Raw genomic sequence first — 243,300 nt, forward strand, 5'->3', positions numbered from 1 at the left:
CAGGCCATCCCACTGCCTCTGTGCCCTCAGCTGACAGGGCAGAGCTGCAGCAGCAACAGGGCCGGGAGTGGCCTCCTTCCTTGCAGACCTCTCCTCCACCTGGGAGTGGATGATGGGGGTTTCCTCTCTCCCTGACTTCCTGCACTGTACACTTGCTGCCTAGCAGGCTGTGGTTCACTGTGTCTATGGAAACCATTAGTTGCCAGGCAACAGGAGCATCGTCTGCAATGAGCCCTCGCATCTAATTATCCCACGATCATCCACTGTGGCCAGGAGGAACTTGGGGAAGCAGGGAGTCAAGTCTTCCTCTCCTCCTCTGCTCCCCAGCACAGGAGTCCTGGCGCCCCAAGCCTTGTGGGCGACAAGAAGGCCCTGCAGTGCTTTATGAGGCCAATCAGCTGTTTTGAGGGAGAACCATCCCCCCGCCCAGGAGGGCCACTGAGAACTGCCCTGAGGTTGGGGAAGGTGAAACCCCTGGAAGAAGATGTGGGGAGGGGCAGATTCACCTACTAATTGCAAGTCAAGACCCCCTGACCTCAAGGCTCCTTCTGCAGATGGACAGGGGGTCTCCTGCAGGGCAGGGGGGCAGCGGGGGAGGGGGGGAGCGGTGACCACCCAAAGGGGCAGCTGCTCTTGGATTGGGTCTCTCTCCCTCCATTCTGCCAGTCTCACTTTCATCTCGCCCCTCCATTCCTTTGGTTACCATGGTTAACACCACCCAGGCGGCCTCTCTGGCCCCCTCAGGATCTTCTTACCCCCCTTCCTGAACTGGGGTGGGGTAAGGGAATCGAGCAGTCGCTGGTCCCTCAGATTCCCCCCGCATCTGCGGGGGTCTGCAAAGCGGGGGGGGCAGCCCCGCATCGGCCACTTCCACTGGGGAGGGAGGGGAAGACTCGGCTGAGGAGCTCGGGGCCAGTCGCTCCTAAGGCTCGTCTTTCTCACAGCGCTGCCCGTACGGTTGGGATCTCCTCGTGGTTTCCCCTCCAGGCACTTCCCCCGGTTTCATCCGCCGTGGCTCCTTCGAGTCCGCCTTAGTCGTTTCTAGATTCCCGGGTTGAGCCTCGCCTCGGTCGGGCACCGGGGACGGAAGGGGGGCGCCTCCAGGGGAGCCCCAGAGCCCTCAGCACACGCTCAGAGGCGCCTTCCGCAGGCGGCGTCCCTCACGGCCGCCCCCTCCACCCCGGCGCACCGGAGGGTCCCGGGCGGAACGAGGCGCGCGCAGCCGCCCCAGGAACAGCGCTGCCTGCCCGGCCCAGCAGGCGGCGCTCCGTCAGGTTAAGAGTCCGGCGAGGGCGCCCTCCGTCCCGCGGCGTCTCAGGCCGGGCTGCCGTGCGCGGTGGCTGCGCGACGCTTCGGCTGGGCTCGGCCGGCGGCCACGGCGGCCCCAGACCGGCCCGGACGCAGCGGCCTGGACGCCCTGCCCACCCGGCGGCCCTCTCCGTGTCCGGCCACGGGCGCCTTCCCGGAGGGCCCCGGCTGCCGCCCCTCGCCCGCCCCGGCAGGTGCTGCTCCCCGAGAGGCCGCTGGGAGGCCGCGCCGGAGCTGCCGGGCGGCGCGACTCTTATTTTGACACGGCGGCGGCGGCGCCTGCCCGGAGTGGCTCCTCGCCCGGGGCGCAGCCAGCGCGCTCGGCCCCCAAATGAGCGGGCGGCGGCGGCGGGCGGCGGCGGCGGCAGGAGGAGGACGAGGCGGGCGCTGCTGCCCGGGGACACCGGCGGCTTCTGTGCGGAGCGAGGCCGGGCCGGGCGCCGCGGCGGCGGCGGCGGCGACAACGCGAAGGGGCGGCGCGAGGACCCTCCCGGACCGCCCGACCGCCCGGTGCTGAGCGGCGCGGCCCGGCAAGCGAAAGCGAAAGAGGCACCGTGCGGACCCCCGCGCCCTCCGCCCCCCGCGCGGCCGGCGGGAGCCTCGCCACGGCCTCCCCGAGCAGGTAAGCCAGCGCCGCGCTGCGGGCCGGAGGGTCATTGTCCGCCCAGCCGCCGCCGCCGCCCGGGACGGCGCTCGCGTGGCCGCGCTGTCAGCGGCGGAGGGCGGGCCGAGCGGGGCGCGGGCTCCGCGGTGCTGGTACCGTAGGCGGGCGGGAGGCGCCGGCCGAGCGGGCGGCGTATGCGGCCCCCGGCTCATCGCGGCCTGCCGACCACCAGCCCGGCGGGAGCGAGCGAGGAGAGGCCCGGCCCGCGACTCTCGGCCCGGATGCCGCCTCTGTGTTCTGCCGAGGCCCCGCGGCTGATGGGCCGCGATCCCTGCCCTGCCGAGACTGCGCCGCCGCTCTCCTCGCCGGGACCGTGGCTGGCTCTTCCCGGCCGCCGCTGTCATCTTGTCCGGCGGGGAGCCCGGCGCCCTCCGGGCCGGCGGCGCTGTTAGGCGGCGCGATGGTTTCCTGGCCCAGCGCGGGGCCTGTGGCGGAAGCCGAGGGAAGCCGGGGGCCGCGCCGTTGCGGCTGGATTGGGTTGCCGTCCCACCGGCGGAGCAGGGAAGAGGCTTCTGGCGGGCCCGGACAGGGCGACGTTTCTCCAGCGGTTTCTGGCCCGTCGCCCCGCTCGGCTCCTAGCAGCCCGGCCCAGGCGGACTCTTGGACTGCCCTTCCGGGTGCAGCGCCGCCAGGCAGCGGGCTCCCTGTGGGAGCCTTGGCTGAGCGCCCCCCCCCCTTTGGATTGGCGGAGGTGGCGGAATGCCCGCGTTGCTTCTGGCCTTCCACTGCCGAGTAGGGGGCTGATCTCCCCTCTGCCAAAAGAGCTTTGCCTGTGTGGGAGCACCTGCCATGTGGCCTTTGGTAGGTCTGGTGCCACTTCCATGTGGTTGCCCCGTCTCCTTTCCCTGCTGCCTTGGCACCATGAAGCTGGCTGCCCATTCTTTCTTCAAGGGCCAAGTGGTACAGGGGGTGCCCAGAGCCAGGTGGCCTTGAATGCCCCCCGCCCCCATTGTTGGATGGCCTGCTGCTGGCATCTCTCCTGGCTCTACCAGCCAGCTTCAGCTTGCTCTGCTGGCACCCCAAGCGACCAGGCTGAGGTTTTGGGCCTGCGTCTTGAGGTTGGGGTTTAGGCTGCATGCCCCCATTCCATGCGTTGGATGGCTCTCTCACCCTGCCCTAATGTAAATACACCCAAGAACCAGCTCCTGGCTGGGCCTCCCGTGGTTGTGGGGTGAGGATGCAAAGGGATTAGCTGTGGGTTGTGTCTGCATGTTGGTCAGGTGGGATTGCTTGCTCAACTTGGAGCCTTTCAGATGTGCGGGGTACCCGGCAGACCTGCTCCTTCTGGGGATGGAAGTTTGCGCTGGCAGAAGAGTTGGTCCGAGGGTGCCTTCGGCTTACTTAACGTGGCTCCTTTCTAGGCTCATCCAGGCTTCTCTCCTTTCTCGCCGCTTCTTCGGGAGGCTCTCAGAACCCCACCGCGGTTTGGGCCAGGTTGGGTCTCTGGAGCGCCACATCCCAGCAGTCCTGCTTTGGGGTGTGGGCGGGGGAGGCTGCTCTTTCGGGCATCCCTTTGCACTCGTCAGAACTGCAGAGCTGAGGATGGCTGGATGGTGAGCGCCCAGACTTTGGGGGAGCTGGCTTAGGCAGAGGAGCCTCACCTGCCATGTTGCCCTAGCACCTGTGAAACAAAAAGAGTGGGTGCTAGGAGGAATAGGTCAGTGAGCAGCTTGAAAGCTGCCTTGCCCTGCCTGCCTGGAAGGGCCTGGAGTGACCTCCCGCAGTTGGAGGAAGGGGGAGCAGAATGCCCAGGTGGCCTGGCTCTCCTGCCTCAGGGAGTCCCTCCTGGGTGATGAAACCACAGAGGGGGGAGAACGTGTGGCTTGGAACTGCCCCCTCCCCCTACAAGAAAACTGCTGAGTAGCTGCTTTCCAAGGGGCTTTGTCCAGAGCCCGGCTCGCTTGGTGGCCAGAAGCAACAGGGTGGAATTTCCTCTGCCTTGGGCCAGCTCATCTCAGGCCAGTGGCCAGTGTGTCTGTGACAACAGGCCAGACTAAGAGCGGGGGGAGTGGAGACTGGAGCCAAGAGCACCCCCATCCACCCCTTAGGCCTGGTTCGTATTTTCTCATCCAGGCTGGGCTGTTTTACATTAGGCGGCCCCCTCTCCCTCCAGGATTCCCCATGCAGCCACTAATGAGCTGAGCCTTCCTGCTCCCTCCCCCTCCCCCCACAGGTTTTTGGCTCTGCTTGGGACATTTTATAGTTTTTCTGGAGGGAGGAAATGCCAGGCAGGGCTGTCTCTTGCTTTTGTGAGGGGTGTCCCACTATAAGGGGAGAGGCTGCGACTAGAGTCTCAGCGGAGGGCCCCCTGCCTGGGCAGCAGCCTGGTCCCAGGAAAGGCCAAAGGTGGCCCAGAGAGCCGAGGCTTGGGCCTGGCAAAGGAACCATTGAGGACAGGTGGCAGAGGGTGGCTGAAGAGATTATGGGGTAGCTTTACCCAGGAGGCTTGGCCCAGGCCAGGCGCAGTTCATGCTTGATTGGAGGCTGTCTCCTGGAGATGCTGAGAGTGAGGAAGAGTAAGCAGGGAGGCAGGCTCAGGACATCGGGCAGTTTTATAAGATCCATTTCCTGCTGAGTACACGCATGCATTTTGTGGCTGCTTTTTGGATCCACTGCCTCTCGCCCAGAGCCCCTGCATGGCTTGGTGTTGGTTTGGCATCCCACTGCATGCCACTTGTGCAGCGCCCTTCCTTGGGTGGGTTTGCTAAACTTTCTTTGGCTGCAGGAGGGCCAAGCGGCCTCTTGTCCGGGCAGCCTGGCTGCTGGAATAGACAGCAGACCAGATGCACAACATAGGCTCCTGGGTGGCTCCTGAAAGGGCCGTCTCGGACACCGTAGGGATGGCGGAGGCGGGGTAAGAATGGGGCTGCAGAGAGAAAGGTTTGTGGAGCTCGACGTAGCGAACAGGCCTGCTCTTCTCTGCCTGCTGTTCTGCTTGGTGGGCTTCCCCCACCCTCGTCCTGTTGGAAGGAGCCTGGAGAAGAGCCTCTCGTGCTATGCTCCCTCGTCCTCCGGCTGATCCGCGCCCAGCCTCTCTCCATGGGGTTCACTGTCTGTGTGCTGGTCTTTTATTTCCCCTGCATTCTGAGAGCACGGCTGTGGACATCTTGATCTGCAGTCTTGATGCACCGTTTAGAGCAGCTGCCTTTAGGGCTTCCTTTTGTCAGAATTCCCTGTTTCCAGTGCATTTTTATTAGACTAAACGGAAGCTACAGAAACCTTGTTGGAAAGATTCCCCCCCCACCCCCAAAGCATGCATCGCCCCCACCTTTTGCCTTTCTGCAGAGAGGTGCGTTTTCTTTTGCCTCTGCAACGGGAAGAAGGGAGGGGTAGGAAGCTGTGGGGTACCAACCCTCCCCAAGGGGAAAAATCTTTCTTGTCCCAGAAGCTGATTCACCCCGTGGCATCCTCGGCCTGATAGGCGTTTGGGACAACAGAGTTTGCAGCCCAGTGTCCTCATGTGAACCGGGGGAGTCGCTCTCCTTCCCTGCCTTTCCTGGTTATTTAAGACCTTTATTCTTTCCCTCATTATGGGCGAACTTCACCGTTTCCTCATTATGATTAGGCCTCAGGTCTTGCTGGCAACTTTGTTCTGCTGGCAACTTTTTTGTAATGCAGTCCTACCAAGCTGAAGAAAATGGTAGGCACCAGCACACCCTGCCATTCTCCTGGCAGTTTCTCAGTCACTCCCTGGCACGTGGTACACCTGCTGGGCTCCCTTTCTCTTACAAAACCAGCTCCCTGCAGGAGAGAGATGCCTTTTTGTGGCAAACGCCACAGCCAACTGCTGCATGTGGAGGGGGTCACCTTGGCATGGCTGCACTGCAGGAGGTCAAGCAGTTGGCATCAGAGCCTTACAAAGCTCTTAACAGAATAACAGCACTGGAAGGGACCTTGGAGGTCCTATAGTCCAGCCCCTGCTCAAGCAAGAGACTCTACGCCATTTCAGACAAATGTCTGTCCGGTCGGTCCCTTCTTAAAACCTCCAGTTATGGAGCACCCACAACTTCTGAAGGCAAGACATTCGTTCCACAGATTTACTGATTTCACCATTCAGAAGTTTCTCCTTAGTTCTGGTTGCTTGTCTCCTTAATTAGTTTCCATCTGTTGCTTCCAGTGCTTTGGAGAATAAGTTGGCCTCCTTTTCTCTGTGGTGTTCCCCTGGAAGACTGCTATCATCTCACCCCCAGGCCTTCTTTTCATTAAAGTAGATGTACCCAGATCCCGCAACCATTCGCGTGTTAGCCTTCAGCCCCCTAGTTATCTTGGTTGCTCTTTTCTACACACTTTCCAGAGTCTCAACATTTTTTTTATATTGTGACAACCAAAATTGGATGCAATATTCCACGTCTGGCCTTACCAAAGCATCATAAATTGGTATGAACACTTCATGTTATCTTGATTCTGTCTCTCAGTGATGTAGCCTAGGATTGCATTGGCTTTTTTGGCAGCTGCAACACACTGTTGGCTCATATTTAAATGGTTGCCCATTAGGACTCCAAGATCGCTGTAGCCCGAGGGTGGGGGTGTCAAACTCACATTGTCACATGATGTTTTGGGACTTTTTCCCCCTTCGCTAAACTGGGCGTGGGCATGGCCAGCCCATGACACATCCGGCCCCCAGGCTGGGAGTTTGACAGCCCTGTTCTAGCCCCTTTGCTAGTGAGCCAAGTTTCACCTCGTGTGTACATTTGGTTTTTCTTGCCTAAGTGTAAAACTTTACTTTTCTCCACATTGACTTTCATTTTGTTAGATAGGGCCAACTGTTCAAATTTGTTGAGATACATCTGGATTTTGAGCCTATCTTCTGGATTATTGACTATTCCATCTACAAATTTGATGAGTTCTCTTTCTATCCTCTCTATCCTTGGAACCTGACAACCTAAATCATTTATGAAGATATCGAAGAGTACTGGACCTAAAACAGAACCTTGGAGTACCCTGGTTCTTACTTCCCTCCATGTAGACTTATTAGTTTCATTAAGGACTATAGATTGAGTGCAGTTTATCAGCCATTACAAATCCATCTGGTGGTGATGCTGTTTAACCCACATTTTCGTAGCTTACCAAGAAGTAGGTTGTGGTCTACTTTTGTCAAATGCCTAGTATATCCAAGTATCCTATGTCCAGAGCATTTTGCTGCTCTACTAGCTTTGTCACTTTGTCAAAGAATGAAATGCGATTTCATTGTTCGGCATGATCTGTTTTTGACAAACCGATGTTGGCTTCTGGTTATTGCTTTGCTTGCTTCTAGCTGTTCCCAGATCTATTGCTTGACTCTCTTTTCCAGGATCTTCCCAGGTACTGATGTCTGATTGGATCTGGTTTTTTCCCTTTTTTTGAAGATGGGAACCGTATCAACTCTTTTCCAGTCCTCAGATAGTTCCCTGGTGCTTCAGGGTCTTTGAAAGAGGTGGTTCAATGGTTCCAAGATCAGGCCTGCCAGCTTCTTCATAACTCTGGGATGTAATCCATCAGGTGCCGGTGATCTTACCATTTTCTTGCCTTTTTCAGTTTGAATTGCTTGCCTGTCTTTTATGGTTTTGGTAAGTTGGGCTATTTTTTTCTTTTTGTGTGAAAACAACATGCAAAGAAAAATTTAAGCATCTCTGCTTTCTTCCTGCTGCCAGTCACTTCCTTAGCATCTTCTCTCCTTAGCGGACTGATTGTTTGACTTCTTTCTTGTTTTCTAAAATGTTGAAAGAAACTTTTTTAAAAATTATTTTTGACATTTGTTGCAAGTCTTCATTCTGAACCTTAGCTTTCCTAGCCTCATTTTTTCAAATTCAGGCTCTATGCTGGTGTTCTGCCTTAGTTATCTTTCCATTTTTTATACTTATCCTTTTTTAGTTTATCAGAGAATTATTTGTGCATCCATGCTGGTTTCTTCTTGGATTTCTTGTTTTTCTTTTTTCAGTGGTATTGTGCTGGATTGGGCTTTTATAATAATATTTTTCAGAGTTTCCCAAGCTTCCTGAGTTGCTTTCCCCTTTAAGATTTTCATCACAGAATCCTTCCCTTGAAATAGCAACGGCATTTAGACTTATATATCACTTCCCAATGCCTCCGCTAAGTGGCTTACAGAGTCGGCATATTTCCCCCAACGATTCTCATCGGCTTTTAAAGTCTGGATTGATTATGTTCTATTGCTTTATATTGTCTGCATCATCTTGAACTCTGAGATGACACGGTCACCCTCCCCCAAAGTTCCTGTAACTTCAACCCCCTCTATTGTTTCATCTCTATTAGTAAGAATTAGGTCCAGTATAGCTGCCTCTCTAGTTCCCTCCTCTACCTTTTGGGTGACAAAGTTGTCAGCTGGGTTGACTAGGAATTTGTTCTATCTCCCACTTGATGCCGAGTTGATGACGGGGTAGTTAAAGTCCCCCATTACTACGGTGGTGGCTTTCCTACATACATTTGTTAACCAGTTAGCAAAAAGTTCATCTATTTCTTCTGCTTGGTTGGGTGGTCATACATATAGTATACACCTATAGCAATGTCGTTCTTTTTTTCCCTTTCGTATTAACCCATAGCGGGGGTTAGGAGGCTTTCGCCCTTGGTTTGTGCATTCCGGTAGTGATCCCTTGCTCATTGCTGCCTGGGCTCAGAGCTCTGGCCACCCCATGGCAGCCCAAACATTCCTCTCACAGGACCTGAAGTGGAACCATGCAGGGTGGGGGGAGTGGTAGGAGTAGATTATTCAAATCCATCCTTGAAGAGTCTCTGAGCATGTGGAGAATCCCAGTTGGTCAGGGCTTTACATTGCAGACCCCGGAGGGCCTTAGGAGTGGGTGTTCATGGCTTGCTGCCCAGACCCGATGCTCCCATTGCTGGGCCTGCCCTGGGCCAGGCAACGGGGGGTAGGAACCGTTTGCTCCGGCTGGCCTCTTTCCCAGCATAGCAACACCAATAGCCCTTAGACTTCTATATGGCTTCACGGGGCTTTGCCCCCAGCAATCTGGGTCCTCATTTTACCCACCTCGGAAGGATGGAGGGCTGAGTCAACCTGGACTGCTAGGGAGAAGTGGCGACCTTTGACCCCGGCACAAACTCAGGCCCACGCATGGGGGCAGGGCAGGAGGTGGCGTGGCATGCCCGGAGCGGCTGGTGCCCCAGCATTTCCCACTCAGGAAAGGGGCCGGCTCCTTCCAGGCCCTGCTGCCCGGGCCCTTCTTTGCTGCACCCTCGGGTCTCCTGGGCCCAGGCAGAGGCCAGACCGGGGCCTGAGGAGCCAGTTGGGCCAAGCAGTTTGGATCACGGCCACAGGGCGAAGAGCTCTCCGGAGCCAGGAATGGCAGCCTTGTCAAGGAGAAGCCATGCCACGTCCTGATGCTCCAGGTGGGGGGGCAGGATAGGGCGGGGGGGGTGGTACCACCCTGTGCAGGATCTTTCCCTCCCGGTGCCCGCAGGCGTTCTGGGTGAGCTGGGCATGGCAGCAGACCCAGCCAGCTGAGTCAGGGAGCTGGCTGCCTCCCAGAAATCGGAGTGCGGTTTCTCCCTTTCCCTCCAGCCTGGATTTTTTCCCACCTTCACTAAGCGACAGTCTTGTGTATGCACAACAAAGGCCTGCTTGCCTTGGCTCCTCTGGGGCTGGATCCGGCATGAGTCAACTGGATCCCAGTGGGGCAGGAGTGCGCAGGGCAGCCCTATGCCAGGGGATTTTGTTCTCCATCCGTGCTGGCCGGCATGGGACCCTCATGGCAGAGGGCGCTGTAGCCCCAGGGCCTCCTGCTTCCAGCCCTCCAGTCTGGCACAACTGGGAGGGAAGCTGGTTTTCAAAGTTGGAACGGCTTCTTAAGGCCTGGGCCACGGGGGCAGCAGCAGATCTGTGGTCTTTCGGCCCAGCGTTCATCCGGGGCAGCGGGAGTCTCCCTGGCCCTCCCAGTGGAGCAAACCCCCCCTCCCCCCCACCCACCCCCGAAGATTGGCTGCTGGTGATCCTTCCTGGAGAGCTGAATCGGAGTTTTGTGACTTGGCAAGTTGGGGGGAGGGGTCCCCTTCTCCTTTCCAACGGCTGCCTTGGGGGTTGTGCCTTGAGAGTGGAACTTGGCCCTGGGAAGCTTCCGCCAGTCTTCCCCCAGCAGATTTTCCTGGCGGGAAAAGCTCTGATCGGAAAATGGCACCTCCGCTTGGGCAAGGACGGGGCTGTTGCGCAATCGGGGGTTGAGCGGAGGGGTGGGTTGCTGGCAGAGGCTAGACAAAACAAACCTTGGCATCTGGCTGGGGCGAGTTGGATCCTGGCACCAAGGAATCCCAGACGCCTCTCCAGCCTGGCTTCGAAGGAACTGCAGGAGGGACCGGAGAGCTTTTGCTTCACAACGTTTGCTCCCTTCTCAAAACTTGCAGAATGTTCTGGGTCTGTTCCCACTCCAGGCAGAGAAGAATGTCATCTTTGTATGAGCCAAGGCTTCTTGGGAGCTTCGCTAAAGATGGTCTCTCTTCAGGCTTCGACCTACTTAGCACATTGCTGTGGGTTGCAGAGACCTCGAGTGACGCTGACTCCGAGACAGGCACGGCCTTGCCTGAGCTGAGCGGGCAGAGGGAGGTGGCTCCCATTGGCCTCTCCCCAGTTGGAGACTCGCTTGCTAGGACTACCCCCCCCCCGCCCCCGCTCAGAAACATGGGGGAGCCAGCCCACGTCTGCCTCAGTTCCTCAGGCGTCAGCTCAACCTACGGTCCCTGCGTCAGGCGGGAGGCTAGGAAGAGGGGAGCAGTTGCTAGGTGGACTCCCGGAATGGCCCATGCGTTGGAGGAGGAGGAGGAGGCTGCCTGCCAGCGTTGGTGGTCGCTTGGGCCTTCGGAGAGATTCCCTGGGCCCTCTCTGGCTTCTGAGCCACACCCCTTTCCTGCCACCTTCCCAGGGAGCCGGGGCTGGGGCTCTCTCTGCCCTGGTGTCCCCTCAAGCTGCAAGGAGTAGCTAGCCTGGAGGGAGAGACTAGCATTGGGGGCGGGGGGGAGGGGGGGGATTCCTTCTCCTTCCCTCGCCTTAAGGGGAGCAAGAGAGGCCTGCAGGACCCTGAGGTGGGCCTGGGTCTGTGAGAGCACGCAGCCCGCAGCAGCCCGTGAAAGTGTGGCCCCTGGGCCAGGCCGGGTAGGTGCGGAAGTGGGCCTGTGGTGGCTGGTCTTGCTGGAGAGAGGCCTGGGCTTGGCCCAGAGACTGCGTGCAAGTCCTGAACAGAAATCCGGGTGCCATTCCCAGCCTTCCCCCGGGTTGAGTGGCTGGGAATACAGCCACAAGGTTTGGGGCCCCTGGGGCTCTTGCAAGGCAGCTCTGAAGGCCAGCCCCCCTTCTGCTCCAAGTGACTTTGCCCTTCCCTGGAGCCGCCCTCCTTCCTCTGATTCCTTCTGCTTAGGCTTCCCAAACGTTAATCTGGAGGGTCCCATGGAAAGGTGGAGGCTTTCTCCAGATTGGGGTTTCACTGGGGGAATTGCCCCATCCTGTCTTCACCTGGAAATATACTTAATTTCCCCTGTGCTTCTTGGCACAAGCTCTTGCAAGGAGCATCCCTTGGAAGTAAGAAGGATTAGAAGTGGGTTCCGGGCTCAGTGAAACATCCCTCTCTGTCTGCTGTGTGTCCCTTCGGCCCCTCAGTCGCCCTCTCTTTCCTTGACAGAGTCCCAGACCTCCAACCTGACCCCCAGGGTTGCATCTCATTGGCCTCTCTAATCCAGCATCCGGTTCTCCCAGGGACCCTCGGGCTCAGGGGCCTCCAGCTGAGGGGCACTGTGCCATTCTGCCAAGGCCTGTTTGTCATCCTTAGTCTTACCTTGGGTAGCCATTCCCATGTTTCATGGGAACGGTTGTGTGGTTTGAGCACCTGTGTTGGAGGGTCCCATGGGGCTTCTCAGAGAGTGAGCAAGCTTGAGATCAACGGGGCTTCAGAACCCCTCAGAAGAATCCAGCCTCAAGGGAGACCCATCGCTTGAGGGAATGTTGCCTCCAGGGCAGAGGCTGGCAATGTGGACACTCCCTGGGGAGATTTTTGGGCCTGGAGGGCTGACCGGCCTCTGAGCTTTCCTGCAGAGCAAAACGCCCAAAGCGGCCCCTGGCTGCGAATCCTTTAGGGGCAGGGAGACAGCAGGTGCCCAGGGTGCCATGTGACTTGGGCAGAGGAGATGCTGGAGCCACTCAGGGGAGGCAGGTAGGGTAGCAGCCTAGGATCCTCCCATCAGCAGGGCCAGGAGGGGCACAGGTGAGCCCTGCGCTCCAGGAGGATGCTTGGGGGGGTGCCAGTTGGGGGAGAGTGGGAGTCATCTGGGTCCTGAGGCTGGGCCTGCCACCCTGCTTAGAGCCGGCTCTCCTGCAGGTGACTCGTATGCCGGTCTCTCTCTTCAGCAGGCTGGAAATAAACCTCTCCTGGTGTGGAAGGAGGAATATAAATATCCCCGGAGTGATGTGATCTTTCCAGCTGCTATTAATAGGCCCCCAGAGGCTTAGCTGGCCCACGTGACGATGGAGACTTAGAGAGAGAGGGTGTCACAAAGGAGCCCCCCCCTCTCTCCCCCCTGGCTGGAGCTCCTGCTAGCCAGAGACAGGTGCAGGTCACGGGATGGGCTAGGGCGGCCCCCACCCTGCGAGGGACCTTAAAAGGACCCTGAAATTGGTACTCCAAGGTAGGGCTGGAGGGGATCCAGAGCCACCCACGGGCCTTGAGAGTGACCTCTTCTCAAAGCCATGGGGGGCGGGCTTTGTCCTCCCGCGGTGTGGCAGAGAGTGGGCTGGGGTCTTCCCCTGTTGTGAAACCCCCCCATTCAGCTATCCCTTTGGATTCTCTTGGTCCCTGTCCCATCGTCTATTGCTTGCCTTTTCCCCAAAATGCTACAAGGTGCACTCTGGCCCACTAGCCACCTTTCTGCACGTGGTCAATGGTTACAGTAAAATATAGGTGTTCATACAGAACTGTGTGGGCTTCTCCGGCGTATCATATATTTGTATGAATTTGTATGGTTAATGCCAGTTCCTTTCCAGTGATTCCCAAGGTGGAATTTGCATGTTTCTTTTTAGCAAATAGACAATAGGGGTGTGTTTTCATTAAATGGCTATCGAAAATTCCTTTCCTCCTCAGTCCCAACCAGGAATGCCTATTTATGGGGTTTGGGGTTTTTCGCACCTTTTGCTTTTTAAGCGTCCAGCAGTTTGGAGAGGGGCTTCTGAAGGCCTCAAGGGTTCTTTGTTTCCTTAATCATGCAAGATGATTTTGGATTGTAAGCAAATTTGATCATCTTGGTGCTTTGCCCAAACTCCACTTGTGAAGATATTGGTCCCAGCACTTCTATGTGGAACTTTTCATATTTGTCTGCTGGGAGAATTGCTGGTTGTTTCTCTTCTGTGTTTTCTCTTACCCCAACACATCGCGAAGTTTTAAAGCCTTAACAGACTTGCCTCTGTCCAAAAATCTGTTGAAGATTGAAAAATTAAGACTTACTTCTGCAGAAGCCATGCTGCTTCTTCAGTATGTCTGAACATCTTTAATCCTGCCTCCCACCCGCCCAACCCACATATTCCCCCATCATTGGAGGAGTCTGCCTTGCCTCGGCCAGTTCTACAACACGGTGATCTTTGGATGAGAACATCTGGATATGGCAAAACTTGGCCAGATGGCAAACTCCCAGGGGCGACAGGGGAGATTCTTGGGCCCCGCGGTTCAGGGCTTGTGCGGAATGAGGTCTGCCAGGTTTGGCGGAGGTCTCCAGGACACCCTGGCACGTGGGTGTCCTGAGCAGGGGGGTTGGCATCAGCCGTGGCCTTTGCCCCTCTGATGGGCTGTCCTTGTCTGTGCCCCTCTTCTTTCCCTCTCCCCACCCAGGGGGCATTTGGCCCGACCGGAAGTGCCAGTGGCGGTGGAGCCAGAGACGTGACGCTTCCTCCAGTGTCGCTGCCAGAAACCCCAGCCAGTCAAATGCACCCTGACAGTCAACTGGCCAACCATGGAAAGACAGGTAACGGCAGGGCCCACTCCCAGCCCCGCTCCCATCGGCCACCTGGGGGCTAAAGGTGTGGGTGGGGCAGGGAGCCAGGGCAGCAAAGTTGGCCAGCCCACCGCAGGCCCTCTGGCCCTGAAAGCCAGCCAGGCTCCTGTTTCTGTCTTTGGGGCCTTGAAGGGCAAAGTCAGGCGGGAGCGCAGTGTCTCTGTGGATTCGGGAGAGCGGCGGGAAGCAAGTACCACCCCACTGGACAAGGAGTTGAAAGGTGAGGGTGCAGGGCTAGCAGGAGGCACAGGGGGGCTGGCATCTCATCTGGGCCCCCCCAGCTGCGCCCCCCTTCAGGCGGGCTCAGCGCAGCCTTTTGCTTGACAGGCGAGACGGTCCCTCGGAGCAAGAGGCGCTGCGTGCTGGAGAGGAAGCAGCCCTACAGTGGGGACGAGTGGTGCTCTGGGCCGGAGAGCGAGGATGACGACAAGTCCCTGGGCAGCAGCAGCCACAGTGAGTGCCCACGGGCCCAGGCATGAGAGCGGCCCCTCCCTGTGGCCCAGCTGTGCCCCCAAGAAGCCAGGGGCCAGACCTCCCAGGGAGACCTAGCCGTGCCCTGGCAAAGCAAGGCCCCGGAAGCAGCACCTCCTCCTGCTTCTCTCTGCCCTCCTCGGCGCTGGCTTGTCAGCAGGACGAGGAAGGGTCTAGCCTTGCTGGGGGCAAGGGCAGGGCCACCGGGGTCAGGGGCTAGCAGGCCTTTCCGGAGAGGCGGGGGAGAGGTGACCGGTTAGGGGCCTGTGCATTTGTGGGGGACGAGGGGAGTTCCTTCAGGCAGCGAGCTCCATGGGGGGCTGGGCCCCTCCGGGAGTGACTTCTTCTCGTGGGCGGCCCCTGCCTGTATCAAACCGAGCTGTCTCAGCTCCTCCCCAGCCAGCCTGGGGCCGTCGCAGCTGCTGAACCGCCCCGGTTGTCCCTGGCAGATTGCCACGTAGCTGAGCCGGCCATGAGCGCAGGGGCACAGCTGGGCCCAGGATCCAACCCTTTGCCGGCCCTGAGCGAGAGCACCACGCCTGGCGCCCCTCACAGCGCGGCCCCCGGACTGCGGCCAGAGGCCGGAGGGAAGCAGGGCCTGCAGCTGGTCTACGTCTTCACCACACACCTGGCCAACACGTAAGCCGTGGCCCCCCTGCCCCTGAGCAGCGCTTGGGCCGGCCCCAAGCCAGGGGGAGGTTTTCCCGCAGAGAGGCTGGGCTTCCCCCCCGCTGGGCCCCAGGCACAGCGGGGCTGCCCTGACGGCTCTCTGGGTGTCTGCAGGGCTGCAGAGGCCGTCCTTCAGGGCCAGGCAGACTCCATTCTTGGCTACCACCAGCAACATGTGCCCCGGGCGAAGTTGGACCAGGTAAGGCCGGAGCTGGGGAGGGGCAGCCGGTTGGGCTGCTGGGGAGGCCAGACCGGCTGTCCCGAGTGGGGGGCCCCTGGCCGGAGCAGGGGGGTTGGCAGCCACAGGCTCCCCCTCCCCAGAATCCACTTCTTTCTCCTTTTGCAGCCGAAGGTGCCGGGTGCTCTGGAGCCCCTGCCGCTCCACTTGTCTCCTGCCAACACCCCTCAGGGACCACCGGCCCTGCCCCCAAGCAGCCAGGGACAGCAGCCAGGAGGGACCCCCCTGGGGCTCGGCCAAGGACCGCTCTCTTCCAGCAATGCTCTCCCGCCGGAGGGGGCCCCCGAGGAGGCTCGCCAGGACCTGACCCCCAACTCGGTGGGAAACGGCAGCAACAGCAGCAGCCCGTGGCCCCCAGCAACACCCACCCCAGCACCCCCACCACGCTCAGCTCCCTGCAAGCCAGCACTGCGGAGAGTTTGTTGGGGGAGGGGGGTAGCACGGCCCCCCCCACAGCAGGTAATGGGCCTCGCAACCCCCTCAACACCGAAGGCCTCTCCAAGGAGCAGCTGGAGCACCGGGAGCGGTCTCTGCAAACCCTGCGGGACATCGAGCGCCTGCTTCTGCGGGGCAGTGAGGCCGAGCCCTTCCTCAAGGGTGGGCCAGGCCCTGGGGAAGGGGCGATCCTGCCCCCCCAGGTGACGGCCCCAGCGCCTCCCCAGGCTGCCCTCTCCGGGACAGGCGTGAAGAAGTACGAGGAGCCGCTGCAGTCCATGATTTCGCAGACGCAGAGCCTGGGGGGCCCAGGCCTGGAGCAGGAGGGGCCCTTGCCCCCGGGGGTGGACCTGGGCCAGCCGATGAACGTGGTGCTGCAGCGCCTCGGCCAGGACAGCCTGACCCCCGAGCAGGTGGCCTGGCGCAAGCTGCAGGAGGAGTACTACGAGGAGAAGCGCCGCAAGGAGGAGCAAGCCGGCTTGCATGGCGGGCGGCCACTGCAGGAAGTGATGCTGGCCCAGCCCCTGGGAGGCGTCATGCTCCGGGGGCCCCCGCCGCCCTACCACAGCCGGCCTGGGGAACAGTGGCTGCTGCGGGGGACGCCCCTGGACCTTCAGGAGCAGCTGCGGCCCACCTTCCCCGGCCCCCGCGGCTTCCCAGGCAGCCACGTCCAGAGGGGCTTTGCCACGATGCCGAACCTGCCCTTGGAGCCCCTTGGCCCGGTTGGCGGTGGGCCCCGCCCCGGGCAGCCCGGCCTACCGTGGGGCGAAGACCTGCCCCTCAGGAGTCCGGGGCACTTTGTGCCTGGGGGCCTCTCGTACCCCCCAGGGCAGGGCGAGGCCGAGCGCTTCCTGCCATCCCGGGCGCGCGAGGACCTGCTGCGTCACCCCCTGCTGGAGAAGCGGCCAGGGTCCCTGGGGCTGGAGATGGAGCGCGTCCTGCCGACCCACCGGCAGGTGGAGCCTGGCCTCTTTGCCGGAGAAGGGCTGGGCCTGGAGTTTGGGGGGGGGCGGGCCTTGATGAGCCCCCCTCCTCCACTGCAGGAGGTGGAGCCGGGCGCCTTGGCCACACCCACCAACTTGAACATGAACGTGAACATGAACATGAACCTGAGTGTGCAGATGACGCCGCAGCAGCAGCAGCAGCAAATGCTGCTGACCCAGAAGGCCCGGGGCCCAGAGCTGATGCCGCCTGAGGAAATGGCCCGAGGGCGAGCCCCAAACGGCACTGGGGCCATGATGGGGGCTCCCCCAAAGATGCTGATGGGCTCGCCCTTCCCAGGCCAGGGACAGCAGCAGAGCTTCCCGACCGGGCAGGGCCCTTACCCGCCTGTGCCACCAGAGCTGGGCGGCACGCCTGATATGTTTGGTCCGGATGGGGGCGGCATGGCTGGCACCCCACGGCTCAGCCATGTTCCCCTGCCACCCAGCACCAGCGCCTCAGCCACAAACTTGCATGCGGCCCCCATCCGGGGCCTGGGCCGCCGCCCCTCGGACCTGGCCCTCAACATGGGGCAGATGAACTCGCCCAGCGTGGGCCGCCTCAAGTCTCCCACCCTCAGCCAAGCACATTCCCCACTGGGCACGTCCCCTTCGGCCAACCTCAAGTCGCCACAGACGCCTTCTGCCCTGGTTAGCCTGCCAGCTGCCGCTGCCAGCAGCGCCCCCCTCAAGTCCCCCCAGGTGCTGGGCTCTGTGCTGAATGTCCGCTCCCCAACTAGTTCGCCCGGCCATCTCAAATCGCCCTCCATGGCCGTGTCTTCCCCAGGATGGGCACCCTCCCCCAAGGCCAGCCTCGCCAGCCCAGGCAAGCCAGCCCTCGGAATGGGCAACTCTGCCCCCTTGGGCCACCTTGAGCAAGGTAAGGGCAGAGGTGCTGAGCAGTTCTGGGAAGGGAGAATTTCTGGAGACGTTCTGGGTTTGAGGGAGTCCCTTCAGTTGGCTTTCTCTCTGCAGGAAGAGGAGGGGGACTTTGGACAGACAGTGTTTTAAACATGGCTCCCCGTTCCGTTCCTCTTGTTGAGCCACCTGGCAGGTGGGACTGCCAGGTACCTGGCGGCAGATCGGCTTCTGAGCCGCCTGCAATCCATCTCCCACTTCACTGCAAGGATCACGCCTGGCCTCCGAGAAACCCAGTTCAGCTCAGTCGTTCTGGGTTTGGACTGACCTTGAGGAAAGCACGAAGGAAGTGGCCAGGCCCTGTAGATCCAGCGCCCCGTTTCCATCGAAGGCAGGCCTGTCCGTCTGAGCAGCGGCCTTTCAGTCCAGGGTCACCCTTCCTTCCACGTGGCTCCTGAGAGGCCCCCTAGCAAAATGGGGACAGGGACAAAGCCGCCCCAGCGTTTCCTCTCGCTCGCAGTTGAATGAAAGGCACCCAATAATGCGATTGGAAGGCTCTGTTCCCGGTTCACGGGGGTCACCCTCTCGCTTCAGGCTGCTTTTTGCTGTTGGCTGCAACCAGTCTGTGCCGTCGTCCTGCAGAGCCCCCGCATGCCTATGCTCTTTTTGGGGGGTGGAGTGGGGAGGGGATAGAGCCATATTTTCCTTTTAGCTCTGAAATGCCAAAAGCAGCCTGTCCTGCCCCTAAACTAGTCCAGCAGGTCCAATTGGGAGATTATGCCTCAGCTTGCAGGTCCGAGATATCCAGGGGTCTCAGCCAGCTTTGGCCTCGACTGGAATATCTGTGGGGCTCATTACCTGCCCTGGGGGTGAGGTGGGGTGGAGTTAGATGGGGGAGAACCGGTGAGCACCCCAAAGCCTCCCAGCGACCACACAATAGGAGGCCATTTAGACACACGCACACACCCGCAAACACACACACTGGGGCAGCTGGAGGGAAAGAGAGCAGCTGCCCTCCTGTCCAGGCCGCTGCGCTTCCCGGAGGCCTTTGGCCGGCATGATTTACACGATGTCAGCTCTTCGCCCGGCTCAGCTCCAAGGGTGGCCCGGCGTTCATTTGGCTTGGCCTGAAGGTGCCTGTGTGTCTCTCTTGCAGGTGCCGTGCCCTCTGGGTCTCGGAGCAGCTCCTCTGCCCCGCCTGGCAATACCTCTGGGCCCCTGAACCCCAACCTGCCTTTTCCTTCCTCTCCAGATCCACCCCCATCCCAGAACCCTTTGTCCCTCATGATGTCCCAGATGTCTAAATACGCCATGCCCAGCTCCACGCCACTCTACCACAACGCCATCAAGACCATCGCCACCTCAGATGATGAACTGCTCCCGGACCGGCCGCTGCTGCCGCCTGGGGCTATGGCTGGTAAGAGGGGGGGCACTCAGAGGGCCGGCTGTGGGCACCCTCACTCCTGCACCCCCCCACCCCCCGAAGCCAGGAGAGTGATGTCCCCTTTCTGCCCCGTTCCCGGGTGGTTTCCCTTCCTTCTTGGGATGGAGCCTGCTCTAGGGAAGAGGGCCAGAGGAGCCGGACCACAGCCGTAGGCGTGTGAGCCTGGAGGGAGGGAACCTTGGGGAAGGAAGGCAGGGAGGGAATGCCAACTGAGCCAGCCTTACCTCTTGGGCACAAAGGGGGTGGGGGTGGGGAGGCTTCCAGGGGCCATAACAATGCCGTCGAGTCGGGGCTTGCTTGCGATGCCTTCCGCCCCAGGACTTAGCACCTTTTCCCCTTGCAGGCATGGGCGGAAACCAGACCAATACAATGCATGTGAACTCTGTGGGGCCGGCCCCCGTGCCGAGCCCGATGGGCCTGAACCTCGCTGGACAGCAGCTGCTCTCCCAGGAAGTGGCAGCCCCCCCAATGTCTTCGCCCAGCCCCCTGGGGACCGGCCTCCCCATGCACAGCAGCGCTCCTGTGCAGAACCCGATGATGCCCCCCGGGCCCCCAGACTCCCTGGGCCAGTCCTGCGGCCCTTCTGGCCAGCTGGTCTTTGCAACACGCCTGCAGCAGCCCCCCGCCAACGGAGGCGGCATTCCAATGGCCCCAGGAGGGGCAGCCGGGCCTGGGTTGCAGCCGCCGCCTCCCCCTCAGCCACAGCACTACCCCGCTGGCTTGGGAGTCCCTCCAGAGGAGTTGCCCCCCCAGCAGGCGCCCTCTCAGCAGCGCCTGGCCGGTCGGCTGCCGGAGCCGTACCCCTCCGTGCTTCCCGGGGTGGCCTCCGTGCTGAGCGATCCAGAGCTGAGCGACGTGATCCGGCCCACCCCGACGGGCATCCCCGAGTTCGACCTCTCCCGCATCATCCCTTCGGAGAAGCCCAGCAGCACGCTGCAGTACTTCCCCAAGGGGGAGGGCCAGGGGGTCAAGACCCTCCCCCCCTCCAACCTGCACCTGGCGAACTTGCAGAACATGATGGCGGAACACGGCCCGGCCCGGCCCGGCCCACAAGTGATGCCACGCGGAATGGCTCTGTGCCACCCCGGACAGATGCCCATGCTGGGCAGGACAGGCCTGCCCCCCCAGCAGGGCCTGGTGGGCAACAGCTTGCCCCAGGGGCTGGTGCTGCCCCAGCAGAGCCTCCTGGCCCAGCAGAACTTCCTGCTCATGCAGGCCAAGCAGCGCAGCATTTCTGTCTCCGGAGAGATGTACGGGCAGCCAGCGGGGCACCTGCTCTCCCCCCAGGGCTCGCTTATGGGCCCCCCTTCCCAGCAGAACCTCATGGTCTCCATGCGCCAGCGCAGCGTGTCCCTGGACGGCCAGGTGAGCTATGGCCCCGGAGGCGGCGGCGGCGGCGGCATGGCCAACCTGCCCTTCTAAGGAATCTTCTCTGCTTTGCTTCTGGAAGAGAAATCGGGAGGCCTCCACAGGTCTGGGGGAGCAACCGCTGGCCCAGCCTTCTCTGGGTCGGAGTAAACGGAGGGAAAGGTGGTTGCCCTGGTACCAGACAGAAGTCCCACCCAGCAGCTGCCTGCAACAGAGCGGAGTCCGTGCACCAGCTGTTCCAGGGCTGGACACTCCAGGCTGGTGCTGGGACAGGGCCTGAGGGGGCATTTGCACCCCCAGCCCCACTTAGCTCTCCTTGCAGGACGTTGGCCCGGAAGAAACGCCACGGGAGTGGGTTGGCACTTTCCCCCGTGCCGTGAAGGGATCATGGCCAGCGCAGGGAACGCGAGGGGGCCTTCCCGGACTGTTGGGCACTGCCCTTTCAGCGGCCTCCTGCGCTCGCTCGCTTTCCCACGGGGGGGGCGGGGGGGGGCAGTCCGGGTGAGTCCAGCCCAGCCCTTCCCTTGGCTTCCATGCCACCTTGCGCTTTCTGCCCAGCCCCTTGCTGGACAGCTCCTCGGCCCAATTCCGCTTCTGGGCTTGTCATGGGATAATATCCGAGGGGAGGGGGAGGTTTGGGGATCAAAGGTCCAAATAGTCCCCCATCAAAAGAAAGGTCGCTTCCTTTTGGCAGCAGCTCCCATGATGGACAGAGAGAAGCAAAAAGCAAGCCGTTGCCCTCTAGCAATGCCAGAGACCGAAGGACGGGCATGAGAGGGCAGGCCCTGTGGCCCCCCTTGGGGAAGGGCTCCCCTGCCCCTCGTGTGAGTTGGGGGGGGCAGTTCACACCCTGCCCCCTAACTCTGTCTAGGTGAAGGAGGCCCTTCCTCTTCCGCTCTGCCTGGCCAGGGTTGGAGGAGTGTCCTGGATCGCAGGACCCTCCAGCAGATGCATCTGGCACTGCCAAGCTGGGGCGCTTCTGCACTTTGAAACTCGGCTTCTGCCTGAGACCTCCCCCCAGCTTTGGCAGTGAAGTTCAGAAGGGGAGGGCTGAGGGGGCTACAGAAAGTGTGTGCTGGGGAGAGAGAAGCCAGGGGAAGGGCTGGCTTCCCAGGGTCTCTTATCCAAGCAAAGGCCTGGCCAGGAGTTTCTCCACCCCCCACCCCAGCCCCAAGGCCGCAGAAGGTGCTTCCAGTGACCCACCGTCCTGTTCCTCCCTGCTCGGCGCATTCCTGGGCTCCCTGCCCCCCCTTTCCAGCTCTGCCTTGTGCTGTGAACGTGGTCCTGTCTCGTGTCTCCCGACTCCCTCCCTCCGGCCCCCTCCCCAGCTTGAGTCGCCCCTGCTGAGCATCCCACCCCCACCCCCCACCCCCGCTTCCTCTGCCATCAGTCAGGATGAGGCCAAGGGAGGAGGTGACCCAGAGCCCCTGCGGCTGATGGAGGGCAGCACTGGACGCTCCGTGCCATCTCCTGCCAGCCATGCATTTTGTACCAGTCTATAAATAAAAATATATAAATATAAATATATAAATACAATATGTGAAGACATCTTACCAGTTTTTATTTTGAAATGATTTCTAGGCTTGTTTTGGGGTATCTGTGCTGCCTGTAATGTATTGATTGACCTGTTTTATAGGTGCCTTTTTATTAAAAAAAATTAAACTTCTGCCAGGAGCTTTCTGTGGTGTCCTTATCTCTACCAATGCAGGGATTGGCGCTGGCCAACTGGGCGGAAGCCTCACCATCTCCGAGATTGGAGGGGGGCCCCCCATCCTCCCCTTCCCGGCTTTTTGAAGTAGTTCTGTACATTGAAACGCTTCCTTGGCTGCTGTGTCGGTGGAGGGTGGTTTCCTATGTTAATGTTTTCGGTTTTAAAAAGTTCACTATGGAGGAGAGTATTTGTAAGGCGGGGTTGAAATGAGGGGCCCTTGGTGCTGCCCTGAAAAGCCTGTGGACACACCGGATGCCCCCAAGCCCTAACCCCTCATAGCCCCCCCCCCACATTGGAGGTGGCGGGGAGTGCTGTACCTGCTGCAGGCTGAGCAAAATCAGCCGCGTCCTCCGCTGGGGCTTCCGCTTGCCAGAAGGAAGAGAAGGGAGGCTCACAACGTCTTTATTTCAAGCAAGGGAAAGCACAAGGAAGTTTTACAATCTACTTCACGCATTCTCCACAGGAAATATTTACAGTAAAAATGCAAAATTACTGGGAATTTTGGTAAACAAGCCTGGGGGTTTTAGAGGTCGGTGAAAACCGCCGAACCTGTGATGGTGCCGCTCTGGGGGGAGCACTCGAGGAGGCCACAGTTGCAAAGGCCGCGGGGGGGGTCAGTTGCAGGCTTGGCTCCCACTGGCAACGAGGCAGAGGCCATAGCGTGTCTCTTGATGAGACATGGGAGGCTTGGTTTCCTTTGGGGAGAGAACGGAGGAGCTCCTCGCCTGCACACACCGGAGATGGACACGCTGCTAAGTGGAAAGCCTGCTCAGAACAGAACCTGCCTGCCTGGGGCAGACGACAGCAGAAGGGCCTGGGCTGTGGGGGGTTCCCCACTCAATTCCAAGGCGCCTGGGCTGATTGGGACGCCAGCACTGACCATGGCAAGGGTCTCCTGGGGCGAGTCCTGCCCTTGGACACCGAGAGGCCAAAGAGGCTGCCCTATTCCTCTGGACTCTCCTTCTGGCTACTTAAGGAGGCCTTAGCTGAAGATTGGAAAGCCCAAACCAGGCCCTGGAGCTGGATCTCCCCTCTCCGTTTCCAGTTGCGTTTGGGGGGTTGGGGGAGCCTGGAATCCAAATATGCAACATGCTCTGTAGTGGGGCTCTTCAAACGTGGCAGCTTGAAGACTTGTGGACTTCAACTCCCAGAATTCCTCCTCCAGTCATGTTAGCTCAGGAATTCTGGGAGTTGAAGTCCTCAAGTCTTCAAGCTGCCACGTTTGAAGACCCTTGCTCTGTAGGGAGGCAATGAGGACACAGCCCTGCTCTCAAGTAAACCTGATCTGTGTGTGAGCACCGCACTCTGAACCCGGGCAATTGCAGGCTGGGGGCAGCAGCCGAGCCATTCGTAGCTTCCTGGGAAACAGCAGGGAAGGGATCAGAGAACGTACGTGGGGCTTAGCCTCTGTTTTGGGCCCAAGTCAGGTCCGGGACTTCCTCCTGACCCTCTTGGCCATTTGGATCCTTGTGAGAAGTGAACCGATCTGGCAGAGCGGAAGGTGTGGCACTTCCAGAGTAGGAGGAGGCCCCACACCGAACACTGGAGATGTTGGTCTCCATGCTGCTCTCCATTCTGCAGGTGCCCAGAACCTCCTGCAGGGTCCCCTGACTCAGGCAGCCCACATCGTGCAGGAGTCGACAAACGTCGTGGCGGAACCGGATGCCCACAAAGGTGCAGAGGATGGGATTCAGGCAGCAGTGGCTGTAGGCAAGCACCTCGCTTACCACAATGGCCCTGCTTAGTGCCTGGTCAACCGCGCAGGACTTCCTTGTAACCTCCAGCTTCGTAAGGGTGTCCCAGAAAATGACCACGTTGTAAGGGGTCCAGCAGAGCAGGAAGACACTCGTGACCGCAATGGCCACCTTCACGGCCTTTTGCCGCTGCAGCCGCTGGGACTGGCAGAGGAGCCGCACGATGGCCGCGTAGCAATAGCACATGACTCCCAAGGGCAGGAAGAAGCCCACCAGGTGGTAGAGGAAGCGCTCAGCCAGCCAGGAGTTGATGCCATGCGTGCCATACTCCCTGAAGTGGCAGAGGCTCAGGTTGTGGCCTTGGACCCAGACCTCTGTGAACAGCAAGTCGGGTATGGCCAGCAGGAAGGAGGCCAGCCAGGTGCCCAGGCAGGTCAGGTGGATGGAGAGGCCACGCCGCTTCTGGAAGGTCTGCAGAGCGCAGACCACAGCCAGGTAGCGGTCCACGCTGATGCAGCCGAGCAGCAGACTGCTGCTGTAGAAGCTCATCCGGTTGGCGACACTCAGCAGCTTGCAGAGGAAGAGGCCAAAGACCCAGCCGGCCAAGCTCTGCACCACGCCGAAGGGGAAGGTGAGCAGCAGCAGCAGGTTGGCCAGGGCAAAGTGGAGGAGGAAGAGCTCCGTGGAGGTGCGGGAATGCCTGTAGCGCCACAGGATGACCACCACCAGAAGGTTGCCCAGGGCACCAAGCAGGAAGATGAGCAGGTGGATGAAAGGCACCAGGACACCCTGGGAGGGCTGCCTGGGGCCGTCTTCCGCCTGAGGACACAAGTAATTGTCATCGTAGGAGTTGTTCCCTTCACTGTCAGTGAAGTTGTAGTCGAAGGTCTGGGAAGAGAACAAGAGGCAAAGCAGGTTGATGGGCAGGGGCTTCTGTGTGCTGTCCCTTGCAGAGAAAGGCTATTCACACACACACACACACACACATGCCCAGATTTCCCCCCCCCCATCCCTGCCTCCTCCAACGGTGGGGACAATCAGGACACTGGACAAACAGGGAGGATCAAGGAACACCAGCGGATTGACCTCTGGGCGGCCCTGGATTGCTTCTAGAGGCCCCTTTCCCTCTTCCCCCTCCGGAGACATAAAAGCAGCTTCTGAGCCAGCGGCCTCAGTCCAGCCTCAGCTGCTGCCATGGTCTTCATGCCAAGTTAGCAATGGAGCAAGAGGGGACGGTCAGGGAGCCTGTGCTAAACAACCCACAAGAGGGCAACGGGCATCAACCCCGCTGGCTGCAGGAGGAAGCAGGCGGCGGCTTTCCTCAGGGGAAGGACCCACCGCTGGCTGGCAGGTAAACCATCCAAGATTCTTCCTATTTTGCAGAGAAGTAGTGGATTCAAGGGTGTTTTTTTTTCCCTGAAGGGGGAAAAATTCCCTCAACTGATCACCTTGTACTTTAATATTTTGGATTTTCTCCCCTCTTTTTGGGGGGGGGGGTCATTTTCAGAAATCAGCTCAATTTTGTTTAACCTCTGGTCAATTTCACAAGCCCAATTTCATTTTTCGAACATAGCCCTTGCCAGGTCTTTGAAAGGGCTTTTAATAGTGTTCAAAGCTCTGTTTCAAAAGGTGAAGAGGAAGCAGAGGTTGAAATTGAAGGAGGGGAGTGTGTTCATTGCAGTCTTTCCTTAAAGTTGTGCAGTTTCAATTGTTTAATTAAGTTTGAATTTAAAAATGGAGTTGCAGGCCCGGAAGGCAATTGCAATCGTGGAACTGAACCCTCCCTACAGTTCTTCTCCAAAGTCAGCCCTGCACAGAGCCCAGGTGGAAGCAGTGGGAGAGAGGAACATGAACTGGGAACGCCAGTAGGGGAGAAAGCAAGCGGGGGAAGAGCGTGGTCAGTTCACCCTTTTCCTCCTTCCATGGTTCTTTTTTTGGGGGGGCGGGCGGGGGGGACACAGAGCAATGCAGATACATTAATCCACATTAATCCCAAACTGGTTGAGATCCTCTATAAAATCCCAGATTAATCCAAACTCAGATCAATTTTCAAAGTAGTTTCAATTAACAACTTTATCCAAATTTTGCAAAGAGAAGCAATCTCTTTTGACGGGGTGACCATGAGAATTGCTTGGCCAGAAGGTGAACTGGCCTTGAAAAACAGGCCAGCCGGCTCTTCCCCGAACACTCATCAAGGTTCCCAACCCTGCGGAGCTGCTGCTTTGGGGTGTGCCAGGCCAGTTTAGTTGCTGCAGGGTGGGGGCCCCCATCAGCCCTGGGTGAGGGGACAGAGGAAGAGGAAAAAGGGGAAGTCGGCTCTTCTCTTTTCTCTCCTGGGGGACTGGTGGGTTCTGGGGAGCGGCCCCAGCGGAAACCTCACAGGCCCTGCAGATGGCTGCTTCCGCCAGTCCCAAAGCCCATCGTTCTGTTGCAGAGGGGTCCGATCTATGTGTTCCCTTGACTTCTCTCCACTTTAAGGGGTCCTCTCCAGCCATGCCCCTCCCATCGCATTCATGGAGGGGTCCAGCTCCTGCCCCTTCTCTCTGCGTGGGAGTTTTTGAAAATCAGTAAAACAAGAAAAAAAGAAAGAAAAGGAGGGGTAAGCAGTCACTTCCTTCTGAACATGCTCCCTTGGGGTTTTTTGTAAGAGGCCCCCAGAGGCCGATTCCAGCTCAGAAGACAAGGGGAGGGGGGGGGGCTCAAAAACAGGAAGGCCGAGGAGCTGTGGAGGAGAATCTGCAGCTCTTTCCTGGCCCCGCTCAGCCTGTGGCTGGCATCTGGCTGCCTTAGCACTTGCACGCAACCTTCCCCAGATGCACAGGGACACCCATGCAGGTGCTGAGCATTTGGCAGCGGCAAGGGGCTTCTAGGAAGCCATCAACCCTCTCTCCCCAGGGGCAGATTGGAGGCCGTGAAAGCTGGGCCAGGTGGTCTGCCCAAATGATAAAGGCCCAAGTCCCACCTGCACACTTTGCAGTGGAGACACAATCTCCTTCCCAGTAGAATTCGGGTGGGGAGGGCTAGCACTCCTGCCCCCTCCAGAGGGACCCCCCCCCATCCTTCAGGCCAGCAGAAGTGCCAAGCGCTTCTGTGGTCTGAGGCTCCTGTCCACTGGGCCGCCTCTGCCCTGTTCATGGAGAAACCCAGGTCTTTGTCAGAGCTGCCAGCCACACTCACCCAGTTGACATTCTCCAGGGTGATCCTAAACTCGGCCATGACTTAGGAAGCAACACACAGGGGTGCCCACCTGTTTCGGGTTCAGCAGAGAAATGATCAGGGGAGGAATGGCCAAACAAGAGACGGAAGCTCCTGATTTGCAAGCCAAATTAAGTTTTAAGATCCTGATTACATAAAACCACTTTTTAAGAAGTTTCCATCTTTTGTTCCGGTCGCAGGCGACTCAACCCAACTCACTCAGGTTTGTGATGTGCACACCAGAAGACGGGGATATTCAGGCCTTGTTTGCGCCGTTATTTACCCTGCCCCTCTTGCTTTGATCAGGCTGGGCAAAGATCACTTCCAGGACGGGGCTTTGTTAATGTTGCACCTATGAACTCACAAAATGGGAACGACGTTCCTACTAGAAATGGGTAATTCCTGAATGGGACTTTTGTTCCTCACTGGGAACAAAGTTGAGCTTGATGCGCCGCTGGGCTGGTATGAAAAAGAGCCACGCGGCCAAAGCGACCCTTTTCAGGCTCCCTGAAGGGCTCCGCTTCCAGAGCTTCGAGGCCGGCCAGCCCGTTCTCCCAGGGCACCGGCAGGCCCGCCGCGTCCTCACTCAAAGCCCCCCGGGGCAGGGGTGGGGGCGCTTGGCGGGGCCAGCTGGCCCAGAGAGAGCCTCCCTGGCTCGGCCGGCACTGGGCAGGCAGCCCCGGGGACGACACCGGGAAGCGCGAAGGGGCGCCTCCCCCGGGAAGGGCGCCGGGACCGCAGCAGAGCCCCGCCGGGCGGAGTCGGGAGGGGCGCCCCGGAGAGGCCTCCCAGCACGCCCCCCGCGGGGAGGGGGCACGGCTCTTAAGCGCGTCGCTGGGCGCCTGCGCGGCCGGGCGGTGGGTGTGGCTCGAAGGGGAGGAGAAAGAGGGCGCGCGCGCCAGGACGGAAGGAAGGAGGAAGGGAAGGGCCGCCATCTTGTTGTCGCGTCGCCGCCGCCGCCGCCATAGTCCGAGCGGAGTCACGGCCGACGGGCTGCGAGACGGGCCGAGCCGCAGCGGGAAGTGAGCGCGGCCGCCAGGCAGGCAGGTAGGCGGGCGGGCTGTGGTTGAGAGGCGCTCGTATGGCTGCCCGGGCCGCCGGCGGTGGAGAGCGGCGCTGCGGAGCCGGCCTCCGCGGCGGTTGGGCGGGTGGGCTTTTCCGGCGCGGCGAGGGCCGGCGACCGAGGGCCTCTCTGCCCATCCGGCTGAGGCTCCGCGGGGCCGGGAGCGCCCGCCTTGGAGTCGCTCGACTCCGGCGCGAGGCCTCCGGCGCGGCCTCCGCGCGGCCTGGCCCGCCTCCCGACGCTCGGCCTGGGTTGCCACCGCCTCCGGCCGGGCCTGAGACAAAGGCGGGGAAGGGGGGCCGTTTCATACAGAGGCCGTGAACAGAGGCGGGGAGGCTGGCTGAATCCGGGCCTCGGAGCCTCGCCCCCGGGTTGGCGGGCCGGCGGGGGAGCGGGGCAGTTTTGAGGCGTTTCTTAGCGGGGAAGCTTCGCCAGCCTCCGTCCCTTGAATGGCGCAGGAGAAAAGCTGCGCTTCGCCGAGGGGCGCCTCGTACACGGTAGGTTCCCTGGCCCCGGCCGGACCATCTGCCGCCCAGGTTACTTGCGTCCCCCAAGCTTCCTTGGAAGTGGATGCAGCCAGCAGCTGCAGGTACTAACGGCTTTGTCTGCCTTCTTTTCAGATTGAAGTGAGTAGATTGGACGGAACTCAAGTGTGTTGGAAGACTTTTTAAAGAGTGGTCCCACAGGGCATCAGCGCAAGTGACTGGTTTCTCTTGGGTGACTTTACAGGTGTTTGCCTGTGTTGCAATAAGAGACTCATCTATTGAGCAGGACCTAATTTATCTCTTCATCTTGGAGAGTTTAATAAACTATTACACTTTCCGTACTCACAACTGTTTGGAAGTTGAAAGACATTTAAAAGGCAAACATGAGTACGGCCAGAACAGAGAACCCTGTTATAATGGGTCTCTCCAGTCAAAATGGACAGCTGAGGGGCCCAGTAAAACCTGGTGGTGGTCCAGGAAGCGGGGGGACACAGGCTCAGCAACAGATAAACCAGCTGAAACATCCCAACACAATCAACAATGGCACTCAGCAGCAAGCACAGAGCATGGCCTCCACCATCAAGTGAGTACTTGTCTAGAGCATTGGCAGCCATCTTGTCAGGCAGCCAGAAGGTCCTCAGAGTTTTGACTTCTGGGTGGAGTGTGAGCACTTTCCTTCTTTTACCCGTTTTACCAACTACAGCAATATTTGATGTTATTCCTGAATTGCATTTGTCTCACACGTGTCATATTTTACTTATCCGTTCTTTGCTTCCTATAGTTTAATTTAGTATGGGATGAAGCAAAGGGTAAAGACATGCAGTTGTTAGAAAGGCTGCCTGCTGAGCAACCTGGGGGATTCCTACTTCTGCTGGGTTCCTGTGAGTGGGAACCGCCACAACTGCAGGCACGCGTGTGCGCGCACACACACACACACACACACACACACACCCCCAATACAGGTCCTAGACACCTCTCTCAACTGGATGCCCAGTACAGATTTTTCCCAGGTGAATGGAGAAGCACATTTACTTATTAAATTTATATGCCACCAATCTTACTATTGAAAGAACTTTGGGCAGCATACTGAGAAAAGGGCTCCAGTGATTTGGGACGGTTGCTTTAGAAAGCACTAAAGGAAGGAACCAGCACCTTGGATTCAACTCACTAAGCCCTTAGAACTGCTTTATTTTTATCAGAACTGAGATTGAGTATCCTTGGCTAAAAGCAGGGGTCAGATAGCTTCCTGCATTAGGGATTGATTAAAGCAGAGAATCAACATATAATAGACAATCCTATATATTTGGGAGGTTCCCTTACGAACAGCAAGTTTATCGAGCACCATTGTTGTAGTGATGGAAATGGAAGTGGTGAATCATGTAATTGCTTCAGAAGACTTCCAAAGGGTTACCCAGCCTAAAACAAGTAATGTTCAGGTTATATTGGTGTGAGCAACTGGCATATCTTTTCTGGAGGAAACTGAATTGATTCTTTTTAGCAGGACATTTCTTTGCAGCAGTTTGCCTTGATCCTGTGATCTCTGCTTATTTAAACCAAACATGCAACCTGTTTGGCTTGATGGAAGAATACGGTGAGATGGTACATAACAAAATAGGGAGCCTGGGACTTCCCAGGGAAAATAACCGTCTTCCAGCTTAGGGTGACTGCTCTGCAAGTAGTGGCAGGCAGTGTAGAACAGTGCCTTCTGCTGCAGCTCTAGGTAATCAGCTCTAGAGAGGTCTGGAAGCCTCACCAGGGTCGTCTCCTCTGCATCCTGGCCATGTCAACACTGTTTGTATTCAAGAGCACAAGTCTTCAGGAGTTCCCATAGCTTGCTCAGCATCGGGAAAGCAACTTCAATTGTGGTCTGTTGCATTGTTCACAGTTGAAAATGATTGTGCAGTAAAGAGTTGAAGAAAGTTTCTTCTGGGCTTTTAACACACCGTGGTTTAGTGGCTAAGGTCCTGAAGAGCACTGGTACAAATATACTTTGTACAGTGGAAGCTGTTGATTTTAGTCCAGCCATATGTTATCGGTCCTGCATATCTTATAAAACGAAGGCTGCTGTTTTGAGATATGGAGAAAAAGATAACTGTGACTGAACTTAAAAGTTACTCAGTAGTATATGACATGTTCAGATTCTCTCCACGTTCTCCAGTACTTGCTTAATGCTATGTTAACACTTGATTATACTGACTTAAAATGTCCTTTGCTTCCTATGTCATGAAGTTTATCAGATTCTAGGTGGATTAAAAGGGCTGTTTTTGCATTTTTCAACTCTGAGAGTGATTGTATCATATGTGATGTGTGTCTAGACCAAAATCAGGTCCAGTAGCTAATAGTTTTCTCACTTCAGACCTGGCGATGACTGGAAGAAGACTTTAAAGCTCCCTCCGAAAGACCTGAGAATCAAAACGTCGGTAAGGGCTTTCTAAAATTTTAAACATGGGAAAGGAAGTGATGTTGATGCTTGGCAGCAGGTGTTCCTTTCATTGAAGTGTAAGGTTTCAAACCGATTAAATCACATTTGTCTTACAGAATTCACATTGAGATAGGTTGCCTACTTTGCTGATTGCTATCTACTTGCAAAATCTGAAATTACACCAACTAAAAATGTCTGTTGCAAGCAATGGCTGCCTGCTGTAGGTGATGCAGCTAATTACAAATAACCATCTTAAACTAACTGGTGAAACTAATAGAAAAGCATACATCTTCCCCTCCTCCCCTACGCATCCCAGTTCTGAATAAAATCAGAACTGGTATAGACTGCAGCTTACCTTGAGTTTAACGCTACCCCTTCCCCTACCACCATTCCCCCCCCCTATACATTTTTATCAAGTACACGCATCTTCTAGATTTTAACACCACAGCCTTGGCCAGCCCAATTTCTCTGCTTCCCACGGCTTTCTAGAATTTCTTCGGTCCCTGGGAGAGCGTTGACCCATATCAGAGTACCCTCCCTGCTGCTGGGCTTAGCTTCAGAATGCCCTTGGCATTGAGACTGACCTCACAGGCCTTAACGATGCTGCTTTGCTTCTCCAGGATGTGACGTCGACAAAAGGAAATGAGTTTGAAGATTATTGTCTGAAGCGGGAGTTGCTGATGGGAATTTTTGAAATGGGCTGGGAAAAGCCATCTCCTATTCAGGTTAGTCACCTATAGTGCAGGTTGAGTAAGTTTAGTAAATGATGATAAGATGCTTATTAATGAATGGAAATTTTATTTTACCTTTTATAAATAATGGGGGGAATATAAGGCTTTGGATTTCTATGCACACACGTCGTATGCGATCAGCTTCTGCTGAAGCTCTGCCTGTATTGTTTTGTGTGAACAATCCTGCACGCCTGGAAGGCTGATGAACCAAGCGGAGAAAGGAGCGCTCGAGTATCTTCCTTCACCTTTTCTCTCTCTACAGCCTCTTGCCATCCAAATCCTTCCTTTCCAGGAAAAGAGCCCTTTTCTCCATGCATAAGATTCCATCCTTTCATGTTTTCCTCTCGGCCAAAGCCGCCCCAGTTGAAGGACTCGCTCTTGTGCATATGGAAATGGCCTTTTCGTGTGAGATGGAGAGCGCAGGGTCCCTGGAATGAAGGGCCGAGATTTCTTACTACTTCATTGGATCTAGCTTTTTCTGTTTCTTGTGGTAGATGGAATTGGAACAAAACAATTCGTGTTTCCAGACGGCTCCTTTATGACACTGATTTTTGAATGTTATTGTTACCCAAGCAGAAATATTCCTGTCTCCAAACCCAACCTTTTCTGTCTAGAGAGGCAGACGGAAAAAACATAGAAGTTTGTCGTGCAGGCTACAGACCATCTAGAAGACATCACAAGTCCATGTTCCTACTTTTCAACAGCTGGATGCCTACCTAGTTAAGGCCCCAGAGTCCTTTTGACTTGGGAGTCCGTCATGATCAGTTCCTTGCCAGATGACTGCCATGTGCCATTAAGTTGTGCCGGGTGATGATTTGACTATGTATTGGCACTTGGGTCACCCTCTCTTTCAGCTGGGAACGAGAACATAGTTGCAAGTAGTTAACCTTTTCATCTAAAGCAGTGGTGTCAAACAGGGCCGCATGCCTCACACACAAGCCATGCCTAACCCAGCTCTGCAAAGGCAAAAAATGTTGTGATATGTCACAATACGTCATGTGATACGATCGAGTTTGATACCCATGATCTAAAGTGTGGCCCTTTTTGTTTTTACTCTCTATGTTTATATCTTCTGACAGCTGTTTTGTATTTTTTGCTTCTATCTCATTCAAAATCTTACCTTCTCTTCCCTTTTCCCATGCTTCTTCTCAGGAGGAGAGCATTCCTATTGCTTTGTCTGGAAGGGACATCTTAGCCAGAGCTAAGAACGGAACTGGCAAGAGCGGTGCCTACCTCATTCCATTACTTGAAAGGCTTGACTTAAAGAAGGACAACATACAAGGTCAGTGGAAGATGACAAGCCACACTGACTCCAGTTGCAACAGGTCTTACATGGTCACCAGGGACCCTGTTAGATTGCTAGCTATGCAACTGCTTCACTTTTGTGAAAGAAAGAAAAAGGTAGAGAAGGATTTGGGAAAGGGCTTGACTGGAATGGGTAAGGCCCCTGGGATCACCGTTGCTGATTAACTGGAAGGACTTGAAGGACTTCACAGGGAAGCTGCTGCTGCTGCTGCTAACAGTGGAAGTCTTTGCTTTATGTAGGTAGAAGAGAAAGACTGCTGTGCTCCCCATTCAGCATCCCCCCCCCCCCGGCAGTCCATCAAGAGCACCCCTTACTTTGCCACGTTGTTTGCTCCCTGATTCGGTCTATCCCAAACCAGCATTCAGTTAGCCATATATCTGAGAAAGCAGGACATGGGATGGGGCGGTGGGGTCCCCCTGTTTGTGCGACCTTTGAACAAGAGCATCCAGTGAGATGTAACTTTAAAGGGCTCCAAGCCCAAGAACAAAATCTTATTTTGCAATGATTCCAGGAATTAATCTTGCACATCCTCCTTTTTGCCTAATGCTTTTGTTTTAGTCTGAGAAAATCAGACAGATTGTTGCAGGGTTTGTTTTTGTGGGCTTTTTGTTGTTGTTGTTCTAGATTAGGTCTGCCACAGGCCAGATGCATCACACACAGGCCACGCCCAGGCAAAAACCGCCACAATACGTCATGTGACACGATCGAGTTTGACACCTGTGTTCTAGATGCCTTTACATTCTGATTATTTAGAAAAGCGAATTGCTATTTTTTTTTGTTAATAGGATCAGAGTTTTCTGGTTGAAAGCAGTTGATAACCTATCTTTTTGTTGGTAATTGTGGAATCATTAATATTTTCTGCCATATTAATATTGAGGAAAATACTCTGCAAAATTTCAGAAGAGAGAGTTCTTACACAAATCCGGCCTTCTGATTTTGAGGTTGGAAAAGAATGCTTTGGTTTTCCTTACCTATGATCACTTTGTTCTCGGGGGTGGGGAGGTATGAAAATGGGAGTTGTCACGCTCAAGCTCCTTAGCAATGAATAATTTTAAGCATAGATGCAAGAATTAAATAAGGATTATCAATAATTTTAGGTCTTTCTGCAAAGTCATTAAAAGTACAGTAGGGCAGAGGTGCAGCAGGCAGGGATAGATCATGCTAGAAGGCCTTGGATTTTTTAAGTAAATATTCTGTATTCCTGGGTCCCACTAATTCATTTTTAATACTCCTGAAGTTCAAAGCATGAAAAGGGAGTCACTACTAAACAGACAGGCTGGGGGTATCAGCATTTATCTTCCAAAACTCTGGTTGGGAAAGCTTCACTGCAGTTTTCTCAGTTTCTCACACTCCACACACTGCATTGTATAGTGAGTTGGGGAGAAATGTGACTTGGAAGGTGCTGTTTCTGCATTACGATGAAGTTTGAAAAGCTGATAAAATGGTTCGTCTTCCATTAGCTTAAGACCAGGCGTTTCGAGCTTGTGGCATCACTTTGTCATCACGTGATGTATCGCAACATTTTTCCCTTTCACTAAAACAAAGGGTGGATGTTGGCAGCGCCTGACACGTCCGTCCCGAGGGCCAGGAGTTTGGACACCCCCCCTCCAGGCGCTCCGTCAGATCCAGGCCGCTTGCCTGTTTGGTCTCCATTAAAAGTCTTTGTAAGCAAGCTAGAAAGGACACTTGGATTTCTGAATACCTTAACGTTTAGCCCTCCCTGGACATACATTAGCATAAAAATCCCTTGGGATCATGGAATAAGAGTGCCTCAAATTATCTCTTGCTTGACAGCAATGGTGATTGTGCCCACAAGAGAACTTGCCTTGCAAGTCAGTCAGATCTGCATCCAGGTCAGCAAACACATGGGAGGGGCGAAAGTGATGGCAACCACAGGAGGAACCAATCTGCGGGATGATATAATGAGGCTTGATGATACCGGTAGGATGACAAAAATGGGGTAAACCCCCCCCCCCTCTTTTCTGCCAGGTTTTTAATCCGGCTGCCTAATAAGCTGCTCTTCTTTCCTGCTTGCAGTTCATGTTGTAATAGCAACACCGGGAAGGATTCTGGATCTCATCAAAAAGGGGGTAGCAAAAGTGGACCACATCCAGATGATTGTCCTAGACGAGGTAACGTTTAACTGACTTCCTGAGCTGCAATCTAAGCCACCCGATCGGCTCTCCTGGGAGCCTTTTGTGGATTTGGGGCTCATTCCGCCCCCTATGCAGCTGGGAAAGGGGGCCACCGCTGGCTGGCTGGCTGGCTGGCTGGCTGGCTAAGAAGAAGAAGAAGCATTGCTTTAAGATGAGCTGGGACTCTGGCCAGCCCCTCTGGGAGGGCTGTTTAAACATGGAACAAGCTCCCCAGCTGCCCCCCTTTTTATCATGTATTAATTTATTTTGCAGGCAGACAAGTTACTGTCCCAAGACTTTGTGCAAATAATGGAGGACATTATACTCACTCTACCTAAGAACCGGCAGATTTTGTTGTACTCGGCCACTTTCCCTCTAAGCGTGCAGAAGTTTATGGTGAGTTGAATGAGCCCAAATTTGCATAACTGAGCAAAGGGTGAAGCATGGTTATACTTGCCACGCTGCAAACCAGAGATAGTCCTTAAAATGGTTTGTTTAGTGACCATTCAAAGTTACAACAACATTGGAAAAAAGTGACTAATGGACATTTTTCACACTTCCGGTCATGGCCGCCTCCCTTTGGTCACATGATAAAAATCCACACGTTTGGCAGCTGATTCGTATTTATGATGGTTGCAGGGTCCCCTGTTGTGAACTTTTGAAGAGCAAAGTCAGTGGGAAACCCAGATTAACTTTACAACCATGTTACTAGCCTAACAACTGTAGTGATTCACTTAACAGCTGTGGCAAGAAAGGTCGTAAAATGAGGCAGTGCTCACTTAATGCATGTCTCACTTAACAACAAGTTTTGGGCTCCATTGTGTTCCATAAGACAAGGACTCCTGTACATGCCAGAATGCTTCTCTTCCAGAATTCCCACTTGCAGAAACCCTACGAGATTAACTTGATGGAGGAGCTGACTCTGAAGGGGGTGACCCAGTACTACGCTTACGTAACCGAGCGCCAGAAAGTGCACTGCCTCAACACACTGTTTTCCAGGGTGAGAACTAAGATTTAAACTAAATTGGGTTTAAACAATGACCAAAGTGATCAAGTGAAAGGAATCTTGTAGAATATTGCTCGAATAGAGTCTTATTTAATGACTAATGTAGCTTTTATTTTTGCTTCTTCAGTTCTTTAGGTACTGCCGCCTTTTTGTGTACCTGTTTCCAAGCTGTATAGTCTAGTATTATCTGCGTATTTTCAAGTTCGTTTGCCATTTAGAAGCAGAATACAATATAACACTTTACTGTCTTTGCATTTAGCTCCAAATAAATCAGTCCATCATCTTCTGTAACTCCTCCCAACGGGTTGAATTATTAGCTAAGAAAATCTCCCAGCTCGGGTACTCCTGCTTCTACATTCACGCAAAGATGAGACAGGTCAGTGTGCTGTTTGGAGCCATTAATGAATATTTGTTGGATTTTAGGTGCTAGTTGTGGGAGGGAGAGGAGTAGTGGATCTATTTCCAGAGGCTTCATATACTCAGCCTGAACAGAGCTCCCAGGGGGAGTGTCGGAAGAGCCCGCGGTCTTGTGAATTGCATGTCCTGCCACAGACCAGGCATTCCTTATCAAGTAGAATCAGTGGTGTAGTAAGCAGACTAAGCACGTGCTCAGGGCACCAGGCCCAAAGGGGGCACCACAAAGTTGAGAAAGAAAGAAAAAAAACAATGAAGACTTGTAAAAAATCTTGCATATACAAAAGGGGCGGCAAGATTTGTCCGTGCTTAGGGCACCAGTGAGCTTTAATCCTCCACTGAGTAGAATGTTCTCTTCCATTAGAGGTGTATCAGTAAAAGCACCTGGATTTTCCTTTAGGTGCTGAAGGACAAACATTTGGGCTTTGGTCAAGAGTAAGTTGGTGAAACTTTCCCAATTCCTTTTCTAGGAGCACCGCAATCGAGTGTTCCATGATTTCCGGAATGGCTTATGCCGCAACCTTGTTTGCACTGGTGAGTATCCTGTCCTTTTCCATGGCTTGCGTGTTGCCCAGAAAGGCTCTTTCTAGGAAGTTTCAGCGCTGCATTTTGGGAATTTGTTACGGTACTTTCAGCAACTGGATATTGTAAAATTAAGAGAATTCCCCGGTATTGTTATTTCTTAAATAGATGAATGCAATGTGCTTTTACATGGGTTGCTTTTAAAGATTATCTGGAAGCTGCAATTGGTACAGGTCAACTTTTGTCCGTGAGAGCTAGTGTATAACACCAGCACTGGAGGCTCTGCATTGGTTACCAGAAGAGTAGAAATTTATTTACTTGTATCCCGCTTTTATTATTTTTTCTTTAAAAGCTCAAGGCAGCAAACATGCATAATATTCCTTCCTGCTCCATTTCCCCCCTACAACCGAGGTGGTTTGGGCTGAGAGAAAGGAATTTGTCAAGCACAGGAAAATCAGGGAGTCCAGTCAGTTCAAAAGAATATGAAGGTTTATTGCATGCTCTCTACAAGAATCTGAACTACTAACGGTCCAAGTAAATTGGTGATAGATAAGTCAATGGAATTTGAGGTGGGCTGGGTTTAGGTCTCTTGTGGGCATGAGGGACGCCAGACTGATTGATGCATTTGACTTCTCCTCCCTCGGGGCCGGCTTGGTCACCTGCCAGATGAGCCCAAATCACTCAGCTGGCTTTTGTGCCTAAGGGAGGACCAGCTCAGTCCAAAACGCTGGTTTGGCCAGTAAAATCCTCCATAGTTCCACACTCAGATCTTCTGCTCCAGCCAGAATCTGCCTGACAGTTTGCACATCCCTCATGTTAGGCTAGAAATCAGTGTTTCCAAATCTTGACTCTGATCCTGAAATTGTCTCCGGGATGGGATCCTCCTTATAGTCAGAAAAGCAAACAGATTTTCAACATTGAGACCGTGAATGTAAAAGATCTCTTGTCATTTTGGAGATTTTTTAATAATTGCAACCGTTTTAAGGTGATATTTTATGTTGGCTTGCTTTAATACATATTTTAAGCCAGCATCGTTTTACATTTCTTTTGTTTTCCAAATTGAGGCAGTCTAGCTCAAAAAGTAGAGACGGTGGGAAATAAGGGAGACTTTTGCCATTAAAAAAAAAGCAAGAAACCTGCAGGATCCAGTCTTGAGCATTTTTCACGCTAACATTTCTTTGTGCTTGAGGCTACAGAACAATCCAAAAGTTGGATGAGTCTTGTGTTACTTACATAGCCAGAGATTCTGAGCCCGTCTTTTTTGTATTACTGGATTTTTCTAAGGTGCAAGGTTTGTTTTTCAGATCTCTTTACTCGAGGTATTGATATTCAAGCTGTGAATGTTGTGATCAATTTTGATTTTCCAAAGCTGGCAGAGACATATCTCCATCGTATTGGCAGATCAGGTGAGGACATCGTTCAGTGAAAAATCACAGTCATATAGCACAGGTAGTTGTTGACTTAAAACCACAATTCAGCCCAAAATATCTGTAGCCAAGTGAATAATTTCTTAAATGAGCTTTGCCCTATTTTACGACCTTTCTTGAAATAGCTGTTAAGGGAATCGCTGCAGTTGTCGTGTTAATAACGGTTATTAAGTGAATCGGGCTTCCCCGTTGACTTACGCTTGTCAGAGAGGTCGCAAAAGGGGATCGATCCTGTGACTCAGGAACCCAGCAAAGGCCACAAATAGAAGTCAGTTGCCAGGCGTCCAAATTTTGATTGTGTGCCTATAGGGATCCTGCAACGGTCATAAGTGTGAAAAATGGTCACTTTTTTCAATGCTGTTGTAACTTTGAACAGTCAGTAGATGAATGGTTGTAAATTGAGAACTGCCTGTGTTGCCTTTGATGTCAATGGCTGTATCTGATGATGATTCTTGGCAGCTGGTAGCTAGCATGGATTGCAAACTCTGAACCTCTTGATTTAGGATGTTTGCCATAACTTTGCGAATGCTGGTGGAACATCAACTGTGTGTCAAGTGTGAGCAGCTAGAACCCTCAGGGAGGGGCTCTGGAGAGCAGCCAGTCGGTCCATCCATTCCTCTAGCAAGGGGCTGGTGCCCCCCCCCCCCAGGACATCAGGCCCATAAGTCACTTGTTCTTCAGCCTGCTGAGCTTCTGTGCTGCCCTGTGCAGGGTGGTAGCTCTCTGAACTGCTCTCTACGGCAGTTACTGGCTTATCAAGAAGCACAATTGCCACGTGTACATTGTAAGGTACTCCACAGATATTTAAAGCCATGTTGGATTAAACCAAGAAAGCAGTATGCACTTTGCTACCAGCAAATGATGGTCTGAAACTGGAAAACACTGTTCCGCCACATAGGGCAGGGAGGGAAGAACTGGTCGCCCCCAGTCAGCCACCTGGCGTCCTCGTGAAGCCAGCTGCCAGACTGAAAGCCTTTGTCTTTTCTGTTTGAAGGTCGATTTGGCCATCTAGGCCTAGCCATCAACTTGATCACCTATGACGATCGTTTCAACCTGAAGAGTATTGAAGAGCAGCTGGGGACAGAAATTAAGCCCATCCCTAGTAACATCGACAAGAGTCTGTATGTGGCAGAATACCACAGCGAGACCGTAGAAGATGATAAACCGTAATTGCTGCGTAGGTATCTGAGGGACACGTGGCGGGTGGGTGTCCTGAATGGTGGGAGGGGGCTCTATTCCTCTGGCGTAGCCTGTCCCAGGAGCCCCGGTGGGGCCCTCGGGCCCTGGAAGGAAGGAAAGCGTCCATCCAGAGGAAAAGAGGTCCCGAGTTTTGACCAGGCTCTGCCCACCTCCCCTGACATGCGGCTCTGAGGCACCGGGCCTTCCCTCCCGAGCCTGCGTCTCCAAGGCGTGGATGGGGCAGGACACAGAGTGGGTTGGGCCACAGCGGTCAGGCAAGTAGCTTGTTGGTGCTGTTTCCTTGGTGCTAAAGGCCTTTTTTTCCCCCTTTTTCTAGGCTTTACTTAAACACAAAAGCTAAAGCCCTTTGATCTGGACCTGTGAAACATCATTTTTGGGGGGAGGCTCCTCTCTGAGGGTTTTTCATCTTTTTGTTTTGGAACAATTAAAATTACAGAGCTTTCCCCTCCTTAAAAAAAAAAAATTGGCTGTGAAGACAAAAGCAGAAGATAGGAAGAAAATACCTTTTGTTTTTCCCACTTGTTTGCACTGTGTGCTGACTGAACATTAGTTGCACTAACTGCTGGTTTTAATTTCTTTCTTTGTGATGGAGTAGAAGAACTCTGAAATGAGAAGATTCCCAAACTCCATCTTGACTGCAATTTCAAATTCACCCACAGCTGCCCGACTGAGTACATTTCAACTTCTCCCTGGCTCCTCCTCATCTGTCTTTTGAGCTAAAGAGCTTGTTACTTATTTGTGCAAAGTGCCTTATGCTATGAGACCATTCAGAAAATCCCTTTTGGATACAGCGCAAGGAGTCGTTTTGGTTCAGGTCGAAGTCTCTTTCCCCGCCTCTGTTTCCTTCCCCTTCCGGGTGCTGGAAGGTGGCCCTTGTCAGTAGTTTTGTTTGGTTAACTTTCTTTTAATGGAGGAATTGAGATGCAGTTGCTGTTCACCCACTCTGTAAATATGTGTATTTAAGCAAAATAACCTGGATGGCCTGGGTTGATTGAGGGAAACCTCCACACTCTGAGAGGAAAGAGCCACTTGCCAACCAATCTGCAGCAGGAGCCCCCCAAAACGCCCCCGGGGCTCTCGCAGAACACTACAGACTGCCCTCCGTGAGTCTCCCGTGGGGGGGTGCAGCACTTGCTGTCTCCAAGCCATGATGGTTTTTCCTCTCTTACGTGTTTTGCAGAAAATTGGATGTGTATACTTGTATAAACTCTGTAAATATGTGTTTTTCTGTTAAGGGTTCATATAAGTTTCTTTTCTCTTTGTTTGGATGAGGCTTGCTGGCGTTAAAGGGATTATAGATAGATCTTGACAGCAGCTAAAGGTGAGAGGGGCTCAGTTTTCTGCAACGCTACTCGGTACCAAGCACGTTTGACTCCACGCCTCTAGGCAGGCCTGGCTTGCTTTAGGGGTTGCAATATTTGGAAGAGTGCCGGGCAAGGCCCTTTCCCCCCTCCCCCGGGAAAAACAACCCTCCAGGGGAAGCTGGGTTTGTCTTAAAGGGGAGGAGACCCAACCGCCTCCTTTGTCTCAAAGCGAGGCAGAACCAAAAGCGACTCCAAAGAGGCAAAGGCCCGGTCAAGCCTGGCAGCTTCTGGCATTGGAACTTCCTGCCAGCTTGTGGCGATTCTGTTTGAAGCCCGTCCGATGAGAGATTCGAGAGCAGGCAAGGCGAGCCCTCTGCTCTTCCCCCAACAGGGTGTGGGTGGGGGTGGGTGTGCTTCCATTACAGTAGTGTTGCTTTAAAGTGTGCCCCTCCCAATGTGCTTGATGTTTGGCCTGATGTGCAGGCAGAAAGAGTGAGACCACTCAACCTGTAAATGTCTTTAACGATTCCCTGTCGGCCTGCCAGCAGCAGAGTGCCAGGAGGCACCAGGGCTCTCTTGGCTCCGAGACAAGAGGGTTGGAGCCCACCCCAACCCTCCTCCTTGCCCTGGCAAGCTAAGCAGTTCTGATAGAAAGTACCACCTTTTTCCAGCCCCGACCTCAAGAGAACTGCCTTGAGCCGGGTGCCTCCTGACAACCCTTTGGGAGTGGAACATGTTTTGTCCAAGTAACCGTAGCAAAAGTTGTATTAACAGAAAGCTCTTCCGCTGGGAATTCCACTGAGGCTGCATTCGGTGAGCAAGTGCTTTTTGGGGTGGGGGAGGGGGGCACTTGCGACCCAAAGCAACATTTCGCTCTTCTGCAGCAGCCGGGGGCGTTCCCAAAGGAGGAAAGAGCCTTGAAACTTGCGAGAACACGTGCAACACCGGATTCGGTGCCGTGAGTTGAGGTGGCCACTCTGTCCAGCCTGGCCACGCTCCTCTTGTCACTCTTGAAGCACAGCCTTTTGTAACGAGAAAGTATTACTTCACCTGCGGCCGCCTAGCCGAGGAGCGGCCTCAGCCTCGGACCACCATTTTTGGGTAGCTTTGTTTGGGTCAGAAAGCCACCCGACAATGGCTCCTTGTCTCTCAGTGGTGAAGAGGGACTCGGAAGGGAAAGATGCTCCAGACATCGACCGGGGACACCCCGGTTGGTCGGTCTGTCTTTTTTTTTTTTTAAACCCCTTTCATCTGAAAATGAAGGCTGAGAATTGGATTTATGCACAGAGCCGTTGCCCACAGTTTCTCAAAACTGGTTCAGGCACTTCTGGAAAAATTTTGAGAAAACAAATTCCTGGGCCCTTTTGTTGCCTTGTCATCATCGTCCGTCCCCGTCCCCCCCAGCCCCCTCCGGGGACTCAATGCTGGGGCAAAACAAGGCTTTGGTGATAACATCGGTGGGGGCTTCCCAGGACCCCCTGCACCTAGTAGGGATGACCGTGGGTGGGTGGGAGGGAGGGTTGAGTTTTGCCTTTTTTTTTTATTAATTCCAGAATGAGATGGGAGCATCTTTTCCTATCCCCTCTGCTTTTGTGTCTGTTGTTAGAGCTGGACAAGACCACAGAAACGAGACACCAAAGCAGATGAGTTTGATTTGGGCATCTCATTCTGCTCTTCTTTATTTTAAGGGTGGGCTTGCTTGCACAGGACCGGCTGAATCTTGCCCATGGAGAGAGGCACAGTTGTGTCCAGGGTCCTTTGTGGGCGTGAGTCGTTTCCAGCAGTAGTCTGACCTGTGCTGTTGGTCCAAAGCATGCCCCCCCCGGGAGGCTGCCTCTGGGGCACAGTCCTTCTCTGTCCCCTGGCAGGACATGGAAAGCTCAGTCGAGTGGGATCACACCACCTTGGCAATGGAGGAGGGAGGGAAGATGGGAGCAGCCGTGGGGGGGTGGGGGTGGGGATCTGCTGCAACTCTACTCCTAAGGCAACATTCTGGAGTCCTGTGCAGGGGGGAGGGGGGAGAGGGAGGGGGAAGCGAGGATAACACAGAGATACAGCCTTGCTGTATTTTAACCAAGATGTAGGGGTGGCAATGTGTGGAAGAAAATAAGTCAATTTTCCCTTTCTTGAAACTGGAAAATTTGGGAACCTACTTTTTCATTCAGTTCAAGCAATGTTGTATTTCATTGATCCTTGGTTCAGTTCAGGCCACGTCCAGTACGAACAGTGAGGGCTAGAATTTGTCAACAAGGGGTGGGTGGGAGGGGAAGATTATTTTTTGTTTGGAACTGGGGACTGGCAAATGCCCAGCAGAGCTCAGATTTTGGCACAGCATATGTACACAAGTATATAAAGGAAGGCTGTGAAATTCCTGTCAAAAATGCTGAATTATAAAATCCTGACTTATTTTTGAGATAATTGGCTCAATAAAAGCTCGCTGGGACCTGAACTTGCTTCAGACTCTTTACTTGTACAGCATGTTGCTCTTTTTGCCTTGCCTCCCGGGCCCCGAGTAGACTAAGATTGACTTGCGCCACCAAGCTCTGGGAATTTCCCAGGCCCCGCCTTCGGCATGCCAGCCTGGAGCAGCCCCGCCTGAAAGTTGAGAAAGAGCCGAGTGTGAAACTGCAGGCTTGCTTTGCGGGCCTTGCCTGGAACGGCGGTGTTGCTGGACACTCGAGCTCTCTGCTGAAATGCCAGGTCCGGTGGGGTGGGCATTCGTGGTCGTCTGTGCAGCTCTGTGGAGGTGGCAGGCAATGGCAGGCAGTCTCCTGCCTCCATGTGACAGGTGAGCGAGAGCTGGCGGGGCAGCATTGTTGGAAAACGGAATTGCTTGTTGCAGTCCGAAACTGCGCACAACCGAGATGAGCCAAGGCCTGGTGCCAGTCTTGCCAAGCCACAAAATGTGCCCAGGGAGTTTCTGGTGGGGCAGGCGGGTTAAAGGAGGAGAAGAAAAGACAGTTGCCTTGGAAAGGGTGTCAAGCTTGATTTAATTGAGGGCCGCATCAGGGTGGTGGTTGACCTTGGGGTGGGGGCCCCTATGGGAGGGTAGTCCTCTGCCAGTGAAAGTGGAGTGGGGGAGGGGAGCTCCTGTTTTGCTGGCAGGGGCACCACAGGCCGGTTCTCTTGTTTCCAGGCCAGCCCACAGGCCCTGAGTTTGACACCCCCGTCTTAGAAGGAGCCTGGAAGTGTTTGTGGGGATGAAGTTGGTCCCTGGTTGGGAACGAGGCAGAAGCTGCTGCTTCCGATTGATTGGGTTGAGGCTCCAGGACTGGACGGAGCTGCTTTGGCCGATTATAGTTGTAACGGTGGCGGCCCAGGTGGGCCCATTGTGCTGTGGCGAGGAGGAGGAGACGGCAAGGGTGGGGCTGCTCAGAGTTCAAGGGAGTGCCCTGCAAGGTGGCAGCAGACTCCATGCCCTGTAGGGAGAGGCACCTTGGCAGCCTAGCGCTCTTGGCCCAGGTGAAGGGGGGGGGAAGGGAATGCCCGGTGTTTAGGGCCCTGCCCCTGGGGAGCCCTGGCCGTGGGCATCAAGGAGCAGCCGCCTCGCTTCCCCAAGGGCTCCTCTGCACACCGGTTCTGCTCTTCCTCTCCAGCCAGATCTACTGCACTGGGGAGCTGCTGCGCCAGGTCCAGCGGGCCAGGCTCTTTCAAGATGACAAGGACTTTGTTGACATGCCACTGAAGTCCAACCCAGGTGAATGTCCACCCCTAGAGCGCAGTCCTCTTCCCAGGGCCAGAGTCGCCCTGCTTCCATAAGGGCCCACTCATTTGAGAGGTGCTCCTGAATGGAGAAACTGGCTGTGTGTTGCAATGCAGAGGAAAGGCTGCCCATTCGGCTGAAGTGTGCTAGCACAAGTCTAGCCCCTCCTCAGCCCCCGAGTGAACCTAGATCAGATCTAGATTTTTGTCCCATTCTTCCAGGTGTAGTTCTGAAGCATTTTGAGGAATTAGTGAATGCCGCACCGGGTGGAGCCTTATCCAAGCTGCAGCTGGCACAATTTGTGGAGAGTCACTTCTTTCCTCCAGGGAAGGAGCTGGAAAGCTGGATGCCTCCAGACTGGTCAGACAGGTACAGCTGCACCTGGAAGGGGTGTGGTGACAAATTCCCTGCTCTCATAGATGGCACAATGCTACCCCTTGCAGTGTATAAGTTCCCAATGAGACCCCGTTCCTAGGAAACCCTGGGCACCCTTCGAGGTAGGCATTGGCTCCGGCCCTCTTCTGCTTTGGCGTGTTGCTCTTTGAGATCCTACGAGCCACCTGTTACCTGAGGTCACTTGCCACTTTCTGACCTGGAAGACAGCACCCCCCAACTTTCTGGTCAGAGGACCCTTGACTGCGGCAGCCAGCCAATAGTCAGCCCTCTCTCTGAATGGCCAACCTCCTCTCTGGGAAAGCCACTCTCAGGCCAGCCCCCCCACCCCCCCACCCCGGTGCTCCTGGCCTGCCCCCAAATTACCTGGGAATCTCCTGCTCTGTGATGCCTTCCCTCCCAAGGCGCCCAGGTGGGAATGGATGGGAGCCTTTTTCTTTGGAGGTCTTGTGGGGCCTTGCACAGGTTGCAAAGTGGGTGACATCCCCCCCAAATCCCTCCCTGGGGAGTCCCAGCCCTTCTTGAATGGCTGCCTTCTGAATCTGCTGGGCCCCTTGTAGCATCCCCCTCCTTGAGAAGATTTCAGATGAGAAGTTGCGGTCCTGGGGCCAGGTCCTGAATGCCAAGTGGAAGAAGCTGGGCAGGCGGGTAAGTGCCGAGGCTCAGCCGGTTGGGGGCTGCCGAGGGAGCCTGCTGGGCCCTCAGCAGCAGCCGCTCCATTTCCCTTCAGGTGGACCCCGACGTCCAAGCCTCTCCTTGGCGTTACTCTCTCATCTATGTGCCAAACCCAGTGATCGTGCCTGGGGGGCGGTTCCGTGAATATTACTATTGGTGAGAGCCACAGAGGGCTGGTGGTGGACTGGGCCCCAACCCCCCGGCCTGGCCAGAAGAGGCCCCTTTCCCTCAACCCTCCCCTCCTTTCCTGCAGGGATTCCTTCTGGATCCTGGAAGGCCTCCTCCTCTCCAACATGGCAGCTACCGCCAAAGGCCTGATCCAGAACTTCCTCTACCTAGTCAGCAAGTGAGGGTTGCTGGGAAGGGCAGGGTTGGGAAGGGGCGTGGCCCCCTCCTCCTGCCTCCACTCCCAAGAAGCAGAGGGGGAACCCGCTGGGTGGGCATGGGCCGCTCCTCTGCTAGCCCCAGGGAGGCCTGGCAGGATCTGGCCCTGCCGCCAGGCCTCTTCTGAGCCAGGTGCTTCCTATGGTCAGATTTGGGCACATCCCAAATGGAGGCCGGGTGTACTACGAGCACCGGAGTCAGCCACCCCTTCTCAGCCTAATGATGGAGAGCTACCTGAGGCACACAAATGACACAGAGTTTCTACGGCAAGTATCTTTGAACCAAGTGGTGACCAGGACTTCTGACTTGCTCAGGGCTGCCGCCATTCAGCTTGCAGAACTGGCCAAGGGCATCGCGCCTCCCCCCCCTCCGTCACTGGGCCTAAAGGGGAATGTTTGGGGGGGGGGGGGCCTTCTCAAGGCTTTCTCACCACTGCCTCTTTCAGGAAACACATCCACCTGCTCGAGGCCGAGTATCGCTTCTGGCAAGAGCATCGGGCTGTCAATATCTCTGTGGGGGGCAAGCAATACTCCCTGAATCGCTACAGTGTCCAGGTGGGGGAACCCAGGTAAGTGGCCCTGCAGAGATGCTCCTCCTCCTCCCCCCACTAATTGGACATGCTTGATAGCCAAGAACATCTGGATCTCCCTTCTCCCCACCAGACCCGAGTCCTATATGAAAGACGTGGAGCTGGCAAAGGGCTTACAGGAAGGTAACTGCCCAGTCGGGTCCGTGGGGAGGGAAATGGCTCGGAAATGGCGTTACGGAAAGGATCTTGAAGTCGTAGAGGCTGGCCAACTAAGTGTGAGCAGCCCAGCACATGACAAAAACAGCACCTACAATTATTGTCTGAATCGGAAAAATAGAGCTTCCAGTCACCGCATGTCCAATAATAATTCCATTTCATTCCGCTTTGCTCAAATTCCCCTCGAGCAATTGGACAAACCCTGGGTACCACGTCTCCAGAGGGGTTTAGGAAATCAGGTAAGACATTCGAGGCAAAGCACAGGGCACCATTTTTTAACTAGCTGAAAGGATGTCTCCCACATCGAAGGTGGTTCTGAGGTGGTTCTCTGTGATCTCTGAAGGCCAAACATAATCACAGGAAGAGAATTGCCAATCCAACGTTAAGGAAACCTCTTCATAGGAAGAGTAGTTTGCCAGCGATGGGCATGCTGTGCTTCATGGGTACTTCTCCTTGCCTTGCCCTCCCCCTTCCCTTCCCTTTCCCCTCCCCTCCCCTCCTCTTCCACCCACTCACCCACTCGCTCATAGGGGGGTTTAATGTGAATTCCTAGACTGGCCGGGAGTGGCCCCTGGGCACCTCAGGGCACCGTCCATCTCTAGGATCCGAGGAATGGCAGCAAAGCTGCGTCCTGCCTGCAGCTCTGGTGGGCAATGCCAGAGGCTGCCACCTCCTGCTTCCCCCCCTGTTTCCCGCAGAAGCTCAGCAGGACCTGTGGGCAGAGTTGCAGAGTGCGGCCGAGTCAGGCTGGGATTTCTCCTCCCGCTGGTTCTTGCCAGGCTTCCCATCACTGCAGGACCCACTACAAGACACCCGAGTGAGGGGGGTTGTGCCAGTGGACTTAAACGCCATTCTTTGCAAAGTTGAGCAGCTGCTGGCCACTTTCTACCAAGTCCTTGGTGAGACATGGGACAAAGGGGGCAGCTGCCACCAACTCCCTCTTGGGGGGTGGGTTGCCTCTTGCTCGATGGCTGTGTGGCTGGGGGAGGCTGGCTCAGTTCTGGGACCCTGGTGAGCCACCTGCCTGGGGCATGGAGTGCTATTTGCCCTCTCCAGGGGATGGCGAGAAAGCAAGCCGGTTCTGGGCTGCGCGGAGAGAGCGGGTGGCTGCCCTCACTGCTGTCCTGTGGAATGAGGAGGCTGGGGTTTGGCTGGACTATCACTTCCTCCGCCAGAGGCACAACCCGGCCTTCTACCCCTCCAACCTAAGCCCCCTGTGGGCAGAGTGTGACGTGGATTTGCCCAGGGCAGAGAAGGTGCTTCGCTACCTGGAGGTAAGAGGCAGCCAGTGGCTGGCCAGAGACAGATGCTACCTGCACAATTTACCCGCACAGATCTTGACGTCTTTCTGGGGGAGCAGCCCTGGTATGGGGATGGGGCCCCTTGCCTGCCTGCCAAAGCACCAGAGGGGGACTCTCCTTGAGAGGGACACCAGCACAGCACTAGGCAGGCGGTTGTCTACCCAATGCTGGCCTTAGAGACAGAACATCAGTCCCTAGTTGCACCTTGTGCCACCCAGAGATTGGGGCCCAACAGGATAGGCCACCTCAGGGCAGCCTTGCCCCCTACCCACTGTCCCTGGCTGTCCCACTTTGTGTGTGCCTGCAGGAGAGTTCGGCCCTTTCCTATGCTAACGGACTGCCTACCTCCCTGACACGGACGGGGGAGCAGTGGGACTTTCCAAACGCTTGGGCCCCCCTGCAGCACATGGTGATCACAGGTGAGGCGGCCGTCCAAAGAGCCCAGGGTGGGTTTCACCGGGTCTGGGGCTGGCCCTGCCTCCTGCCTTTCCAGCTTGTGTGGGGTTCAGCCTCCTGCCCTGTTCCCTGGGCCACTCTCCCTGCCAGAGCCCAGCCTCAAGAAAGACCTGCAGGGTAGCTTCCCTTGGCATCACCTGACACCCTTTGCCTGCCCTGCCAGGCCTGGTCAAATCCTCTTCTGCCCGGGCACGAGAGCTGGCCTTCAGCCTGGCTCAGCGCTGGCTCCAGATGAACCTGGCTGTCTATGAGAAGCACGGAGGCATGTTTGAGAAGGTGAGGTAGCTCTCCTGTGCGCCTGCCTCTTCCATGCAGCTCCCCTCCCCCCCCCCGCACCATTCCCCCCCACTTCCCAGCATGGAGCCTCCAGGAGAGGTCCTCTCCCGTTGGCTGCCTCCATGCCCTGGCCCCTCAGGGCAGCTTAGCCTGGAGCGGCCGGCCATCGTTGCTGACACCTTTTTCTTTCTAGTATGACGTGGAAGGTGATGGGAAGCCAGGAGGTGGTGGGGAATATCCAGTGCAGGTAAGGGGTCCTGACACGGCAGAGGAGGGGGGGTTGGGGGCGTGTCCTGATCAAAGAGGCCCCACTCATCTGATCCCTCTTCCGTTCCCTCTGCAGGAAGGGTTCGGCTGGACGAACGGGGTGGCCCTCCAGCTGCTAGATCTGTATGGAGAGCAGCTCACGTCCGCCCGCGTACGCTGCTCTCCCTCCTGGCCCTGGATTGGGACCTGCCTTGTCCTGATCTCACAGCTTCCTGGGTTCCTCGGGGATGGACCTGTCCACTGGGAAGGGTAGCCGCCTCTTCGGCTTGGCTCTTGAGACCCTCGGATGGGCATGGCTCAGAACGACGGCGCTGTGCAGGCCCTGCACACTTCGGGGCCCCATTGCATGCCTTAAAGCCTGTCGGACCCTTCCCTTCTCAGCTGTCCTTGGCCATTGGGCCAGGCAATAAAGAGTGTGTTGCCAGCATGTGCCTTCAATGCAGGAGGGGTGGGATTCAAATTTCTTAACAACCGGTTCTGCAGGTGTGGCCTAATTTGTGGGTGTGGCTTCTTGGTCACATGACTGGGTGGGCATGGCTTGTATGTAAATATTTATGTAAACATTGATTTTTTTTACAAAAAAAGAGCAACTTTTACCCCAAATCAAGCAAAGCAGGCAGGCAGATTGAGTTGCTCCCAGAATCACAGATTCACTTAGAGATCTATCTTCAATCGGCTACCTGAGTCCGGACTAAAAAGCTTGTCCTAAGGAAGGTGATCACGGCTCTGCTTTTAGATTAGCTAGAAAGCAAGAAATCCAAGGATTTCCTGCTTTCTAGCTAATCTAAATCTCCTGGCAGAGCAGAACAGGGGAGAGAAAAAATAGCAACTTACCAAACCAGGCTAGTTGGATGGCTCGCATGCCAGGTAAGGAGTGAGTGGGCGGGGCCAGCCAGTGGAGCGATTTGCCGGTTCTCTGGACTGGGGACCATTGTGTGTGCAGCGTTTGCAAGAAATCATCAGCTGTGCCGCCTGGACAGCTGACAAGCGCTGCGCTTGGGAGCGCAGAGGTTGAAAATCCTCTCGTTTCCTGCTTTTTCAACCTCAGCTGTGCTGCACAAGGCAGCTGAGGAGGGAAAAGCGGGGAATAAAGGACAGCCTAGAGCCCAGGAAGGCGGGTGGGCCAAACACCGAACCGGTTTGGTGTCAGTTGCTCTTCGCAGCTACAGGTTCTATAGAACCGGGCCGAACCGGTAGCATCCCACCCCTGCCTCAACGGCTGCGCTGCTGTTGTTCTAGGGCAGAAAAACTAGACCCGCCTTGGTCACAGCAGAAAAGGGCAAGCAGTGGTCAAAGGGATGAGCCCCGGTGCCGATAATGGCTGGAAAACCCCACAAGAACTCTGGAAAGTCGATGGTCAGCTAAGGCTGCAACACTGAGGCGGCTCAAGTGAGAGATAAAAGCAAAGTGCGTCTCTAGGGCCGATCCTGAAATCTACAACCACAGCTTCAGAAGGGAGCTGTGACTCAAGAGTCACAAGGCTGCCTGTGGGGTGGGGGTGGGGGCTTCTGGGCTGCTTGCTGGGGAGTCCCAGGAAGAGGCAGCCTCCCCCCATCGTTGATGTCCACTTCACCGGGGTGGGAAATGGTGAGTCAGACCTGAGAAGTGGCCCCCTCGGGTCAAGGGCCCTCCGCCCTGAAGGGGGCCGTGCATGCTGTGGCTCCGGTCCTGTGCTTTGATGGGCTGATGGGTTGAGCCAGTTCTTTTAATGACAAAAGGACCATGTGGATGAAAGTATGCAAAAGGCTTTTATTCTGCTTTCCTGTCTCTTGGCTGCAAAGACTCTTGCCAGCAATTTCAGCACCCCCAAACTGCCAGTGGGAACCCTTCCCAGTCGCTCCTGCAGGGCAGCCCTGCAGATGAGAGAGCCAAGATGACCTTCTGGGCCTTGTCTGCACTGGCCTGGGCCGGCGGGGTTGGGGGCAGCCAGCCCTGCACTGCAAAGCCTGAGCGTGGCGGCTCCAGGTTTCCTCCTGGAGTTCGGTGATGGGCAGGAGAGGCTGCCGACAGGGGCCCTGCTTTCGCCACCCGCATGTCCGTCCCAGGCACCCACGGCAGAGGGGGCCATGTCTGCTGATGGAGGCCATCCCTGGGAAGCTTCGGAGGGATAGCCACAGCTTCTGGGCCCTCTGGGGCCATTCATGGCTCTGCTGCCTCAGCTCAGGAACTGGGTGTAGCCTTCAGCCCCCGTGACAATGACGTCCATCCAAATGCGCAGGGCTTCTGCTGAGGGGGCCACCATGTAGTAGAGCCGGTCGTGGGTCTTGATGCAGAAGGTGAGGGCAGGGTTGGGGCTCTGCCAAGAGAAGGGAGGCACAGAAGGCTCAAGGGCACAGAAGGCGGCGGAAGTGGCCCCCACAAAACCTCCCCTGAAGAGAGAACAGCAAAAGGCTCTCGATGCTACACGATGCTTCGGGAACAGGCACTGCGGGGGGCGGGGCAGGCAAGGCGCCGCATGGCAGCGATGCAACGCAAGAGCTATGGGGAAGCTTTGCCCAGGCAGCCAAAATGCGCCCCAAAGAAGCCCACGCAGCCTTCAGCGTTAGCCTTCAGGCGGTGCCCTGAGGGCGAGGGGGCTGCACGCTACCTGAGCCCTGCGGAGGTTGACTGGTGAGATGGTGCCCTAGTCTGCCCCCGGTGCTGCCTCCCCGCCCCAGTCCCTAAGGCGTTTCAGCCCAAATGTTCCCCTCCTGGATGGCTCTGTTAGCTCAAGGATTCAGGATCGATCATGCAGGGTTGCTGCGCTAGCCAGAGGAAAGGGATGGGTCCCCCCCACGGACAGCGGGGGAGGGAAGAGTCTCTTCTGCAGGAGAAGGAAAGGCAGGTGAAGCGCAGTCCCGGGGGGGGGCAGGGTATGTTAGGGCTCCACTCGGTGCCCCCCCCGCCACCTCCCTGATCAGGCTGGGTCTCACCTTGGCTGCGCATTGGAGGTGATCATAGTAAACCTCCTCAATGGCCTGGAAATAGATGAGGCCCTTCAGCTTCGCCTCGTGCTTGTCTGCAGGGGGGAGAGGAAGAGGCCGGCGGCTGAAGCCAGTCTGAGGGCCAAGGGGAAGAGTGAGGCAGGGGGGCTGGCCGTGTCGGGACTGGGGAGCCTCACCCACGTAGTAGGAGAGGGTGTGTCGCAGGCGGTCAAAGACAAACCAGCGCTTCTTCCAGGACCGGATTTTGCCTCCCATCTTGACCAGGTAGCCTTTGCACAGTTTCTCCGAGAGAATGATGTGGCTGCAGGTGTCCACGCTGTGGCCGGAGGATTCGATGTGCAAGCGCAGGTCAAAGTCCTCTTTGCGGATGGGCAAGTAGCGGGTCAGGGGGCGAGCCTGCAGAACGGGGGAGCAGTGGAGCTGGCAGCAGCGCTGGCAAAGTCCTTTTGCCCCCCAACTCCTGCAGCCAGGAAGAAAGTCTGCCTATGCCAAGCTCAACGCCAGCCTCCCAGACCCCAGAGAGAACCCTCCCGGGCCTCCGCCTCCTCCTTGGCCAGGTGTGCCAGGATAGGCACAGGCCTTCCCTCTCCACGGGGAACCTGACAGCCCTGCCCTGCACACCTGAGCCAGCTGCTTCTCCCGCATCTTAACCTCTCTCTCGATCAGCTGCCGCCGCTGCGCTGTCTCCTCCCGCAGCTGCCGCTCCAGCTGCTCCCGCCTCCGCCGCTCGTCCTCCAATGCCTGGTGACGCAGTTCCATCTCTTGCTCCTGCCGGGACAGAAGGGTGGGCCACTGCGCCCCCTCAGTAGCCCCAGCTGCCCTCCCCAGCCATGTTCAGAAGCTGCCTACCCACCCCGGGCAGTCCTGCCGCTTGGGGAAGGGCAGAATTCAATAGGGAGAAGGGAACCACCCGCCTGGAGCCCCCTCCCCAACTGGCTTGGAAGGGCCAGCTGGAGGGGACCGGCTCCCTTGAACCCCACCCCGAGGCTGTTGCTCCCGCGCTCACTCGCGACTCCATCAGGCGGAACCTCTCAGCCTGGGCCTCCATCAGCTGCTTCTCCATCTCTTCGATCTTCCGGGCATCGGCCCCTCCGGCACTGCAAGGCCAACCCCTTGTCATCGCCTGCCCAGCCGCCAGCCCGCCTCTCCCGGCCCAGGAGGGTCTGCCCTTAGCAGCCAGCCAGCCAGCCGCGCGGCCCCCCCAGAGGCCACGCGGGAGAACCTGGAAGTGGGGGCAGCCCTGGCAGGCCGAGCCCAAGGGCCAAGGGGGCTGACCTGCAGGCATTGTCCCGGGAGCAGGCGGAGTTCCCACTCAGGGAGAGGTTGGTCTCCAGGCTGTCCGAGCTCTCCAGGCTGAGGGTGTCGTAGGCTGGCTCGGGGTCATCGGCCAGTTGACCTTGGCCCAGGAAGGAGTGATGGTGGAGGACAGAGGGGGGCACAAGGGGGGAGAAGAGGGCCCTCCCCCGCAGGGCCTGGCACTCCACAGCTGCCTTCTGCTTCGGCTCAGCCAGGCGCTGCCGCTGCTCCTGAACAGCCTGGTGCCCTGCCAAGAGGCCCAGGGAAAGGCGGGCTCAGTGCCAGCAGGACTTCACCCACCCACCGAGAGGGCCCAGGGCCCTGTAGAGGGGCACGGACGAGGCATCACCCACCCTTGTGGTGCAGGGACGCCTCACGCTTCCTCCCGAGGTCGAGGAGGGGGCTGGTCAGCTTGCGGGGGAGCTGCCGCTTCTGCCCACTGCGGGTGGAGAGCCCTGTGGGAAGAAAGCCCTGGGAGTGCTCAAGCGGGGCCGGGGGGGCAGAAGCCGCTTCCACAGTGGCTGGACTGACCAAAGAAGGTGTCCTTGCAGGAGGGTCTGTGGCCAGGGGGAACGGCCCCCTGCTTTGGGGCCAGCTGGGCTGCTGCCCCTCCTGTCCATCTTGGCTCAAGGGACCCAGGCCAGAGCTGATCTTTGGGAGGGCTGCTGGCCGGACTGCTCCAGGACACAAGTCGAGGAGCAACTGCCCGGGGCCTGCGGGGGTCCAGACCAGGAATGCCAAGTGCACCCCATTTACAAGTGCAGAAGGGAGGGCTGTGGGAACCACAGAGAAGAGGGGGAAGAAAGGCTGGGGGAGCATTGGAAATGCGGCCGCTGGGGCCTCAACAGGGCCTGCATTCAGCCCACGCAGGGTTTGTGGAAGCTGCTGGCCTGAAATGGGCCAAGGGGTCAAATACTCTCTGCAGCTCAAAGCCCGTCTCTCTCTTCCTGCTGTGGGCCTGACGGGGGAGCGTGTGGTGGGGGGGGGTGCTGCCATTCTTGTGCCTGGGTCCCACCTCCAGCACCCCTCCCCTTCCGGGCCAGGCCCCAAGCCCTGCCGTAGCTCCTTGGGCACATTCTCCCCAGGCTGCCCCAGCCCCCTCGAACCTCTTGGAGGTGGCTGGAGCCCTTGGGGAATGCGGCACCGCCAGTGAGCGCACAGAACCGTTGCTCCAGCGCCAGGAGGGCCTCCTTCTCCTGTTGGGGAAAGCAGGGAGGGGGAGGGTCAGCGGAAACAGCCTCCCCATGGCCACGAGAGCCGGGCCTCCTCTGCAACCGCTGCTCCTTGCCCTGTGGCCTACCTGCTGGAGCCGCTGCAGGGTGGCCCTCCTCTCCTGGTGCAGCCGGTCGGCCTCCTGAGCAGCCTGCAGCCGCAGCTGCTTTGCCTGGCCCTCGAGGGCAGCCATGCGTTCCTGCAGCAGGGAGAAAGGAGGGATGCTGACCGGAGCCACGGACAGACGGGCTCTGCAGGCTCTGCAAGCAGGGGCTCTGGGCTCACCTCCCGGAGGGCCAGGCGGTGGCGGCCCTGCACCTCGCTGTGCAGCATCTCACGCTGCTCCTCCTCCTCCCAGCGGCTCTCCTTCTCCAGCTGCTGGAACTCCAGGTCTTCAAAGAGCTTGGTCTCCGTCTCCAGGGCCTCCGCTTCCTGTGCAGGACGCGGCTGCTTAGAGGAGCCAGTTTGGGCAAGGCTGGCCTGATGGGCTCCTGCCAGGGAGCACAACTGGCAGGCTCTCTGCGGGTGTGGGGTCGGCCAGCGTCCTCTAGACTCCCCGAGGACCCCCCTCTCAACTATCCCAGGAGAAGCCCAAAACGAGGAGAGTGGGGGTTGCCTGGCACCCCCTCTTCCTCCCGAGGCTGGGCAGCAAGACCCATTCTGTGGGCCAGCTGCCCTTGCGCTCCGTCCCTTTTGCCCCAAGGCTGCTGAGGCCATTGTGTGCGAGATGGGGGGCGGGGCGGGGGGGGCTCCTGGTGAGCCTCTGGAGGGGCACTGCTGCTGCCGGTGGGCCTGGGCTGGCTTCCCCTGCCCCACTGAAGGTGGGCCGGGGTAGAGGAGGCACTGACCCTTCGCATCTGGTCCTTCACTTGCTCCCTCATTGACTCGGGGCAGTTTTCAAGCTGGCTCTTGAGCTCAGAGTAAAACGCCCGCAGTGTCTCAAGCGCCTTCCTTTCTGCATCCACCCTCGCCCTCTCCTGAAGCCGGGAGAAAACGACAAACGGAGGGGAGACAGAGGAGAAAACAGGCTTCTTGGGAGCAGGCCATGCAAAGATGGGGTTAGCCAGGGTCTTGGGTTAAGGGTCTGCCAGCCCACCCTCCCCGGCAGCTGCCAGGGCAGCGACACCTGTCTTTGTTCTTTGGTGCAAAGTCCGGCCTTGGAGAAGCTGCCAACTGATCTCTCCTCGCCTCTGCCCCAGGCGCCTGGAAGCCGCCTTGCCCTGCAAGCAAGCCTGAGCAGTGGAGCTGAAGACCCAAGAGGCCCGTCGGGCCCTTGGGGGAACCTCCGTTCCAGTTCCTGGCAACTTCTGGGCTGCTGGAAGCTCAGACGAGTCAGCCGAGGGAAATGCGCCTCAAGCAGGGCTGACCCAGACTTGTGCCCGAGGCGCTTCTGTAGCCCAGGGAAGGTCTCGCTCTACGTCTATCCCCCACTTCCAAAACACCCTGAGGACGGCTGGGTGACGCCTACATTGGAAGCTCCTGGGACGATGCCAAAGTTTCCAGGGACAGGAAGGAGTAACCCTGCCTAGACCAAGGCCAGGAGCCTCTGGACAAGCTTGGCTGCTGGGCAAAAAGCAATGAAATTCAAAGGGGCGAATTTCACCTGGGAGAAATGCAAAGCTTTAATCGGAGCATGAAAAAGCAAAATCGTCAGCGTGGGATGGCAGGCGGGGACAGGGGCCGTACTGGGCAGGGGATGCATAAAAGGACCGGGGGTCTTGGTGGATCACAAGATGAACATGAGCCGCAGGTGGTGTTGCTACCGAAAAGTAAAAGCCGGCTGAAGCTGCGTGGAGGTCAAGCCAAATGATGGTGCCTCTTTATTCTGCGTTAATCAGACCATACCTAGGAGACTGTGTCCAGTTCTGGGCACCACACTTAGGACAGAGACTGACAAACTGGAATGTGTCCCAGAGGAGAGTCACCAGGATGATAAGGGGCCTGGAAGAAAAGACCTACAAGGAACAGGTGGAGGCACCGGTCAGGTAGGTTTAGCCTGGAGGAAACGGGGTGGGGGGAGAGAGAGACGGCAGCCATTTTCAAATAAGTGGCTCTGGGAGTCAGGACACGGATGGTGGTTTTCATCCCCTAAGAAGCAGGCTTTGGTCAGACTGAGGGTTGGTCTCTCCAGCAGAGGCACTCAAGAGAGGCGAGATGAGGGGTGGACCCTGCCTGACCCCCGTGATCGCTGCCTTTCCTTTCCAGGGTTGGCAAACCCAGGATCGACAGTGCAACATGACGAGCACCAGAGAACAAACTCTGCCAATGCAGCCGACTTTGGTCCCCCAGGGCTGCGCAGCCTGGGAACCAGCCTCAGGATTGGGCTCCGCGTGGAAGGACTTCCCAGCCTCCAGGCGCAAAGCAGGGGAACGCTCTCCCCAGGGAGAGCCTGGGTGGGACAAACAAGCCGGGGGCATCGCCTGCTCTCCCCAGGCAGCTCAGCTTGTCAAGCTTTTCTCAGAGATGGGTCTGGGCTGGGGTGACCAGCCTGTCCCCAAGGACTCGGCCAGGCGGTCCCTTCTCAGGTGGAGGTACAAAAAGAGGCGGGGGGCTCCAGTCCTGTCACCTCTTCCCAAGCGGATTGGGGCTGCCACCCCAGACGGCCTGCAATGGCCAAGCACTGGTGGCTTCCAAGAAGGGACAGCTCGGCCTCTCCTGGCCCACACAGACATCCCCCCCTCCAAGCTGCGAGTAGGCGGAGCAAGAGAGGGAGGAGGAAGAGAGGGAGGAGAAGGGTTGGCAGAGTTAGTGTCAGTCGGGATGTTAGTGGCTGGGCTTCAGAGTGGGTGCTGCCCCTCAGGCTCCCTGTGAGAGCAAAGATTGGGGGGGCCCAGGGAACACGACCCCATGGGCACCTTTGCCCGGCCAAGAGGAGGCAGAGGTCAGGCCGATTTGTTCCCGGCAAGACCTGTCAGTTCGCCAGGCTACCCGTGGCTTCTTCCTTGAGACACGCAAAGGCTTTCGCCCCCAAGCTCATCAGGGCTTCCTCCGGGGACTAGGAAAACCCCCCTTCCTGCTACGCCAGGGCAGCAATCTGCTAAGCTGGAGGCTCCCCGGCCAGTTACCTTCTCCCGTTCGTGGCGAGTGCCGGCATCCAGGCCCGAGAGCTGCTCCTGCAGGAGTTGCACCGCCTGCTGTTCCTGCTGCAGCTCCAGCATCTCGGCTTCCCGCTCGCCCTGCAGGAGGGCCTGCTCCATCTCCGCCTGGGCAGGGGAGAAGGGCAGCTGCATGAGCACCGCCAGCCACCAGCTCCCCCCGGGTGGGCGGCACTGCCAGTCTCTCGGCAGGACAGCTTCACCTCCCAAGCAGTCTCCTGCAGCTGCTGCTCCAGCCCCTCCAGGCGGCTCTTGAGGTGGTCTGCGCTGGCCAGCAGGCGGGTGTGCTCCTCCTCCAGAAGGGCCAGCTCCGGAGTGGGTGGCACCTCGTGCTGCAGAGGAAGTGGCAACCCCTCCATGGGTGGGCAAGGGCTTTCCAAGCCTCCCTCCAGAGGGGAAGGTCACCTCCCAGGCCACGGCACCGCAGAGACCCTCTGCCCACCTCCTCACCTCCTGGCCGGCGCTCTCGGTGCTGCTGCTCTCCTCCTGCAAGCTCTCCTCCTCCCTTTGCTCCCGGGGGGCCCTGCTCCCTGGCGGGGGGAGCGCCCCATCAGCAGCATTGGCGCTGCCCTCTTGGCCCAGCTCAGCCTCGCCCCTGCTGTACTCGGCACACAGGCTGAGGATGGTCTCCAGCCGCTGGCGCTCCTGGTTGCCCAGAGACAAAGCGAGAGCCACAAGAGGCTGGTGAGGTGGAAGGAGGGGCCGGGCACCTGAACGCCCCTCCCCCAGATCCCGCGCCAACTGGGCTTGCTACGGACCGACCCCGGCCAGGCTTACCCAAGGTGCTCTGTCCCTACCAGCCTCCCTGCCAGGAGGGAGCAGGCTGGCTTACAGCAGGTGTTGCGCCCGCTGCGTCACCCCGGTTGTGTCTATGCCCAGCACAGCCTGCGGGGAAGGCGCCAGAGCTTCTCCCTCCTTCCAAAGCAGCTCCCCCTGCTTTGGCCTGACCCATTTTCTCCCCTGCACCCATCCCAGCCTAAGAGGACAAATCTGCCTCTTTCATACCAGCCCCCCACGAGGCTCAACCCCTGCTCACCAAGCGCTCCATCTCTTGCTCCCGGAGACGCTCCTGGCGCTGCCATCGGTGGTACTCCAGCAGGCTGCTCTCGTGCGCACCCAGCCGCTGGGAGTTGGTCTCCTTGCGCTCCCATGTGGGGCCCAGCAACCGGGACTCCCCAGGCCCCTGGCAGCGTGGCTGGGGGGAATCCGAAGGCAGGACGAGGGAAGCCAAGCTGGAGGCAGAGCTGAGGCCGGGTTCCCCGTGGGGCTTGCGCTGGGTGGGCTCTCCAGGGAGGGAGGGGGCGGGGTGGAAGACGCCTCCCTCCGCCACCCCCTGGGACTCTCCCCAAGCTTGCCCTGCGAGGAGAGTCTGCTTCCAGGGGCCGGGGAGGCTGCCCGGTGCACCAGGGCCGGGCTGAGGGGAGGGAGGTCCCGCATGCCCTCCAGGGGCCGCCGGCTGAGCTGGGGACTCTCAGGGAGCCGCTGGGCCCGGCTGGACGGAGGGGCCACACCTGGCAGCTCCGACCCTTGGCAGGCTGACTCCCCCAGCTGGGCTGGTCGGGAAACCCTGACCGGCAGCCTTTCCGGGCCGGGTCCCGGGTCCTGGAGGGCCACAGCCTTGCCTTGCAGCACGCCGGGCAGCTGGAAAGCCCTGGCCAAGCAGGGGTTCCCAGGAGATGGTGGGCGAGGGCTACCTAGTGGGTTCTCCTTCCGTGGGGAGGCCCCATGCTGGCTGGGACGGGAATCCTTGCGCCTTGGCAGGGGGCTTGTGGGGCCATCCCGCCGGACCTTCCTCTCGGCCCGGGGGCTCCCTGAGCTGCAAGCAGAGCTTAGGAAGCCTCTGGAACTGCCGTGGGGCGACAAGGCAGCCTGGCCGTAGCTGGAGGATCGAACAGGCACCGCAGGGGGGAGGGCAGGGACCCTCTCTCGCCAGCTGGACAAGGGGCTCCGGCAGCCGCTGCTGCTGCTGCTGCTGCTGGCAGGGGAGGAGAGTGGAGAGAAGGGGCCACAGGAGGCGTTCTCATGGGGGGCCAGCCTGGAGGTGTGGCCAGGGCTCTGGGGCGGGGACAGAAGGGAGCAGCCCCCCCCGCCGTTTGCAGGAGACCCGGCTGTTGGGGCTGGGGTCCTCCCAGCCCCACTCTCCTCCTGCAGCACCAAGGAATCCATAATGCCCTGCAGGTCCCTCTCAATGGAGCTGACCAGGGAGAGCGATGCCCCCTGGGAGTTGCCGTTGGGGGGGCTCGCCACGCTGCTGCTGCTGCTGCTGCTGCTGCCAAGAGATGGAGTCTCAGACGGGAGAAGCCTCCGCTCACTCCCCTTCCCCCTTCGGGGCCAGAGCCCCCGAGCCCCCAGACCCCAACCAGCAAAGGACCCACCTGCTCCCAGCCCATGCGGGGCCCCTGGGTTCTGCCACTCATCAGGCACCGCTTGGCTTTTCATTCGCTTGGCCTCTGCCGGGTGACTGAAGCGGAGGAAGGTCGCTCGGCCAAGGCAGATCACGTGCCCTGCGGGAAGGAGCCCCGTCAGCCAAGCAGGCCCGAGAGGTCAGGTCCCGCTGTGCCCGAGAGCGGCAGCCGCCTCTGGAAAGCTCTAGGCGGCTTTGGCTCCTGCAGGTCTCAGGGCATCCTACTGCTGGGCAACTGCAGTGCACCTTCTGGGGGGCTGCCTTTGGGGACTGCTCAGAGGCCTCAGCAATGCCGCTAGGGTGGCCAGGAAGCCAGGGCACCACTGCCCCCCGCTGCAAAGCCCAGGAAAGACCCTCTGCCCACAGCTGCAACTCATCTCAGCCCTCCTAGCTGGCTCAGACCAGAACTGGCCCTTCCGGGGGGGATGGGGGGCGGTCTCTGTGGAACCCCATACGAATGGGCCTGAAGCTGCTCTCAACAGACCATCCCTCCCCAAGTGCTCTTTAGTTTCTGGTGCTGAACATCAGAAGCAATCCTTCCTACCCTGACACACACCCCCCTCCAGTGGACACAATTGCTGGAGGCTCCCCAGCCCACACAGGGACAGGCTGGGTGCAGAGAACGGGGCGGCGCCCTTGACGGAGACAGGCAGGAAGTGTTGCCTGGTCAAAATAGACTGAAGGCATTTTCAAAAGTCCAGAATGTCCAGCTGTGGTTTGGAAGTGATCCAGGCAGATGCCTCCCTAATGTGCTGAAAAACAAGGAGGCGTCCCAGCACAACCGGATCCCAGGATTGCAACCCGTCCCAATAAAAGCATGTGGAGCTGCTCAGTGGGGTTGAGACCAGTTCACATTCCCGCAATGCCTGTGCAGCCCCATTCCAGCCAGTCCTACCCTGGGTGCAACAGCCAGGCCTGGCCAGGAAAGGGCCAAGTGGTCACTGAAACACCGGGGGTGGCCGCTCCATGCCAGAGGGGACCTGTGGAGGGCATCCAGCTGGCAGCCCTCTCATGTGGTAGAGAGTGGGAGACCAGTGGGAGCTCTGGCCACAGCCAGGCTCAGTGCTGGAAAAGTAGATGGGAACCAAAGACCCCGGGGTCTCCTCCTCTTCCTCCTCCTCTCCTCAGCTTTCCAATCCACCTGAGCCACTAAGCAACTGTGCCAGCTGCAGCGCTGAGCCTGAGCTACACTGAATGCAGTGCCTGAGGGAATAACATTCCACGGCCCCAGCAGGCACGCCTGCCCCCCCCAATATGGGCGATATAGAGCCTTTGCCTTAGCCAAGGGGGTACGGCTTGCCTGGAAGGCCCCTCAGCCGTCCCTCTTGCAAGGCAGGCAGCAACAGCGCTCAGTCTTCAGTTAGTCTGAGCCCCAAACTCCCCAGGCAAAGGGGCGGGGGGGACACGACTCTCTGGCCAATTCTGGAGCAAACAAATGAAATGCAAACGGAGGAGCCCTGCTGTCTGTGCTAAGGGAAGCTCGTCTGCTCTAACCGCCTCCCCCCGCCCCAATGATTGCCCCCAGCCCTTCTCTGCACAAGATCAGACCGACCCCCAGCAAAGTGGGCTGTGGGACCCTTACAGGGGGCCTGGCATACTTGGATGAAGGGGGGGCATCTCAGAGCACGTGCCCAAGAAATGGGCCCCACGGGCACCTGGAGCCTCCAAGGGCTCAGCGGCAACCCCAACTGCAGACGGAGCCCAGGAGCGTCCTGGACCCGCAGCCCAGTTCCTGCTTCAGAAGGCAAGTCAGCCTCCCTTGCCGCCCTCGGGGCAACCGAAGCCAAGCAGGCGCTCCTCCAGAACCCCCCACCGGCTGCTTGGGTTTCTCCTGCCCGCCTAGGAACTGGAGGCCCGGCCCGCTCGCCCTGCTGCCTGGGGGCGGGGGTGGGGGTCTCCTCCGAGGGGCCGCCTAAGGCCAGAGCCCCCCGCGCCCCTCCCCTGGGCCCCCACCGCTTCATCCCAGCAGCTGCCGTCCAGCCGGGAAAGGGAGGGGAGAGGAGGGGGCCGCAAGGCTGAGCTGCCCGAGCCGCGCTGGGAGGAAGGAGGCCGGCCAGAGCCCGCAGCTCTCCGGATCCCGCCCGACTTTCCTCGCAGCCCAGATGCTTCCATGGGGGGCTCGGCTCCTTGGAAGGCCGCGGCTGGCCTTCCGCCCCGAACGGCCGCTTGGTGGGCAGAGGCTGGGCCGGCCGGGTGGGAGGCGACGCCGGCCGCCTCCGGGATTGCGAAAACGAGCGGCGAGCGAGCGGTGGGCGGAGGCGGGGAGGCTCCCCTGGGCGCTGCGCTTTGGCTGCTCTGCCGGGCGCCGCGTCCCGTTGGCCCCTGCGGCGCTCCTGCCCCGCAGCTCTCTCGCCGGGGCGACAGGTGGCTCCCCCGCCCGCCGAAGCGGGGCCCTCCTCCCGGCGCCCGTTCGCTTGCGGCGGAGGCTTCCCGTGGCGGGGGGAGGCGGTCGGCCAACTGGGCGCCCCACCGGACTGGGGGGAGCTGGAGGAAGCGGGGCCCGCGGAAGCTCGCGTGGGGGCAGCTTCGGCCTTCCGGCCCAGCCAGCGAGGAGAGCTCCACCCGGGCGCCCGAGGGCCAGGCGGCTTCTCCGTGGATCCCCTGCAGGAGCGCCAAGTGTGCGGGGCGGGAAGGTGGGAATCCGCCCCCCCCGCCCCCGGAGCCAGCCTGAGTCTGCTGGCCTTCCAGCGCAGCCAAGGGCGCCCCACCCGCTGCTGGCTGCCAAGGGATGAAGCGGGGACCGAGGCCGCCCTCCAGGAGGAGAGCAGCCACTTGGCTCCTCCCCGGTCAAGGCTTTGGGGCGACTCCTTTGAAACTCTTCTCTTTCCAGGGTCTCATCAGACCAAAACTATGATTCAGGCAGGAAGCGATGAGTCCTTGGAAAAGTTGACTTGGTGGTTTCTGTTGCAGTCCAGATGAGAAACAGCAAGAAGGAATTAACTTGAAATGGCGGGCGGGGGGGATGGACAGCTGTGGGGGACCAGTGCTCACCGCCCCTAACTCTCCCCTCGAGGGGGCTCTTCCCCAGCTCTTCAGTAAGACATCTGCCCCGTAGAGCCCTCAAGCGTTCCTTCCCTGCCATTCTTTCTTCACCAACCTGCAGTGATTCATGTAAAACGGCCTTTGGGACTGCCAGAATCACCCATCACTAAGCGGCGCAAGTGTGTAACGTTGCACTTTCTGACTGCACCATGGAGTGATTCGCAATTCTGGCCCCAAGAGCCGTTGTAAACCAAGGACCTCCTGCTAAACTGCAGACCAGCAGCTTGGATGAAAAGGGAGACGGGGAGGCGTCCGAGTTGGACCTGCATCTACAGAGGCCCCTCCCAGTCAGCCCCCCAAACAGCCTGTCTCGCCTGCAGCCGCTCTTGGCCAGGAAGTCCCACTCTTTAGAGGGAGCTTCTGCAGCTTCCTCTGGATATAATGATGTGTAACTTTTCCCTCTGAGACCGTCAGACTTAGGATCAGTATGTCAGGGAGCGGGGATCCTGCCCTACACAGCTAGCCACAGGAGGGGCCACTGTGAAGCCAGGCCCAGGGCTGCTTGGGCCAAGCAGCTGCTGGAGGAGAGCAGAGGTCAGCTGGGGCCGCATTGGCAGGCGATGGCTGGGCAGGGTCTCGCTTGGCAGTTGCCCAGCCTTGGGTGATGGAAAGGATGCCCCTCCCACCGCCCAACTCTTGCCTCCCTCTCCTCTGTGCCAGCAAAGCTGCTCCCCTTGCCAGGGATGGGGTTGCCATGGTGATGATCAAAGCTGGTCTTCCACTGTGGCCCGGCAGGGAGGCTCCCTGCTCAGTGTTGACCCAGGAGACTGACCATTGCCCTGCCGCACTCAAAAGAGCTCCTACGCCACCCTTGCGGGGTTCCTTCCTGCAGATGCCCTCTGCCTTAAGGCTTGGTGTGGGTCTGCCATGTTTCCCCAGAGCTGTGGGGCAGGGAGGGAGCATGTCTCTTTTTTGGACACTCCCCCAAACTCCAGAGCTTAGCAGCGCTAGGCTGACCCACCAGCCAGGGAATGGAGTGGCCCACACTTGTCGGAAGACGCAAAGGCCAGAGGGACCGTGCACTAATGCGGGTCCCATCGGGATGACCAGCTCTGAGGCCGGATGGACTTGGCCCGAGGCAGCCTAACGGGGGTGCAGGTCTCTCTGTGCCCAGCCAGCAGAGCCTCTCCTCTCCTTACCTTGGCACAAGCGGGTGGGGCGGGTGATTGGCTGCCCGTCGATGGCACAGGGATGACCGCAGGGGTGCAGGGTGAGGGTCCCGCATGCATTTTCAATGAAGCAGTGCTGGGGGGCCACCCCAGCCCCCTGTAGCACGATGTCCCCAGCAGCGGAGCCCAGGATAGTCTTGCCTGCAAAGGAGGAGGTATGAGTGCGGGGAACACTCTTCCTTCAAGGGGCAGCAGAGCAGGGAAGGCCCCCGAGACTGCAGACATACCCTCTTCCAGAGGCAGCAGAGTGATGGCAGTGCTGAGGCGCCCGCTGCCCAGGCTCACCAGGTGCGGCTTCTGTGTCTGCACCTTCAGGCCTCGGCCCGTCTCGGTCAGGTCCAGGAGGCTGTTCTGCAGGGCAGGGGAGAAAGGCTGTCGAACGGCCTCCTCCTCCTTCAAGGATAGCCAGTAGATTCAGCCAGGTTGGGGCGGGGGGGGGGGCAGTGTGGATGGGTGCAGCAAAGATGCTCTGGCTGTGTGTCCCAGGGTCTGCCCCTCCCCAGGCACTCGCACCTAGTCCTCGAGTGGGCAAGAGCAGAGGGCAGCCTGGCTTCTCTCTTGGCTCCTCCCTCCCTCTTAACTGCCATCCTCCAGCCAGGCAGGTTGAAGGCGATTGCCAGGAAAGATAGGAAAAGGCAAGAGGGCAGGTTGTCCAACAGCTTTAGGAGGGGCAGCGGAGGGGAAGCAAGCTGAGCAGGCTCGGGGAGGGCTTCCCAAGGCAGGGGGGGGGGCTCCCACCCCTTGGCTCAACTCTCCGGTCTGCAAAACCTCAGGACAGGATAGGCCCCCTGCTGAGCCGCCCCTGCCACTTGGGAGGACCAGCACGTTCTGACGGGCAAGGGGTTCTCTCCGGGCACCGGCTCACCTGAATGGCCTTCTGCACTTGGCAGGGGGGCTCCGCCAAGTTGTGCTTGCAAGTCTCCATGCTGGGGCTCCTCCTCTGGCCTAGGAGGGAAAGGGGGGCAGCTGAAGCGTCAGAAGTGCCAGGCCACACAGCGCCAGAGATCCCAGCTCCGTGCAAGACACCCCTGCTGCCCTGCGGGCCCTCCTCAGGCTGGAACCAGGACAGGTCAAGGCTGCTCCTAGGGAGGGGAGGCCTCTGGTCCTCGCCCTCCATTCCCTGCAGGGAGGGAGGGCGGGGATGGTTGCTCTGCCAGTCGAGGTCCAGGAGAAACATCTCCTGAGAGAGGACCCCCCCACTAAGCCCCGATAACCCTGTGCCCCTTTCTCAAGAACAAGATAAGCACTTCCGCTTTTAAAGGCTACCCAAAGTAGTTGCTGTTCGGCAGCAGGGAAGAGGCACCTACAAGGTTAACTTGCCTGATGACTAACTAATCTTCATTAAGTTCAACAAAAGGCTAACTTCTCTCTATCGTTTTCGGCCCAACCATCAAGATATTGTAGCCCTATAATGAGTAGACTGCATCATTGCACACATTTTCATGGATCTATGGCACCGTCACCAGTGGACCACAACACTCGAGTAGACATGAACGAAAGCATTTTAGTGAGGAAGGCAGCAGCAGGGAGATGCAGGTGCCTGTCCTCCCTCAGCATGGGTGGTGGGGGGAGGGAGTTTCTATCAACCTGGCGTCCACTCCCCACTGCTGGAACAAAGGCGGGATGTAAATCTTAACACTTGTACACAAGTAGAATGTCTGAAGGCTTTCTGGGTGTTTCTCTGTGAGAGACAATCATCACTTGCCCTCTGAAAACATTGCAACCAATACAGCCACTTTGTAGTATTTTATCACTACGAAGCACTCGGTCACCCACGGCTTGTTTTCATGGCGGCATCCCTAGGAGAAGCTTAGCTCCCTCCTGCACCTGCCAAAGATTGGTTGCGGTGTCTGTGCCCCCACCCCAATTCCAAATTCCCTTGCTTCCATGCCAGCTACTCTCTCCTCGTCTTCGACCACTATTTATCAGTTGTCTTCAGAAGAATCTTGGAGAAATTAAAAGTTGGCAGAGTGAACGTGAGATGGGCAGTATCAGAATTTGATCCGTAAGCGCCCAGGAAAGGGGCTTCCTAGTCCAGAACATGACTGGCCTGGATGCTCCTTCTTCACTCAGCATCCCCCTTTCTGAGGGCAAAAGGGGAAACCTCACGCTGCCACCTGCAAGCCCAGTACCTGCCCTGGCCCAGGAGAGCCAGCAGAGCTCTGCCTCAGGTGAGTTCCTTCCTGGCACAACCCGCTCCCCAACCCACCATCCTTTCACAGGAGGAGACAAAGAAGCGGGTTGCTGCCTTGTTTGTCTTTGAGCTGCCCAAGGAGGAGAGGGCCACTCCCCAGAGCAAGGAGGGCTTCTGCTCTCCTGCCCCCCGCCCCCCACTTTTGCCTAGGTAGAGGAGCTCTCCTGGGGCAGGAGGGGGAGGGGTGCCTGCCTGTCCCCCCCTTCTCTCTCTTCCTACTCAGAGCCACAAGCCCTGACAAGCAGGCTCTGTTGGGGGAGGGAGGGAGGGAGGGAGGGAGGGGCAGCTGTACCTTGTCAGCCACAAGGCGCCTTTCTTCTCTGGGCTGCCAGAGAATGAGGGCCTTGTGTGGCTGAGAGTGGCTGGGCAGCAAAGGCCAAGGGAAGAGCTCCAGCCAGGCTTGGCCAAGGCCTGCAGGGTGGCTCTCTCCCTCCTGCTGAACCCCCCGCCAGAGGGAGAAAGCGGGGAAGAGAACAACAGACTCCCTCCCAGCCTTGAAGGAGCACCAAAGGCTTCAAGGCCAGCAGAGGAGGAGGCAGCCTGGGAAAAGTGGGGGTGGTGCAGCCCTTGGCCGGAGCCGGAGCCAGGCCAAGCCCAGCCGCCCACGGCAGCCAGGCTTCCGGAGAGCTTCTGACGCAGGATCCAACCAAAGGCAGGAGTCCCAATTGTGCTGGCCAGCACCGGATCCCCCCTGCCAGAAATTGTTCTGCAGCAGCAGGTCAAGGCTCTCCAAAAACCCAGCTCAGCCCTTGGTGCCCCTCTGTGCCCAGCCTTGGCTGGGCTCCCTGCCTCAGCCCAAAGAGGAGGCAGGCCTAGGCTCACCCAGAGGCCAAGACAGCAGGGTGGATCTGTTCTCCCCAAGTGCCTTCCTGGATTCAGAGAGGAAACTGGTCCTGAGAAAGGAGGAAGGCAGCATTCGAGACTAGTGGCCCGCTTGCTTCCCCAGCTCAAACCCGCATCTTTGCCTGGGGCATTCTGTGCTGGTCAGCCACAGCTCCACTGCAGGAGAGGGTGGCCCGTGGCAAGAGGCTGCAATGGTGGGTGCAGGGGGAGCCTGGCCTGCATCAGGAGTGGACTAGCTTCTCCCAGGCCCCGGCACTCTTCCGGAAGGACTTCTCCTCAGGCCCATCAGAGAAGGAGAGGGACGGGGAGGAGGTGGCTGCCCCAAGGCCAAAGCCTCTCAGTCAGATGCTGCCACAAGATCCCCAGGTCAGATTAGCCCCCACCCCCAACATTCAAGCAGGCTGGCCAATACCACCGCTGCCCTTCCCACACTTGCCTCACAACAACCCTGCAAGGTGAAAACGTGTCCTGGGGTCACTCCGTGGTCTCCTTTGAGGCGCAGAGCCCCCACCCTGCTCAGAGCCCGGAGCGCCAGGAATCCCCGCCGGTCCTAACCCGGAGAGCGGACAGCCGTTTTCTCCCAAGCAACCGCAACGGAAGGCTGGAGCCGGCCGCGCGCAACTGCCGCCCCTCCGAGACCAGCAGCTCTGCGAGGGAGCAGGGGGGCTCCTCCCGCCTGAAAGCGCAGCCGCTGGGGCCGAGCGCAGGGGCATCCAAGGAACGGCAGGCGGGGACGGTCTGGGCGGCTTTTGCGCGCCGCGTTGCTCTCCCTCCGTCCGCAGCGCCGGTGGCGCCAGGAATGTGCGGAATGCGCCACGTCCAGGCAGGCGGGGAACTGGGGAGGGGGGTTGCCGGCCCGTCGATGCCTCCGTCAGCCGTCCAGCAACTCCGCTCAGCCGGAGGCTCAAGCGGAGAGAGAGGCCGGCCGCTCTTTCCATCTCCTGCTTGCCCGGCCCGAGAGTGCCAGTCCCGGCCAGGTCTCCCCGGGGGAAAGGCCTCCGGCCGGCCGGTCCGAAGTTACGAAAGGTGGTCCGGGCAGCGGAGAGGCGCCTCTTGCATTACCTGCGCGTCACGACGACCGGCCGCCCGTGCCGCCCGCACCTGTCAAGCAGGCTTGCCCCTTCGACGCCCGCCGTCTCCGGAGGTGACGCCGCCGCCGCCGCCCGTCCGCGTTGCTCCTTCTGGGCTGAAGGGCCGCCGGCCGAGGAAGGAGGAGCGCCAGGCGAGACCCCCGCCCTCCCGGTTTGCTGCCCCTTTGCGCGTGCGCGCGCTCCACCAGGCCCGCGGGCAGCTGGGGTGGGCGCGCCTTCCCGCCCCCTCCGGCCGGAGCCCGAGCGGAACAGCCGGCGCCGAAGAAAAAGGCCGGGCCGGGGAAGGCCCCGCGCGCCCGGCTCCGCTTGGCTGGGCGTAGCGAGGGCCCCGCGGGGACTGCGCCAGCCAGCCGGGCGCTGTTGGCCTCGGCCGCAGTTCGCCCGAAGAAGCGGCAAGCTCAGCAGCCCCTGCAGGGCGGCCATTCGCGCCCCAAAGAGCGAAGCCCCCCCCGCGCTCGAAAGCTCCGCGCCGGTGAGGATGGGGGCGCGACCACCAGGCTTTAACGGTCCGCGGGGCGGGGCGGGTTGGATAACAACTTGCTCTCAGTGAGGCCTTTTAAATGTTTAAGGCCGTTTTTGTGCCGAGCCTCTGCTGCCCTTCTGGGCGCTTCCCGTCAACGAAGCCATCACACACCCAGGACTCCAACCAACCAAACGCGCTCCGGGCAATGCCCACGAGCTCGAAGACCCGACTGCCGGGGGACCGATTTTACCGTAGCAAATTTAGGACGCCTGACCAAGCCCTTTTTTTTCATCAGTTAAGGTGATACACCTTTTGCAGCGCCTGAATTTCATCCTTCCCGATTGCTGTGATTGCTCCTGCCTTGCGGCAGAGAAGGCCGTACCGTTTTGGCCCTTAATAACGGAGGTCAGGGAACATAGTGGAACTTGGCGGCCCTGCTTCACCCCGTCTGCTTAAAAAAACCCCAAAACAAAAAGAATGGGGACAGTACTAGCTAGCTCAATTGTTATGGCGTGGGATGTCCTATTTACAGTGTCTGGCTTAAAATCTATTCAGAAAATGAGTAATAATATTTTAAAATCTTGACATTAGAACCCTTACAAATGGATAGGCAGCGAGTAAGTCAGCGGGCACTCTGGCTGGAGCAGGGGAAGAGAGGAGTCTGGCACACCTTGTTTCCAGAGTTGGAGCTATTTCGGCAAGGATTGCATCACGACATCTGGAAACCATCAACCTCATGATGCTGCCTGCTGTGAAGCCACAGCGGCCAGAGGAGGGTTTGCAAGTGCTGCTGCAGGAAAGGTGGATCTGGGTGAGAGCCCAGCTCAAGGGAGCCGGACGTGGACACGTGGCAGGAAGGTCCCTGGCCCCTTGCAGGAGTTTGTCAGCTAGTGACTGACCTGTGGGAGGACACAGGAGAGCCCATGCATTTTGAAACCCAACTTCAATCAGAATAGAGCTGGGAGGGACCTCGGAGGTCTTCTAGTCCAGCCCCCCCATGCTGGAGACCCTCTACCATTTCAGATAGGTGGCTACCCAGTCTTTTCTTTAAAATCTCCAGTGATGAAGCACCCACAACTTCTGAAGGCAAGCTTGCTCAAGACAGGATGAATGATAGATGCTAGATAAAGGGGAGGGGGAGCAGTCTCCCCCCGCCCTTTTCTCTTTACCTTAAAACTGACCTACAGGAAAAGTGGATGAAACCCCCCCAATGAAGAACATTCTGTTTGCAGCATAAACAGCTGAGGTCACAAAAAAACATTTCACTGTACGCAGACCACCAGCTCCGGGGGAAATGGCACAGGTTGGGTGCAGGGAGACCTAGCGCACAATCTGGCCTGGCATTTGATCACCTTCCCCGAGGGCTCCTGAGGGCCAAGATTCCAACTTGCTCCTCTGCAAGACAAGGTGCAATGCCAACTTGCCAGGACAGACTGGACAAATAGATTTAAACCATGAGAACCGAAGGCCCAAGGCCTCCAAGTCAGCCATGGGCATCAACACTGGTGGTAATGAAGTGTCTGCATGAAAACACGCAAGCTCAGACCGCACCAAGGATCCCTCGTTTCAACCCTGACCTTGCAACTGGCCACCTCACCAAAGACACACGTTTTCCAGGATCTTGACATACCCCATTTTAGTCTGAGGCTCCTGAACACAGAAGCAAAGTTCCATCATGGATTAGCCTCAAAACCTCTTACAGGACTTAAATGCGTGCTCCAGACCAAGGTGCTCCTTTGGCCCTGGCCTGGAGCCTACTCTGAGTGCCCACCCTGTCGGCTGCTTCCTCCGTCACCAGGGCTGGAGAGGCGACAGGTGCCTGCCATGCCTTCTTGGTTTTTGTGGGTCCCAGTTCACGTGGAGCAGGAGACAGAACAGGACGCTCCTTCATTCATTCATTGCCTCAGACTAGCTCACCCCTCTAACGCACAGGGGTTCTCATGCAGCAACTATTCCTGGGATCCGGCACTGCTTCAGGACACAAGCTCAGTCCTTGTTTGCTCAGAGCTAAAGAGCACTTTTTTTTCCTTTTAGAATATTCTTTATTGGATTCAGGAGCAACGATCTTCGAATACACTGGAATGTGTCATACGGGCTTGTAAGTAATTATTTTGTAGGATTCCAAAACCTTATTTCAGTGTCACCTTCAATATCGTTTAAGAGTAAATTGCATTTGACAATAGAATTAAACTGAACCCCATATTAAGAATCAGGCAGACAAATCTCCAATTGGTATGATTCGTGGCCCCCACCCAGGGCTCTCTGGACAGAGGGGGTGTGGAAGAGGCTGGGTTGGTCTTCTTTAGCAGGCGAGCACAGCCCAATGCATTCAAGGTGCCCAAGGCTTCCCTGCCCCCAAATCGAGATTTCCAGGGTCTCAAAGTCAGAGAAGCAGCCAGAAAAAGCTGCCCCTTATTCTTCCAGGTTCAAGAAAGCAGTGAAGAGGAGGGAGGAGTTTTCAGGCGAGAGCTGCACAAGCGTGAAAGCTTCCCCCGCCTCCGCTCAGAATCAGGTGGCTTGGCAAGGTCTGCACAGCACCAGAAAAGGGAGGCTGCTGGCCCTATTCCTCTCCCATGGTAGCAACCTCCTTGCCGCTGCATCCGGAACCAGCAGGGCATTCTGGGGTGGGACCCTCTGTGGAAGAAAAGGATGGGGTGGGGTGACAAGGCACCTGCCAAGGTGAGGCACCTGTGCCAGAGAAGCAGGCAGTCTCTCCCTGCCTGAGCAGTTGGGACCTGGGAAATAAGGTCAGTGGGTAAACAAACATCAACGTTCCCTGATGGCGAAGGCTGCAGCTCTCTCTCCTACTCTCTCTCTCTCTCTCTCTCTCTCTCTCTCTCGGCCTTGCTTGCTGCTTCCCTTCAGCAAGGGTTACAGGATCTCATACTTGTCCACGAGGAAGGTGGTCTCCGTGGAGAATCTCACAGGGCTGTTCCCATCCACCTGGGTCACTTTGGAGACCTGCGGAAAGAAAGCCAAGCAGTCCGTTGGGAGAGGCGCTTTGAGGCAGCTGCATGAGGCAAGACGAGCTGCTGCCCCCGTCCCTGCCCTCGGCTTGCCCAGGCACCAAGAAAGAGGGGGAGGTTTTGGCCTTGGTGAATGACAGGGGAAGCCTGAAACAACAGCCCTCCACACTGACAGGCCCAGGACGCCATTCAGTGGAGAAGCAGCTGGTCTGCCAGCTCCCTTCTGCCCTCCAAACAGAGCAAAGGAGGGGGCAGCAGTTGTCATTCAGGCCCCCGCGAGACACACCTGAATGTTGCAAAAGTTCTTCTTGGAGACAAAGGAAACATGCACAGGGAAGAAGTCATTTGGTCGCCCTGCGATGCTGAACTCCAGGCTGCCGCTTTTGTTTTTGGCATCCACCACTGGCAAGCACCACTCGAGGAGGTTTTTTCGGCTATCGTGGCGGTATTCACCATTAATCTCTCCAATTATGGGAGCCCCCACACCAGACCTAGACAATCAACAACGAGTTAGCGCCGAACTCCTCACCGTCCCTGAACTGGCACTACTGGCACGTGGGAAGTTCCCGGGAGGGGGGCAGGGCAATTACTCACGGCAAAGGGATGGCGATTACCACGTCATTTAACTCCAGGCTGTCCTCTTGCAGCTCGTACTCAATGTTGACATCACAGCTGCTGCCGCTTTCTGAGGGCCAGCAATTAACTAGGACCCAAAAGAAAGCCAGCTGAAATGGTTCAAGCAAGGAGACCCGAATGTTCTCAGCAGGGACAGGAGCAGGACACAGGCTGGCTGGCTTCCGCCTCTAGGATGCCTGCTACTCCCTGAACTGAAGCAACTCACTGGTCAGCGGAATGAGAGACTCCTCCGTCGTTTGCAGCCGCCATTTCAGCACTCCCACGTCACTATTGATGGGGAATGACTTGTCTGGGTTTTTCAAGCCAATCACCGACTCTGACATAAAAAGCTTCTTGTCAACATTGGGGTGAGTCTGAAAAGGGAGCCACCAGTCAGCCAAGCCGCTCCACCCCAGAACAGATGTGCACAGCTCAAAATATCCCTGACCCTACCCTCCAGCCAACCTTACCTGGAGCTGCACACCTTTTTTGTCCTCATTCTCGACGTGGATGCAAATCCGAGCAAACTTTTCATCCAGGATCCGCAGCATGATCATGCCATGCAGCTCCATGTTTTGAAGGCCCCCATCCCGGCCACAGGTAAGCGAGATCTTCTCCTCTATCTTCATATGCACACTAGGAGAAGGGAGGAGCCAGGGGACAGGCGGCGTTAGGTGCCTCCTTGCTTCTAACTGGGCTTCCCAGGTTTTAACAGAGAGGCAGCCCTTCTGCAGCCCTGCCTCCTTGGCAGACAGGCCCACGTATCATCACTATATATCACAGCCTCGACCCTTGCAAGTTCACTGAAAACCCAAACAGCACTGTGCTAACCCACAGCGTGACTGGTTTCCTTTCCAGCTTGGGACAATGCTGAAGTAGATCCCAATGACTCTATCAAACCAAAGGTTAAAAAGCAAAACATAACAAAGCTCTCTGTACCCAAACTCCACCTGGCTGCTCAGCTCCTGCTTGGAAGGCCACTAAAGGTATTTTGACCAGGCTTCCTCTGCGCTTGGGCTAGAACAGAGACCTGGATTCTGCTATGCACGGTGCTGTGTGCCTCTCTGCATTCCTGGGTAATACACGTACCTCTCCATGTTAATGGGTGGAGCAAGAACAGCTGCTGTATTTGAGGAACGCTTGCCAACAGAAGAAGCAACAATATTTTCGCCTTCGGATTTTAGTTTATCCACAAAATTATCCACTTCCTTCCCTTTAGTGCCGAGCTTAAGTGCCTTGTTTGAACCAGAAGGTCTAAAGAAACAAATCAAAATGCATGAGGGTTTTTTCCCCAAAGGAGGAACACAGCGAGACCCTTCCCTGCTTTCCTTGCTCTGCATGGCCCTTTTGAGTAAGAAAAAAACAAAGACTCGTTCCCGTGCCCCCCAGGCTCTTCAAGCGAGAGAAATCCCAAGGAACCGCAGGGAAGTTCTTGGCTACGATCCATCAATATATCTGCTACAGATCCCAACTAGATCATCACCTTGCCCTATTTTAATTTGACGAATGCTTCTTTTACGTTATTTGGCATTTGAGCATTTCTGTAGATCATTCTGAGTCTTTACGCAAGCAGGAAAACAAATATGACCCCCACAAAGCAATAGAAAGAGTCCTCAACTCAGTTTATTTAGTGACCGTACAAAGTTACAACGGCACTGGAAAAAAGTGACAGGATCACTTTCCGTGACCTTCTGACAAACAAAATCAAGGAGGAAGCTATAGTCACTTAATAACCATATTATTAAATTAACAACTGCAACAATTCGTTTAAGAACTGTGGCAAAAAGGTCGCAAAATGGGGCAAAACTCAACCACTCTCAGCAACAGAAAGGGTGGCCATAAGCCGACCACCTGTAAACGTAGCCCCCTGACCCCTCCCTTGCAGCCCAATCCCTCCCCCACAACCAGTGACCCACCTCATTGGAGCTGGAGTTATTTTGGGCTTTTCAGACTCAATGATGGTTTCCGTGATCATAGCAGCCAGCGTGCCTCCTGAGGCGGCTGAATTGCCAAAGCCCCCGAATCCTGGAGCTTTGGTGCCCCGCCGCTCGGCCTCCCTCCGTGCCTGTTGCAGCTCCTTGGCCTTCCGGCGCATCTCAGCCTTCGCTTCTCGTTCCTGGGTCTGCAGAGAGAGAAGCAGGAGCAGAACGAATAGCAGCTTTGCCTGCCGAGAGCAGGGGGGAAGACGAGGCCACAGTCCAGGAGAATCTGCCTGCCTACCTCGCGGACGGCCCGGAAGACCTTCTCCTCGTGGGAGTCCATCTCCGTAAAGGTCCGGATCTGGGCCAGGTTGACGTTCTCCCGGTAGCCCAGCGCCACGATCTCGTCGAAGGCGAAGATGAGGTCGAAGCAGTGCTCCGCGATCTCGGTCTCCTCCAACGCCCGGCAGTACTCGGGGATCTGAAGGGGGCGGCAGGGAGGCTCAGGGAAACCCGGCCCGCTCCCTTCTCCGCCCAGCCCGCCGCCCGCCCGCCCGCCCGCCCGCTTACCACCCTGGAGAAGAGCCGCAGCGTCTCCAGGTCCTCCAGGATGTTGCTGTTCTTGGTGGTGATGAGCACCATGTAGAGCTTCTCCAGCGGCTGGTACACGTAGCGGACGCTCTCCGTCTCCACGAAGGTGTGTTGCTTCCCCGTGTTCATCAGCTTGGGGAAGGCCGCCAGCAGCCCCTCGATGCGCGTCCGCGTCATCTCCACGAACTGGCGCGACACGATCGCCTTCCCCGCTTTCGTGCAGACCGCGGCGGCCAGGAGCACCTGCGGAGAGGGGAACAAGGCCCGGCACGCTCAAGAGGCGGCTCCGGAGGCCGCCCCCCGCGGGGAAAGCGCCGGCCCAGCTGCCTCTCCGGCCCGGCCCCGCAGGCTCCTGGTCACGGGGCAACGGCGCGTCCCGAGCGAGCCTCACCATGGCGGCGGCGGCGGCGAGCTCCCTGGAGCTGCTGCTGGGCACCGCGTCTCCGCGGCTTCCGACTCTCGTACAAGATGGCGGTGAGCCACGTCTCTCAGGCGGAAGTGGCATCATCGCGCAGGCGCGGTCGGCCCGAGGCGGGGGGAAAGGCTGCCGGCTCTCGCGAGAAAGAGTTCTGGCCTCCCGTTGCCTGGCGACGGACCGGCTGCGGCCCGTACTCCGGCGGTCCCCGACGCAGCATGAGCGGAGCTCCGCCGTCGCCGCCCGAGCCCGCGCTGCAGGTGCGGGGCCGGGCCGGGGGCGCGTCCGGGATCTGGGCGCCGGCGAGCCGCCGTCCCTCGCGCTTCTCTCCTTTGCTTTAGACGCGGCTCGTGGAGAACCAGCCCTACGACGAGAGCCTGGACGTGAACGAGACGGAGGACGTAGCCAGCATCTACGCGCCCAGCCCGCCGCAGCCCGGTGGGTGCCCGGTGGGGGCGGGCGGGAGGGCCTGTCGGAGCCGCGCGCCGCCGCCCCCGTGACGCCGCCGTTCCCGCCTGCAGGCCCGCGCGCCGCGCGCCCCCCGTGCAAGGACAGCAGCGACGAAGACGAGGACGGCGGCGAGGCGGCCCTGAAGGGAGGAAGCACCCCGCCGCGCGCGCCCGGCTGGGACCCCGTCACCGCCCCCGACCGGCCCGTGGGCGCTCTGTTGCAGCCCGAAAAGAAGGGCGGTGGCCCGCTGGGCTCCGGCCGGCGCTTCAGCGGCCACGAGGTGGAGGACGACGACGAGGACTCCTCGGAGACCGACTCGGATGAGGACGAGGATGACGAGGACGACGAGCACGGCGCCCCGCTGGAGGGGTAGGGCGGGGGCGGCGGGGGGGGCTGGCGGGCCGAGGGGGGCGCAGAGGGGGGCCTCACCCGCGCTGCCTGCCTCCTTCCCTCCTCCGCAGGGCTTACAACTCTGCCGACTACGACTACCTGCCCGTCTCCCTGGAGGTGAAGGAGCTCTTCCAGTACATCCGGAGGTGAGGGGGCTGGGGGTGGGGTGGGTGGGTGTCCGAGGAGGGGGGGGTGCCCTGGGCTGCACTCAGCACCTCCCGCCCCCCAGGTATTCCTCCCAGATGATCGACCTGGAGCACAAGCTAAAGCCTTTCATCCCGGACTTCATCCCTGCCGTAGGAGACATCGATGCCTTCTTGAAGGTGCCCTGGAGCCCACCTGATGCCCTGGGGGGGAGGTGTTTGCACCCTGGAACCCTCTCCTGGCTGTGGGGCCTCCTAGGGGAAATGCTCAAGGGATGTTGTGCAGGTTGGCCAGTGGAGCTCAGGTATTTGCTCTGCCTCTTTGGGACATTTGCAGAGATGTTGCTGAGGCTCATTTCTTGCAGGTTCCACGCCCGGATGGGAAGCCAGATAACCTGGGCTTGTTAATGCTGGATGAGCCGTCCACGAAACAGTCAGATCCCACTGTACTTTCCTTGTGGCTCACGGAGAACTCAAAGCAGCATAATGTGGCTGTAAGTGGAAGAGGAAGGAAATGGGTAGGAAGCCAGCCCAGCAGGTCCAATCCACTGACGGGCCGGTTTGCGTTTCTAGCAGCAGGTGAAAGTAAAAAGCCTTGAGAATGCGGAGAAGAACCCCAAAGCTGTGGACAGCTGGATAGAGAGCATAAGTGAACTCCACCACTGCAAGCCTCCGGCCACTGTCCATTACGCTAGGTCTGTCTTGAGGTCCCCCGAGGAGCCCCTTGACGCTCCTCCTTTTCCCTCGTTACCACCGCAGTGTCCCCCCAGGGGGAAGGGCTCACATAGGGTCTCCAGTTGGCCGGCTCTCAGGGCTGCTGCTCGCTGCTTGTCCTTTGCAGGCCAATGCCCGATATAGACACGCTGATGCAAGAATGGTCTCCCGAGTTTGAAGAGTTGCTGGGAAAGGTATAGTGACCTGCCCAATGGGTAAGTGCTGCCCCATATCCTACAACTGGTTTCTCTGGGGGCTTCCAGCAGGACCACAAGAACTGCTTCATGCAGAAAGCACCGCCAGCCCTAAGCCTTCCTCTCTGGCCCCCAGGTGAGCCTCCCGACTGCTGACATTGACTGCAGCTTAGCTGAATATACAGACATGATCTGTGGTGAGTGATCCCATGCCGAGCCTGGGGATGTCTGCTGAAGGCCTAAACCGACTGAACGGTTTAGGCCATTCTGGAACCAGACATTTCACCGACTGTCCAGCACTTGGCAGAGTTCTCTGGGTTCCACTTGATGAAGTTGAACCTGGAGCTTCTCTTTTGGGATTTTTCTGCAGCCATGCTGGACATTCCTGTCTACAAGGGTCACATCCAACCTCTGCACACCCTATTCTCACTCTACTCCGAATTCAAAAATTCACAGGTAAGCAAGAGAGCTGCCACTGTTGCTACCCACAAAGGCGGGACCTGCTTGAACAGGTCTTGCCTACTTGCTTTTACCAGGAGACTCGAGAAGAAACGGTCTCCACAGGAAGCTGAAACCAGGTTCACCTTATTGGTTCATCTTCTTTTTCACAGCACTTCAAGGCTCTAGCTGAGGGCAAGAAGGTTGCCAGCCCCCCCTCCAACCCACCCTCACAGGCTGGAGAGACAGATATTTTGAGCTTCACCTGAGCAGGTCACAGCATCCTGCCTCCTGTGCTTAAAGGTGCTGTTGACCTCAGGGGTATCTAAGACAGATTTCCAGCACCCATTTCCTTCGAGTGGCCTGGCATCCAGGTGATAAATCAGTGTAATATTTGTGTAATAAAGTTTTGCTGTAGATGTTGCTCTGCCTCTCTTGAGGAACATGGGGTGTTGCCTCTGTAGCCAGGTGGTTTGGGGCTCTGGGGGACAGAGCAAAGGCATTGTAAGGCTGTCCGTGAAACGGGTACAGCAGCCTGCTCTGCCTTTTTGTGCAACCCATGCCAGCACCCGCTCCCTGGGGACCGAGAGATTGAGAGTCTTTTTCATAGCAGCCACACAGTCAAATCCAGGAGGGAGGAAAAACAGGGAACACCTTCACCACAGCCGTTTATTCATGAAGCGTAGCAGTTGCAAAGCTACAATCCTAAGCTGAGACGTGCCTGGCAATAGCAAAGGGGAAGTTAGGAAGGCAATCCTCCTATTGGGCGGAGAAACAGGGTGGCTGCTGGAAAGCAGTGAAGGGCGAAAAGGACTCGCCCAGTCAAGGTCAGCCTGGTGTCCAGGACTGGACCGGACCCTGCTGGGGGCGCCTCCCCGAGGGGCCCTCAGCATCATGTTCCAGTGTGAAGAGCAAAGAGACTCCTGGCACCTTTTGGCCGCCCTCCTCCTCACTTGCTTCTCTGCGCTGGCGCTGGGCATATGGTGATAGTCTTCACAGCCAGATTTCATCGCTACTCATACTAGTGGCTCTATAAATATATCCAACGGTAAGAAACCGATCCAAATCTGCAGAGACAGAAAAAGAGGATATGGAATTTGGTCCACAGCAGTTATTTTCCAGGGTTTTTGAAAGCCTTGGGTCTCCTTGAGAGTATCCTGGAGCATGCAGGATCATCCCCGAGATGATTTTCTTCTAAGTTTTAAGCAGATTCAACTGCAATAAGATGAGGGAACAGGCAGGCGTACGTGAGTGCTTTTCACACAGCACTGAAGGCAGCTTCCTCTGGTAGCATGCCTGAAATACTAGGTGGTAGGAACGGTGCCATTGCCCTGCAGGACTGAATTTTGCCAAAGCATCCAGGGCTGCTAGAGGAACGAGGCTGGACGAGGTCAGGCTGATGCGGCCCCTGGGCTTTTCTTCTGAAAGAGCCCCCTCCCACTAGCAAAGCTGGGAAAAGGCCCTAAAATGCCACTTGGGACAAACATTCTTGGTGCTCATCTCATGTCCCACTGGAGTGGCGAGTGCGCAGCAGTCCTTTCCAGCACAAGGTGGAGCTGGTCAGTGCTGTCTCTTGAAAAGGGAACGTTATTTGACAGCTTCTCCTGCTACAGAATTAGATGCATTAATTTGGGATTGTTAGATTCCTATGTTTCAGAACTAAACGGTGAGGCGCTTGGCCAAATGGATGTAGCTCCTCCCTCCCTCCCAGCCCCCACACGGCAGGAGGGCTCACTACCTTGTTCAGAAGGGGCCAGGTGGGCTTTTGGGTCTGAGACAGCATCTTCACCTTGCTCTGCAGGAACACTGTTCACTCTACCTTTGGAGCAGAAGGAAAGAGGGCTGGAGCAGTGACTCATGCCTTGCCCTCCCACCCCACCCCACCCCCACCCCCCGCCATCCTCAACACTCACTTTTTGGTTCTGGTGCAAAGTCGTTGAGTTGCAGGTTGGAAGGGAGGGATCTGTTTGCCCGTGGCAGGCAGGCTTCCTTCTGCTGTAGGACATTGCTTGGGAAAGGCAGAGCAATTAGCTCTCGAATCTTCCCAGCTCCCCTACCCGCTTTCAAGGCAAGGCTTCAGGTTCCTGGGATTTTACCTTTCCCTGACCCCCGAGAGAGCTGACCGGGGCACTGTTCTCTGGGGATGTGCTTATGCATGCCACCCTAAGCCCATGGGTGGGTCTATAAACAATTCCCAAAAGAGGCCACAGAGCAAACGGGGCTTTTAGACTCCTCTAGCAGTCCCAGAAGCTTACCTCAGGACAAGCTCTGCTGCTGGCCCATGTCCTAAAGAAGAAGAGAAAGGAAAGTGTTAGACTCCCAGCAAGGAAGCAGACCCAGACCAGGCTGAAAAGGCACCTACCTGCTGACTTTTTGGCCACCTGTGAAACAGTCCAGCTGATTAGCACCCCAAAACTCAGGAGTATCACCAGAGCTACAGCAGCTGCCCCCACCAGGGCCACCAGAGGCAGTTCAAGCTGAGTGGCCAGCAGACCTAGAGAAGTCAGAGATGCTCCCGGTCAGCAGGCCGCATGGCCTCATCCTGCTCTCTACTCTCTTGACACGTGGCCTCCTCCAGCCAAGCAAGCTGCCCCTCTGCTAGCTGGCTTTCCCTGGTCCAGGGTCACTCTGCAGGAAAGCTGCCCTAGCACCTGGGAAGTAGCCTTGAAGAAATTTTGCCAGGGCAATTCAAGCGGCCGAATGTCTCAAATGTCTCCGTTTCCTACAAGCCAAGTGCAGGAGAGGCTGCCTGGGGGTGCAGAGGGCTGCACCCGACTGCTGGGACATGTCGGCCCTGGCTTGGCAAGGAGGCAGGCTGGGGTGGGGGTGGGGGATGGGGGCTGTGGGAGGGCAGGGCCCTTTGCTGGAAGGAAGGCCTGGATCCTCCCAGAGGCGAAGGGAGGCCTTTTGTCAGGCAGTTCTTCCTTGGCGGAGGCTGCGGACCTGTCCCAACCCTGCCCCGGGCCCGTGAGCCCCGTCAAGGTCCCGCCCCCAGTACCGATCAGCCCACTTACCGGGGAGCGGAACGGAGGAGCTGGCTTCGCCCAGGTCGTTGGAGGCGCGGAGGGAGGCGTTCCGGGGCGGGCTGTGCAGTTGCACTCTCACCGTGTGGTTGGCGAGCCCGGGATAGGGCTGGGCGTCCAGCAGCAGGAAGCGGGAGGCATTGACCGTCACCTGCCCGTCCTGGTCCACCCAGGTCACTTCGGCCGGCGGGTTGGCTTGGACCAGCACGAAGACCACCAGCAGGAGGCCGGGCTCGCTCGCTTCGCGGTAATGGGCGTCCACCTTCACGATTTCCGGCTGAACTGCATTCATACAGAGGGCCGCAGCCGCGCCGGTCAGTCTCCATCCCTCTCCTTCCCTCCGGAGCCCCTGCGCCCCCAGCCGCCGCCCGCCCGCCCGCCGCGCTCACACTGCACGTTAAGGAGGACCGAGGCGGTGGAGACGCGCCCCGTGGCCGGGTCGGTGGCCGCGCAGTCCAGCCGGTGGTCCACACGTCGCGCCGTGACCACGAAAGTGCCGCTGCCGTCCTCTCCCGAGGCGGCGCCGTCGCCGGCCGCGGCCAGGGGCCTCCCGGCTGCGCTGGTCTCCTGCCGCTGCCCGTTGAGGTACCAGGTGAGGTTGGGGGCCGCCGCCAGGCAGGTGAAGGTGCGGCTCTCGGCCTCCCGCAAGTTGCTCACCGACAGAGCCCGCCCGTCGATCCTGGTCTCCGACGTCGCCACCACGCCTGCGGCGGAGCGGAGGTTACCGGCCGGGGGGAGCCGTGGCCCGCGAGAAGAAAGCGCGCCGCTCGCCGCCCTACCTGGTGTGGCGCGCCGCAGCAGGAACGGCAGCAGCAGCAGCTGCAAGAGCGCGGGCGGGGGGCTTCCGGGAGCCGAGACGCCTCTCCGGCGGGGTGACCGGAGGCGGCGGCCCGGGGAGAGCAGCCAGCGCTCGGGGGGCTGCGCACCTAGCGCTGCGGGACACAGAGCCGCGTCCATCCTGGGCTGCGCGGCGAAGCGGGAAAGGCCGGAGCACCGCTGGCCGCTCACCTCCAGGATGCGGCAGCAGCGTCTGAGCCGACCGGCACGTCAGAAATCCCGACCTGGATTTCTCGCTCCGAAGGCTCGCGATCCTGCCCGAATACCCGCCTTGGGCACCCCAGAATTTCCGGCCGGCCGGCCGGCGGCGAACTGAAAAGCGGTGCCTAGCGGGGGCCTCTTCCCTCCCTCCCTCCCTCCCTCCGGGGCGGGGGGGGGGCTGTGCCCGGAGCTGCTGGCCGGGGACCCGGGCGACAAAAACAGGCCTTGGTTCGCGCTCCCAAGCCGCGGGCTTTATTCAGCTGCCCTTTCGCGCCGCGCCCCCACCCCCAAGTCAGCCTCAGCAAGTTGTCTTCTCCCCTTTCGGGTGCGACTTTCTCATCACTTCCGACAACATCTGGTTGCAGAGGGCTGCGTAAGGGTTCATCAGCGCCAGCTGCCGGTGGGCAAAGACGCTGCCCAGGCCAGCCGCCTGCTCAAAGCTGCTCCGGGCCGCTTCATCCTGGCCTTGCAAGCGCTGGATCAGCCCCCGTTGTACAAAACCTTGGCGCGCCACTGGGCCGGACCCTTTGCTGAGCTTCAGGGCTGCCTCCAAGTCTTCCAGCGCCTCTGATGGGATTGGGGGAAATGAGTGAGTGCATTAAACAAAGGTCAGGTCAGTGCCTTGTACAAAGAGGCGCCCTCTCAGTGGGCTCCAAGAAACCGGAGCCCTTAATGGCAGAGGTGGGGCTGCCCTATGCACCCTTGTCCCATTCCCAGAAGCTTGGGCTGGAGGGAGGGAGGGAGGGATGGGCCTGTCCAGAGGGATGTTCTTGAAAGGCCCATGGGATGGTCTCCTTCTGCTTTTTTGTTCTAGGTGCCTATTAAGTTTTGATTCCTTTTTTTAAAAAACTTACTGTGAGTCATGCTGTGACTCAGGTAAACAATGGAGGGGTCTGAAAAGAAACAGGATCAAACAGGGAGAGTGGAACCTTAGTTCAGGAGGCTCCTGTCCAGCACCCCAATCACCTGCCGTGTTTGTATGACCGATTATCTCAATGGGTGGGAACCCCTCTGGCAAGAAGACCTTCTACTTCTAGAACAGCTACCGACAGTTTTGCTCATGGACCTGCCTTAGCGCCTTCAGTGACTGCCATCCCTATCCCAGGCCAAGGGTAGCCATGGTCATCAGTGGAGGGAGAGGATGAGGGATGAAGCCCTGAGCGCACTTACTTGCCACATCCCCATTGAGCCGAAGAGCTTGTGCACGGTTGTTGAAGGCCGAGGCTCGTGTTGGAAGCAGCTGGATGGCTTGGTCCAACTTTTCCAGGGCCAGCTCCAGGTCTCCTCCTTCAGCTGCTGCGATTCCCTGGGCCTCCAGGTGAGTGGCTTGCCTCAGCAGCTCAGGATCAAAGCCTCCTTCTGTCACCAGTGTGAGAAGCAGGTTCAGGAAAAAGGGGGCCGGCTCTGGCAACTAATAACCTTGAGAGCCAGCCAGATGCCAAAGTCACCCCAGAAACTCCCCAAGGCTAAGCTTAGTAAGAGGCCCTTGTAGCAGCCAAGCAGCCTTGCCTCCCCCACCCCCTCCGCGGTCACTTGGCTTGCTTTTGAAAGGCAGCCTGCCCTTCAATGGAAGGAAGCAACAGGTTAAGCCCTGAGCCCTGCAGCCTCACAGCTTTTTGAAGCCTGAACAAAGGTAGCAAGGGTCCGAAAGCAGCCTGCCAACCTTCTCCTCCCAGTCCCAGTTTTGGAGAGTGGTGCACAGAAGCTCTCTGCCCACCAGCCCTTTCGAGTGTCTGGTTTGAAAATGATTTATGAGAAACAGGTTAAGGAATCTCTTATGATCCCAGAGATCAGAAGCAGCTCCTTGCTCCCGAGAGCTTGCAAAGGAAGTTTATGATAAAAGCACCTCCTCCCGCCCCTGAGCGAGTCATCACCTTCAACTGCTTGTTGTTTTCCCTGCTCCTCCTGCAAATCTTCATCAAAGGGAACATTTGGGTGGAAAATAGTTTGCAAAACTGCCTGATCATCGTTGATGGTGGACATGTTGAAGCCCTGGCGAGTTCAGTGGGGATGAGGCCACTTCAAAGGGATCTTGAATGCTCTGGCTGGGGAGGAAGGGGCCGGTCCAGCAGCAGCCAATGGCCGTGAGGGAGGAGTGGGGCCGTGTCCTCCGGCCTCCTACAGGGCAGAAGGCAGTGAGGGACAGCTGCTAGGGGTGTGATCAGTAAGCTGGAGTGGGAGTGGGAGTCCCGTTCCACCACCACTCCCTTCCTGAGCCTGTTTGCACAGACGAGATGGCGAGGCTGTACAGGAGAGGAGCTCCGCGGAGGCAGGACTCCTCCACCTGCTTGTCATCTCAGACAAACCTGCTGAACAGGAAACGTTGGCAGTAGACGAACCGTCTCCCTCTAGAAGATGGGGCTTCCTGATTCTGTACCGGAAGTAATGCCTGGTCTCCCTGGAGGGATCACTCCAGCCTTTGTGGAGAGCAAAGGGAGGTGCTGTGTTGGAGGCAGCACCCCCCCCACCCCCCTGCCTTTGTGCCTGACAAGCCAACTCAAATGGGGATGGTTTTCCCCTCTCCCGACTCCCCTACCCTCCGGATGCTGCTGCTGCTGCTGCTGCTGCTGCTGCTGCAGAGGCCCCGTCCGAGGGTCAGCCAGAAGGCCCTGCTGCTCTTTGGTTATAAGCTGCCCTGAAAGGAACGTACACTCGCCATTCCCTCTTGCCCAGGAGACACCCACCTGACTTGTGTGACTTTGGGGAACACCAGAGAATAGCAGTGGGCAAGTACAGTGTAATCCCCAGAAGGGCCAAACTGATGTGCTTTTCATTTTATGATCGGTTGATCATTAAAAATAACTGTATTTATACTGTATGTATTGCCGAGTACAAATACGCCCTTAGTTATAGAGAATATTGAGAAGACTTCCGCTTCCATCAACAAGACATTTCTCCCATTGGTCCATCTGCTTGAAAATAATGAAAACTCACTTTCTCCAGACCAAGCATGGAGGTGGATTCAACGGGGCTTTTATTGCTTAGGCTTTCTGTGAGAAAATGCCACTGAAGAAAACAAACCCAAAATGGGAAAGCTGGTCCTTTTGCTTTCTCAGGCATCGGGATTCTGGAGGAAAGTGGCTGCTGGAGACTTTCGCCTTGGTTCTCCTTCAAAGCTCCAGAGGGGAGCGGGGCTCGGGGGGTTGTACATTCCCTTGTTTTGGGGGTGCAGCATTTGGAGACCCGTGGACCTGACCAGCAAAGACACTGGGGGAATACAGAATTGGGAGGTCAATGGCTGCCTTGTGTGGGGGGAAGAATTCTGTGATGCAGGTAAGGAGAACAGACTGGCCTGGGAAAAAGCTCGGCCCCAATCAAAAGAAACCCCATCTTTTGAAGCAATAAACTTGACATGTTTATTAATTAAACTATCACTTAAATAAAAAAGTGCATAGAAAATAAACATGTTTAAAAACTCCTTTTTTTGTACAACTATATACACTTATTTTTACATTCAGTCTTTCAGTCATTTCTTAAAACTATTGAAAGTACTTCCTTCATCCCTGTAAGAGTGACAGGGAATTAACACTGATGCAGCACAAGCGACACATTTCCTCTTTTTAAAGAAAAAAAAAACTCATTTTGGAAGAACACAAGAAAAAAAGAGAAATTGGTTTTACATGATAAGTTGCTTTTTGTATGGATCAGAGCCCTGTTTATGTAGCTTTTGCAAAGTGGCTTGAGACATTAATTCACTACCTGTAGCTATTGAAGACGCTGAATCCAGGAAACACCACGGGCACAACTCTTGGCGGGGAGGCGAAGCTGCAAGACCTTATTAAGAGACCAGAAAGCGCACAATGCAAGCGAGGAGCTCCACCCACTGGAATCCAAAAAGAGGAAGAGGCGGAGGAGAGGAGCAAGTTGTACGAGGATTGACAATTAAACACAGAAGGTCAGGAACATCCACAGCCAAGTCCCCAGCCTCACTTCTGGGAGGCCTGCATACCCCCCCCGTCCCCCACGCAAGTCTGCAATGGGAGCCGGGGCCAGGGAGGTGGCATCCACTGCCCACGGAGCCCTTGGCATGTGGTTTTTCCTGCCTTTTCAGCAACTGGAACACAACCATTATCTAAAGGGTTAAAGAGAATTCAAAGCCAGGCTTCAAGACACAATGCAGTACGATATTAGTTCTATAGATACCTTATTTATAGTCTTAAAAACTTGCAGGCATGTGAGGTTGGGGTGGAGAGCAGGAGATGAGCCAGCAGCGACCTGGCCAAATGACGTGATTCTGCACAGAGGGTGAATTTGACGGAAAACCCAGTATTGCTTCACAACAAAGAAGAGAAGATTCTAGCCCAGCCCTTTACAGTGACCCGCTTTTCCTTTAAAAAAACCAAAACCTTTAAAGGGTGGACTGACTCAGTATTTTTAGATCTCACGATCTGTCAGTTCTTAGAAAGATACATTCATATTTCCAGGGAGCTGCCCCGCCCAGCGTCCTTTGCTCCCTTCTCCCCACTGCTGCTCTGGAGAGGCAGCCTCCCCCTCAGGTGCAGCATCCTGGGGTTCAGCTCTGCTGCTGCTCAGGGCAGCCAGATTGGCAGCAGCAGCAGCAGCAGCAGCAGCAGGAGGAGGAGGAGGAAGAGGAGGTGCCTGTGAAGGGGGACCCAGCCAAACTTGGCTGGAACCGAAGTGCGGAGTCGGCTCAGAGCATCCTTCAGAGGAGAGGGAGGGGCTCTTCTAGCAGCCACAGGGCAACCCGGCAGCCCAGACGGAAAGAGCCTGCCTCCTTTTAAGACCCCCAGCCCCCGGCTCGTGCCTCTTTCTCCCAAACTGGGGACGAAGGTCTGGCCAGCCTGGGGCAGCAAAGGTGGTGGTCAGGAGCGCCGACTCCCCCTTTCTGGGAGAGGGTGGGGGAGGGTGGCAGGCGGCTGGGCTTAGCTGGAGCAAGCCGTGATTCTCCTCCCAGCTTATCTGCCTTGCCTCCAGAGTAAGCCAGACCCAGATGCGTAATCCTCTGACCTGAACCGAGGCAGGAGGGAGAGGGGTCCCAGCGGTTTGGTTAACGTCCAGGGAGAGTCGACCCCTGGAGAACAGGAGGCCCACCAGACAGTTGCATCCTCTCTGAAAAGGGGAGGACGCTTCCTGAGGGGCAGCCGGAGCCGCACCCAGGAAAGTCTCCTCTCCCTCCTGAGGGAGGATCAGGATGTGCCTGACCCAACCTTGGAGAGACCATCCTGTTAAAATAAAACATTCACCCTTCAATTGGATTCTTTTTTAAGTCAAGATGCAACCGTGACTGAAAAAATAGTCTCCTAAGTGCTCTTTCCTATGAAGTGCTGCTCATAGAAAAATATACAAAATGTATTTACATTTATAAAACTTTTAAATACTAAAATGTAAACAGAACCAAGGAAAATCCAAAGACTTAATTCGAGATGGTGCAACTGAAGGAGGCCATTTCTAGAAGCTTGAAAAGGGGAAGTCCGGGGCTCCCTCGTCTCCTTGGGAATTGCGGGGGCTGCTCCTCCTCCTCCTCCTCTCCCGGCACTTTTCCTCCCCAGAGAACAAGCTGCGTCCGGGGTGCTCCAATTCCACTAAATTCCTGGCACAGGACTGGGGGTGGGGGGGGGGGGTGGGGTGAGGGGGTCAGTTGTAAACGTTCAGCTCTGGGACAGAGGCTCCTTCTCTAAAGGTCCGCTTGTCCTCCTGAAAGCTCCTCATCCCAAGGGCGACACCTGCCCCAAGGGCTGCCTTGGGGTTCCTCCCCACAGGACTTGTGGAGACCCACCGCTCAGCCGCCAGCCCAAGCTGGAACGTGGGGGCGAGGCCACACGTTCCAAACTTGAAGAGCAACCAGGTGGTCATGCCAGCTGGGCGCAGCCTTGGTTGCTGCAGCCCACATGCCCGTTTTCCTAGTCCCACAGCACACCAAAGTCCACTTCACTCCGAGCGGGGTGCGCCCTGCCAGATCAAGCCAAGGCATCTGTGGCTGTGGAGGGGCACCAGCACCTGACTCTCCTCGGCCCACCGCTGTGGCTCAGCTCGGCTGCTCAGTTGAGGAAATGTCGGCATTTCTTGGCACCGCAATTGCAGGGCAGCTTGTTCCTGGCATCTTCAATGGGAAACTTGTAATCATAGGTGAGCTCTTCACCACGGTAGATCTTGCGCATAGCGAAGATGACAATGTGCTTCTGCCCATCGATGTTGATGACTCGGGAGTAGCAGTTGGGCTCACAAGAGTGGTTGATGAAACGGGCTGCGTTCCCATGCATGGTGGCATCCACCACTTCCGTGTCGTCAATACGGAACATGTAGCAGCCGATGCCCTGGGAGACAGAGAGCGGGGGTGGCGGTGAGGTCTCCAGAGGCGCTCCCGGCCATCTGCCTGGTCAGATGGGAGGACCCTACCGGAGCCACGAGAAGCAGGGGCTAGCCACTCACTTACCTTACTGTCATAATATTTCTCACGCTTGTCAGTTAATATGGAGCGAATCACGTTGCCTGCATATTCAATCACCATCTCCCCTGCATCAATGTTCCTTTTGCAGAAGAGGCCCCGTCCGTGGATAGGAGACCTGGCAGAGGACCCAAAGCTGACCAGCCTCGCACTGTGGCTGGGGGCGCCTGGCAAGCGAGCCCGCCTTCCATCGCTGCCCAGGTCCAATGGTCTCCCGTGGTCAGTTAGCCTGGGTTTCTCCTCCCGCCACTTACCTGTAAACCCCAACCGCCTCCTTGGAGGTCTTCCTCAAGTGCCGGAAGCGCATGGGCATCGGAAGATCCATACTGGTGGCCCTGCTGGAGGCAGAGCAGGAAGAGGCTGCTTGAGGGCTACGCCTGAGGACATAAGCGCTCACGAGGCAGCCTGGCAGGACCCTTCCCCCCCCCCCCCCGGCTTCCTTTGTGAACTTACTACCTACCGTCTCGCGTCCTACAGCTCGGGTGCAGGGATCCAAGCCCCCTCCTCCCATCTACAATGATCTACAAGCACCACCACCTGATGGCTTTACCCTCCTGTTATGTACCGGGCAGATTTCAGCTGCACCTCCTCTTCCTCCTCCTCGTTGGGATTGTACTGTGGGGGCTGGCGATGCTTCGAAGCCAGGAAGTTGAACAGGTCAAGGCCAGGCTTCCTGCAGTGCAGAAGAGAAAGAAGCATGACGCCTTGCACGGAGTGCCACGGCGGCCAGGTTCCAGCTATGCTCCAGCTCAGACAAGGACGGCCGCAGCACGGGAGGGCTGGCCTGGCCAAGGCGCCCTATGGCCCCTCGCCACTTTGCCCTGGCCTCAAAGGACTGATCTCCCTCCCCCCGCTTGTCCCTTGCGCTTCTTGTCTTTTGGGTTGCCTGTCTTTCTCCTTTAACTGCTCTGAGCCACTGGGGAAGACTGTAATTGTCTGAAAAAGGGGATAAAATACCACACATGGAGAACTTTTAAACAAAAAGAGGCAAGCAGAGAACAATGCTTTTTATGGGGGGGGGGGGAAGCATGTGGCGCACACCCCAAATTTTTGAGAAAGGGGGTGACTTTATGCTTCCCCCTCTCGCCGCAAGGCCCTAGGACTTCTCTTGCAGCCGCCGCTGCCACCGCTTGGGGAGAAAAGGGGACGGAGCAGGACGCCACTTGCCTGAGGTGCCCTTCAGCCCTGGCGGAGCCATGGGGGTTCACGGGGGGGTCCTTGGCCTCCTCTGGCTTGTGGAACCTGAACTTGTAGTTGGAGCAATGCTTGGCTCCACAGAGTTGCTCTATCAGGAACACAACAGCATGGTGGAGAATGCCGAGCATCTGCAGCCCACTCACACCTGGAAGAGGGAGAGGCGGGAAGAGCAGCTGTGGCCTCAACTGAACAGGGCAAAGTAGATCGGGCTAAGCCCAGCAAAGGCCGAAGGGCTGGAGAGGCGGCGGCGGCGGCGGCAGCAGCAGCAGCCACTCAAGGGAAACCTTTTCTGCCCAGTCGGCCCAGCGCCTGGCCTGATTCCAAGCTCTGCTCCCACCCTCCCCACTCCTCCAGCCCTTTTGGAAACAGGGCAAGGGCTGTTCCAGACGGAAAGGGAATCGAGGGGCAAGGGCAGCAGCCAAGGGAGCCTGGCCTGCTTGGTTTCCCCGCCACACGCTGGTACCTGCAAAGGAGAGCTGCTTCAGGCGGGCATTCGACCGGGCTTCTTGCACTTTGTCTGTCAGGGACTTCCATGCTTCTAAGTGAAGAGAACAGCCAAGGAGTGAGCAGAAGGGGTGGCAAAGCTTCTCTCGGAACGGGACCTCCCAGAAGGCTGCCCAAGAGGCTCCGGGGCCCTACCTTCCATACTCTCTGCACAGATCTGGAAGCCGTCGTCACTGGAGATTTCAAACACCAGCCCTTTCTTGGGCTTCTTCTCTGCAAGGCTTTCTTTCCGCTTCCGCTCCTGCTGCAGCCAGAACATGAGCGGGGAGCTAAAGCTGCCCTCTTCCTCCTCTTCTTCCTCTTCCTCCTCCTCAGCGTTGGAATCTGGAGGGGAAAAAGGCAGCCTCATCACCTCTCGGCCACGCAAGTCACAAAAGACCAACTTCTAAGAGAAGTTCCCAGAAATTGAGGAGCAGCCAAGCAGGGACTGCGACATACAGACCTCCACGTCCTGCAGTTCTTGGGCAGGGCAAAGGGACGCCTGCCTTCACCTACCTGCACGCTCCAATTCCTTGGAAGAGATCAGGGTTGGCTGCAGTTGTGGGTGAGGCTGCAAATGCCTGTGGAGAGGAAGAGCGTTGGAAAAGGCTGAGAGGCCCATTTCAGCTGCGGCCCTTCAATATCACGGAGAGGCACGCTAAGTTTTGGAAAGTTTTCTGGGAGGCATATGTTTGGTGGGAGAAGGGATTCGCAATGGAAGACCTTTGGCCGCAATGCTCATCCGCTCTTCTGATGCCTCATGAAGCCTCACAGATTCTGTGGTGCTGAACTCTCTGCCCATGTGGACGTTTCCAAAGGAGGGAATGGAGCTCCGTGTCCCTGGCTGGTTTGAAGCCTCCCCTGACCTTTCTGCCACGGTCAGAAGCACCAAATCGAAGAACGATTCTTGGCTAGAAAGCCGGGGTGTGTGTGTGGGGTGTGTGTGCAAGGCCTTGGCCACTCCCTCCAACCCCCGGACTTACTCTTAGCCCACTTACCCTGCTGACTTGTGGGCCGGCTGCAGCACGCCTGTGGCCTCGTCTGGCTGCACCCTCAAGGGCTGGGGCCTGGAAGACACGAGCAAGCGAGCAAGCGAAAGCTTGGAAGTCAGGCTTATCACAGACCCAGCGATACCCTCCCTGAACTAGGAGACGCAGGTGACTTTCGTGGGTCGGGGAGAGGTTGGTTCCCAGAGCAAACACTGGCGAAAGCTCCGGGAGGCTTTCCAGTCACCCCCTGGGCTCCCCAGGGTGCTCTTACAACCAGCAAGGCCATCCAAACCAGTGCCCCCCTCCCCCCGTTGATCTGGGAGCAGGGCAGAGGAACGTGCTTCTCAGCACTGAGGGGCCTTCTGGGAAAGGGGGGGAAAGTCCGGGCTGCAGCGCTCTCTCTCACCCTCCGCCTGGGTCCTGGGTTGCCACCCTCGTGCCTTGTGGTGGAACGCACTGGCCAGGGAAGCTGTTCCAGGATGGAGGCGCCCTGGGTTTCTTCCCGGATCCTTTGCTGCCCAAAGGGGACGGCAAGCGCTTGACTTTGGATTTGGCCCTGGTGGGGCCCAGCACGGTGGAAGGGGAGCCCCCAGGAGAGGCCGTGGGGACGCAGGGAGCCGGTCTGTTTCGCCCCACAGCTACCGTATCCATCAGCTGGGGAAAGTCTGAAAGGGCAGCTGCCTGTGAGGGGGTCAGGTCCAGGTGAGGTGGGGCTGGCCCCGCTTTGCAAGCCAGAAGCTGCGTGAGAGGAGGCTCGGCCTGGTAGGCGCTTCCAGCATCGGCAGACACGGCCTTCGAGGGAGGCAAGACAGAGATGCCGGTGACTACAGCAGCCGTCGCCAGCCCTGCAGAGGCAGACTGGCCCAGCGAGACCTGCTTATGTGGTGGAAATCCCCTGGAAGCTGGTGGCGGTGCTGAAGCCGGCTGCTCTGAGAGGCTCAGCCCTTGTCGCGTGGCTTTGATTAACAGGCTGCTGAGGGAGTTCATGTCCGAAATGCCTGGCACGTCAGAGCCCCCTTGTCCCAACAGGTGGGGCAGGACCGCTGGGCCGGGGCCAGGGGCCGGCAGGGGGGCCACATTCAGCCCAGGTGGAGGGAGGCTATGCTGGGAGACGCTCCGAGGGCTGCCTCGGTGGCAGCCGTCCCCACCTCCTGGGGCAAGAGAGGTGCCTGCTCGAAGTACATGAGCCCTGGCTTGGAGCGCTTGACCATGCTGGGCCCAGTCCGGGGGCACGCGGCTCCCAGATCGAGCAGGCCTGGGTGGCCAGGCGGGGAGGACCGAGGGAAGTTCATGGAGGCCAGGTCAGAAGGCGCAGCGGCTGAAGGAGATGACTTCTTGGCCCTTCGGGAGTGCAGCCGCGCAATGGGCCGCTTCTTGCCGAGGCCGGTAGGAGGGGTGGTGACTGCAGGCCCAATATCTGCCCTGGGATTCGCCTCGGGGTCAGGCAGCTGCTGGACTCCAATCAGAAGGCTCGAGGCAGCGCTGCCGAGGGCTGCCGGGAAGCCGGTGCTGCCGCTGGCGGGGCTTGGCGAGAAGGAATGCAAGTGCTGCTGCTGCTGCTGCTGCTGGGCCACGGGCCGCAGGCCTTTGCTGGAGGCGGGAAAGAGAGGCCTGGCGGAGGGCAGGGCAGGGCTCAGGCCTGCAGCCAGTGCGAGGCTGGCTGTGTCCATCGGGCCCAGCACAGAGGCCCCGGCCTCCATCCCAGCTGGCCCGGAGCTGACGGGAGAAGTCAGCTGGATCTTTTGGGTGAGGCCGTTGGGCAGCGTCTGCAGGACGTACAGAGGCTGCATGTTCTGGTTGACCACCAAGAGCTTCTCTGCAGCAGCCTTCAGGTGGAGAGGGGAGCTCTGCACAGCAGCCGTGGAGATGGGAGACGGGCCGGGCTTGTCGGGGGCACTTGGCCCATACTTGGGGTTCTGGAGGGGGAGGGAGGGAGAAACGGGGAGGTCTTGGCTGGCCGCCAGACCAGCCTCTCTCGGTCCACAGGGCGGGCTGGCCAGGTGCTCTGCTTCCAGGTGGCCCTGAATGAAAGGGTCGGGGGTCAGAGAGCCCTCAGGGCTTGGGGCCACTTGTGGGCTTAACAACGCTGGCTCTGCTTCACCGGAGGAAACCTTTTCTGTGACCGTCACCCTCTTCTCCGCGGGATCTGAGGACGGGAGAGTTAGCATTGATCTCTCCCCTGAGGCGGCGAGGGAAGGCTCTGGAATGACGGCAAGTCTGCCGTGGTTCTGACTGGGGACTGCAGGGCTCCGGGTCGTCAAGACCGAGAGGTCTGAAGGCAGCTCCAAGGGCAGCTCAAACTGTTCCTCTGCCGAAATGGAAGACGAGACGCTGCTGTCTACCGGCTCGGCTGTTGGCAGCTGCTGAGAAAAGACTTCAAAGAGCGCCATGTCTTTGCCCCGATTGCTGTCGAGGCCCAGACCTTCTCCCAGAGTCAGGAGCTCCGAGGACGAGGACTCCGGGCTCTCCCCCAGGGCCTGCATCGAGGGGGTGTTTTTCAGAACAAAGTCCATGATGTCTGAAGGGAGAATATTCCCACAATCGTCGCTGTTGTTATTGTCGGAGTCGGACTTCAGCAGTTCTGGGCTGAATGTATCCAGCAGGTTCTTCTCAGAGGGCTCCGTGTTGGTACGAGGACGACGGCTGACGGCTTCTAGGGAGCTCAGCTGAGCTTCCAAAGAATCTTGACTTTTGACCCGGCAATTCTCCATTTTGGGATCAGCTGTTTTATGGCCAACTGAAGTCTTGGTCGCTTGCATTTTCTCCCCACTATCTTCACTTCGTTCAAGTTTTAAGCTTTCTGTTCCATTTTCTTTGCCGCTCCTTTTGTTTCCTGAATTGATTTTCCTGGTTGTTATTGTGGTGCTTGCATCACTTTCTGTCCCATCATCCACACCATCCAGCTGAGAGATTTTGGGGAGACTGATCTGTTCCTCTTCACGGAATAAACTATGTGAAGCCATGTGCTCATCTGAGCTCGAGACAACCGTTCGGGTGAAGTTGTAGTAATATAGGTCTTCTTCATCTGATGTGCTGAGGTCATCGGCACCGTCTACCTGGCCTTCAGCAGACCGCCTGCCCCTCTTCTTGCCGGTGGAGTTGCTGTAGAAGGGAAGGTCTTCCTCACCATATGACCTCACGCCATACAAAGGGGTCAGACCAAAGAACATGTTGGATCGGGCACGTGCACTGCGCCGAGGGTATCGCCGCTTGTAGGACCCATCTTCCTGCTCTTTGGCTCCATCCTGGATCATCAAGCCGCTGTCCTGGACAGGCAGATTTGGGTAAGAGGGGTCGCTGGGGGCCACTGAGCAGGAAGCAGAGCTCTGAGTGTCTGGGACAATACAGTCACTTCCCGAGCGCTCTGGAACGGAAGCCGGCTGGGGCCCAGATGGGCAACGCTTCGGCTGAGACTCTGCCTCGCGTTCTTTCTGAACATTTTTGGACTGGGTCTCACCTTCCATCTTGAGCGGAGTGAGGGTGACTTTTACTGTCCGCTTTTGTGAATTCTGCAAATCCTTTGAGGCGGCCATTTCACTCTGGAAAGAAGCTTTGGGTGTCTCCTGGCCAAGCACGTTATTGTCAATGAGTTTCTCAACAGCAATGCTGTTATACTGCTGCTGATTAATATGCTCCGATGTCATTGCCTGATGAACAAATTCTGTCTCTGCACATTCTTTGTGGCTACTTGGGAGGACACTTAAACTTCTAAAAAGCTTACTAGAATGTCTCTCTTTTGTCCCCTTCTTCATTTTTTGCCTCCTCTCTCTACCCACAGAAGATACCGGATCGTTCATGCAAGGAGATCTATTACTTGAAAATGGCGAGATCTTTGCTTCAGGGGTTTCATATAAGCAATTTTTGTCTGTCTGTGTTAGATGCCGATCTTGTTCCTTCTTTGGGGCGTTCTGATGCAAGACGGCAGAAACTATGGACTCTTTGGGAGAAAACAGTGCAGAAGAGGCCTCTAGGAGCTTCCCTCCCTTGCTTGGGTTTCCTTCTGGGCCAGATATGCCCTGTCCATGGCAGCCTGTTTTTGAATTCCCACAGGAAGCACTCGGATCTTTGAGGCTCAGCAGCTTCCCCTTCTCTAATTTGGCCGAAAAGGGCCCCCCAGAAGGCCCAGTTTCAAAGGAGAGGGATCCCTCCCGCGGAGAAGCTCCTCTGCCTCCGCTTGTGGTGGCCAGACTGGGAGGGGCAAAGGTCTCCTGCAGAGCAACATGCAAGGCTGCTGGTCTCACAGAGTGTTCGGTACGTTTGAGGCTCACGTTGTGCTCTGGGACGGGACTCCTGCTGGGTCCGGAAGAGATGGTGCTGTGCTGAGCATTAGTGGCCCCAACCCTGGTGGGAGGCAGCATCCAAGGCCTCAGCGGCTGTGAAAACAGAGATGCGCTGGGCCTCCGGGAGCCAATGCTCCGAAGTCCAGAGGATAACAGAGGGTCTCCCACGGTTACGATCTCGTGTGGCACCGGGGTAGGGCTTCCTAGGGAGAGATAATTTTTTAAAGAAGAAAACTGAACACAACGATTCTCAAAGAAACCCGATCCCGCACTTCTTATCCCTAGCTCAGCTCTGCTTTTCCCTCAGACAAATCTTTCATCCTTAGAAAGATAGGCCTTTGACTCAACACACGAGGACTGGGGTCCCCAAACCTGGCATCGCTGGCTGGAGAATTCTGGGAGTTGAAGTCCATAGGTCTTAAAGTTGCCAAGTTTGGAGACCTCTGCACTAGGACTAGGAAAGTAAAGGGAACAAAATTTCTCCCCAACTTTGAATTACAATAGGGCTAGTTTAGTGTTATCTGGAAATACTTTTTAAGGGTTTAAATTAAATAAATATCTGAACATGGTTTTTAAGTAAGAAAAAGAAAAAATCCATATTCTAAAGCTGTCAAAAGCCATCACGGAAAGAAGAGTTGTGAGTCAGACCTGCAGAAGGCAACGGCCTCGAACCAGGAGTTCGCTGGGAAGGAGCAAAACCTGGCGTCCTGATCCGCAGAGCCTTGAAGTTCTGAGAATGTGGAGAAAGATCTGCAGAGGGAGCGTTTAGGGCAGCCGGTGCTGCACGGCCATCTCTGGGTGGAGTTTCTGCTGCAGGAGAAAATAGGACCATCATTCAAGTTGAATTAGAGTCAAAACGTATTTGAACCGACTATTTCCGGGGGAAGAATCAGAAAGAAGCATTTCTTCTCAATAAGTTATTTTTCCCACAGGAGAGGGAAAGGGCCCCCGCACCACCATCAACTGAAAGTGAAAACTATACACGTTGGGAAGGATGATTTTATGAGTAAATATTCCTCTCTTCTACGTCAGTAACGTTTCTGAGAAACCCCACCCGCCCTTTTGTTCTCCGTTAGGCAAGAGAGGCTCAACTCTGAAAGCAGGCGTAATTTAAATGCCAATTTCTAGAACTAAGGAAGAGGACGCCGCACTGACCCCTCAGCCCCTCTCTGCCTTCCTCTGGACTTTAGAAAGGAATAGTTTTGCAGGGGACATTCTCAGCCCTCAACTCAGGAGATTTCTAAAAAGGAACTGCCCAGGCAAGAGAAGCTGCGCATGAAAGGGAGCTGCCCCCTTGATACCACTGTTGCCCCACACCTGAAAGTGACACGGGGCTGTGGACAATGGTCCGGTTGTCATCATGTTCCATGGTGCTGTTAATGTCAGAGTCTAGGAGAGGAGGACGGCATTCCATGATCTTGCACGTGTAAACACAACGTTTTCGAGCATCAGTTGTGCTCCAGTAAACCCGGGAGCACCTGGACAAACAGTATATACATCGGATAAGTGTTGGGACAATAACGTAATTTTTCTGGAAATTTTGAAGCCACAGAAAAATGGACATTTTGGAAAAAAACAAAAAACAAAAAAGTTTTAAGTTATCTTGTATCAAGTTTAGTTTTCCACAAAATTACTTCATTTAATTTATATTGGCTATAAAAGTAAGCAATGTTACTAAAACAGAATAACTCAAGTGCCTTATCTTTCAATGATTATATGATGATTTTTCCTGCTCTTTTAAGTTGTCGGGTTGGGGAGGGGAGGGGGGGATCTCAAGCAGAGGATTACAAGAAGTTGCAAACCTGAGTACTTGGGACAGTCCCTTGTCCGGCTTGCTTTGCAACTGCACCTTGCTCACAAGGTAAGACCGTGCAGGGAAGGAGGGCCTTCCGTTGTGCCCATTGTAAAAATCATGGACAGGGGAAGGGTTTCGCACATGAATGCCGTACCTTCAAAGTACTCGTTCTAAAGAAAGGCGCAAGCAAGCAGTCCTCACTTAGCAACTGCCTTGTTTACACCCGTTTGAAATTAGGATGGTCATGAAAAACTAACTTTACAACCAATCCTTGCATTTACAACCTTCACAGGTCTGTAAAGCAAAAGAAAGTTGAAGTAGGACTGTTAAATACAGTTGTGCTTCATTTAATTACCAAGCGGCCAGTTGCAATTGTGGTCACAAAATGAGAAACTACCTCGTATTTCATAATCCAATTAAAAGTAAACAATGAAAACTAGGGAAACAAAAAAAGGGTGAGGAAACAAGGTTATTCTTTTTTTGTTTGTTTGTTTGTTTCTTGTGGAGAACCAGGCCAGCCAACCGGCCCCGCCCTGCAGCCCAGGTTTCTTCCTGAAAGAGCTGTGACACAGGAGCAGCTTCCACTTACTGATATCCAACTGGAAAGAGCTTGTCTTCGCAGTCAGAAAGGTCATTCAGGATGCCAAGACAGTCAATGCTCATCGACCCTACGTTGAAGTAGAAGAAAGGCTGAAGCACGAGAACAGCAGTGGCACGAGAGGCCATCTATTCTGACCTCACTTCACAAATGGGCTTACCAATCATCACATGGATGTTCTCTGGTTCTAAACCACTCAGAAACTTCCGCCTCAAGCTGATTCCTTCAAAATCCACAAAGACTCTCCTCAAGACCTCAAAGCCATTTTCTGGCACTGTCTGCAAACAAACCCACGGCAGAATAAGTCATCTGGACAGAAAACAAGTAAGGAGCAAGAAAAGGGGCAAGTGGCATAGGACGTACCTCCCCTTTGATCAGGTCCTTGTGTCGTGGGCAGTACACCTTCTTATCCTCCAAGAAGACACAATTTTTGGCCCGAGAACACATAAAATGGTAATTACTGGTGCAAGTGGCCAGGCAGCAGCCGACTGTGGCACCCGACTTCTGGCAGAACTCACATCGCTGCAAGATTGGTATGTTACTCTGATTGTAAAACTGCACAAATACTGCACGGTTAAAATGAATGTAACATATCTGATTAATAGTATTATATCAGAGAACTCCTAATTGGTTCATCTTCCTTGCCCTAGCTGTAAACAAGCAAAGCTATTTTTTGTAACAAATTAAGCATATATTTAGGGTTACAACTTTGTATTTCATAAATTTAAACATACCTTTGAATCTATTTATTTAACAAAGCAGCTGAGAAAGATCAAGAGCCACTCTGGAGCGATCTGAAAGGATCGGCACTTAAGGAAGAGACGGAGCCTCCGTTCAACCGCGTGGGGCAACTCCCACCTTAACGGCTGAGAGGTGCCTTTTTACGCCCCAGCCCGGCTGCTAAGAAATTGCCAAGGAGAGCCCATTCCACACCCTTCAAACTCCTTTCTTCCTGTTACTAGCATTACTGAAATAAAATAATAACATTGAACCAAGAGATTTTTTTGTCCCAGAATTTCTGTCAGAAGAAACCTTTTTCTTTTCTGTAAATACTGGTCTGTGAAACCGCCGCAGAGAACGGATTGCAGTCACAGAGACTACCCACCAGCTGCTTCCCACGAATCACGGCCACGTGCACGTTCTTCAGAGAGCCATCCTCCTCCTCAAACACTTCAGCTGACCACAGGGCACAGTTCACGTGGGTCCACTCGTTCTGACCAATATAAAGGAGACGGCCAGCATCCTGTAGAAAAGCACACAGATCACCAAAGGAAGTCCCACCCTGTTCAAGGAGGAAGAGCTGACAAGCAGGGAGGTGGCTCAGAAAAGGCCCATTATTTTGCTCTCAATTCAGCGCTATCTTGATCCTCTGGAAATGCTGCCAACGCACCTTCAGTTTGTGGCCAAATGATCAGCCCAAGATTCCCCTCACAAACGTAACTGCTAAGCCAGGTGTTCTCCATACTCAATGCCTTACTTATACTTATGCCTATTTAATTTTTATTGCACCATGTAATTTTCCCTAATGCATGCTTTTGCATGTTTCTATTGTAACAACATATCTGAATTTTATCCTGAGATTTTTACCAATCTCTCCCAGTGCTGAGTAATCTGTAAAGAACAGGAAAAACTCTTAAGTTGCTAATATTTTTCTAATTCTCTTATTCCAAATGGTTCTTGAAAACCAGGCACCGAATTCTAGGCCTCTCCTCTAGGCATGAAAGCTGGCCGGCTGGATGACTTTGGGCCAGTTGTTCTCTTTTAGCCAAACCCACATCAAAAGATTGTTGCTGAGGTAAAAATGTGAGGCAGGTGTATTAAATATGTTTGCTGCTTTGAGTCGACTCATTTTTTAAGTGGGATAAAAATATAACAATCTTTCTGATAGCATTTTTTCAGATTTTGTTCTATTGTACTTTATTAATTGATTTGATTCTTTTTGTTAGTTTTTAGTGTTTTGTTTTTGTTTTAAATAGTTTTACATTCTGAAAGCCGCCTCGAGTCACCCTAGGCGAATAGGTGGCAATATAAATTTAATAAATGGATAAATAAATAAATAATCCACTAAGTGCATTTGCTCACCAAAGTCTCAGAGGGATTTAATCAAATGTTTTTAACTGAAGATGACACGAGATCCACCTGCCAGAGCAAGCAGGAGCACCTGAAGTGGAAGAGAGTCCTGCGCTACTTACATTGCCTCCATCATCACCGTACTTCAGGCAAAGAGAGCACTGCCGGTTGTCTTCCACATCCGGAGGAGGGGGAACTTCTGGGCTGTCGTCTTGGCTTCTATCGGGACCTCAACGTAAATGGAAAGAATGAATTCCCAACAAAGAACATGAGGAAGAAACACGGAACGGGACTCTCTATGGGAGCCATGGACCCAGCTGCAAAAGGCAGAGCGGCAAGAGCTCTTTCAAGCGGCCCAAAGGATTTGGGGAGGGGGAGGGGGGGGCGGAATGGGATGCATTTCATTCAGGCAGAAAGCGAACCCCAAGGCTCCTCTCCGCTCCCCCAAAGCTCAAAAGCCCATCTTCCAGGAGAACTTCCTTCAGAGAGGGCAAGGAAAGGAGGCACCATTTCTCACTGGATAAGGGTGAGGCGGGAAGATGCAGTGGCGTGGGGGAGTTTGGCTCTGCTGGCCCTCTGGGCTTTGGAGCTGGAATTATTTTCTTCATCAGAGGGGGCTGCTGCTGACCGGAACGGTTTTCTTCGCGCTCCTGCCACTGGGCATAGTTATGGTCCAGGGAGGGGGGCAGGACGGCGTTAGGCAGCATTCCACTGCTGAAAGACAAGAAGAGACCCCGCCCTCCGTCAGGTGCCGCCCTCAACCTCCCAAGCCCTCCCGTTCGTCCCTCCGCTCTCTTCGGAGGAAGGGGCAGCCAGAGGACTCCTGCTCCTGGCAGTCGACGGGAGTTGCTGCAGGCAGCCCGAGAGGCCATTTGGAAATCCATGCGATTCCCAAGGGACGACATTACGGCACCATCTTTGCTTAGTGACAGGGAGTGACTTCAGGAAGTAGAGCGGTTGCTTACTTTGACGTGACTTTGTTTGGTTCCCAAAATCTTGACTTCTTTACATTGAACCATGGAAAAACTCGTTCCATTTGCTAAAGAGAAAAACCACAATTTTTAATAAGATTCAGTATTACTTTGCTTGGCCTTAAGCTTTTAAGAAAACTGCCTCAAAACTCGGCAAATTTGTCGGACAGGTGAACTTATGACAGGTGTAAAAACTGTTTCTTTGGAGAATCAGTGCTGCTCTGGGAACAAGGGCAGCATCCACTTTCTTCAAGACAAGGGCAACATGCCACCTACCCTCATGAAGAAGGACTTCACCACACTGTTGGCCTTCTTGAGTTCCGGCTGCCCTCCATCCGCATTGATAGCTGCTTGGATTATCTTAACCAGATCATCGCTGAACTCCAACTGGATGGGAAAAATAAAGTCCCCTTCACTGTGGTCCCTCAGGCAGGCCTCACTCACTACCCGCGGGAGTTGTAGACTCTTATGGCATTTTCATCAAGCAGCTCCCTGGCCTGGCCACTGCTGGAGTCCAATGGGCGGCCTCCTCTTCACTCAGAGGAGGAGAAACAGGGCAACAACCATGCCAGGTGGCGGCCTTTCAGTGCCAAACCACAGCCTATTTTAACTTGGCTTCAATTTTCTCTTCACCCCAGCAGAAGCCCTGAAAGCAAGGGGGGGGGGCGACTGCACCGAGACCTACCACAGAAGAATAGCCTCCTTGGTCCATCTTCCTTTTCACGCCTTCCAGGTCGAGGAGCGGCTGCTCTTCCTGCTTGCCAACCTCTGTGAGGATGGGAGGGTCTGGGCCTTTGGGGGAACTTTGAGAGGGCGGCACACTTTCTTCTGTCTCAGGATTCAGGTCAGGAGGTTTGGCTGCCTGAAGGTAGACAAGAGCTCGTGGTACAAAGCAGGTTTTGTTCAGGATTCCCCCAACTTTAACTCAGTTCTTAGCCTGTGGAATTGATTTAAGACTAGTAATGCCTAGCTAATTCTGCTTTTTTGCCTAGAAATTCTGCATTTCCAATAACCAACCTCTCCTAAATAGACAGACAGGCAAACCAACAGTTGGTTTGTTAGTTTGGGAAAGAAAAAAGATAGACGTACCTGCCGATAACGCAGTAGGTGGCTAGTCGTTCTAGAATTCAACAGAGCTGTCAAAACCTGCTTTAAAGAAAGCTGTAGCTCTTTCTCAAGGGCCAGCCGCCATTCAGGAGGATGCTGTTCAGTGCAATTAATACAGGTGTAAGCCACGCTCTCCGGAAGGTTAGAGAGGATTTCATACATCTCATCTGAAGGGAGAAACGGCAAAGGGTGTGTTTGTGCAGGGCTAGGAAAGAGCGAGAGGAGGAGGAGGAGAAGGGCTCACCTTAGGGCCCATGTGTGTTCTGATGTCTCGGGATTGGGAGGTGGTGGTGCCTGCCACCTCAAGCCTGAGAGGACTGAGCCCTGCTGGACATCTTGGAGGGGAGTCTCAGGCGGAAGCCTGCTCGTTTCAATAGACTAACCCTTCCCCAAACCATCCCTCACAGCATTTCCGCTCACCTTCCTTCCAAAAACTGGCTCAATGCACCGCCTGACATGGTCCCATTTCTGTTTGTGACCATTAAAGGGATTTCCGGATACCAACCTTTAGGGCAGGGTTTCCCCGCCTTTTTTTTTTTAAACCAAAGGGATCTGCAAAAGTAACCTAGGGCTGTTGACCACCAACGCTCTTCCTCACCAGAGAGGTCTTCACATTTGGCGTGAACCCAGCGGTCACACTTCCCACACTGCATCATCTTGCTCTCATAGTCGTCGTCATCATAGCACTTGTCACAGAGCGGGCAGAAGTTTCCTACAAGCAGCAGAAAATGAGGAGATGGGCTCACACAGCCAGAGAATCACAAAGCAAGAACGGCTGCTGCTGGCAAGTCCTGTGGCTGACTGACAGGAGAGGGGAAACCCTTCATACAGGTAAAATGGGCTCAATGGTGGCTTTTTGAACAAACCACTGTTAAAACAACGCAAGTCTTCCTGTGATCTATGAATCAGGCAGTGTGCCATTCTACACAGGAAGCTGTCCGCCACCCCGCTTCTAAGGCCAGGCTGAAAAGCAAAGTTTTCCCTTCAGGGGGAATGGCTGCCAACCCTCCCAGGCCTTGGTCTTCAATACTATTCGGCCCCTTGGCACCTTTAGCGAAGAGTTTGGCACAATCGTGACACAAAGAGAAGTCATGGGACCACTGTGCATCCCACCCTTTGCCTGGAGTTGTCGCCCCACAGCTCTTACAGCGAACACACTTGGTGCAGATCTAGAAAAACAGAAAGAAGCTGGTGTTTTTTGAAGAATCAGTTGTTCTCTGAGAAGTATCTATTTCAATTATACCAGACACAATACTCAGTAAAGAGAGGAAATCACAGCAGCAAAATAAAAGTCCGATACAAAAGGAGTACTTGAGACTGTCCATTTCCCCCAGGAATTTGTATAATCGCCCCCAGTCTCCTTTCCCCACTTTCTTCTATTTTGTTTGGACAACCGAGTCTGCCTGAGAGACCCCAGATTCCCCAGAGGAACATACCCACACTTTCTTCTTCTTGGTGGGCTTAGTTGGGTAGTTTGGTCCCAGGCACTCTGGGTGGTAGCTGTTCCGGCACTTGTTGCACTCCAGCAATTGCTGTGGGATGGCAGAGAAGGGCGTCACACAAGGTCTTTCAGGCTTCAAGAGGCCTGTCCAGGGGCCGCCCCTTTTAAGACAAGTCCTGAGCACCAGTCGGCAGGCAGGTCCCAGAAGGCGAAGGGAGTTACCTTGGAGGCCTGATGCTGCCTCCCACACACGTGGCAGAACCTGCAGCGACGGCAGCACCAGTTTTCCAACTGGTCTTCCAGGGGGCGTTCATTAACCTCTAAACAGAATTTGTGGAAAGGCTCACAGCAGACCTGGCAATAGACAAACTACAACCAAACAAACAAGTCAGCCAATCAGGCAGGCCCACTGCACTTCTCTCTCTCCCCCTCCCTCCCTCCTTCCCTCCCTCTTGCAGCTTAGCTCTGGTGGATTTTGTAAGAATTTGGTTCTTAACTCAAGCAGCCTTGATTATCCAACTTAATTGAAAGGTAAAGTACAAACTGAATCAACGAAGAAAGGAATAACATTATAATGGCTCCACCCATTAATATCCAAAGTACAGGGGTACCTCGATACTCATTGTTAAAATTGGTTCCGGGAGGCGCCATGAGTACCAAATACATTTTTCCCTTGGGAATATTGCAGTGAGTTAGAAGGCAGATGACACTGGCAAGTTTCAGCTGCCGTGCTGAGTATCAAATCAATGATGAGTATCAAGGATAAAGCAGCTTTTAGACCACATCCCATCTTGTCTGTGAGCAATTTCACTTCTACAGCAATCCCAGATTCCGCAACGAGCAAAAAATATTTATCAGGCTTAGGAGGAACTGGCAGAAGTTGGACCGGTTTGTGGTTTCAGAGGCAAATAAAATACTTTTAAAACAACATGATTCTGCAGAAACAATGGATTGTTTTGATGAAGGATTCAATTCCATCTACGTGTTTCAAGTTTACTTTAACAAGGCAACTGAAAAAAAAAACCACCAATCCCTCCCATACCCGACTCCTCTCTTACCTCCACGTTCCCACTGCTGGCACACAGGAAGCAGACTACTCTGGGGGTGATCGGAATGGAGGTTAGGATGCCCAGACCACCCATTTCCCAAACGCTTTCAGCCTCACAGTCCTCCTAGAAAGCAGAGAAGCAAGGCCTGCGGGTGAGGTGGTTCTGCCAGGCCCGGCACCACAACGGGGTAAGCAGGGAGCAACCCTCCTCCATGGCCCAACTTCTCCCGAGGAAGAAAGCCACACTCTAAGCTGCCTTGTTACCTTGAAGTCCACTCGGATCCTGTGGACCCCATCTGTCAGGGGCTTCTGCTTGGAAGGGGTGTGGTTGGATAAAGTGCTCAGGGTATTGAGGGCGCTGTTCTCTGGCTTGCTGACTGGGAGCGGCTTCTCCTAGAAAGACGGCAGACCACAACGTCTCCTTCCCTCCTCCACAAACTGGCCTCAGAATAGATCGGTGGAAGGCCCGGGCCCCTTGCCTAGCCTACCATAAGGAGCCAGTCCCAAATTCAGGTTGAATTATCACTACCGTCAGCCAAGGAAGAATACCAGAGAAATAGTGCGCCCCTATTGTGTAGCTGGATTTTCTTAAAAGGCCAGAAATGCTACTACTTGGCATGCGTACACACCCATTTTGGGGGGTCCCAGACCTGTACCGGCCTTCAGATGGTGTGTGCTGGGCTTGCAGAAAGGGGCGAGGTCAGGATCAGGCTTAAAGTAGTAGGGGACAATCACAGAACATTTTTTTTCCCTTGAAGCAAGATGAAGCATTAGGTTACCTTTTCTTTTGGTTTCTGTTTCACCAGTAAGCTGGGACGCGGAATGATTTTCTTCTGTCTGTTTTGCTCAATGGCTAGAAAAATTACAAACATACTTTGTAATAACCTAAGATTTGTCTCTTGAAACAAGGAGGCATTTGGAGCCTTGTTAGGGCAGAAGAGACAGCATCCACTTTTTGCTAAAGTTTCGGGATGTGCATACAGAAGGAGAAAAAGCACAAATGATTACAAAAGAGAGAGGCAAGTCCCATTGGCCTGCTGCTTCCTCACAGGGCCACTGATGTGTGCCTAAGAAAGCACCTATTTGTATGCAGGGGCCGAGCAGGGCCATTTCCCCCCTATGGGAGGGAGGCAGTCTTACACCAGAGAGCCAGGCCCCCACCGGTCTCTCCGGGGAGCAGGTAAGTCAGTCCTGGAGAGGCCGCCAGGAAATGTCAACACATACCTGCTTCCAGGGACGGCGGGGCTTTTTTCTTGGGCTCAGCCAGCACGGTTTTGGGGGCTTCCTTTTTGGGCGGGCCTGAGCTAGGCAGCTGGGCAGGGGGCAAAGCCGGCAGGGCTTGTTTGCCAGCTTTCCGGGTGGCAGAGAGAAGAGGCTGCTTGGGGTCCGGGACAGGCGGGGGCAGCTGCCCTTCCTCGGTCTTCCCTTCACTGGCCTTCCGGGCTGGTTCACTGCTTCTCTTGGAGGCCTGATCCTCTTTCCCCAGAGCCAGAGGAGGGGCCCCTGCTTTTTGCCCTGGCTCCCCCTGAACTTTCCCCGGGTGGCTGTCTTTCTTTTCACCCGTCTTGGATTTCTTCTCCTTTTTTTTCACAGCTGCAAAGCAGAAAAGCACTTGGATGGCACCGCCAGCCACATACGGCGCTGCTGCCCTGAAAGCACCAGAGCCCCGTCCCTCCCTGCCCTCCCTCGGCAAAGGGCCTCCCACCTTTGGCTTGCTTCTGGAGATAAGCTTTTGATGGCATCCACTGCAGGTTCTGGCACTTCCGCATCCTTCAGAAGGAGAAAAGGACACATTACTAAGCGACCCACAGGAGGATTCTGCTAGGAGGGGCCGTGGTGCTCTGTGAGCTTGGTGCTTTTCTTGCTGATGTTTCATAACCCAAACTAGGTAACATCATTACTGACGATCATTCGTACGAGCTACCGTTTGGAGGAGAAAGGCAGAAATCCAGCCCAAAGCCTGGGAAAATCTGGTGCCCTTGGCATCTCCTCAGTGAGAGTGAAACCAGTGTTTAGGGTCCCCGTCTCTCTCCCCGGGAGGAGGCCTCAAATCTACACACTTACTTGCAACACTGCTTTTTTATGTTCCGCCCACCAAACTTTGGCTTATCCAAACAGTTTGTGCAGACACCACAATCTTCTGGGACTTGGCAGCCAGGACACTGCCCACAGCGTCTCGACCGCCGGCCTTTCTTCACGGGGGGCTCCTGGGGGGCCTTGTTTCTGGTTACTGGCTTGATGGGCTTAATGGGAGGTGCGAGGGGCTCAGCATCTTCTGATCCGGCAACAGAGGATTTGTCTGTCAAAAGGACCACCAGCTATTAACTCAGCGTCATCATTTTTTCTAAAGGAGCACCGCAAAAGGCTCTATTCAGATTTTTTTTATAAAACTATTCTTCCATGTAGTAGTCTCCCTCATGTTAAAATCTCTAGTTATGCCCCTTGACATAAGGAAAGGAACGCCGTCTTCTATCCAAATCAAACCATTTACCATCATTCCCCATGGAAGACAGTATCTTCTCCCGTTCCTCCCATGGTAAGGCACTCAGAGTGGGCATGTCATCTGGGAAGACTGCTCGTTTGCGGCCCAGGGCTACGGCTGCCCTCCTGCAGACATGCTTGATGCGTGGACCTCGCACAGAGGTTTCTGAGGAATCGCTCTCCTGACCCTAAATTGCAGAAAAAGATGGAATAGGGTGATACAATCATCCTGCCACGAGCAACAGAATCCCAGTAGAGAGGCATGGCTGGCTGGCTTCTTGGCCTTCTCTAACATTATGTTTCCAAGTGGGTTCCTTCCACAAGGCAGAGAGGCTTTGCCTGAAGCCAACCACTTGCAATTCTGCAGGTATAAGCACAACATGCATCAAGGATCTCGGCGTGTATGAGCTTATAGTGAGCATCTACTAGAAATAACACACAGCAACATCTACATATTGCAAGACATTTAGTAGCTGTTTTGTAGGCAGGAAGAAGGAAGGAAGGAAGGAAGGAAGGAAGGAAGGAAGGAAGGAAGGAAGGAAGGAAGGAAGGAAGGAAGGAAGTTAAGCTTTAAAAACAAACAAAACCGCCCTGCAATAATTCAGAGCTCAACTCTTTCCCCAAGATGGAAGGACTAGGGCTACAAAACGTTCTGAATTCAATTCCCAAAAGATGTTCTGGAGTGCAACGGGGTGTGAAAATAGCACTCAACCACAAATGTTAGTACAGAGGCACAAGATTCCTGGAAAGGCGAACTGCTATGTTCCCATTCTGGTGCATGCTGAACTTTCCTTCCCTAACACGGAAGGAAAGATGCGAGAAGCTTTACGCCAACAGCTCACAGCATGCCAATGTTTGTGAGCAGGGGCGGTATAATAGGAAACATTTTCATAGCTTCTCCGAGTTTAGCGAGACCCAGGGACCAGTCGCACTCGCACCTTCTCAGGAAACTCTTACCAACCATCATTGCTTCATCTATTCTGTCCGGGGAGTGCCAAGTCTTTATTTCTTGCGCTTACCTCCCTTCTAATCCCAATGTTTTTGGGAAATACCTGTCCTTTGGGCTGGTCCACCTGCTTGAGCGACTTGCTCTTCTCAATCTTATAGAGCTGAGCTTTAGCTTTCTTCAGGAGACTGGCCACCCTCTTGTCAGTCATTGGAAGTTTATCCGCATGAGCCAATACTGAGCTTATGGAGGAATGTTTCAGAAGGCCAAGGGAGGCAGCAGGAAGACGCAAGGATTCTTCCCTTTCTGCAGACGAGGCTGCCAGGCCAAGGTCCAGAGTTGACTTCTCCAGGCCCCCTCGGCTTTTCTTGGGTAACTTGGTCTTTATGCTAGCTGAGTCCATGAGAACCGCCGCAGGGACATCGGCTGCCGGCTCAGTGGCAGCCGGTTTCCTCCGTCCTGCAGGTTTTTTGGCAACAGATGAGGTTGCTGCATCTCCACTGACGACCACCTTTCCTTTAGACCCTCGAGTTGATGGGAATAAAGCAGAGCTACTCTGGATTTCTGGAGCTGCCCCCACCTTCTTCTTCTTCTCTTTCCTTGACTCGCGCTTGTTTTCTTTCTCCCTGTCTCGATCTCTTTCTCGGTTCTTCTCCTTCTCAGGGCCGTTGTCCTGTTCTTTGTCTTTGGACACCTCCTCGGTGGCTTTGTCTTTGCTCCTGGTCCTCTCTGTCTGGGCACCCGGTGCGAACCAAGGAAAAAGGGGAGCAGGGCCACTCGACGGGAACGGCTCGGCAGGAAGGCTGGTCTGCTTCCTCGGTCTCTGGCTTTTCTCTGTTGCTTCCCCAGTCTGAGACAGGGAATGCGAAGGGAAAGTGAACGTGGTGGCGTTTAAGGCACTAGTGGCAAGGGAGCCTCCAGAAATGCTAGTTAGGGAAGAAGAAACGGAAGAGGACGGAGGGAGCGTGGACAGCTCGGAGGTGCTGAGTCTTCCGCTTCTTGTCCTCATAGAGTGCGAGGGAGATCTCGATTCGGATCGAATCGGGCTGAACACTCGCCTCTTTCGTTTCCTTGAAGAAGCTGCGGCTGTAGTGCTTCCCGTAGCACTTCGACTAATCGAAGAAGGCAATGTGACAGACTCAAAGATGCGCGAGTGCGCCTCACTGGGGGTGAATCGTGGTGCTCGCAACAGGGGACTTCTCTTGTGTAGATCAAACCTTGTTCCAGAATGAAGAGGAGAAAATAAGCGGGTGGCAGCCGTGGCCCCAGGAGGGGTAAAGCCAGCAGCGGCGGCGGCAGCAGCAAAGCCCACATCCTCTGGGGTCAGTGGCGGCGGCCTGAAATTATCAAAAACCGGCTTGCGGATAAGACCTTCTTTGGCATACTTGGCAGAGGAGAAGTACTGGGGCTCAGACCGGGAGGGCTTCAGAGAAGTCCAACGAAACGTCGGTTCTCGGAGGATTGACTTCCGCTTCTCTTGAACGGGGGCAGCGGCAGACGATGGCAAGAAGGGCGATGCCAAGGGAATGGTGGGAGGCATGAGCCATGGAGCATGATCGGAGATGCTGGCTGTTGGCTGCAGGGGTGGGGGTGGGGTGAGCAGTGGAGGGGGAGGTGAAGAAGAAGAAGAAGATGACTGCTGTTGAGACACACTTTGGAGGCTGGGCAGCTTCTTAGCTGCCTTGGGGGCAAAATTCTTCTCTGCCATTGAAAACCTCCTCCTCCTCCTCTGCTCAGCACCCTCATTATCAGGGGAGGCGGACTCTGGCAGGGACGGGTGAGCTTCCGAACTGGGGTTGCATTCTTCTGAGAGAGCCTGCATCTCTTCCGAGGCCTGTGAATCTGTGGACGTATCAACACTTGGACTGCTGGACCGTGAGGAATCTGAGGAGAGCTGGGAGGAGTGCTGAGATGCCACACTGGACTTCTCGCTCGACTCGCAAGAGGTAGCACTGAAGCGGCTGTTGGGGGTAGACTCTAAGCGTGCTATTTTAATTGGCGGGTCATAGTCCTCATCTTCAATGAAACGCTTGGGAGTCTTAATTATTCGTGAAGAGATGGCACTCACCACAGGCATAATGAACTGCCGGATGTTTTTGAGCTGAGTCCTCCCCTTCCGGCCCTGAAGCTTTGCTGCTTCCTTCTCCATTTTCTTTTGAGCTCCTTTTTTTGCCTTCTGCAAGAGCTGCTTGGCGATGGTGGCATCTGTCCTCTTGCAAGAAGGAATCATCCTGACTGGTCTGCGAGGGCTCTGCCTGACGGTTGGCTTTTCATCTTTGGGGAGAGACGGCACACCCTCTCTCTCCTTTCGCGCCCTCTGGACTTTCTCCAGCTGGGAACAGACAAGAGCTGGCATGGTCTTCAAGCGATCGGAAGAGGGTGGCCTCCCTCTCCTGCGGGCAATCTGAATCCCTTTCCTCCCAATCTGGAGCTTCCCGGATTTGAACTGAGACTTCAGCGGAGAGAGTTTGCCTGTTCTTAATTTCTTAATTTTTGCAGCATGCTGAAAGGTAGCCGATGGTGCCCGCTTTATTTTCTTCACATTCTCTTTTTCTTCCTTCCCTCCTTTCTGAGTATCTGGAACGCACTCTTTATGGCTGATCTTGAATTTCACACTGGTTAGAGCAGGAGGTCTCCCTCGACGTTTTTCTCCACTTTTAAATTCCTTCCTTTTTATTTTTTCCATGGATGTAGGTTCTGGATTGCTTGAAGGTGAATATATTGGCAAGGACTCTGGTAGAGCAGCTGGACTTCGGTCTGAACCGTTCCGAGGTCTCCCACGAGGTTTACGTGCACTAGCTTTGACTGAGACTGCAGAAGAAGAACAGAAATATATACATTAAGCAGGGAACCCCTTGTTTTCAGGCATAGGGAAGGGAAAGGAAGGGAAGGGAAGGGAAGGGAAAGGAAGGGAAAGGAAAGGAACGGAAGGGAAGGGAAAGGAAGGGAAGGGAATGGAAGGGAAGGGAAGGGAAGAGAAGAGAAGAGAAGAGAAGGGAAGGGAAGGGAAGGGAAGGGAAGGGAAGGGAAAGGAAAGGAAAGGAAAGGAAAGGAAAGGAAAGGAAAGGAAAGGAAAGGAAAGGAAAGGAAAGGAAAGGAGGGAAAGGAAAGAAAAGGAAAGGAAGGGAAGGGAAAGGAAGGGAAGGGAAAGGAAAGGAAGGGAAGGGTCACAAATCTACAATGGCTGGACTTGGAACAGGAGAAGCCATCCTGGACCTTTTCCTGTTGGATTATCAAAACCCTTAGGAGCTCAGCAGCAAGGGAATTTAATAATCCCCTAATACTTTCACTAGCTGATGGTCAAGACAGTAACCACGTATCTGAATTTAAATTTCATTTTTTTTTCATCAGGACATTGAAAGCAGGCTTTAAATAATGGACAGCATTTTTATTGGTGGGTATTTGAAATATACGTAACTGCTAGGGCAGAATCAATGGGAAAAACATAATATATGGTGGGAATGCTTAAAAGAATCAATGAACTTCCAAAAGAGCCCTAACAGACTAAGTCATATCATTCAGGCAATTGTGTCACAGGAACATTTTACCCATTATAAACCCAGTTAATGAATCTTAGCCTAATCTTTGGGGGGGGGGGAGCTGGAGAAAGCCACTAAAATATTTTCCTGTGATTCCCAGACCTGGCAGCAAAAAACTCCTTTTTAGAAAAGGACAACTGCTGCAGCCAAGACACACCGTACACTCTATGATGTAAAAATGGAGTAGAGAATCTGTATTCCCCAAATAGTGATTTTTGACTCCATTCATGTGATAATATAAGAATCTGATTGAGCCATTAATGATTTAAGTGTATTTGTGCAGCTATGTTTTCCAAGTCATGATTTATAGGATACCATATTGTTTGGCCTTGTTGAATTTACTTGCATGGTGGGGAGTGTTGTTTTGATCTGGGCAGCAATGTGGCTTTTAGTTGTGTTTTAATATATTATTGGACTTCTTGTATGCTACCAAGTGTTTTCTTGGAGCTGGACGGCCTTAGTAAAAGTAGTGAAACCAATAGCTGCTGTGCCTCGGTTTAGCAACTTCTTATTGAAAAAAAGATTTGGGTTAGAGTATTATATGAAGCCATCAAATACAAATTTCAGGTTTTGCCATTCAATAAACATTCTTTAGATCAGCCACATCTAAGCTCCCTTAAAGCAAATCCCACTGAATATGGTTCAGATTGCAGTAGGTTGGTTTTACCTGCAAGGGACTTGGGAGAATTGGTTCCTTTGGCCTCATCATCTGAGCCAAAACCTAGAAATTGCTCATCCTGCAGAAAAAGGGAGGGAGATGGTTTAAGTAAAAGTACAGTGAGAACAAAATATAGTTGAGAAAAATCAACAACACTGACAATTGCCTGTTCTCAAATAGGGGTGGGGGGGGGGGTGTCGAAATTCATTAACAACCTATTTTATATGGCGCCTGCTGGAAGAGAGGCCACCAGGGAAATGCACTGCATAAAGCCCCCAAACCAGCTTGGACCTGCCTTGGATTATGGAATTTCCCCAATTGCCTGCAGAAAATCAAGAACCTTAAGATTACGCTCAGAAGAAAACTTTTTTTTGCAGAAGGTTACAAAGGGAAGCCACCTCTTTAAAAACTGCTGCTTTGGAACGTATAAATAGAAGGCCCTCTTCGCAGCAATGATTTGCAACATCTACCCAAACAGCTAGATCCCAACAGCTAGCACCAGAGAGGAAAAAATCTCAATGGGTTTCAGCTCGTAGGACTAAGGAGAACCTCCACGTTAAGGAGAAGCAGTCTGGGTTTAGGGCAGAGGCAACGGCAGCCACCAATGTGAGGGTCTCCTGCATGGCGAGTAGTTCAGCTCAGCTTGAAGCTGAAAGGTCACCAACTCTGCGCTCCCTCCTTCGTGCTGCCCCTGCCATGGGAGCCCGTGTGGAGCCATGTTTTCCAGCTTTCTAGAACCAGAAGTGACTGGCGCTGGCCCAGGGTTTCTCTGCAGCAGAGGCTGCTACACTTCACAGGCATCGCAGCCTCCTTTGTGCAAGAGCTTCAGTTTTGCTCCTGCGGTGCCAGGAACCACAGGCTTTGCTTCTCACTTTCATCCTCTCTTAAGGAATACCAGTCCTGCCCCAGCTCCTGCACTTCCGGGACCCCCTCCCCACTCTGAGAAGTGACATTTGGGCCCTCACTGCAGAGACATCAAGAGAGGGATTTGGGCATTAAAGGGCACGGTCAGCCTGGCGGGATTTATCTCTGGGGGTGAGGGAGCGAAAGGAGGAGTGCAGGCCAGGCGGGAAGGAAGCGGCCTCCTGCTCCCAGCTCAGCTCCTCTCTCTCTGGAATGCCGGGAAAGCCGCTTCTGCACACAGCACTCCAGAGCAGAGCTCTGCCAGCCCCTCCCCTTGCCCACGTGGGTCTCCCTGCAAGAAGTAAACAATCTCTGGCTGAGGATGGGCAGAGATGCTGGCAAGCTGGCAGAGCCTGCACATCTCTAACTAGCATGCGGGCAACAGGGTCGAAGCAGGCCAGGAAGCAGCGAGGATTAGTCAAGCCGCCAAAACTTCATCTCTCCAAAGCTTGCTCTCTTCCCAGGAAGGCAAACTTTATCAGTCGAAGCATTTCTCAAAGAAACGAGAGCTTCTGAAGATCAAAGGCTGCAAATCCTCCAGCACTTCAACGCTCTTTGAGTCGGGACTCTGCGCTCCTTTTGTGGGGCACAGCTGGATCAAAGAGGGAGGGAGGGAGGGAAGGAGGGAGGGAGGTGCAGAGCAGAGCAGGTTCCAGCAGCCTGAGAGTCCCAACACCTCAGCAATTCAGCCCCAGGATTTAGGCCTCCAAGCTTCCCTGCTTTCCACTTTCCCTCCCAGCCTGACCGTCAACAAGCCCAGAGCGCTCTTTCCCTTGGGATTTGCTGCACCATGACGTAATCACCAAGGATGTCAACCCAGCGGACATCCAGGAGCACAGCCAACTCTGCTCCTTCCAGCCCTGGGCTCCCTTTGCCTCTCCCTCCTTCCCCAGGCCTTCCCACTGGCACTGCCCCACCTCCCGAAACTGCCACCCTGGGGATTCTGTCCTTTGGAAGCCAAGACCAGCTAAGGACTTGAAGGTCTTCGGAAAGCCCCCAATTCAGGTGTGACTTTATGAAAAAAGGGCTTCTTCATTACACTGTCACTATTTTAAAAGTAATAAAAGAATAAATAAATACACAGATTAAACAATAAAAAACAGGGCTTGTGCCACAATTCAAGTATTTTAAAAACGTCCACTGAAACTGGTCATGGTGTTGGCTGGTCCCATGGAGAATGTGCTTCATCCCTCTTATCTCTCCCCGGTAGATACATATATTTTTACAGCCAGGCAGAAGAAACATTAGAGGGGAGGGATTGTGGTAGACTGGGATGGGAAAAATAATGTCAAAAACAGAAACGCCCATCCACTCACATTTGCCCACCCCAATTAGATCTACCTGAGCCACTTGGAGACACTGCCTTCTTCTTTTGAATGTTTTATTTATTTTCCAAGGCCAAATGCTCAATTGTGCAAAATGAAAATTGTGATTTTTCAAGCCTGGTATAATGTACTTTATTCCATAATTGCAACGTATGGTTTGAGGCCTAAAGATTTACAGCCCTGGGGTACCTTGGCTGACCTACGCAGGGCTGAATGTTTTTAGTCCTTGGATGGAAACACCAGAGGCCACACTGAAAACTGAAAAAACATTGAAGATGATCATTCTACATTTTTGCCTCTACAGTTGATCAGTGCCTGTTACTACTCACATGTAGATTACATACTGACACAGCACTGAAAGTTAGGTGCAACATCTCTGGCAAACCGAACAAATGCTATTCCAATCTACAAAGGTGTTATTCCAGGAATGCTTGTTCCTTTTAAAATTTCTACATCAATGGTCTGTTGAGCCATCTCAATCATCTGAATTTCCATCCATCAGAGAACGTATTTCCATCTTAATGAAGATACATTGGTAATTCTTACAATCCCAATAGAATATTAATGCTATGGGGTTCTTCGGTATAACAAGGAATCAGGTAGAAACACATTAGCTCAAAATGAAAAATATGTTCTTTTGTCAGGAAACCAAGTATATTGCCGGTAGATCGATGGAAATTTAACTGAACTAATTCAGTACTGAAGAGCTTCCAGGTGGGGATCTGGCTCAAGGAAGGTTCATGGATCTCATGTGACCCAGCATGTTCCCAGAATTGCAGTGGAAACTTCAAAGTCCGCCCCCCCCCCCAAATAGGGCAACTTCTACAACTTTTACATTGTTTTTTGAAGTCAAATACCTAGCCTGTTTTTTTTTTAATCAGGAGTCCATTTTTTCCTTACTTCATCCCCTCCTGGAACTTGAATAATTGAAGCATCTTCTAAGGGCTGCTTTGCTGCATTTTACACGCTGCCCTATTTCTGAAGAGAGGTATGCTCACGGTGGCAGAATCCGCTCTGTTGTCCCTTTTTCCCACAGGGTTTAGCCCTGCTAGTGATTCATGGAAAATGTCTGTAGTGAAGACCCTGCCTGTATTGGGGCTTATCTTCTGCCTGTTTACTCCCACTGGATCTGAGCGGAAGCTCCCATAATGAACACAGGGTGCCAGTCTGATTTGACCAGAGCCCCACATCTTTCTATTAGCAAAAGTAAATATAGAAAGGCCTAACCTTCATTAGATGTCAGCACCTTCCACCCAGCTGGCTTAATAGGAAAATACAGCAGGATCCCTTTTACAGATCATTTGGGTCCGTGGAACAGAGGTCAGACAGAAACTACAAAATGTGTTCTCTGCACTGAACGTATTAGGAAAACTCAAAGCTCCCCCATGCACCCAGTACTCAAAAGGATACCACTAGGCTGTGAAATGAATTCTGCAGGTAGTCCTTGACTTACAACAGTTCATTTAGTGACCGTTCAAAGTTACAACGGCACTGAAAAATGTGACTTATGGCCATTTTTCAAAGTTACGACCTTTGCAGCATCCCCATGGTCATGGGATCCAAATTCGAATACTTGGCGACTGGTTCATATTTATGAACGTTGCTGTGTCCCAGAGGGGTCATGTGATCCTCTTTGGCATCCTCCTGACAAGCCAAGTCAATGGGGAAGCCATGTCCACTTCACAGCCAGGTTGTGGATTTATCAACTACAGTGATTCATTTCACAACCGTGACGAGGAAGGACATACAATGGGGCACACTTAACAATGTCTCATTTAACAGCAGAAATTTTGGGCTCAATTGTGGTACTATAAGTCGAGGGCTACTTGTACAATAATCTATTACTTTTAACATATAAAATAGGACAACTGACCTCTAATAACTAAACTTGGACTACAGACATGCTATATTCATATTTTGATCTTTAACACCTAATTTTATTATTGTAAACTACTCAAACTTATGTGATGACCAGAAGAAAAATTTGGGTGTCAATTCAACAAGCATCCAACAACCTCAAAATTACTTGAAATGAAAAAAGACATGAGTGTAGCAGAATAATCTGTCAAATGTGAGACTGAATTTGTATTCACAAGCACGTGCTTTTTAAAATATCCATGTACTGAAGTACATATTTCAAAGCCCTCGAAAGAATACGGCCAAAGCTGTAGTTTCCAGACACATCCCAAGCATTTGGGAGATAGATATACACCGAGAAACGGCAGTCCAAGTTACCACAGAAACAGGCGTTCCAAGACAAGAATCCTATTGTGTCAGCACTTAGTGAGGATTTACCACCTCCAGTTAGAAAAAAGAAAGCATTTCTTCAGCGTGTCTTGGCATTGGGTTTCTCTAGAGCCAATAAGATGCTATCGCATCTTTGACTCTATACCAGCACAAATAAGCCCCAGCTGACTATTAGGATCCTTTCCCCTCATTTTTTTCTTCCAAGACAGAAGCCAGAATTCCACTAAGCGGAAGAGCAGAGCAGAAAAGTAAGACTAAACAGGCTTCTCTGCCTAAGAGCTTAGGCTTCAAACAGAATCTCAATCTGTCTTCAATGTTATATTCACTGCAGAAAGTACAAACTCAAAAAATACTGCCACCTTTACTGGCCATTGCATGTCGGATTCCTCAACGTGCAAATACAGCATGCAAACCTCTGAGAAAACAAAAAGGATTAGGCAGAACTGTCCATACTACTGCACCAACCTCCCATGGCCTGCCTTATCCCTCCTCGGTTAAGAAGCAGCTTCCATAGCAGAGCATCGTACTACGGTAAAGTTGACCTAAACACATGGAGGATTGGTTGTAACAGAAGCATTCCATGACATTCTAGGGCCATTTTTAGTCTATAAGTTGAAGTTCAGAAATTCAGGGTATGGTGTGAATCAATGTGAAGAAAGAGATTAATGTAATCTCTAAATATGGATTCAGATTGCAATTTAAGCAATGAATGTCTCAAACATTAACACAAGTCATTCTTCACCTATTTTATCTTGTAGTACATCCTGAGTTTTATTAGCCAACTTCTGTTTTCCAGATAAGATTCCAAAAGTCTGGATTCAAACTTTGCATCTCCGGAGTTCAAGCCAGTTTGCCAGACTTTAAGAGTAATACACCCCATTTTCTAGCCAAGTATGTTTAACTACACCACCAAACTGGCTGTAAGATTACTTCTCATGTATTAACTAGATTCTATCAGTTAGAAAAAGAAAAAGATGACTTTATGTTTTAATGCAGGGGTGTCACACGCAAGGCCTGGGGGCCGGATCTGGCCTGCGGGGTGCTTAGATCTGGCCTGCAAGGCCACCCTGGAAACAGTGAAGGACAGGCCCACAGTGCCTCTGCCAGCAAAAACTCGCAGGGGTTGTAGACGGCCCTTCCAAGCTCCATTTTCCCTGGCAGAGGGTTGCAGGAGGCTGTCCCAGTTGAAAACAGAACTCACGAAGGCCACACATGGCCCCCCCAGAGCTCTGTTTTCGCTGGCAGAGGGTTGCAGGATGCCGTTGCAGTCGAAAATGGAGCTTGGGAGCCCATTTTTGCTTTCAGACTGCTTGGGCCACCATAGGTTGCCCCCCGACACAAGTGATATCAGGCTGGCCACGCCCACTCTGACCACGCCTGGCCTGGCCTGGCCCAGCTCCCCATGCTCAAACACAACCCTGATGTGGCCCTCAATGAAACTGACACCCATTTTAATGTTATGATATCAATATTGTAAGTCATACAAATTTCTCCAGAAATGCAGTTGCAATAAAAAAGAAAGATAAAATTCATTTATCAAAATTGGATAAGCAGGTGTTTCTGTGAGCCACCAGATGCTGCTTTTAATGTTGAAATTTATTAGTATATGAGCAATTATGTGGACAAAATGTTTAGGAAAATTATCACAGCAAATCACTGGGGAGGATATCATCTTCAAGGTCCTTATCTTGAACATATCAAACCTTTCACCAACTAATTCTATTTATGTCCCATGCCTTGTTTAAATAATTCAAAGAAAATAACAGTACAATAATAATATCATATTATAAAGTCTATAGAAGCAGTGCATCAACTAGAAAAAAAATACAATTTTGCAACTACCGGTATAGAATAAATCCCAAAATGGGCTATCTGCCTATCCAAGCGTTTCATCATCCAAATCTCCAAAGAAAACAACAGAAGCTGAGCTCTGCTTTTTTCTGCAATTTTCTACAGATCTAAACAGGACGGTTCAGTTTAATGACAGTATAATTCTTCAAGCATCCTGGAAACATTCTAGAGCCAGTAGTATCTGAAAGTGAGTTTAACAGATCTTTTACTGCTGCAGAGGTCAGGCACGCTTGTGAACCTGCCTCAAACTGACTGCAGCCCTTCTAGCTAGGAATAAACTCACAACTGCAGATGCCCTAAGTTTGTGCTTTGTGACTGAGAAGGTTTACATATATTGGGGAGGGAGGGTAATATAACTTGCCATAACTGTGTCCATCAACAAGTGCAATACATTAACCAAGAATTGATCTAATAGAAGTGAATATATGTAGCTCAGGGTTGAATGGTGGAGTCCTTGGTGCTCTCTGAACTTGGGTGTTTGGTTGTAGATATTATACTACAGGACAACCAATAAAGCTATGAAAAGGATAATACATCAAGAACTCTCAGGAACAATCAATAGGTTATTATAACCACACAGCTTTATGGTAACACACACACACGCACTAACTAAAACCCTCTGAAACATCTTAAGTAAACCAAAAGACCCAAGAAGAAAAAAACAGAGTCATCTACAACATTTGCATGTTACAATATGTTGTTACAGCTTCTGTGCAGGGCAGACAGCCAGAGCACATTCATGAACACCAACTAGCAGTCAGAAGACACCATGAAAACTCTTTATCATACAACATGGTTAACAGACTCAACCATAGCTTCAACTGTGAACATCTTAAACTAAGCTAAATAAAAAAAAAATGCTAGAGAATTCCTGGAAGCTTGGCATTCAAAGAAATCAGCCACCAATAGGCACACAGAGATAAATCACATGTATAAAAAAGCTAAGAAGAAAATATCCTCTCCAGTTACCAACACTGAGATAAGCAGGAATTAACAACAAGCAATGAAGCAGAAAACAATATTCAATCAACCAAGGAGAAAACCACACACACACACCAACATAGAAAGGCAAGCTAATGTATATAAATAGGGAGCAAATCTCATGCTCCCTACAAGTGATGATGTTGTCTAGTCAGCTAATGAAACATGTGCAAGCAAACAGCCAACCTCAAAGAGCATCAAGGATCCTCAGACTAGCAAAGCACACTCATGGACACCAATAGTCAGAACACATGACAAAAATGTCTCCATCTCTCCACACACGGGCAGGCTCAACCATAGTTTTAACTGGGAAACTAATAGTGTTTTAGGTAAATCCAGTCCAAAAATAGTAGGACTTCCTAGAAGTTTGATATTCAGACAAATCCGCCATTGATAGACATAGAAAGATAAACCACATTTACCTACCTTTCAAAAGACACAAAACCTAGGAAGGAAACAAAAAGACTACAACACAACCTCTCAATGATATATAAACAAGGTACAAACCTCACATTCACTAGCACTGATGTTACCTAGTTGAGCAATGAACCATCTGCAAGAAAACAACCCAGTTCAGAGAGCACCTTCAGACCTTCACTCACAATAGTCCAGATGATTTATACCTGCAAATAGGATGTTTTTAACTATGTATGTATGAACTTTTGTTGAATTTGAGCAGTGAAAATGTATTCTTGCATAAAATATCTTTTGTTCCCAAGCTTTGCCTCCTTCTCTCAGTTTAGTAAGTCGTGACCAAGAGTTACATGTACGAGACTCCTGATGAACACAGAATGGGCTGTTTAAGCCCATTTAATGATACTGACAGAACACGGAGAGGTGTGATACAGGCAGGGGCTTGAATGACATTAGCGCATTATTTCTCATTCTGACTGCTCATGCAGTGAAGGATTAAACCAGCCCCAGTCTGCTGTCCTGAACATATAAAAACGAGGACTGCACAAATATACATTTTAAAATGATTGTACTCATAAGGACTTTGGCAAAGCACATTTAATATTATGTAGCACCAATATAGTGAGAGAGCTTATAATACTTTCAAGGAAATTGAGCAAAAATGTTACTTCGAAAATCTATACAATTTCAATTGGTTGAAATCACTAGGCTAAAAGTGTAGGTTTGGGAGTAGCATGTGCCATGATCATCTCTGCATCAAAAGCTTTGGTTGCTGGATGACAAGCACCAGGGAAGGTGAGAAGACTAGCCTGGAAATTTGGGGGGGAGAGGAGACTACGTAGTTTTTTACCCAGCACAGAATCTGACTGGAAATAGGGAACCTTTGGCCTGCTCTGAAATCTGTAGCCACTTTTGAAAGTTGAAGTTTTTTAAAGGCAGACATCAGTAATGCAAGGGGGCGGGTGGGGGGAGAGACTGTCATGCTACATTGCAAGACCCACGATTAACAAAGAGAAAAGGAATGCAGCGCTCAAGGAGTCCCTGGGCTTCCATATGAAAGTACTGCCGGGAGTGCCCCATTTCCCATTCAAGGAAGGGCCAGGGCGCCACTGGTTTGGCAGAGGACCCGGGGGCGGGGGGGAACGGGGACGGAGGCTGTCACTTCGGCTTCAAGCTCAGGAGGATTTTCCTCTACCTTTCAATGGCTAGGAAATCCCGCCCGCCCGCCCTTGGACAGCCTGGGGAGGGGGCTGCCTGGGGCCATCCACGCCAAATTCGCCGCCAAGAGGGAAGACGAGCCGCCCGGCCGTTGCTACCGTTCGGCCCGTGGCGTTTCGCGGCTGGGCGGGCGGGCGGGCGGGCGGCCGGACATCAAGTCCGAGGGGCCGCCACCTGCCCCCGCCGCCACACGTGCGGACGCGCGGGAAGGAGGGAACCGGGCTGGCGGCATCTCGGCCACGGCCGGAGCCGCGAGGAAGCGCGTCGCCGCTCCTTCCCGCGGCGGCGGCGGTGAGGAGGGGGCGTGCCCCTTCCAGCACCGGGGACGCGTCGGCTCTGCACGAGGGCGGCTCCCGGCCGGGGAGAACGGCCCCGCCCGCCCGCCCGCGCCCGCCCGCCGGGTCCCGCCCGCCCGCCGGCCTCACCTCTCCGCTGCCCGCCTCGGCCCCGCAGGCCGCCCGGAACCGGCGCAAGTTGACGCCGATGGCGGCCGAGACCTGGAGCGCCGCGTCGAAGCCGGGCGCCACCCCCACGCTGGCCGGGAGCGGGGCGGCGGGCTGCGGCGAGGGGCGGCGGCCGAGGAGGGGCCGCCCGCCCCGCCCCCTCCGCTTCCCGCCAGCGCCGCCGCCGCCGCCGCTCCGCCGCCGCCGCCGCCCGCCGCCCGCTCCTCAGGAGAATCTCCGCGCAGGCTGCGCAGGGCCGGGACCCGCACGCGGCAGCCCCCAGCCCGCGGCGACCCCAACCGCCGCTGCCGGGCCGGGCCGGGAAGCGCCACCGACCGCTGTGCGCCATCTTTCCTGTGAGGCGAAGCGCCAGAGAGCGGGGCCGGGCCGCGCCCGGGAACCTGCCTGCCGCACAACCCGCCCCTAGGGGCGCTGCACGCGCGCGCCGCCCATCCAGGTTCCCGGGCCCCGCCGGAGCGCCGCCCCGCGCGCCGCCTGAGCTAGAAAGCGCCGCGGGCGGCCTGGCATAATCGCGGCGCCCATCCAGGGTCCGGGGCCAGCTCGTCACCGCCCCGCCAGCAGCATGGCGCAAACGCTCGCCCTGGCGGCCGGCAGAAACAGCCCCGCATGCTCAGCGCGGGGCCTTCGGGAGGGCGGGGCGGCAGCCGCGGGGTCGCTGCTGCCGCTACTGTGCTGCCCCCTTGCGAGGATGCCCGGCAGGGGCGGAGAGGCGGCCGGACCCGGGTCGGGAGCAGATGCGGGTGCGCTCGTTCCCACGTGTGAGGCCACGACTAAGGCGGGGCTGGGGCAGCTGCGCTCGCCTCCTCCGATAGCCAGCCGACCCATGTCCGGTGCCGTGCCGGAGACGCTGCCCCCACCGCGGCAGTTCAGCCGAAGCCCCCGAGCCGGTCTGCGTGGCCCCCGCCCTCGCGGCTGTCCCGGGAGCGGGCCCGAGAGAGAGCTGCGCTCGCCCCCGGAGGCGGCTTCGGTCAAGGTGCCGTACCTCCGGCCGCTTCTCCGGCCCGCTCCTCCGCCAAGTTTCCGCGCCGGGGCCGCCGACGCCCGGCTGCGAGGCTGGCTACGCTCCGGTCCTCCGCAGCTCTGGCTTCCCGGCGCCCGGAGGGACCTGCCCGCCGCCGCCTCTGCCTCCGCCTCCGGGTGGGCTCGGGGCCTGGCAGCCCGAGTTCAGCTCCCTCCAGGCATCGCGGTGCCTGCTGGGAGGCTGAGCAGCTGTGCGGGAAGTCGGCTGCCCTGGCAAGGGGAACGGCTCGCCGCGACTTCCCTGCCGGCCAACCTGTGCGAAGGTGGGCCGGTGCCCAGGAGGAGGCGGGATTTCTGCTGGGACGGCAGCGAGGGTGGCCCTCCGGCCGGCCTGGAGCTCCCAGCATCCCCGGCTGCTCCGAGGTGGAGACTAGCCGGGCGCTCTGCTTCTCCTGTCTGGCTTGGCGGCAGATGCGTCCGGCTGTTCTTCCCTGGGCAGCTGCACGGAGGGCCCCGTTCCGGAGCATTCGGCTACAGGAGGGGCAGCTGAGGCCAGAATAAATAAAGGAAGGGGGCGGATGGATTCTTCTGACCACATAGATACAATTAAGACGGGCTAATAAGAAAATGGAGTCTAATAAAGCTGATTCTGCTTCCTGAGGGGTGGACTCCAATCTAAAAGCTACCCTTTTTAAATTAGCAGTCAGTTGTAGTAGCCTCACAATATTAGCAGACCTTATTGAAGTAGTTCCTTTGTGGCCACGGAAGTGATTCACCACAGTTCAAAATGTTAGGATTTCACTTAATGGACAAATCGTGCCTGTGTTTTGGGGTAAGAATGTGGACAGTAGGTGCTTTTGGCTAAGATGGCAGATCAACTGTCTAACTACTGTCAGCAGCAGTTTATAAAGGAAAGTCTGCTAAAATTCCAAACCCATTAAAGCTACATCCAATCTTCCTTTTAACACCTAAACTGCTTCCTATAAAATCGTAGGAGAAAAAGCAGCTTTTTCTGCACTTCCTCTGACTCTGGGAAGTGAGATATGTCAGGAATACTTGAAGAGTTCTTGGATGTGGCATCATAAGTACACGAGCTCTAGTATGAAACCCAACAAACCTCTATGAAGTTGAAAGTATTTGAGCAAATGGTGAAGGGAGAAAATGGAAATTAAGATCTTTTTTCTGCCATTAAATAGTGATGTTATCCATTCAGTCGTGTCTGAATCTTGATTCTACAGGGCTGGGTCACCTCATGTCTTCCAATCTTGTACTACTTGAGTTGTTCTATGCTCTGACTAGTGTTAGCTTTGAGGGTGCATTAAATATGATCTTTGAGAAAAACAAATGGTTATTCTTGACTATTTCTCCTTACAATTGCTACTGGAGATTTAGGGTTAATTCTATCTATTTAGCATTTCCTGGTACAACAGGAACCTACCAAGTCCAATCTGTCTCTATTCATTTCTGGCAGCTGTATGGTTTCTTCGAAGCATTTATGGAAGAATATAAATACACAGGGAGGGAGAGAATAAGAAAAAAAAGGTTTGAAGGTTAGCTGTCAGCTTTGAAGTCATCATCAGTCTGGATGACCTGTTAGAAATGTTGCAATCATGGATTCCGCTACCAAATGAAGTTGAACTAGACATTGTCCAACCATTACATTCTATGATTCTGTGACCATCCAATTCTGTTACAATGTAAACATGACTTGCAGACAGAGTTTAATCTCAGTGACATAGTTTAATGTTATCAAGACACTAGAAGGAATCAAAAGAAGAAACTTCTTCAGACGTTATATCCAATCAGGCCACGTTTACCTATGATTTCACCAATGTAAAACCACATCAGTACTTCAGTAGCCACCAAACCATTCCTCAGAGCTTCCTGAAAGGAAAATAAAAAAGATTTTTAAAAATGATTATTACTATGGTAGCAATCACCCCCACTCATTCCTGATAGTTTCAGTGAAGTACAAGCAACACCAAGAGGTCTTCTAATACCTTATCACTTGGTCATTATAAATTATGAGATAAACTTTAATTTATTCAAATTAATATAGCCACTATTCCAGAAGAATTATTGATCCCATTATCTCCTTCATGGGATGGAAAACTACTTCATGCTTCATCTCTCCCTCCCTCCCTCCCTCTCCCAACCCTCACACGCACACCCACACACCCAAAAAAGTTTCCATTCTCTCTAGCTCTATGGACTTCTTGGAATTAATTTTAGACACTGTAGGAACAGAACTGTGTTGGCCTGTTAGGAAATCAGAAGCCTGAAAGCACATTTTCCGACAAAGCTGTTGTAAACTACAACTGCTGACAAATACTTACTTTGACTGTGAGTTGTGCAAAGCGCCCAGTCTGGTAGCTCTTCAGCAATGTTTTCAGGCTCTCAATTGCCTTGGGAATTTCAGCAGGAGTTGGAGGGACCAGCTCAACTCTGGCATAGTACAAGAAAGTGTCCAGCCGAGGCCTTGAATAGGTTGCAGCAGCTAGAAAAGAGAGCAAGAGCAAGGTAAGATGAAGGGCAAATGGCAAATGCTAAAACAAAGCATTTTCACCTCTACGATGATATTTTGCTTGGCCTTATATTCGCAGTAGGAGTTTGTCTCTAGCCAAGTCAGGTGATGAATACAGTGTTTGATTCCAAGGGAAGATTCTTTTGGGAGCTTGTAATGTTCAATAGAAAAGCATCCATCAGTTGCAATGTTAACAGCACTGCTTGGTTCTATTCTGGTTCACTCTTCTCCAAGAAGAGGGTGGTTTTTTTCCAGGTAACTATGGAAAGCCAACCCGAGGCTGCTAGAATGCAATCAGGAAAAAAACTTGTTTAAATCTTGAGGACCATCCTAGGGCATTGAAGGAACTTACTGATGTTCTCACTTAAGCCTTAAATGAAATTCTGAAGAAGGTTAAAGCCTACAGGACCGTAGGAGGACAAATGTTGTTCTGTCATTAAACAGAAATGGAGGGGGAAAGATGGATGATCCAGGGAACTTCAGATCAGTCAGTCTGATGTCAGTGCTTAGGAATATTTTAGAGCATAAATCTCCAAGCAACTGTAAATACAATAGTTAAAAGACATTCATAATGCCAGACTAAATTTCATTTTTTAAAATAACAATGTACATTGTTCAAATGCTCCAGATGTAATTTTGTTAATTGCTGTGCTGAAATCAAAGTGTAATACGGCATTTTGATTAGCAAGCTAGTTAAGCTGGGTTCAATTCCATAATATTTGGTAGTAACAGGCTAGCTTGAAATTCTATTCAAAAAGTGGTTTTTTTGTCAAAATGATGTAAGATGTCAAGTAAGGCATAAAAAGGCCCCATATTCTTCATTAAGAATGCAGATGGCAAAAAGTTGATCAGACTAATTAATACATTAAAAGACTTAAATAAAATTCAAAATGATTTTATTTTATTATGAGCCCATTTCTATAAACTATGAAATTCTATGCTTAACTATGAATTCTATGCTTAAATCAATATCAAATCCACAAGTGCAGGATGGGAATTACATATTCATAAAAAGATTAAAATAGTAGATTATGAATGAATATGGTGTGATATGTCTGCAAAAAAAGTAAATGCAATAATTTAGGCTGCATGTGTTAGATTACCGGAATTGAGAATTTTACTCTGCAGTATACTAGTCAACGACGTGGAATGTATTGTGGCCAATTCTGGACACCATGGTTTAAAAAACATTAAGAGAAATTAGAATGTACTCAGAGAAGAACACCAGGGATGAACAGATTACTATAAAATCCTTTTGAGGATTTATGGAAGGAATTAGGATTATTTAGCTGGACGAAGCAAGAGCAAGGTTTAAATGTCTGATAGCAAACAGAGGGAACAAGATCTCTATTATCCCAGCAGACCGAACACATAATAAAGAAAAAAAACCAGATTCTGAATAAACATTTTTTAAAAAGCCTAGATACACCCATTAAACCCAAGCATTAATCACTCAGAATAGTGGTGGGCTTCTTGTCACTGGATCTAGAATTCTAGAGTTGGAAGGAGTCCTTAGATCATCCCAGACAAACAACTGTCCCAACTTGGCTTGAAACATTTCAGTGATGGAGCCCCTTCAATTATTCCAGGCAGCAGATTGGTTCTTTGCGTAATATTCTTATTTCAAGTTTGCATCTCTCTCTGTAAAGCTTCCAGCTATTGCTTCTTTCCCAGGCACTATAAAGTATATACATACATACATCATTGTCTTTCTGAGACAGCCCTTCAAGTATTAGAAGACTGATATCCGCTAGCTTTCTCTTCTTTAGGCTAAACCAGACATGGGCATTTTATGGCCCACGGGCCACATCCAACCTGCGGGTGGTCCCAATCCAGCCCATGGAAGTAGTAGTTGGCAGCATCAGGGCACTGGCGGCCTTCTTGGGAAAATTAATTGTCCACCCTTGGGCTAAACTGTACCTTTAGAGTACCGTTTAATTCCTTTATAAACGCTTTAGCTTCCAAGCTCCTGGCCATGCTTCTTGCTCTCCTCCCTACTCTCTCCAGTTCCTCAGCATCCTTAATATTGGTAGTCCTGAGGTTAACAACCGCCCGTTGCCTGAGGTGATGGCCATATTGTAGCCCCCCAGTCAAGTGATTGAAATTTAAGACAGGGCAGCCTGCTTGGGGCACTTCGGCCGCTGCCCTGTTGGCTGGACAGGCTCCACTATGGTTACCTCTGTCAAGCAGCGGGGGGTGGGGGGGTGGGGGGGTCTGCCTGTGGTGAGCCAGCCCTCCCTCCCTCCCCTAAGCCACCCATCCGGCGCCAGGAGGCCCCTCCACCCTGCCCACCGCGGGGCTCCCGGTCTCACGGAGGCGGGCAAGGTCAGCTTTTCCGAGGCCCCGCGGCAGCCCGGCGCTACACAAGGCAGAAGGGGACGGGGTTGTTGGGGCGCCGGCGAAAGGGCTGCTCTTCTCTCGCTGCGTCAGCCGCCTGGCAGGCAAGCTGCGGCTGGAGTTGCGGCCTCGTCTCCAGCCGCCCGAGGATCAGAGCCGGCCGGAGCGCGGCAGGCAGGCAGGGCGGAGGCACTGCAGCCCCGCCGCATCCACTGAGCCACCCCGCTTCCCCTCACCGGAGAGCAGCTGCGGTCCCTTGGCGGAGAGGGCCCGGAGCAGCTTCTGCGCGGCCTGCGCCATGGCGGAGCCGGAAGGAGCCGCTGAAGGTCAGAGCCCGCCGCGCGACAGACTGCCGGGCCACGCCCCTCGCTTTCCGCCGCGGCCGTCACGGGGCGAGCCCTCGCGCATGCGCCCTCCGGGGGCGGATCCGGATGGCGGGGGCTGGCCTGGGCTTCCCCCTCCTCTCGCCGGGCGGCTACGAGAGGGCGGCCGGGGCGGGCCAGCTCCTCCTCCTCCTCCTCCTCTTTCCCCCTTGCGAGGCCGAGCAGGCCAGGCCTACGAGCTGCTTTCCCGGGTTTGCATGAGAAACGCAGCTCCTCCCACCCTTCCAGGCCGCCCTCTCCTCCTCCTCCTCCTCCTCCTCCTCCTGGAATTCTGCGGCTTCAGCCTGAAAGGAAGCAGAACCCGGAATCGCCCTGACAACAGAGGAAGAGGCACGGCGGCCGAAACCATTGGGGCAGCCAACGCTTTTATTGATCTGACGGGAGCGAACATCCTACCTACAGCAGGGGCACCTCTGCCATGCGGCAGGCACTGCGTTAGAGCAGGCAAGAGTTACAGGGCGGCACCTGCACAGTCATGTGTTCACAGCGTTTCCCCCAAATGTCGTTCCTGGGAGCAAGAGTGATAAGGCTTATGACAGCTGCTTGATGTTATAAGGCCCATGGTTCTCCCAGTTCTTATCGATGTTGGTTGCTCCCGTTTTTTCTCAGAGGGAGCCATAAATCACCATGCTACCACAATGGCTTTACACAAGAAAAACTTCTGCCCCATTGAGTAAATACAGCTTTTCTTTTTAAACATAAAAGGGAAAGTCCAGCCCGGTATCTGGGACAACAGCTAAAGAGAAACCAACATGGAGAGGGATTCTTACGAAAACAATATAGGAGACAAACTGTCAAGGGAGGAGGTTTCCAGAAGATCTTAGATATAAGGACCCACAGAAAAGTGCAGAGGAGCCCAAGGAAGCTGGATCCTCATTATGGAGATGAAGGGGCAGTCAAAATCAGTCCTGGGTTCACTGAAAAAGGTAGCTGGGGCCACAGCATTCTGGCCCCGAGTCACAGCTCCTTTTGCTTCTTTCTGTCTGCCAGCCATTGTTGAATCTTCTCCTTCAGTTCCGTATTTGGCTTGATCTGGTCCATGGTGAGAGGGCTGCGATTGAAAGGATCTGTCTGATCGCTGCAGAAAGAAAGCAGGGAGAGGATGACAGGCTGTTAACTAGCAAACAATCATCAATTTCAGTAGACACATAAGCATCCTTGCACATTTGAAAGTAATATATATATATATATTGAAAACATTAAGCATTTCCCCTGCAACAAGGAGAAAAAAAACTGCAATCTTCCAGCCAAGCCTAGGGTTGCTTTTTGTCTGATCACAGAGCTCTTACCTTCTTACTGACCTGACATGCCTGTCTAACCTCTGTGCGGTTTCTGGTAGCAGGGGGAATCTGCTTACACCAGTAAAATGCAAAATTACTAAAAAATATAACAATAGTAAAAATGAAAATAAAAACCCATGAAAGTACAGCAATGTGAATAAAAGATGGTAAGGAGGGAGCAGGATGCGTGGTGGGGGGTGTTCTTAGTCTAACAGCCACCTCTAGCATGACTCCCCCGCCCCCCAGTCTTTAGGCCAATTTGCAGGAGGTGGGGGGGGGCAGCATGTTCTAAAAGGCTGGCCTATGGCAGAAAAGGCTCTTCTGGAGTTCCTTGACTGACAGAATCTGTGGCAGGCCTCTGCCACACAAATGGGCCTGTCATAGCAGGATGAGATGGTTCATCAGGTAACCAGGGTCTATGCCATGGAGGGCTTGAAAGGTCATCACCAACACCTTGAATTAGGATTTGAGCGACTGAGTGCAGGGGATCGTTATCCAGGAAGGTCACAGCTGATGCACGAACCGAAGCTCTGCAGAGCCTCTCCTTGCCAGTCAGCTGCTTTTTGAGCAGGAGTCACAAGTCCCAAAGAACTGCTAAGTTATGAATTGGACCGGAGTGGGATAGTACAACCCTGCCCAGAATAAAGATGTCAAATACCCCAATCTTGAAGCTCCATGAAATCAAGCCACTCCGTTTTGCCAGGCTTCGTCGTAGCCTGTTGTCCCCCACCCAGGTCTCTACAGTCTCCTGGCACTGTGAAGGTAGTGACAGAATCACCTGGGTCACCAGGTGTGCAAGTATCGAGGATCATCAGCACACTGATGATACCTCAACCCATGGTGATAAGATAATCTCACCCAGCAGCTTCATGCAGATGATAAACAGTAGTGGAGAGGGTACCGAGCCCTGTGGCACGCCACAAGAGAACAGCTGGGGCTGGATCCTTCACTCCCTCCTATCAACACCAATCGGGACCAGCCTCGGAGAAAGGAGTCAAGCCAATGCAGAACTGAACTGCAAGCCCCAAACTTCATGGCTGGCCCAAAAGGATACCATGGCTGATATACTATGCCTTAGACCCAATCAGTAGGGGGATGAAAGAGTGGAACTGGCCAGTGAATGCAGGGACAAATCTGGGCATCACCCCCACTAGCATCCTTCAAGGAATTTAGTGGCAATGTCTAAATGCAAAACAAGTTCACTCTTCCCTAGAAGGATATTAGGCATAATTCCATTTTCTCCTGCCTTTCTGTCTTCTAAATACCTCAAGAGGTGCCTAGCGATTGTTGTTCTGTCCACTGTGACCCGAGAGGAAGGCAGCAGCACCGGATCTGTCATTAAGGTGCTCATGATGGGATCCAGAAATTCATCACAGGCATCTGCATATGTCTCCTCTTCCTGCTGCTGGCGATCTGCTAGAGACTGAAGAAACAAATCCAGGATTCAGCAGAGGGGGCCCTGCTGGGCTACCCTGCAAATTCCTATTGACAAACTCAAAACAAGCCCCAGAATCCAAAGGAGCTAGCATGGCTAGAAAAATGTGGCCAGTGATTTCAAGGGGTCACCTTTGCCCTGGAAACTGAAACAGGGCAGAGGTAAAAGCCCAAGTACAGCCCGTGATTGGCTATTTGATTCCACAGAAGCACAACTAATACAGAGTTTTCTTGTGTCTTGCTGAATCTTGGAAATTTGACTGCATTCATATCACACTGCAATAAATTCAGTTCTCAGATACAGAGAGGAATGCAAGTCCCGATCAACTCTTATTTTTCACCTGTCTCTTTAGAATTTTAAACATCCAGCAGCTATTATAAGAACAAACCCAGGATGCATTGAAGGTTTTCAACATATATAGATAGATTTTGGGGAAGGGGAGATTGACAGCTTTCCCATCTCACCTTAATTTGCTCTGCCAGGTTGCTAAATGCTACAATCATGTTGCCAGGCTTATTAATTTTCTTCAAAACTCGGACTGTCTGAGCAAAAAGAGTTGGGGAATAGGATCGCCCATCCTTAGGCACTGTGGCACAAAAGTTCACTTCGTCACTGAAACAGAGAAGAGGGGCTAAAAGTGGACACGGAGGCCCCACGCAAGCAAGCCTCTTGTCCATTTGGCACTCTCGGTCACTTCGGCTTTCCTATCCTGCTTCCTTTCTTGCACTTCCACAGCCTTTTACGAGGTGAGATCAAAAGCCCCGTTCAGTCTTGGCCCGTTTGCAATATATTGGCTCTAGCCTATTTGCACTATAATTTCTCCTGTTCAGAAGGAACTCTCTTCTGTAAGATTGCTTTGTGGTGAGCATCTTTGTAGTCCCTGAGGTACAACGTAACCAATTGTAAATCTTCCTTATGGGGGGGGCCTCGCCCAAATTTGATCTGCCTGAACAGACAGGACAGCTCCACACTTACTCCATTCAGGGTTCACCTTCTTATCTTTCACCAGCACTTGACAGCTCTCCCCCTTAGCACATAGACTATCTGAGTCTACAGGACACTTTTGTCTAGCTTAGTTTAAACTGACTCATCTGAGCCCAGCCGGTTAAATTCTAAGATGATTTGCTTGGGCACAGGAGCCAGCAAGAATGGCCTTCATAAGAGAGAGACCAGCCTAGCCGAAGTTCCGTAGTTTCCTAGGTAGGGTATACAAGCACAACACCTGGTCCACTGTGCAAATTCTTGACACAGGAGAGGAAGCCCATGCCTTCATCCTGTGGATTGCAGCCAAGATTCAGAGCCTTGCCTTGGACACCCAGGACCAACGGCGCCCTCAATACACAATACAGCCCCATTTCTCTCGTATTTGCAGTTAGATCCAACAAAGATGGAAAAGAATGAAAGTTCATAAACCCCACTAGCCATTCTGCCCCTTTCCCCAAGAACCCTTTCCGTACAATGTACTACTACCTTCAAGTTTATGGGACTCAAAAGTCCCAAGCCTCCTCCCATGCTCTTCACATTCCAGAGAGCATGGCACGAAGGGTGTGTGTCTCCTGTTCTTTCTCACTGGCAGAACTTGGGGGACTGGAATGGGCTACTGGTATTCATAAACAATGAGATATTATTCTCCAGTGGTTGTCCATTGGCTTTGAGGAGTCAAGTTCTTAGTCTGATCAGGTCATCTGAGGAGGACCTCTGGTGGGTTACTGGCTGCTCTTCCGCAAGAAACATTTCAACATCCACTAAAACTCTGGATGCATAAGGCAAATCCCTCTAATCCTCTTCCCTAGAAGCATTCCAACAGGTATTTCCTTTCCAGCATGCAACTTACCCCAGGTTTAGATATATCGTACAAATGTCAGAAACCAGTTGTTGGGGCTTGAAGTCAAATTCACTGAAGTCCTTGACCTTCAAGGCCCCCATTTTGGGGCCTACCAGGTGCTGGAGGAAGTAGTTGAGCATGGAGATGATGCGTTCCGCCAGGAAAGGGTGCACAAAGAGAGATTTGATCTCTGCAAGGGAAAGGAGGCTCCGTCAGCAGTTCTGCTCCCTCCAGCGTTCCATGCCAGGAAGAACACAGGGCCTTTACCTGAGGTCAGGAAGGCCAAGGTCCCGATGGTCTCATTGGACATGATGTTGTGGAAGCGAGCCAACTGCCCAAACATTTGCAGGCTGGCTTCCTTCTCACGCCGCACTTCTGCAGACAGGCTGTCCCACTCGCCCCGGTCCTTCTCTATTTGCTGGATCTTGATCTTGCTCAGGTACTGCAGAAAAATTTGAAATGGGAAACGGGGGAAAAAAGGATCTGTTCCAAAATCACACTCTCGCTCAAGCAGCCATCTTCAAAAGTTCCTTTCACCTTGGAGATTTACAGATTTATTCAGGGGCAAAGATTTTTGTATACAAGGCCTTCTGATTTTGCCCACAGCAGCAAGCCTGTGAGAAAGGTTGGACTGAGAGAGAGCGATAGCTCCAACTCATCCAGTGAGCTTCTGGGACTGAGGTAGAGTACAACATCTTAACTACTACATTAAAACATTCTACAAAACACACAGAAATGGGGGAACCGAAACTGGATCAATCGGATCTTGTTTCTGGAATGAAGTGTGGTGCAGAAAGTTCAGTGGGTGGGAAATGGAAGTGTCATGGCAAGCCCTTCCTGTAGACTTGGAGCAGAAAGAATGAACCTTACAAAAATGGAGAACGGGAGGTACAGAAGCCAAGTGCAAAGACTCCAGATCCAAACCTCTCGGAAAAACTTTCTTGGTAGGAGCAGCTCTGCAGCCGAAGCCCTCCTTTCATCTCCTCAGCTGGTAAAGGGTGAGCAATTATCCAAGGCAGAAAATGCCCCTTGAAACAGCCACACAGTTTCTCCACCTCTCAATTGGCTCTGTGCTGCATTTAAGGCACCAATATTGGCAACCCTTTAACGAATCCTTCTTACCAAAAAAAGAACAGTCTTATAGCTTGGCAGTCACAGTATAACGCTTTACCTGTATTGCTTCATCCAGCAGGAAAATGGCATCGTTCATAAGCAGGTTCAGAAAGCGCAAGAAGAGCGGGGGGGCCATGGCCTCAAGGTTCTCAGAGGCATAATCAGCCAGTGCCTGCACAGTGCAAAGAGATGGAGAGCGGAGGGGGGATGTTTCCTTCCAAAACACCCTTCTTCTCCTAGCCCTCGCCATTGGCAAACCTCAGGTCCTTACCTTTATGCTTGCCTGGTATGAATCAGTGTCCCACATATACCGGAGGATAGGGTACATGGGTCTACGATAATTAAACTTCTGCTCAAATTGATGGGGATCCCCTGCACAGGAGAAGGCCCGTAGTGATTGCCGGACCTGGAGATACTAGAGGACTGACAAAGATCTTATTCTCTGAGATTCCTTCTTGTACATATAAACCCAAAAGCCCACAGGATGGAGAGTAGGGGGGATCAGCTCTTCCCTCCTCTACCCCCAAAAAGCAATAGGGAAGGAGGTGGCTTGGACCAGAGTGGAACACAAATCTCAAAACTTGGAAGAAAAGGCAAGGCCTTTTCATCTCATTCTGCCAGCAGCACCACCATTACCAAATGAGCAACTCTGCTTTCAGATCCACCAAAGCGGATGCACTAAGATTCTGGGCACTTCGTTCAAGGGACTGCACTATGCGGCAGGAACTGAGGGAATGAGACGCCCTCCTCAGCCCACCCGCTTCCTTACCTGTAAATTCAATGTCCACAAAAACCTTAATTAGCGCCTCGGCCAGGTAAGCAGCATGCTGGTAGGAGCAGAAGACTCTCTTGCGATGAAAGACACTTGAGACCAGAGGGGTCTGTGCCTGATCCAGGTGGGGCATCACAGCCTCCAGAACTTCAGCCAGTTTGGCTCTCAAATGAGGGTTCTTCATTCTGCCAAGAGGGGTGGGGGGAAACCTCCAAATCCACACTTTCTCTAAAATTCAATCAACACCCCCACCCACCCACCCACCCACCCACCCATGGAATTCTCCTGCAGTTTGGCAGCAATGAGGGACTCATGTATCCTCCCAACAGACGAACGTTAGGCTGCTCACCATGGGTTCTCATCACAGAGTAACAACTGCTTCCCGCCCAGCTCAATGCTTCTGATTCCTGTTATACCGCTCCACTCTCACATCCGTGGGCTGAGGTGTTCAAGGAACTAAGCAGTCAAAACCAAGCCAACCAAATTTGCTTGAAGGCTCAAGAAAAACTTGAACCTGCACTCAATCTAAAGTTTATTGAGTTTATTGGGGTCGAAGTTTTCCTTCCTAAGGCCAGGTTGCTGTTCATTGGCAAACAGGCTGCTTGACTCAGAGTGGGCCTGATTCACACCTCTCCAGACTTCAGAAGAAGCTTTTACCTGTCCACATCCCCTGTGAAGATGGTCACAAAATGAAGTACGTGCTCCAGGGAGTCAGCTGAAGGTTCCAGGAGATCATCAGCAAAGCGGCGCAGGAAAATGAAGAAATCACCTAAGTTGTCAGCAAAGAATTCTGCAAATGCAAAGACCCAAGTGAACTCTTGCTAAGAATGTACAGCTACAGCTACCAGCCCCATGCTTGCTCCTTCCCTGGGAGGGCAGGGATTGGAGGACAAGGTGGCAATGGCCTCCCGGGGCCACCAAGATGGCATTACAGATTTCCTTGGAAGCAGGAGAGGGTTTATGATATTAACATCTAAGAGGAAACCAAGCCAAACATAATTTTAAAGTGCCCAGAGTCACTCTCTTGAGTTAGGCAGCTATAGAAATTGAAATTTAAACAAACAAACATTTCAAGGCAAATGCTACTAGCTAAAATTTCTAAAAGGAAACATATTTCTAACAACATATACTTGTGCAAGCATGCACCTTTTGCAAAGGAAGGGCTGCTTGTGGGTGTTCCCTTTTACAATTCTACTTCAACACAAGGATGGTGTTACAAATCAGCCAGGCATGAGCCCACACCAAAAGACGAGAGGCTCCTGTCAAGTCTCTTGGGAATGGCAAAGCCTCAGGCTCCATCTTCGCCCTGCTCAAACCCAAATTCTAAAGATTTAAGTATCTTGCCAGTCACCTGGGACATAGGCCAGTGCGCTTTTCTTCACTTCGGGCAGAGGGAAGGTCAAGGCCATCAGCTCAGTCCCTTGGTTTCCGATGGCCATCTGGACCAGGAGAACAGCCATGGACACCTGCAGATTGAGGCAGTTCTTCAACATCTGAGGCTCTGTCATGGCTGCTTTAGTGGAAAGGTAAATGGTCATGAGACGCTCAAACTGCTCCCGAAGATTGTCAGCTGAGGGGCTGGAGCTTTGCTGAGCTTCCCGCCATGCCATCTGTAGTCGATGCAGGCTTTGGTTGAGTTTGATCATCTGGTCATGCAATCTGTACAAGAAACAGATAGAGTGGCAGTACTACCAGAAAAGCACAAGGTGACCACTACAAATTGGGCAGCTGTCATGGGAAAGGAGGACCAGGGAGGCCAGCAATGAGTGTTGAGGTCAGCTGGGGGCAAGAGCTGGCATGCAAGGATTTTCTGCATTAAGTTCTGTGCAGAGCGGCTTTCACTGAAGGACCCATAAATGTTTGAAGAAATCATAATTCGCTTTAATTTCCATCCATTCATATCCTCCAGTAGACCAAGAAAACATTCTTCCCCACATACAAACATCAACTAGTGTATAATAAACGTGGCCTAGAGTTAGTCCTTGCTTAATGACCAATTTCCTTAACAACTAGTAAAAACCACCACCAACACAAACTTACTTAGAAATAGGGATAGAAATATTCTTTATTGGCCAAGTGTGACTGGACACATAAGGAATTTGTCTCCTACATAAGCTCTCAGTGCACATTCAAACAACAAGCGGTAAGTCATAGATCATAAAACATACCATCATAAAACTATCTGTCTAACAGTTGTTTTGGCATGCAGGATGACTTATGACCCATCCTTGAAGTTACAACTACTGCGCCCACCCTCCCCCGCACTCATGGAATTGTAAATATGAACTGGTTGCCAATACAACTACTTGCAGTGTTCCACAATCACATAACCATGATTTGCCATGTCTTTTGCTATTTTCTAGTAGAAAATGGTAAAATGTCCACTAGGTATGCTGGATTCACTTAACCAAGCGTTTTAAACAACCACATGATTTGTTTAACAACAGTGGTGATTTGTTTTATGATGGTCATAAAAAGTCACAAAATCGAGTTATGTCACATAATGATCCACTTAACAACAATGACTTAGAACCAAAATTTTGGGCCCAAGTGTGGTTGCTAAGCAAGGACTATACCTACATTTGGGTGCTATTACATCAGCAGGAGCCCCAGTGTTCTCCTAAAAAGCCATTGAGATTTGTTAATATTTTGAGCTACGTTCTGCCAAAACCCGAGCAGTATCAGCTGCCGTGGAAAAGTCTTCCCAAGACCTGCAGTGTTCCCACCACGGAGCCTCCTGTGTACCTGTGAAATCCTAAGTGGAGGGCGTACTGCGTCAATACCAAATTCTCTGTCACCAGGTTATAGCTGTCAGCAAATTTTGGCTCCTGCCCAGTTACAGCTGGGATCAAGCAAGTTTCTCTTTCCAAGCCTTAAAGGAAATGAAGAGCGCTATCAATACTGACTAGAGAAAGCTCCAGCAAAAGGAAGCCACTTCTCATGGCAGCAACGCCTCTCTCTCCCTCTCACCTTTCAGGTGCACATTCTTCACCCTCTGCTCTTCCTCATTCAGTTCCTTCACAGCACAATAGGTTGGGTCAAATGTCAGAAGCCGGTGAGATCGGGGCTTACAGAAGGGCTGACAGAGCCTGAGGAGAGCAGCTCCCAAGTTCAGGAAGAAGGCATCGGAGGCATACATCTGGAAGAAGATCTCTGGCATCTGGTTGGCCCAGATTTTCGTGCGCCCAGCATTGGCGTGAAGACAGTTTCCCAGCCAGGCCAGGATCTTGTGTTTTGTCTGTGGGGAGAGCTGCAGCAGATTCTTCAGCATCTGATGAATCTTCTCATGGAATTCGGCCATGAACTGTGGTTACGAGAGCAGGTCTTAACGTCAACGCACATGCACAGCCTCCCTGGGCCTGCAGTCCTCTAAGACACAGGCAGGTAGTCCTCAACTCACAAAAGTTTGTTTATTGACCGTTCAGAGTTACCGTGGATTATGGCCGCTTTTCACTCTTAAGGTCACGGCAGCTTCCCCACAGTCACAAAATTCAGGCACTCAGCAGCTGGTATGGATTTATGACAGTCCCTTTTGTGACCTTCTTACAAGCAGAGTCAGTGGGAAAACCGGGTTCACTTAACAACCAGGTGACTAAATTAACTGAGTGATTCACTTAACAACTGTGGCATGAAAAGTCGTAAAGTGGGGCAAAACTCACTTAACAACTGACTCGTTTAGGAACAGAAATGTTGGGCTCAATTGTGGCCACCAGCTGAGGACTGCCTGCTCTCTTCCACCAAGTCCTTCCTCTGCTCCCTTCCCAAGTCCTGGCACTTCCACCTCTTTTACGGCACTTTCTGGATCTTAATTCCCGCCCTCCCCCCGCACAGCAGCCCTAGACGATCTCCACAGAAGGCAGCCAGTGTCCTACTCCAAGGCCACAGATCTGCCTGAGCATAGCAATAGCCCTTATATACACTCTGTGCTCTCCAGCCTTCTCTGAGCGGTTTACAGAGTCACCCTCTCTCTCCCAACAATCTGGGTCCTCACCCACTTCAGAAGGACGGGAGGCTGAGTTAACCTTGAGCTGGTGAGACTCAAAATGCCGAACTGCTGGCAATCGGCAGTCAGCAGAATTAGCCTGAAATACTGCATTCTAACCACTGCACCTTACCGACTCTGATCGTACTTGGATAGTATGCATGAAACAACACAGTATACAAAAGAGGGCTTGTCATCCGCGGCCACTTTGCTGCCTCTCAACGCACAATCTTGATACACAAGCAAAACAGGAATGGAACAGAAATATACACCTGGTGGATGTTGGATTCTTGCACCTTGATTTCTTGAGGACTGGACCGAGAGGGGTTCAGAAAGTAGCCATGGCTTTCCACCACACCAGGTGTCTTCAGAAGACATGAGATGTTCAAGATGGTTCCCAGCAGTGTCTTCTGGTAGAGCTGTCCATTGGCTGGATCTTTTGGCTGAATATACTCAACAAAAACCTGAACAAACAGAAGTAGACCCAGAGATGCTTTTTTTTTTTTTTTTCAAAAGGCAACTGGACTTTCTTGGTTTTTCCTTTGAAAACACTTCAAAATTTCACCACACAAACACACATACAACGTGAGGTAGAGGAAAGTGGCCTCTCTCCCAGGTGAAAGGGTAAAGGCAGCAAGGGATTCTGGCCATCTGGGGGGGAATGAGACCACCAAGGACTCACTTGGGCAATATCCTTTTGCTTAGTGAAATACAGGAGGATATCCAGATATGAGTACAACAGGATCTGGCAAAGGTGTAGGTCCCGAATTCGTCCTGAGAGGATGTCGAAGACAGGGACCATAACCTCCTCAAAAGCCCTCACTTCCTCATCCATCGTGAGGCTTTTGATGACCTCCTCCAGGAACTCTGTTACCTCTTCAAAGTCTATGAGGGAGAGAAAGGACGAGTATTTTAAAAAGGATATAGCTGCCACAAGCTGGATCCCATAACTTATCCTGGGATATCAGCCTTTGCCAACTCACGAGCTCCTCTTAGCGATTCCAGCATCAAGTCCACTAACTGCTCGTAGACATTCTGGTTGACGTAGATCTCTGGGGTTAGGAAGAGTGTGTGGGTATTGGACACAGTCAGATTTCTGCAACGCACTGCAAAAGGCAACAAGTTCTCGGGCACCTTGGTGATCTAGGAGAACAGAGAGAACAGCTGATCTCTAGCCCCTTCTGTCCAGGCCAGCAAGCGGCTTGGGTGTGATATGAGTGCTTGACCCACCTCCTCCTTTGCCCTCTGAAAGCAGGCAAAGAGGTATCGCAGGATGTGCTTCTCTCCTGCATCTCTCTCTGCTGAGAGATTCTGGATGCCAGTTGAAGTCATGTGGATCAAGTGATTCCCAGGTTCTGGGAGCAGCAATCGGGTAAAAAGGGCCTGGGGAAACATAACAATCCATAATATTATTGCTCCCTCCCAACATTTGGAGAAAGACCCTAAATTTCATTTACATCCAATTTTTTTATAGAGTGACCTTATGCATGAACAGCCAGGTCTTTCACATGTTTCTCTAAATCTAGCTGGCAGCCCATAGAACTCAGTCATTTCATAGAAGGTGAAATTGGCTCGTTCAAGGAAAAGTACTAGAAAGCAAATCAAAACAAGCAATCAAAGGCCTCTAGGCACATGGTATCCTGGCTTGGGGAAGCATCTTTTCCTGGCCATAGGCACAGGGAAGAGTTGGCCTGATGACCAAGACTAGCCTTCTCCAGCAAGCCTCCAATCTGGTGAAGACCCCATCAGATCCTTGCATGCAGACCTGTTCCACATTTTCCATGTCCAGCCAGTCCTGATCCTCAAGGTCTGCAGCCATTTCCTCCAGGTACACACACCGTGCAGGAATACCATTTCCACTCTTCAGATTGGGGTCACCTACAAAGGGGAGGGGGGAAATCATCAAAGCAGCAGTAGGGAAATACCCCAAACATTCCATGTTCAGAACCATTTCTCTCTCCCTATCAACAACTTTTATTGTCATACTTTGGCTTCTCGATTTAGCAGATGTTAAAACAAGGCCCTCCTGAAGATATTGCTCTCACATATCTTTAAGTGCAACTCCCAGCCTTCCCAACACATACTAAAGGGCACCAAATTGAGGCTGGCATGGTTTGTGGCCTAAAGGAAAGCAATCTCTCGGATCAACGAAATAGCACAGCAAAGCACAAATCTTTTTTAAAAAAAAACAATAAAGGAACAAGCCATACCCTACAGTATAACAATTGGAGCAGGAGAACGAAGCAGCATGGTTGCAAGAAATACCACCAGGTTGGGTAAAGTTTGTCACATCTGCAATATGCTGACCAGCCCATAAAGATACAGAAATCCCACATCAGTACATTTGGCTTTGCATCCAATGGAAGGTCCTCTTAACCGCTTGCACAATGGAGAACAATATTTTCATTCTATATGCATATTTGTTTTTGCCAGGAGAACATTTACACAGTTCCTTTGGCAAACAGATTTTGTCGCCTTTGAGGCATCTTAAGTCAGCAGATGTTGTGTGATATCAACAATTGTTCTCCAGGAGAGGAGCCTGAATTTGCATTCATGGATCAAAACCTGCCACCTGGTGGCTCCCCTCCACCTTAATTCAACCCACCCTGGATTCTGGCCACTCATGCTTCCAAACTCACTGTTATCCAATGTGATCAGGAAGATTCTCTGGATCATGTGGTTGATGTTGAGCTGCTCGCAGAGCTCCTGCTGGGAGCGAAAGGAGCGACTGATCTCAGCCACAGAGTAGTCGCAATCATCCAGACTCTCAGACACACTGTTGTCAGAATCATCTTGGCTGGCAGAGGTTTCCTCTACTAGAGAAGCAGAGCTAGTCAATAAGCAGTGTACCTGGGCCCCAACTGCCCCCCACACATACACCATCTGAGCAGTCTCTCTAAAGGCCTGTGCCTCTCATCTGGGCTGGCACAGCACCAAAAACTTAATAAGGGCACTTTTTTTACACAGCAAGTAAGCAACTTACAGATCATAAAAACATGACTTCTGAAAAGCCATCTGAGAATCTGGAATTAAACTAGTAAAAAGTTAGCTCTCTGGATTTCCATACCTGCCAGGTAATGCTGGTCTAATTCACGTAGTCCACTAAGTGCTTGCATTTCTTTTTCAATTCTGTTGCTAACTGTCCTATAATTGGGCTAAAATTTCAACTAAATTGTCTAACTTTGCAGGTAGATGGACCGAGGTTGAGCTCCCACTGACTGAACAGGAAAGGGACTTTGGATGGACAACAAATAAACAATAAGCTTTCGTGGTAACCCCGTTATAGAAAGATCGAACGCAACTACACCCGCAGGTGCAGAAAGGAAAAGGAAAAGGAAAGGGTGAAGTAAAAGAAGGCGGGCAGAGATTTCTTCGCGCGTTTGGAGCCCGCGGCCCAGGGTGCGAGAGAGGCGATCAGGGCGGGCGCTCCGTCGGGGTCTACGTTCGTCCCTCTCAGCCGCCCGGCCACCTCGCTCACCCGCGGGTTGCGTCGGCGGCTGCTTCTGGATCTCGGCGAAGTGCCGGGCGTCGGCGACGGAACTGAAGAGGGCGGCGAAGGGGTTCCGGGAGATGTTGTTGTTGTTCTCGTGGTCGGTCATTTCCCCGCCGGGCGAGCTCCATGGAGAGCCGCCACCCAGACGACGAGCGACGGCCCGCAGCCCCGGGCGCCCTGGAGCAGGACGGGGGTGACGAGCAGCAGAAGCAACGAGAGGCCCGAGGCTCAGAGGCGCTCCAGCTGGGCGGCCGCGCCACCTTTCAGCTATGAGCTTGGCAACGCGCGACGCCCGCAGTCTGCGCCGACGTCATCAGAGGGAGCCGGAAGCGCGCGTAGCGGGGGGGGGAGGAGGCAGAGGCGGACACCGACCGACCGACCGTGCAGCCGCACCGCGTCTAGAGGGAGCTGTCGGCGCCTGCGTCACCCTCGACCTTCGGAGGCGCCCCGGTCCCAGGCGCGGGGCAGCCGCCTCTCCGCCCTGCGGCCCGGCCAGCCACTTGAGTGCCAGCCGGTAGCGCGATAAAGCAGCAGCGACAAAGGCGCCGCCTCCCGCCAGGCCCCTCCGGGCACCTGTCCGAGGACGGCTCCGAGACGGCCGCCGAAGCGAGCGGGACACCCTGGGGACGCGAGGGCTCCGGCCGGCTTCGGCTTTGTCCCCGAGCGCCGATCCCAGACAGGCGCTCGGACAGAGGGAGGGCGGAGACGAGCCTGTCGCTGGAGGTTTCCCGGCGCCCCGATCCTCGGCCAGTAGGGCAGCCTGGGGAGCTCTGGGAGTCGAAGTGCACAGACCTTAAAATGGCCGAGGTTGCGAAGCGCTGCTCTGGGTCGACAGTTGGAGGCTGAGGGCCGGTGCTGCGGTGCCCCAGCAGGAGCTGAGGAGGGACCCGGCTGGGCTGAGCCGCCACTCCGGGTTGGCTCTAACTGCCCTGCCCGACATGCCTGGCCAAAAGGGCGGAGGTGCCTCCCCACTCTCGGGGCTTGTTTCTGGGGTGCCTGAGTGGAGAACTGCTGCTGGGACAGAGGGCCCAGTTCTGCCATTCAGTTCCGCAAAGGGGAAAGGAAATCAGCTCCATTTTTTCAGCAGAGCGCTTTCCCTGTAGCATCTCTTTCATCCTTTCATTTCCTTACGTGTAAAAGCATGCACACACACACACACATATGCACCACACAGGACGGAAGTGCCCCCACCCACAGACTTCCTGCTGCAGACTGCCTGCAAAAATCTTCCCTACATCTTCTTGCCCAGTCATTTTTTCACCTGTCAGAAGACCTGCTGCCTGAGCTGAGAAAAACAGGGACCGACATATCTGGCTCCCCCATTGACAAGCATGGGAGGCCAGGAACAGTTGCTGTGGGTAACTCTCCTTGCCCTGTTCTTCCAAGGTAGGCAGTTTGAGAGTGGGGTGGCTTGTGGAGTGGGAGGGGAGGCAGGCTGCGAAAGAAAGAAAGGAAGAAAGAAAGAAGACGAGCAGCGTAGTGAGAAGGCACGAGGACCAGACTGCCAGTTCATTACCATGTGTTGCTTGCCCTCAGCTGTGTTTGTGATTCAGAGCATCTGCTTAGCCCCCCCCCCCCAACTGAAAGCAGCAGACCATTGTCCTCGCCACACCTGGCCTGGGGTTGGAGGCAGCCACTTCCCTCTTTCTCACCAACCTCATAAATGAGGAATGGGACATTTATGTTGCAAGCTTTTGGAGGAAAGGCTGAATGCAAATGTTAATACAGCCCCCTGAAGAGGAAAACCTGTCAGAGCAATGATGGAGATGTTGCCTTTAGTGGCTGCCAGATTCCAGGGCCAAAGGATCTGTGATCTGTCTCCACAGCCTATGGTAGGTGAGGAAATATTATTATGTGCCTGTCCTGAACCACTAGCATTTGGGGAGAAAAAACTTCTCTCTGTCCACTTTTCTCAGACTTTGCCTATTAGATTTTAGATTTAGATAAATTTATTGTCATTGTACTCAGAAACCTGAGAACAACGAAATAAGGTGCTCTTCCACAACATACAACTGAACAACACCAAAAGACATATACAAATAACAATGTAAAACAAATTAAAACAAATAACAGTTAAAAACTGTACAACCAGGATATATATATGTTAAGACCACCAGATTCATAACTCTGCATTTAACCTGATCACAGCACTTGGGTAAAAGCTATGTTTAAATCTACTTGTCCTGGCTTTCAGCACTCTATATATCGTCTTCCTGATGGTAGGATCTCAAACAACGAGTGGCCTGGATGCGAAGGGTCTCTCAAGATCTTTTGTATCTTCCTTCTACATCCCATGTTATACAAATCCTCCAATGAGGGAAGAGGGCATCCGGTGATCTTTTGTGCCCTTTTTAATCACACTTTGGAGTGCCCTTTTCTCCGCCTCTGTACAACTCCTAAACCACACACACAGGCAATAAGATAAAATGCTCTCTATAGAGCTTCAATAAAAGGCAACCAACAGACTCTCTGGCAATTGTTGTGATCTTAAAAGTCTTAAAAAATACAGTCGTTGATGAGCCTTTTTTTCTAGGGCTAAAGTATTTGCCCCCCATGTTAGATCTTGTTTCAGGATGGTACCTAAAAACTTACATTCTGCCACCTGTTCTACCAAAACACCATCGATATACAATGACTGGATATCCGAACTGCTCTTCCTGTAATCCACTATGAATTCCTTTGTCTTATTTATATTAAAAATAAGATTGTTTACTTTGCACCAGAGGGACAGCTGATGAACTTCATCCCTGTACGCAGACTCATCATTATCAGAAATGAGCCCCACCAACGTCGTATCATCTGCAAACTTAATGATCTTATTGCTCAGATGAATAGAGGTGCAATCAGACGTATAAATAGTGAATAAAAGTGGACTCAATACACAGCCCTGAGGAGTGCCAGTATTGAGGATCTCCACAGAAATGTTCATTCATCCTAACCCTTTGTGAACAATGTGATAAAAAATTCAGAATCCACCAACATATGGAGTCCGGTAGCTTCAGATCTTTAAGCTTGGACATCAATCTGTGGGGTAATATTGTGTTGAAAGCAGAACTAAAATCAACCAATAATATTCTGACGTACGTTCCTTTTTTCTCCAAGTGAGATAGGGCAGTATGAAGAACAGTATTGACAGCATCCTCAGTAGATCTGTTTGTTCTATAAGCAAACTGATAATTGTCAAAGGTAACAGGAAGGCAAGAAATAATATATTTCCGAACTAACTGCTCGAAGCAGTTATTATTAAAAACCTCAATAATGGTGCTCCTTAGCAGCCTCTTTCTGAAATTAAGAAGTCACATAAATGTTTCCTTTCTCAGGTTAACGTCATTCTTTCAGCCAAAGACTGATCAGTCCTCCATTAGCGTTTGCTATTCCCTCTTCCTTCCCTTCCTAGATGCCATTTGGCATGGAGTCCACGCGTTTAAATGCATCTGCACTGCATACATTCCACTGTTTGATGTTGCTTGGACAACTGGGTGGAGGACTGGTGTGTGGTATTATTGGTGTTTCTTGTTCCCAGTTTATTTTGATCCGTGTTGAAATTATTTTCTTTCAGGCATCAGCATCAGTGGAAATACCGCATCTGAAAATGGTATGCTTTATCCCAGTTTTCTAAAAGAAAGAAAAGCAGTGAGGCAGCTTGGGAGGAGTTTAAATAGGATGGATTTATACAGTATGTCTGGGTCCAGCCATACGTTTTGTGGCCGTGTTTTACTGACTATGCCGTAATTGGCTGGGTTTGCGCAATGAGCGTAGACTGATGCACAAGCCCAGTCGATGACTCTTGGTGTGCTTAATTTTTTGCCTCTCTTTCATTTGGGGCTGGTTTCTGAATTTTCCAGATCCTGGGTGTTTGGAAAAGGCTTGTTTCCAAGAGAATATTTGGAAAGATTTTTCTGGCTGGCTAGAAGCTCATCAAGAGTCATTCCTGGTTAGGAGGGCAAAGGGCCTTAAACAACACTTCAAGACCGCCAGGTAGACTAGGCAGGAGGAAGTCTCAGCAGTTTCCCTAGGACTTTCAGCTGAGCAGACCTGTTACAGGAGGAAGGCAAGTTCCCTGAGACCAGCGAAGTGGGAGAGAAGCAGCGGCAAAGACGTGGGGTCCCAGCGGCTGATAGCAGGTTTCTGGCCTTGCAGGGGCCTGGTCTACTTTCAGCAGACAAACTCCCTGCCCACCCCATCCCTGGATAGAGAAAACGGAAGCAGACCTTTGCTCAGCAGCAACCGCTGGCCCAGAACTAGGAATAAACACAAAGGCTTGTTTCACTTAACCAATGATACTTAAGCCATGATACTTTTGCAGAAGGAATACCAGTTCCTGAAGATGGCCGTATAAATATGCCTTGCTAAAATGCTTGTTATCTAGTTTGTTTGGCCCCTGCAACCCTGGAGGTGCTGGTGAGGTGATGCCTGTGGGACCTTTGCTCCACCTCATCCCATTTGTTTTGCAGATATCGTCATAGAGCAAAAAGGGAAAACTGTCTACCTGGTATGTACAGGGGGCAACAATGAGACACGCTGGAAAAAAGACGGGGTGAATCTAACCCCCCAAGGGAAGAAGTTGATGTTGGCTGTGATGGACGACCCCAGAGGCATCTACCAGTGTCTCGACAGGGATGAGAAAAACAGAACCCTGCAAGTTTTCATCCGGAGTGCGTAAGCCTTCTTTCCCCTGCTTTACTTAACAACATTGCCAGTCATCCAGTTTCAGCGAGGCAGATACCGGGGTTTTCTGAAACAGACCTGCCCTTTGTAGGTGGGACGGTCCAGGTGAAAGGAATATTTTAGCTCCATTCCCTACCCAGAGACAGTCTTGAGCAAAACAAGAAGGATGGGGGCAGCTTGATTGGCAGATGTCTTTAAAAGAATCTGGGCAGTCTATCCTCAGCCTGGTAAATTGTCTACCTCCTCACTTCAAAAGGAGCTTCACTTGTTTGGTGAGGTCTCAGTTTGCTTCTTAGCTGATTAAATGAGGCTAGTCCTCTTCCTATGGAACCAAGCTTTTTCCTTAAGAACTTGCTTGTCTATTCTTAGGTATTAGAAAAAAATGTGGTGTAGATTTTTCGGGAGGTAAACTGTCAAATCACCACCTCTGTGACTTAGATTGAGTGTTCCTGCGCTGAAATGTGTCTGGAGATGAAATGCTCCATTCTGCTCATGTTCAGCATTTCTGGCCTCTCTTATCAGGCTGCTCTTTCTCAGGACACAGGTGATCTTTCTGCCAAGCCCTGTAAAAGCCTGGGACGGCCCCTGGGATGGGCAGATTGGAGACTGCAGCTGGGCCTCCCTTTCTCTGCCCAGTGACCTGGCAATGGCCTCGGATGGGTGAGGGCAGCTTGTGGCAGTTCTGCCATAAAAGGACACCTGCTCTGCTTGGGTGAGGCCTCTGTGGACTCCACTTGGATATGAGGGGGAGTGCAGAGTGTATCTTCAACGTTTTGTTTCACAGTGTGCCAGTACTGCATCCATCTGGACTTCACCACGATTCTGGGGATTTCAGTCGCCAGCCTCCTTGCCACAGTCTTCCTAGCCATCGCTGTGTACCACCTAGCTGTGGAAGAGCGGAGCCGGCCTGCCCAAGGTGAGGAGGTGGCAGGAAAGGGGAGCCAAGGAACTTCTTGAAAGGGCCATGGTGGTTTTCTCCAGAAGGAAAGACCGCCTCATTTGCAGCTCAAGTGCCCCCTCCCGTTTCTTGCCTGCCTCAGAGATTCCACCCCCCCCCCACCCACCCCCCACCCACACACCCACTGCCCTCTTGGGCTCTTGGTTTGTTCCCTGTGGACTCAGTCTTCCTATTTTGATCCTGCAGCTTCTGATAAGCAGAGCCTGTTGGCCAACGACCAGCTGTACCAGGTGAGAGCTTCCTTTCGGCTTTTCCTTTCTGTGTCAGATCAGAGACTGGCCAGTTCATCCCACAGAAAGTGGGAGACCTACTAGAAGATTGGATGAACATGGGCCATTTGTGTATCCCAGCAGAGTAGAGATGGGGCGGAGCTAGAACCAGGTATGAGCACACCTGTGCCCTTATTCATTGAGTAAAACTAGCTGCTCTCCTAGTCACTGATGGCTTTGACAAAGAGTCTGCCGACCTCTTGGGCATCTCCAGAGCCCCAGCCCCACAGAGGGTCCCCTAGCAGGGAAGGCTGCCCCAAGGACAGCAGACTCCGCCAAGCCTGTCCTCATCCAGGCCTATTAAGCTGTTTGGCAACAGCCAGAACCACGAGCTCCAGTCCCCGCTTGGCTTGGCTTGCTGGGCAAATCCTGGATTTTACTTGAGGATCCAGCGTGGTTGTCAAAGGAGCCACAGTTAACAATTCCGCGTAAGAGTGAAAAGTATCCCAGGGGTGCAATTGGCCACCCTGGGGCCACGGCACTGATTTCCCTTCCAGAAACCCTGGCACACGTTCTGCCCTCCCTGCCAACGGAGAGAGAGCCACCACACCAGAAGGGAAGCAAGCTATGGGGGCCGCTAAATGGGCCCTCCAAACTGGAGGGCAAGGGGTCGTGTGGGAGACCGGTGGAGCAGTGTCCTACCTGCCTGACCAGGCCACATTTCCCAGAGCCACTGCTGCCACTGCCGCCGCCTCCTCACCCGCTGCTGGCTCTTGGCCCCCAAAGTGATAGAAGTGTGCTCTGCCCACATAGGCGCTAAGGGTAGGTGTTCTTCCTTCCAGCCTCTCCAGGAGCGCAACGACAGGCCATACAGCCACATTGCCATCACCAAGCCTCGCCGCCGATGACGCCGTTCTCCAGCCGCCTTCGGGTTCCCCTTCCTGCGCTCAATCCCCGAGGGACGTCCATTAGGTCAGCTGAGGTGGGGAATTGTGGGGCCCTCCCTCCGCCTGTGTCTGCCTTCTACTCCAGGGCCTCAAGCCGGAGACCTGCTGGAGCTGTCGGAGCTGCTGGATTGCATTTTCTGTTTGTTAACCCTAAGAGTGTGGGCTTGGGGGGGGGGGGGGCAGCCTGCTTTAAGCTAGTTTGATGAATGCCCTCAGGTGCAATGCTGGGAATGTGGTGGCCGATCAGAAGAAGAAGGTCTTTTCTTGGCAACACAAGTGGCCGGTTCATCTTCCATCCTTCCCTTTGCAGCTGAAACTGGGTCCCTGGCGTTGCTCCCCTGGGCGTCCTGCCCCTCCCCCAATAAAAGGTGTTGCTTGCAACTTCCTCTCTAACATGGTGATGTTTGACTCAAAGGGCTGCAATGGAGTTGGAGTGCAAATGTCATGGAGTCAGCCATTTGCACCAGGGTGTAGCCACCCCCAGGTGGTGATTCATAGGGCAGCAGAGGGTGGTGGCTTGTGCCTTTCTTGAAGTGCAGCTGTGCTTGCTTTTGACCACATCCTGTGGAACGAGCACATCACCTGGGGCGGGGGCTGGTTCGATGTGGGGCCCCAGCATTTCCTCCCCTCTGCAACTGCCAGATTTTGTGCTGAGGGACCTCCTGGTGCAGCTGGAGCCTTCATGGGGCTGCCTCTCACCGTCAGCAACGGGTTCATTCGGCTGGTCCTCAGGCAGGGAGGGAGGGAGGCCCACTGCCCGTCTTAGGACTATGGGGGTGCTATGTGACCTGGGCTCCCCTCCCAGCGGGGCACTGCGGGTGGCTGGGAAAGCAGAGAAGATCTGGGCTTTCATGTCTGGCTAGTCACTCCTGCACCTCCTCTTTTCTCTCTGCCCCCCCACTTCCCCAAGTCTGTTCCCAGTAATACCCGTATTATCAGAGAAGAAGCAGCACAGGAGGCGGCTGGGGTGAATGGAAGAGAGCTTTACTAGGATTCTTTGCAAGCACAAGCCAAACAAATGTAAAAGCAGGCCCTCGTGGCGTCCCCTGCCAGGGCAAGTGGGCACAAATGGACCAGGTGCTCTAGGGGAGACCTGGTCACAAGTGGTCCCTGGGCACCCCCAGCCAGAACAGCAGGCCCTGCCCAGGGGACGGGACGGGAGCCACAGAGTTGGGGTGCCCTTGGAGTAGCAGTGCTCTGGCTGAGTGGCCCCACACGAGGGGAGAGGCTCCCAGGGTGCCCCTTTCTCGCCCAGGTGAGACCTGCAGTCATCCCGCAGCTCTCTGCTCCACCGGGGATGGGGCTCTCCAGGCCACCCGATTTTCTAGCGGCAAAGCTCGGCGCAAACAGGGAGCCCCCCCACACCAGGAAGGTCAGCAGTTAGTGCAAAGAGGAGAAGGCAGGCACTTCTGGGACTCTCGTGGCCAGCTGGAACATCTGGCATCTTGCCATGGCAAGCGAGGCAGCACCTCAGGAAGCCTGGGGCTCCAGACCAGCATACACCTCCCGTTGGCCCTTCCGGATCGGCTGCAGGAACAGAACATGTTTGGGTCAAACCTGGCCTTACTTTCTAGGACGCTGGCTGTGTGTGTGTAAGAGGGGCATTGGCAAAGGGAGGACCCCACTCGCTGTATGCGATACAGACTCTTGATTCTGATGCTCTTCGCTCTCCAGAGCTTTTGATTGTTTTTGCACTTGTTTGTGTAATACGTATCAGGGAACCGTGGCTTCCATATGCAGTAGAGTTTAAAGCCATGTTAGGTTCTTTTTTTAAGTGGGGGAATCATAAAGATGTGTGGGATGTGTCTGTAATGTTACATTTTCTAAACTGGTAAGTAAAAAAATTCACAATGTAGCTTCTAATGTGGGTATTAGATTTTAAAAATTAATTGAGAAAAGCAAATTGATTCAGAGATTCACTCAAATAATCTTTGAACTAAACCTCCCAGTCGAATTTTTGTTCCATCCTGACAGTACCAAAGTAGGGGGAAAAGTCATTTTGGGATCTGCTCCCAAACGTAAAAGTCAGTGCTGATGAAATTCACTAAATTTGAGAGCATTTGCACCAAGACCAAATTCCCTGTGTGTGTCCAATGACGCTTCGCCAATGAAGAATCCCATCCTATCCTATTTCTATTTTATTCTTATTGTAGCCTATGATACTATCATGAGGTGTTGTCCCTGATGACTCTTGACGAATGTATCTTTTCTCTTAAGGACACTGAGAGCATTTGCACCAAAGAGAAATTCCTTGTGTGTCCAATCACACTTGGCCAATGAAGAATCCCATCCTATCCTGTTCTAAAACTGGATCCTCACTTAGGCAATAGACCTTAGCAGAGAAGGGGGGGCAAGTGCCTGTTTCCCCTCTGCAGCTCCGACCCTTGGCCTCCAGTACTTGAGATGCTGCACAGGGGACTGTGGACTCCCCCACCACCATCCCATATTCAGTCCAGGGCTTACCTCATAATCTGGATTTGGAACAGGTGGGGGCTGATCTGTTTGCTGTCCTGGAGCAAAAAGCAAAGTGCAAAGTTCATTGCCTCTGCCGTTCTCTGGCTCAGCACTCTCTCTCTCTCTTCCCCCCCCCCCCCCACCCCACACACTGTCCTTTTCTCCTGCTGTGATTGCCTGGGCTTGCAAAATCATCTGCTGTCCTGGTTGTTGCACTACCCTCACCCCTCAGACTCCTCCAAACTGCAAAGCATCGTGCTTAAAACCTGGCCTGCAGTTGCGGGGGGCGGGGGCACTCACCTTGCAGCCGCCGTGGGGCACCTGGCCTGAAGAGGGCTTGCTGCTTCTGGCTGCAGAAGTAGACCAGGAGCAGGACTCCCAGTGTGAGCAGGAGGTCAGCCACGACGATGCCAGCCCCGAGGCCGAAGCTCAGCTCCACACAGTCCTTGCACCCTGAAGGAAACCCCAAAGCCTCCGCTGAACAGGGAGCTCTGCCAGCCTGGCTTTGCGGGAAGGGTCTTCTCTGCCCTGGCTGCCTGGGACTAGAAGGGTGCGGTGGGATTGGCCACCAGGCAACTCAAGCTGCTGAGCAGCCCCCCTCCCCCATCAAGGGCAGAGAAGCCATGACTGACCTTTGATCTGCAGGTAAATCTTCCAGAATTTGGCATTCTTTTGCCCACAGAAAAAATTCCACCCTCTTTCGAGCTGGTCGTCTGGGGTGGAGAAGTTCAGAGTTTTCGTGCGTCCTCGATCGGACTTCATGTCCCACCAATTGAATTCCTTTCCCGGGCACGTGAGAAACACCTTCCCCAAAGAGAGTTCCACCTTGATTTCTACGGCAAGTCAGAAAAAGAGTCTACCTGGCAGCTCTGGGCACAAACCCTGGCAGATAATCCAGCAGGTTCTCACTGGGAAGAGCAGCGTGGCTGTCTTTTCGCCAAGACTATGAGCTAGTGCCCCACAGCACACACCCACACACACACCCACACACACCCCACACACATCTCTCTCCCTTCTTCCCAGTCGAGGCTTTGTGGCTTTTTTCTTTGCCCCACATGCACGTTCAGGGAGAGGCCTGGCCTCCTTACAGGCAGCCTGTCTGCTTTGCCACAGGTGTTAGTCACTGGCAGTTTTAAAAGGTAACTTACAGTAGTTTACCTTTGAACAGACGTTGCTATTCTTATTCTGCAACCATCTCCAAACACTTTCCTGGACTGTCATTAACCTGAGCTTCTTCAGAGGAAGAGACATGGAACAGGACGGCTATGCCATGTCCCCGAGAGCGTCCATTTTCATTCAAAAAAGCGACACCCCCTCCCCCACACACCCCGGGGGAGCCGGGACAGAGGCTGGGCCTCGTTGGAGCCTCCCAGTTTCTTAATCCTGGTGGCAAGGACGCCTCCTCAGCCATCACAAACCCACCCAGGTAAATACGCGGCGGCTGGTTTGGGGCAAGGGTGCCAGGGGCAGTCCCTGATGACTGCATGGACAAGAGCCGCTGCTCCCTTTCTGACTTGTTTCCAGCAATGCCCCAAAGTCCCAAAGCCACTCCCTTCCTTACCTTCAACCTGTCCCTCCGCCTGCCTGGCTGTGAAAAGAAGAAAAAAACACAGTGAAGACCTTCTCACCGGCACGCAACGGCCATTGATTCCAGAATAAAGCTGCTCCCTTCCGCACCTTAAAAGCCATTTCTTTTATGAAGCCTGAGCAAAGCTGGAGGACAAGGCTGTGGGCCAGGTTGCTCCCCAAAAAGCCCCTGAAATGGAGCGGCTGCTCCACAAGTCAGACTTGTGGCAATTATTCTAACAGCTTTCTGGAGGAATCACCCAGCAGCCCCTCGTGGGCACCGCTGCAGCCGTACCCAGGAAAAGGCAGCGGAAAGCGTGGGTGCAGGCGTTGGTTTTCTTGCCTGGCACCGAAGACTGAGGCATCACAAGGCCTCTCATGTTTGCATCGTGTAATCTTCCAGAAGCTTCCTTTGCAGGGTCAGGTGGCTCCTATGCCAAACTAGGCCACCATTGTTTAAAAGAGGACCTGTGGACCTTACTTTGAAGAGGGGACTCCGCTCCATCATGCAGCTAGAGACCCTCCCATGTGTGCTCCTCCCCCTCCCCCTCCAGGGCTCTCCTGAGGAAAGGGACACACACACACACACACACACACACACACACACACACACACACGGTAGCGGGAAAGAGAGAGCTCTCCCCCAACTCAAGGGATTCAGCCCTACCCACCAGGCCCGCTCCTCCACCACTCAGCCCCAGGCACCACCCTGAGATTTCAGGTAGTCTTTGAGTTACAACCATTTGTTTTACAACTGTTTGAAGTTACGACAGGGCTGGCCGAAAAAGTGATTTACATCCAGTCCTCGCACTTATAACCCCCACAGCATCCTCATGGTTACATGATTGTCATTTGAAACTTTCCCAGAGGGTTTCAACAAGTAAAGTCAATGGGGAAAGCCTGATTTGCTTCACAATGGCATGGTTTGATTCACAACTGCAGCTGAAAAAGTCACAAAATTCAATGTAAGTCACTTAGCGACTGCTTTATTTAGCAACAAAAGTTCTAGTCCCAATTGTGGCTGTAAGTTGAGGATTACCTGCACTAGGAGGGGAGGAAATGACTGACCACCTGCTCTGAAAAACACAACCCAGGTGGAAAACATTTAGTTGGGAAATAATTTGTGATTTCTCGAAAATGTTCTCCACCACCCAACACACAATCGCCAATGTACTGCGGGAAAACCTCTTCTAGAGGATCTGGTCATGGAGATCGACCTGTTGCCTGGAAGGGGAGATGGCGTCCTTGGGGCTGTCAGGCCTGAGGCTTTGGGAAAGGCAGCCATGTGCGCAAACAAGGCGGCTGCCTCCCTTCACAACATGTGGCTGGGCCCCAGGAGAGCTTGACCGGCAGGGCCAGAAGCCAGGCGGACCGATTGCTGGAATAAGCAGGAGCCCAGATGGGGCCCCAGCCCGGCCCTCCTTGCGGCACTCACCTGGGTGGAACAGGAGCAGCACCAAGGCGCCCAAAGGGAGCCCCAGAGGCATCTTCCCACTCTCTGCGGCTCCCCCGTTGGAGAACCTGCTGCCTCTCTCCCTCTGCAGGAGGGCTCTGAGAACAGGGCTGAGCAATCGGTAAAGAAAGAGAAAGAAACCCGCTGTGGGCCCAGCCCGCCAGGAAGTGGGGGCTCCGGCAAAGCAGGAGGAGCGAGCTGCCGAGGCTCAGTGAAGGCACAGATGGAGCCAGGACTGCTCAGCTGCCCCCCCCCTGCAGGAGAGGGGGCGGGGGGGGGGGGCTCTTCCAGCAACACAGAAGAAGCAGTCACAGGCATCCCACCCCCCACCCACCGCCTCTTCAATCCCTCCACCAAATACACACTAGCCCTTATTTACTGCCCGATGTCTTGGCAGGAACAGCTTCTGGGCCACTGGACTGGAGGCCCAGCTGGTGCTTCGGGGGTGGGGGATGGGGGTGGGGCTCAGCAGTCAATCCAAGGGACCACAATCTCAGATTCGTGATGAAAGAAAGTGAAGGCAAACGCCTTCCAAACAGCCGGCGGCCAAGAACAATTGGTTGATATCCTCGGGAGCCTCCAGTTTGAGTTCCTCTGGTCATCACAGCTGGGAAGCTCTCCCTGACCAACATCCGCTCCTGTACAGCAGTTGCCACTCCATCAGGTGTGGCAGCGATGTCCTGTGGCAAGCAGGCACAGCACAGCCAAGGCTTTGCTATCAGGCGCTACAGTGCCTCCCTGGGATCATCCCCTGGCCCTGCCAGGCCTGGGCTTAAGGCCCTCCTCTGCTGCCTTTGGGGCTGGCATGCACCTGAGCTCAGCCTGATGGCCTCAGATAGTGGGCAAATTTAAGTGCCTCTTTTCAGGTAAAGAGAGAGCCTTCTGAGCATGTGCAGACAGCTCCCCAAGCATCCCCACTCACAAGAACTGCTTCTTAGGAAGATGGGGGAGGGGAGAGCATTTAAGAGATTCTTCAGTGTTTAGTTTGGTGTTTGGAGGTACCAGAAGTGCAGGGCTGAAAATAAATCTAACAAACAAAATGGAGGCTGCACCCTGTCTTCTCTTTGCACAACCCCTTCAGACTCAAATACACACACACACACACACACACACACACACACACACACACACACACACGGCTCCAGCCAAGGCCCCTCTACAACCTGGTGAAGAACCCCAACCTTTCCAGCTCTGCTGGCAGTGGAAAGGCTCCCTGTGCCTGAGGCCAGGACTCACCCACCCAGGTACCCCGCCCGACAAGGACCTCCCCAGTTTCCCCAAATGGCCAGCCAATCAGACCCCAAAGACTTCCTGCCTCGTAGTCCTAACCTCTATACAAATCTTGGCTTTCCCCGTAGTGGGGGCTCTCTTTCTTGCAATGCAGACAATCAACAAACCTCGCAATAAACCCTTGCAGTGAACAAATCCCCCCTCGTGTTCGGGCCGGCTTGGCACTACCTTTTGCGGGAGAATCTCCTTTTATTTCGATGGTCCCTAACAATTCTAGGACTTTCCCCAAATTCCGGGACAGGGGTAGGAACGAGTGGGGCTCCTGTGGAAAGAGCGTGGGGCGCGGCTCCTCGGAGAGGCCGTCTCCGCCTCGCTCCGGTGCAAGGGGACGCGCAGAACAGCCCCGCGAGCGGGGAGCCGGTCGGTGGCGCCCAGCCCAGCTCCGGCATGCGACAGCCTGGAGAAAGGGGGCGGGGGCCAGGTGAGCTCTTCCTTGGGCGGCCCGTGGGAGGCTCCCAATCCTTGCGGGACGCGCCCGGCTCATTCCAGGTTTGGGAGGCGTTTCGGCGGAGCGGCTGGCCGGATCCCGCAGAGGCAGGCGCTCATGGCCCCCCCGGCGTCGCGGCGCGCGGGACCCGCGGCCTGGGGCTTCTTTCTGCTCGGTAAGACAAGCCTGTTCTCCCCCCCACCCCCGGAGCGGCGATGCAAGGCCCGGGATCCCCGCCGAGAAGTCCCGGCTGGGTGGCCTCCCTGCGGACCCCGATCGCGACCCCGAGGAAGGCAGAGGCGCGGCCTTGGCTCTTCCGGAGTTGCCGCCTCTAGGCCGCCCCCGCAGCGGTTGCGGACCCGGGCCGCCACGCCCGGGGCTGCTCTGGGCGGCGGCGGCGGCGTCACCGGCCGACGAGTTCCTACCCGTCGGAGCCGCGACCTGTTCAGCGGCTTCCTTCCCTTCTGCGCCGAGCGGGCAGCGCCCACCTCCAGGAAGCGGCGGCTCTGGGCCCTTCCTTCCTTCCGCCAGGTGCCGTCGGGCCCTGCCGCGGCATTCGCCTTCCCTCTGCTTCTTTCCGCAGCGCTCGGGCCGGTGGCGGCTCTGGAAACGTTCACCCCTGGCACCCTGGAAGCATTGAACGGGACCGACGTGCGCTTGAAGTGCACCTTCCGCAGTCCAGTCCCGGCGGGTCCGAAGCTGACGGTTTCCTGGTATTTCCAGTCGGAGCTGAAGGAGCCTCTGGAGGCGGTCAGTCCCCTTGCGGTGCGGCGGGGCAGAGAGGCTGCTAAGGGTCATCAGCCGGTGGGGTGGGGGCTCGGCTCCGAGGCACCTGGGGGAAAAGCAGAGTGTCCCCCGCTCCTTCGGAAGCGTTTGGCAGAGCGGCCTGTGCTTCCCTGGGCCACTTGGCTCAGCAGGCAGAATCCCCAGAAGGCATTCAGGGCCCGTTTGCTGGAGCCCGGCCCAGCCTCTCCTGCCCACCCACTCAGGCAGAGGTAGCTGCCCCTGGGAGGCAGGTCTGGAGTCCCCCAAGCCCCAGGCACACTCCCTGCAGGCTGACTGGATGGCCCTCTTGCAGAGGAGCTCAGGGAAGCTTCCCCAGCCCCCCCCCTTCCCCTGGCTACTGCACATCCCCCCTTCATCATAGCCATTGGGTGGGGGCCTTCCCTTGCCCAGAGCTCAGCAGAGTCCTTTCACAAAGCAGTAAGAGAAATTATCTGGACCTGGGTGCAAGAGATGCTGCTAAGCGAAGACTAGGAGCTGCCTAACTGGTGCTCTCTTGGCTGTGCTCAGGTGCTCTACTACAACCACCGGGCTTACCCCTCCAAATCAGTCCGCTTCCTAGACAGAATCACCTGGGATGGCAACGTACACAAAAATGACGCTTCCATTATGCTCCACAATGTGAGCCCCAAAGACAACGGGACCTTCCAGTGCCATGTGAAGAACCCACCTGATGTGGACGGTATCATTGGCGAGATCCGGCTGAGTGTTGTATTGAAAAGTGAGCGAGCCAGGTGGGCTGCAGGGGGCTGGCACTGCTACCCTTGTCTTTCTCTTCCTCATCGGCCCTCCTGTTGTCTCTGGACAGGAAGCTTTTCGGAGGTGCATATTTTGGTCCTTACCATTGGCATTTCCTGTGCTGCAATGGTCCTCCTTGTGGTGGTCGTGGTGATCTGGCGTCACTGGCGGAGGATGCCGCAAGACAAGACAAGGGAGGTGGGCAGGTGAGTTGCAGGGAGGGACTGGCCTCCTGGGTGGCACTCCTTTGTGGCAGAGGACTGTGCAAGTGGTGGAAATGGGGCTCCGCTGAGGAGGAGCTGGCATGGTCTGAAATTCACCCAGCAGAATCCAGAAGCCACAGAGAGCCCTGCAAATGGCTGAGTTGAGGCTGCCCAGCAGACTGTCACGAGAGACTGTACACAGGAGATTTCTTGGAATGGCCTCGACCTTCACACAGGAGGGAGGCAGCTAATTATTGATCGACTCTGTGGGTGCTTTACATGTACAGTGCCACATCTGATTCCAACGTTCAAGACAGGGCACTTTCTCCCTCTGCTTCCTGCAGCCAGAGTCGTCCCCCCCCCCAAAAAAAGACCCCCTTGCCTCCCCTGGATGGCTTGGCAGTAAAAGGCAGGTGTGCCTGCAGCCCCCCCAGCAGGCATAGGGAACCAGAGCACCCCCCCAAAACATCCCCGAATGCAACCTGAGCCAGTGGTGGCTACCCAGCTGACCTGCCCCATCCCCCCCCCGTCCCATCTCACAAAGCAGCCACTTTGGTGCCTCCGGACCTGCGGTTGTTGCCCTTCTTCCCCTCTTCTCAAATAGGTCAGAGCAATTGAAGCTGAAGGAAGGTGGAGAGGAAAAGGAGACCCCCCTGTCCAGAGAGGGGGCCCATCGGTCTTGGTAAGGAAAGGATGCTGGAGCTGGAGGGGTTGGACCAGCACCGGGCAGGAGCTGTTACCAGCTACTCCAAGATGGAGGTGGGAGGCTGAAGTTTCCTTTCCCTCGAAGAGAAACCAGGGATGGAGGGGCTGCGGCAATTGTAGGTGATGCCTGGCGCATCACCCACAATAACTTCTTGTGTGCTTTTCTCTCCCAGATCCACCCATGGACGCTGTGGCCTGTTGGAGCGGAGGCGGCAAAGGGGCTTCTGCTCCTGGCCTTGAAGGAGAAGACTTCCTGCAGGATGTAGGAGCGCCTGCAGGAGACAAAACCTCACCTCTGCCCACATGACGCCAAAGGTCTGCCTAGCTGGTCTTCTCCATGTGTCTGAAGCAGTCGCCCTCCCCTGCCCACCTGGAGTATGGATTGCCTTTGGCACGGTGACTGAAGACCTCGGGGCCGCTGGCCACCAAGTTGGGGTCAGCAGAAGATCTGGTCAAGACAGACTGGCCAGGCCAAGCTTGGGGGAGGGCAATGGGAACCACTTTGCCAACTGTTCTGCTCTCTTTCCTGGGCCAAAGCCAAGGGGGAGCCCCCAACCACTTAGGAAAGGGTCTCCTCTTCCAACAGGATCAAAGCCCCATTTCTGTGGCCTGCCTGGAGTAGCAGGAGCTCTGCCTCATTTTGTGCAGGCAGAAGGTCTTGGTGCAGCCATTCCATGTCCTTTAAGGCTCTCCAGCCCAGGCTGACAGCACAAATCTTTCCTTAAAACCAGGGTTTGCTTTCTCCTTCGGGAGGATTTAAGAGCCCTGGACAAAAAACAATTCTCTGGCCACTGAGCCCCTTTTATGTGACCCTACCAACAACTACCTCTAAAACTCGGAAGCTTCAGATATTAGAGGACTGTCTGCTGGATTTCTTACGTGCCACCCTTTCATATCCTTAGGTGACAACACTTTCATACACTAATTTATTTAAAGGGTCTTGTATGCAAATGGAATATTTTATAATAAAGGTACAATTGCCTGGGATTAAAAGTGAGTGTCATCTAGCTTAATGGAATGTAGTACGGAAGCCCATCCCGATCAATTGTGCCACCCTTGAAGCCAGGCGGCCCCAGGAGAGCGGATTCTGCACACTACCATCCTGGAGGGAGCCCAAAAAGAAGTTCCTGCTCAGAGGCCCAGGAGGAGCAAGGGGGAGACCCAGATCAACTGGGGGGGTGGGGGGGGAAACTAAGAGGGGGAGGGGCAGATTGAGGCGAAGTAGCACGGAGTCTCCAGCAGTGTCTGGACTTGGGCTGGTTGGTTGGGAGGGAGGGAGGGAGGGAGGACTGGGCAATGCCGCCTAAGAAACCACCCACAGGTGGCATTGCCTCTCCTGGGTCAAACTCCCTTGCCCTCCAGTGGCCTCTGGAGTGAGACCTCAGTGGGTGCAGTTGGCTGGTCTTCATTTGAGGCTCTGGGGTGGCAGCTGAGGGGCCTCCTGGCCAAACCCAGCCTGCTCCAACTTGCTGAGAAGGAGAACTTGTTGGGGCAGACCAATCAGCTGGACCAAGGGCCCAAAGTGGCTGCTGGAGCCTCTTCTGCACACCAAGCAAAAGAAAAAGAAAAACACAATTTCACCTCCACCATGAAATTATACCAGGCATTTTGGCACAGACAGGCTCCTGTTCTAGATTCTCCTTTTCTTGGTCAGGTGATGGGAGGTGATTACCGGCAGTCCCGGCTGGGCTGCTGCATTCCAGAGACGGTCATAGGAGTGGTTTGGTTCAGGTCTAGCAAGTCCTGGGCGGCCAAGCTGGGGCCCAGGCAGCAAACCCAGGCTGAGGCAAAGGGCGCGACCCGGGCCAAGAGTCTCCTTCGAGAGCTGCCGAATCTCCATTCCTTGCTTCGGATTCCACCTTTCATCCGCACACACAGAGTCGGGATGCGGTTATTGTCTCAGCAATCGCTCTTGGGAAGTTGCCGGACATCAGGGGAGTTTCCGCCGCCCCTGCCCGCCTCTTTTCTCCAGTTCAGCTTCGCTCCCGGAGGAGATTGAAAAGCGGCCAAAGCGCCTTGACCGCTGCCGGACGTCTGGCCTCCCCACGGGGGCCCCTGCTCTCTTTCGCCTTCTTGGCCGGATCCACTCGAGATCTGCCGGTTCCTCCCGAACCTTCACGGGGGAGGGGCGCGGGGGGCGGCCGGCCCTACTTCCTAAGAGCCGCGGCGGGAGAAGCGGGGCGCCCCTGTTGCCAGCGCTGGCAGAACTCCTCGGAGCAGGGCCCGCCTCTTCCGGCTTCACCGGCCGGCCGGCTGGGCAGGTGCGGCAGGTCCCGGAAAATGGGGCTGGAGCGGAAGCAGCCCGGCGGAGCGGCCGCGCTGTCTCTGCTCCTCTTGGGTGAGCAGGGCTGCCGCACGGCGGGGATGCGAGGCGGGGAGGACGGCGAGCTGGGGAGGGGGTCGCGGCGGAGGCCTCGGCCAGGGGCCCGGCCCGCTGCCACCCAGGACCGGAGGGCGGCGGGCCCGGGAAGGCGGCTTCGGGCGGGGGTTCGGCTTTCGCGCGCTCCGAAGCCCCGCCGCGGCGGTCTGCTTTCCCTCCCGACGGGCTCCGGTGCCAGACAGGTGGCGGAAGAGGGCCCGGGGGGCTGCGGCCGGGAGGCTGACCGGCGCTGCGGCTGTGCTTGCTTGCAGCGGTTGCCAGAGTCCACCTGCTGGAGATCCAGACCGCTGCCCAAGTTCGCGCGTTTGTGGGCGAGCCGGTGACCCTCAAGTGCCGGTTCAAATCCTCCGCTCCGGTCACAGAGCAGCTCACCATCGACTGGACCTACCGGCCTCTTGCCGGGGGCAACTTGGAACCGGTGAGCTGCGGGAGGGCCCTGGTTCTGCTGCTTTGGCAGCCCTGAAGTGGCACAGTCCACGGGAGGAAGTCGGGCAGCCGGGTGACCTCTTCTCCCTGGGGGAGTTGGTTGCTGTGGGCTCTTCTGCTCTGGCTTACCCTCCCCTCCCCTCCCCTCCCCCAGGTCTTCCACTACCAGTCCAGTGCCTACCCAGCCAAGAGAGGGAGCTTCCGGGAGAGAGTTTCTTGGGCTGGCGATGTGTCCAAGCAGGATGCTTCCATTATGATCTGGAACCCAACCCTGGAGGATAACGGGACATTCACCTGTTCTGTGAAGAATCCCCCTGATGTGCAGCACAACATCCCTCAAACCCTGCTGACCGTCAGTCAGAGAGGTAAAACAGAGGGAGGGGGGCAGGAGGGGGAGGGTGTGGCAGGCCCCGCATTGCCACTGCCAGCTGCTTCCTGAAAGTCTGCTCCTCTTGGCTCAGGCTGGTCGTCCTTCTGCCTGCCCTGCAGAGGGTCTTCCAGTTTGGGGTGCCTGGGGTAGCTGAGGGGGCTGCACTAGTCCCTAACGTTGCCCTGGGGGACTCTTATAGGCTCACCTGGGGCTTCCTCTAGCAGGCAGCAGGAAGGAGTTTTGCTCTGCCTGCCCCACCCTGCTCTGTTTCCAAAGGTGCCTCCTTCCAGCTGACCTCATCTGGACTGCTTTCCATCCTGGTCTTTCTTCCCTCTGGCATTGTGGTGGTTCTGCTGCTGGTTCGGATGAATCAGAAATCTGGGTTGATGAAACCAAGTAGGCAGCTTGGTTGCCAGAAGTCCTCCATCGAAGTCTGCGTCGAAGAGTAAGAGCGATGAGGGGAGGGGTTGAGCCTTGGCAGAGGGACTGATTGCCTCCTAAGGGAGGTGAAGATGGCCCTCCCTCTGCTACACCCCAGGGCAAGTGGTAGCTGAGAAGGAGAGGCCCACCCGGTATAGGAGCAGAGGGGCCCACAATTGGGCTGCTGGTGGAGCTAGTTGCTTCTCTCTTCTTTTTCTACAGACCTGAGCAAAGGGGCTGCAGGGAGCGACTGGTTAGCTGTTGTTTGCAGTGCCTGGTAAGCTGAAAGGTCATTAGGAGAGAAATCTTTTGCATTTTCCCACATGTTATGGAAGCACCAATTCCTGCATCCTCTCGCTGGGAAGCCAGCAGGGGTTCAGCCTCCTCCCTGCTGGCATCTCTCTCATTCTTCCCCACTGAGAACCAGCAGACACTGGCAGAGTGCTTAGACTGCCCTCGGGCTGCCTGGAGGGTCGCTGAGCTCAGAAAGGTGGCCCAAAGAGACTAAGTAGAAGGTTGTAGGAGATGCCAACAAGGCTCTGTGATTGGGAGCGAGGGGAGACCTGCTGGAGATATGAAACTTATTGGCAGAGAAGAAAATGTGGACGGAGAAAAGTCCTTCCTCCCCCAGCAAATGCTGTAACTTAGAATCATACATAATCTTCCTTTACCAGCTGTTCCTTCAGCAACTGTTCGAAGTCCTGATGGTGCTGAAAAAAATAACTGTACATTCCATTTATGACCTTCACAGAATCCCTGTCATGTAACTTCCATTATGTTCAATACACAACATGTGTGTGTGTGAACTGTGGTCGTCCCCCCCCCACCCGGCCCCTTCTTGTGGTTTGGAAAGGAAAGAGTTACAAGACAGGAAGCCCTTTGCTCTTCTACACATTGAAAGCAATGAAATCCCACTGGCAAAGGGAAAGGGGCCAGGGATGAAGAGATTCCTCCTTTCCCCCCTCTTCCCTCCACAGAGCAGAGAAGAAGAGATTTGAAAAGAGTGCTAGAAACTGTGTGCCACACCGGTGGCTCCCAGCCCTGGGTGGCCAGGACCTTTACGTTAGTTTCCATTGGTACAAGGACACTCCAAAAGGGGCAAACAAAGCGGAAAATGTGACAGAAAGCAGCATCCAATCCATTTAGCCGTCTCTTTGCTTAGTTGCAGGGTTGCCAGTTCCATCTGAGGGGGTTAAGTGAAGATTATCTACGAGCATAGAAGATCGGTTTATTATTTGTTAATCAATCAAATGTATATAGCTGCCTTTCTCACACAAATTAATTTTAGTTCATGCACAATAAAACCAACAGTTGAAATATTCCATCAAGGCAAAAATAAATAGGAGAGCAAGGTCATGAGGGAACGCGCCCGAGTGTTGCTCATGAGGCAGCCAATAGGCGGGATCCCCTGTAGGAGAATCCCCCACCACAACTGGGCAGAGGGATGACGCTCTCTAGGGCGGGGGCCCCAGCAGGGAAGGCTCTGCTCCTGAGCAGGTGGGATGAAAAGATGTACAGGCAGTCTTCGACTTATGACTACAATGGAGCCCAAAATTTCTGTTGCTAAGCAAGACATGTGTAAAGTGGATTTTGCCTCATTTTATGACCTTTCTTGCCATAGTTGTTAAATTAATCGCTGCAGTTGTTAAGTTAGTGACACGCTTGTTAAGTGAACCTGGCTTTCCCATTGACTTTGCTGGTCAGAGAGTTTCAAAAGATGAGCAAAGACCCCAGGTAATTACGACTGTCCTAAATAGGAAACAGTTGCCAAGCATTCGAAGTTTGGTCAAGTGACCCTGGTGCTGCTACAACAGTCATAAGTGTGAACAATGGCCACAAGTCACTTTTTTCACTAAATGGACTGTCGTAAGTAGAAGACTACCTGTAATCAGGGCGAGGCCTCTCTCAGATTCAGAACCATAAGAGAGGACTTCCTTCTACCAAGCTTCATTCTGAGGTTTGCCAGCATCAGGAATAGTCACAGCCACCACTCTCAGGGGTGTAAAACTTCGAATGGGATTTCTTACCCATCCAATCTTGGGCATCATGCCAAGGGCTGGCAAGAGGGGTGAGTCCGCCTGCTGTGGCTTGGCTTGGCCGGGCCTGTGTGAATGGAATGCTGGCTGGGGAGACCCACAGGCTGCGCGCATTATTTGGGGCAGGGGGATGTTTTCTGCTGGGGGGAGAGGACTTGAAGGGATCTTCATCCCTGAGCCAGCAACACTTGTGACCCAAAGGGCTGGGCTGAGCGAAGGGCACGTGGGTCTCCCCAGCTCCCTCCCTCCCTGACAGCTGTCCCTTCCCTCCCTCCCGTCCAGGACACCGATGAGGAGGAGCCATACTGATGCTGACAGAGGGAGGGAGAAAGAGTCGCTTTTGCCGCGCTACTAAGACCCGGCTCTGGAAGTCTCCAATGAATGGAACTTTTCCTGGAGTAAAATGATCGGATTTCATTCCATTATAGGAATTATCCTGATTTGATATTTTCTCTTTTCTAGCCTTTCTCTTGCCCTGTGAATAGGCCTGGAAGAGTGGGTAGTGGAGGGTCTATCTGGCAGCTAGGCTCTTGGGCTCTCCTCCTCCTCCTCCTCCTCCTCCTCCTCCTCCTCCTCCTCCTCCTCCTCCTCCTCTTTCTTCATGAGCTTCTGCTCATAAAATGTGAGGACAGTTCCAAGCCCGTCCCTGGGCTCTTTCTGTCCTGAGAAACCACCCATGTCATTTGAGCTCACTGCCGGAAGAGGAGATGGTGAGGGTGAAGACCACGAGTGGGTTTCCACCTGTTCTGTCCACCTCTGTAGAATCTGTAGCTCTGAAGAGCAGCAGACATAGAACCAGTTCTATGTCTGCTGATTTTTTTGCCCACCCGCCCACCTGGGCTCTTACCTGATCTTTATTTCCTGATTTCTCAACTTCAGCTGCTGAATGACGCACAGCTGCAGTTAAAAAAACAAGAAAAGAGGGCTGTTTCAAAGGCTGCTTCTCTGCACACAGCATGCTGATGACAATTTACAGGGGACGATTTAGAGGCACACTGCTCACATCACCAAACCTCACAAATCCCAACCAGTAGCTAACCCTGTCATATCCCACCCCTGGTGAAGACTAACTTAAAGGCACAGGATCGGGCTCTTCATGGACTCCCCTGTAGGCAGTAAATGTCAGCCACCGGTGTGACCATTGCTGGATGTAAGCACACGCCTACAGCAGCTGCCTCCATATCTTTCTGGATCTGGGCCTCCTGTGGAAAGAGGGCTGGGCCTCTTAAGCCTCCAGCTGGTCTTGTGGAGCATTGTGGCCTCCACGTGGAAAGGCAGATGAACCGGCTGAAGCTAAATGTCCAGACTGTCCCCAACCCTCAAGAGTTGGGACCGCTGGCCTTAGGGCCTTCACCTGCAGATCCACCCTCCCTTTCATTTCTTCCTTGGTCAGCTCCTCTCTGCAGAGAGCCTCTCCTTCTGCAACCAATAAAATGCCTTCTGCCAACTTCTTTGTCTTGTTGCTTTGACCAGAACTGGTCTATCATTCATTGGGGGGTGGGGAGCAGGGGAGGAATTGGGAAAAGCACACATCTAGATGTGTGCTTTATCTTCCCTGTGTTTGATTTGGACAGTGCCTGCTGAAGACTGAATAACTTTCCAGCCCAGAAGGGTGAAAGGCCAGGATCCTGGTGCCAGCCAAATGGCACAAATCCTTGCAGATAATGGAAAGGAATGGCCTTCCCCAGTTTACCACCCAGAGCCTGGCTGCTCTTCTCCTCTCCTTTAAGGGAGGGGCCAGCTGGGGCATCTCTCTGGCTCAGTGAGCAGGGCCAATCACACCTGGCCCCTTCGGAACCACTTCAGAACACCCCACCCCACCCCCATGCTTCCAAGAGCTGCTGTGCCTGATGATGACATCATCGTGTACATGGAATGATCAAGGGGAATCAAGCAGGTAGAACCAGGTTGCTCTGATGGGGGGGAGCGGGGAGAGGCCGCAACTTAGTTCTTGAAATACCAGGCGTGAGAATACGCCGTCCTGCTAGAGGGGTTCCCTAGGAAGCAGTGGATGGTTTGGTGAAGGTCCCCTGTCTTAACATGGAGGCTCAACAGGTTATGGGGTCCAGACTCTCTCTGTTGGGCTCTGGCATTGTGGACATTCTGTGCTTCTGTGCCACCTTAATGAGGATTTAAGTTCCGTGCAAGCTTAGAGTGGCTATGGGGCTGAAGTTCTGGAGTTTACTCTGAGCCATTGGCATAGTCTTTACAGTCAGTGACAATAACTGTGTGCTAAATGTGCTGCCATAGTAATGTGAGTGGCCACGGTTATCTTCTTGGTTCTTATTTTGGTGAAAAATGATTGTTCACTTGGCCTTCAAGAGAATCAACAGTTCTATTCCTGGTTTTTGTGGACACTTGGAGATGTCCCAACAATCTGGTGGGCAGCTTCTTCAGATGCCAGTTTGACCTTCAGTTCCAAAGGCAGCGGAAGCCCTGGCAGCTTGTTCTGACCAGCCCTCCCTGCATGTGGATTTCAGGCAATGAAAGGTTAGAGAGATGCCTGGAAGGAGACTGGTGGAAACCAAGGACATGACTGTTGGCTCTGGGCCATGGCAGCTGGGCCCTGACGGAGCATGTCTTTGGCCTTGTTTAAGGACAGCCACTTGGAATCAGATACTGGCACTCTGGATTCCAAGGAGATGATGTGATGGTGCCTTGGAAACTGACCCTGTAAACTGAGAGGGGGGTAGGGAGAGGGAGAGGGGGAGAGGGAGAGAGAGAGAGAGAGAGAGAGAGAGAGAGGATGATGATGATGGTCTCCAACATGGTTCCTTGGTTCTCCCATCTTGTGCAACTGCCAGTAAAGGGAGGAAGGGTTGGATTCAGCCCTTCACAATGAGGGTGGGGATGGAGGGGCCCTTGGATTTCTGTCTCCTTAAGAAGCCACCCTTGACCCAGCCATAGGAAACAATTTTTGGCCAGTCTCTGATTTTCTAGGGAAAACGGTTGATAAGCTGATCAGGCAGCAGTTCCAGGAAGTCCTGGGTGAAAAGGATGGTTTCTGTTCTTTCCAGCCTGGGCGCAGCCTCCAGCATCGGTTCAGCTTTATTTCTTGTCCTCTTGCATACGGAGTGGTGGCCGAGGGCTAGAGCCTGTCCAGCTTGGGGAGTCTCTCTTGAAGTTCAATGGCCCACAGACCACACCTGCCCTTGACAAAGGCCTGTAGAGCAGCTCCCGGAAGATCTAGGGCATCGGTGCTGCTGTTGGCTCTCTGTCTCTGGGATTTGAAGAAAAGGAAGGCCGACCTCGGACTGGCCGTGCTGCTTCTCCCTCGGGCTCGCTCCGGGCATCCCAAGAGGAACTAGGGGAGCTTTGGAAACCCAGCAAGAAGCCCGGCCCGTCCTTGCACGGACCTGCAAGCAGAACAGGAAGTTCGGCCGGCTCCAGCCAGGGAGGCTCCCGTCTCGGGCCTCCTCTTCCCTCTGCCGGGTGAGAAATGGGGGCGGCGGGAGCGTCTCCCTCCGCCCCAGGCCGTCTATGCAGACCCCTGCACGAGCCTAGGGCGGAAAGGCAAACGCCGAGCGGCGACTGCAGGACAACGGACAGCGGCGCGGCTGAACCTGAGCCGCCGCAGAGCCCCTCTGACCGCCCCCGTGCCTTAAAAGAAGCGAACCCGGGGCGGAAGGGAGTCCCTCACCGCGGCCCTCTCGAGCGCCGCTCAGTCCGTCGCGGTGCAGGGGTGGGAGCGCGTGCGGGCAGCTCCCCGCCGGAGCTTGGGCAGACAGCCCGCGGCAATCTCTTGTTTCGCGTCTCCACCCGCACACGTTTGCTAACAAGAGCATCCGCTCTGGCGGCTGATTTTCACTGGAATCGCGGCGCAAATTGCGCGGCCTCTCGAGCAAAGGAACTCCCACGAACGGAGTTTTTGCGGCTGCCTCTTTTCTCGGTGTGCGTGAGAAGTTACACCCACAACTCTTTCCATGGCAACCGTAGGAGCCGCTACTTGGGCGGCGGGGTGGGTGGGGTGGCGGGGGGGATACAGTATAATCCTTGGATTATATGCAATGGTTCTAGACGAGGGGAGGGAGAGAATCGCGTCGAGGGCCACCCTCCCGCTTGTTCTTAGCCACAGCCCTTTCCCGCCCTCCCGAATCCTTTTTGCAATCCACCAACCAAAGAATTTTTCTGTCCCCCGGTTTTTGGTAGTGGCTGTGGCCGCCACAGTGGCCGCCGCCCCTCCAGCCGGCCATCTTGGAGCCGAACCCCGCCGCTGCCCAAGGACGATGAGTCTCCGGACGGACACTTGACCTTCGCCCGGCCCAGCTGCTGAACCCCGCGCGCCGCCGCCCCGAGGATGAGCCCCGCAAGCTCGGCGCTGCAGCTGCTGCTGCTGCTCTTCCCGCTGGGTAAGGGCCGCGGGGATGGGGGCGGGGGGCGGGCCGATGACACCCGGTGGCGAGTCCCCGTCCCCACCTGCGTCCCCGAGGGCTGCCCAGCACGGTGGTTGGAGGGGGAACCTTTGGAGAAGGGGGCCGGCGGGGCCGGTGACTCTCCCGCAGGCTGCCTGGGAATTTTTCTTCCTATTTCTTCCTCCCCCTTCTAGCGGGGGAGGGTGGCTTGGGCGGTGGACGAGAGGAGACCCCCCACTCTCCTCCCTTCTCTGCCTGAAGCAAAGGCCGGACTGGATGTGAACTCAGGGGGGAATGCTGCCTCCCCCCTGCCCCGGATGAATTCAGCACCCGGTCCTGCTGCTGCTCCTGCAGCGAGGGATTTCAGCAGCTGCTTCTGGCTGCCCAAGCAGATCCCTCTTAGTGCTCCCGCACTAAGGCTGCGAAGGAGGCGCCAACTTCAGCTGCAATTCGATCTGCTGAGCAGAGTTGGCCACCGCCCCCCCCCCCATAGCTGCATCCTGTCCCCTACGGAGAAGGCTGGTCCGAGAGCCCCCGAGTCCAGCTTTGCTGCAGGGCGCAGCCCCGCCCCTCCTCTCTTAATGTATCCCAGTTAGTGTCCTTGGTGAGGGTGGGCACGGGCACTGGCATAGTGCTGGTAAATTAGGCTGTGAATGGCAGAAGCAGAGCAGTTCTTGGCCGATCCAGCAGTGGGACCCCATTGAAGAAAGAGGGGGGAGGTCTGCTGGGAATCCCCACAGCTGAATGGCTAGAACCTGTGGCTAAGCCCGCCCTTGCCCTGGTCTGATCATGGATTACCCTTCAGTTCTTGGGAGCTGCCCCTTTGACTTTTCCTGCCTTCCTCAAGAATAAATCTCTAAAAGCTGCCCCTCCTCTCTCTCTCTCCCTGGTGGTCCCTTTTGCTCAGGGCACGGGGGGGGATACAGGGCATGCTCTGGACTTCCACTCACCTGCAGCTGCTAATTTGGGGGTTTAAGGGCTTCTTGTTGAGGACAAAGTGCAGAACCCTTCAAAGCCAAAGGCAGGCGACCTCTTGATCCCAGTGCATGGGGGAGGAGACTCACTGGAGTGGGGAGGGGGATTCCCTTGTATTCTGCTCCTGCCCCAGCCTGCCCAGAGAGACAGGATCAGGGGGCTTCTGGCTGCATCCAGCATCACCATTTTCCTAGTGAAATCTTCTGTGGAGACTCCGATGATTCCAGCTGCAATAGCAACTCCTGCTGCTGCTTTGGTCATGGCCGCTTGAGGGACCTGAGGGCCTTCTGGCAACTCCCATTGCTTCCAAGGATCTCCAGAAGACATTGGAGTTCCTTTCTGGATTTGGGGGGCGCGGGGGAAGCCTGAGAGCTCATCTCCACCTGGATGAAAGCAAAGAAAGACTGCACTGCCCAGCACACCAGCCTTCCCCAGGACTCCCCCCCCCACCAAAAAAAGCACATTGGATGACCTTCCCATCATTCTTGCTCATATAAAACAAAGAAGGCATTTCTCTCCCTTGAAGGATGGTAATTGCCAGCATGTGGGGGGGGGGGGGACGGAACTCCAAGGTTTGCAATAATATACACCCAAGGTAGAAAACTCAGCTGGACGTGACTGTGCTGTCCAGCCAGTGTATGGGAATTGGATAGTTAGGTAGCAATTGTGAGCTGTTCCCTTAAGGGAATGCATCATGGTAAATGTAGTTAAGGTATCCTGGGAAATGTAGTCCATGTCACATGACCACATCTGCAATCCTGATTGGTCACTAAATTGACCCTTGATGGGTTGGGGGAGGTTTCCTCACTCTTGGCTGAACTCACGGACTCGTGGTAACTGTTCTATTTCTACCGCTACGAGACGAGAGAAAAAGGATAGCAGATAACCATCTTTTTACCTACAAGACAGATATGCAAAGGATTGGTCATTAAAGAAGAACATTGTCACAAATGTGAGTCATGAGGACACCTGATGAACCAATAAAAGTACTTTGTATGGATGTTTTGTGGAGTTTATCTATCTGCATCTGTACAGAAGACAAATCTACCACTGTACAGAATACAGAACAGTAAAAAGATGATTATCTTGAAATCCTGAAGCCCATCAATATAAAGACAGTTAATTTGGATTTGTGATAAAGCAAAGTAATATTGAAGCCAGGAGTGAATATGCAATGTTAACGTAAGCCTGCATTATCTCATCCTCTCTCTCTCTCTCTCTCTCTCTCTCTCTCTCTCTCTCTCTCTCTGAGCAATGGGACCCTTTACATGCTGTTTGGTTGGTGGGAGGGGCTGGAATTCCCCCACATGCTAGAGACAAAGAGAACTCTTTCTGAACTGCAGAATTGCAAACCAGTAACCCACCCACCTCTCAATTTGTCTTCCTGCTATCCCAAAGACTCAATTTGCATGACAAGAAGGAGAGCCAGAAACCAAACTTTGTCTTAAAACCCCTTACAAACGCAGTAGGAAAGTTTGAGAAATCTTGTTTGTATTCTTAAATGGAAACGAAAGCTGATTCTGCTCTGCTCATCTGGAAGGGAGACAAAGCCATAAAAGAGACCCTCTCCAACCAATTTAAAACCTGATAAAGACACATCGTAGTTGAAGGAAGGGGCAAATTCACCCCCCTTTTCTCTTCAGCGAAAGAAGTGCTGTGTCTCAAATTACAACTCCTAACTCAGAAAGAACCAATTTGTAAAACAAAGGGAGGGGCCAAGTATCTCTCATCCATCCCTGTATTCATCCAATTACAAACCCTTTCCAAACGCAATGAGAAAGTTTCAGAAATCTTGCTGGCATTTCTAGAAAGCAAAACTAACTTTGCCCTGCTCATTTCAGCTGAAAGGCTTTGCATTTTTCCAGCTCAGAGGCAATAAGAGAAGCCTCTCCAGCTATTTTTACAACTAGTCTGGCGGTTTTATTGGGGGTCATAATTCATTATTGACAGATCATCTTCAAAGCAAAGAAGCCCCCCACCCCACCCCAAGAAACAAGGCTAATCCAAACAACATTTTAAAAAGGAACAATTTTTCTTTCTGCTCAAAACCTTATAATTTTTCATGTTCCCCTATCTTTATTAAACTTTTTTTTTTAAAAAAAAAAACATATAACACTGCAAGCAAACCTTTGGAGTGTTGTATTCGATTGATTGGTTTTTCTTCCAGCAAGGAAATGATAAATTCCTCTGGAGTTCACCCCCCCCCACCCCCAACTCAAGCAAAGCAGCCCACAGCACTATCTGGTGGTCAAGGAGAAATTTCCCAGCTTTCCAGTACATGCTTGCAGAATACAGAACAGTGACAGTGCCGGTTCTGTGGAGTCCACAGTTTCTATCCTGTTGGAAGCAGCACTCCACTGCCTCCCTGGCTGGAAGGCTCTGCAGTTTGTCTTAGTACAAAAAGGAGTAACAGCAGATGTGGGGGGGCGGGGGGCCTCTTCTCTTCTTGCTAGTGCTGAACACGCTGGGCATGGAGCTGATGGCCCCAACCACCCTCTATGCGCTGAACGGCTCTTCCATCCGCCTCAGCTGCACTTTCCATTCCTGCTACCAGGTAGACAAAAAGCAATTCTCCCTGAACTGGACCTACCAAACCTGCCAGAACTGCACCGAAGAGATGGTGAGTGCCTTGGCTGGGGGCGGGGGGGGGGGGCTGGGCCACCACTCTGCCCCAAACTTGAATGCTGCTTGTGCCTCTCTGGGAAAGTCCCATCAACTGTGCTGCGTGGGGTGGGGGGAGCCAATGGGCCAAACTCTGCTTCGCAGGAACTCTGGGCTTTGCAGCCCTTGGGTGGGAGGGGCCGTGGGGATGGGATGGATGACCCTTGTCCAAGTTTCCTAAGCTCCCTGCCTCTGCTCCCTCCCACCCTGCCCTCCAGCGCCAGGAATCCCAGACCGTAGGCTGGGCTGGAGGGTGGGCTGCTCCCAAAGACCCCACAACTCTCCTGGTCCTCCTATCTCACCCAGTTCTTGCAGTTTAAGCTGAAAGTGGTTCCCGTGGAGCTGAACCGTTTTGAGGACCGCGTGGAGTTTACAGGGAACCCCAGCAAGAACGACATGTCCTTCACCCTCCACAACGTGCAGCTGGAGGATGCAGGGCTGTACAACTGCTACGTGATGAACCCGCCTGACCGACAAAAGGGCCACGGCCAGATCAGCCTCCAAGTTCTCACAGAAGGTCAGGCCCTGGTTCCACCCCCTTCCCTGCCCACTCGCTCCCCTCCCCAGAGGTTCCTGGGAAAGGGAGGGCTCCCTCTCCGGGGCCTTTCCTGCGAATGCTGGGAGGAGACCCCCAGGGCTGCTCCTTGCCTGATGCTGGGCTTCTCTCTACAGAACCCCCAGAGCGGGACTCCACAGTGGCTGTGATTGTGGGGGCCACTGTGGGGGGCTTCCTGGCTGTGGTGATCCTGGCCTTGGTCATTGTGAAGTGTGTCCGGCGCAAGAAGCAGCAGAGGCTCAACACGGATGACCAGAAGACCGAAGAAGAGGGCAAAACCGATGGGGAGGGGAACCCGGAGGAAGGCATGAAGTAGGGAGGGGAGGGTCTCCCCCAGGCTGGCCTTCCTGCTCTTCCTTGTCCCTGCCCTCCCCTCCCCTGGACTTTCTCTGAAGCAAAGAGTTCCACCCAAACTGTCCGAAAGGCTGGGCTGCTTCCCCCGTCCCTCTTCATCCCTGGGGCTCTTGGGCCAGAGCACAGCAGTGGGGAGGGGGGCTGCCCGCGCTGGGTTTTTGTGTGTGTGTGTGTGTAGGAATTTGTGGGACTGAAGTTGAAAGCCTCCTGGGGTAAGCCTGCATTCCTGTCCCAGACAGGCAGTTCCTCCATTTGGACAGAGGGGGCCCTGTTGTGTGTCTCTGGCAAGAAGGCCAAGCCCCTCCCCCACCCCTGCTGCTGCTGCTGCTGCTGCCGCCTTCGTGGCAAATCTTGGGGAGGTGAAAGCCTGTTTCCTTTGCTCGTGGAGCCCAGGGGTCCCTACTGGAAGAGGCCCCGAGAGGAGCCAGGTGGCTTGGGAGCCGGTGAGGGTCCCCCTGTGTATCTCACGGCCAAGCAGGATTTCCTCTCCAAAGCAAAAACTGCCATTTTACACCCTCCACCTTGAACACCGAGCACAATTCGCCACTGCCAGGAGAAATCACTGCCGGGGGTCAGCAGCCGTCTCTCTTGCAGGCCAGCACTGAGCTCCTCCCCCCATCTTGGAAACCCATGGCTGGACTGTTTGGAAGGAATGCTGTTGACCCTCGCCCCTCTCTCATGAAAACAACTGAAGGTTTTCTGCCTGGCATAAGCAGGAGGTGTGTGCGTGGGCAGATGTGTGAGGGGAGCAGGAGAAGGAAGGAAAGGAAAGGGAGGAAAGGAAGGAAAGGAAGGAAGGAAGGAAGGAAGGAAGGAAGGAAGGAAGGAAGGAAGGAAGGAAGGAAGGAAGGAAGGAAGGAAGGAAGGAAGGGTTGTCTGTTTGGGATTTAGTGGAAGAAGAGTTTTCCACCCAGACTCACTGCAGCCAATTGGTATTTACTTTCCCTGTTTGCACATCTTGCCTGCTAGTTAGAACCCCAAAGCCAGAAGGGCCCTGGGGGCCTCCATTCCCCCCACCATGACCCCTGCTGGGACCCTCCATTCCGCAGCAGCCCCTGAACGGGCCCCAAGCTCTCTGGGCCCCAAGCTCCTTCCCTAGGATGTTGCCCTGGCGGGTGAGAGCAAGTGATTCCCCAGTTGGCTTGTGACTGTGCTGATCTGTCTTTGGCTCTGCGGCTTCTCCTTGGAATTGCACTTTGCTGTCTGCTGTTTGCAACCCCCCCTCCCCCCTTCTGTCATGTTCCCAACACCTGCCCTCAGCTGAGATGGGTTATGCAACTTTTCTGTCCTTATTTTGCAAAATTTGCAATTCAGATTCATCAGGCTCTGCCTGAAAAGTTTTCATCACTCTTCTTGTAACTGCAGAATTGAGTTGGCCTCCATTTGCACCGACAGTGACTTACTGTGCTGCTGCGCTGGAAATCAATGTTTCTTGTCCTGGGTCTGCTCAGGAAGTCCAACCGTCACACGAAATAAAGCAGAGCTTGCCTCCCCACATAGGCAGACCTCTGCTTCTTTCCCCGGAGAGGGGTGGGCGCCTGGTGTAAGTCGGCTCTCTTCCCCCACCCTAACATGGCCCGTGGGCCTTCTCCCCTATTTACTCCTCCTCCGCCTTTTCCTTTCCTGGACCGCTCTCCATTAGGATCCATTAGCCCGATTCAGAGCCAGCAAATCTGAAGGGGGCTGAGGGTGGAAGCAGCTCTGGCGGTGGGGCGATGCTCCTTGAAACTCAGGATCAGCCGCCTGAACCTCCTACCATAGATGAGGGTCTCAAAGAGTCATCTGGGGTTCAGTTCTTGAAAGCCTTTCGAGAGGAGAACCGCCTTGGACAAAGGTCGAACTGCCCTCAGCAGGCACTGCAGCCAGTGGCTCCTGGCCTCTTCATCTGACACCCGCCCTCCCAAGAAAGGGACCTTCACAAGATGCCCTTTGGGTCAAGGTGAGAGATTGAGCAGGTAGCCTCCCTCCATCTTGGCTCCCTTTCTTGGCCGGGAGGCTGGGAAGGTTGGTTTCTCTTCCAGCCCTCAGCTGAAGGCCAGGAAACCCACCACCCCTTTGGGTGTGGGCAGAACTGCTGTCCCGCTTGGAGGCGAAGGAGGCGCCCAGGAATTGCCTACTGTCAGCTGTGACTCTGAAAACCTGCTAACGGGCAGACTTGGCCACAGAATCTTGGCGTCGGAGCTCTAGGAAAGGAAGCGGGACTCCCCCGAAGGAGCGCCAACATGCTACAGACCCCCACCTAGTTGGTCGGGTAGCTGGCTGCCCCAGAGGACCGGAGCCGGCTTAAGCTGCTGGGTCTGGCTTCTTTTCCTCTCTTCTGTCCTTTGGATGGTGCCGCGCTCCAGGCTGCTCCGGATCAGGGCGTTCCTCGGCCCAGAGTAAGTTCTGCAGCGGCCCATCCAAAAAATGCCGCTCGAGGCTGCGCGGGCGCCTGACTCCCTCCCGCGTCTGCGACCAGAAGGCCGGGAAGGAAAGAAATGGGGGCAAACGTCTCCCTCCCGCAGAGAGTCTAGCGGTCTTTGCCGGAGCTACAAACCAACTCTAGCCTGCCGACAGCGGCCGAAAGCTGCGGGATTCGTGTCTCCCTCTTGGGCAGGCCGAGGGCGGATCGCGCGAGAGATGCCACTTCGCCGCCGCGCTTCTTACGCGCCGCTCTTTCCTGGCGGATGCCCAGGTCTCCGCTGCAACACTTCGGCGGAGCAGGAGGCAGGCGCGGCCATCGGGTTTGCAGCCTAGGTGCGGAAGATCCCGGCAGGGCGAGAGCCGCTGCGGCTCCGGACTCCTTTGGCTGGGAAAACGGAGCGCTGACTTGGGCCGGGTGTCTCGCGGGAGCCTGCAAGCATCTCCCGTGGGCGGCCGGAGAGCGCGGCCTAGATGCGCTTCTCAGCCTTCTCAGGGCTTGTGAGCAGGGCGGATGCGCGCGCGCGCCAGACCCCTTCTGGTCGGGAGAAACTGCAAAGAAAGGCCAAGAAACGTCCCCTATGCCGACTCTCCTCCTGCCCTCCGAAGAGCTCAGGAACCCGGACCGTCTCCTAACCTGAAGGAGTCCACTTTCTTGTCTGGTGCGGAAGAGAACCGGTTGGAGCGCCCTCGAGGAAGCCTTGGCTGGTTCTCCCTGAAACTGTCCCGCGCCTGGGTTTGGTCAGCGGGAAGAGGCCCTTCGAGGCTTCAGGCTGGGGAGGGGGAAGCGATGCCGGGAGTGCGGAGCAGCCGGCGCAGGAGAGGCTGAAGCAGCACCAGACCGCGCAAGCGGGAGCCGGAGGTCCCACGGCAGAGGATGTCCGCAGCGGTTCTTGGGCTGTGCAAAACGCCTGGTGTCCTAGGAGAGATCCCGCCCCCCGCCGCCACTCATCCACCCCGCGGAGGCGGAGAAACCCAACTCCTCGGCCTGGACAGCGCTTGAAACCCAAGGACTCGAAGGGAAAGTTGCGAAGCCAGCACTTTGCTTCGCGCCAGCTGGGCGCGCTCCCGGCCCTTCTGCTTTTGCGCCCGACGACCAAGCGGCGCGAGTGAGAGGGCACGAGCAGGGCATGTGGGCGGCCGCAGCCGCGCAGGCGAGGTCAGCCTGAATGGGAGGATCGCCTTCGCGGGAGAGAGCCAGATCGCCCCCCCCACTTCTGCGAGGGCCCGTCGCGGTCTCAGGGAAGCCACCGGGTTTCCTCGGTGAAGTTCTTCGCAAGAATGCGCCGGCGCCGGTGGGAGAGGCTGCTGCTAGGTCGCCGAGCTGCAGAAAGTTTTACGGGGCCGGTAGTTGTGAGGCCTTGGGACCAAACTGCCCCCTTCCGGCTTCCTTCCCGGGAGGGGTTCAAGCGGCAGAAAAGAACAGAGGAGCGTCGGAGAAACGGAGCAAGGTTGGGCTGCTGCCGCCACAGGGAGCCAAGCTGCTCCGGCGAGCGCTGGGATTCCTCTCCGATGCTCACTCTTTAAGCCCTGAGGCTCGCTGGCACCAAGCAAACGCCCCTTTGCGTGGAGAGCGCGAATGCCCCTCCTCCTCTGGAGAGTCCTGGCCAGCTCCTGGCTGAAGTCCAGCCAGGCCCTCAATGGGACTCGGTTCTTGGCCTAGTGCCCCTGACTTTCTGCAATGGTCACCCGCAACAGAGGCATGGAAAAAGTATTCCCCTCCCCATGCAGTAAGAGCTGCTCACAACCGCCCCGCCCCCGCCCCGCCCCCCGGCTGCTGCCCGGAATTTCTGGCACCTTTACAGTTTCTTCTTCTTCTTTTTTTATCTTTCACTGCACAATCCCTGAGTCATGATTCTCTGGGAGCTTCAGAAGCTGCCACGACCGCAGCATCTCCGCACCCTCTACCTGCCACCTCAGCAGACGCTAGCCCGTGGCCCAGGATGCCCCCCAAGATTGGCATCCTTTGCCCTCCCCCTTCAGCCAGGAGCGTTTCCTTTTTTCTTTCCCCCATCTCCCCACTTCCTATGTGACACCAGAAGGAACTCGTTGGGGGGGAGGGGTCTAGTTTGGGTGGTATTGCTCTGGCACACGCTAGGCAAGGCTGAGAGTCGCTCTACTGAAACGGCGGCCGGCTGCTTCCCAGAGAGTGGGATGTTGGAGCCCCACCACTTCCTCCATCTCTGGACCTCTGTGAGCTCTGAATTCCTTCCCGCGATGCCTGAAGCAGGCTTGGGCTCGGAAGAGGCAGGGAGCGTTGATGGGAAAAGCCTGTCCCTAAAGCCAGCCCAGCTAAATGGCAGCCGATTCCAGCTCCCCACGAGTGAAAGGGGGCTTCCCTCCTGCTGCTTCAGCAGTGACTCCACCTTTGCCTGCCAGAAAGAAGCTTCTCTCTGCCCATTTGCTACCCCTCGCCTGATTTTCCTGCTGCCCTTCCTTCCCCTGCTCCAGAGGTTCGAGCCACCCCATCTAACCATCCGGGGCAACCTTCTCAACCCCCAAATATCCCACTGGAGGGACCGTTAGCTTCCCCACTGCCCTGCTAGTAAACAGATGCCTTGCCTGCTCCTGGGGAGGACAGGCCAGTCCCCTCCCCCCAAAAAGCTTCCCTTGGCTACCGTGCTTGGAAGTTCCTAAGGCCTCATTCAGCCGCGTGTGTAACAGCCAGCCCACAATTTGCTTAACCGTGGCTGGTGGAACAGACCAGGGAAAGACGCCGTCTCCGTGGAGGTAAATGCAAAGCAACCAACGCCGGGAGGGCTTGGCGCGCCTGCTCCAGCCGTCTCTCCGGCTTTGCGGGCGGCAGCGGGCAACGACCTTCGGGGAGGACGGTGCTGCTCCCCAGGCCCGGTGCGACGTGGCTGCGCGCGCCCTCCGCGGGGGGCCTGGCATCACCGCGGAGGCGGTTCCGGGCGTGTCCGCCTCCGCCTCTCGCTGCCTTTTGGGCTGCCTTTTGGGCTGCTGGAAGGGGCGGCCCGTGCGCGGAGCCAGTAGCGGCAACTGCGGCGGTCGGTCGCTAAAGCAACTTCGGGAGTCGGAGACTGCGGCGTCAACGGAGAGGAGAGAGGCGGCCGAGTAGTTGCAGAGATGGCCGTGGACTGGCTGGGAGTCGCCTTGCTGGGTAGGGACGCGGAGCCGCTCTAAGCTTCGGGGAACCGTCGGTCGCCTGCGGGCTGAGCCAACTGACCGGTCCGCGGTCACCTAGTAGGCGCGAGGCTCGGGCAGAAAGCGAGAGCACACCTGCCTTCCCCTCTCTCCGCTGGCGCGCGCCACCACTGCACTTCCCTTGGGCCCATCCCGCCGCAGCTCGGCTGCCGTCCCTGCGCGAGGCCGGGGCGGCGGGAGGCGGGATGGGGGACGCGCAGGACCGGCGTTTTCTTCCGCATTTGCTGTAGCGAGTCGGGGGACTTTTTGCTCCCGCTGGCAGCCTCTTCGACCTGCCTCCCTTCCGGGTATCTTTTTAAAGATTCGAGCAGAATCCTAGAGAGCAACGCCCCTGGCCTGGAGTAAGTCCGACTTCGCTGTAAGTTTGCTTTGGTTCCAAGAAGCCTCGTTTGCACAGAAAGTTTGTGGCGAACTCCGTGCTGAACTTCTTGAAAGTGGGGTGCGGGAGGGGGCTGAATCCCCGGGTGGCTCGATCCGAGGCACCTTCCCTTCCCTTCCCCATCTTTACCGCTGATGCTGCTCTCTTTACCTGGAATGTGAGCGTCCCATCCAAGACGCTGAACAAGTCAGAAGGACTCCACTTCCCTTGGGCTCAATCCTTTCTCTGGAGCACACAATGACAAGCATTTGGGAGAATCAGATGGGCCTTGTAGTCCCCCTCCTTTAAATGAATTCTACCCCCTATGGGAGGGTGCAGTTCTAATTAACCTCTTGCAAAACAGAAAAAGAAAAAAACCCCCACTCATGTTAGCAAGGTCAGTCCTGAGTTGTTTTGTTTTCTGAATGCAAAATACCCGTAGTCCAATAATCTAGTCTAGTCTAGTGCCTGATAATTATTTTGTAATAAACTTTAATTACAAAGCCTCCCCCCTCCCATTTTCCTCCCTGGATCAGTTGTGTAAGAAGCCCCTCTTCAGGCCCTGAATGGTGCTCTGTCCCAGGCAAACCAAAGGCTCTGGGGTTGGCCAATTGGCTGGATGCCACTCAAAGGCTTGGCACCTTGCAGAAGTCTTGCTCCATTCAAGTCCCTGTGAATTGCTTCCCTTTACCTATACCTGGACTAAGCATATCCAGAGTTCCATGGCTTTGCAGTCTTTGGTGCTGTGGGGAGCAGCGTGGGTGACTTTCTGAGCAAGGACCAGCGCTGGGCTCGTGCCTCCTGCCAGAGGAGACTGAACCCACTGGAAAGTTGAGCCAGAGGTGAAGAGGCTCTTGGCTGTGGGAGAGGCAGCTACCTCTGCCTTTGGAAGCGAAGGTTTTCCCCTTGAGTCTGAGTGAGCTCTCTTCCTGAAACACCCGGCCTATCCATGGTGATGACACACCTGAGTTGCTCTGTGGTCCAGTTCCCTTTGGGGGCAGAAGTAGAAAACCTGCCATTGGCTCAGGGAGTGAGGTGGGTGGATCATCTGGGTCTATACTCCTTTTGTTTGGGAGAGGCACCTCTTGCCTTCCTTCCTTCCTTCCTTCCTTCCTTCCTTCCTTCCTTCCTTCCTTCCTTCCTTCCTTCCTTCCTTCCTTCCTTCCTTCCAAAAGTTGAAAACAGCTTCCCTGTGTCTCTTCTTTCTGGTTATTCCCATAGCAGCTCCCTCGTGGGGAGGGCTGAGAGGAAATAACAGGTCCAAAGTTATGCAGGGAGTTTCTATGGCTGAGGGTGGATTTGAAGGGCCTGGATCTGCCCTTCCCAACTGGCTCCAGGGTCTCTCTTCCCTGGGTGTGTGGCTTTTGAATTCCAGGCATTGGCTTGGGTCGGGGTTGCAAGGATGGAGTGGGTGGACCCTGCACCCCGTGTGTCAGCAGGCAGGAGAGTAGCCACCCCTGCAACGGCCAAGACTCATGAGGGGCAGCTGCCCTTCCCTCCCTCCCATGGAAGCCAGCTGGGCAAGTGCTTAGGGAGGGCACCCTCACTTGGGATCATGCCACAAACAGGTTTAGTTCTGGATACACAGCAACCCAATGCCTGGAGTGCAGATTGCACCCATCTCAGGCCACAGTCCCAAGTCCCCTTGCTGATGGGATGACTTGGCCTACCAAGAACTGGGCTCACTTCTACCCATGTAAGGAGGCTGGGAGGAGGTGCTGGAAGAGAATTTGAGCAGGTGCTAAGCTCTTGAGTGTCCTTGAATCATGAAAGAACACTCTTGCACAGCTGACTCTTCTCTGTAGCAACCCCCCCCCCATCGCTGCACCTGACTGCTACAGGAACTCTTGTTCTTCCGCCACTTCACGGATTCTGACAACTGCCCTTCACCAGGTTTCAGGGAGTACAACATAAAGAGGCCTTCTTTTTTAGGCAAGTCAGGACCCAGATATCTGAACTGGAAATCAGAGCTGAAATTGCAACTGGGTCCCCTAACCTACTTCATACAAACTGCCAGTTTGTTTTAGCTTGTCTAGCATGTTCTGTGAACTTAGTCTGTATGTTAAGCTGCAAAGCGGGGAGGCGGGGAGTGGCCTCTCTGAGAAGTTGGACCAGTTACCATTTTCAAAGAGCACCATAAGTCCATTCTTGGCTTGCAAGAGGTAAGGCCATCCTTCCCTTCCGACAATTCTGTTTGGTTGGTGGCATCCTTGGAAGACACGCTTTGGCTGAATTGGGACCTTCTCAGCATTCTGCTCAATTTGCCCAGTTGTAGCATCTTCAGTTGAGGGCATAGAGGCTCTTCATTGGACACTGGAAAATTTTGTAGATTAATTTATGATGTCAGTAAAGATCCAGTTCTTCCGATAAACTCATTCTTACATTTGGTCCAGTGTAAGAACATGTTTGGTCCGACATGTTTGGACCATGTTTGGTGGCTGCTAGAGATGATGGCTCTTTGCCCTCTCCCCTTTCCCCCCTCCCCAAGCTGATTCTGTAGAGGAAGCTGTTTGTTCAGTTTGCTGTGACTTTTTTATGGGGTCATTGGACAAGCTCCCCCCAAAGAAGGCAAGAGTAGGATATACATTTGGTGTGAAAAGAGTCTGTCTGATCCAAAAAACTCAGGTCAGATAAAAACAACCCTGCCAAAATGAGCATTGTTTGTTCTTTCTTTCTCTTCCTTCCTTTCTCTTTCTTTCTCTCTTTTTCTCCCTAGGACTTCAGCTGTGCTTTCGGACACTGGCCTTGGAGGTGTCGGTGGGCAAGGCGCCTGTTATTTATGCCAAAAATGGCACCAATGTGCTACTGCCCTGTACTTTCAACTCCTGCATCGGCATTGAGAAAGCCAACTTCATATGGAGCCACAACCACACCAAAGTGCGTGGCCTGTGGGGATTGGCACTGGGCAGGGCTGGGGGGCCTGCTTGGTTTAAGGGTTAGAGGTTTTGATGAAGCTAGATTCCAAGCAACAAGCAGAGACACTTATGGCACCTTGAAGATGAATGGATCTACAAGTAGTCCTCGCTTAACAACCACAAATGGGACCGGCAGCTCCATCATTAAGTAATGCGGTCAAGAAATAAGATATCGAGTGACCCCCATGGCTTACAATTTTACTGCTACCTTCTCCATTGACTTCTCTGCTTGTCAAAAGCTGGCTATGAAGCATGCAAATGGCAATCACATGACAGCTTTAAGACTTGTGGACTTCAATTCCCAGAATTCCTCCTCCAGTCGTGTTAGCTCAGGAATTCTGAGAGTTGAAGTCCACAAGTCAACTTACCAAGTTGGAAGACCCTTGACCTAGACTATTCAGTTTATGAGATAAATTCCTTATTCTTTAAGGTGTCATGATCATTGGTGCTTTTATGAATGACAATTAGCAATTGAAGGTAGCCTTCATATTTAATAAGTAGCAAGGAAAGAGATTCTTCCAAGTCCTCAGCCTTGCTTGAGGACACAGTGTTCCCCCCATTCCCCCCAAAACAGGGGCCAAGTATGGAGGGAAAAAGTTGAGAAGTCTACAGAAAAGTCTGCATTGCCAGGAAGCACAAGCAGCCCATCCTCTGCACAGCGGGGGTGGGGGGCGGGGGAGGAGTGGGGACGGCTGCCTCAACCTCACTGCGTCTCCCTCTCAGCACTTTGTGGAGAAGATGCTTGGGGAGCCGTGTCAGGTAGTTCTTGCGCAGCAGAGAATTTCCCTTGGGAAATTCCACCTTGAGGAGGACAGAGCCGTGCCTTCATTCACTGCTCTTCCCCTGCTGCAGATATTCAAAGGGGTCGTAAAGAACAAAGACTCCAAGCCAGAGCCTCATCCGGAGTACAAGTTCAGCCTTAAGCACATGTTGCCACCTGACCTACCACTCAGCAAGGACAACCGGGAGTTCAACGTTTCCCTCCTGTTGCTTGATGCTGACTTTGAGGACTCTGGGACATATACCTGCCTGGTCAAGAATCCCAAAGAGAAGGATGCCAACCACAGCGGCACCTTTACTCTCAAAGTGGTGGTGATGTGTGAGTAGCAGCTGGGCAACGGACGCTGGCCTTGGTTCGGTCGTGCCCATTTAGAGGCAACCAACTGAGGCAGGCCTGTATTTTCCAGCTCCACAGTTGGGGGGGTGGGAACGGGACTTCCTCGGAGCCACTGGCTTGCTGAGCTTGGGTGTGGGGAAGCCCATGGCTGGAGGGTGCAAGTAGGGGGCTCCTTTCTCCCTGGCCTTCACTGCCTTCTCTTCCTCCCCAGTGGAGAAGGTGGACAACACACTGACATGGATCATATTGTCCGTTGTGGGTGGCATCATTGGGCTCCTCATCCTTATCATGCTGACCAAGAAACTGGTCCTCCTCATCCTCAAGAAGACGCGGAAGCAGAAGTGAGTGTGCTGCTTGCGCTGCCTCATACAGAATATGCGCAAGCCACGTGGCTGGCTGGCTCAGCGACAGCTGCCTGGTTCTCCAGACAGGAGGCTGGGTGTGGGAGCAGGCCCGGCTGGCCCTCCTCCAGGCAGTGGAGCTCCCCAGAGGCCTTTCTCCTGGACAACACGGGGTGGGGAGCCGCCTCTGCTTGGGACCTCCAGGGTGTAGCCAGGCTGAGCCGGTCTGTTTTCTGTCTCCTGCAGGGAGTGCCTTGTGAGCTCTTCAGCAAACGAGAACACGGAGAACGGGGGGCTGCCAGGCTCCAAGATAGACTCTAAACCAGCCTCCAAGGCCTGAGTCCCTGAAGGGCAGGTCTCTGGGGTCCAACCCTCCAAGCTCATCTGCCGGACGGGCAGGAGAAGCCCCTCTTTCAAATGACTGATGCTTGAGACACAACTATGTTACTCAACTGGCTGCAAACAAGCGCTGCTTCTTGGGAGAAACTTCAGAGGTGGGTGGCAAGACTGGCATGGCTCCTGTCTGAAGGATGGAGGGTTCTGGACGCAGGCTGAGCTTTGGTTTCTGTAGCTGCAGGAATGAGGCTAGATGGGCACTGGACCAAAGGCCTGATTCTCCTCCTGACAAGTCGAATATCATCAGCATTGGGGTGTGGGTTGGAAATGCTGCCTCCCTCCCTCCCTCCAAATGTAGAGGAGGTGACTGGAGGGGCAGGGCGGGGCGCTGGGTCTGCTCTACCTGCATCTTGAAGCCAGTAGATGCTCCCCTGCTGAATATTGGTTGCTGGGATGCATCCCTATGGAGGGGGAGGGGGGCGTTGCTGGAGCCATCGGAGGCCCAGGGGAGCCAAGCATGGGGTCCCTATCCTCTTCCGTGGTTCTTCAGTGCTTCAGGATGGAGGGTGGCTGCACCTGGACGTGGGTCTTTCTCCAGGCCTCCTCTTGGCAAGACAGCAGAGCAGACCTGCAGGGATGCTTCAAGAGACAGGAATCGTGTGCGTGTGTGTGTGTGTGTGTCTCCTTTGCATGGTCCCATGGTTTTAGGCTGCCCTTGCTCAATGGGAAGCTGGTGTCCAATGGCTCCCCTGCCAAGCTGCCGATCCTTCCCCCCAGCGTCTCTCCTTCACTTGCATGCTCGTTTCCTGGTCTCCTGGCCTGCAGGAGCTGGGCTTTTTACTGGAGCATGACAAGAGCATCACTGCTAAGGCCTTATTACCCTCCTGGCCCAATTTAACACCCCATCTATAGACCCCATCTATAGACATCTATAGGCAAGGGGGGGGCTGCCCAGGTGAACAAGATGGCAGGTTGGCAAGACACCAAGTCAGGATGTTTGAGGAGCAGCTGCATCCTGCTCAGCCCAGGACCCCCTCCCTCCCTGGCTCTCTGCAACTGGCAGCCCTTCCGGACCACCAGCCAGGATGCCCAGGCTGTTTCCCCACAGTTTATGGTGTTTCTCTGCCAGAGGAGGCAACATTTTTAGGTTTTCTTATTTATTCTGAGGTATAATTTGGGAGGGGGGGGGAGAAATCATTACCAGGCGTAGTAGCTGTTATGATTGTAAAAGATATGCCCCCTCCTACACGTACGTCAACTACATTCGCTACCAAACCTATGAGATGTTCCCAACCACCACCAATACACATGAGCTCTTACCAAATGCCCTTGTAAAAAAAACGTTCCCAGCAAGCTGGATTGACCCAGGTGGTGATCAGGAGAGGACTCAGTCAGGAATCTGTGGTCTATTTGCTTTTCTGAAAGATGCTATGGCCAGCAAGTGACCTTTTTCTGTCTTCTGTACAGAGGTGGATTTATAAACTGTACAGATGCAGATAGATAACTCAATAAGACGTCCATAACAAAGTACATTTATTGGTTCATCAGGTATCCTCATAACTCACATTTGTGATGAAGTTCTTCTTTAATGACCAATCCTTGGTATATCTGCCTTGTAGTAAAAGATGGTTATCTCCTAACCCATCTGGTAGCGATAGAAAGCAGCTGGCTCCAGGCAAGGCCCCTCCACAACCCAGTGAAGAACCCCAAGCTTTCCAGCTCTGCTGGCCGTGGAAAAGCTCCCTGTGCCTGAGGTACTCACCTGGTACCCTGCCCAGTTTCCCCAAATGGCCAGCCAATCAGACCCCAGTTCCTGCCTCAAAAATCTTGGCTTTCTCCGTAGTTTGGGGGCCCCCTTTCTTGTAATGCAGACATTCAACAATCCTTGCAATAAACATGGTTCTTCTCCTTAGTGTTGTGCTTCTTATTTTGGCAAAAACCCACAACAGTATATACTATATGCAGAGTTCTGCCTTTGGGGATCCTGGGGAGGAGGCAGACCCCTTGTATCCAGCACTGAGAAGGAAAGCTCTGGGGATGGGATCCCAGCTCAGCTGTCGCTGGATCAGGGGAAGAGGCAATGGAGGCTCTTGTCTGGAGAAGCCCAACCTTGCTGTTTATTCAAAGTGATTTGGTTGCTTGAGGTGAGCCAGGACTGGCCACAAGACACCCACGAGGCTAGCCCTCAGTGAGCAGGTTGAATAAAATATAGTTCTTTAAGCAGAAGAGGTGTCAACCCAAGGTACAAATGAGGGTAAGGGAAGAGAGAGCTTGATGCTTCGCATGAATCCAGCTGCATCCCTTTGGGAGGGACCTCGCCTCTTCCCTGGGACTCTTAAGGACTCCCCCCACCACATGGGAGGCAGCAGGAGACCCCCCCCCAAGTCCCAATCGCTGGGAAAGAGCTTGGCCTTGGCCACCCCAATGCTTCTGGGGAAGGCCCGGCTGCCTTCCGCGGTCTCAGAGAGCAGGGCTGCTCAGAGCCACCCGCCTTCCCCGCTTCTGCTGAACCTGAAGAGGCTCGAGGCGGAGGGCTTCGTGCAGAGCGAGGGAGGACGCCGAGGAGGACGGAGGAGGCCAGCGGGATCCATTTCCGGCCGGCATTTCGCCGCACAGTCCTCCGCCCTAACGCCGCCTCTTCCCAAATTTCCTACGGATCCCTAACAGAGTTTCACCTCCAGCCATCCCCAGCGGAGCTCTTCGGTACTCTCGACCCCGCTCCCTCCTCAAGGCGTTGCTGGGGGGCGGGGGCGTTCTCTTTCCCTTCAAGACCATCGCCAGGATGGACTGAATAGGGGGAGATGGGCGGGGGTCACTCTCCAGCGGTAAAGAAGGTGGGCAGAAGCAAGCTCTGGGTTTTGTTTGTTTGTTTGTTTGTTTGTTTTGTCAAGCGATTGTAAGATAACAGGTATAAGTATAAACATCATTATGAATACATGAAATGGAACGAATAAGAAACATAGAAACAATAGGACAGGGACAGTAGGCATGATGGTGCGCTTATGCCCGCCTCCTACAGGCCTCTTAGGAAAGGGGTGAGGTCAATAAACAGTCTGAGGTTAAAGTTTTTGGGGTTTGGGGAAGAATATTGGGGTTGGTGGGGTTCAGTGCCCGTCAGAGAAGCAATTTGTCTCACATTGGATTCCAGCCATTCAATCCATTGGATTTAAGCCCGAGCTCCAGTAAGGTGGGGATGATCTGCCTATCTCCCATCCAAGGCATCTGGGAGAGACGGTCCCAGAGAAGGTCCAAGCCTCCATTCTCCCTACCCCCCTGCACCGGGCAGTGACTTCTTGGCCAGAAGCTGCAGTTTGATTCCCCACTCCCACCATGGCTTTGGGTTGCCTGGGCAGCCAGGAGAAAGAGGCGGAGCCTCAGAGCAGCCTGGAGACCAGGAAGCAAGTGCGTTGCTAGGTGACAAACTCCAAGATTGGCCCCTGGACCAGTCATTGGGCTTGTGCTAAGAGGGCCGGACTTGGAGGGAGAGCCTCCCTGCGCAGAAGGATTCCAGGAGAGTCCCTGCAGCTGCTGCCGCTGCCGCTGCCGCCGCCGCCGCCATTGCTGAGAGCTCCCAGGGAACAGTTACTTCAAGAGTCTCTTGGCCAGAGCAGTTCAGCTGACCAGCTGCAGGCAACCCTTGTAGTCTGTAATGACAGGTAACGGTTGCATTTTCTGGGTTAGCTCCCCACCTCACCCCATGAGATGCAGGCCCCTGAAGATGTACCTATGGGTGGGGGTGGAATCCCAGAGCTCTGAGAAATAGCCGGGTTTCCACCTGGCTTCTTCTGGAGGTTTAGCATGGCTCTTCTTCTGGGTGGCCCTGATGGGCAAAGGGGAGAGAAAGCAGGAGGGCTGAGTGATGTTTCAAGGGCTTTGGCTCAGCAGCCTCACCCTGGACCTGGGTAGGTTGTGTTCCCGGGATTCTCTTCTGGCTAACGACATTGACTGTGCAAGGAACTGTCGCCAGGTGGACTGTGCTTTTTGGGTCTCTCAGCCAGTTGGATGACAGAAGACACTTTCTCTGAGGGTTCCTTGAATTTAGGTGATGAAACTTGGGGGAGAACATGTGCAGAAATTCTGGAGGATTTGTGATGGCAGTGGTTCATCAACAGGAGAAACAAATGGTAGACCTACAACAAATGCTTGCTGAGGGAAGGCTGGCCCACCAGAGGATGTGCTTAGATTTTGTCCATCTTGGAAGAACACAAGTGGCCTCAATACCTCCTCCTGGGTGGAGATGGCCCAGCCTCAATTATCTGGGTCTTCCAAGGTTGGCAAACGCAGCCATGTGCAAGTCTACTCTCAGAGGCTACTCAGAAAAGAGTTGACTGGGCTTGTCCCTTTCTGTCCTCTGCTTCTCCCCTCATGCTGCATCCCCAAGCCATGTCTGCCATGTCTGTTCAGGATGGAATCGAGGCCCTGAGGTTTGCAAACTCTTACCATTCCTCAAGAGGCTGGACCATTGCTAAAGGAGCACCTACTTGCCTCCCATTGGCAATGAAAATGCTATTTTATCAAGATTTACTGGATATCATTTTTCTTGCTATACTATGTGCTTAAAATTACATTTTCAAATGATGTAGTTTGACTTCTTGGAAGATTTCTCTTGAAAGAAGAGAAATGTAAAAAGAAAGAACAAAGAGCACCACTCCCCTGAAAAGACACCTGAGTTTACTTGGGAACTGTTTCATGCTTGATAAGAGAAAAAATATAAATATGAATATAAATCACCGGGACCTGATGGATTACATTCCAGAGTTCTGAAGCAGCTGGCAGATGTTATCTCAGAACCATTGTATTATATCTTTAAAAAATCCTGGAGCACCGGGGAATTACTAGAGGATTGGAAAAGAGCTGATGTAAAAAAGGAGAGAAAAGAAAACAGACCTAGGAAACCTCAGACCAATCAGCCTAACATCAATATTTGGGAACTATTGGAAAAATAATAATTAAAAAAACAGATTTGTGAATACCTAGAAACAAAGTTATAACTAGTAGCCAACGGGATGTTAAAAACAGATCATGCCAAACCAATCTTATTCTTTGACAAAATGCCTAAATTAGTAGACCAAGGAAACACTGTTGACATAATATACTTAGACTTCAGCAAGGTGTTCGACAAAGTAGACCACAACCTACCAGTACTTCTTGATAAACTAGAAAAATGTGGGATAGACAGCATCACCACCAGATGGATTTCTAAAACTGGTTGACAAACCATACTCAGTAAGTAGTCCTTAATGGTACTACGTCTACATGGAGGGAAGTAAACAGTGGGATACCACAAGGTTCCATCTTAGGACCAGTACTCTTCAATATCTTCATAAATGGCTTAGATGAGGGAATATCAAATTTGCAGATGACACTGAGCTGGCAGAAATAGCCAACATCCCAGAAGACAAATCAGGATCCCAAAAGATCTTGATAAACTTGAACAATGGACCCTATCCAACAACATGAAATTTTAGGTGAAGAAAAGAAAGGTTTTACACTTAGACAGGAAAAAACAAAGGCACGAGTACAGTGTAGGTGAAGCCTGGCTCAAAAACAGTAACTTTGAGAGGGATCTTGGAGTCCTAGTGCATGATCCTTTAAACATGAGCAAGCAGTAAACAGCAGCACCAAAACAGCTAATACAATCCTTGGTTGTATAAACAGAGGCATAGAATCAAAATCATGTGAAGTAATAGTACCACTTTTTAAAGCTTTAGTAAGGCCACACCTGGAATCCTGCATCCAGTTTTGGTCCCCACATTACAAAAAAAAGATGTTGAGACTTTTGGAAAAAGTGCAAAGAAGAGCAACTACAATGATTAAAGGCCTGGAGCACGTCTGCGTTCCAAGTGCTATTATTCCCAGGAATTTCTGCATATAAGAACATAATCGGGGGGACCTTGTCCTCTCTTTCCTCTCTTTCCTCTCTCCTTCGGTTCTGTTCTCCCCAGTGTTTGACTTTTGCGGTGCCTTCTTTCGTGGAGAACAGACAGGATTCTTTGGGTCTCTGCTTTGGGGAGAAAGAGAAAGGAAGGGGGGAACCTAGCTTGGAAAAGCTGGGTCTCCCTCCTCAAAAGTTTTCAGTCTAGAGTGGATGCTTGGCTCCAGTGGCTCCTGAGCACATCCATCCCCTCCCACACAGAGGAGGTTTGCATGTGCAGACAGGAGTGCCTTCTACTACTCTGCCCCTTCTTTTGGAGTCAGGTGCCCCAGGCTCAAGCTCAAGGGCCTTTCATTTGGCAACTGGTATCAAACAGCCCACCGCCTCATCTTCCCCAGACCTTACTGTTTTATTTGCAGGAAGAGAGTCCATCAGCACCCTTGGTTTGATCCTTGGTGTCAGCCTCTCCCTCTTGATCCTCGGAGTTCTTGGCTATGTCCTGCTCAGGTGGTACCGGGAAGGACCCTGCTGGGACAGTAAGTGGGGCAGAATGGAGACATAGAGGTAATGGCAAGGTAACTGGTGACCCTAAGACTTTAGGGACAATTGGCCAAGGAAGAACCTGACTGGGGAGATTTCCTCATCTCAGACAATGGTCAGCAACGGTGGCCACATAGACGGCAGGCTCTCCAAAGTTGAACTCAGATTTTTAAGAATGTAGCCCAATTTTGGGAGGGGGGTGGAGGGGAACCGGCCCTTATCCTTATATGATCCTGCAGCTGCAACAGTGAATGTGGGGGCTCCTATTGTATGGGGGGGGTTAGCTGTGCATGACATAGAGAAATGGAAAATATTTTTATTTTATTTATTTATTAAATTTGTGTGGGGTCCGTCTCACTATCGAAAGTCAGCTCAAGGGGAAAGACTAATCCCTCCACACAGCTTCCCGCTTGGGCTTGTTCCTTATTAAAACGGCAGAGCCTTAAAGAGGGACTCCATCGTCTCTTCTGTAATTTTTCTAGAGAAGAAGTATTAAAAATATGGTGCTCAGAATTTAACTGTCTGACTTGCTTGCCTTGTTTTATTTCCTTTAGGGCCTAATTTTGTGTTCAGGTTTTGTCACATCCGGTAAGTGCATTTCAGGAAGCTGCTTTGGGGTTCATAAGAGTTGCAATTTATAAAAATGTTTCCTGCCTTAGAAGTGTACTTTTGTTCTGCCTATTTATTTATTAGATTTCTGGGTTGCCCATCTTGTCTTTTTTTTGCTTTGTGTCCATTTCTGATGCTCTTCTGTGTTTTATTAATTTATGGGAGCTGCTGATCAGATCCTGGTTCACCTTTCCTGGAGATAGCCCTCGGAAGGGCAGGAAAAGGCAGCTGCACTCCCACCCCCATAGGCCAGCCCAGGCAACAAGCAGAAGGGCTGAGAGCCAGCCCTTCTCCAGGAGGCCGACCTTCAGGGCTGGCCTAATTCTTTGGAACTGGCTCTCCCCCCCCACCCCCCCGAATGGATGCATGTGCCTTTTGTAGTGTTATGAGCCATAACACTAAGTCTGCCACCAACATGCTTCTGCCAGTTGATGTGCCTTTGCCCCCTTTAGCAACCTGAAGCCCCTGGGACTGGAGCTGGCCCCTCCCTTCACCATCAGTGGTTCCATGCATGGAGCAGGAGTCGGCTATGAGCAATTTCATGAGAGGGACTGTAGGTTGGAGAAGTGTGTAAGTGACCCTGAGGCTCTTCCAGCATCATCCTGGCCCCGTTCCACAGCTGCCATGAGGATCTGAAGTGCTTGGCAGCAGGAGGGTAAGTTTTGGGTGGATTTGGACAACTGTGAGAGAGCAGAGATGTGTGGACATCCACTGCCCCCACCCCTTCTGTATTGCTCCTTAGTACCCCTACCAGACTGGCCTGAAGGTGGCTGGCCAACCAGACTCAGTGTGTGGTCCTCGGTGGAACTACGCCTACCTGGAGGGAACTGTGCAGTGGGGTCCTTCCGGGTTCTGTCTTGGCCCCAGTGCTCTTCAACCTCTTCAGAAATGACCTACAGGAGGAGGGGATAGAAGGAGCACTCACCAACGGTGGATGACCCCAATTGTGGAGGAAATTGCTAAAACTATGAAAGATTGAGAAAGATTTTGACAAATTTGAACCTCGGGCCTAATCCAAGAAGATGCGGTTTGGTGGTGAGAAAAGTAAAGGTCTGCCCTTAGGTAGGAAAAAGCAGACGGAGAAGTGCAGGATAGGGAGCATCTGTCTCAACCATAGTTGACAGGGATCCAGGATGGGCTCTGGCTTAAGCCAAAGTGAGCCGTGTGCAGCAGCTGCCAAAAAGCCAAAGCGGTTCCAGGCTGCCTCAACAGAAGGATAGCACCAAGGAAGTGACAAGGCTGCTCTATAATGCAGTGGCGAGGTCACCTTTGGAAGGTTGCATCCATCCAGTTCTAGTCACCATGATACCAAAAAGATGCTGAGGCCCCAGGAAGAATGCAAGGAAGGGGCACCGAGGATGAATCCCACGAACAACAATGAAGAAACAAAGTCTATTTACAATAGCTTAACCAATGTCTACGGAGGATCTCAATCATCCAGGTCATGGTTGTCCTAAAGGTGCTTCCCCCCCACCCACCCCCAAAAAAATCCCCCAAACAAATCTGAACAAGCCCTTTTGCTTCTTGGATGAGAAGCAAGAAATTTTCAAAGGAAAAAAAAATCAAGAAACTCCATCAGCTTTTTGGAAAAAAGGCACCTTTGGAAAATAGCTTAACAAAGAGAATACTTGAAGGGTGTCCACAAGGCAGATTTAGGGTATGCGTAGCACCTGAGGGTAAAGCGAGAAGCCATGGGTGGAAGCTAGATAGAAGGAGAGCCAACTTGGAAATAAGGATGACGTTTCTGGCAGTGAGAACTCTGAAAACAGCAGGGAAACTTGCTTCCTGGAGTAGAGGGTGCTCTATTGCTGAAAGTTTTCAAGAAAAGATTGGTCATGGATTATGTCCGAGATGGTATGAGGACTTCTGCCTTGGGTAGGGAGCCCCAAGGTCCTGCCACTTCTATGATTCTGTGATAAGAGCCCCTGAGAATTCAAAGCCATCCTGGAAACGATGCATGGGGTATGTGACAAAGAGCAGGAATAATATCTCCACATGTATCCTTTTCAGGAGGGTAGTGGGAGGAGCATGGGATGGTCCTGTGGATCGAGTCATGTGTCCTATTGGGACTTTAGGGGGGTAAGCTGGATTATTCAAATTCCTCCTTGGCTGTTTTGCGTGATATGGAATTGTCTGGTGTCAGAAATCCTGGCCGTGTACAGGCCTCTTCTGTGTTCTATAAGGTTACGGCACCCTTCTCTTTAGGCCAATATTCTTGGCCAGTTGCAGTTCAGAACTGGCTGCAGTAACAACCCTGCAGCAAGCCAACCCAACACCCCCACTGATGGAGCCACTGAGCAGCAGTAGTTGGACAATGGTCTGGACTCCCTTTGCTTGCTTCTGGGCTGCTTCTCTAGAATTCTGGATTCTCTGCAGATGGGGGTGTGTGTGCATGTGCACACATGTGCGTGTAAAATAGAAGGACAGGAGTGGCTTGCAGAGCTACTCTTTTAACAGAGGAGTATTCCGAGTAGGTTTCTCTGGCGCCAAGTGGCTCAGCCCATGCTTCTCTTTTATAGTGTGAGTAGCCCCCCCCTTCCCATTTCTGGGACAAATCCTTGCTTTTAAATGCTGCCAGAGGGAGGATGGCTGGTCCCTGTTTAGGACAGCAGGGGAAGGGAGTGGGGGAGAGGCTCCATCCCCCAAAGTCTGAATTTACCATCATGGAAATGCATTTTTTATTGTGCTGTGTTCTGTATTCTGTACAATGGTAGATTTTGTCTTCTGTACAGATGCAGATGGATAAACTCAACAAAACATTCATACAAAGTCTTTATTATTGGTTCACCAGGTATCCTCATAACTCACATTTGTGACGAAGTTGTTCTTAATGTCCAATCCTTTGCATATTTGTCTTGTAGGTAAAAAGATGGTTATCTCCCTATCCTTTTTCTCCCATCTTGTAGCGGTATAAGTAGAACAGTTACCACGAGTCCGTGAGTTCAGCCAAGAGGAGGAAACCTCCCCCAACCCATCAAGGGTCAATTTAGTGACCAATCAGGATTACAGATGTGGTCACGTGACATGGACTACATTTCCCAGGATACCCTAACTACATTTACCATGATGCATTCCCTTAAGGGAACAGCTCACAATTGCTACCTAACTATCCAATTCCCATACACTGGCTGGACAGCACATGCTGTGTTCAAGGTTTAATCCTGAAGGATCACATAGCTAAACAATATTTATTAAATAAGGCAAAAGACATTGGTAAAGGTAATTTAGCTGCATTTAAAATAAATTAAATAAATAAAGTTGGTTTGTACAAAAAGATTCAAGGCTTTTTAAGATGATCCTTTTGTCTTAGGCTACTGTATTAACTACAAAAACTCTATCTGATAGTTTGATTGTTGGCTTTATCTTAGTGGTTTCTTGTAAGTTTTTCACATTGTCTGAGTTGGGTGGCCATATAAATTCTTTAAATAAAGAAATACAAATAAATAAATAAATGAAATAAAATAAAAGCTGGTCTGGGGTGCCCCCTTTAGGAAGCTTGGCCTGGGAGGACAGCTGGGGGGGGGGCAGGGGGCGGGCAAGATTTAAGGTGGTCCTGTGAGTTGCAGCAGATCTGGGCAGCCGAGCCTTCCCCCCAGCCTGTTGCCCAGCACCATCCCAAGCCAAGAGCAGGATCTCTGTCCCCTCCTGGCTCTTTCTCCCTGCTTGAGTTCCTTCTTAGAGGAGGAACCCAGATAGACCTCCAGTTTAGGAATGGCTGGTCTTGGGTCTTGCAGGCATGCAGCAGGGTTACTGCAGGGCTCCTCCTCCTCCATCGGGGAAGTCAACCAAATTGGCAGCTCCTGCGGATTTGGGGAAAAGCAAAAGAGGGCAGGAGGAAGGGATTTCTCTGAGAGAAATAGATGGAGCCCCATTCCGGGGGGCGGGGGGGAGTGCTGGGGCCGGCAGCAAGGCACCTGTTTACCATTGGGAGGATCCCAAAATGCAGGTCTTGCTTCTGCTGGAGACCTGCATGCTCCCCTTTCGTAGCACAGCCCTCTACAGGGGCATATGCTTTCTCTCGTGGGCAAGGCCCTTTTCAGAAGAAAAGGGAGAGTGAGCCATACCACAGCTGCTCCTGCTTAACGACTGCCCTGTTCACCAACTGTTCAAAGCTACGGTGGTGCTAAAAAACTAACTTTACGACCAGTCCTCACATTTACATCTGTCGCAGTGTCCCCACAGACATGTTCTTTGCATCCAGCGAGCAGTTACAATTATCACAGGGTCCCATGGCCATGTGACCAACATCTGTCAGCTTCCTAGCCAGCTTAATACAAGCAGAGCCAATGGAGGAGCTGGCAGTAAACAGCCAGCCGGGGTCAGAGAGTGGTTGGTCCAGTTACCAGATCACTGGGTGAAGGAGTTGCTGGTCCCAGCTGTGCTCGTGAAGCCAGGACTTCCTCACCTCTTTTGCTTTTGTTGCTGCCTTTGGAACACCTTCTGGAACAGCTTCTCCAGGCTGACAGGCTGCTCTTTGGGAGAGTGCCAAGGTGGTCAAGGTTGGAGCGATGTCCAATGAAAAGAAGAGGCAACCGGGAGCTTTGCATGTGGGATCCCTCTCCCCTTCTCAAGACGGGGTCTCCCTTCTCTGCAGAGTTCTGCCTTTGGGGATCCTGGGGAGGAGGCAGACCCCTTGTATCCAGCACTGAGAAGGAAAGCTCTGGGGATGGGATCCCAGCTCAGCTGTCGCTGGATCAGGGGAAGAGGCAATGGAGGCTCTTGTCTGGAGAAGCCCAACCTTGCTGGAACTGACTTGCAGGGCGATGGCTATGGTCCCAAGACATCCGAGGCCGTGCTGCTTGGGAACCGGTCCACACGATGAAGAAAGTCCTTTGGGAGAGCAATCCCCTGCAAGCCAGGGGGCGCTTCAAGGAAGGTCTGCTTCAAGTAGCCAGTTGCCTGGCTGGGATGAGAAAGCGCCTCCCCATCCACGCTGGAGGGAGGCCTTGGGCAATCCTCCGGATCCAAAGGAGCCCCTGACTGTTGCTTGTACCCAGAAGAATGGGCTCGAGCCAGATCCTTGGATGGTGACCCCTCCTCGCCCAGGGGCAGTTGCTCTATTATCCCAACGCTGCCTGCCTCTTTCTGCGTGCCAGTCTTTTGACCCAGGTCCAGGGTGAAATGCAGATTGTCCAGGCTGCCAAAGGTTTCTTGAAGGCAAATGCCACTGTCTGCACTGCAGCCGCTGCCTTCCTCCAGCCCTCTGCCCTCTTCCTGCTGGCAGTTCTTCTCTGGAAGCACCGCTCCAATGCAAAGACTCCCCCTCTTTGCCAGGTGTGCCTGATCCTGTGGACCCAGGAAGAACAGCTGCTGGATGGACTCGGTCTCCATGTGCAGAATGTGGCTCTTGCTCTCCTCCCTCAGACCCCAGCAGAAGTTGTGCCCAAGGGGTGATTTCTGGTATGCAAAAGAAAAGAGGAGGGGGAGTCAGCCTGCAGAGTCTCCAGCCAGCCCAGCTAGTGGTCACTCCAGCTCTTCCAAGAATCTCACCCAATTCACGAGATTCTTCCCAGAAAGAAGATTCTCCGCCCCCCACACACTCAATGTCCTCAGGCAGACAACAACCCTTTCCAGGGGAATCAGCATGTACAATGGCTGAATCAATCAATCAATCAATCAATCAATCAATCAATCAGAATAGAGCTGGAAGAGACCTTGGAGCTGTCTGGCCTTGTAGCTGTGATTGATCATCCTCTCTTAGCTTCAAGTGAGGGCAGTTTTTTTGACAAACGGCTTGTAAGTTTAAAGAAAGTTGGGCAGTTTGACTCACCCTCTAAGACACAATTTCTTCCTTTACAGTTTTTGAGGGGCTGGGATTTGGCTTCTCCGAGGGCCATCTGGTTTTGGGAAGGGAGTTATTTTGGGGAGGGGGGTCTTACCAGGACTGAAGGCATTCTTGTGGTCTTCTTCGTGTAGACAGAGGCCAAGCCCAGTGCTGCACCCAGAATGCCAAGACTTAGAAGAGTCAGGAAGGCCAAACTTGGCGTAAGGACAGCGTACTCTGCAAAGGAATGTTCCCACACACGATTTATCAGGGTAGGCCATTCACCCAAGATAGGCAGTGCTGGGCAAACTGTGCCCTCTCACTCTGGCCACCAGATGTATGAGCAGTTGTGTAGGAAACAAGCCAACAGTTTGATCCAGAAAGACACAGACACCAAGAGTGGTTGTCATATTTAGGACAGTAAAAGAACTAGGAAGATCCTAATGCTGAAGAGCTAGATAAAGGTCATTATTCTCCCTGTTAGTCTTGGGCTGAGACCAATAGCGCCTTCTCCCCACTCGACCGGTTTCTAGTCTAGAAATTCCAAAAACAAATTTTATCTCAGAGCCACTCAGAGGCCTCCAGACTTTTAAGGAAAGGAGTAAGACCAGTGACTTAGGTAGGCCAGCAGAGGGCTGCCTCTAAGATGAGTTTCACTCTGTGTGTGAGAGAGAGAGGGAGGGAGACAGGGTCTGGCTTCCTCCTGTGCAGGGAGTGAGTGAGTCAGAGGTAGAGAGAGAAGGCTAGTGCTCACCTTCTAGCGGGGGTATTGAGACGCACTGCTCCTCTGTCCAGTCGGCAGCGTTTGGCAGGGAGGCCACCCGAGGCTTCACACTGATGCAATACTGCTCTCCCCCCAGCAGTGGAGGCAGGTCAAATTCCAGGCTGCTGTGGACATGCACAAGCTGTGGAGGAGAATGGGCAGAATCGTGTCAGGCCAAAGAAGCCTTCCCTTCCCTTCCCTACCAAGCTCAGGACAGGCCACTTGTTGTCGGGGCATGTGGCACCCTTGGGCTCCTGAGGGGTTCCTCAGCCGCCGCCATTCCAACTCCCCCAGTCAGCCCCACGGCTCACCTGGGCACTGGTGATGGCTTGAGGCTCACCTCCTGATTGTTGGACACTCTTCGGACTCGGGCCAGATATTCCCCCCATGCCTCATAGCTGCCTTCATAAGTGAGGTTGGCCCAGCAGCTGGTGGGACGCTGCAGAGAGACCCGGAGCTGGTTTCCGCTCCTGGAGAGGGTCACCTTGGACAGCCACAGAGTTGCTGGGGAGGAGGAGGTGAGCAGTAAACCTGGAGGAAGCCGCGAGCGGTCGCCCTGAGCAGCTCCCCCCTCCCACTTTCTCCTCCTGGGGCCGCCCCCGCCAGCCGGTTTGGCCCCCTCGGCCCTCCAGGAAGAGCCGTTTCGCGTCCCCGAAGGAGAGGCTCTTCGGCGGCCTCTTGCGCTACCTTCGCTCGGCGTAAATCGGCGCGTCCATGTCCAGGCAGAGGAGCGGTTCCCGGCTATGGCGCGCACCCGGGCCAAATAGTGAAACGCGGGCTGCTGAGTTTCGCAGGTGAGGTCACAGGAGTCGAGCGCGATCCGAGTACAATTGGCGGCGGCCCTCCAGCTGTCCTTGCCGACCCTGCGGGCGGCGGGAAGTGAAGCCGAAGGCTGTTCTGACCCGGAAGACAGGCAAGGGCCCGACCAGACTCGCCTCTCGCTCCCGCCTTGCCCTGCCCTGCCCTTACCGCCGATACTGCACCTCGTACAGGACCCCGCCGGCCGGTTTAGGGCCCGGTTTCCAGCGAAGCAGGTGATGGAAGACGCGGGCCTGGAAGCGCACATCCGTGGGCGCGGCAAGAACCCGCTCTCCTCCCGAGGAGACGGGCAGCGGCCGGGCGTCCTGGGTCCGGCACCCGCCCCTCCCGCTCGCCTCCTGCGGGTCGGCCGCTTGGCAGTCGCCGCGGTTGGCTCTTCCCTCACCGTGGCCCGAAAGACAGGAGAAGGCGAGGAACAGCAGCAGCAGCAGCGCCGACACCCACCTCTCGGCCATCCTCCTAGGCGTTTGCCGGAGGGCGACTGAAAGCGGAGCCTTTGCTGGCGTGCGTGGAGCAGCTGGCTCGGCTTTCGCTTCCTCTGGGCATTCCCCGCTGGCCCCCTTTTGGGGAAAGCCCCGCCCGCGCCGCTTCTCCGCCGCTTCCTCCCAGGCCCCGCCGGTTTTGCCGGAGAAGGAGCGCAATGATGAACAGGTCTGCGCTGGGGAAGGAGCAGCTGACGGGGCCGAGAGAACTGCCGGAAGCCCTTGCCCCCCCTGCCGCCCCCCCACGCTGCCCACCTTCTGCTTCTGAACTGGGACCTTTCCTCGCCTCTAGACGGCCCCTGTCTTAACGGGAGGGAGATGGGGAGTCAGTTTGGTCTAGTGGTTAAGGCACCAGGAGAGAAACCGGGCGCCGTGAGTTCTAGTCTTGCCTTAGCATGAAAGTCAGCTGGGGGACCTCCGGCCACTAGAGAGGTTTGGTTTCCGAGCGCCCATCCTGATTTTCAACGGCTCGGCCTTGGGATGTCCTCCCGTGGGAACTGCCGCCTTCCAAAGCCTTTGGGGGGAACTGCTGGGTTCTGCACTCCGAGGCCGTTTCTGATATCCGCCACTTGGGTCTCCCCTCCGCTATTCTCACTTGGGGCTGTTTCTGGACCAAAAGACCCGAGCAGGTGCTGGAACGCGAGACCGAATAAAATTGCGTCCAGGGAAACCGCCTTTCCCACCCTCTGGAATTGACTTGCTGGGTGCAGGATGTAGGAATTCCCCCGCTCAAGCCTCCGTCCTTCTCATTCTGCAACACTAACCCTTTTGGGAGGGCGGGCGATAAAGAGAGTGACGTCGGGAAGGGCTTTAGAATAGAGGCAGCTCGTTTCGTTTTCAACTCCCGGGTCAGGCGCCTCTGACTGGCCGGTTTTCCCAAGCCGGGCTTTCCGATGCGCAGAGGCTGCGTTGAAAGCGGCCTCTCCTTTGGATGAGTGGGGCACGCTCGGACTTCTTCCATGGCCCGCTTGAAAAAAAAAGGCTGCGTCCCTGGCGGGAGGCCCTCTCAGCTAGCCCCCTTCCACTGGACTAGTAACATGCTCCTCCGGCCCAGAAGCCTCCACCTGTGCCGGGCAATTGAAGAGGGGGAGATGGGAGGGAGGCATCTGCAGCCACAGATGCCTCCCTCCCAGGGAGAGAGACTCAATGCCCAGCCTCTTTCCAGCTGGAGTGCCTTTTCTGGTAGCCCTCCCAGCTGGCTGCCCTGTGTCAGACTAATCTCTGGTCAGCACAAGCTATCTGCGTGGTGTCCTTGACAATTGTGCAGGAGGGGTTTGTCCTGGCCTCCTTTTGGGATGTTTTCCCCTGAGTTTTGGTCCAGGGATTCTCTGGTGGTCTCCCATCTTAGCATTAACCTTGTTTAGTTTCTTCCAATTAATCCAATGAAACGAACAGTGGTCACTGAAGTCCCCCTCCCCCTTTATTGGCTTAGTCCCCTCCCTCACTGCTCCTGTTGGTGACCATTAGGAAGTGTATATTCCTTAGTTTAATTGTGCTGGATGCAAAAATAACTTCCTTAATCTTCCCTGAATTTCTCACCATTCAACCTCATTAAATTCTGGTATTATAAGAAAGAGATTTTCTTGGGAGTGAGAATGATTTTATAAATGTACACTGTGTTTCCATTTTAAGAAACAGAAACAGAAAAACCCCAAATGTTGTAATCGTTCTGCTCTGAGGAATTTGTTCAACCCACTTCCCAATTTCATTCATGTTCCAGTTTAGTTGTTCCCCCCTGAGAAATAGTCACAGCATCTGTGCACCAATTTGTTTCCGCCCCCTGCACCAGTAGCAGTTTTATTTTCAGTTCCTTAAAGGCCTCAGGACCACATCTGCTTTTTCAGAGTTGGTGAAAGAGGGGCTGGCAGTGGCAGATGCCTCCATTCTTCAGGCTTTTCAATGCAGATCTGGGCCTGTGAGGCTGGTGTTAGGCTTTGGAATGAGAAGCACCCGTTTATACTATCTGGAGCCAGGAGGAGGAGGAGGAGGAGGAGGACTGGGTTACTTTCAGTAGCCAAATATCATTGGTTTGTCATTGCTACAGACTCTTCCTGAGTTTAGACACTAGAACGGTGGTTCCAACTTTCAAAGGCAATCCAAGGCTTTGGGTCTCCATATCTTCGTGGTTTCCATGTCCTCAGAGCTTCCTGGCCAACAGCAGAGGTGGGTCTTCCTACCTAACTGCACATCACCCTCAATGACGCTTCAGTTCCTTGGCAATTTGCTGGTGTGTGGGAGAAGAAATGAGCGTTCTCCATCAGCAGACTTGCCCAGGAATCCACTCCAGACAGTTCGATGATCCTGGGCTCATCCAGAGAGTCATACGGATGAGTTCTGTAAGTGAATCCCCTGGATTCACTTGCTTGGGCTTTTGCTATGAGTTACCTTCCTCCCCTCCCCCTGGCATTGCTATGGGGAGCTCTTAAGTGGCCTCTTCCGAAGACTCCCCCCCCCCCCCAGCTTTCTGACAAGAAGCATGAGGGGCCCGTGGGTGAAAGCCCTCCAGCTGCAGGAGGATCCCCTGAAGCTTTCTTAAGGTCATTTGCCTTCCAGGCAAACCCAGACCCATTGTGGTGGGATGTTTTGTCCTGGTGCTGCCCTTGGAGACTGTCCTGTTTGCAGCAGCTTTTACTTGTTTGTAATGTGCCTATTTGCTTCCTTTTCTTTCCTAAGCTGTTGGGCATTTTGACGAAGGGTGAGGAAGTTAGGAAAAATGGAAGAAGTATTTTTTTTTCCTTCTAGGCCTCCAATCACCTCAGTTGCTGTCCTCTGTCCTATTCCAGGTCTCTTTCCTAAAATGTGGCATCCAGAATTGGATGTTATAGTCCAGCTGCAGTCTGACTAACGGGGAGTGGAAAGGAGGAGTCACTGCTTTTAATTTTTGATAAGGAGCTTGCCTAGGATTGCATGAGCCTCCTTGATGACTGCATCTTCTTAGTGGATGTTCACAATTTGTTCTAACCAGAACTTCTCCCCATGAACTGCAGCCCTCGGTTGTTTCTCCAACTACAGCCTTGCTTTTGAAGAAGAGTTGGAGAAGTTGGGAATCTTTAACCTGTAGAAGAAAAGATTACAGGGTATGTTATAGTTACCTCCAAATCTGAAAGATTGTTATATGGAAGTTTGGGTAGATTTATTCAAAAAAAAATCCAAGAAACTTTGGGCTTAATTGTCAAGAAACAGCAGCAAAAAAAAAAAAAAAAAAACCCTCAACAGCAAAAACCACCGAGGAGAGTGTCCTGTACCCACTAACTATCCCATTCCCATACACTGGCTGGACAGCACAGAGAGGCTTCTTCAGGAAGTAGCAAACGCCCTTTTGCTAGAAATGTGTGAAAAAAAGGGTAGATGGCGATCCAATGCCTTTGGAGGTGGCCTCTCACGCCTCTTCCACTGGTCCAGGATTCCAGAAGCGCTTTCCTGCCTACCTCTTTTAGTGGCACGCAATCTGGTGGGAAGTAGAACGGGTTGTTTTTTTCTTCTCACCCTTCCTCTTCTCCTGTGTCAGGTACTCCCTTTGGATGTCCTCCCTTGGGTGTGGCTGCCCTGATCTGCTCTTTGGCTGGGGAGACCAGCTCAGGGCAATGGCCAGGGAGCTTCAGAATGGAGGCGTGTTCGGCAAGACTCCCGTGTGAGGGTCCATTGACCAGCCAGCAAGAAAAACCCTCTTCTCTTGTCAAGGGGGGTGGAGTCCCCATTGGGAGATCAGAAGCCAGCTGCTCTCCGAAACATGGCAAGAAGGCTGAGCTGTGCAGAGTAATCTTTCAGGTCAGGCCAGTTTCTTCCCTGCCTGGCTCTGGAGGTTGCCACACACAGCTAGCAGGGAGGGAGCCAGGCAGGTAAGACAGGTAAACTTCCCACTCAGCTCAGTTGTCCCAGAGCTACATTGTGGGTTGGCTGCTGGCAAACCTGTGAATCTCCTACGTAGGTTTGAAGGAAAGCAGGGAGCCATGGACCTTGAAAGGTTGCAGTGATCCACCAGGGCTCCTGGTGGTGGGAAGAGGCCCATGGAACAGCCCCCATACCTGGTAAGTCAGCTCAGGGAGGGAGGGAGGGAGGGAGGGAAGAACCTGCTGATCACTGGAGTGATGGGATGTGGTCAGTAGACAATACAGATCTTCCTGGAATTGGTAGAAATGAGCACCAGAGAGGAAGGAGGAGTGGGCTGGAGGCTCCAGCAATCCTAGGACTGGGTGGCTTTCTCTTCTCCAAGGCTGTTCAGAGTGTGAGGGAGCCCCTCCTCCATAAATCCTGCATCCACAGTGCTGGGCAGCACTAAAGCAGGTCTCCTTGGCAAAGGCTGTAACCTCCTCCCGAGCCTCTTCCCTGCCCAGTGCTCTCATCAGCATTGGAGGAGGCTGGGGGGGCGGCGGGGGGGCAAGAGCAGATTGCAGGGTAGGCAGTCTTTCTAATCTGTGATTCTGGGAGAGCTGCTTCTTTCCTTGAGATACATTTCTTAAGAGCATTTGCCCCCCCCTTCCAATATTTGAGGGGCTGCCCCAAAAACCTCCAAAGCACCAGAAGGCAGGACCAGAAGCAATGGATGGAAACTAATCAAGGAGAGAAACAACCTGGCATTAAGGAGGAACTTCCAGACGGGGAGGACAATGAACCAGTGGAACTACTGTCCTCCAGAAGTTGTGGATGCTTCATCCCTGGAGACTGAACAGTCGCTTGTCTGAAATGGTATAGGTCTCCTGCTTGAGCAGGGGGTTGGATTAGCAGACCTCCAATGTCCCTTTCAGCTTTGTTCTGGTTGGTTGATTGATTGATTGATTGATTGATAGGCAAGGCCTGGTGCCAACCTCTCACCCAGCCCTTACGGAGGGCAAAAGCCTTGATCTGTAGTAGCCAAGGAACAGCAGGCATTCTCTGCCCTCCTCCAGTCCCAATCTGCAGAGAGGGGGCAGGGCTGGGTCACCGGGGTGGGGTCCTTTCCTCAGGCTCTTTGTCTCCCATCTTCTTCAGACAGACATGGTGGGGGGGGGGGCAGCGTGATGGCCTTTTTCATCATGTTCTAGTGCACTTTCTGAGAATTGGTGCTGCCAGTACTGGACGTAAAGCGAGCAGACGGGAATAGGCACACCAGCACATGGGCCGAAGCACTGGAGCCTTGGACCAAGGAACTTGTCCAAGTTCCCCCTGATAAATGTGCCTGATAAACTTAATGTGCATTATGCTTCAATGGCATCACCATCTGATATAATCCTAGTGAATTATATGATTTGACAATTTATGATTAAAAATAACCTGGGAAATAATTTCCAGATACATAACAAACAAATCCATTGTGGAGAGACTGAAGAGGGGTGGGGGTGAGACTGAATGCCAGCCCCCCCCCTCTCCCCCCAGATCCAGTGTGTTCTGCCCTTTGGGAAAGAGCAGCGTGGGGCAGGACGCAGAGCTCAGAGGCCTTAGCTGAGCAGCTGGTCTTTATCCAGGGCTTCAGGGAGGCTGGCAGGGGCCTCCTCTCTGCCAAGTGGAGGGGGGGGTGCTTGACTGAGGTGGGCACATTGGCCAGTGGGCTCTGGGATGAAGGTCTCTCGATATCCCTCCCCCTGAGCTCCTGGCCGGAAGGAATGGGCACGGCCAAGGTCTGCATTGTCCAGCCTCTGCCAACAAGCTGACAGGTCTGCCTGGAGGGCTCCACTCCTCTTTGGCCCTGGTGAGAGAGGGGGTTCAGGAATGGGGGGGGGGCTCCAACTGGCTCAGGGCAGCATCTCTGGGACAGTCCAGTGTCCTCCTTGCCCTCCCCCCATCCATCTCCCAGCCATGAAGGGAAACAGGGGCGGGTGGGGGGAGTGGACTGTTATCCGATCTCTTTCAGGGAGGGTTCAAGCCCGACCATGGGACAGAAACGGATCAAGGGATTCCCCTTGTGGGTGATCTCTGGTGGGAGTCAGATGGCGGTGGGACCTCCATCCTTGCTCTCCTTGGCACCTTTCAGTACCATCGGCCGTGGAATCTTCTGGACCAGCTGTGGGATTCGGGCCTGGGCAGTGTAGTGTAGCAGAGGTTCCCTTCCTTTTTCTGTGGCTGGTTCCAATCGGCCTTGGGGGTGGGGGGTGGGGGAGGCAGAGCACTTCCTTTGGGCTCACAACTCTCTCTGCCCTCTTCCAACCTTTTGGCTCTCCTGGATTGCATTGAAGAAGAACAGTCTTGGGCAGCATATAAAATATATAATATAGTTAATTTATATAATGCATATAAATCACATAATAGTGTTGAAAGTTTACGAACTTGTGGGGCCGCATTTCTAGCTGTCCAGGGCTGCATGCAGCCTGCAGGCCAGAGACGGAATACCCCGATCTCCATGAAACCGCTGGGTATGAGGGATTTCATCCCTGGGGATGACCTAAGCGATGCCCTGGCTGCCCTTTTGCAGGGCCTGGGATCTGTGGGGGCCTGGACGGGGTGGGTGGGGGGGCAACAGCTTTAAGGGAATCCTGGTCAGAGGGAGTGGCTGTGTGCATGTAGAGCCTCAGGATCACCTTTCATTCTGGATGGGATGCAGACCTGGTGTTCACCCCATCACACAACATTTTTGTGGTGAGCCCCTTCTGGATCGTAAGGCCCTGTGCTTAGCCGCTCATGCCCTGGTCATCTCCTACTTGGATTATTGCAACATGCTCCACATGGGGCTACTCCTGAAGAGGATTTGGGAGCTGTAATTGGCCTAGAATGCAGTGGCACGAACAGTTTTGGAGGCCCCAAGCACATGTGAGCTGTGCTAGCTGCCGATCTTCTTCTGGGTGCAACACACAGTGTGGGTTACTACCTTCCAGCCATTGAGGGGAGGTGTCCAGGATACCTGTGGAACTGTCTTTCTCCAAAGGGATTGGCCCATCCCGGTGTGCTGGCAGGAGAGGCCAACTACAGATCCCATGAGCCAAGGAATTTTGGCTGCTAGGATCCAGGAGAAAAGCCTTTTCTACCATGGTTCCTGACCTTTGGAACATCTTGTCACAAGAACTAAGATTCTTTCTTTTAGCCTTTGGGAAAGGCCTTAGAACTTGGCTATGCTGTTGGCTGGAGGTGATCAGTGGACTAGCAGAGAAAGCACCCCACCTCTTTGCTCCAAATCCATGTTTTTTTAGTTCGTTTTAACTTTTTGTCATTTTAATATGTTCTTATATTTTAAAGTTTGATATTTGTATATATTATCATACTACAAGCTGCTCAGAATTTTCTGAAACGACAAGATGGGCAGCAAATGAATTTATTACTAATAATAAGGTTGCAAGTGAATCAGAAGCTGGGAATCTGGTCCTCCTGAGTGACATCAGAGCCCAGCGGCATTCCGGGTGGGCCAGGAGGAAGTTGCTACCTTGCAAGCAGCCAGGACAGGATGACTGGAGGCTGAGAGCCATACTGCTCAGCCCTGAGTCCTTTCGGACGGCTGGGGACCAGGCGGCCGTCCAACCAGGGACCTGGCCTGGCTGGGAAGATTCCTGGTGGAAGATTCCCCTGCTGGTGCAGCTTCGGTGAGCACAATACACACACTCCACATTGCTCCTTCTAAGGAGGTCAGGGCTCAGCCCTTTCAGAGCAGAAACAGCCAGAAGGAAGAGGCCTGGCCTTGCCTTGACATGCCCTGCCAATGGGGAACACAGCCTCTGGCAAGGATAGCACCGGTGTCCTAATTCAGGTAGGCAGCTGGAAACAGGGCTTCTCCAAAGGAGCACACCCAGTTCCTTGGCAAAGAGGCCTGCCCAGAAGCAGCTCAGGAAGAGTATTCTCTTGGCCTGTGGTGCCTCTGGTAGGAAGAGTACTTGGCTATGAATGGCAAGGTTGCTCAAGGGAAAAGAGGGGGCTTAGGACCCCCACTCCTGTTCAGATGATCCTTGGACATCTTTTCCAAATGTGGTCTTCTTTGCCCACAGGAAGGTCCACTGTCTTTTCAGGAGATCCGGAGCCCCGTTCTCTATGCCTTCCCATCTGCTGTCTCTCAAGTAGTCCCATCAGATGAGCCCATTCGAGGTGCCACCCTTGGACCTTATGCTACAGGAACCAGACCGAGCTCCCCAACCTGCATAGCTGGTGCAAGTCCAAGTGGTAAGAATCTGCAGGAACCTCCTAATGAGGGGGTAGAAGTTACACTGGGGGGGGGGCTAGTCCAACCTCTTGCAATAGGAAAGACCCCCTAAGCAGGGGACTGGGAAAGGTAGCATTGGGGGATGGGCTGAAAGAAACAAAAGCAGTCAGCTGGTTCTTTCTTATAGCTCCAGAGCCTCTTGTACCTCTGCTCTGTTGCACACAATGGCAGCTTCAGCAGTCCAGGCCTCTGGTGATGCAGAGGAAGGATGGAGGAAGGCTGAATTCAGCCTGCAATTAAGCCCAACTCTTGCCTGCTTCCCATCTCCCTCAGTTCCAGCCTGCTGGAGATTCCCAGAAGAGGGAATCTGTTCAGCCTCCCAGCCCTCAGTCTTTGACTTCTCCTACGTAGAGCTCTAAGCTTGTCCCACAACCTTCTTCCTCTCTCCACCTGCAGCTTCCTCCAGCCTCGCTGACAAGGTATTCTGGGGAATGGGCCCGAAGAGGGTGGTTCTCATCGTCTGCCTTCTCTTCCTCATTGTGCTGCTGGTTGCCCTCATCCTGCTCTGTGAGTTCTTCCGTTTTCTCTTAGAATAATAAGTTTGGAAGGGGCCTTAGAGGTCTTCTAGTCCAATCCCCTGCCCATGGCAGAAAACCCTATACCATTCTAGACAAATGGCTGTCCAATTTCTTCTTTAAAACCTCCAGTGATGGAGCACCCACAGCTCTGGGAGGGAAGCCGTTCCAGTGGTTAATGGTTCTCCCTGTCAGGAAATCTCTCCTTACTTCTAGGTTGGAACCTAAATGATCTTCCACCCATTACTTCTTGTCCTACCTTCTTGTTTTGCTTGCTTAGAATAAGAATAGAATAGAATAGAATAGAAGGGAAGGGAAGGGAAGGGAAGGGAAGGGAAGAGGAGAGGAGAGGAGAGGAGAGGAGAGAAGAGAAGAGAGAAAAGAATAGAATTCTCTATTGGCCAAGTGTGAGTGGACACACAAAGAATTTGTCTTTGCTGCATAAGCTCTCAGTGTACATAAAGAAAAAATAAAATACATTCATCAAGAATCATAAGATACAACACTTAGTGATAGCCATAGGTTACTATTAAGCAATCAAATAATCATACGAAACAAATAAAACAATATAAATTTTAAAGATACAAGCAATATGGTTATAGTCATAAGTGTGAAGAGATAGGTAATAGGAAGGATGAGAAGAAGAATAGTAATACAATCAATAAATAATTTGACAGTGTTGTGAGAATTGTTTAGCAGAGTGATGGCATTTGGGAAAAACTGTCCTTATGTCTAGTTGTTCTGGTGTGCAGTGCCGTATAGAGCTGTTTTGAGGGTAGGAGTTGAAGCAGTTTAGGTCCAGGGTGTGGGGAGTCTGTAGATATTTTCACAGCCCTCTTTTTGGCTCAGGGTGCAGTATACAGGTCCTCAGTGGAGGGCAGGTTGGTAGTGATTGTTTTTTCTGCAGTTCTAAATATCCATTGAAGCCTGTGTCGTTCCTATTTGGTTGTAGAACCAAACCAGACAGTTGTAGAGGTGCAGATGACAGATTCAATAATTCCTCTGTAGAACTAGATCAACAACTTCTTGGGCAGTTTGAGCTTTCTGAATTAGTGCAGAAAGAACATTCTTTGTTGTGCTTTTTTGATGATGTTTTTGATGTTAGGTGCCCACTAAGTCTTGAAATACGATAGAACCTAGAAATTTGAAAGTCTCTACTATTGATGCTGTGTTGTCTAGTATTGTAAGAGGTGGTAGCATAGGAGAGTTTCTCCGAAAACCTACCACTATTTCTACAGTCTTGAGTGTATTTAGTTCAAGATTGTTCTGGTTGCACCACAACTTGCAAGTTATGGTGTGCAGGAATGACTTCCTGGTTCTTTCCACCTAGACAGAAGTTCTCTGTTGATATCCGAAGGGAGGCTCAGTCCAAAGAGCCAGGTCTCTTTGGTGACCAAAGGAATTATCAGCACAGTTTCCATTTCTGGTGAGATCAGGTTCCATGAAGGAAGGAGTAATACTCACTCAACCCTGGGGTGAGTGGCCGTGGACAGTGGCTCTTCCTTGGTGGATCGGCAGTGCTCTGCTTCCCGGCTCTGACTGGGGTGAGGGACAACGGCAGGCATGCCTCCTTGCTTTTCTCTTGATTGTTGCAGGACAGGAAACACGGCTGGGTCCCTGGGAGGGAGGGCCAGTCTCACCCCTAGGATTACTTGGTCTTTTTGCAAGGGTTTTGCTGCCTCTTTCAAAGGCACCATCCTTCAAAAGCTGCTCTGTCTCCATTGTAGGCAATATTATCACACACCCCATACCCCTAACTCTCTTCCTTGTGCTATTATGGAGGAGTAGGGCGACCCTCCTTCTGTGAGTCAAACACTGGGCAGGGCCTTTCTGAGCAGGCAGAAGTCCAGCCTTTCCTCCTTCTCAGAGATTCACAGACCGTTCTCCTGTAGGGGCACTGGCTGAAAAAAGAAAGGGCCTATTCTGATACAGAGAAATGCATGTGAGTTGGTGTAAGTATGTGTCCCACATTTCCAAGGGGTGACTTTGCAGAGCCTCAAGGAGAAAACCAGGTTAAGACCTGGCTTCGTTGTTATTCCTACTTCCTGCCAGAAACACTTCCTTTTCCTTCTTTGTTGTTGATTTTGGAATCCCTAGAGGGAGAGAAGGAGAGAGAAGGAAACCAGCTGCATGCCAGTGTCTCCCTCTTCTCCTCTTCCTTCCCTCATACAATGGATGGACGCTAATCAAGGTGGGAAGAGAAGCAGCCCAGAACTAAGAAGAAACTTCCTAACAATGAGAACGATTAACCAGTGGAACCGCTTGCCTTCAGAAGTTGTGCGTGCTCCACCACTGGAACCTTTTAAGAAGAGGCTGTAGAGTCACTTATCTGAAATGGTACAGCCAGGTTTCACCTAATTTGTATTTGTATATTTGGTTTGTCCTGCCTCAGTATAAAACGTTACTTTTCTTTACATTAAATTTCATTTTGTTGATAGGGCCCAGTATTCAAGTCTGTCAGGATCCATTTGGATCCTGGACCTATCATCAGGGGTGTTGGCTATTCCTGCCAGCTTAGTGTGTGTCACCTGCATATTTCCTGAAATCCAAGTATACGATGTCCAGAGCATTTTGCTGCCTTTCTCCAAAGCTACTCAGAAGTGCAGTGTCCAGAACTGGCCAATGCAAAATAATTTGAAATGATTCATTATGTGCTTTGGAAATGATAGCTAATGCTGTGACACCTTCTTGAGGTGTGAGATATTTCATGAATGTGCCCAGGAATGGACGTAGATCATTTTTGGAAACCAGCACCTGATCCCTAGCAAAGGCTACTTGGATTTTGCTGATGTCCCACAAGCGTTGGGTCAGCAGCACATCTGGTTTCTGTTTCTCAGCCCCTTATGCCACTTGCAGAAGCAGCTGCAACATGTCCCTCTTTTTGTGCCCTTCTTGGAGATACAGAAGAGGGGAGAAAGAGGGAGGAGGTGAGAAAGATCCTCCTAGCAAGTTTGCTGCAACAGGGAAAGGACTTCCACACCCTTCCTCCTTCTCAGTCACTGGTTTTAATAGCGTGGTCAACTCTGAACAGATGAGAAATGAACAAACTGCTGCATTTCTGGGCCACAGAATTCCCTTTCCCCGGAATCGGGGGTGGTGGTGGTTTCTGCTAGTATCTTTTGCATTATCATATTTTACTTAAAGGCAAACTTTTACGAGCTGCAGCTGACTTCATCAGATATATATATTTTGTGGTCAGAAACGATGCTGCCAGACTCCATCTGATTTTTGGTTACCCTGGACTAACCTAGATCTCCTTTAAAACTTTTCCCCTAGAGATTCCTCTATGGTGATGCCTGCACATCACAATGCTAAGGAATGATCTCTGGCACAAATGCTGTTTCCCATGCTCTGCAAGAGTCTCTGGAGGGAGCGTACCTGCTACCCACTTCCTAATAGCAACAAGAGCTGGGAACTTGTTCAGCTGGCAGTGCCAATGCTGAAGAGGTGCATTTGCAAGTGCCGTGTGCCAGACATTCCTCCGTGCAGTCTAGACAGGACACAGTTAATCCAAAGAGTGAGAAGCTCAGAAGCTCTAATCAATGGTCTTTCTGAGAAGGGAAGCTGGAGCGACACACGAGAATTCCAACAAGTCCCTTATTGGTCTATTTCTCCCACTTTCTACGTATAGAGGGGCAGGAAGCTTGCCTCTTTTAGGGGCCACCTGCAATGGTTCCCTCCTACTCAGTGGTCTGGAGTCTAGATTCCTTTTCTCAATATAAGAAATAATGCCCCTACCTAAAAACTCACCTAAGCCTCCATTCGTCCATTGTTCTTGCTTGTATCCTATTCCCAGTTTTGTTCTGGCGATCCAGCACCGGCATTGTGTACAAGCAGCCAGCAGAGAGCTGCAGTGACCACGCTGTGCGATGTGATGGGGTTCCTGACTGTTCTCAGAGGAGCGATGAACTGGACTGCGGTACGGCCGGAAGGTTTTGGGGATCCAGAAGACGGAACTTGGGTTGAGAGGCTGGGAGGCTACTTCCCGCCCAGGAACGCCCATTCTGGTTCCATTCTCTTCTCTCCTGCTCTGCAGTGCGCTTTGGGTGGAACCAGTCCTTGCTCCATGTCTACTCAGGAGCAGACAGGGAGTGGCTGCCTGTCTGCAGCCAATCCTGGACCGAGGCCTTCTCCCAAAAGACCTGTCAGCAGCTTGGATTCCTTAAGTAATTCTGGGCTTCCTCGTAAGGTGGGGAGGGAGCCCACCGAAGGAAGAAGTTACTCTTAGCCTCTCGCTTGTCTTGCTGGTCCTGTTCCCATGCAGAATGCCCTGGGGGCAACTTTTCAAGCAGTGGAAAGAGCTGTTTGTGGACTGCACTCCTTCAGAATGATTCGGGGAGAGGGAGGGACTTGTTGTGAGGAAAAGACAGGGGGCTGTTCATAAACTGAGGATCTGGGGGAGGGAAGGCTACCTGCTGTGCCAGGGATGTTCACTTTTTAGTCACTGTCCACTCTTGGCCAAGCTGTATCCATGGTGGCCTGGCCTGCCAAGGGCTGGGGAGCTACTCCACAGCTGCTCTGTGCAACCCTACCCAGGAGTCCTTTAGCCGCAACTCTCTTCTGCCTCCCTAGCGCTTCTGACACAGAATACGTCCCTCTGGCGTTTTCTGGGAAAAGTCTTTTGGCTGGCGAGATGCGAAAAACCCTTCAGCAGAGCCTCAACAGGTAATGGGCTGCTGGGGTGAGGTGGTGGGTTGGAAGGAAGGAAGTCCCCTCCATTGTGACCCCTTCATCCTCAGCTGCACCTGTGAGAAGTCAAGGTGAAGGGACTCACCTGTCCCTCACTGTTCTCTGCAGCTTTCCTCTGGCTGGGTGCTCGAGGAGAAGAAGAGAGAAGGTCTTTCTCCCAGGCAGGCAGACCCACTTGGGGATTCTGAGTGCTCCCCTTGGCTGGTGAAAGACTCTGCTGGCTGCAGGCCCTGTTTCTCACTTAACCTCTGGCTTATTGGTCTCCTCTATAGCTCCCAGTGCCATTCTGGAAAGCAAATTTCTCTCCGATGCACAAGTAAGGAGGCAGAAGAAGGTGGGCCTGGCTCCGACTCCAAGGGAGGGGCTTTTGTACTTCTGCGCCCTAGTTGAGGAGGGATGAGGCAGTGCCCTAGGGCTGACCTGCTCAGGCCATGCCCAGCGGCACTCTTTCTCCTCCTTTCACAAGCTCCTATCTAAACAGATCAAAGCAGCATGCAAAGCCATGGCCACCGGGTGCCCCTGCCTTCTGGGGCAGCAGAGAGAATACTATATGGGGCAGAAACCTAGGACATGCACGTCGCCTGGGTTCTGCATGGGGCTGGGAGCTGGGCTGGGAATGTAGAAGGAAGACTTGGTTAATGAAAAGAGGCCTTGCCTGTACCTCCAGATGGATTGGTGTGGTGCATGTGTGTATTGGGGGTGGGAGGTGGGGGCTTGTCTGAAGTTTTTGGATGTTTCTCCCTGCAGACTGTGGGCAACGGATATCCGGCCGCATTGTGGGAGGCACTGAAGCTTCTGCCAGTAAATGGCCTTGGCAAGTGAGCCTCCAGTATGGCTCTGCTCACATTTGTGGTGGCACTATCATTGATGCTCAGTGGGTGCTGACCGCAGCCCACTGCTTCTTCATGTAAGGCCAATCTCTGGATTGACTGGGGAGGGCGGTGGGATGCCTGTCGAAGGGAAGCTCCCTATCACGATGCCTGCCAGGAGGCGGCCAGGCTACTCCAGAAAGGCAGGACTTCCCATCTGGGGCTCTGTCCGTTATCCTACCCACCATTTCTTGAGATCCAGCCAAAAAATGAGGACAAAAAGCTCCCATAACTAATTCTCATCGGCGTCTTCTTCTGGATCAATTTGCTGACTCAATTTGAACAATTGGATTGATTTTCCAAAACAGCCCCCTATACAGGATCAGGGTGGATTCCCATGTCCCTCGTCTCAGAGGGGTCTCCCCCGGATATTTACGCCCTGGGCAAAGGCAGAGACACCTGTAACCTTTTGCCTTTGGACTTTTTAGAAACAGTGTGAAAATCCTGGATGAATGGAAGGTCTACGCTGGTGTCTCTGACCTCAAGCAGACGAGGGAGGGAATCCTGGTCTCGGAGGTCATCATTAATGCTAATTACAGTGATGATCATGATGACTATGACATTGCCCTGATGAAGCTCGCGCAGCCCTTGGTCCTCTCAGGTGAGGTTCTTGGATGCCTCCTCAGCTCCGAGGCCAGCAGGGCCCTTTGCCTTTTGTTCAAGGAGGGGCTCACTTGCTTCTCCCTCTTTTCCAGCCCAGGTTCGCCCAGCCTGCCTCCCCATGTCAGGCCAAAGGTTTCTTCCTGGGCGGGGCTGCTTCATCACAGGCTTTGGCAAAATCAGTGAAAATGAAGGTAAGCCGGGCGAGCGGGCCTCACTTGCTAGGCTGTGGCACAGAAAGGGTGAGCTTCCCTCTCGCCGGACCTGTCCCGAGTTGCCTGCCAATATGCTATGGGGGTGGGACGGGGACTCCTTAGTTATCGTGAACTTTTTCTATTGGAGATCCCATGTCCCAATTCGATTCCAGCTCGGGAGGCTGAAGGGTGTCCAGGGCTCTCTTTTCATCACATAATTTTTGCCTTTTGCAGAGAATACATCGCCCAAGCTGCGGGAAGCAGAAGTGAAGATTATTGACTATCGGCTCTGCAACAGCCGTAACGTGTACGAGGGGTTCCTGACCCCCCGGATGATGTGTGCTGGGTTTTTGCAAGGGGGCAAAGACTCTTGCCAGGTAAAAGAGGTTCTCTTGCCTGACGAGAAAGTGGAAGAGTTCTCCTATGCAACCTTAGGCTGATGCAACGAGTTACAAGTCTGGCTGGTTTTAGTGACCTGTAAATTTTCCCACACCAACTGAGACAGGGATAAGGAAAGGTTATTGGGAAGATGGTAGCAAAAGTCTTCCAAGAAAAGAAAGCTGCTCACCCAGTCTGTGGTTCCACGTGAGCTCCTTGAAAGCAGATCCAGAACCCAAACCCCAAGCACAGTCCCTGGGCAAGGAACAGGGGAGGCCTGGAAGGGATGGCCTCAGGACACAGGAGGTCAGGGAGCAGGAAAGGGGCGTCTGGAGGACATGCTTCTATATGCCGTGTTCCCAGTTAGAGCTGCCTCCTTCTCTCCTGAGGACTCCAGTCTCCACCGCCTGTGCCTTGTTACCTGGTGGCACGACTGTGGGCTTTGGCCCTCTCGCTCCCCGAATCTGAAGCCACATTTTGCGCTGAGCCTAACTCACAAGGGCCGAGCAGCCGCCTCAGCTGGAGACTCAGAGTCCATCGGAGCTCACAAAATCAGAGGGGTCCATTCCTGAGGCACCCCGGGAACAAAGGCGAGGGGCCTCCCTTCTGGCAACCCTTCCTGATATCTTGCACGCTTGCAGCGGACTTTTGAACTTGGGAGAGCCGTTGCTATTGTGGCCCCCAACACTCCTTCTCCCCCCCCCCTCCAGTGGGATGGTTCCTTCAAATGCAGAATTACCATTGCTGTTACATTTTTTTCAGGAGAAAACCAGATTTTTGGCACAGGAAAGTTAGAGGGAACCTTGTTGATGGCACACCAACACACAAGAACAAAAGATGAAAGGCCTTCTCCTTGCAGGACACACAGGCACCCTCCACTTTGGGCTTTTGCTATGAAACCCCAATTCTGGGCTTCCAGTGATACAAACTACCAAAGCCTGGAATGCCAGGTGGGGATTATGACCCTTAGCTCTCTAACGCCCGTCTCTCTTTGCCTAGGGTGACAGCGGTGGCCCCCTGGTTTGTCAGGACAGTAATCGATGGTACTTGGCTGGGGTCACCAGCTGGGGAACTGGCTGCGGCCAGCGAAACAAGCCAGGTGTCTATTCCCAAGTCTCCAAGTTTCTTGGTTGGATATACAGCCAAATGGAGGTAAGAGGGTCCTTGCTCGCTCGCAAGGGGGAGTTCAGGTGGCATGCAGAGGTTGGAAATGGGCATGGAAGGAAGCTAGGGCAAGAGGGACACTTGCACCCTCCCCCCTGACGGGCTTGATGACACATGGGGCAGAGGCAAGCTGAATTGAGCCCCCCCACCTGATGTGGCAGGGCTTTGGTTTAGGCCTTGGCTGTATTTGGCATCCTGCAAGCTGCTCTCGGGGAGAAGCACCGAGGAGCCTCACCTTCCCTTTCCCAGGGGACATCCGAGCACAGAGCCTCCTTTCCCTAGGCAGCTATCAGGGAGAGGGAAATGACTGTGGCTGGGAACTTCCCCTCCAACTCAGATTACACATAATTTGGCATCTAGGCTTGTCCAGGAATCCCTTTTTCCCCCATCTTGCCTTGCAGAGTCAGACCCCCTAGAAGAGGACGACACGCGCAGCCCTTTCTGGAGAAGTGGAACGAGCGAGCTTGTGAAGGCCGGCGACTGCACCTCCTTGCCCTTGGGCCACAAGGACAATGGTGGGGCTGGGGACAACTGGGCTCTTCCCAATGTTCTCAGGGTCCCCCAGTCTGCTGTTGGAACCAGTTGGGTACTCTGGTTTGAAGGGTGCAGCTGGTGCTGGTGCTGCTGAGGCTGGAGCCAAGTGCTTGGTGAGACCCGCCGGGGCAGGGTGGAATGGCCTTGCTCTATGGGAGTGCCCTTCGGATCACATGGAGGCACCAGAGAGTACTGACCATGGAGCCCTCCGCAGATGGCACAGGGCCAGCTGCAACCCTTCCTAGGGCAGGATCTGGCTGGCAGCACTACAGGCCCCTGGAAACTGGACTCGCTAGGACAGCCCTTTGCTGCCTCCCCACTTCAGGGCTTCTCAACCTTTGCCTTGGCAGCCCACTGGGACCCCCTTCTCCCCTGCAGAAGAGGGGGAACTGCACGAGGAACATGCAGGCATAAACCACCCCTCCTGTTGATTTTCCACCCCTTCCCTCTCCGAAGCCTTTTCCTGAAAAGGAACCCCTTGTTTGCTGAAAACAGAACTGCCAGCCTGGGCCTGTTCATTCTCCAGATTCCTTGCCCCAAACGGCTTCTCTGAATCACGGTGGCAGCTGCTCCTTGCTGCCTCCTCTTCCTCCTCCTCCTCCTCGTCACCTTCTCTCCTCTCTCCTTCTGCGATGGCTGGGAAATGGCCTCTGACTGCTAAGGCAGAGAGGGTCTTCTTGAGCTCCACTGTCAGCAGTTCAGGGGTTCCCTTGCACATTGGCCAGTGTTACAGCTGGAGCCAGCCTGGAAGCCATTTTGTGTTTGTGCACGTGTGTGTCAGATTAAAGGTTCTAAGACAGGAGGAAAAGCCAAGGAGGCAGAAGCAGCCCAAAGGGACCCCTTGCCTCAAGCAGCTGTGGCCAGCAGGGCTCAGGAGAGGCTCCCAATCTGTGTCCATCCAGGCCCTCCTTTGACCAGATCCAACAAGACAGGCAATGACTTCTTCTGAAACCACATTTAAGTGGGGAACTTTAGGGTGTGACCTTTCCCCATCTGTGGCCAACCTAATGCATCTCCTAAGCAGACGGTGTGGATGTAGCTCTCACTGTTCTGAAAGCTCCATTTGGCTTTCTCCTCTGGCTTTGCTCCCCCACCCCCAGTAAAAAAGTCACACACTGGTCAAGGTACAGGGAGGGGGGGGGAGAGCATGGGGACCCTGCCTGGGCTTCTCTAGGCTGCTTGCCTGCCTCTCTGCCCACACACCTTCATGTCCACCAGCCAGGTCCTGGAGAACTGCAACTGACCAGCAGCAGGCACCACAATTTCAGGCTTCAGGGGTGTGGGAAGAAAAGATTAAAACCGGCAGCTAGAGGGACCCAGGCAGTCAAGCAGCACCCCAGTTCGCCCTCCCAAATCAGAGGAGGCAACCTTCCCAGCCCAGGCGCTGGACCCTGCAGGGAGCTAACTCAGGCCTCCCCGCTGTCAGATGGCAGAGCTGGCAACAGGTGGAGTCAAAAATCCACTTTCTCTCTAGGCAGAAAGCTGCCTCCCTGGCTGCTGCTTCCCCCTCCGCTGCAGGAAAAGTCCCAGGCAGGGAAGGCTATATCTGCCACCCCGCCAGCCTTGCTCGAGAGCCTCGGCTCAGGTCTGGCCGCCTGCGCTGACATCACATGCGGAGAGGGGGGGAGAGACCCCCGACCCTGCCCGCGCACGTCGAGCGCAGCCAGCGGCCGCCCGCCTTTCCTCCGTGCGCGCGCTCGGGTCTCCGCTGTCGCCTAGCGCCTGCCTTGCTCCCCGCCGAGCGCGGCCATGCCCGAGCCCCTGGCACGCCCAGCCCTTGCCAGCTACGAGGGGACGCGGGCTTGAGCCGAGCCACAGCCGCGAGGCCTGGTGCGCGGCCTTTCCCTCTGCGGACGCCGTCTGCCCGGGAAGCCCCCCGAGGGGAAGGTAGGAGGCGAGACGGGAGGAGCCCAACGGCCTCGCCCTTTCCCGCTCTCGGCAGCTCGACGACTCCGGGGCTGGGTGCGCGAGGCGTCCCCCTCTGGGCGGCGGGGGCCCTCCGTTTCCCGCGTCCGAACGCCTTTCCTCCGAGTGCGCAGTCGGTGCGTTCAGCTGGCGGCGCTTAGACGGCTGCACTGGGAAGGGGCTTCTGGGCACGTGCAGGCTGCCGCCAGTCCGCCCGTGAAGCAGGGGCGGCGGACCTGCCGGGCAGGCGGCTCCTTCTCGCCGGGGGGCGCCGTCCTTCCGCAGCCCGCCCTTCTGGCTTGCTGATGGCGGCCCCCGCCCTCCCCTCCAGCCGCCCGTCCGCCGTCTTGCGCTCTCCCCGGTCGTCGGGGGCCGGCGGGGTTGCCTGGTGACCGCTCCTCTCCCGCCCTGGAGCGCCAGGAGCCTCGGCGGGGAATCGCGCGCTCTTCCCCGGGACAGCCGGGACCCCTCGGAGGACTCCCGCCCGCTCTCCAGGGTCGCGCGGCTCGGCCCTGGGGAGGCGCCGGCTCTCGCCCCGCGCCTGCCCGCCCGCGCGCGCGCGCCACGACTCTGGGCCGCGCCTCGCCTGCTTTCGGCCCAAAGGGCTGCGAGGGGCGGCGGCCTGTTTGGCGGGCGGGGCGCGCTTTGTTTACGGGCCCTGCGATGCTTGAGGCGGGGCGGGCATGCCGCCGCCTTCACACGCAAAACATCTTGCGCAGGCGCGAACGTCGCCCCTGCTGGGGTGGGGCGGGGGGAGGCCGCCTCCGTCGGGCTTCGAGGCCTTCCCGCTTCTCTATTCGGAGAAGACCCAGCGCGCACCCACCCTTGCCAGACAGCTGGGACGCAGCCGCGGCGCCGGTCGCCCGCCAGGCGATTCGCTTGGATGCCGAACCAGAAACGGGCGGGTTGTTTCGTCGAGCAAAGGGAGGGCAGGCGCGCATCCTGGCCATAGGCGCCGCCCTTCGAGGGGGCCCAAAGGACGCCTGGCGGGCGGGGGAGAAGCGGCCAAGGTCGTGCTGCTCGGCCCGGCCAGGAATTCTCCACCTTCCAACTGTGCAGCTGGGCTAGGAAACATCTGGGGGGGGGTTGTCATTGCAAGACCCCAACCTGAAGGGCGGTTGGCATCGTTAAGAGAGTGGGTGGGTGAGCTTTGGCCTTCCTCTTGGGACCCCTTTGGTCTTCACCCAGGGAAATAGTTGTGTGGCAGCTCCGTGGGATTTCCCACACCCTCCCTTCTGCGGTGGAATAATGCCAAGAGAGAGCCCCTGATGGGTGAGAGATGCCCTTGCTTCAGACGTGCATGAATGGCACTCTGCCCTCTTCATCTGTGCCCAGAGGACCGGCAGCCCACCAGCTGCCCCAATTCTTGAAAGCACAGTATGATTCGGACCCCCCTTGGCAAAAGGGAGGGGAGGGAAGGCTTGGCTCAGAACCTGGCAGTGCTGTCCCTTCATGAAGTGTGCAGAGAGGTGGTCGCCTTCTAGGTGCTGACCTCTGCAGCACTGCCTGCCAGACAAATGAACAGGCCTTACTGTTGGGGGAAGGAGGCCTCCACCAGGTTGACCAACCTCCTGGTCTTGGAATAGCTGCCTGCGTGGGGTAGTTAATGCCAACTGCACCATAGATGTTTAACCTGCTTTGTGATGGCTTTGTGCATTGGCTTAAGAGGGCTGTTTGGTCAGGGATAGGCAAGGGAATGCATGGCCGCCCCTGGGCCTGCCTGTTTCCCTAACAGGCATTTCTCTGCCCACCTCTGCTTTTTGGCCCACTGATGGTCCAGATCCAGAGGGAGTTGGCTGCATCCATCTGGGTTACAGTACTATGTCAAGTTCCCAGAGCGTAGCTGATCGTAGCTGTGGTTCATTATGTTCAAAAAGCCCTGGCTTGCTTAAGCCAGTCTTGGTTAACGAAGCAGTCCATGGCTCTTTGTTTTGGCCTTGAGCTGGTTGGCTATTGGTTGCCCCTCAAGGTGATCATCTGTTCTAGGCCCTGATCGCGTTGCGTGGTGGGGGGAGAAAGTTAACTGGACGAGGCCTTTTCCAGTGGCCTCCATGGTGTCAATCCATTAAAATGGGGACAGAAACTGCTGATGTGGGCTGTGGTGCCTGAATGATGATGAGAGATGTTTTGCTGACTTCCACAACATGGGAGGGGGATTTAATTATTTATTTGTACCCTGATTTTATTTGTACAAATATTTTTACAAATAACTCAAGATGATGAACACATCAAACATACCTTCCTCCTATTTTTTTCCACAAGAACCACCTGTGAGGTGAGTTGGACAGAGAGAGAGATTTGCCCCAAATCACCTACCTGGCTTTCACGGCTAAAGCCAGACTGGAACTCAGTCTCTCCAGCCTAGTGCCTTAGCCATTAGACCAGCTGGCTCTCACGGGGGTGGGGTGGGGGCAGGAACGGCTAAAGATGTGGGCCAACGTGGCCGTGAGAAGAATAGCTTGCTCTGGTTCTTCCTTCTGGCATTGGGTGGGCTAGGATGGAGGCCAAACAGCCACTCCGTGGGAAGGAGGCCTTCTTCTCCCTCTTGCTAGGACTCCTGCAGTGGACTCTCCTGTCCTGAAAGGCCCAGCTGCAGAGAATGCAGAGCTTTGAAGCCTCTGGAGCAAGACCCTGAAAATGCTGCTCTCGGTTGGCTGGGCTCCTGCTGCACCCGGACTAAAGATTTATTCCTCCAAGCTTTCATTCTGGAGAGAGAGAAGTTCACAAATGAAGGCGAATCTACGTGGTGTCCAAGGATGATGTTGCGGGATCCAATCAGGATCAGTCACTGGGACCAGAGATTTAGTTTTCTGAGCTTTCAGACCGTGCTAGAGTCCATCCTCGGGGAGCTTCTCTCCAGCAGACTGTGCTTTGGGCTGTTCTCTGTACGTTAAGAGTTGCTGGTCCCACTAGGGTTGTTAAACAAGGACTCCCTGTAATAAGATGTCGATGAAGGTCTGGTCACTTCTGGGGTCCCTCAAGGATTGCCGTAAAGGGTTCCCAAAGGTCCTGTTGCAACTGAGCTGTTGGTACTTGGTGGGAGCCGTTTGGAGGCTGAGATGGACCTGGGCACAGAAGTCGCTCCTTCCTGGATTGGACGCCTGACCCATCAGCCAGCGCTCCCAAGAAGCTCTGTAGCCCCCAAGCAAACACTTCAGGCCAGTTTTCCTCAACCTTCACAAATCAGCCAATTCTTTTTTAAAGTCAGAGAAACTCTTACCCAGCATCACACCTCATGATAGCAAATTCCAAAATTTAATTATGTATTGTGTAAAAATATTTTTGAAAGTGAGATGGGTGGTACCTAAAATCTGACAAATAAATGAGAACGTTCTCTGAAAATTTTAGCTTTTGTGGCAGTCATGTTTACATAGCCCACTACTTTCCCCAAAAACTTAATAAGTACACAAAATGGTAAAAACACATGTTTTAAAGAAGCATTCCCTGTTTTCTGCTAGAAACTATGCAGTAACGCAGATCTTTCGGCTTCCTCCTTAGCTTCCAACATGAGCTGCCCAGGGGACTTCCAGCTATGATTCCTCCAAGGTTTCTGGAAGAAAAACAGCAGCAGCCTGGAAGGATGCTCTGGGTGCGCTGTGGTTAGGTGTGCAGTATTGCAGGCAAACTCTGCCCACAGCCTGGAGTTCAATCCTGACGGGGCACAAGGTTGACTCAGCCTTCCATCCTTCTGAGGTCTGTAAAATGGAGATCCAGACTGTTGGGGGCAATAGGCCTCAACTACCCAGAGTGCTGTAAACAACTGGGGGGTGGCATACAAGTCTTAATTGTTATTGCTATTGGTATCACCCAAGGTCATTAGTTATTATTGATTGTAATAAATTTTAAAGACTACTATTATTAACCTCTCCCCTGATGAAATGTTCCAGAGCAATCAAACATTCACCGGCTCCTTTGTACCATTTTGGAAGAGCCTGTCTGCTAGCAATCGGCACCCAGATGAGCATGGATTAATTCCAAGATTAACATCAGAGCAACAATCAAGTAAACAATAGCCCAATCAAGCCAACAATAAACAGACCGACCAAACAAGATTCTCCCACTAAGACTGATGGGCAAGCCACTGAAATATAAACTGAGAGCAAATCCCACTCCTTCCTAGCACCGATGGTGTTGCTAGTTTGGGTAATGAAACATCTGCAAGAAAACAACTGAGCTCAGAGAGTGCCAAAATCCCTTCATTTCAACCCTGTGCTGCAAATATTTTCCTTCGTTGATATATGCAAAATATTGCATGGCCTGCTAACTCTCGTCCTATAGGGGCCTGGTCATAGGGGAGGGACAGTCAGGTGAATCATTGAGGCAATTGAAGGGGGTTGTTGCTGGGTTCCCTATGATAGAGGCCCCTGTGGCATGTGCCCGAGAGCTGCTGCCGGTTCAGGCCCATTACACAGAGGACGCTTGTTGGAGGCCAAGGACATAAGGAGCCCCAGACTTTTCAGGCAGTCCCCAAATGTGGAGGGGTGGGTGGGGGGTGGCAACAGTTGCCTTTGGGCCGGGTGCCCTTTGGGAAGCCTTGCTGCAGCAGCAGCAGCACCCGAGGGCCCTTGCGCTGTCCCTTCGTTGTCTCCCAGCCGCTGCTGAGGCTGCTGTGCTGAGCTTTGCCTTCTATTTTGGGTGGGGATCCAGAGGGCAACAGGCAGGTAGGCAGCTGGAGGAACAGGATGTGCTGCTGGCTGGGCTGAGAAGTGACCTGGGTCTGGACTGGAGGATGCCTCTTTGGTTGTAGGGCTCTCTTTGGGGGCGCTCGGGTCCCTTCCTTGCTGAGCCAGGAGGCTTCTACGGGTTGAGGCAAAGTGAGGAAAGATGGCTGAGAAGAAAGCTGGGGGCTCTCCCTGGACCTGGGATTCAGGCAACAGGCTCCCCTCGGCCTGAGCTGCAAGCAAGCCAGTCTGCCATGATCCAGCCAGGCTGGCTTCTCAGCAAGAGAAGATGACACAGAAGGGAGCTGGGTGGGAGGAAATCACAGTTTTGCAAGTGGCAGATGATCCAAAACAGAGTCCCCAAAGCACAGGATTGTGCGGAGGTTCTGGAAAGTCCCTCTGAGAGCCTGAGCCCAGGAACCCTGACTAGGCTTCCCTCCTGCCCAGGGCTGCCTGAAGTTCTCTCTCCCCCCCTCTCTCCCTCCCTCTCTCTCTCTTGGTTGCCTGCAGCACAGCCACGATGGGAAGCAGCCTGCTTTTCCTCTGCTCTTTCCTGGTTCCAGGGATCTTGGCAGAGGGTATGTATAGCTTGTGGGGGCTGGGGGAATGGGCCTCCCCAGTGTCTGTGCCCCAGCCTGCTCTTGTGGCAACTGCTGGGGAGGAATAGAATTGGCCCATTTCCTTGCGTGCCTGCAAAGTCAGAACAGCAGGTGGAGGTCCAGGACCGGGTCCTCTCTGGCTGCGCTTGGGGGAGGAGGGGGGAGGACTTGGCTCCCTCTTGCACTGCCCACAGAACGGCCACATTGTGGATGTTTTGTTTGCTCTTTCCAGCGACCGAGCAAGAGAAAGAGAAGGATCCCTTCAACTATGGTGAGACACAGACACCTTGATTTGACCCCTCCAACATTTCTGAGCATTGCTGCCCCTTTGGAACTGCAACCCTACTTCCATTTGGTCTCTCCCATTCCCCCCCCCCCCAGACTACCAGACCCTGCGGATTGGCGGCCTGACCTTTGCCGTGGTTTTCTTCACGCTCGGGATCCTGCTGATTCTGAGTAAGTGACCTCCAGATTAAGGGCAGGAATGCCGCTTGCCAAAAGCCCGGCCTCCCTGGTGCAGGAAAGGAAGCCAAGTGGCGATGGCCTGCTTCCCCTGGGTACTCTGGCCAAGGTGAGGCTGTGACAAGAAAGGGGGCCCAGGGGATAAAGTTTTCATCACCCCCTCTGCCCGCACCAAAAGAAAGAGATGGAAACGGGAAGCAGCTGACGACGACCATCCCCTGGGCTGGGGCTGCCCGGGTGGGCTTTGCGGGTGAGGGCACAAGGTGCCACTGGCTATGCTGAGGAGGTGCCCATGCCAGACCTGCCCTTCCTTGCCCAATGAAAGAGGAAGGCCAGTGGTTTGTGCTCAGGGCAGCTGCTTTGTCAAGTCCCCCCCCCCAGCTCAGCATCTGGTCTGCTCTGCTGCCACGGTGGGAGAAGTGCCCAGGCCGCCAAGAGAGTCCTGGGCAGACAAGACTTCTCCAATGTCCCCCACCCAGAGCCATCTCCTCTTGCCTCACCATGCCGTGTCTTTTCCCTCAGGCAGGCGATGCAGGTGCAGCTTCAACACAAAGGCCAGGTGGGTGAGGCAGCGTTGCTTCCTGGCTGTCCTTCCCCCGTCACCCCTCTGGGGAATGGGAAGGTGGTGACGCCTCCTGTCTGCTCTTGTTCTGCAGGGCTCCCGGTGATGAGGAGGTGCAGGCTGAGAACATGATTGCGTCAAACGGTAAGGCTTGGCTGCGCCCTGCCCCCATTCAGAGGGAGGTTTCCTGGCCCCAGAAGGGGGCAAAGGGTTTGCGGGGCCCATTCAGTCTTCCACCTGCCTCCCCTCCCCACTTGTGCCACTTGTTGGGCAAGAGAGGGGCCTGGGAAGTGTGCCCGCATTCGCATAGAGGGCTGCCTGGCCTCCTGGGGGAGCTCCCCCTTTCCCGTGGCTGGGAGGGAGGGACCGGGCCCACCAGAGTGACCCTCCTGTATGGGCCATGGGAACTTGATCTGTGGGAGAGAAAAGCATCAAAGGTGGGTTTTTTTTTTTTTTGCAGCAGCAGCAGCACCACCACCACCACAGAAAGAAGAGAACTGAAGTGAAGGTGTGCAGGTGAGTGTTGAACAACAGAAACTGAGCAAATCTTGCCAAATTGAAAATTCGGGGATTGTCCTGAGAAGGAGAAAGGAACAGCTGACCGAGAAAACCTGGGTGGGGAAAGACAAAGAAGCCTGAACCTTTTGGGAAATTTGCATGAAAAGTGATCTTTGCTTTCTCCCAAGAGTGGCTACAGTTGGCAAGGCTTTGTGAAATGGGGCTCTTGTTTTGTTAAATGTTATACCAGATGTGCCTTCATGTGCTGCACAGGGGCTTCCTGTTTTGCCACTGTCTCCTTCTCTTCTTCAGCAAAGGAGAGCCGACACTGGACCAGGGAATTCCAAATGCAAACCAGATGAAGGGACATGGAGGTGATGGCCCCTGGTCCTCTAAGGGATTAATGTTGACATGTTGGTGTCCATGTTGGCCTGTGCCCTGGAAAATCAGTCCTCTGCTTAACTGTTCCCCATCAAATCCATGTCTGGTTGCATAATGTTCACCTGTCATCATTGTGGCCTTGATGTCGTCCTTGTGCAACTATCTCCTCCATGACCCCCCTCCTCCCCCATGCCGGTTTGATATGCTGACCCTCCCAGATGAAGAACTGGCCACTTCTGCCTTGAGGTGCGCAACGGCTATGGCTGCCCCACTCCCAGCTGAAGCTCCAGGAGGGAAGGACAAGGCCTGTGGGAAGGGCCCGGACTGAGGAAAGGGAGTCCGGGACCTTGGTGGTGTTCAGCCTTGGCAGCAGCGGCCTCCCTGCCCCCCGCCCTCTGGCCCTTCCAGAACCTGCTTGTCAGCAAGGCCATCCTGTCTCTGGTGCCTACCAGCCACGGGGCCAGGAAAGGAGTTGGAATAGGAGGGGCACTTCCCTTGGCTCCCCAGGAGGCCGAGAGGCTAGTCTGGCCGGGTCCTTTTCCTCGGTGGGTGCCTTGGGGTGAGGGCCAGGTCTTGGCTTTTTCACCAGGCCTTCATAGGGTGGGCTGAGGCGACACCTGTTACCATTGACTTGATTTGGATAGGGCATTTGTTCTGCCAAGTTCGCACCCCTGCAGGTTGCAACACAACATCCTGCAAGATCCTGGGTGCCCTTGGGTTCTTATTCTAAAGTGCTTGGCAGAATTGGCAACAGAATTCAGCCCAGGAAAGAGTGAGAAATTCAGTTCCAGGATGGTTTCCATTGGAAGTTCAGAGAGCAGCAGAGGCTCTTCCGGATGAGGGTGGGAAGTGGGTTTGGCCTGACCTTAATGCCCCATTCTCTAGCCCTAGAAATCCCCCCTCCCAAATGCAGAAGGCTTCCCTGGTCACTCCTTATCTTATGCAGCCACCTGGTTAGATGCCATCAGTTGAGGAAAGCAGAAGGGGACCCGGCCCTTTCCCTCCCACTCCCCCGTTTTGTCTTAGCTGTGGTTGCCACACCTTCTGTATTGCCATGTGGCTCTATCGTCTGTAGTGTGCAGTAGGTAACAACCATTGAAAACATCTGTGTACAAATGTAATTCCAAAACCCAAGCCATGGTTGTGCATTCCCTTGGTGTAGGCTGTCCTACTGTGTGGCTGTGATAAAGGACCCCCACATGTTCGTGCTGTGTCTCAACTCAAGGGGAGCATCAAATAAAACATTTCTATTTCAGTGCCTCCGTGTTCTCTTGCAGTGCATGAGGGGTCCTGAGGGGGGCTCCGTGAATGAGGAGGAGTTGGGTTTCCTGCACTTCCAGGGCCTGTGGTCCCTTCGGCCCAGGCCCTTCCCCTGTTTGCAAAGGAGAAATGCTTTTCCACAGCATCGACTGGTTCTCTCTCTCCCCCCCCTCCCCCCCCTGTCATCAGAGAGCACAATCCCATAAAATCTGAACAAAATACAAAGTGGGGCCGATGGGGGGAGATTTCCTGCCTGTGTCTCAGGTGGTGTGCTGAAAAGAAGGCCAGGGGGTGGCAAATGCACCTTCCTGGGAGTCTGGGCCCTGAGTGAAACCTCCACCCTTGGAATGCCAGGTGGGCAGCCAATGAAGGCCCCCCCCAGGAGGCTGTTCCGCTGAGTGGGTTGATGGCCAGAGGGGAATCTGAGGGCGTTTCTGGTTGACCTTGGGGAAATCCTTCAACGTGGCTTCCTGGTGTGGTTGCTTTAGTCTCCTTTAGGGGTTTCCGTGTAATGTCAGAGCAGGAGCCGGACATCAAAAAGCATTTGCTGGCACCTGACAGATTGAGGTGGATTATTGCAGATGTTTTAGGGGATCACAACTGATGGAAAAACAAACATGTTGGAGAACTTCAAAAGCCACATGACTCCGTTGCTAGGGAAAGGCTGTTTGCAATGGTATCTGCGCCTGCACCCCACAAGTTTACAGCCGATTGTTTTAAGCCTTTCTGCATCGCTACAGCAAACATTTAAAGCCACGAGCCTTATGCAGAATGTGTGCGCGCACAAGAATGTGTGCACGCTTCTGGGGTGGGAGACAGCTCCAGCTGTTTGGTTTTGGGGTACCCCGTATGCTTCATTGGCAGGGAGACCAGGAGGTTTCCTGTCTAGACGCAGACTGCTGCAGTGTGATACCACGGGGGAGGAAGCTGTCCAAAGAAGGTGGGCTCCCAGTCTGGGAGAGGCAGGTGTCCAAAGGACAGCACTGAGCCACCTGCTCATTCTGGAGTGGGTGATGGCATGGAAAGAGGGCTGGAGATGCGGCTTCTCCCCAAACTGGACCCCCCTATTTACCTCCACTGCAGCTGAGTCTCTCCTGTAACCCTGGTGCCAATTCTGGGGCAGCCACCACTCCATGCCAGCAGCAGCAGCAGGAGGAGGAGGATGGAGAATAGCAGAGCGGGGAGCTTTGGGTGGTCCAGGCCTCAGCCTGTGCCTTGTTTTCAAGGAGACGGGGCCCTTCCAGAGGAAGGTAGCCTCCCCCAGGCTCTGCCTTGTGACTGGGATAAACATTACAGGCAGCTGGTTAATGGTTAATGAGGTGTTTGCCCTCCCTGCTCCCCATTACAATGTGTGTGTGTGTGGCCAGGGCTGGCTGTCCCTATCAGGCAGCTGGAGCTGGCAGGTCGCCAGACAGGCTGGAAATGGGTAGGTGGGCCAGGATCTTCACAGCTGGAAAGAAATTACCCCCTCCACTAGCCCCCCTTCCCATTTCCTCCAAAGGAAGCCAGAGGAGAGTAACTCCGACCTTCTGATCCAGCCCTCTTGGAGGGACCAGGTGGCCAAATGGGACGGTAGATAAAGAGCACCATAGGTTAAGGAGAGGCCTGGACTCTGCCTTGCAAAGGCAGGCCCAGATTCCTCTCACTGGGGGGACCTGGACCAGGGGCGGGGGGCGGGCGTTGGAGAGCTGGAAAAACCCCAGAAGAGGCGTCCCCATCAGACGCGCGAGGGGGTCCTGCCTTGGGCGGGAGCGGGCGCCCTATTTATTGCCCCGCGCAGTTGCTCTCCAGGCCTTTCCGCAGCGAGATCCGGGCGCTCGTGGACAAAACCTGCGGGTGGCGCGATGGGACCGGCTCCTTTCTCCCCCACCGATGTGGCAAGTGGGTCTTTTCTTGTCGCCGCGAGCCTCTCGGGGCTGCCCTCTTTCCTCGGCTGGGGCGCCTCCGCGGGGTTGACAGCGTAGCCGGCAGTTCCGCCCTGGCTCCACCAGACGGCCGGAAAGTTTCGGATGCCGAATGCGAAAGGCTCCGGAGCCCGGGTGGCAGCGTCGCGTCCTCGGAAGCCCAGCCCAGCCCCGCCACTGCCCGGCTTCTGATTTGGTTTCTTTTCTCTCCTCCCGTTCCCGCCAGAAAATTTGCCGGAGACCGAGAACGGCCTCTTTTCTTACGGTAAGAAGTGGCGAGGGGGCTAGCTAGCCCCAGGAAGGGGCGGTACAGGGAATTGGCCGCCGCCTCTGCTTCCCCGGCAGGGGCTCCAGAGAAAGGGGAGACGGGCTTGAACCGCCCGGTCCGTTAATACCTACGCGAGACCTCCGAGGAATTCCACGGTGAAGAATAAGAAGGGAACGGAGAGGAGGAGACCCGACACCGCGGAATCTTGCCCCCCCCCCAAAAAAATATATATATATTCGTGTCATTTCATCTCTATCGCGCTTCCCTTTGAGCCAAACACAACCGAACCTGCTCACCTAAGGCAGAGCAACCAATAGGGGGCGCCCTCCGACCCCATTAACCCCCCCCCCCACCACCCCGCTTGCCGAGCCGCGCGCTCTCCGGGCACCTTCCTTGGAGGTGTCCGAGGAGCTTCGCCTCCTGTGCCGCTCGGAGCCACGACCCTCCCCGCGCGTTTGATTCGCCGCTTGTTTGGTAAGTAACCGGCCGGGGCGTTCGGCAGAGGCAGCTACTCGGTGCAACGTTAGCGCGGGGTCCTTGCCCGGCGGCAACCCGAGGCCAACTCAGTGGCCGCCGCGCCTCTCTCGCTCTGCCTCCGCTGAGCGCGCCTTCTTCTCTCCCCAGACTACGAGACCGTCCGTCACGGGGGGCTCATCTTCGCCGTGGCGGCCTTCCTGATCGGGCTCGCCATACTCTTCAGTAAGCGGCGGGGAGGGAAGGGGAGCGAGGGAGGTTCTGGCCACCTTCCCCCCCACACACACCCCGGGACCCAGGAAAGCGGGTCCCTTCCTGCGAGGAAAATAGGACCCGCCGCTGCCTCCGCCTTCTCGGTCTCGGGGTAAAGCTCCAGCTCCCGGGGGCAGGTGGGAGGGAGGACATCGGGGCGGCCAGGCGGAACCCCCAACAGCTGCCCGTCCTGGCGGCTCGAGGTTTCACCAAGTTCTTCCGTTGCAGGTCGGCGGTTCCGCTGCGGAGGGAAGCAGCAGCAGCGGCGGTGAGTAGCCCTGGCCCCATTATCCAAGCCTTCCGGGCCCGGGGACTTTCCTGATCTCCGCCTGCTCTCCCACCCCCTTCTCTCTCCAGACCCGGCGAAGGGAACGAGTTGTAAGCCCGGCTCTGCCCAGCGCCCCTTTCTGCGGGCCTCCGGCTCCCTCTCGGAGGGGGACGGGGAGTGAGGGCGGTTGTAGCACTACTGCGGCTGGGGTGCTTCTTCTCTCCCGGGAGCAAGAGGCTGCGGGCCGTGCAGTTACCACTTCTTGCTCCGAAGGCTCAATCGGAAGCGTCTCCGGGCGCGCGTCCGAGGAAGAGATGCGCCTAAGCCGCGCTTGAGTGCCGCCGCGCAGCCTCTGGCCATGAAATAAAGCGCCGCCTCCCAAATCGGGTTTTACCCCGAGAAAGCCGGCTCCGCTTGATCCTTTGGGCCGTCCCAAGTGGGCGGCAGCTGCGACGTTTTTCCGACCGGGCCAAGCTCTCAGACGAGGGGAGCGGGACTTGGGATCACGGCCGACGGGCAGGAAGAAGGCGCGGGGGTGGGGGCTTTCTGTGCCTAAGCTGCGCTTGGTCTGGGACAGGCTGCCAACCGGCGTGTTTGGATTGGGTGGGCGTGGGGGGGGTTCTCCTCAGCGGCCCAAGAGCAGAGTTTTGGTTTGAGGGCGGCTAGACTGCCTTTTCTTCGATGGATGTAAGCAGAAGACTGAAAGGGGCAGCAAGTGGCCCGAGGGAGGCAGGAGGGGTGGGGGTGAACGGTGCGGACCAGCATTCTGTATGCTGCAACTGCTAAAAGAGCCTCGGGCCAGAAGAGTATTTGCATCCTCCTAAGGTCTGAGCTGTGCCCCAGACCTCTGCCTTTGATGCCATCTTTTAATGGGGCAGGCTGATTTCATTTGCAGTCACAAAGAGACGTGGGATGGGATTCAGCCAGGATCGCTGCTAGCCATCTCTTCCTTTTGACCTTTCTCCACGACTGAATCCAGGTGCTTTCCTCTGCCATCCTTGAGTTGGCACAAAAATAGACCTGCATAAAAGTTGGTGTCCCAATTGCCAATCTCTATCCTGTCCCTTTGCCTGTTTCTGAGCCCTGGTTTCTGAGCATGTCAATGGTTGGCTTTCTCTGGTACCTTTGGTGCCCCCATCCACCACACACCTCCTGGTCAAGAGACTGCAGGAAGAGGGAGGGTGGTGGACCTTTGGGACCCAGCTGGGCTTCTCAGGCAAAATTCAACTCACTCTATCTTGACCAAGAGGGCTGGAGGGAGAAGCTCTCCTATGATATTAAGATTTTGTGCAACCACAGAGTTCCAGTTGTTATTGGGGTTTCTGTTTCCTGACCAGACCTGTTTCAAAGTGCTGAATGTGGGGATGGCAGAGGCCAGTGAGCCCCCCTTAACAATAGAGCGGCATGATCTGCAGATTGGTTGGCATGAGTTTATATGGGAAGGGAAAAATACATTTCATTCATACTTCCAGAGGCACAAAGTTAGAGACATCTCATTATCTGCATGGGAGAGAATAAAGAGAAATCATTACATGAAGATCCCAATTTGGTTATCCACCATAGAAGCAATGGTGTATCCCAATGTCCTTGGCTTAAATAAAATAGTAAGATATAAAGAATTATTGGATGATCAGGGAAAATGAAAACTAATCAAGAACTGAAGAAGCAGATTAGTGGCCTTATTTACAAATTCAAACAAGATGTAAGAAAGATATAGAAGAATCTGGAATATATAAAGATCAGCAGGAATTAGACAAAAGGTTCCCCAAATCTCTTTGCAACTGTTGCCTTCTCTTCCCACCATTCCTAAACTAAAGGAGAACCAAACACCAATATTCTGTAAAGAGGAAGGTCACAATCTTCCCTTGGGTGCATAAGCTTTTGCAGTGATTGTTGTTGCTTTTAATTGAGGGGAGGGGCAGATGCAGCGTTTTTGATAAGATAGGTGGGGCTCTTGAAATGGAGGACACTGAAAAAGCTAGAATCAGTATTAAGGCCTTACAAGATGCAAAAAGTAGAGGTGGGCTAGCGCTTCCAAACTGGGAATTATATTATTGGGCAGCCAACTTACTATGGTTAAAAGACTGGGTCAATTTACGGAATAAAAGAACTCTAGCCTTGGAAGGGCACGACCTTCAGAGAGGATGGCACGCATTTCTATGGGATGTGGGGAAAACTAAACAGGCGTACTTTCATAGACATCTTATTAGAGATTCACTATTAACTAATTGGAAAAAAATATGTAAAAAACATTATTTAAAAATTCCGATTTGGCTTTCAACAATGGAGGCAATGGTTCATCCCAACAATTTGGATATAACAAAAATGACTAAATATAAAGATTTATTAGATCCTTTAGGGAAACTAAGAACTCGACAGGACTTACAGGAACAGGGATTTAAAATTGATCAGTGGTTATATATACAAATCCATAGTAGATACAAACAAGATATCAAAGAGTTTGGAATTTATAGCAAATTACAACACTTAGATAAAATCTTATTAGGATCAAATAAAAAGAATATTTCTAAATTTTATAAATATTTATTGGAGGTAGAATTAGAGCAAGAGATAGTGAAAGGGAACATGATAATGTGGAGTAGGAATATTGGAAGAAGCATTACATTAACAGAATGGGAAAAGATCTGGAATAGAATCATTAAGATTACGAAATCTGCGGCGTACAAAGAAAATATGTATAAAATGTTATATAGATGGCACTTACCCCCTTCGAGGTTAGCGAAAATGAACCCAAACTCTAGTCCAAAATGTTGGAAATGTAAAAACATAGAGGGAACCTACTTTCATATGTGGTGGACCTGTAAAGAAGCCCAGAAATACTGGCAAAAAATTAGAAAATGGCTGGAGGAGATAACCAAAGATCAAATTGAATACAAACCAGAGTTCTTCCTACTAGGGATCTCTGATAAACATTTTCCTAAAAAGACGAAATACATAATAATTCATATTCTAACTGCGGCCAGATTAGCATTTGCCCAGTGCTGGAAATCATCCCGTTTACCTACAGATCAATTGGTCATTCAGAAAATATGTGACTGCGCAGAAATGGACAATTTAACCATAGCTCTTAAAAATAAAGAGTCTTCAGCATTTGATAATAATTGGAATGCATGGTATAATTGGTTATATCAGAGATAAACTGTTTAATGAGCATAAATAAGCATAAATATCCATAAATAGTGATAAGATGTGTATATTTAAAGTAAGGTAGGAGAATTGGATCTTGTAGACTGTCAAAAAGAATATTTGTCTGGTTTTAACGTATTTTCTTTTTTCTTCCGTCTCTTTGTTTGTTTGTTTTTTTTTTCTCTCTTTTATACTTCTTCTTCTTCTTTTTCGGTCGCAAGACCGAGCGTTTTTTTTTTTTTTTTTTCCTCTCTTTCTCTTCTTTCTTTCTTCTTTTTCTCTCTCTGTTTCTTATGTAATGTTGTTATGTTATTTTTTTAATTGTAAATTCAATAAAATTTATATGAAAAAAAGAAATGGAGGACACTGAGTGAGTGGCCCACTTGTATACAAGGGAAGAGCTGCACTTCAAAGAGATCCACTAGAGGTCAGTGTAGGTTCATAATATGTTCTATAAAAGGCAGGCAGAATTGTGTTGGTTCCCTGTAAAAGGATCAGTACCTTGATTAGGGACCCAAATGGCACAAAGGAGCTTTTGATTTCTCTGGAACACTTCAAGAACACTTACGTTGATAAAAGCTGTCTTTAAACATTTCTTAAAATTAATAGTACCTTGCTGACCTTGGCTGATAGCAATAGCAATAGTACTTATTCTTGTATACTGCTGCATAGTGCTTTATAGCATTCTCTCTTTCAATCCATTCCTCCCATGCCGCCAAAGCCTGGGATTGGGGTGCCTGCATCTGATCAGTTGCAGTTCTCTTGACCTACAGGAGCTAGCTGGTGGACTTGAGGAGGTGTGGCCAGAGAGGCAGTCAGACAGCCTAGAGAAACCCAGGCAGGGTCCCAATGTGCCCCTCCCCCCCCCATATTCTGACCAGTGGGTGTCCTCTTTATCGGGGGTGGGGGGCAGAAAAGCAAATGGAGAAAGCCAACCATGGGTGCATTCACACATTAGGACAAAGGCACAGGCTCAGAGTCAACAGAGGCAGGGTGAAGATTGGCATTGGAAATGCCAACTTTTATGCTAGTCTATTTTTGTGCCACCTCGAGGCCAGATGGAGCACATCATCTTCACCAAGTAATAAACTAACCTGATAGTATTTCTTCTGAAATGGCAGAACTGTTACACTACCTGCAGTTCACAGCGGGATGAAGCACAAGAGACCCTGCATGGCAAAGTTGCTCAGGGTGGTATGTATCCTTTCATATTATCAGCTCTCAATTGTTTGGTCTACCAACTATTGGGAGAAATTTGAACACTGTCATCCATGAGACTGGCACACACACACACACACACACACACACACACACACGCACAAATCAATTTCAATCCTATCATTTCTGCCTCTGAAAATTAAATGCAGCTTTTTGTTTGTCTTGGAAGAAAATAATTAATCCCTGCCCTCCTGAAGAGAGACCATCTGCCCCCAGCCTCTGTGGAGTGTTTGAGTGTAAATCTCGGGGGAGAGGGATTATATCTACAGAAATATATATTGTGGAGGGCCAACACCTTGTCTCTCCCTCCCTCTCTAAAAAGTGACTTAGTGGTAGCAATTTATTCCACATCAAGAATTCAGTGGGATTCTGTGTCAGGCACAGATGGAGGAATAAAACACCATTACCAATGAGACTCACTGGGAGTTATATTTCCTTTGTGTTTATCCAAAGCCCTATAGCAGATTGTGTCCAGTTAAGCTATTGCAATGGGACACCTGTAAGGTAACTCAATAAACGCTTAATCATAACCCCTTCCTTCTTCTGGCAAAATCTGAAAAGAGGAAGCACAGTCAGAGGGGACTTTACTCTCAGGTACTTGCCCCACAATGCTGGAGAACAGATTTTACCTTCTTGGTCATCCCAGGGCATTTTGCAACGACAGTGTTCCCTCTCCACAAAACACCCCTGGAACTGAGATACACTTAATTCAGGGACAACCCCTTCAGGCAAGAGCTGAGGCGAGGACAGCAGCTCACCTCATCCCACGGTGCTTGGGTCTTGAACCTGTGTTGCTGGTTTTCCAGCCAACAAGCCCAGGGTGTTAACTGCTGAGCCACCACACTACACTGGTATCTTCAGAACCTGGACAGCAATGAGAAAGGTATCCCAAGGAGCAGATCTCCTGTCCCAATGGTTGGTGACCTCCATCACTGCCGGATATTACTCTGAGGGGATCCGTGACAATGGCCTGCCTGGAAGCCTCACACATCAGCGAAAGAAAAAAGACCATCGCCTCCAGGGAGTCATTAGCCCAGAATTGACGAGCTTATCTCTGCTGGCCTCCTGTTAACCACAGAACGTTTGTGTCCAATTATAGTAAATCAAAGATGAGTTTATTAAGGACAGTAAAGACAACCACAAGGCATAGGGAGAACACAGCAGCTGCCCCACTGGGCAAGTGACCATTGTGATCTGTAAAGGATTGCCTACCTGGCTGAGGGCAAAGACTGAGGGGATCGTTCCACGACTGGTTTCTCCCTGGAGGAATATGCAGCTCCCATAGGACACCATTTCTCCCTCAAAGGAGACACTCCGGCTCCAATTCATATTCTGCCAGAATGGCGGAGGAGCAACTGATCACCCCGACCCCATGGCCTGTATTTTATACTTCACTCTGCATATGTAGCAAAGCAGGATAAATACCCCTCTATACTCCTGCCTACTTTCAAAAGACTCCTAAGAGTTCTTCTAACTTAGTTTCAAAAAATGAGGGGGCTCTGATAGTTTGAAGTAGCTTATTTGAATTTCATGAAACATTTCATGAAATGCTTTAAAAAAAAATGCCTGTTTTTGGTTAGACCTAATTTTAATTTTGTGTGGTTTTTATTTTCGCCTTTGCTTGCCTTTTGTTTGATTTTACCATAGCAAGATGGACTATATATTCTAGTAAAGGCTTTTTTTTTCTATTATGCTATCATAGCCCTGAAAGGAAGCATTTTCTGTGTTATTTCTCACATCCTTCCAGGCCACAGAAGATCGGAAGAGGAAACCCAGAAGAAAGAAAGGGTAGAGGCTTCGGAATAGGGCAACACAGGAGATTAAGAGAAGGAATGGTTGATTCTGAGAAGATGGGAAGGAAGGATAACACTCTGTCTATTTATTTATTTATATATTTTTTGTCAAGCAATTATAAGATAACAGGTATAAGTATAAACATAGTTGTGAATACATGAAATGGATACATATAAGAAAAATAAAAATAAACAATAGGACAGGGACGGTAGGCACGTTGGTGCGCTTATGCACGTCCCCTACAGACCTCTTAGGAAAGGGGTGAGGTCAATAGTAGAGTCTGAGGTTAAAGTTTTTGGGGTTTGGGGAAGAAACCACAGAGTCAGGTAGAGTATTCCACACATTGACCACTCTGTTGCTGAAGTCGTATTTCCTGTAATCAAGTTTGGTGCATTTAAGCTTGAGTTTGTATCTATTGTGTGCTCTTGTGTTGTTATGGTTGAAGCTGAAGTATTCATTGACAGGTAAGTCATTGCAATGTATGATTTTATATACCATACTTAGATCAGACTGAAGACGGCGTAATTTAAGGTTTTCTAGGTCTAGAATTTCAAGTCTGGTGGCATAAGGTATTCTGCAACGAGTAGAGAAGTGGAGAACGTTTCTTGTGAAATATTTCTGGACTTTCTCAACTGTATTAATATCAGATACGTAATACGGATTCCAGACTGATGAGCTGTATTCAAGTATTGGTCTAGCAAATGTTTTCTATGCTCTAGTTAGTAGTGTGATATTACCAGAAAAAAAGCTATGTAGGAGTAAGTTAACAACTCTTAATGCCCTTTTGGCTATGTAGTTACAGTGGGCTCTAGCACTTAGATCATTAGAGATGAGTCCAAGGTCCTTGACAGAGTTTGGATCATCAGTAAGGTCTTGACCATTCAGATTGTATTTTATTTTCTGATTTATTTATTTTTTGCCAATATGTAAGACGGAGCATTTATTTGTTGAGATTTGAAGTTGCCATTTGTTTGACCATTCTGATACATAGTCGAGGTCTTTTTGAAGGGTAGCAATATTGTCAGTGGTGTTGAATAGCTTTACATCATCAGTGAAAAGAACGCAGTTGCTCTTAATATGATCACAGTGGTCATTTATATAGAGTATGAAGAGAGTTGGTCCTAGAACATTGCCTTGGGGGACCCCACTGTTGACAGATACAGAGTTTGATAGGACACTCCCAATTTTGACCACTTGTTGTCTGTTTGTCAGGAATGCTGCTATCCAGTTATGCAGGCGTCCAGTGATACCGTAAGATTTTAGTTTTAGTAGTAGTTTATCGTGTACCACTGAATCAAAGGCTTTACAGAAGTCTATGTAGATTGCGTCTATTGCTTTGCCCTGATTGAGTTATGTAGTCCATATGTTTTTGCAGTGTAAGAGTTGCAGATTACAGGATAGTTTTTTTCTGAAAGCAAATTGTTTATTAGAGAGTAGGTTGTTAGTCTGTAAGTGGAGGATAATGGATTGGTTAATAATTGATTCCATGACTTTACAGGTGATGCAGCATAAAGAGATTGGTCTGTAATTTTCAACTAGGCTGGGGTCTCCCTTTTTGAACATGGGGATGACCGTGGCTTGTGACCATAGATTTGGCAAGGAGCTGGATCTGAAAGATTTTTCAAAGATTATGCTTAGAGGTTCAGCTATGGCAGTGGGTATCTTTTTAAAGAAGTGGGCACATATTCCATCCGGTCCAATAGATAGAGATGGTTTTAGATTGCATAGTGCTTTTTCAACGTTTTCTGTAAAATCGATATGTATTAGATCATTGTAGTTGTCTGTGGTTCGACTAGGAAATACTGGGCATGATCCATTGCTGTTTACAAATACTGAGCCAAAGAATGTGTTAAAGAGGTTGGCTTTAATGGTGTCATTGTTGCAGTCTTTACCATTAGGTCCTATCAGGGGTGGGATGAACCTTGAGTCTTTTAGTTTGTTGTTTACAAAATTGTAGAAAGCGCGGGTGGAATTGGTGCATAGAAGGTTTTCCTCTTGTTTAATGTGATAATTGGTGCATTCATTCTTTATCTGGTGGCATAAATTTTTGTATCGGCCTTTGAAGTTGGCAATGTGACCAGATTTGTTTTTCCACCAAAGTGATTTCTTTTTGGATTGAAGCTTCCTTATTGTTATGGGTATTTTTTTTTTCTGGTTTTGGGAGTTGTTGTTGGTAAATATACTTCGATGACTCTTTTGACCTCAAGTAAAAATATGTTGCAATGGTCTTCAATAGTATTGCATCCAGTGAATAGAAGTTGCCAATCATTAATTAATTAATTAATTGGAAAGGAAGGCAGGTTTCCAAGAAGATCAAAAAGATCCTCATCTTCCCAAGAGTAAGATCAATCAGATAGCGATGAAGAAAGGAGTGAGGTCCCTTTTACTGACTATGGGAGAATGACAGTCTTCCTGTATGCAGAAGGGGGCCAACCCGAAGGAAGTGGGTGAGGCGAATAAGCCCTTACAGAATTTAAAACACAATAAGGTGTTTCCCCCACCACCGAAATGGTCGCAGGGGCTGACTAGAGCTGAGCCTTCTCAATCAAAGGTCCTGATTGCAGAATCCCCTGCTGAGGGGAGGCATGGAAAGGCTACTCCATGGTCAAAGGTTATACACCAAAGAAAGAAAAAGGGAATCAGAGTTTTTTCCAATAAATATTACTAATCAGAGCTCTGAGAGATTTGCTTTTTGGATTAATTATTTCCAGTTCCAGTTGATACAAGTGAAAGTAATACGTAGCCATGCCAGGTACCATTTTAAAGATTAAAACTGAAGCACTTTGAATGGAAGTGTGTTAGCAACCCAGGCAGCAACCAAAGAATTGATATTCTAGTCTACGCTATAGTTCCAGATTATCTAACAGTCAACCCAGCCGGAGCTTCTGAATGATCTTCAAAGGCAGTCGAATGCTCCTGTGTTTTACAGTAATCTACCTGCAGGATGGTCAGTATGTGAATCATAGTGGTCAGAGCATGTTCATTATGTAAGATCACAACTGGCACACCCACCTCACCTGGCTGTGCCTTCACCTGCTGTATCATCATCAGCAGCAGACTTGAGTCTAGCAGTCTGGATGAAACCAGGCTTAATAGCTGTAACTGTGAGAGGGATCTTGGAGTCTTAGTGGACAACTATGATTCTTGACAAATGTATCTTTATGTACACTTGACAGCATATGCACCAAAGACAAATTTCTTGTGTCCAATCACACTTGGCCAATAAAGAATTCAATTCTATTCTATTCTATTTTATTTGCTAAATATGAGCCAGCAATGTGTGGCGGCAGCCAAAAAAGCTAATGCAATCCTAAATTGCATTAACAGAGGAATACAATCAAGATCAAGTGAGGTACTAATACTGCTTTACAAAGCCTTAGCCACCACACATAGTGTACTGCATCCAGTTTTGGTCACCACATTATAAAAAAGATGTTGAGATTCTAGAAAAAGTGCAGAGAAGAGCAACCAGGATGATTAGGGGACTGAAGACTAAAACCTGTGAAGAATGGTTACAGGAATTGGGCATGGCTAGTCTAGTGAAGAGAAATACCAGAGGAGACATGATAGCAGTGTTCCAATATTTGAAGGACTGCTTGCACTGGCACGAAGCTGAAAGCACCAGCCAGAGGATGGCGAGTGGGACCTCACCGAAATGTCACCAAGATACTCTTAATCTTACACGGGAAAAGACCCGAACACACCTAACGTCGCTACAACATAGTAGCACAACTACTATGACGTGGGAAAATACCCGAACAAAGCCGAATGCCATACATGTAAGTATCCGCGAAAACTTAAGAAAACAAATATATAAATACACACACACACACACACATATATGTGTGTGTGTGTGTGTGTGTGTGTGTTTTCTTAAGTTTTCGCGGATATTTATATGTATGGTATTCAGCTTTGTTCAGGTATTTTCCCACGTTATTATAGTTGTGCCTTTAAAGTTGTAGCAACGTTTTGGAGAATCGCATCTGCCATCATCAGGATTCTGTATTGTGTTCGTCTGATGATGGCAGATGAGATTCTGCCAAAACGTTGCTACAACTTTAAAAGCACAACTATAATAACGTGGGAAAATACCTGAACAAAGCTGAATACCATACACACAGACACACACACACACACACACACACAATACATAACACATTTTGTTGAAAACGAAACCAATGAGAAGGACAAAACCAATAAACACGAAACATATATATTTCTAATTATAATTATATGTAGAATAATGGATGGAAACTAATCAAGGAGAGATTCAACCTGGAAATAAGGAGAAACTTTCTGACAGTGAGAACAATCAACTAATGGAAGAGAAGTTGCCTTTAGAAGTTGTGGGAGCTTCATCACTTGAGACTTTCAAGAAAAGATTGGACTGCCATTTGTCAGAAATGGTGTAGGGTCTTCTGCTTGGGCGGAGGGTTGGACTAGATGATCTACAAAGTCCCTTCCAACTCTGTTGATCTGTCTCTGCAAAATGCAGTTCAGCTCCTTTAAATAGAGTGATCTTGTCCACAATTACAGCTGGAATTACTCTCTAGAACCAGAATGCTTGTGAACAAATAGTAGTTTTATTGTGCTGAGTTTTGGCCAGGACTAGACCCTGAATTGAAACTTCCTTAATTTTTCTTGTGTTGTGCCTAGGTAATATTGATGATACCTTCCTCAAACCAACAGAGGAAGGCAGAAAGCTGAGCTTAGAACCAAAGCACCCCCCTTGCTGGATTGCTCCTCCCAGCCATCCACTCACCTGTGGGTTGGAGCTAGTGCAAAACTGTGCCTCAAACTCTAGGCAGCCCAATAAGAGAACAGGATTGACACAGGCCACGTGTGCTCACTCTCCTACTGTCATGCTATGTAGGGCTGAGATCCAGTTCCTCGTGCATGTCCAGCCCTCTCACACCACCTCATACCCAGAGAGAGGAAGAGGTCACCTCATGTCCAGTAAGCTCCCACCTCCAATTCCAGCCCTGTTAGGAAGAGAATGGTACCCTCCCAAGGTATCCTTTCCATAGACCCTCCCTCACAGGTGTATTATACTTAGGCCTCTATTTTCAGTCACAACTGAGCCCAAAATTTGTTACCTAGTGAGTCTGTTCAATGAGTTTTGCCCCATTTTTACGACCTTTCTTGCCACAGTTGTTAAGTGAGCCACTGCACTACTTACGTTAGTAACGTGGTTCTTCAGTGAATCATGCTTCCCCATGGACGCTGCTTGTCTAAAGGTCGCAAAAGATTCCGGGATACGGCAACCATCATCAATACAAGTCTGAATTTTGATCACATGACCACGGGGAATGCTGCAATGGTCATAAGTGTGAAAAATGGGCATTAGTCACTTTTTTCAGTGGTATTGTAACTTTAAATGGTCACTAAATGAACTGTTGTAAATCAAGGACTACCTGTACTGAGATCCTATTATACTAAGATCTTAAGGAGCCTCCTCCCTTCAAAGGGAGCCACCTTGGGCAATTAGACAGCACCAATCCAGGTCCATTTCTTCACTGCCAAGGTGCAATCACATTTGGGCCACTTCTGAAGGATATGCCAATGTCATCCATAAAATGTGCCAGGGTATTTTCTGAGAATTAAGTTGGAAGAAGAAATTGTCAAAGAAAATATGATAATTTGGCTAAGGCTTTCGACAATGATAAATGGTCATTCCTTTTACAACAAATTAAACATATGGACATTGGTGAGAAATTCTTTAATATTATTAGTACAATATATTCAGAAAAGAAGGCTAAAATAATGGTAAATGGAGAGGCAACAAAGAATTTTAAGATTCAAAAAGGAACTAGACAGGGCTGCCCATTATCGCCATTACTTTTTATACTTACCCTGGAAGTATTGACCAGAATTGTTAGGAAGGAAACACAGATAAAAGGCCTAGAGATTTAAAAAGAGACATTTAAACTACAAGCATTTGTGGATGCTTTGGTATTCATTTTGGAGGAACCAGAACAATCAGGACCAAAGCTCACTGAGACATTAGAAGAATATGGTAAAGTTGCAGGGCTAAAAATTAATAAGGATAAAATGAAAACGCTAACTAAAAACGTGATAGAGAAGCAAAAAGAGAATCTGGCCCAAAAAATGGATATACAGATCATCAAAAAAATTAAATACTTAGGAATTATTATTTTGTCAAGATGCACCACACTTAAAGAAGATAATCATGATATATTATACCAACAAATTAAAAAAGATTTGGAAAGATGGAGTAACCTAAGATTATCACTAACAGGAAGTATTTCAATAGTTAAAATGAATGTCCTTCCGAAATTGTTATTTTTATTTAAAAAAATACCTGTAAAGCTGAACCAAAAATTATTTAAATAATTAAACAAGATAACTTCTAATTTTGTATGGCAGGGGAAAAAACCAAGGATTCAACAAATTATTACAAGAAGTCACAGAAAGGGGATGTTTTGGCCTTCCAAATTGGGAAATTTACCACCAAGCAGCTTCACTTACATGGATTAGAGATTGGATTGTACTAGAAAATAGAAGAACCCTGCAATTAGAAGGCCATGACTTGGAACAAGGATGGCATGTGTTTTTATGGCCTGACAAGCCAGGCTTACATAGACACTTTCAACAACATAGAATTAGGCAAGCGTTATTTAAGATATGGAATAAAACTAAAAAACAGATATATTTAGAAATGCCAAATTGGATATCAATATTGGAGGCCGTAACGCACCCACATTTATTGAAACAAGGGAAAGCTATTACTTATAAAGCTTCCTTAAATGAAGATGGAGAGTTAAAAACTAGACACGACCTAAAACAACTTGGGGTGGATTTAGAGTGGTGAAAGTATCGACAGATAAAAGCAAGGTACAAAAAGGATAAAAAAGAATGGGGAATTAACATGCAAACAACAGTCTTAGACAAAATTTTATTGGGACCAGAGGATAAATTAATAGGGAAAATTTACAAATTTCTATTAGCCTACAAATTAGAGGAAGAACAGGTAAGGAGACAATGGTGGTATGGGCTAGAAATTTTGGGCATAGTATTAATTAGAATCAATGGCAAACAGTATGGGAAAGGAATAAAAAGATCACCATGGCCATTGCATATAAGGAAAATTTGCTTAAAATATTTTATCGATGGTGTCTTCCACCAGCCAGATTGGCTAAAATGTATAAAAGCCAGTCCCCAAATTGTTGGAAATGCTCAGTGAAACAGGGAACATATTATCATGTGTGGTGGAGCTGCAAAAAAATGCAAGAGTTTTGGCTTCAGGGTGGGGAAGTAGATGGAGGAAATGTTGCGTTTTAGATTAGATTATGTACCAGAATGCTTTCTATTAGGAATCATGTCAAAAAAAATACAATAAGGATGAGCTATATTTGATTATACGTATTACTACTGTGGCAAGGATAGCATTTGCCCACAACTGGAAAGAGATAGACATACCAAGTAAAGATGAAGTAATAAACAAAATCTTGATATGCACTGAAATGGACAAACTAACTTTAGAGATAAAAAATAAAGACAAGTTGGCATATTACTCAATTTGGGATATCACTGGTGGGAGCAGAAAGGAAGGTCTTAAGTTGGGAAAACTGAGAGGATAAATGAATGTATGAGAAGAAAATAGGACCAATGATGTTGGAAAATGTAATATATGAGCGAACAAATGTATATGCATGCATGCATGCATGCGTATATATATATATATATATATATGTATATATATGTATATATATGTATATATATGTATATATGTATATATGTATATGTATATGTATGTGTGTGTGTATATAGATAGATAGATAGATAGATAGATCGATAGATAGATCGATCGATCGATCTTTGGTTGTTCGGGTTTTCTCCCGCATATATATATTTATTTTCTGAGGTTCTTGCAGGCATTTGTATGTGGATCTTTGGTTATTCAGGTTTTCTCCGAATAATCAAATAAAATAAAATTGGAAGTATCTAGGCGACGTTTCGATGAAGTCTCATTCATCATCTTCAGGCTTGTGTCTTCGGCTTTGTGGTGGACGTGCCAGGAGGCGAAGAAGTATTGGAAGAGGATAAAGAAATGGCTTGGGGACATTATTAAGCAAAAAATTGAGTGGAAACTGGAATTATTTTTATTAGGTATAATAAAGGACAATTTAAATAGAAAAAAAATCAATATATCATATTTCATATAATGACAGCGGCCAGAATAGTTTTTGCACAACATTGGAAAGAGACCAATATCCCTACAGAAGATATGGGGATAAAAAAAGTGCTTGAATGTGCAGAAATGGATAAATTAACGATGGAGTTAAAAGACAAGGAGGAAACAGAATATTATGATTTGGGACATATGGTATGAGTGGCTAAGGGAGAATACGCTGCTGCCCTTCGTTATTCAGGGCAGGGGTGGGGAACGTCGGCCCTTTTAGGACTTGCAGACTTCAGCTCCCAGAATTCTCGCGTGCTGCCTCGGGAATTCTGGGAGTTGAAGTCCGCTAGTCACGAAGGGGCCGCCGTTCCCCACCTCTGCTTTAGGGGAAGGCTTTGGGATTCCAACTCCACGGAGCAATCAAGCCTGGCTTGGCCTTTCCCTCCTGACCAGGCCGACGCCAAGGTCTCCCAGAAACCTCTTCGCAAGAGGGGCGCGCGCGGGGGTGGGTGGGTGGCTCCTCCTGAACGGGTCCTCGGCTTTAGGAGTTCAAGGCTTCGCCCGCCCTGTCTAATCCAGACGTGGGTCGTTCTTCTGCTCGCCCAGCCCACCCAGGACTGGCCCGGAGCGGGGGCGAGCTCGCCAGACTCCGGGCCGGCGCGCTTGGAGAGCAGGAAGAGAGG

At 53.5% G+C, this 243,300-nt stretch overlaps 22 protein-coding genes and 1 long non-coding RNA gene across 39 annotated transcripts; 12 read left to right on the forward strand and 11 right to left on the reverse strand.

The window, feature by feature from the left end:
• The first annotated feature begins 13,758 nt into the window (after positions 1 to 13,758).
• Positions 13,759 to 22,075, forward strand: BCL9L (BCL9 like). The gene is given in 9 exon segments (XM_087938725.1): positions 13,759 to 13,915; positions 14,078 to 14,165; positions 14,273 to 14,398; positions 14,866 to 15,055; positions 15,200 to 15,284; positions 15,432 to 15,666; positions 15,669 to 17,618; positions 18,849 to 19,013; positions 19,384 to 22,075. Coding segments are annotated over 9 exon segments (3,930 nt in total). The 5' UTR covers positions 13,759 to 13,903; the 3' UTR covers positions 20,463 to 22,075.
• CXCR5 (C-X-C motif chemokine receptor 5) lies at positions 21,372 to 27,783 on the reverse strand. 2 transcript variants are annotated; one of them, XM_087938724.1, is made up of 2 exons: positions 26,991 to 27,199; positions 21,372 to 24,701 (listed from the first exon to the last, which is right to left on the reverse strand). In XM_087938724.1, the coding sequence occupies exons 1-2, from the start codon at positions 27,027 to 27,029 to the stop codon at positions 23,520 to 23,522; spliced, it is 1,221 nt and encodes a 406-aa protein (XP_087794850.1). In that variant the 5' UTR covers positions 27,030 to 27,199; the 3' UTR covers positions 21,372 to 23,519. The 2 variants fall into 2 exon arrangements, 1 of the variants encoding a protein (XP_087794850.1); XR_015744619.1 differs by lacking the exon at positions 26,991 to 27,199 and adding an exon at positions 27,228 to 27,783 and having other exon boundaries at positions 24,656 to 24,701.
• A 77-nt stretch (positions 27,784 to 27,860) lies between these two features.
• Positions 27,861 to 41,176, forward strand: DDX6 (DEAD-box helicase 6). Of its 3 annotated transcripts, none has more exons than XM_026709018.2 (14): positions 27,861 to 28,055; positions 28,692 to 29,139; positions 30,913 to 30,976; positions 31,599 to 31,703; positions 32,862 to 32,991; positions 34,810 to 34,956; positions 35,053 to 35,147; positions 35,424 to 35,546; positions 36,022 to 36,150; positions 36,416 to 36,532; positions 37,041 to 37,104; positions 38,397 to 38,498; positions 39,514 to 39,696; positions 40,036 to 41,176. In XM_026709018.2, exons 2-13 carry the CDS (start codon positions 28,940 to 28,942, stop codon positions 39,687 to 39,689), a joined length of 1,452 nt encoding a protein of 483 aa, XP_026564803.1. In that variant the 5' UTR covers positions 27,861 to 28,055; positions 28,692 to 28,939; the 3' UTR covers positions 39,690 to 39,696; positions 40,036 to 41,176. The 3 variants fall into 3 exon arrangements, with proteins under 3 accessions (XP_026564803.1, XP_087794855.1, XP_087794854.1); XM_087938729.1 differs by having other exon boundaries at positions 40,315 to 40,953; XM_087938728.1 differs by having other exon boundaries at positions 27,914 to 28,568.
• Positions 41,177 to 43,608: 2,432 nt separating this feature from the next.
• TREH (trehalase) lies at positions 43,609 to 49,663 on the forward strand. 2 transcript variants are annotated; one of them, XM_087938727.1, is made up of 16 exons: positions 43,609 to 43,811; positions 44,620 to 44,720; positions 44,948 to 45,095; positions 45,680 to 45,767; positions 45,850 to 45,950; positions 46,048 to 46,140; positions 46,328 to 46,444; positions 46,624 to 46,746; positions 46,841 to 46,890; positions 47,112 to 47,162; positions 47,622 to 47,822; positions 47,980 to 48,197; positions 48,532 to 48,643; positions 48,844 to 48,956; positions 49,150 to 49,203; positions 49,300 to 49,663. In XM_087938727.1, exons 1-16 carry the CDS (start codon positions 43,717 to 43,719, stop codon positions 49,474 to 49,476), a joined length of 1,842 nt encoding a protein of 613 aa, XP_087794853.1. In that variant the 5' UTR covers positions 43,609 to 43,716; the 3' UTR covers positions 49,477 to 49,663. The 2 variants fall into 2 exon arrangements, with proteins under 2 accessions (XP_087794853.1, XP_026564811.2); XM_026709026.2 differs by lacking the exon at positions 47,112 to 47,162.
• Positions 49,664 to 50,961: 1,298 nt separating this feature from the next.
• Positions 50,962 to 68,599, reverse strand: PHLDB1 (pleckstrin homology like domain family B member 1). Its single transcript, XM_087938731.1, is given in 21 exon segments — positions 50,962 to 51,519; positions 52,136 to 52,221; positions 52,324 to 52,543; positions 52,769 to 52,915; positions 53,154 to 53,244; positions 53,423 to 53,713; positions 53,715 to 53,914; positions 54,550 to 54,639; positions 54,744 to 54,854; positions 54,941 to 55,087; positions 55,504 to 55,632; positions 57,721 to 57,858; positions 57,954 to 58,082; positions 58,201 to 58,395; positions 58,787 to 59,058; positions 59,061 to 60,001; positions 60,122 to 60,254; positions 64,336 to 64,506; positions 64,593 to 64,716; positions 65,231 to 65,310; positions 68,465 to 68,599. Coding segments are annotated over 20 exon segments (3,816 nt in total). The 5' UTR covers positions 65,291 to 65,310; positions 68,465 to 68,599; the 3' UTR covers positions 50,962 to 51,378.
• Positions 68,600 to 70,974: 2,375 nt separating this feature from the next.
• On the reverse strand, positions 70,975 to 75,528 carry ARCN1 (archain 1 coat protein complex I subunit delta). The gene is made up of 10 exons (XM_026709027.2): positions 75,439 to 75,528; positions 75,027 to 75,290; positions 74,758 to 74,937; positions 74,454 to 74,659; positions 73,627 to 73,791; positions 73,008 to 73,173; positions 72,764 to 72,911; positions 72,517 to 72,625; positions 72,209 to 72,413; positions 70,975 to 71,917 (listed from the first exon to the last, which is right to left on the reverse strand). The coding sequence occupies exons 1-10, from the start codon at positions 75,439 to 75,441 to the stop codon at positions 71,828 to 71,830; spliced, it is 1,536 nt and encodes a 511-aa protein (XP_026564812.2). The 5' UTR covers positions 75,442 to 75,528; the 3' UTR covers positions 70,975 to 71,827.
• Positions 75,395 to 78,234, forward strand: IFT46 (intraflagellar transport 46). 3 transcript variants are annotated; one of them, XM_087938730.1, is made up of 11 exons: positions 75,395 to 75,521; positions 75,804 to 75,900; positions 75,984 to 76,281; positions 76,374 to 76,448; positions 76,532 to 76,625; positions 76,811 to 76,939; positions 77,022 to 77,140; positions 77,287 to 77,353; positions 77,490 to 77,550; positions 77,724 to 77,809; positions 77,965 to 78,234. In XM_087938730.1, exons 1-11 carry the CDS (start codon positions 75,516 to 75,518, stop codon positions 78,058 to 78,060), a joined length of 1,128 nt encoding a protein of 375 aa, XP_087794856.1. In that variant the 5' UTR covers positions 75,395 to 75,515; the 3' UTR covers positions 78,061 to 78,234. The 3 variants fall into 3 exon arrangements, with proteins under 3 accessions (XP_087794856.1, XP_026564813.2, XP_026564814.2); XM_026709028.2 differs by having other exon boundaries at positions 75,516 to 75,722; positions 77,019 to 77,140; XM_026709029.2 differs by lacking the exon at positions 75,395 to 75,521 and adding an exon at positions 75,564 to 75,722.
• Positions 78,235 to 78,442: 208 nt separating this feature from the next.
• Positions 78,443 to 82,002, reverse strand: TMEM25 (transmembrane protein 25). 2 transcript variants are annotated; one of them, XR_015744621.1, is made up of 8 exons: positions 81,594 to 81,873; positions 81,204 to 81,518; positions 80,806 to 81,096; positions 80,154 to 80,285; positions 80,047 to 80,077; positions 79,705 to 79,799; positions 79,530 to 79,606; positions 78,443 to 78,858 (listed from the first exon to the last, which is right to left on the reverse strand). XR_015744621.1 is itself a non-coding variant. In XM_026709070.2 (8 exons), exons 1-8 carry the CDS (start codon positions 81,769 to 81,771, stop codon positions 78,785 to 78,787), a joined length of 1,197 nt encoding a protein of 398 aa, XP_026564855.1. In that variant the 5' UTR covers positions 81,772 to 82,002; the 3' UTR covers positions 78,443 to 78,784. The 2 variants fall into 2 exon arrangements, 1 of the variants encoding a protein (XP_026564855.1); XM_026709070.2 differs by having other exon boundaries at positions 79,530 to 79,610; positions 81,594 to 82,002.
• A 79-nt stretch (positions 82,003 to 82,081) lies between these two features.
• On the reverse strand, positions 82,082 to 84,133 carry TTC36 (tetratricopeptide repeat domain 36). Its single transcript, XM_026709072.2, has 3 exons — positions 83,727 to 84,133; positions 83,023 to 83,211; positions 82,082 to 82,419 (listed from the first exon to the last, which is right to left on the reverse strand). Exons 1-3 carry the CDS (start codon positions 83,833 to 83,835, stop codon positions 82,151 to 82,153), a joined length of 567 nt encoding a protein of 188 aa, XP_026564857.1. The 5' UTR covers positions 83,836 to 84,133; the 3' UTR covers positions 82,082 to 82,150.
• A 1,050-nt stretch (positions 84,134 to 85,183) lies between these two features.
• Positions 85,184 to 121,592, reverse strand: KMT2A (lysine methyltransferase 2A). Its single transcript, XM_087938726.1, is given in 39 exon segments — positions 85,184 to 88,127; positions 88,247 to 88,376; positions 88,513 to 88,596; positions 88,824 to 88,927; positions 89,422 to 89,600; positions 89,919 to 89,993; positions 90,095 to 90,283; positions 90,455 to 90,519; positions 90,937 to 91,005; positions 91,334 to 92,033; positions 92,036 to 95,410; positions 95,856 to 96,017; positions 96,525 to 96,685; positions 97,592 to 97,670; positions 97,761 to 97,878; positions 97,964 to 98,122; positions 98,706 to 98,843; positions 99,793 to 99,899; positions 100,188 to 100,384; positions 100,636 to 100,709; positions 100,918 to 101,028; positions 101,327 to 101,503; positions 101,731 to 101,915; positions 102,347 to 102,460; positions 102,797 to 102,917; positions 103,185 to 103,280; positions 103,412 to 103,558; positions 104,248 to 104,361; positions 104,502 to 104,630; positions 105,017 to 105,090; positions 105,462 to 105,830; positions 105,943 to 106,007; positions 106,302 to 106,536; positions 106,729 to 106,906; positions 107,771 to 110,475; positions 111,871 to 111,940; positions 121,226 to 121,368; positions 121,371 to 121,517; positions 121,520 to 121,592. Coding segments are annotated over 39 exon segments (11,694 nt in total). The 3' UTR covers positions 85,184 to 87,851.
• A 2,352-nt stretch (positions 121,593 to 123,944) lies between these two features.
• ATP5MG (ATP synthase membrane subunit g) lies at positions 123,945 to 127,480 on the reverse strand. Of its 2 annotated transcripts, none has more exons than XM_026709057.2 (3): positions 127,322 to 127,480; positions 124,561 to 124,721; positions 123,945 to 124,108 (listed from the first exon to the last, which is right to left on the reverse strand). In XM_026709057.2, exons 1-3 carry the CDS (start codon positions 127,383 to 127,385, stop codon positions 124,010 to 124,012), a joined length of 324 nt encoding a protein of 107 aa, XP_026564842.1. In that variant the 5' UTR covers positions 127,386 to 127,480; the 3' UTR covers positions 123,945 to 124,009. The 2 variants fall into 2 exon arrangements, with proteins under 2 accessions (XP_026564842.1, XP_087794858.1); XM_087938732.1 differs by having other exon boundaries at positions 123,945 to 124,104; positions 124,557 to 124,721.
• A 336-nt stretch (positions 127,481 to 127,816) lies between these two features.
• Positions 127,817 to 141,655, reverse strand: UBE4A (ubiquitination factor E4A). Of its 2 annotated transcripts, none has more exons than XM_026709052.2 (19): positions 141,354 to 141,655; positions 140,515 to 140,688; positions 139,641 to 139,753; positions 139,106 to 139,258; positions 138,859 to 139,018; positions 138,558 to 138,760; positions 138,148 to 138,339; positions 136,864 to 137,197; positions 136,639 to 136,765; positions 135,245 to 135,552; positions 134,551 to 134,683; positions 133,891 to 134,078; positions 133,393 to 133,493; positions 133,180 to 133,293; positions 132,276 to 132,450; positions 132,018 to 132,198; positions 130,648 to 130,795; positions 130,014 to 130,171; positions 127,817 to 128,546 (listed from the first exon to the last, which is right to left on the reverse strand). In XM_026709052.2, exons 1-19 carry the CDS (start codon positions 141,472 to 141,474, stop codon positions 128,426 to 128,428), a joined length of 3,204 nt encoding a protein of 1,067 aa, XP_026564837.1. In that variant the 5' UTR covers positions 141,475 to 141,655; the 3' UTR covers positions 127,817 to 128,425. The 2 variants fall into 2 exon arrangements, with proteins under 2 accessions (XP_026564837.1, XP_026564836.1); XM_026709051.2 differs by having other exon boundaries at positions 140,515 to 140,691.
• Positions 141,656 to 142,558: 903 nt separating this feature from the next.
• LOC113441854 (T-cell surface glycoprotein CD3 gamma chain) lies at positions 142,559 to 148,531 on the forward strand. 2 transcript variants are annotated; one of them, XM_026709056.2, is made up of 6 exons: positions 142,559 to 142,754; positions 144,928 to 144,963; positions 145,823 to 146,023; positions 146,821 to 146,952; positions 147,181 to 147,224; positions 148,046 to 148,531. In XM_026709056.2, the coding sequence occupies exons 1-6, from the start codon at positions 142,700 to 142,702 to the stop codon at positions 148,109 to 148,111; spliced, it is 534 nt and encodes a 177-aa protein (XP_026564841.1). In that variant the 5' UTR covers positions 142,559 to 142,699; the 3' UTR covers positions 148,112 to 148,531. The 2 variants fall into 2 exon arrangements, with proteins under 2 accessions (XP_026564841.1, XP_026564840.1); XM_026709055.2 differs by lacking the exon at positions 142,559 to 142,754 and adding an exon at positions 142,988 to 143,204.
• A 587-nt stretch (positions 148,532 to 149,118) lies between these two features.
• On the reverse strand, positions 149,119 to 156,440 carry CD3E (CD3 epsilon subunit of T-cell receptor complex). 5 transcript variants are annotated; one of them, XM_087938735.1, is made up of 7 exons: positions 155,829 to 156,440; positions 153,606 to 153,733; positions 152,166 to 152,192; positions 151,237 to 151,437; positions 150,905 to 151,057; positions 150,614 to 150,660; positions 149,119 to 149,677 (listed from the first exon to the last, which is right to left on the reverse strand). In XM_087938735.1, the coding sequence occupies exons 1-7, from the start codon at positions 155,894 to 155,896 to the stop codon at positions 149,621 to 149,623; spliced, it is 681 nt and encodes a 226-aa protein (XP_087794861.1). In that variant the 5' UTR covers positions 155,897 to 156,440; the 3' UTR covers positions 149,119 to 149,620. The 5 variants fall into 5 exon arrangements, with proteins under 5 accessions (XP_087794861.1, XP_087794862.1, XP_087794859.1 ...); XM_087938736.1 differs by having other exon boundaries at positions 155,766 to 155,929; XM_087938733.1 differs by lacking the exon at positions 155,829 to 156,440 and adding an exon at positions 155,021 to 155,784.
• Positions 155,386 to 158,762, forward strand: MPZL2 (myelin protein zero like 2). The gene is made up of 6 exons (XM_087938738.1): positions 155,386 to 155,515; positions 155,924 to 156,090; positions 156,634 to 156,844; positions 156,932 to 157,067; positions 157,669 to 157,746; positions 157,943 to 158,762. Coding segments are annotated over exons 1-6 (651 nt in total). The 5' UTR covers positions 155,386 to 155,457; the 3' UTR covers positions 157,944 to 158,762.
• Positions 158,763 to 160,024: 1,262 nt separating this feature from the next.
• On the forward strand, positions 160,025 to 164,850 carry LOC113441853 (myelin protein zero-like protein 3). Its single transcript, XM_026709053.2, has 6 exons — positions 160,025 to 160,107; positions 160,401 to 160,567; positions 160,730 to 160,940; positions 161,222 to 161,390; positions 161,588 to 161,642; positions 163,684 to 164,850. The coding sequence occupies exons 1-6, from the start codon at positions 160,050 to 160,052 to the stop codon at positions 163,708 to 163,710; spliced, it is 687 nt and encodes a 228-aa protein (XP_026564838.1). The 5' UTR covers positions 160,025 to 160,049; the 3' UTR covers positions 163,711 to 164,850.
• Positions 164,851 to 166,560: 1,710 nt separating this feature from the next.
• SCN2B (sodium voltage-gated channel beta subunit 2) lies at positions 166,561 to 173,792 on the forward strand. 2 transcript variants are annotated; one of them, XM_087938739.1, is made up of 5 exons: positions 166,561 to 166,833; positions 167,551 to 167,750; positions 171,182 to 171,348; positions 171,696 to 171,906; positions 172,062 to 173,792. In XM_087938739.1, the coding sequence occupies exons 2-5, from the start codon at positions 167,699 to 167,701 to the stop codon at positions 172,259 to 172,261; spliced, it is 630 nt and encodes a 209-aa protein (XP_087794865.1). In that variant the 5' UTR covers positions 166,561 to 166,833; positions 167,551 to 167,698; the 3' UTR covers positions 172,262 to 173,792. The 2 variants fall into 2 exon arrangements, with proteins under 2 accessions (XP_087794865.1, XP_026564962.1); XM_026709177.2 differs by lacking the exon at positions 166,561 to 166,833 and having other exon boundaries at positions 167,491 to 167,750.
• Positions 173,793 to 176,483: 2,691 nt separating this feature from the next.
• SCN4B (sodium voltage-gated channel beta subunit 4) lies at positions 176,484 to 184,840 on the forward strand. Its single transcript, XM_026709075.2, has 5 exons — positions 176,484 to 177,820; positions 180,939 to 181,099; positions 181,990 to 182,236; positions 182,466 to 182,595; positions 182,842 to 184,840. Exons 1-5 carry the CDS (start codon positions 177,787 to 177,789, stop codon positions 182,933 to 182,935), a joined length of 666 nt encoding a protein of 221 aa, XP_026564860.1. The 5' UTR covers positions 176,484 to 177,786; the 3' UTR covers positions 182,936 to 184,840.
• A 1,585-nt stretch (positions 184,841 to 186,425) lies between these two features.
• Positions 186,426 to 190,777, forward strand: SMIM35 (small integral membrane protein 35). Of its 2 annotated transcripts, XM_087939250.1 has the most exons (5): positions 186,426 to 186,587; positions 189,226 to 189,342; positions 189,901 to 189,934; positions 190,408 to 190,610; positions 190,698 to 190,777. In XM_087939250.1, exons 1-4 carry the CDS (start codon positions 186,581 to 186,583, stop codon positions 190,589 to 190,591), a joined length of 342 nt encoding a protein of 113 aa, XP_087795376.1. In that variant the 5' UTR covers positions 186,426 to 186,580; the 3' UTR covers positions 190,592 to 190,610; positions 190,698 to 190,777. The 2 variants fall into 2 exon arrangements, with proteins under 2 accessions (XP_087795376.1, XP_087795375.1); XM_087939249.1 differs by having other exon boundaries at positions 186,430 to 186,587; positions 190,408 to 190,751.
• Positions 190,778 to 192,714: 1,937 nt separating this feature from the next.
• IL10RA (interleukin 10 receptor subunit alpha) lies at positions 192,715 to 198,547 on the reverse strand. The gene is made up of 6 exons (XM_026709010.2): positions 197,452 to 198,547; positions 197,170 to 197,345; positions 196,823 to 196,986; positions 196,474 to 196,624; positions 195,835 to 195,956; positions 192,715 to 195,352 (listed from the first exon to the last, which is right to left on the reverse strand). Exons 1-6 carry the CDS (start codon positions 197,754 to 197,756, stop codon positions 194,723 to 194,725), a joined length of 1,548 nt encoding a protein of 515 aa, XP_026564795.1. The 5' UTR covers positions 197,757 to 198,547; the 3' UTR covers positions 192,715 to 194,722.
• Positions 198,548 to 199,558: 1,011 nt separating this feature from the next.
• On the reverse strand, positions 199,559 to 201,526 carry LOC148125087 (uncharacterized). Its single transcript, XR_015744700.1, has 2 exons — positions 201,212 to 201,526; positions 199,559 to 200,838 (listed from the first exon to the last, which is right to left on the reverse strand). It is a non-coding gene; the product is annotated as an uncharacterized LOC148125087 (long non-coding RNA).
• On the forward strand, positions 201,473 to 215,345 carry LOC113441868 (transmembrane protease serine 13-like). Its single transcript, XM_087939248.1, has 13 exons — positions 201,473 to 201,811; positions 205,667 to 205,838; positions 206,275 to 206,385; positions 210,190 to 210,312; positions 210,430 to 210,559; positions 210,966 to 211,058; positions 211,355 to 211,398; positions 211,830 to 211,989; positions 212,380 to 212,552; positions 212,647 to 212,745; positions 212,980 to 213,122; positions 214,123 to 214,275; positions 214,689 to 215,345. The coding sequence occupies exons 1-13, from the start codon at positions 201,791 to 201,793 to the stop codon at positions 214,701 to 214,703; spliced, it is 1,437 nt and encodes a 478-aa protein (XP_087795374.1). The 5' UTR covers positions 201,473 to 201,790; the 3' UTR covers positions 214,704 to 215,345.
• A 1,072-nt stretch (positions 215,346 to 216,417) lies between these two features.
• On the forward strand, positions 216,418 to 228,319 carry FXYD6 (FXYD domain containing ion transport regulator 6). The gene is made up of 12 exons (XM_087938762.1): positions 216,418 to 216,707; positions 221,887 to 221,965; positions 222,219 to 222,257; positions 222,368 to 222,442; positions 222,971 to 223,007; positions 223,105 to 223,154; positions 226,014 to 226,089; positions 226,273 to 226,575; positions 226,941 to 227,026; positions 227,280 to 227,318; positions 227,946 to 228,020; positions 228,276 to 228,319. The coding sequence occupies exons 1-12, from the start codon at positions 216,432 to 216,434 to the stop codon at positions 228,317 to 228,319; spliced, it is 1,179 nt and encodes a 392-aa protein (XP_087794888.1). The 5' UTR covers positions 216,418 to 216,431.
• The last annotated feature ends 14,981 nt before the right edge of the window (positions 228,320 to 243,300 follow it).

The sequence above is a fragment of the Pseudonaja textilis genome, chromosome 9 (genome assembly GCF_049901715.1).
Source record: "Pseudonaja textilis isolate UNSWEBS1 chromosome 9, rPseTex1.2, whole genome shotgun sequence".
Lineage (NCBI taxonomy): Eukaryota > Metazoa > Chordata > Lepidosauria > Squamata > Elapidae > Pseudonaja > Pseudonaja textilis.

What these genes read in the sequence shown, in the direction of transcription:
- ARCN1 (XM_026709027.2), bottom strand. An exon ending in TGCGGCTCTTCTCCAGGGTG is followed by an intron (nt 74,938 to 75,026) that starts GTAAGCGGGCGG and finishes CGCCCCCTTCAG; the next exon opens with ATCCCCGAGTACTGCCGGGC. An exon ending in GTCTCTCATTCCGCTGACCA is followed by an intron (nt 72,626 to 72,763) that starts GTGAGTTGCTTC and finishes TTTGGGTCCTAG; the next exon opens with TTAATTGCTGGCCCTCAGAA.
- MPZL2 (XM_087938738.1), top strand. Translation starts at nt 155,458, where the DNA reads ATGGCCCCCCCGGCGTCGCGGCGCGCGGGACCCGCGGCCTGGGGCTTC. An exon ending in CTGGGGCTTCTTTCTGCTCG is followed by an intron (nt 155,516 to 155,923) that starts GTAAGACAAGCC and finishes TTCTTTCCGCAG; the next exon opens with CGCTCGGGCCGGTGGCGGCT. An exon ending in TGAAGGAGCCTCTGGAGGCG is followed by an intron (nt 156,091 to 156,633) that starts GTCAGTCCCCTT and finishes GGCTGTGCTCAG; the next exon opens with GTGCTCTACTACAACCACCG.
- TREH (XM_087938727.1), top strand. Translation starts at nt 43,717, where the DNA reads ATGCCAGGTCCGGTGGGGTGGGCATTCGTGGTCGTCTGTGCAGCTCTG. An exon ending in GGAAGAAGCTGGGCAGGCGG is followed by an intron (nt 45,768 to 45,849) that starts GTAAGTGCCGAG and finishes ATTTCCCTTCAG; the next exon opens with GTGGACCCCGACGTCCAAGC. An exon ending in TTCCTCTACCTAGTCAGCAA is followed by an intron (nt 46,141 to 46,327) that starts GTGAGGGTTGCT and finishes TCCTATGGTCAG; the next exon opens with ATTTGGGCACATCCCAAATG.
- LOC113441868 (XM_087939248.1), top strand. Translation starts at nt 201,791, where the DNA reads ATGGAACAGCCCCCATACCTG. An exon ending in TGGAACAGCCCCCATACCTG is followed by an intron (nt 201,812 to 205,666) that starts GTAAGTCAGCTC and finishes CTTTGCCCACAG; the next exon opens with GAAGGTCCACTGTCTTTTCA. An exon ending in GGTTGCCCTCATCCTGCTCT is followed by an intron (nt 206,386 to 210,189) that starts GTGAGTTCTTCC and finishes TCCTATTCCCAG; the next exon opens with TTTTGTTCTGGCGATCCAGC.
- SCN4B (XM_026709075.2), top strand. Translation starts at nt 177,787, where the DNA reads ATGGCCGTGGACTGGCTGGGAGTCGCCTTGCTGG. An exon ending in GCTGGGAGTCGCCTTGCTGG is followed by an intron (nt 177,821 to 180,938) that starts GTAGGGACGCGG and finishes TTTTCTCCCTAG; the next exon opens with GACTTCAGCTGTGCTTTCGG. An exon ending in AAGAAGACGCGGAAGCAGAA is followed by an intron (nt 182,596 to 182,841) that starts GTGAGTGTGCTG and finishes TGTCTCCTGCAG; the next exon opens with GGAGTGCCTTGTGAGCTCTT.
- SMIM35 (XM_087939250.1), top strand. An exon ending in GGAAGGACCCTGCTGGGACA is followed by an intron (nt 189,343 to 189,900) that starts GTAAGTGGGGCA and finishes TATTTCCTTTAG; the next exon opens with GGCCTAATTTTGTGTTCAGG. An exon ending in TTCAGGTTTTGTCACATCCG is followed by an intron (nt 189,935 to 190,407) that starts GTAAGTGCATTT and finishes TGCCCCCTTTAG; the next exon opens with CAACCTGAAGCCCCTGGGAC.
- LOC113441854 (XM_026709055.2), top strand. Translation starts at nt 143,126, where the DNA reads ATGATGGAGATGTTGCCTTTAGTGGCTGCCAGATTCCAGGGCCAAAGG. An exon ending in GCGGAGCCGGCCTGCCCAAG is followed by an intron (nt 146,953 to 147,180) that starts GTGAGGAGGTGG and finishes TTGATCCTGCAG; the next exon opens with CTTCTGATAAGCAGAGCCTG. An exon ending in CCAACGACCAGCTGTACCAG is followed by an intron (nt 147,225 to 148,045) that starts GTGAGAGCTTCC and finishes TCTTCCTTCCAG; the next exon opens with CCTCTCCAGGAGCGCAACGA.
- DDX6 (XM_026709018.2), top strand. Translation starts at nt 28,940, where the DNA reads ATGAGTACGGCCAGAACAGAGAACCCTGTTATAATGGGTCTCTCCAGT. An exon ending in AAAGAAGGACAACATACAAG is followed by an intron (nt 32,992 to 34,809) that starts GTCAGTGGAAGA and finishes CTTGCTTGACAG; the next exon opens with CAATGGTGATTGTGCCCACA. An exon ending in CCGCAACCTTGTTTGCACTG is followed by an intron (nt 37,105 to 38,396) that starts GTGAGTATCCTG and finishes TTTGTTTTTCAG; the next exon opens with ATCTCTTTACTCGAGGTATT.
- TMEM25 (XM_026709070.2), bottom strand. Translation starts at nt 81,771, where the DNA reads ATGGACGCGGCTCTGTGTCCCGCAGCGCTAGGTGCGCAGCCCCCCGAG. An exon ending in GGTCCTCCTTAACGTGCAGT is followed by an intron (nt 81,097 to 81,203) that starts GTGAGCGCGGCG and finishes GTATGAATGCAG; the next exon opens with TTCAGCCGGAAATCGTGAAG. An exon ending in GCAGCAGAGCTTGTCCTGAG is followed by an intron (nt 79,800 to 80,046) that starts GTAAGCTTCTGG and finishes GCCTTTCCCAAG; the next exon opens with CAATGTCCTACAGCAGAAGG.
- IL10RA (XM_026709010.2), bottom strand. Translation starts at nt 197,756, where the DNA reads ATGGCCGAGAGGTGGGTGTCGGCGCTGCTGCTGCTGCTGTTCCTCGCC. An exon ending in CCGATTTACGCCGAGCGAAG is followed by an intron (nt 196,987 to 197,169) that starts GTAGCGCAAGAG and finishes CCTCCTCCCCAG; the next exon opens with CAACTCTGTGGCTGTCCAAG. An exon ending in CAAGAATGCCTTCAGTCCTG is followed by an intron (nt 195,353 to 195,834) that starts GTAAGACCCCCC and finishes TTTGCATACCAG; the next exon opens with AAATCACCCCTTGGGCACAA.
- TTC36 (XM_026709072.2), bottom strand. Translation starts at nt 83,835, where the DNA reads ATGTCCACCATCAACGATGATCAGGCAGTTTTGCAAACTATTTTCCAC. An exon ending in AAAACAACAAGCAGTTGAAG is followed by an intron (nt 83,212 to 83,726) that starts GTGATGACTCGC and finishes CACTGGTGACAG; the next exon opens with AAGGAGGCTTTGATCCTGAG. An exon ending in GCTCAATGGGGATGTGGCAA is followed by an intron (nt 82,420 to 83,022) that starts GTAAGTGCGCTC and finishes CAATCCCATCAG; the next exon opens with AGGCGCTGGAAGACTTGGAG.
- CXCR5 (XM_087938724.1), bottom strand. Translation starts at nt 27,029, where the DNA reads ATGGCCGAGTTTAGGATCACCCTGGAGAATGTCAACTGG. An exon ending in CCCTGGAGAATGTCAACTGG is followed by an intron (nt 24,702 to 26,990) that starts GTGAGTGTGGCT and finishes TTCTCTTCCCAG; the next exon opens with ACCTTCGACTACAACTTCAC.
- LOC113441853 (XM_026709053.2), top strand. Translation starts at nt 160,050, where the DNA reads ATGGGGCTGGAGCGGAAGCAGCCCGGCGGAGCGGCCGCGCTGTCTCTG. An exon ending in CCGGGGGCAACTTGGAACCG is followed by an intron (nt 160,568 to 160,729) that starts GTGAGCTGCGGG and finishes CCCCTCCCCCAG; the next exon opens with GTCTTCCACTACCAGTCCAG. An exon ending in ATCGAAGTCTGCGTCGAAGA is followed by an intron (nt 161,391 to 161,587) that starts GTAAGAGCGATG and finishes CTTTTTCTACAG; the next exon opens with ACCTGAGCAAAGGGGCTGCA.
- CD3E (XM_087938733.1), bottom strand. Translation starts at nt 155,397, where the DNA reads ATGAGCCGGGCGCGTCCCGCAAGGATTGGGAGCCTCCCACGGGCCGCC. An exon ending in GCTGCTCCTGTTCCACCCAG is followed by an intron (nt 152,193 to 153,605) that starts GTGAGTGCCGCA and finishes TTCTTTTCACAG; the next exon opens with CCAGGCAGGCGGAGGGACAG. An exon ending in TGCCCCACGGCGGCTGCAAG is followed by an intron (nt 150,661 to 150,904) that starts GTGAGTGCCCCC and finishes TTTTTGCTCCAG; the next exon opens with GACAGCAAACAGATCAGCCC.
- IFT46 (XM_026709028.2), top strand. Translation starts at nt 75,516, where the DNA reads ATGGCGGTGAGCCACGTCTCTCAGGCGGAAGTGGCATCATCGCGCAGG. An exon ending in GCCCAGCCCGCCGCAGCCCG is followed by an intron (nt 75,901 to 75,983) that starts GTGGGTGCCCGG and finishes TCCCGCCTGCAG; the next exon opens with GCCCGCGCGCCGCGCGCCCC. An exon ending in TTGAAGAGTTGCTGGGAAAG is followed by an intron (nt 77,354 to 77,489) that starts GTATAGTGACCT and finishes TCTGGCCCCCAG; the next exon opens with GTGAGCCTCCCGACTGCTGA.
- FXYD6 (XM_087938762.1), top strand. Translation starts at nt 216,432, where the DNA reads ATGCGGAGAGGGGGGGAGAGACCCCCGACCCTGCCCGCGCACGTCGAG. An exon ending in GAAGGATCCCTTCAACTATG is followed by an intron (nt 222,258 to 222,367) that starts GTGAGACACAGA and finishes CCCCCCCCCCAG; the next exon opens with ACTACCAGACCCTGCGGATT. An exon ending in GAACGGCCTCTTTTCTTACG is followed by an intron (nt 227,319 to 227,945) that starts GTAAGAAGTGGC and finishes TTCTCTCCCCAG; the next exon opens with ACTACGAGACCGTCCGTCAC.
- SCN2B (XM_087938739.1), top strand. Translation starts at nt 167,699, where the DNA reads ATGAGCCCCGCAAGCTCGGCGCTGCAGCTGCTGCTGCTGCTCTTCCCG. An exon ending in AGAACTGCACCGAAGAGATG is followed by an intron (nt 171,349 to 171,695) that starts GTGAGTGCCTTG and finishes TATCTCACCCAG; the next exon opens with TTCTTGCAGTTTAAGCTGAA. An exon ending in CCTCCAAGTTCTCACAGAAG is followed by an intron (nt 171,907 to 172,061) that starts GTCAGGCCCTGG and finishes TTCTCTCTACAG; the next exon opens with AACCCCCAGAGCGGGACTCC.
- ATP5MG (XM_026709057.2), bottom strand. Translation starts at nt 127,385, where the DNA reads ATGGCGCAGGCCGCGCAGAAGCTGCTCCGGGCCCTCTCCGCCAAGGGA. An exon ending in GGGACCGCAGCTGCTCTCCG is followed by an intron (nt 124,722 to 127,321) that starts GTGAGGGGAAGC and finishes TCTCTTTTCTAG; the next exon opens with CTGCTGCAACCTATTCAAGG. An exon ending in TTGCACAACTCACAGTCAAA is followed by an intron (nt 124,109 to 124,560) that starts GTAAGTATTTGT and finishes TTTTCCTTTCAG; the next exon opens with GAAGCTCTGAGGAATGGTTT.
- UBE4A (XM_026709051.2), bottom strand. Translation starts at nt 141,474, where the DNA reads ATGACCGACCACGAGAACAACAACAACATCTCCCGGAACCCCTTCGCC. An exon ending in GGAATCGCTAAGAGGAGCTC is followed by an intron (nt 138,761 to 138,858) that starts GTGAGTTGGCAA and finishes TCTCCCTCATAG; the next exon opens with ACTTTGAAGAGGTAACAGAG. An exon ending in CATACCAGGCAAGCATAAAG is followed by an intron (nt 133,294 to 133,392) that starts GTAAGGACCTGA and finishes TGCACTGTGCAG; the next exon opens with GCACTGGCTGATTATGCCTC.